The sequence below is a fragment of the Mchenga conophoros genome, linkage group LG10 (genome assembly GCF_057382185.1).
Source record: "Mchenga conophoros isolate Kocher_MC1m ecotype Shallow Benthic linkage group LG10, M_conophoros_male_GT1.1, whole genome shotgun sequence".
In the NCBI taxonomy this organism is placed as follows: Eukaryota; Metazoa; Chordata; class Actinopteri; order Cichliformes; family Cichlidae; genus Mchenga; species Mchenga conophoros.
The window spans coordinates 18267314-18555671 of NC_140535.1; the positions used below are offsets into that span (position 1 = coordinate 18267314).

The window sequence follows — 288358 nt, forward strand, 5'->3', positions numbered from 1 at the left end:
CACATGCAGGAAATGTCAGAGGTTTGGCAAGTTACTAAATTCAAGCGCTGACTTTATTTTTTCCAGCCTTCCCTGTGAGTAATTACTCACTTAGTTAAAAAAAGACATGAAAAGTAAAAATGTTTGTGCCGTATTAGTTTAGATATCTGGAGGAGATCGGGACTAATTTCTGAGTAAGAGCAGAAAATTCAGCTAATTACAGGACTGAAGACTTTCAAGACTCTAAATAATATTTGCAATTCTCTGTCTGTAAAAATAACGAAGACATTTTGAATCAGGAAGCTCGATAATTGCTCGATAAAGTTGGCCACATGTGACATCTGCTGCTAATATCCAATTAACCTCAAAACATCAGTGAAAATACCAAACCCCTGTCTGTGATTAACTGAACGTACAGCACGAGGATGAATCAGACACACATACAAAGAAAACACACCCATAAACACATGCACAAGCCTTAATGCAGTGAAAACCCAACCTGTACGAGGACTGACAGCTGAATTTAGTGGCGCACAAGGCCAGAGCAGGGGCTTGTCAGAGACAAATGAAGTGTATGGAAATGAGGTTGGCTTAACGTTGTGAATCAACTTGTTTCCACGTTATCCGGCACATAAATGCTAGTAATAGCAGTGCAGTGTCTTCCTTTACCTTCAAAACAACAGGAAAACTGAATGCCAGAAATAACTTTATATTTATCTGCCCTTGAGTCATTATGTACAAAAATGCCCCATTACGGCAGACCTTGGGAATGACTGGTTGACAGTGGAAGTGGAAGCTGTTTCTGTAATAAATAAAGTCGAATGGAAGCTGGAAAAAAAGAACAAACATTTCCTCTACCACCTGGAGTTGTTTACCCTAACAGAGCTTTGATTCTTATCCTCATGTTTCAGGCAGAGGTAGTGAGGTTTAAACCTTTTGAGGGACAGTGCTGCAATGCTACGCCTCTTCTTGTTTTAGTATTGATAATGGAAAGCTTTTTTGCTAAGAGTGCAGTGTGCTTAACTAATGCATGAGTCATTATCGTTTAATAAGTCGTGCATTAATGCAGGTTGTCTCATGACACCCTGTTGGTCACTTTTGAGAGGTTTATGCGATTAGTTAACCTTGAATGAATCATCAGTTAATGAATGTTGCTTTATACATATGCCACCAAATTAGCCCGGATCCAGTTACACTTTGAAAAGGCCCCTGTCAGATCTGTGCTCTCGCCTATAGTAGGAAGAGCCCTAAACTGTTTTGGCGCAGAGGCCAAACTGCATCAGTGTAACTTCTGCAGACTTCACATGATTCACAGTGGCCCAAAAAACAAAACAAGTGAGAGTCCTTCAAAGTGTACATCTTTTCAGCTACGTGCGGTCAGTTACCCAGAGTAGGGTGGTCCTCTTCACACCACTTCCTTGTGATTGCCTTCTTGATTGCTGCTAATAGAGTGCGGTATCAGTCCTCGTGTTGTGCATTTTTGTGCCGCAGGTCATCTAAATATAGCAGCGCACACATCTCGAGTTACATTTTTCTCACCACAAGTCCTCCACAATGACAGTTGTGTGGATGAAAATTGTTGCTAGTGGTAAAAAAAAACATGTTTATTTTCTGTAGTGTTTAAACTTACTCTGTTTTGACATGATCTTGAGATTTCTGTTGTATGCACAGTGGTTTGGCTTTCTGATTTCTTAGTGTATGTGCATATTTGTCACACTTACAAGTTTCAGATCATCAAACTAATTTTAGGCAGCAAGAACTGCAACCAAGCATTTGCAGTAACTGTGAATGAGTCTATCACATCGCTGTGGAGGAGTCTTTGCTCAGTGTTCTCGGCAGAATTGTTTTAATTCAGCCACACTGGGCCATTTTAGCCTTGTGCATTTCTTACTGTTGAATCATGAACTGTGACCTTAACTGAGGCAAGTCAGGTCTGCAGTCCCTTGGATGTTGTTCTGGGTTCTTTTGTGACCTCCTGGATGTGTCATGGATGCACCCTTGGAGTAATTCTGGTAGGCTGGACACTCTTGGGAATATTCACCATGAATCAGAATCAGAATACATTATTGATCCCGAAGGAAAAGGCTCTCATTACAGATTGCTGAATTCCTAATGGGTTAGAAATGGTTTTGTAACCCTTTCTATACTGATTGGAATGGGAAGTTCCCCAGTTTCTTTCGACCTTGATGTGCTGCTTTCTTGACATCTTTTAGTCTTCTTCACTTTGTCAGAAATGTTCTATTTAAGTGATTTCTTAATTCAGCAGGGCTGGCAGTAATCAGGCCTGGGTGTGGTTAGTAAAAGTGGAAAAAAAAAAAGAGAGGGAAAAGTGGTTCATCACAGTTAATTCTTGGTTTAACAAGTATGGAGATGGAATTACTTTTTCGCACAAATCTCTTTCTCTTAAGAAATAAAATCATCATTTAAAAACTGCATTTTGTATTTTCTCACAAACGGAGCACTATGTGTTGTCATGGGGTGTTGTGCTAGTGAGAAATTTGCACATTTATATCTTGCGAATGCCACGAGAAAAACATGCCCATGCAGGACACATCGAGTATAGAAATATCTGTTCTTCTTTTCATCTTTGTCAAACTGCTCGTCTTTGTGACGGCTGCACTTTGTAGCCATTTCTGAACTGTACTGAATTCCTGGGACTAAGCAATTTCCTTCCATTCTTTGTAAGATATTGGTCCATCTCACTGAATCATCATCCCAAAAACCAAGTCTGTCCATTCTACAGCGATTTGTCCACTGGCACTAGCTGTATGTGCTGGAGCAAGCTCCACTTCAACAACAGAAACATATCACGTTAAAACACCTCAGCATCCTGTGACGTGAACAAAGACTGCCGGATCTTACAGCAACGTGTAGGTGTCTTCGCTTCTCAGTGTCACAAAATAGCCTTGTGTTTTTATGAGAATGCATATGGGCTCCACTTTCAGAGGCCCATTGGACGCGTGGGTCTGAAATGCACTTTTTTTGTTGCATGTGACTGCATTCCAGCTAATTTAACGGTATCAACTAAATTAATGTATGAAGTTAATTGCCTGATCACATAAACACACAGCCACTTAATCATTCCTGAAATGGTGAACAGCAGGAATTCATGATACATCCCGCATTCATTCATGCACATAATCATGACATATTGCTTCAGCACGTGTTTGCCCTTATCGTGAAATGTTTCTGATTTATGTACAAATGGTCATTGGCTCGTGTCTCCGTGGCGCAAAACAATGCTGATGAGAGGCCACATTAAGAGCACACTGAGCCGCTGACAGATGGAGAGCGGCTAGAAATGACGGGGTGGGTAGAAAATTGTGCAATCCCTGAAAATTGAGAAGAAATCAAGCAGCAAAGTGCGGCTGCTCCCGCCGTAGCCCATGAGCTACAGATGATCCGGGGCCACCTAAGACCAAAACCAACAAGCAAACTGCGGCGAGACATCGGCCTCTTGTCATTGATTCTTGGGAGAATGTCACCAAATGACCCTAATTGATAGCCTGTGAAAGAGGTCACTCTATTTTTTCCCCTCCCACTCTTCTCCTGATTCTGAAACAAGCCAGAGCAAAGGAAGGAAGCAACAAGGGAGGAAGATGCAACACACCACCCTTTAATATGTGAGAAGGAAAATGGCTGTGTACCAGCTCTATCTCTACAATTTGCTCCTTTCATTGAGGAAAAGTACTATTTCATTCATGCCATTTCCGTTCATTCATCAGCTGGGGCCAGCCTAGACTCACAGTGCCATCTCCACACCAACATTCTTATCAATGGAAGTGACGTCAGCACTGCCTGCAGCTGGGGGGTGGCGGTGGGGAGGATCACGTGGTCCGCCGAGGGTATATACAATAAAGTTGCGCTGACCGTGGTGCTGAAAACATTCACTCAATTGTACATTAGCACCAGTGCTGCCGCCATACAAACACCTCACAAATAAATAAAGAGACGTTAGATTCTTTTTTGATTGTTATTTTTTTTTCCTTGATGCTGGTCACAGGCTGAAGAGAGAGAGAGAGAGAGAGAAAGAGAGAGGGAGGAAAGCCGAAATTCTCTCAGGTGCTTTCACTATTCATGAAATAATCTTGGCTTTATCCGTGCGTTGCGAGTTTCACCACTTCCCCACCCCCCAGTGGGACTTCAGGTAAGTGGAACGAAATCTGTCTCTGCATCATTCACAAACCATACTAACCAGGTAGATTAGGACAATTTCTGACTGTTATTCAGTTCGTTATAATTCTCTGTTCATAATTACGTTTTTTTTTTGTTAAAAAATAACGAGAAATAGTTCGTGTTTTTTTCTTTTAAATTTGCATCTTCATCGTTAGAATTAATCTTTGTGCGACTGTTGCTCGTCTGATTATGAAGTAGACATGAACTGTGGCCGTTTCTATATGGTGCTTAAATTTAGACTAAACTGTGTATGATTTCAATTCTAGGGAATCGAGTAATATATATATATATATATATATATATATATATATATATATATATATATATATATATATATACACACACACACATATATATATACATTCTAATTTTCTTTTTTTTTTTAAAAAAAACAATGTTATTATTGTGACATTTACGAACAAACCCAGTTCTTATGAACGTATAGGCATGATAATAATTATTAAATGCAGTGTAAAAAAATCCCCAGTAAAATATCAAATTTTGTATGTTGTTTATTTCACTCACTCAGTATAAATTAAGAATGAATCTCTGCAATGTGAAGACAATAATATTTAATAAACATTTCTAGCTGCCTCTCAGAAGATCTTGGGAAAATTTTCACGCAAGATTGTTTTTTAAAAACCTTTGAAGAATTCGCACATTTGAAAAAATGTGCACATTTTTACGATTTCAGTATTTTTTCTTTTAACAAGCACGATTTAAACAGACGGTTTTCAGCTATTAATTCGAAATAATTTAGAATCCCAACCATTTGTGAGTAGGTAGTTGGCCCTGATAAGTCGAATAATTTCGTTTCTCTTGATTTAATAAAATGAAAAAAAAAATCAAATTGGGTTGTGCTGCCAAAAAATTTGCGCTTAATCTGCATTCCACCGCTGCCAGTGAGGAGAAACATGCTCACGCCACACAAGGACAAAGCCCTGCATCCTCACTGGCTGCGCCCTCCTGTCTTTGCGCAAAAAGGCTTTATCCTCTCAAACTTAATGCCCGGTTAATTTACAATTTGGATGGACCACTCAGGAACCGTAGGGTTAAATAACTCAACCGTGGCCACCGGCTTTACGCATGACTTCCCCGAGCTTGCAGCTTTCTGTGCCAGTGTCTTGGTGACATCGCTTTGACGCATGGAATACCAAAATCACAGCAATTACGGACACGCGAGCTCGGACCAGTTTTTGTTCTCAGTATTTCCTTTCTTTCTTTCTTTTTTTTAAGAACTAGACGTTAGAAAATGGGAGGTGCGCGCGATTTGGATGGGTTGGCTTGGAGGAAGAGGTGAGGCATTTTTAACATATACCAGAAAAAAGACGCAAATCAGTTACCGGATGCGCATTTTCGTTGCTGTTGCAAACAGTTTGCTCAGTTAAATCAAAATGCGCCAGGGAATGTATTATTCCCAACCAGGTGATTCGTGCGGCTTAAAGATAATGAGTAGGTAATGAGTGGGTTAACGCGCGACTCGAGACAAAAAAAAGGCACGATGTTTAGAATCGAAACGCAGTTTCTTTGTGCGGATTATCCCCCATCCCTTCAAAGAAATGCGCAATTTTTTTTTCTTTTTCTCGGTTTTTATAGGTTAATTCAACGACTCACGACCTGGTTTCTCAGAGCTTCATCTTCATGTTTTCAGTTGTATCCAAGCTGCACAGCAGTGACACAACTGGAGCTGGAAATGTTAGAAACCACTTCTTTTTTCAGTCAAAAACGCTCTATATCGAAAATAAAAGAGAGGAGAATTTGTTGCATTTTGCTGCTACGTCTGCCTGCTTTTGTCCTCAATGGTTTCTACAATAACTGGAAAACGTTTTTTTGTTTTTTGTTTTTATATGGTGGCCTCTTTGTGGTAAAAATGTTTTGTTTGAAAAACTGGTCATTTTTCCAGGTACATTTTCTTTGAAACTTTATGGCAGGCTGTGGACTTAATGAAATATTTCTTACCAGTCAGTCCTCTCTACATTTTGGCTTTTTCACCAAAGCTGTATGTTATTTAAATGACACCAATGCTCACATTGCCACTGGGAGAAAACAATAAAGAAAATAAAGTAACAACAACACAAAAAAGCAAATTTGTGATTCCAGAGATAAGAAATGATATGTGAATAAATTCTCATCCTTCTTCTGTCCTTCTCTCTCTGCCTTCTCTCCTTCTTCAGGTGCTTAACCTCCCTCCTGCCAGTTCTGCATGGTCATGACCTGTCATCACGCCCCTTCCACAGCCCACCTCATCCTATTGGTCCTGCTCATTGTCATTCCACAGTTAGCTGACACCGCCCCTGTGTGGGGTGAGGCAGGGGAGGGTGGGGTGGAGGGGCGCACCCGGACAGATCGTAAAGAGGACAACCTTGCCCCCTTTCACTCGCCCCAGCCCCAGAGCCTCTCCAGCCCTGACAACGTGTCCCTAGACTGGGGTCGGGGCCTGGGTCAAGACAGCCAATTAGATAAAGTGACGGACCCTGCGCAGGTGCTTGCGGTTCTGCTTGAGGCCCTGGACCACCTGGGGGACAGTGAAAAACAGGCTAGCAAAAACAGAGACTGGGAAGGGGATCGGAGTCCGGAGCTGCCCTCTGCTGAAGGCTCTGAGGGTGGTGAGATAAGGAGAACAGAGCAGCCACAGGGAGAGAGGGGGGTGGAGGCGGAGAAGGAGGGGCGAGGGGCCGATAAGGCTATTGAACAGCTAAATGTAGGCCATTTGGCAGCTGCTCAGGGGGATGACTTGAAGGAGAGGGAGGGGGAGGAGGATGACAACACAAGGTCGGAGGATCAAGGGTGGTCTGTGAAGAATGTGGGAACAGATAGCGTAAGGGAGGACGAAAAGAAAGACGAAGGAGAGGGGCAGGAGGAGGGAAAATACTCAGAAAGTTTCTTAGATGAGGCCATGCCAGGCTCCACCTCAGAGGGAGATGACCCTTCCCTGCAGCGCAAAATAAGAGGCTACTTCCAGAACATTGACTTGGGTCTCCAAGATAATGAGATCCTGCCTCCTCTGAAGGGCTACAAAGCATACAACACTCAGTTAGCACGTGCAGGAAAGAAGCAGCACTGGCAGGAGAACCCATCCCGCAACAGACCTGTGAAGGGGGGCAACTTCATGGATGACTTTGAGGATGAAGGAGAGGAGCTGGAGGAGGAGGTTGAGGAAGAAGAGGAGAGCCTCTCCCACATGGAGGAAGAGGCGAGAGCGCGGGCGGAGAAACAGGAGGTGCTCCGGCAGCAGGAGGAGGCCGAGCGAGCCAGAGAGGAAGAGCAGAGGCTGGCAGACATCGCCTCTGACATGTTGCTGCAGTACATGGGGAGGAAGCAGCAGTCCTACATGAAGCCCCGGCAGAAAAGCAGCATGGGGGCCGCCGGCAACACGGCTGAGGACAAACGCTCAGAGGAGATCCTTCCTGATGAAGATGACCTGGACCAGCAGATGATTGACAGGCTTATTGAGATCAGCAGCAAGCTGCACCTGCCTGCCGATGATGTGATTGAGATTATTAGTGATGTGGAGGAGAAGAAGAAAAAAAGGAAAGAGTTACAACAGCTGCCAACCAACAGCAACCCTGTTGCCCCACGCTTTAGGCCTCTGGTACCTCCTCCTCTGGTTGCCCCACCTGTTTATCACTACACAGCCTCAAAAAACCCCAAGAAAGCCCCTTATAGGTACAACAAGTCCAACAAGAAATGGCACAAGGATAAAGTCAAGTCATACAAGCAGGACTATTGGTATAAGCCTCAGAAGCAGCTTGACTACTGGTATAAGCCCCAGAAACAGTTTTTAGCCTTCCCCTCTTATCCATATTACCAAAAGCCATATCGAGCATACTACCCAGTTTATTTCCCATATCCCAAACCACAATATTATGGGAAGCCCGTCCCCTCCAGAGACCAGACCTTCGGCCCCCAGGAACTTGACCTCCAGGCCCCGAGACGCAGACACAGGGGCGGGGTTAAGAACCGCGGACAAGGCTGGAAGCAGCAGCCACCACCACGCCTGCCTCTTACCCCTTATATCTCTAACTATATCCTTCCTCACCCACGGACCTACCAACCCCTGCCCCCTCCCAAACCGATAACCACACCCAGGAGAGGCAGGCGACCCCCCTACTACTATCCACAAGTCACACCGGGAGATGACTATGAGGAAGATGGGCTGGTGCCTCAGCTGGACAGTGAGGAGGAACTAGAAAACTTTATTGAGAGGATCTACATGAAGCGCAGAATGTATTGAGAGACTTTTTTGGACACTGTCCGCTCAGAGGGACTCACAGATGTGGGATAGTTATACAGTAGTGGGAGAAAAGCTAAAGCAGAGGTGGGGAAAAAAAAGATTCAGAGAAGGTGTGTTTTGAGCCTGATGAGAAATTTCAGAAGTAAAAAGTTAGATTTATGTTGGTTTAATCACTGTATTTTTGTTGATTTTCTCAGTCAGGGAGAGGATGAAGGTGTCCTAGTTTAAGCTCCCTGTAACCATGTTCAGCCTCTTGCTCAGTTTACATTTTGAAACAGAACATACCATGGTGTATGTCTGCCTCCATTCAGGTCAATCTCTGATGTTCTTGCATATTTCAGAGATCTATAGAGGACACACGCAAACACACACACTACACACACACACACACACACACACTTACATAGAATCACATTGTGACACATTCACAAGCAGATGCGGCCATTGTAAGAGAATCATGTTTACAACATCACTTTGTATCTTTTGTTTTATATTCTGTACGTCACATTACAAAACTAAAGTAGTTCAATTACTTCTTATCCACACACACACACACACACACACACACACACACACACACACACACACACATGCGTGCACACAGAGAAAAAGAGAAAGAACACGGATATTGTCAAATGTTGACAGTATACTTTTTGTTGTATTTGATGTGTGTAGTTGCCTTTCTCATTTCTGATTGGATCAACCTTAAACAGCTGCAACTTGCAAAGGTGCCAAATACACACATTTCAGTTCGTTTTTTGTTTTTTTTTTCAAACTCAAGATTCAGATTTTTGCCTTACAAAGCACCATGGTTCTATAAGGGAAATATCATATTGCATAATTCTCTCATCATCCCAATGTAGAAACCCTGTGGACTCCAAAAGCACAAAGTTAAACACTAAACACTTCCAACCTGGTGGACTAAGGGGTTTCAAGCATTCTGGGATCCAGAAGTTATTGTGTCAACATATTTACGGCAGATCCACCGTCGCCACATCCATGCAGCGCTCCGTGACTCTGCAGGAGTGCTTCATGTTTTGGATCATTTTCTCATTGTCCATCTCCAGTTCACATTTACTTTGTTTTACGCACACGCGTCATATGTATTGTATCTATTTTTTTCCTTTATTTTAAAAAGAAAAAAAAATACTTGAAATCACGCTATCTGTTCTGCAGCCTTTTTTTTTTAAAACAAAACAAAAAAACAACTGATTTCCACCAAGAGGCTACAAAACATTTTGTTCATTTTTCAGAAGAAATTCATTGAAAAGTTTCAGGCCGGGGAGTCAGGGATTGTGCTTAAACCGTTAAATGCACGTCTTTCTACTTGCATCTTAAAAAATGAACAAAAAAAAAGAACAAAAAAAGAGGAAAAAAATAAAACAGTATGGAGAATTCAAAATGGTTGTCTTCTCTGAATAAACTGTGAACATAAAAAAAAAAGAAATCTCAAAGGAAGAGGGCCACTGTGTCCACAGTGAAGCCATCTGTCTTGTAAAAGGAGAGTGTTGTTGTTGATGTCACTTTAGCATTGTAAGATGTACAGTGTGAAATAAATATGCCCGTGCAATGTGTAAATAACAGCATGATGATTACTAGTTTTGCTATATGATAAAAAATAAAAGCAATTATTTTATTAAAGTTCAGTTTTTTCATGGCTTTTTGGCGAGTGCTCTGTTGTATTTGTGCCGAAGCAAAAACAGCACGAACACTTGGTTCTTTAGCTTAAAACAAAAAATAAAACACTAAAGAGAAAGACAGTAAATCTCAGTGACAGCCACATCAATCAAGTAAAGAAAAACCCATAGAGGGACTTTATTCTATCTCAAAAAAATCAAAATGAAGAGTAAAAAACAGGGAGGGAAAAGGCAACAACAGCCAGACGGGAATGAAAGAGAACTAAAGAAAAGGAAAATTTCAGAAGAAGGCAGGGAAATGGTAACTGCAGTGATTGATGAGTCACATGATTGGTGGATGAGTCATCCATCTGTACACTTTACTGCGCAGGACCACACACACATACACACACACACACATACATATTCTCTTTGAGCTGTATAGTAATTTAGCTGCTGGCATTTAAGATAAAGATTGAGTCATGTTGGCTTCTGCCTCGAGGCTGCCAGTCGGCCGGTGGAAAGGTGTTTGGTAGATAGGTTTCCTGCCATATCTTGTTTCCACACCTCCCCCTCACTCTCACATCACACAGGCAATATACCCTTCTGGTATAATCCCTTGAAGTGCTTCTGGTCGCCCGCTTTTTTGGCATCAAAACAAACTTTATGCACGCTGTCAGCGGTACAAACAGTGACAGTGATTAGCAGGTTGTCAATATGTTTTAATCACGTGTTATCTTGTGAGCTTGCGCCTCGGTTTATTTGAACAGTGCCTTTCATGGTGTTTCTTGGACACCATTTCATGAATGCAGACATTGGGTTACAGCTTGTAGTTTCTATCTAGATATTCACAGAATGATTGCAGGAATTATGTTTTCATTTGTCACTTAGCCACTTGCCTTTAGGCAGCAGTGCTAGAGAGACAAAAACCCTTGGACCCTCGATCCTAGCAGTGAGGTGATTTGGTGATCCCGGTGGTGGCGAGAGCGATGTGGGCATGCTGGTTGGTTGGGATGATGTGGGAGGATCAGTGAGTCACTTAATTCTTTGGCAAATATGACAATGAGATTGTAAACCAGTATGTTAGCCAGGCCCTCCACCACCACCACCACTACCACCAAAACAGCAGATGAGAAAACATCTGACTCTTAAAGACTGAAAATCAGGAGTCCCGGAGAATCAATGGCGAGGGCCACTGAAACTGTTCAGCACCTCACTAATGGGCTTCATGGTGCTTTAAGAATATCAAAAGAATAGTTTCACATTTTAAAGAGTTTATTGCCTTTCTAATTTTGGCTAAACATAAAGAAGAAATCACAGTCACTTTTTTTATGACGCATTTTACACGCTATATTTTTATTTACGGGTCACGGGGAATAAAACAAAGCTGTGTGAGATCTGCTATGTCTCTCACCATTTCAGTCAGTTTCTGTTTAGACACATGTGAAAAACATTATTATAGCGATGCTGGTGAAGAATACAAGGAAAAATGACAGTTTGTTTGTTGAGTGCTCTTTTAAGCAACTTTAAGATGGATTAGTTTTATTTAAATGTAAAATGTGATTTGAATGAGTTTAACTCATAGTTTAAAGCAACATGGAAGGAAGTCTGAGATGGTTTTGACAGGGGGGGCGGGGTAGGTGACAAAGGATGATGAATATGGAGCTGCCAGGCACGAGGAAAAGAGCAAGTCCATCAAAGAAGATTCATGGATGTTGGGAAGGAGGATGGTTGGTATGACATAGTCAGGATAGGATAAGATGGAGACAGCCGAAAGAAGAAGAAGCAGGTAGTTTAAGCAGTAAACTACCTGCTTCTTGGAGGCAGCAGAAACAAACACTAAACACAACCTTGACATATTGTCTTTTAAACTGATATTTCCCTATTTATAAGCCCAGATAAACACAATGCAACTCTATTATTCAGTTGATGCTTCTGGCCACCCGGCATTTAAACTGGTTTCTAACCTGAGGGTGTCACAGTTAGCGGAGAAGCCGACTGTGTGGAGAGAGGAGGTGGACCCAATTGCAGACACACGAAAACTAAACTTGATCTTAAATAAGGGTTATTTTTTACTGGAAAGGACTTTATAATAAAGTAGGATTGAATTGGATTGGATTGAAACTGTGAGTCGTTTATTGTAGGCTGGTAAAACAGTACAAAAACAAAAGGCAGAGACAAAACGAAACAATAGACTAAACTGGGAGAACGAAGTCTAAACATAAAAAACTCTGGAACGTGAACATAGAAACCTGACGTTTGGCATCAATTCATAGACCTTGAAAGATGGAATCACACAGAGGATGAACAGACAAGGAATGAATGAAAACACACAGACTAAATATACACAGGAGGTGATATGGGGAAGTGGAAACACATGAGAAAACAGCTGATTAGAATGAACATAATGACACCACAGGGGAAGTGAAACTAAACACACTAAACATGGAACACCAGACCTCTTCAAAATAAAACAGGAAACATGATGAGACGCAGACATGACAACACAAACTTGACAACATAGGACACGCAGACATGAAACATATAACAGATTGTCTGTGAAGGGCCTTGTAGTCTAAGGAGGTTGGAAAGAAAAGCGTCTGGACTTCTTTAAGATTCCTTGAAGACGTTTCACCTCTCATCTGAGAAGCTTCTTCAGTTCTAAGAGCAACTGGTGGAGAATCCCAGATTTAAGCCCTATGGGAGTGTCCCCAAGAGGGTCATGGACCCCCTATTGATCCTCTACCTAATCACATGAGCCAAGGTGTGAAAATGGGTGTGGGTCACAATCAGCCAAGGTTTCAGGTGAACCGATTGTGAAACTTAGCCTCACCTTACCATGTGATTTCCTGAGGTCAAATGGCCCAGGATGTGAGTGGGCGTTAAGGCGTCTGGGAAGGGATCTCAAAACTGGATTATAGATGACAGACAGTTGGTGTCGTAAACCACCGCCTGTGTTCAAAGATGGCCGTTCACAGTGAACATAGATGGCTTCTTTCACTCCTCTTTCAAACCATCTGTCCTCTCTGTTCAATATGTGAACAATGGCATTGTCGAAAGAGTGACCTTTGCCCTTTAGATGCATGTCAAGGTGGCTCTTCTATATATGACAGATTAAGACATGCAGACTTAACATGGCGAACCAACGAGGAACATGCACACTATAAATACATACAGAGGGAAAAGGGGACTGGGGAGGAGCCACTGACACAACTAAGCACAAACAGAGCATGATGGCTAGGGGGAAACACACGTGACAGAAGTAATGGGTCACAAAGGGAAAACATGTAAACGAGTAGGAGACAGGATGAAGGGTGAGGGAGACCTAAACACTGGGGTCGAAGACACAAGGGGAATCTAATAAACACTGAACTAAAATGGCAACCTAGGCAAAATAGAATGAGCTGAAGATAACTACATGATCTTAAACATAAACCATAAACATCAAAATATAAGAAAACTCAAAACACTGGGTCAGACGGCCCTCGCAGGGCCCAGTGGACAAAAACAGTACACAGAAATATGGATGACAGCTGGGCCTGTCTCCCTTCTGCTATTAGATTGCTATTTTCAAATGCTATTTGTCATAATTTTCTTATAACTGCCAGAAGCAGACATCCCGGTTCTACTTTCAAGGGTGATTAGGCTCTCAAAGGAAGACTCCAAAGCTTGTAAGTAGTTTGAAGAAACCCCTAAAATTGTGGCACATGACATCTTAACTAACTCCTTTCAGTCATAAAGCATTTAGGCAATAGAAGTAGGCCCTAAGTGTTTCACTCATACTAATGGGCAGTATATGGGGACTGGCAGGACACATGACACCCCCTCGCTGTAATTTCTCTCCACAGTTACCTAGACCATGGGCTTGACTGGCCACTGCACTGACTTTGCACCAAGATGCTGGAGGGGCAAAGTCTGTTTAATATCCCATCTGACTGATTTGGACATTTTAAAAAAATTCCCGGCCATCGTTTGAATGTGAAAGATGATTGAAAGATGCTCAGAGGCTGTACTGAGGCTGTACTGAGGCCTCAGTGAGATCAGTAAAAAAGGTCAAATTTGCAGTGCAAGTTTGAGTTAATTTTTAAAAAATGTTATGTCAAATATTAAATTCAAATACATCATTTTTTCAGTATGATCACTGATGCATGCTGGTCACCTCATAACCAGCACAGTAAGTAAATTAATTCAGAAAGATGACATCATCATGACACTCGGGGTCGATCTGACCCCAGAGCCCTGCCCTTTAAATGATCGATTTGATGACATCTAGCAAAGAACCAAGAGGGATGTCCTGTCCTCTGTATAGTGTTTTTTTTAAGTACATGTTTTTATGGACGGCACTTTAAGATGTCATTAGGACATTTTTAAAAAAACATCAGCATGTAGCATTTTTAAATTGGGAACTGTGGCCCAAGTCCAGCAAGATCGTTCCACAAATCAAATTTAATCTAACCTGATAAAGGCAGCTAATCCTCTCAGTGATTTTCTTCTGTGTTCCCATTTGTTTTACACTGCTCTATCAGAATTCAAGGCTCTGTGAGTTAGCAACGCTACACGCATGGCCTATAATAACTGCCACACATGCTGGCCCGTATTGGAATAATTGCCTAATACAGACAAACAGCTGTATAAAGTCGGTGTGATAATGTATAATTTACAATGTCTGAGTGAATCCAGTTCAGTGTTTCTCAGAACTGACACATGACGACGTGACTAAGCATGACCGCTCTGATCACGCGTCAAGTCTGTGCAGAGGATGCAGCTTATGAAAAAAAGGAAGCTTCCATGAAGTCCTCTTCTCCCACCTTGTTGCCAAGCGGCGGACAAAAAGAGAATTGTTGGGATGTGGCTATTTACATTCCCTCATTCATGTTTCTGTGACATACTACACAATCGCGATTTACATTTTTTTTTCCAGCACAAAGGGATAATTGTGTGTCAAGCTTTAGATCACATTACGTCCTTATAGTAATCATTTATATGTTGCCTGGTGGGTGTGCTATAATTAAAATGCTATTTGAATCTTTCAAAAGGCTCCAACTCTCACAGGCACAAAATTTGGTATACATCCAGCTCCTGGCACGGAAGAGTCTGACAGCACAACAATTCATCAGCAATGGCCCCAAGAAGCCCATGCATTCACAGAAGCAGAAATGTGAGGAAAAATGTCAGCCACTGTGATATAAATATTGAGTAGCCTTCAAAATCTGATTAAATAACGCTCCTGGAATTTCTATAACAGTCGGACTTTGATCCCACCTTTAACTTAAGATGTCAGCATGGTATTAGCTAAACAGAATTCACGATATGTATGTATGTGAGGTGCAGGGCTTAAACTCTATAGTGTTTTAATGACCAAATCCCCTTTACAACCACTGATATTAAGCTGCTAACAGGACATGGTTTGTGTTTTCTTCTTGGGCCAATTAAATATTTCTATGCCTTATTTTGATGTATTTTTCTTCTCCCGTTGCTCATACTCATGCTGGGGCTGTACTTACAGTGAGGTCCATAATTTGTTAAACAAACACACAGTTGTTTTGTAGTTTTGCCTCTGTACACACCACCAGAAATCAAAAGATCAATGAGTGACTGAAGTGCCGACTTTCAGCTTTAATTCAAGGGGTTTTAATTAACTGTTTAAGAATTACAACAATGCCGGCTCTTTTAGGTATCTAATCTTGCCAAAGTGTTCTTGAGTGTAACCAGTGGTTTGCACCATGTTGTAAAACCATGTGTATTTCTATTCACCGAGATTTCCCTGGATTGTAGAGCTGAAAAAGGACATCAACAAAGGTAATAATTCTATCACTGTGCACTTTAGTTGTTTTCTGTGTTTTTTAGGGTATTTTGGTGTTGCTGAGCTAGCCACTGCATTCCTTCATTTTTAAAAATGTTGTCGATTGTTTAGTCAGCCGTGCCTTAAGTTTGCTTTTGTCTGTCTAATGTGTTTATTTCATTTTATTTAGTCTAATGATGGCCTCCCTCACTTGCACAGACATCTCTTCGGGTCTCATATTTAAAACTACACTTAAAAAAAAGGCTCTAAAACTCAATTTCAACACTGTGAATCAACTCCATATATTATGTCTGCTTCATTTGACATTAAATAAGGAGGGACCAGACCTAATTATCCAATTAATTCTGAGCCTCTGAAAATGGGGCACTATGTATGAAATTGGCTGCAAATCCAAAAACATCTCATGCAAAAACTTTGTTAAACGCCTTGAATTAAAGCTGAAATTCTGCACTTCCATCACATCTTGATTATCCGATTTAAGAGCCACTGTGGTTGTAGAGAGGCTGAATTATAAAGCTATAAACATTTCATTAGCCATCAAACTGTGGCCCTAATTATAAAAAACAAATTAAGGATTTTAGCTGATTATATTCCGCTTTAACTAAGTTAAAAGGCACAAAAGCTGCAGGTTGTACCAGCATTCCCATTGAACATCTATTTCACCTTTCTCAATATGACTTCACGGTCTTCTTTGGCTCTCGGAGGAGGCGGACGCATCTTTCCCACCCTCCCTCCCTTATCTTCCCTGCTCCTGCTTCTATGTGTTTGTCTAGTCTTGTCTAACTCTAACCCTCAAAGAGTTTCTCAGTCTTGTTCTCTAAAACCTAAAGATTTGATCAACTGGTCCCGTAACGGAATTGACACCCTGCTGGGCTTGGGAGAGCCCGATTGTCCTGCAGAGACGTTTGCTGCCAGATACTCGATGGTCGGTTGCGTCGTGTGTCTGGCGACACTCTCGATGCAGGACATTGAACGACATCTACCAATCTGGAACCACGATAACAGAGTTCGGGCTGATTGGAGCTGGCTTGGACCTTATCGAAGAACAAGAAGCGGCTACAGCTGTTCAAAATCCTATAAGGCTGGCTGACATGATAGACAATTGGCAGGGCTGTGAGTACTCAGACTGTGTTTTGAACGAAGTATGGAAAAGATCTTGGAGAAGAACAACGGGAATTGAGATAATTGGTGACCAGTGATGGACATTAGACCAACTGTAAAAATTGGATGCAGTTGTTCCACTAAACCCAAACATTCACCATCTTCACTCATGCGGCCCCCCTGGCGCCAGCTGAAGGCCTGCCAAGGTTGAAGCTGACTGGAACAACAAATTCTTCCCATGATAACAGGACTGTTATCAGAACTCTTTGTACCTCCTTCAAGGCCACCTTGGTCCGCTGGAGACTGTTGACCTTTGCTTAACCGGGCGTGGTGACACTTTCTCTCAGCTGAACACGGGATACACACACACACACACACGCACTAAACATGTACACAGATACTGATACGCCCTCACTCCCCCGAATCCAACGCTTCCTCCCATGCTTACCTTCCATCCGATGTGGACACTGGATCAGCTGGAGGCGCAATCGAAGACTGCAGCGGTCCCAGATCAGCTGTACACACTAGAATACTCTCCCATGCGGCTTGTCTGTGTTTTATTGTGTTATGGTGTGTTGATATCTGTGCATTCCTGTATTATCCTTTTGTGTTACACATTTCGATGTTTTTTTTTTCCCTTGCTACCTAGCCTGACCTGTGTCCCCAATGTGATGTTTGTGCATTGTATGTACAGTCGGCAAGGTCTGTCATCTCAGTTGTGGGCAACAGCAACTGACAAATAAAGGCTATCTCATCTCTCATCATCGTCACATTCGAACATGGGATGATGTGAAATTGCTGGAGGTCTGTGAGCTGCCTCATGTTGCTTTTTAAACTCCTATTAAGCTGCTGATTTCCACAACTCTTTTGAAACTGAGAAATGCCGCTAATTAGAGTTTATCCTGTTACATGACACCTTTGTCGCTGCGTTTGTAACTGTGAATGGCTGCAGAGTTTGAGAGAACAAAGGCCTAATGGGATGCCTCTTCTGACCTGGTGAGGTCTGCAGCCTTTTATATTTGACGGGTTGTTACTGAAAACCTGCGCAGCAGCACGAGGGAAATATGGGATGGTGACTCAATCAGGGCATTGCTGCAGAAATGGTACATTTAATGCGTTACCATTAAGCACCTTCTAACAGAACTATAATTATGGGGTGTGTGTGTGTTTTTTTTTTTTATGTATTGGTTACCACCACACTCACGGATCTGATCATCAACCTGTTGCATTAAATGGTCTCTAGCTGAACATTTACATCACGGAGCTCTAAACATCTTGAGCTTAAAATTCAATAAGCAGGCCTTTTAGGTCCTGAGGATCCAAACACTGCAATAAAAAGCAGAAGAAAAACAAAAAAATATATAAACTTACTGCTATCATAAATTAGCTTAAAATGCTGTGAATACAAATCAACATGCACAATAAATTTTCATGACTTTCATTTGTGTTTGACAGAATTATTTCCAAGTAGGCAAGCTGCCGATAAATAAGTAAAGGTAGGCAGATATTCAGGAAAGCTGCTCAAAGGGTTAACACACTCCTGACCTGAATGCTTTTTCCAAATTAAATCTGAATCTTGTCACTGTGACCCCCTTTTATTTTGTTGATTCATCTGTTACTACCTACGCTGAACACAATATGGCCCATCAACAATGCTTTCACCAGCCATTAGGACAACAAAGGCAGAGCTGCCAGTGCCTCTCCCGTGAAACGGCATCCTTTGTTTATGATCTTTGCAACCCTAGTCTTTTTTTTTTTTGCTCACTCCTTTCATCTTTTCTTCGCTTCTCTTTGTCCAGCTCTCTACACTCATTTGCCATCTTCTCCCAGTTTTTTTTCCTTCAATTATCCCCCCCCCCCTCCCCCAAATCCCCCCTAATGCTTCCTAACACCCAATCTTCCTCTCCTTTTCTTCTTTACCCTCTCTCCATTTCTTGTTTTGTATGCAAGCCCCAAGGGAGAGAAATGGGTGAAAAGCACTCTCTCTGCACCACTGTCACAAAAGACTGGTGAGTCATCTCCACTTATGTTCCTGTCTCCCTCCTCCCACAAACACACACACACACACACACACACACACACACACACACACACACACACACACACACACACAGGAAATACACTCACATTACCTGCCGTGCATTTACAGGAAGACGCGCACAGACACACACACATAAGTGAGAGTGCTGGCATACAAGAAGCAAAATTGAGAGATACAAGTATGCATACAGGCACACACACACACACACACACACACACACACACACACACACACACACACACACATTCCACAGCTTTACAAAAAGGCCTGAAATTAAAACCCAAGTCACATAGTGTAGTTAATAAGGGTGGTTGGAAATGGCTTTCACCCATGTGTGCTGCTTTTTATACCTTACCGGATTACTTTGAATTTCTAAAAGGAGAATTCATGTCAAATGAAGACGCCAGCCCACAGAATCTGAAAGCTAAAAAGACAGAGGCTCATGCAAGAGATACTCCAGGACCGGGGGACACAAAATTAAATATGGATAAAAATGGATAAAATTGAAGGCAAACATGTGTAGGAGAAATTCCAAGATTTAGTATAATGTGGTTTTGGTCTACCTGTGGTTTATGAACCACAGATGAAATTCTCTTCCTCCATCTGCTGGTGGACTGAGTGCTTTACAATGCAGTCATGGTGCTGCTGTGTGAAAATACTCTATTACCAGAATGAATCCTTCTTAATTTCTCATGAATGACCAGAGTGGCTGCTTTCAAATGGCATGGGAAAATGTTTCTGTCTGAAATGTGATATTATAGAAGTACAGTACTGTGCAAAATTCTTGAGCCACACTTCAGTTTTCTTTATATTTTGCTAGGAAAATAGGAAATAGGTACGACAGTTTGTAGAAAACACCGTTTGTACAATTCTAATGAGCTTTAACGCCAGTATTTGGCATGACCACCTTTATTCTTCAACGCAACCTGAACTCTCTTTTAATTTAAGGAATAGTACTCCAAGGCTTCTTGAGGATATTCACAGATCTTCTTTGGATGTTGCTTGTCTTTTTCTCTATTAAGATGATCCCACACTGCTTAAATAATGATAAGGTCTTGGCTCTGGGGAGGCCAATCCTTGAGTTCGGCTGTATGCTTTTACTGCATTGGCAGTGTGTTTGGGATCACCGACAAATGAATGGTGTTTCATGGTGGATCCGCATCTGACGAAACCAAAAATTCTGCCTTTGGATTCATCACTCAATAAGTCCTGTTACCACAGATTTTTGATCCAATTCTTGTGGAATTTGGTTTTATTCCTTAATAATGTCTTCTTGTGGCCATTTCTGATAAAGCTTCATTGAACAGTAGATGGATCAACTGAAGGGTCAGATGCATCTCTCAGATCCTCTGTCAGGTATGTCTCACAGAGGATCTGAATTTTTTAGCATTTCTTAAGCACATGTCTTCCAGATACTGTTCATCTGTAGACAGTATATTAGGCTGACCACCTATTTTGATTAGCCCTGCCACAGACTGGCGACCTGTCTAGAGTGTACCCCGCCTCCCGCCCTAAGACAACTGGGATAGGCTCCAGCCGCCCTCCGACAGTGACAAAGATAAGCAGAAGAGAATAGATGGATGGGGACTTTGTCCAGTTTCCTCAAAATTGTTTAGGATACACTGCACTCCATCCTGAGATGTGTCATGTTTTCAGCTAATAGCTCTTCTCTCACCTTGTGGGTGCAGATATACTATTTTATGTCTGTCAAACATATCTTTGACATTTTTCATAGATTCAAACAAATGTCTATATTTTTGAAACAGGCATCCAGTGACAAAGTGCCTATAGATATTATTTAAAATTGGTTATATGCTAAATTGTCTGGTTCGTCCCTTGAGTTAAATTCCATTTTTATGCTTGAATGATTCATAGGTCAGTGTTCAGAGACAGGCAATGTCCAAGGGAAAGCTCTGAAATACTTTCAGAAAGCCTGGAGAACTATTGGTCAAGACCACTTTAAAAAGTCTGGCTCCTTGGAAATAAAATATATAAAAAATGAGCAGTTGCTTGAGACTTTTGCACAGTACTGTATAACAGGCTATCATATGGAAGGAACCCAAGTGGATTACAAGTACCTTGCTCAGTAGAAAGTAAGGTAGGGAATGACCTGTTCATCTCCCAATGATGTTTCACACTCACCTGCACCATCTTTCTACACGTTCACCAGGTCTCAGTCTAATTAGCCACACGCCAATCTGAAACCTGAATATGTGAATATTTAACCTGATATTTCATCAGCCGTCAACTGCCAAATCTGAGAAGCATAGTGAATAATTTATCAAAGCAGAAATCATACAGACGGACAAAGATCAAATAGCAGCTAATTTATTCATTGATAGTGACCTTATGTTTGAAAATAAACTTATTTTGTGTTGTTTACTCGTGGGGAATAGTGGAATTACAATATGATGATGATGTTGGGGCAAAGCCGACTCCAACACTCAGAGAATCACCTGATCATGCTTTACAGAAACCTGCTTGTGAGCTATTCAGACACATCAAATATTGAAAGCCTGGAGTTTCCGTTTCACACACAGTGAGGGAGGGATGAGAGCAGTGAGAGAGCAGGCAGACAGAGCGGTGGAAGAGAGGGAAAAGCTAAAACAAATAAATAAATAAAATAGACCAAGTGGGATTAAGAAGAAAAACCCAGCAGTCACCCTGGGAGGGTCACACGTGAGGTGGGATGGAGGGAGAGAATGAGGAAAAGGGCCAGAGCATCGAAAGGTAAGGCGAGGGGAGAATGAATGTTTACGACTAATCAGGTCGCCCTGACTGTAACAATAGAGGCTGATCCCTTGTAAGGCAGCTGGTGACTGATTGGCTGATAACCTTGTAGTCAGGCGGTTAGGAGGGCATGTTTTTTAATTCTTCTGTCTCTCTTTCAAACTTCAGTGGGATAACTTTTACTCAGGCCGAAACAGTGACTCAGAGTTGTGGCAAGGACAGCGATGAGTCACAAAGCCTCCAGGAACCAGATGAGGAAGACCAGACTGATGGAGGACACTATGATGGAGATGGAGAGCCAAGCCAGGTCAGATGAGACAAAACCACATAAATGAAATATAATATAAACAAAACCTCTATCGATCACAGTCAGTGCAACTCATATGAAACAGCAAATGAGCATTTAGCGTGTCATTTTGTTTGTGTGCTTGATAAAGGGTGCAGACGATCAGTGCAGCGGTGCAGAAGTGTTACCATACAGCACCCTGGTAGCCACAGACACCCAGGACGATACTGGGTGCCTCCCATCGTCCTCCCTGCAGACAGAAGAAGAGTTGTCCCCCATTTCTGTGTTATCTCATCCCTCTAACACACAGAGTAGGTCACACTCACAGCTGACAGATGCATGGGGCCAGCAGGGTGCATTTATTGAAAGCACTTGCTTGTGTGAGACTATTTAAATGTAAATGGGTTAGAGCCAATGCTGCTTAAGTGCTTTTCTTTGCCATTTGTGTTTTTATAGATCACCCACCTGAACCCTGCTGGTACTGCTTGAGGTCTCTTGACTCGGAGTATCGCCCTGAAACTACAAAACAGGTTTTTAAATTCATGACAAAATATATTTTCCATTAGAGGGAGTGTTGAGAAAATGCTTCATGCATTCCCCATTCATTTAGTTTTCTCTAATGTAACACACACATATAAAATAATAGAGGATTTGTTATTGCTGTGCATTTTTTTGTGTAATTTTTAAAGACTCGAATTAAATTTAAGCCTGAAGTCACTGTGCACAGCTCTTTTCTCTACTGTAATGCAGACCTCTGCTTTTCTTGAACAGCAGGACGACTCTGATTCGTCACCGCTGCCCTCTAGTGGTCAAAAAGTGAGCTACCAAACAGACCCTCGGCCACACTTTGGTGTAGCTTGGTCGTCCCACTCGCCGTGTCACCCACTGTGGGGAAGCGAGGGGCCCTGCAGGGGACAGAGAAACCAGGAAGTGCACTATCAGACACACACCTGTCCACACTGCCATCTGGACTTGCCCCCTGACACACTACGCTGGCATGAGGTTTGGCTAAGCTAAGCCCACGTAGACATAAATAGATCATCACTAAAGATACCGCAGTTTATGTCACTCTGCTTTCTTTCTGTCTGCACAGGCAAAGTGTCTGCTGTTTGAAGATCTGAGGAAGTCAAACAAATAGATGAAGAAAACGTTTCTTTTTTGTCTGCTGTCTAAATTAGAATATTCTCAGGAAGCCTTTAGCGTGTTAGTGTTGTGCAGTATCTGCTTGTGCTATTAAATATCTATCTATTTATTACACTTAAGCTTTGTCATCACTATTCCTCACTTATTATTATATTATTATTTTTACTCAATGTTGAACTTCTGTGACTTTAACTGAGCAAGGTGAAGTCATCCTCTTCCTTTTCCTGGTCTACATCCCTATGTTAAAAATTACCATGTGCACGTTAGCATATGCTACTTCCGGTGCGGAAACTCCTGTGGGGAGCTTTGTTTCCGGTGTCCTATTCACGCCCTGTTTACGGTCCAAAACAAGTTAAGCAAATGAATGAATCAAGCGGCGATTTACATTTCTATAGATGTCTTGGGCATTTACCCAATATATCTGTAAATGATGTTCATCGACTTGTCGATATTTTTTCCCTGTGCCTCAGAACAAAAGAGAAAAGGGATTCAAATGTTATATTTCTCAGCTGTCCCTCGTTTATCGCGGGTGTTATGTTGTAAAAATAACCAGCGATAGGTGAAATCAAGTAGCCAATTGTATTTTTTGACGGTGCAAAACGTTTGGTGGACATCGTGGACATACAGTACTGCACTTCAGAGTCACACTGCTAGCAATCGTCATGGAGGAGATCGTCTGCAGTGGCAGGACACAATGTGACGTAAAAAAACGTGCAAACTTGCACTAAAAAAATCTGTGAAACAGCGAGGTGAAAGGTGAACCACGTTATTAGCGAGGGACCACTGTAATTTTGAAGGTAAGTCACAGCATACCCTTCGTAAATACTAATGTATAGAAACTCTTACCATTCATTTTTTGTGTGGCTTTTTTCACGGTTTGTTAACATGCTGTGTAGGTGTGTACTTGACTAGCTGATATCGACATAACGGGAAAGATCTGGTTTGACTATTCTTCACCTGTAGTTTGAATGCTGAACATTTGCCTGTTTAAGTCATAAGACCAGTCACTATACAGAGATGTGCTTCTGAATGTGGACGATGTGTCTTCTGCTGCAGTAATGCGGTTCTGCTTGTGTTGAGCGATTTAAACAACTGATTGATCTAAACTCTTTAAACTTCAAAATTGATCATTAGATTTTTTTATGACACAACAGTGGTGAGTGTTCCCACCTTCTGCTCTTTGTAACTTAACGCGATCTTTCCGTTTTCGAGTTTTGGACATGATTTTGGAGTATATCTTCGCAGTAGCGATTGACCGCAAAGTAAAGCTACCGGAAATGTACAACCCCACGTCCGGTCTCAAACCAGGAAGTTAGCATTTTCTCGTGCACAGGGTCAATTAAGATTTTTTAGATCTTTTAATTGTATTTTTTCAATAAATAATGTTAGAAATGGACTAAATGGCGCAAATATGCACTCACATTCTTATTTTATTTTAAGAAAGTTTTTTAACTTAAGATCTTTAGGCAGAACATTCTTATTGGATATTCATCAGGGGCATTATCATATACATGTCTTGTCTGTTGGATACACTGACAATAAATTCACCATTAGCACTGGACAGGTTTATACGTGACTTAATGAGTTAATAAGTGTTTATAAGTAGGGTATATCTCAGTATGTTCTGTCTTTCCACTTCTCTATTTTTTAAATTTCATCTTTACTACAAATCCCCTTTTGTTTATTTCCCCTAATTCCTTTTTTTCTTTGATTTATCACACTCATTTGAGGTTTTTGACCTCATGCAGTCCAATCTGATGTCAAGGGAGCCTAAAAAGTAAAACTGATCAATAACAACCCATAAAAAAGTTTCAAAAACAGCTCAAAATCCCCCCTATTGTGAAAAAATAACATAGTTTCCGTTTTTCCACATTCAGTTTATCTGCTGTCATGTAAATGTTAAATCATAAGAAAAAACTGCACTGGCTCAGCTCTTCAACTTCCATCTTAGCTTTACTCCCTTGTCTTTGTGAACTGCTGTCACAATGTGACCTATTGGCTTGTTTTTTGGTGCAAAGTCCATCTTTTATGCAATTTTATCTTAGTTTACTTTACAAACCAAGACACTAAAGAGAAGCTATCTGTGTCAGTCAGCCTGTGACATGGTCCGGTGTGAAATTCAGGCAGATAAGGGAGTACCCGAAGAAAACCCAAGCAAACAGACTCAAACAGACTCAAGGAGGGGCAGCCATCTGACTGGTTGGTGGGTGAGGAGAGAAAACACAGACTTAGAAAGAGAGGATATAAAGTTTAATGGCATGCTGCAGTGTATGGAACGCCAGGACTGCCATAATGAATTAATTAAATACACCATTAAATAATTAATTAAATGTGGCAATAATTAATTAAAATTGGAATTAATTAATTAAATAAATAGTTATAACACATGTAATTAATTAATTATTGCCACATTTAATTAATTATTTAATGGTGTATTTAATTCATTCATTATGGCAGTCCTGGCGTTCCATAGCAGTGGTATATACATGTGGGGAGTGAAAAGAGGCCATATACTAATGTTAAAATGAAAATGAGTCAATTACTATTCATTATAACGTGATTAGTTACAATTTATAAACCCTTCATAAAAGCAGCCTGTTTTAAAGGGAGTGAATGGAATGTCTTGAACAGAAAACTGAGCTGGTTCCTTGTGATGTCACAATATTCTGTGCCAAATTCCTCTAGAATCTCATTGGCTGTTGGACTCCTTGTGGCTGTAGGTAGTCTCCCTGTCATTCCTTACATATTGATGTAACATTTTTCAATGTTTTCTTTAAACTACAGTGGGATTAGCCTGTGTCCCACACATCTACTTTCACTGAAGTCCACTGTGAGAGTACAAGCTGCAGAAACCTTGTGATCCAAATATTAAAACATGGAAAACCTAGAGGAGAGCATTGGGGAAGAAGAGAATTATGGCATTGATCAGGAATACAGTGATCCAGAGACAGGAGAATATTTCACTGATGACAGCTGTGACTGCATCTTAGACAGGAAAATCACATGGCTGTCACTTCCTCGTCTGTGCTTGGAGCGTGTATTCAGTTTTCTGCCAGACTGGGATCGCAAAACAGCAGCTCTTGTTTGTCGTCAGTGGCACAACGTCATGCGCTCACCTTCTCTCTGGCGCCACCGCCGTTTTCACTTCAGTGGTCGGATTTCCAAATTCAGGAAGCCAGATTACTCCTCTACCATTGCCTATGTGAGCCACCTGGGCGCCTACTTGGAGAGGTTGGAGGTGACTGTGTGTCCTCCAAGGAAAACCCAGGCAGCCCTGAGACTGAAGGGAGCGATCACTCAACTGTTTTCTGAGCTCATCAGGTAAAAGAGGCCTGTCTGAACCAACTCGTGGTTTTACACAAATTAGGGCCCCACTCTGTTACCCTGTGCAATATAAGTAAAAACTCACACTGCAACCTTATTATCATTGCGACCTCCACAGGGTGAGGGCCCCACTGCGCTCGCTAGCCGTCATGAACCTGGAGTTGGACAGAAGCGCTTGGACTTCAAGCCTCAGAGCCTCAGTGGTGGGCTGCCTGATTTCATTCCTCCAGAGAGGCAGCTCAAAACTCAACTCCATTTGTCTGAGCGGGATGCGAAACTGCATCCATCAGGTGACTACAGCACACATCCTAAGATAATGTTTCAGCAGCTATATATCACCACCCAACTTCCAGCTCTTCACTACAGTGCTAGAGTTATTTAAAACACAGAACAGATCTCATCAGCTGAGAACTGGAGCCGAAGTATTGTGTGTGTCAATTAATCAGTCTTCATATGGAATAGTAACTTAAATTTTGGTGAAAAGTTACTAAAAGATGTTCAAATTCAGCGACATAAGACTACATTACTGAACTGAATTGAAGCTAAGTAGTTTAATATTCTAATTTAAATCAAATATCTTCTTTGTGATGCTTGATTCTTCCCTTAATGTTTTATAATAAATGCCACAATTTTAGTTACCAGTTTGCAGGTCTCCATATAAAGCTGCAGTAAGTTTGTGTTTAAAGCCTCTCCTGCCAGACAACCACAAGCTAGAAATGTTGACTTTTGGGTTCACATCAATCACAAACTCCTAAATATCAAGCCCAGTGGAGCTGTAACACTCCTTATTACTTCATAAATGGATTTCTGATAGTTTAAAGTCTAAGACCTCTCACTGGGCAATGTTTGCTTTCTAGGCTAGATTGATTATTATACTGATTGTGGTCTTCTTAATCTTTATATGGTTTCTGAACCTTTAACTTCAAGGGTTTGGAGCTGCTTTCTGCCTTATTACATTATGAGACGCGCTTCTACCCCCGGTGCTATATTTCCTCTTTGGATTTGGAAGCATTCTTTTCTGGTTCGGTGAACGTCTACCTCAACTCCAGCGTGCCCGACAACCTGAGCCAGTTGCGGTGTCTCACCGATCTGAGGCTGAGTTACTCCTGTTTGTCAGATGAGCTTCTAATGGCACTCCAGCAAAGACACGGAGGAGGGAGGCGAAAGTCCAGCAGAGATGGCAATACCCTGCAAACATTTTTACTGCACTGCTGTCTTAAAGAACCACATCAACAGGTAAGCATGAAACGAACCTTTCAAGTGGCCTTATTTTATTATTGTGTGGGGATGTGTGAATGATGTAGCTGTGATCCCCAACAAAAACTGGATTCACTGCTTCTGTGGTTGGACACAATGTAATGGCAGATGTATAGATCCTGGGTAGGAAGACAGGGTTTAAAATACCCCCACAGGTCTAATTTCCATCTCCGCTTCTTTTTGTCTGTCAAGCTGATTTGTGGAAGCTCATGGGCAACTTTGGCATCAAGCTGCCCAGACCTCAAAGTCAAGATTTCAGTGAACCAAGTTGTTAACAATGATCGCCTCGCCAGGATGCTGCTGCCCGAGATTCCCCTGAGTGAATACTGCATGTCTGCTTCCTACTCGCCCAACGAAGACTGGAGTCCCAAGCCTCTCCTCAGCGACATACTGCCTCAGTACAGACACACCATTCAGGTCAGGGTGCTGAGCAGGCAGCATTACAGAGTTCAGAGTGTAGATATGATATGTTAAAATGAATGCCTGCTCATTACAATCAGCACATTACTGTATGCTATATATATTACATCAGCTCATTTGAATTTGATCTGCAGAGGCTCTGAAGTTGAAATTAACAGACGTTCTCTCAACTTATGTCCACAAGCTTGGTTAGTCACAAGCAATGTCATTACATCTGCAACCAGGAATAACATTGCCTATTGGTCATTGTTTATGGCATTTATTGTGGATTATTGATGGGATTGTTACTAGATTTTTAAACAATCCCCAAGAAGGTTCAAATCCACTGGCTGGCTGGTGCCTTTCTTTGCGAAATCATTTAATGTGATACAACACATGAGTACTGTGTAAATGATGCTTCAAGAAGAGGGAACTGAAGGGCATGTGGCCTCGTCCCACAAACTTTACAAGAGATTGGCTGAGACAGTCTTTAGTAACACACTATGTTTAAAGAACTAAGCGTTGAATTAAAGAACAGCAGTTGCCTGATGGAGAACTGGCTTAACATGAACCTAGTTACTGAATCAAAATCATTATCCTGCAGCATCTAAACCTGGACTTCGGTGCAAACAACTTCGGTGAATCTTTGGATGAGGAGCTGTTGGAGCTGGTTAAAGTGTGTGAGCGTCTGGTGGAGCTGAGCATCTGCGCATTCTTGGAAATCCGAACTGTTGCGAGGCTGCTAGACATGAGTTTAACTCAAAGCTCCCTCAAAGAGATCCACGTAAGACGAAACAGCAATGTCAACCTGACTGCACACACAATAAAGATACACACACCCTCACAATAATGCTTTTAAACATTTTATCTTGCAGGTAAGAATCTGCAGCTTTAATGAAGCTGCTGGAGAGGAGGAAGAAGCACTGGAGGAAATGCTGTCTTCCTACCTTCATCTTCCTCCTGATCTGTGTTTTTCTGCCATAATTTACCCGTTTGAATAACACTTTCACGGGGATTTGTCGACCAGCAAAGGACAAACAAAAAAACAAATAAATGAGTGAAGCATAAAAAGCATCTTTTTTGCAAATAATCAAACCAAAAGAGTAATAACTGGCCATTTTTATGTGGATTGCCCGCCCACTAGCTGTCTCTCACTCGCTCTCTCTGTCTCTTGCCTGTTTTTCTCTGGGGTGGTGTGAGTGGCAGTGGGGGGTGTGCATGGAAACACTGACCTAGTTTCTCAGCGAAGGGTGATGAGGGAAGCAGGGTGTGCACGTGTGTGCATGCATGCATATGTGTGTGTGGGAGAGCTCTATTTAAGGGAACAGGAGGCAACAGCAACATACCAAACTCTTGCTTACACAGCTCACGCCTAACTGCACATGAAGTCAAGTGTATTGTGGGCTTTCAGTCATATTCGTTTAATTTTTTTCTGTTATTATCATTATCTGTGCCACTACACCTCACCTCATTATTATTACGTATAGAGCTCGTACATAAAAAAGGATGTGGGCTAATGTAACATTTATCTAAATGCTGGGGTATTTTAATTTGGTTACTTGAAACATCAAGCACCATATCTGTATTTATCTGTACAGTAATGTTAATTCACCCCTCTTTCAGATTCTTATATTATATTCAATAATTTATTCAGTAAAGGCTTATAGTCGGATGATATAAATTTATCTCCGCACATCAGGCAAACATCATCCTTCACCTGATTGGTCGCCAAAAGCCTCCGCCCCCTGTAGATCACGTGACCAAATAATGACTTTAGGCAGCGCGGCGGATCAGCCGATGGTATGTCCAATCACCTGACCGCTGTTTGAATATTGATGCTCTGCCTGCCGCCACATTGCTACGCCTTTCCCATGCTGCTGCTGTTGTTGTCTGATATTGTTTGAGTGGGACCGTCGTAAAATCGAGAAAGAAAAATGTCCTCGCTGCTTAAGCCATTTTCGGTGTGTGAGGGGCCTTGCGAGAGCTGCGGTGTGAGGAGAGGATGCCAGAGCTCGGCTCCGGATCGGCAGCCTCCATCCCAGCGTTCGGCGGCGGGCCTGGGCGCTGTGCCGGCACACCAGCGGTCGTACGCGGCGAGGAGGAGCCTTGCGGCTGCCGCGATCGGAGGGAGGAAAATAACACATCCCGGAAAGGCCATCCTCGCAGGTTGATTTTACGACCTATTCAGCCGGCAGATCCCCACCCCTGCTCTCATAGCCGCTTAGTGCTTGCCACACACAACCAGCGTAGACTAATCTCAATCTGTCGCCCATTAAGGCTGACCATGCAGAACTGGGTCAAAGCTGCAGTGATGCTACTGCATGATGTAGCTGCACGTTAGTGTTAGTCTTTAATGCACCTCTGAGGTAATCTAAAAATGATGTAAGGGATGCTGAAGGGATTGTGCTGCAGAACCATCTCATCTTTTTGTTTTTTTCTTTCATGCGGAAGTAGAAAATGCTGGCAAGGTCTCTTTCCCCCCCTTTGCTGCCCTAAGAACATTCAAGAAGAGTTGTGCACAGTGAGCGATTCTCCCTCTCCCCTTGTCTCCTCATTCAGGTGGCATCGCAGGAGGAATCGAGATCTGTATCACCTTCCCTACAGAGTATGTCAAGACCCAGCTGCAGCTAGATGCAAGAGTAAACCCGCCGCGATACAGAGGGATTGGTAGGTCACTGGGACATACATGTGAAGTTGGTCTTGTGCTGGTCTACTCACTCGTGGGCATGCTGTGTACTTACAGGTGACTGCGTGAAGCTGACTGTGCAAGACCATGGGCTCAGGGGGTTGTATAGAGGTCTCAGCTCCCTGCTGTATGGCTCAATACCCAAGTCTGCAGTCAGGTGAAGATGCATGTATCATATAGAGTAGTTTAATATAAAGATTATGTGAGAACCCCCCCCCCCACACACACACACACACACTCGAAACAATTCAAAAGGAATAAAAGAAGCGTGGCTGTGATAGGGAAGCACTTGGGCCTCTTGCATCCTTTTGTTTTGCAGAATCACAGATGAGCTGGGTTGCAAACTTGAAACTGATGAAGCAGCCGACTGATGTTGAATCAGTGACACAGCATTTCTTAGTACTTAGCTAACCAGCCTCTATGTTTTTCAAACTGGGCTTTTAAACATGAAAAGAGACCATAAAGAAAAAGCAGCAGTGTACACTCACTCTAGATAACGTTTTTGTCCTGTCTCCCCCCTCACCCCCAACCAGTAGCAGCAGATGACTGCCTCTCTCTAATCCTGGTTCTGCCGGATGTTTATTCCTGTTAAAAGAAAGTTTTTCCTTCCCACTGTCACCAAAGTGGTTGCTCACAGGGATCACCTGATAGTTGGGCTTTTCTCTGTAACTGTAGGGTCTTTACCTTACAATAATAAATGCCTTGAGGCAGCTGTTGTTGTGATTTGGCACTGTATAAATGGAATGGAATTGAACTGAATAGATAAATTGCATTTCAAACCAGCCGCTTTATTTGTTTTGATAACTTTTGCCAGTATTGCTCTGGTGGTGACCCGGTCAAGCAACCAATCTTTCTTACAGGTTTGGCATGTTTGAAATGCTCAGCAATCCAATGCGAGATGCGACAGGGCGGCTAGACAACACACGGAGCCTCTTGTGTGGTTTGGGCGCCGGAATAACAGAGGCAATAATAGTGGTCTGCCCCATGGAGACGCTCAAGGTTCGTTGGAGGAGCGTGTGTGTGACTACACGGGTCTGTCGTGTCATCAGTGAGTAAACTGGTCTTATGAAATCTTGCAGGTGAAGCTGATCCACGACCAGTGCTCCCTCCGGCCTCGCTACAGAGGCTTCTTTCACGGAGTCAGCGAAATTATCAGAGAGCAAGGTAAGAGAGGGAAATCTAAAGCAGCCGAGTGGTTGTAACTACAGATGTGCACGTGTGCTTGCGTTTCACAATGAGTCAAACTGTTTTAACCCGTTCAGGCGTGAGGGGGACGTATCAAGGCCTAACGGCAACCGTGCTTAAACAAGGAACGAATCAGGCCATCCGATTTTATGTCATGAACGCACTTCGCAATTGGTACAAAGGTGAGAAAGTGTGCTTTGCTCCAATATCATGCAAGCGTACTGCCTGTTAGAGCAGTCACAGTTGACTGATGGGCTTCCCTCCCCATGGGTTGGACATTAATGCATGTTTGGATTTGACCTCTAAGGGGATGATTCCAGGAAAGAAATGCACCCAATCGTCACAGCCATGTTTGGAGCAACAGCGGGAGCGGCTAGCGTTTTTGGAAATACACCTCTGGATGTCGTTAAGACCAGGATGCAGGTAGGGAAGCATAAGTTCTAATGAATTTCTTGCTGTCGTCTGGTTATCTTTTTGGAAACCATTGTTTTACTGGTTTGTAGGGTTTGGAGGCTCACCGCTACAAAAACACAATGGACTGTGCCTTCCAGATCTTGAAACAAGAAGGACCGCAAGCGTCAGTAACTGATATCCTCCTTTTCTAGCTTGTCTTCGTGTTTGTTTTTTTAAAATCTTACATCTAACCTCATCTCGCCTTGTTGTCGTCCTCCTGCAGGTTTTATAAAGGGACAGTTCCCAGGCTTGGCCGCGTGTGCTTGGATGTGGCCATAGTCTTCGTCATCTATGAGGAGGTGGTCAAACTGCTTAACAACGTGTGGAAGACCCAGTAGTCGGGAGAGATGGGGGGAGCACAGACCAGTGCCTCATGCTATGCACAACTGAACACCTCTAATCTCGTTCTTGATCAATTTGATGGCCACGAGCAGATGACATGTCGTCTCGGCCAGTCTCCACACTGTTACACATTCTAAATAAATTAAAAGACTCTAAACAAAGTGACTGAAAAGGAAAAGCAGAGACGTTAGTTGCACCAAATAGTTCAATGTCAGACTAACAGGAGATGATTTGATTTTGAAGGGCGAGACGAGGGGAGGACGTGTTCGGTGCACCTGACCTAACTTGTAAGCTCGGTTTTGTAAATCTCATCATCACAAACATGATATAACAAATGGAAACGTTTTGACTCAAAGGTCCAAATTTAGAAGGGGAACAAAAGGGAAGAAAACACATGACCACTGTTTTAGCTTTTGATGGCTGTTGTGACCTTACATGTTGTAGAGTGAACACTTTGTAACGAAACCATTAATGTGTCTTTTGACTCACTGAGTACTTAACTATACTGAGCAGAGAACGACAGAGAGGGCGATGCTTTAACACATCTGTGCAGTGTTTCAACACATCATAGCGTTGCCGTTGCTTACCCTGCTGTGCTTGTGGCATCATCGCACTGTAACATTCACAGGATATCTTTTCTGAGTCTCTATGATGAACTCTGAGATGAACATTTTACAGCCGCTGCTGTGTACAAAGTATTGCTGCATGTATGTTACTGTGGCATCAGTCTAACACACTGACAGTGGCTCGCAGGCTGCTCAAGGCTACACAAACTGGTCTGGAGCCTGTGCCTCTCCAGCGGATCATTTCAGGGTCTCAACCTGTCAGAAGTGATGATTAATCTAGTGATGTAGGAAGCAAATCTGCATGTAGCGCAGTCTTTACACGGGGATTTGGTGAGCTTTTGGTTGCTAATCTGGTAAGATTCTTAAAGCTTTGAATTCTCTACAGCAGCACATGAAGGCTTCATTTGGGAATATTTGATCCGTATTGCTTTATTCTGACCCTCAGTCTGAACCATTTAAGCAAATGCAGGCGTGAAGCATGGGGGGAAGAAAGGTTGTGCCAAGCTGAAAATAAGCCATATTACTTTAATAATCTTCAATCTTCAGCTGTTCTGATTATGGATTCACTCATCAAAAGGACTAATTGGACATTAAGCAATTTTAAGATTCTTTAACTGAAGGTCAAGCATCTCAAAAGCTAGAGATTGCTAAAATTGCTAATTAGCTCCTCTAATTTACTTCAGTACTACAAGTTTTCAAAATATTGGCACAATTTATAATTTTTAATCTGCAACATGTAGTAAACATTTTTTTTTTCCCCTCCATATCACATCTACAGCGCCTGAAACTTCCACAGTACCATGTCAGAAGCTCAATCAATGGGGGAGGCTCAGATTTGATTGACCTGGTGGCACCACAGAAGCCTTTGTCCTCTTTGCCAAACTGCTTCAGCAGGATCTCTAGCATAACGTCCTCAATAGCAGAAAATCTTTAAACCATGAGCAGCAAAATATTGTTTGTTTAGGTCTCTACCACCGTTTTCACTTATTAATGCACTTTTTTTTTTTTAAACTGTTTGGACTTTGTGTTTAAGGTTTACTGCTTTTCATACGTAGGGGAAACAGCATTTGAGATTTGGCAGTCACTGTTGATCCCTGCTGGGCACATTAAAGGTTTGGTGTTTTTGTTGAAAACCATCAATGCTCATGTATGATGCATATAACCAGATATTACTAATAAACTTGTGATTATTATGAGTGAGTGAGTTTGATTACTCTGGTCTACCAAAAAAAAAAAAAGGAAACGTTTGCTACTGGGAACTTCAGACCAGATCTTCGTCTACTTATTTTAAATAATTACAGAAAGCTTGTCCAATTTATGTTTCGACAGTTCAAAATAGCACAATATCTGGGTTTCAATTTCCCACTAAAGATGCTTTGATCCATTTGTTTTGAAAACAAACCACAAGATGATACCAGAGTCGTGTTTAAGCAGATTTCTGCTGATTTAGCTCAAAATAATATGAGGTCAGAGTGCTAAAACATGTTTGAGGCACTTGCTTTTCCGTTTGTACTGCACATCAATCTCACTTTGCAAGAACCAACAGCAGTTACCAATCATGCTCAGGATTAAAAATTTCCCTGATATCAGCTTCCATCACTGTTATATCTTGATGAAATCTTTCCCCGTGCTGATCACAGAGATTTGGTGGAAAAAGTGGAGAATGTAAAAAGTGCCCCTTCAGTAAACTGGCACTCATTAGCTGATAAGCTTTCAGGATGTTATCCACCAGCTCAGTATAAACCTCTGCTCAGTGATTGCCAAGAAAATTCTGGAAAACCTGCTGCTGATTCAGTTGGCTTTAGTTTCCTTTTGAACTCATCCTCAAACATTTATTCACAGATTTCAGGACCAACAAAAAACACCTTCCTTAAATTTGGCCTCACTTGAGAATAAACATTTCTTAAATGCCAAAAAGAATCACTGCTTCTGTCCGGTCATCATTGTCGTCCAATACTTCAATGTGCCACACAAAAATGGTTTTCAGATGTGGAGCTGGCATGTGTTAAAGTTCAGGTGAAAGAATCCAAGCAGCAAAATGCTTGTTAACCAGGTTAACATCCTTCACTGCTGAATCCCAACAATATCCAACTGTTTATATTTTTATCAACAGTCATAATGTAAACAGTGAGTCACTGCACAGTAGTTTGAATAAGTTCAAGTTCCAGCAAACAACCAACAGCCTAATTACATCAGAGGACAGTTTGAAGTGGCTTTAAAACCTGACAAGGTTCTGTTGAAGGCACAAAACTGCTGCTTTCACTGATTAGTTAAAAATATTTATTTATACAGTAAGAACTGCCATTACATATTTCTGGAAATCTTGCTTTTATAAACAAATCCGATGATTGGCGGTGGAGTTCATACCTAACAGAGCTCAATACACTTCCCATTTAGGTAAATAATGAATATATTTCACATGCTGGTTTCCACCAGTGCTTTTATAATAAACGATCACTTAAAGTGGATGAACACTTTAAGCTGATTCTTGAGTGTGATCAGGAAACTAATATAAACATGCTGATTTATACTTACATTCCTGTAACAAAAATGGTCAACCTGGCATTTCCAGTGCAGGCTGTGACTCAAACAGAGTTGGTGACACTTGGCTTCACCACAGAGGCAGAAAAATCAGCAGATTGCAGCTTTGCTGACAGGAGATTAAAGGCTGAAGGAGCACGGCGAGCACCATCTGCATTTACATCACAGAGGAAGGCTTCACTGCCCCCACCCGATACTCACAGTTTATCTAGTGAGGCCTAAGGTGACAAAGTAGCAAACATGGTCCTGAAAATATGCAGTTCCTTGCTCCAAAATAGGAAACCATAAACATGTGTCAGGATCGGTTTCAATAGATGCACAACCTTGTTTGGCTTTTAACCACATGTGCATGGCAACCGAGTACGTTTCTGAAGCCATGTCAGAGCACCTGATCTAAAATTGAATTGTATACCAAGATGAGACGATAATAGGAGAAGGTATACTACACCTTACAATCTACTTGCAATAAATTTAAGAGGCAGATGATTTTACATTCTGGTTCATCTGATTGCTTTTAAGCTCTTGCACTGTTAATATTCCCACATGGGCATTTGTATTGTGACTGCATTTGCATTCTCTGACACTCCCACTAGTGACAGATACTTATGAAGTCAAATGGGTAATTAGATAAAGTCTAGCTGCCCTTGTTCCAGCTGTCAGCTGTTTGGAAGGAAATGATGTGACAATCCTTTGTCAAAGTCCAGAAATAGAAGAGAACTGTGGTTATCTTCTCCATCTAAAGAAAGAAAGAAAAAAAAAACGCAAGGTAGATGTTTTAGGTGTGCGGAAATGCTGAAACTCTGATAAACAGATGGATGGATGGACAGGTTGACTGGAATCATACTCACATTCTGAGACACTTGTCTTTTCCGCCACTGGCCACTCTCTGCCCATCAGGACTCCAGTCCACAGCGTAAACCTGCACGGATAAGACTTAAGGTAATTCAGGAACAGTAATCAGCATTTAGAAGGAAGTATTTATATCAAATTTCCTTCCCCCACCTCATCAGCATGACCTGGCAGGTCCATGTTGAGCTTCCCACTCTTAATATCCCACACTTTAAGCGTGCTGTCGCTGCTGCCGCTGACCAGCAGCCTGCTGTCTGCTGACCATGCTATTTGATACACTGATGCCACATGGCCACGCAGGGACATTAAGTACCTGTGGGCAAAAGGACACAACCAGGTAGAGTCATAATCTCTAAGATGTACATCTTTGGCTGTACAGCACCATCGCCTGGACAAAAGTTGTATTACTTGCAAATTAATTTATTATTCCTTGTGATGGTGATTCTCTTACTTTCCAGTGCGTCCGTCCCAGATTTTAACAGACTTATCGAAGGAGGCAGAAGCAAGAAGCCTGGTGTCTGGGGAGAAGAGCACTTCATTGACCAGAGCGCTGTGGCCCGTCATCCTGGCCAAAGGCTTTTTGTCTTGTGCAGGATTCCACAAGAACAAAGTGAAATCATCTGAGCCGGAAACCAAGCGCTCTGGAGCTGAGCCCTGCAGCAGAAGATAAAGGTCAGGGCGCTAAAACAGGGAGGAAGGACATGTGACTTTTTACAAATCTCAACAAAGGGTACCTACCCTGACTTTATTATATCTCTCTAAGGCTTTCTCCTTCAGCTCTTCCACTGGAGAGAAGAAGAAAAACTTGTTATATGAAAACAACCCCCTTTAACTTTGTGAGACCAGAAAGGTGACCGAACACACAGCAGCCATGCTAGCTGTATCTGTGCTGCCAAAACACTCTAATATCACACATTTTTTGCTACTAAAAAAACCTGTCTAAATGGTAAAATGTCAGACCGTGTGGTGCATATGTGACACTTTGTTTTCTGGAGTCAAACCTATTAAAAAGTAAATGCTAAAAAACCCCCAAAACAAAACAAAAACAAACCATACATGGCATTGATCAGTTACTAAAAATCAGAATGTTAAAGAACATGCAAGTGTTTTGGGTCTTACATGATCCAGTGAGATCCTGAGGGTTGACAGTGGCATTTGCGGGTTCAAAAGCTCCTGTACGCAGGACATGGTCAGTGCTGAGAGCCAGGGTGTTGACCCAGTGGGCGTGGCCCTGCAGAGTCCTGCATTGGACACCCTGCATCAAAGAGATTAAACTAAACACACGTTTCATCCAAACACTTCACGGATTTCTCTTTGCTCTTATCCTCATCCTCTCTGTGGCCATTAAGATTTTAGTGTCTCAGCCACACATGAACATGCTGTTAATAAGTCTAATCATAAAACCTTTCAACTAACCTGCACAAGGGCTCTCTAAGAGCAACAATTTTTTTATGTTAACAGTATGTATATACTTGAAATTTAATAACCAGCCATTTTGTTAGGTACACATGCTCAACTGCATGTTACCACAAATATCTCATCAACTTCACAGCAGAAGCTCAATGGGTTTAGGCATTTAGATGTGAAGTCATGGCCAGAACGACCTGCTGAAGTTAAAAACAAACATCATAAAGGGGAAGAAAGGTGAGTTTGAAGGTGGTCGTTGGCGCCAAATGAGCTGATATAAGTATTTCAGAAACTGCAGATCTGCTGGGATTTTCCCCACACAGCTGGCAGCAGCAGCTCTCTGGGTGAAAATGCCTTTCTGATGCCATAACATTTGTCTATATTAGCATTATTAGCCTACATTCTTTATGCACAAGGAACAAAAAACAAACAAAAGAAAAACAATAACTAAATAAAAACAGTGAACTGGATTACTCATGTTTCATGCACAAGAATACACACCAATATTGTTTAACATATTAATGAAAAAAAAAAAAAAACCCATACCATATCACTCTTATAACCCTTTAAAACCATATATTTCACACACAGACTTACATCTTTTGCTCTCCACACTTTGACAGTCCTGTCCTGGGACGAAGTGTACAGAAGTCCATCTCCTCCCCATTTCACGCATGTCACTGATTGAGTGTGCCCAGTCAGGATCTTCTCACATCGTCCCAACACTGTGTCCCAGATACGTATTGAGCCGTCCTTAGAGCTGCTGGCCAAGTACCGACACTCTGGATTACTGAAAGGGATAAGAATAAAGACAACTATAAGACCACAAAGTTTAAGTTAGTCCAACATGATAATCAAATTATAATCAATACCTGCACAGTTGCAATGTAGTGACTTCACATTTAAGGGAAACTAACTTCTTGTGTCTGTAACTTTAAGGCATTTCTGAAACCTTGTGTTTATTTGTTTGCCAAAACTACTCTGACAATTACAGCACATTTCCAACACAGTATTGTTTTTCCAACAGCCTAAAAAACAGACACTCTCTCCATCCTGCTGTTGAATAAGTAGTTTAGATATATCTGAACATATATTGGCTGCCTGACTCAAAGGATGTGCCTCTTCCTGAATAACTTAAGAGTCCAAGTCTGATCTACAATATCATTTGTATAACTGTAAATTACAAAATGCTTTTAAATTAAGTTTGGCTTCTTATGAAACAGAATTCATGTGTTACAGTTTCATTTCACAGTGCAATATTTCAGTGGAGTGTTTCTGTAATTGCTATGCAACTAACTGCCATCTCTATAAACACATTCATACAGATTATCAGGCAAGGGAAGAGATTTTTGGTAGCTCAAGTCGTTTTGCTTTTATTTGTAGTCCAGCTGTAGTTCACAAATCACAGGATTTATCTGCATGCAGATCCATGTGAAGCGCAAAAGACTATTTTTTCCCTAAAAAACTCAATTTTTAGAAAGGAGTAAAAGTACTGTACATTTTTTAAAGTTTCGTATATAAAATGGGTCTGAATGAGAGGTCTGCAGTCAAATAACAGAGAAATTCAGGGAAGTGAAAAATAGATCGAGTGCTCACAGATGAAGAGGTTCCCAGCAGAGCCAAGTGATCCATTTGGTGTGTCCTGTCAAAGTCCTCCCTATCTGCGCACCAGTCACTGGATCCCACAGACATATCTAGAGAAAGAGAAAACTAGAAAGGTTTAATGAATGCATCTTTGAAACCTAATTATGGATCACATGTGTTTGTTTTTGAAGCACACCTGACTGTTCTTGCATCCTGAAGCCAGCTTCTTTCCATCAGGTGACCAGGCGATGCTCAATACCCAGTGTGTGTGTCCTAAAATGAACAATGGTGTATTAAAGCAATCAGTCACTTGAAGTTCAATGATTATCAGATCATGCTGCCTTGTAGATGTTATTTTATACCCCTGGATGTGTGGTGGGGCGTCTCAGTTGTCAAGTCCCAGAAGCGCACCGTGGTGTCACCTGAACCACTGGCCAGATATCTGAAATAAAAACAGACAAATGGATCAATGTTTAAATCTAATTAGAGGTGTGATGTCACAACATAATTCCATTTTCATATACTGTTACACAACTCCAACCCAAAAGGTACAAGAGATTATGACAAACTGGCAGAGAAAAGCTGACATCTGTTCACTTTGTGTCAAAGGTACCCACTTGCCAGTGGGGCTGAAAGCGACTGAGATGACGGCCTCAGTGTGTCCCTGCAGTGTGCTGGTGCAGCGTGTCACAGCCCGAACCCTGAACAGAGCTTGAGGCTGGTACACCACAGGCAGAACTTGTTCGGTTTCAACCCCAAGAGCCTTAACGCATGTCCCCAGGCTGGACACCACCTCCATCTCCCCTTGCACAAAGAATGCCAGCGGGACTGGCTCCTCCTAGAGTGGATGACAGCAGGAAAAAAAAGAAAAGAAAAAGCATGTTTACTAGATATTCAATTCAAAATTGATATCATGACCATCATATTTGATTATTTCAATCTGGGCTATACATTTACACAAAACACTGTATACTTATGCTGTATAATTACCTTCTGAAGCAATGCATTGCAGACGAGCTGTAGTTTGTCTTGGGTAATGTCTAAAGGCACATCGAAAGGTGAACCCAGAATCTCCCCATTCTCGTCCTGAAACTGTATCAAAAGCCGCTCCACGTCCTCACTCGACATGTCTGCTTCAGGTCCACCTGTTAAGAGACCATATTTTAAAAATGTTTAACATTTCTACAAAAATACAATAACATTTCAGAAGAAATACCAAATGCAGATAGACAACGCGCAAACAATGTTTCAAAATGTGGAAGTCTTAGTGGTGCTGCATTACTAACATACACTGATATCGCTGTGCATCGCCCTAAACGTAGTTTAATTACAAAGCACTCCTCAGTTTTTCAGCTAGCTAAAGTCAACGAGACAATGTCTAACATCAGTTCATTCAAGCTAATTTAAACAAACGAAGCAACAGGGAGCATGTTGCAGAGCCATTTAAAAAAGTTATTACGAAAACTTCAACTGAATTGTCCTACCTGAATATTTGCTTTGGTTTACTGTTTTGCTAGCTGACTACAGTCTGTCAAGCTAACCGAGCTAGCTTGCCGTTAGCCAACAGTTTAACAATCTATATCCTTTCATAGCCGAGCCCAGGCCAGTACGATAACTGTAACTTGTTTGGACAACTGCGTCCGGGTTTATACGACATTACACTGTAAAATAACTGTGCTAAAGCCTTACCTTTAGAGCGGTAGCGGCGAGATAAAGATTCCCACGTGTGTACCACCACAGAGCCTTTAAATGAAAGATATGTAAAGAAGTCGTCGAAGATCACGTCAGTTAACGGGTTCACGCAATGAATTATGGGAAGTAGCCGTGCTACTTCCTTCTCCATAGACGGAGTCCAGTCATCTTTACTTTCATAACGTCTCTGTAAGATCGAGCTTTCTTAAATGTCCTATTTTATGAACTGGACAGGAAACTAATTTTCACAGGGGGGCATTTACTCAAATGTTCTCAAACTTTTTATTCCATATTTTATTCCATATTTATTTAGATATATAAAAAATGGATAGAAAAATATCCATATTTATTCAGTTTAAATAAATAAATAAATAAATAAATACATGAAAAAATATGCTTGCACCCTCACACCTTATGCATAATTACAACTATACACGTAGTGTAGACTCGGAGAAATGTAGCCAGGATTTGAGACAGTAGAAAAGCATCTGCGTGTTAAACTGCAAATGCAAAGCAGGAGACAAACAGGAGAGACATTATCTCCAGGTGCAGAAGTGGATCAATGAACTCACCACACACTAAGGGAGCTGACTGTAAGTGCAGGATGTCCTCAACAGATTTCCATTTGTTGTACACTTTTCGAGTAGGCTCATGCTTTTAAAACTAGCTGCACAGTTTGATGAATGACCTCTTTTCAGTTTTGCAAGGCAAGATGGGTACCTCCCAAATTCTGACCTGAATAAGACTATCCAAAGACTGTCCACTCACTGGCCTCCCAAGAAATGCTGGTTTACCATGGCAGTCAAATTGCAGAATCACTAAAGCAAGGTGATCCTAGTAGTTAAACTGAGCTTGCACTGTAATAACTTAAGAGAGATATGGGTGTTTCAGTTTTTCAGTACCAAACTATGTGAATTAGTGTAACTTATAGTTGGAAAAGTGTATCAGTATAATTCAGCTGGTGAGGCACATTATTATTATTATTATTATTATTATTATTATTATTATTATTATTATTATTATTAATACTAATAATAATATATTTATGATGTGACTCTTCTGTATCCAAAGTTGTGCTGCTGGATTGAGATCTGGTGGCTGTGGAGGCCTTTTGAGTACACTGAACTCATCATCAAGTTCAAGAAACCAGTCTGACTTTCCAATTTTGGTCAGGCTGTGCAAACTGCAGCTTTAGTTTTCCAGTGTGGTCTTCTGCTGCTGTAGCCTGTCTGTTTCAAGATTTGACGTGTGTTCAGAGATGCTATTATGTATACATTGGTTTTAACTAGGGTTTTTTTTTTTTTTTTTTTAATTACTAGTTTCTGGTCATTCTCCTCTGACATCTGCCATCAACAAGACATTTTCACACAAACAATTGCTGCTCACTGGATATTTTCTCTTGTCTGGACCATTTTCTGTAAACCCTAGAGAAGGTTTTGTGGGAAAATTGCACTAGATAAATATTTTTGGACAGACTATCAGCAAGTCTTGCACCAACAATCATGCCACATTCGAAGTCACTTAAATCACCTTTCCTCTCCATTCTGATGATCAGTTTGAAATTCAAAAGGCTATCTTGATTAATTCCACATGCCTAAATGCACTGAGTTGCTGCCTTGTGATTGGCTTATTAGATACTAAGAGAAACTTAGCAGAGCTTATCCAATTTGACTACCTATGATGTATATATAAAATCTTTAATAACACTCAGATGGCATAAATGGGTATCCTACAGTTCTATATGTTATCTATCAATGCAGAGAGTAGACAGTTCCATGTTTTCTTTGGAGTACACTCGGGACAATATCACCATAATCAGTGTTGTGCTTATTACTATTGCTTTGTTGGTTAAAGCAAATTTGACTTTGCATATGAGTTAGTGCAAAATAATGCGATCACTCTCAGATTACAAGCCTCCAGGCCTTTAATCACTGATAATTAAAGTGACCCACTGCCCATCTTTTTTCACTGATTAGTCACACATCCATATCCTGAAAACATACTGGATCTTTTTAAATAAACAAATTCACAAAAAATATTTAGTTTGTCTTGCAGTATATTTTTAGTGTGCTGATACGATTCATGTATGCAGTGTGGGAGATATAACATATTTTCATCAAGAGGAAAACAGACAACCTGCATTTACATTTTAAAGATAATCCACTGCGATGACACATACATTTTCCCAGGATGATATTTTTCTGTGTCATGTTTAGGGATGGGTACCGGTTCTGACATAAACGGTAGTAACCAGACCGAAAAGCAGCGCACATTTCGGTGCTTTATATGCAAACTCAACAGCCTGCAACAAGTGCTTTAAGCTGATACTGTGATACTGTCAAAGAAGGTAACACCTCAAATCCGATGAAACACCTGGCGACGCATAGCGTTTTTTTTTAAAAGGTGAGAAATGCACTGTATTTGATAGCTTGCTGAGAGACCTCACACCGTGCACATCTACTGCGGGTGGGTTGCTAGTTATCGGACCCGGAGTTAGCAACATCCCCCAAAAACCCGAAGAATAGAGTCCTGGCCCCTAGCCCTGCCAGTGTAGCAGAAATGATGATGGATGATGATGCAGCAGCAGCAGCCGTTCTTCTCTGCGTGAGTAGCTTAATGTTGTTTGTGTGTAATTTACGTTGAGTAGGTTAACCACGTTATTACATTAATGCATGTAAGGTGAACTAGCAAACATCATCATAGCTACATGCGGCTGTCTCCTTGTTTGATGGCAGATACTCCCTTCACCCTGGACAAAAAGGCTAAAATGACCAAAGAAAAAGTGGAAAACAGTTAAACATGAGAGGTTTTTAGACAAAGTTTGTGTTTTTTCCATTGTTTAAGCACTGCTTCCAGCCAAGAGTGATACCATAAATCCCCTATAGCTGCAGAAAAGACTAACATTGTTATCTTTTTACAAAAAAACAGCTGAACATGGGAGGTTTTTGGACCAATTTTGTGTTCTCCATTCTTTAAGCACCGGTTTGAGCACCGTTTAAGCACCGGCACCGTTTCAAAAGTACCGGTTTGGCACCGGTATCGGATAAAACCTAAACGATACCCATCCCTAGTCATGTTCCTCTCTAAGATTCTCATATTCAACAGTTTCTGCAGACAACCCATTGCAAGAAATTTCAGTTGCAGGGTGCATGTTTCTTCACTGAGACAGCACATATAAAACAAAAGAGCACACTCTTCCACACAATGATGTTTTCCACCTTTTGTATTAATCTGCACTGGCTACTATGAGCTGCCAAAACAAAAAACTTTGAAACAAAACTCAAATGCAGTTTCTGTTTTCAAGCTGCTGTGCAGTTTGACATGTGTTCTCCGTATATCTGCTCTAACAGGGTCTGTGGATAGACTGAGGCTACTCATTAAAGTTTTTTTTTTTTATTAGAGATCTTGTTTCAGCAAGAGTGAGCCTGAACCTTAAAGGCAAAGTAGGAAATAACAAACTGGAGTTAACATGATGACAAATTGTGGGGGCCAACATGAATGACAGAGTCTGCTCATCCAGTAGATTAAGGAGTTAACCTTGGGGCAATTTTATAGCCTGATTTAGATCTGTGTGACTTTGCAGCGGAGAGGAATAAGACGTGGCACTGCAGAGAATCTGTTCTTATTTGTTGACTCCATTGATATCCTCGGGAACCAGGCCTTCCATGACAGCACGCTTAGACTCCAGGATCTGTAAGAACCAAAGAGAGAGCAAAATAAAGCACACTGCCATGCTTGCTTCCTTCTCCAAACACAGCATGCACTCAGTAATCTCTTATGTAGGTACACCTGTATTAACAAAATTCTACATTTAAATAGTCTTTCGTGGATGCATTAAATTGTATGTTTAAGAGTTTAAAAAAAATATCTAACTATAAAACTACAGATATGATAGTGAAGCAGTTACCTGGAAGCTATCACTGAGGCCAGTGATGCTTTGCATGTTTGTGCTGTAGTACCCCAAAACGTACTGTCCACCTAACAGAGGAATCTGACCTTTATCCACAGAAATCTGCAACAACACATATGTGCATGTTAATGAATAATGCATTCATAAAGAATCTGTTAATATGACATAAACGCTGCACTTCTACTTTACCTGTATGACTTCATTTATCTCTGGCAGTTCATTTTCTCGAACCCAAACAAAGGTTTCATAGTCAGACGCAGTCTTAAATCCCACCTGAAGCGTAAGACAGTCAGTCCAAATCCACACAATTATAATATATAAGGTTTAAATGATTTATTTATTGATTTTTGTTGTTTTTACATGAGTCCTAGTACCTTGTACAGGCCAATCCAGTCCCACGTAGAAGACATAAAGTCCTCCAGGACAGAGTAGGTCAAAAGTGCATCCTGGCCTGCGCTCCATATGCCCACAGGAGACACTCGCACCAGTGGTGTGTCAAAGACTTTTCTCAGCTGCGGGAAAGATAAGAGAAAAGAAAATATTTTTAAAGAACATTTGAAAAAGCAGAGGTCTATGCAGTGCATCTGCTCTCACCTCCAGGCTGAAGGTTGCAATGACAGGCTTGTGGTCACTGACTCCATAGCTCATGTCACTGGTGTATTTATCCTGGGTGACCAGGACTGGATACTCATCCTGTTCTTCATCTGTGGAAGTTGATGCCTTCTCATCATCTTCCTCTGATGGCAGGGGCTTGGGTTTGATGCGCCAGAGGATCCGGTCTGTCCATGCCGGCTTCCTCTTCTTTCCACTGAGAATAGAATAGAAGAACAGAATAAAATAGTTCTTTATTGTCATTGTATATCTACATCGAAATTATGGGTGCGCCACGCCGAGCATAATGAACATGGCTGTTGATTTTACAACTTCTATCTAAAAAAATTTTTTTTCTCTATTGCTTACCCTTTAACACATTTACATTTGTCTATCCATACAAATCTACATACTAATTCTTATGAAAAAACAAGTGCTGTTAAAGAATGCAAACCAAACACATACACATGCAGTACAAGGCTATACCTATAGTGTAGCATGCGTATGAGAAATGATGTAGGTTACATGCTAAGTAGCAGATAGTACCATTAACAGGGTATTACAGCTTATGCACACACTAATTTGCTGTGAAAAGCAAAATGTGGATTACACCGGAACAAAAAGAGGAAGGAGTGCAAACAGTGGGGTGCTGGGTGCAGAAGGGAGTTCTGGTCTAATGAATATGCAGAACATGTCTGCCATTTATCAGTCATATTATGCTTACAAAACCCATTTGAATCCTGTTGCTTATGCCAGTGTCTCCATACACTTTGTGAATGTGGGTTATATCTAAGTAACCCTCAAGGTGCCTATCCTATACACAGGACCGAGACACCCACCTAGGCAGATCTAGCATCCAGAACCAGGTCCCCAACCATTCAGAGAGGAGCACCCAGGTGAGAGACGTGAGGAGCAAGAAGAGGGTGGTGCCACAGAGCTGCAGGGGCCTTGTTTGTGTCAAGAATGGATATGAGTCGGAGAAAGAGCTGCTACCTTGTTCATCTATAAATCAGGTTTATAGATGCCATGGCTGCTTTGAGCTTCCATTTAGCGTTTTGCTACAACTAAAGATGTGGTGGCAAAAGCTGATAAAGGAATGTGGGGGATGCAAAACACAAAATAATTCTTACTTTAAACCCAACCATGTCTTTGGAGTGCTGTGCAAAATTAAAATGGAAACGAAGACACAAATAAGGCTTACAAAATTTGCCGATCATGTGTGTGTAATACAGATTTTTTAGCATGTTACCTGGTGTCATAGGTGTCGGAGTTACGGTCAAACTTGTAGGTGGGTTTAAAATTTAACGGTCCCTCCTCAAATTCCTGCAGGAAAGCTTCCTTCTTCTTCATCATGATGAGCTGCAGGAAAATGAAAATAATGAGCAAGCGTGTGTTATTATGTGTGTGTGTGTCCTCACACTAGTACAATACCTGGTCTTTGCCCCACAGCAAATTTAGCCGGCCGCTGTTGATGGATGAGCGGAGAAAGTGCAAACCGTGATCTGCGATGCGGAAGTTCAGATCACCAAACCAGAACACCACCCTGTGAAAAAGCCGCAGAGCCACATTTTACTTGCACAGCAGCCCATGTTGCGTATATGCATAGTATTTGTGTGCCTCTGTGAAGGAATCCTGACTTGTGGTCCCGGATTTGTGGGGTGTCATAGATGTCAAAGTCTTGCGTCTCCAGTATGTACTCAAACTCGTCAACGCGCTGCAAAGCGTTGTTCATGTGAGCAGCTAGGTGGCAGTTGAGGAAGCAAATCATGTGTCCATAGAAGGAAAAGCGCACAGACACTCCTCCTTTGTTACCCTAACACAGACACACACAGGAGAACAAATACAGTCTGTGAAGAAGACTAATTATAAAAAAAGTATCTCTTTTAACTTGGATTATGGATTAGACACAAGTTTTCTATCCCAGTGTTCTGACTGCTTTCAGTGTTCTTTGTTTGTGATTTCTTTCTGTCAAAGCTGCTGCACATTTCACTAAACAAACACAATGGACCTTTCATGGTGCGTTTAAACCCTACAGCATCTGATGCCAATGGGATTCCTGGTGTGCACACAGTGTGGTTGTCTACAAGGTTCAGGGATAACCAGAGCTCCCATTCTAATTTCCTACCCAGTAGCCAAACACGCCGGTCCGAGTGTAGGTGGTCTGGATGTTTCTGATGTAGGGAAGATGAATCTGTTTGGCAAACAGCAGCAACAGCAAACCCTGCATCCTCACTGACGTGACCTAGACACAGATGGAGACAGTAAGATTGTATTAAAGTCAAAGTCAAAGTCCAAATTATTTATATAGCACATTTAAAACAACAACTGTTGACCAAGGTGCTGTACAATTAGGATAATTAAAAGAAATAAAAACATAGGGAGATACGATAAGAGTTAAGAAAAAGAATCATAAAATTATTAAATGTTGTAGATTATGCAGCGTTTCTTTTCTTTTTCTTTTCCTCTTTGAATCTCAAACAGTTTAACTGCAACAGCATAAAAATGTATGTAATAATATATTTTATGTCTCTTTTATGGATGAAAGAAAAATACAGGAGACTAAAGAGACACATGAAGACAAATATTTCTCCTTTTCCTTCTTTTGTCTTCTCCGACCTTGACAAAGCCTCTGGGTGCCAGTGAGTTCGTGAAGACATGGCTCCAGGAGTCTTCTGATATCAGATCTGTGATGAACCTCACTGGGGTGGCGTTTACCTCCTGAAGGCTAACACACAGAAAAATAAAAAGAGACAAGTAATGACAGCCTAATGTCTTTGATTCCACTCCTGTGATTCATTATGAATATATATATATATGTATATATATATATATATATATATATATATATGTATATATATATATATATATATATATATATATATATATATATATATATATATATATATATATATATAAATAGATTATTAGCAACATTTGATACTAAACTGTCAAAAATGTTATTTCTTACCCAATCACATAGAGATCTGGAGGCGGCTGGGCATCTAGTTGGAGCAAAGAGGTGGCATCTTCAGAAGGCTCTGCTGTGGCCACATTCCAGGTCACAATGTGGATCCTTGTGAGAAAAAACTCCCAAATATTATTTACAACGCTACAAAGCTATACACTGTGCATGCTCAACAGTTTGTGTCCTCAAAAAGAGCAACACTTATACCATAAAAATACAAAAAAAAAAAAAACCTTGATAACATTTACTTTTCCAAAATACACACTTTTGTAATCTTACAAGTTAAGTGGAACCCACTAAGAACCACAGATATTATTTTCACAAATACCACTTTAAGAGCCTATTGATCATTTCTGCACTTTTTGATATGAACTATATTAGTTGCTATGGTATGCCTGTTTCTTCATGATAAATCAAAGTTTGAAGTGATTTTTCTTTTACAAGCTTTTTAAAAGCCCAAAGTGTTAAAGTCAACCTGAATGCATCTGTGGGAATGAAGCGTCCACAGAGCTGAAATGCTTCTTCCAGCGTGCGTGACACCTCTTCACTGGCTTCGTCGTCAGAGCTCATGTCCTCGATGCAGGTCAGCAGCTGGGACAAACGCTGGCGAAGAACCGTCTTCGACTTTGAGCCCTGAGATGCCGAGCTGCTCGTGCTGTCTGAGCGCACACGTGGACTGTCTGTTAAAAGTTCCATCTTTGAAGTTATGCCTTAAAAAAGGGTCTTCCCAGTGTATGTGACGTAGTAAAGTTCAGGAGGTTCTTCAGTGCACAGCAGTATTGAAAGTAACTACTTAAAATAAACATAAAGAAAGAGGGAAAATCCTACGGAAGACAGACCTTTGGCTTGACTTCTCCTCAGACTTCTGTGGTTGGGATAGTTGTAGCCATCTGATGCGAGAGGCCACCGGTCCCTTTGTCCACTCGACTGAGAGTAATATGAACTGATTCCTAGTTAGTCAAATCTCTCTCTGCATGTGCTTCAGGCAGTTCTTCTTTAAAGTCCTCCAAAATAGCCAAGTTGAACAACTGAAACGCCGAGGGTGAAGGTTGCTGGTGGAGTCCTTTCTCTGGCAGAGTCTTGTGTGATCTGGCTCCGATGGAGCAGCGACTGACAAAGCAGTAGGGTTGACTCGGGAAAGCAGGCAAGAGTGAGTCAGATTTGGAGTATAATCGCAGGCAGGAGACAGGCATGTGAACTTGTGCGTGTGTTTTGCTGTGAGTGTGTGCAGCCAAAGAAAGTGTAAGAGGAGGCTGATCCTCCATCAGTATTGCTGCAAGACCTGGGCAAACCTTCAGCTTTTCTAAGAGGTTTATCACCGCTATTCTTCATCAGCGGAGCACATAGAACAATGCATGTGACCCACAATTACACCCATGCACTGGTGACGAGAGAAAATATCAGCTTTGGCTTCTTCTTTTAATTTGCTATTAAATTCTAAAAAATAACATGCTGATTGTTGTGTGTTACTGAATAAGTGTATGTAGCTGAATGGTTTATTAATGGATGTAAAGCAAAAATAATAAAATATTTGGATGCCTGTGGAAAATACGAAGAAATGGGGACAGGAATAAAGAAAAGTATTTATAATCCTTGGTGTCCCAATCCTCCCTTTCAGTTCATGTAACAGTGTCACATGCAAAGACTTAGGGCAAATTCTTTAGCAAGCAGAGGTGTTAAGTAGATAATCAAGGGGCCCACTGGTCAGAAATGATGAATAGAATACTATTTAAGTTTTCTCGCAGATCTATTAATACTCAGATCCAGCAGCCACAAGTTACTTATAAAGATTATGAAACTGATTATGAAATGCAAGCTGGGAGGGTTACTTTCTTTTGTTTTACTATCTCTACATGTGATCTGTGCTTTCCCTCACATTTATTTCCATCTCTGACTTTGTTCCTACCTACTTTGTATCCTTTCATTTGCATTAGGAGACAAAGACAGAATTGTGCTGGTCTTACCTGCACTTGTCTGTTCCACCCCTGCCGGTGTTCATTTTCTCCCCTGTAGGCACACATACACACAGGCTTGGGAAAAATGTAAGCAAATAGAAATGCCATACGCTTTATCCTTACTACATTCAGTTTGCTGGGAGCATAGACCAGAGCCGGGCAAAAATAACTAAACAGACAAAGCCAAACCTGACAGGGATGCCCCGGAGTCATTTCTCAAATTGCTTTTTAATCACGTCTAATCATGGTTAGCCTCGGCCGTGTTAAAGTGACAGTGCCCTGAAGATCACATGTAAACACAGGAAGACTTGAGAGTCATTTTTGGACATATTTTAAATAAAACTTTATCAAAAATGCTGTAGAAATTATTTGACTTTTTAAAGCTAATTATAAATAGTGGGTGCAATGCATATTTGTTGCCGTTGGCTGCTCTGGCCTTTGAACTAGTTTTAAAGTAAGTAAAGAAAACAACAACAATGTCCTGGACTTGTGACTAGACTGTAACAGCAACACCTTGTCCTGTTTGTGTCAAAATTGTCTAATAACTGTGGCTTTGTTATGATAGCTTAGATTATTTGTTTTTCTGGGTTTCTTCCTCACCACCAACCCTTGCTGATGGCTGTGATTGGACACATTAAAATTAAATTCAACTGAATTTCATTTGGCCACCTGGGGGCAACAATGTGCACAACAAGCTGCACGCTAACATATTTGTTATGGCTAACACTCTTTTAGCAAAGTAGTTGATGGTAGTTCATATAGATATAGATATTAGTCTACTGTTAAACTGGCAATATGACTACCCACATAACATATGTAAGTCCAGTGTCTTTACATTTTATCTCTTTTATTGTTGTTGTGCTCTTAATTTAGATCCACAGCAAAATATGTAATTTCTTACCTAGCTAACTGTTTAGAACATTAGCCAAATTAGCTAGTGAGGTCAATTTCATCGTATATCAGTGTAGATATTAACCACAATAACAACTTGTCACAATATAATAATCGAGGCTATGACAATATGCAAATTTTTATCAAAGAAGAAAAAAATACAATTTAAAAGGCAGAAATTATTTTATTTAGTCTTCTATTCTAGTGTCAACTTTTGTTATCGATATTATTTAATTTTAATTATGCATCAATTAAGTTAGTTGTTTTTCACTGACAAGTTTTTTGTTCTTTATAACAATGTTACTAACTTCTGTTTTCTTTACCCTTATTATAAGCCCCTCCTTGAAAAAGTAACGAAGTCCTAACTTTGGTATTTTAAATTGACCAGTGATTGCAAGAGAAACAGATTGTTGTGCCGTATTCATACTTGCCAACTGCTAGTGTGCTGTAACAAAAACCCAAAAAACAAAAAACCCCACGCAAACAAGTTACTGAGATCGTTTTGCCTTATGAGAACAAAAGCATCCCTCTGTCTAACTAAACCATTACCTTTGTCTGTGTGTCTGTCTTGTGGTATCCGGAAAAGCAGTAGACGCTGTGTGCACAGATGACAGAGATGTCCAAAGGGAATCTGTTTTCCTGTGGTGAGGCTGGTTTGACTGTTTGATACTGTTTTTGGTTTCCTCACTTTGTTCTCAGCTGCTCCCCTCCTGGGTGCAAATTCCCACACACAGCCCACGCTGGACTTAAGCGTAACATCGGATCAAGCTATTATCCCAGGTTGGTTAACAACCCAGTGAGAAAGTGTTTATGAATAGACATGTCTGTTTATTGACATGGCATTTGCTTCACTAAAGCCTGCTTTGTATGAAACAATCCTTCATTTTCTTAACAGTATGGAATGTGAAAGGTGCTCTGCATTACACATTAAAATGCTACTTTATAAGGATTTTATTGACTGCGTAATGCTTTAATTACGGGGATTCATTCTGTTATTTTTGTGGTCTTGCAGGATGGTTGTGCATGATATAAATAAGCCATCTATAGGAAGAAAGAAGAAAGGTTATCAACAGAACAGACACAAAGATTAAAACAAACAAAATCACAACATAAAACTTGATTAATACTTTCTGATCTTTAGATTCAAGAACCAAAATAAATTTTTCATTCATATTTCAACTAGTAAGCTCAGTTTTCTTTTTACTGATAAGCTAAAATATCCTCAGTGGTTCATTAGTAAAGTCAAATATTCCCTCTCAAACATCCATACACTGTGTAGTTTCATCACCATCTAACAAAATATGTAGCAGCTCTCAGCCCCAGCCCATCCTCTGCCTCATAATCAGGATTTAAAGTAATCTTTGCCACAAAAAGCCTGATTAATTCTACCCTGCCTACAGTGTTTGTGTCTGTATGTGTGTGGTGTCTGCTGTCTGTGTGTTTTATATGTCCACCAGGGGCACCAAAGAATAATATTCAAAAGTCATACTTTGTAGCTTTAACCCTCTGATGCATGAATTATGAAAGCTTTGGTCAAGATTTTTTTCTTAAGTGCTTTTATTCTTCTCAGGACATGAAAAAAAATGTTTAACTCTTTTTTTTCCAAAAATATGTTTTTTTATAAAGTTATAAACTTGTCCACTCCAGTGGACTACATGCGCCTGAGCACTTAGCATGAAATACTGTGAATTTACTGTAAAAATTAATTACCTCGTGTTCTATTGTAAATATACAAACACTTGTTTGCTTGTATCCTTTGAAAAACATCTCAGCAATTTTTTTGGAACTTTCAACTCATAAGGCCCCAATGTTTAGACGTAAATAACAAAACCAATCAACAGTCCTAGCTGTGAATCCTACACCTGAATATGGCAAACTATCTCCAACAAGAGAAACATTTTTGAGTCTACACAGTTCTATAACGATGCAGGACAGTATTACCAAGCCCTTAGTAGCATGCTGGAAGAAAACACAAACTGACATCTTAGTCTCTGCATCTCCAAACAGTTCTATGTTCATCACACCTAGGCTGTGCGAAAGTTTGCAACGCATCCAGGGCACAATGGCACACAGCATTGCATGCAGATGTATTTGGTCTTCCGTGTGCACGCAACATCATGGCACCTGTTTGCATTTTTCACCTCGGTCAGTTGGGGCCAGTGATATCCTGTGGCAAACCTGACCTCACAGGCTACTTTGATGACTGCTCTCCACTTCACGGGTTGTGGGGTCCCACTGGGTCTTCCTCTTTTGCATTGCTGGAGGGTGAATCTCTTCTCTTGTTACTGACAGTTCTTTCCCATACAAGTTGGTGTTGTATGTTATATTATCAATTAGATCTGCTGGAAACAGATGTCTGAAGAAATCTATGGGATCCTTCCCCTCCACATTCAATTTCCACTCTCCTAGAAAAGGAGGCAAGTCTCCAACCAAGTCATTGTCTTGGACTTTCCAAATATTTTTGCGGGCTTGAGTATGGTCAGGTGCCATGTACCCATCTCCCACAGCTCCCTGATCATACTGACCTTCCTCTTCATCCTGCCCCTCATCGTTCTCACTTTCTGCATCCTGACTGTCTGTGTCTTCATCAGTTCCTATGTCTCTGTTCTGCTCTGGCAGCCACTCTCATCATCACTGGACTTATCACTGAACTCCTCATCACTGCACTCATCAATGAAATCATCATCACTGGAGCTGGATGGAATTTCCTGGACTATTCTGTACGCTGCCTTATTCTTTGCTGCATTTGAAGTCTACAAAATATGATAAAATAATTATTATAGTAACTCAAACTACAGCTGATCTGCACAGAAATATATATTTTAAATGAGTAGCTTATAAATGTAACAATTATATGCTTAATAATAACCAAAACAGTCCCAAAAAACAGTGAGACAATTTATGACTTATGTTAAAAAAATATAGTGGGTAATGCATGATGTCCACTACAGTGGACACATGGTTAATCGTAGTTTTCTACATATTAGACATAACAATTTCTTATTCCAAACAGATAATATCCTTCCCTAGATGTTACTGCATATCATCATATTTTTTTTACCTGTTGGGCTCTTTTAGCATAGAAGGATTGACAGGATATGCCAGCAGTGGTCGGCAGGGGTGACAGTTTGTCTGCCATCTTTGATTCAGAGGAAATTTACTTGCAGTTGCACTAACTGAACACTGAATTGACCTCAATGGAGCATGGCAGCAGAGAGCACTCTAGAGGCTAATATGCAGTTCCACCATAGAAACCAATGCATTAAAGAGATATGTACGTTTTAGTAGCTGTCCACTCCAGTGACCACTATGCATCAGAGGGTAAATTAACATTTGATGATTTCAACAACTGTTTTGATTTATTTTGCTAAGGCAAGTCAATGTTCATTTTTTAGCTTATATTTGAACCGTTTTTTGACTGTCTGTCACTTTTCCCTTGCATTTAGGAAACATACATTGTCTTCCATGTTTAAATAATCTCACACCGATGACATCCATTAAAATAATTTTAAAAAAAGCATTCACATCAAACTTATGTACAGTTGCTTTGTTTCTTTTTATTTAGTTCTTTATGTCTCCAATGTACAGTAGTGTTATTAGAAGATAAAATGACAAAAAGGCACAAATTCACAATAAAAGAAAGAAAAACAGGAGACGAGTTAACAGGAGTGAGAGAGAGAGAGAAAGTAAGAGAGAGAAAGAGAGATTTAACGATTTAAAAACAGTTTGGGATTATTATGGAATCATTTGGTTTCATACTCTGATTATAAATCGAGGAATCTAACAACAGATAACTATGAGATTGTCTCTGTTAAACCACGTTCTCTCACAAGTTTGTAGGTTCAGACTTTTAAAAACATCAGTATCTGTTCTCAAACAACCACATATTTTTGTCCTTTCTCATGTGTAGCTTTAAGCTCCAACACTCCAGCACCCAGTTGAAGCTGCTCCAAAATGTAGAATAATTTCCCCTCGATTCCCCCACTGCTAACCACAGGAGGGCAAAGTCTAACTCGTGCCCCGGCGTCACGAAGGGCCGACGCCATCAGCTAATTATGTGGATCAATGAAGTGACCCAAGCTGCCGTTCCTTTGCAGAGAGAAGTCAGTGTAGTTCAGAGACTGACAACAGAGGTACAACATTCAGAACAAAAATATATATTTATACACTGTCCTGCCAATGAGATGTGGTACCTGTGAGGGAATAATGAAAGACAGGAAATAGTAAACAGGCTCTTTTCTTATTTTTTCCTCCAAATGTGAAGTGCTGCTTCACTTGAGCAGCCTAAACATCTATAACAATATGTAAGAATGCCTTTTTATGACTACAGTTGACAATATTCCTCAAAATGTCTTACCACTACTAAATTCAGCAACTAGAACTCAACATTTTCTGATCCTGTGGCCAGCGTGGGGTGTGTAATGCTGAGTAGATAGCGATTAATTAAGAGGATCAAGTGTTAAGAGGTGTGCTGTAGGCTTTGGCAGGACAGTCTGATCTATATATATGTGTTCATCTACAATAATTTATTTACTATTTACAAAGTCAGTACATACAGTACATCCACAAACCTCCATGAATCAGTTGGTAGCCCCATCACAGACACTGAGTGAGACACTTGATGGACACAGAGGTGCAGGGATTGAATATCCAGGGCCAGTGTTTTGGAGTCAAAGAGGAGGCAACAGAAAAATGTTTGCCACGATGGCCTTATTCAAGTAATCTGGCATATGCAAACATAAAAAGATCAAACATTATCCTTTTAAAATTTATAGTTCACAAGGTTGATAATGATCCTCAGAACAGTCCCTTTTAATAATTCATCAGTAATGTGTGTGCACATTAGATTAGGCTCAAAGACAATGCTCAAATGTCTGTCAATCATTTACCTTTCTTGTTAATTAGGGTTAGGGCTGAGCCAATTCAGCTCCACGTTTCCCTGTAAACTGAAAACCTGAATCTAACCAGATTCAGCGTAATAGTCCTTTAGATTAATGTAGCTTAACATGAGAGTAACTTCTGGAAGTCTTCCAGAAAACTTTTGCATTTTTAAGAATTTCTGCAAATAACTTATCCTAATTAAAGAGTCAATGGAAGAAATAATTCTTGCAATGCTTGGGACAGACGTCATTTTGACTGATGACAGTACTTGATCGATACCATGTTTATTTAGTAATTGCAAATGAAAAACCCAATAGTGAAATTGATATTTATACTACAAAATTCAGTAAGTATGCATTATTGTACTTTAGTAATGATTGTGCATAAACTACAAAAAATAGGCTTTATTTATCTATTATTTTAAAGTTTCTAAATTATTTTACATGAACTAATATTAGCTTGTTAGTGCAAAATGTCCATAATCATTTTCTTGTCTCGTTACCTGTTGCTTTCTCTTTAAGCTTTCCATACTGTTAAAACATGTGCAGGATGTGAAGTAGATGACAGGACGGAAGGAAGGCAAAGGAGGCCAAACAAACACCAGCAAGAAGAAAAACAAAATAGTGCCCGCTGTAGCTTAATTTGTTCCTTGTTTGTAACTAGGATCAACTTTCTACAAAGACACTCACTACCCTGCATGACACATTCACACTCATGCATACACCCAGAAAAATCCCCTCCAAAACAAAACACAAATTTAAATAGCAACCTTTAGATCCCACAAGAGAAATCAACCCATGCAAAGACAATAAACATGGAATTTAATGATGAGTAAGCAACTTGAGCCCTCTTGAGTTGAGGCGCTCCAGTTTACTAAAACTGCAATGACCAAGGAGAGACCAGTGTGTCATGATAGTTATTGCTATTGCTGGATAACACCATTTATCCACTGAAGATGACACAACGGATGACAAGGCAAGACCTGATGCAGAATGACAGCACAGGTCACCAACAGAAGAATAAAAAAAGACACAGGCCTACACTTGTTTATGACTGTTCCAGTTGTCTGCTCTATATTTTTTATTTTGCAGGGTGACACATTTTACCAGCACCCCTCTCAGCTTTTGCTCTCTCTGTATTTCTATTTATATGCATTACTCTATACTTATTCAGACACAATCTTCAATTACGGCAATTTCGAGCACCCCGAACAGCCAAATGAAACTGGGGAGGATCTGCTGAAAGAGGCATGAAAAATACAGCTGAAAAACTTGGTGACCTAGCAATGTTACAAAGACACACACCACTAAGCCCTGCCACAACCACACACACACACACACACACACACACACACATATATATATATATATATGCAAACACACATTCACAAAGCAGCAGAAAAGCTAATGAACTTGTCAACATCTTTACGGGGGCAAAAATCATATCTGTTAGGTCAGATTTATAGCAGAGATAACACAAAACTCTTAGCACAATCCCAACCTTGCAGCTGGGATTTGTAGATTTGCAAATCGATTTCAATAAGAAAGGGAAACACTGCATGACACAAATGGAGAAAAGGAGATACAATGACAAAAAAAGAAGAAATTAAAGGATCAAACAAGCAACACAGCACTGAGCATACAGCTTGGCTTGATCTGGAAAAAAATAAACATCCACTCAGAAAATGTACTGAATCATTTTAAAAATCTTGTTTTTTTTTTAATATATATATATATATATATGTATATACACATATATATGTACTTCAGTACAATTATTCAACTCTCCGATATACTTTATATATACACTACTGGGATATCCTAAATAGAAATAAATCCTAAATTGCAGAGATAAATGACACTATTCTCTGTAGTTTAGAACAATTTAGACAGAAAGAGAGGACTGACTGACAAGATCTATAATTTTGCTACTGGAGGCCTCAGAGCAATTAACATGGGGACACTAGATCAAAAAAAGAAACCAAAAGTACAGATGAGTGTGAGAGGAGGGAAGGACGGAGAACATCAGCTGAAAACTGGAAGTTTACTGGGTCCAGGTCCCTGAAACCAAATTGGACTGCAAGAGGTGGGCTTTGGACCGGCCGGTCGGATGTTGCGTCAGTTGAGACAAAAGGAGGATGTGAATCCGCTGGTGTCTGGATATTCTGATCTAAAAGAGAAGACAGAAAGACAGTCATCACTTACATTGTCTGCTTTTTTTAATTGCCTAAAAAACAATTAATTTCCTTTATTGCAGAGGTGGGACCAAGTCATTGTTTTGCAAGTCTCAAGTAAGTCTCAAGTCTTTATCCTCAAGTCACAAGTCAAGTCTCAAGTAATGTCAGGCAAGTCAGAGTCAAGTCTCAAGTCACTGGTGTAAAAGTCCGAGTAAAGTCACAAGTCTGAAACTTTGAATTTCAAGTCCTTTTGAGTCTTTAAAAAAAAAAAGAAGTTGTTCCATCTCTGTCTGTGATTCTGTGATTCTCTTCTTGCATGTTTTGCATATTGCATTTCGGTTTTGTGTTGACTACTTCATAATTTATGTACCTGAAAAAAAATAACTCCTTGCAGCATTTTTGAGCGTTTTTTTTTCCTTCTTAAAAAAAATCTGGTTAATTTGATTGGCTGTGCTACAGCTCATGCACACATACGTATGGAGTGTGGTTTGAATAAATGAATGAATGAACTGAATTAATGGCGCACACTTTCTACATAATATGCGTGTTAAATTTTAGATTTAGGGTGAAATATCAAGCCTTTTCAAGTAAACCGGTTCAAGTCCAATTCAAGTCCCAGGTCACTGGTGTAAAAGTCCAAGTCAAGTCACAAGTCTTAGAACATTTTTTCAAGTCAAGTCTAAAGTCATAAAAGTAATGACTCGAGTCTGACTCGAGTCCAAGTCATGTGACTGGAGTCCACACCTCTGCTTTATTGTTTATTGCATGCTAAAATAAATTGCATGCAGTTAGTGGCATGCTAAAAGCATACTATTTAGTTAGCATGTAACTAAATATATATGTAAATTTAGTTGGATGCTTTTCTCAAATGTACTCAGAATTCAAGCGTGCCTGCTCTTGTGAACCTCATTTCCAGCAACAACATGCATGTGAACTAGCCGATAATCAGAGTGAAGAATTTAGCAACAAAAAAGCCTGTTAAATGTGTTAATTGGCGACTTATTAAGGTCACATTCTGCTGTTTTAGATTCAATAATCCAACATTTGTGATCCCTAATAACCATATAACTTCATTCACTGGCTGCAATTTCTTGTTACTTATACACTGTAACTGATATCTGAGATCATTTAAAGGGCTCTTGGACACTAAGGTTTAGCTTAAAACAAGACAAAGGTTTTGCTAATTGATTAATTTCTTAACTACGGAAGAAAAAAAACACTGAGGTTTCTGGTCAAACAACGCAAACAATTTGAACACATCACCTTGGATTTGGGAAATTACAATGAGCAGCTAGACTGGGGAAAAAAATTCAGTATTCCAATTAACATGTCATGGCACTAATTTACAATCACACAAAGGACAAAAATAACTTCACCTGATGAGCAGCAGCATTCACGGTCCAATACAGCCTCAGTCCTCTAGAGCGACCATCCCTTTCACAGGGTCCTTCACTCTCATCTGACAAAAGAGAAAAATCACACAATAAATTTTTAATTGTTTGCTTTAGTGTCTAGTAATCACAACATTTCAAGGCAACGAAATATGTGTGTGAAATACGCAGAAGTTGAGCTGCTGCATATGAAAGAACTGCATCTTCCAAGCAGACAGAAGTAGTATAATAAAGTATGTCTGTCTGCTCCACAGCTGTCTCTGTGTGTGTCTGCAAAGGACTACAATCATAGCCTTACTTATAACAAGGTGTTTACATGGTGTTGGCTTCATCAAACTGTGGCATGGCCTTGACCTGGTCTGTACTAAGTGTTAAATAGCAGGGAATAAGCACTTTTAAGACTGAGGTCATGGTTTTCAGCCTGAAAAGATTGGGTTTCCTGTTCTAGATTGGGATTAAGGTGTCATCTTAAGTGGAGGGGTTCAAGTACCTCTTGGGCTTGTTCATGAGTGAGACAGAATGACAGGCAAATCTGGTACAGCACCAGTACAACAGCTGAGTGCTGTACAGGTCTGTTGTTTTGATGACGGATGCAAAGCTACATATCTACTGGTTGATCCTGGTCAAAAGAATAATACACAAGCAGCATAAACTAGCTTGCTTTAAGGGGTGTCTGTGATCATCCTATGAGAGGGTCTAAGAGAGACTACATGTAGAGGAACTCTACATCGAAAAGAGACAGTCAAGGTCTTTTCCCAATTAGAAGAAAACTGTGCAGCAGACCCAGAACACGCCAGATCGACCATGTCTCATGGCTGCCCTAAGAACGCTTCTGTGTCCCCACAGAAGAATTGCAGGAGGTGATAGGGGAAAACGAACTGTTGGTATGTGGTATAAAACATTAAAAGATACACTGTATCAAGTTCAATTTAATCTTGCCTGGCTTACCTCATCCAGCTCCCTACGTGTCTGCTCCTCCATGCGACGTATGTCTTCCATGTTCAGTTCAATCCATTTGTCAATCCAGCAGAACAGCTGGCGGTGAAAATTAGTGAACAAACGCTTCTCTTGCTGTGAGACAACAGAAACAATAAAGAGAAAAGTTATGGATTAGTTAAAGGAGCTGGATTTCTTAACGTAAGAGATGTGTAATTTCATCCTGTTTCCAATCTTTTACCCCGTTTATCGCGGAGAGCCTGGCAGCTTACATGTGGAACATGATAGTTAGTCCCAAAAGGTTGATTCTGTTCATCTGGATGTAGAGTTTTCATTGGGAGAAACATTTCATCACTCATTCAAGTGACTTCTTCAGTCTGAGCTGACTGCAGGTTTCCCTGATCTTATAAACAGTACATTTGCATAACGACTGAAACCAGCACCACTGAAGGAACAATGGGCTGTGAGGTCAGTTTCTTGATCATTAATAAGCAAATTGTAATGACCATTGATCAACAACCACTGATCAACCTTCTGACTGAGAACCTTCACAGACAACCACTGATCAAATTCCACTGATCAATGACCATGGATCAATGGCCATAAGTACAATTCACGGAGTACCATTCCTCCCACTAAAAATGCTTCATCAAGGTGAACAGAATCAGTCTTTTGGTATTTATTTACCTGGATGAATGAGCATGCGTCAAGACATGATAGTGAGTGGTGCCTTTTTCCATTACTACCTCAAGCGGTCAGGATTTACTGTATGTGTGCAAAGGATAACACACCGTGGTGCAACAGCCATTAACAGATATTGTCAAGGAAGGAAAAAAAGGATATGTCCCGCAGGATAAACAATGTAAATGACTTTTTTACCAATAAACCCTCCTCAGTAGCAGGCCATCACCTGTAGCTTCCTGGTTGTGTCAAAATGATAATAAGGTAAAAAGCAAATAAAACAAAAAACCTCTCAACAAACCTTTTGAATGAAATTCTCCACTTTATTTTGCAGGCCCCACCACTTGAATTTGACAGTGACCAGCTTGTAGGCACACATGTGTGGGCAGTCTTTCTTGTTAGGCAGTTCCTTCTGCAAGTACATAAACACATTCTTTTTTTACGTTACCAAATGTTCCTCAGGCATAACACATCTGTATGTCTGGACCTTTGCCTCTATTCAACTAATATTTAATCAATAAAGATACACTGAGGGCTATAAATAATGTTTTAGAAATCCAGAGGTCATCACTTCTCCTGATTTTCTCCAACACCTTTTGACAATAATAATAAGGCTCTAAAACTAAAAGTATTGATTAAAAAATCCACTATAATATATACTAACTGTAAATAAGGGCTGGCTTCTAAAACCATTCAACTAAATAAAACCACTCAGGAAAAACTGATAAAAGACAGGACCCTAATGTCCTTAGAAGCAGCTGTGGCTACATTATATTGCTGCATATGACCAAATTTTGTTCTGCACAGATCAGGCATCACTGGCTAAACATCATAGTTGCTAAGCAACAAGTATCAGTGCAAATATATTTTGTATTTTGCACATCAGTGATTAACATTAAAGTGGTTGAAAAATGTGCCTCTGCCTACTGAGATGTTTACAACAAAAAAGCTGCACCTTCCAGTCTGGTCCTAGAGGTCCTCGTCCTGTCTTCACTGACTTGAACTTGCAAGGATCTTCTTCAGGCTTGTAATCCTGAAGAAAAATGGCAAAAGCCCCCCAACAATAAACAACATGTATAAGGTGACACGTAAGTATGAAAGCTAGATGCTGTGATGGTCTCATTGATTTTAAGGTGATGTTTTCACCTTTGGTTCCACTTGGCTTCTGTCTGCAATATCAATATAGACTACATCCACTTTCTTCCAGGTTTCGGCATCCAAACCGTGTACCTGAAACAGAGACAGAGAGAACAAAACTAGATACTGTGTCTGAAGGCAAGTTTCTCCAGGCAATAAAATAGCTTTTTAATAACATAACATTTACATTTATGCATGTATAGTAGCACTGTCCCAGTAAATATGAGCACCTACAAAAGGGGGATGCAATTTGGATTTCAAATAAGAATTATGAAGCAGATTTTGATTAGGAAACCACAACACAACCACAAGGAGAGGAAAATAGACTATAAACCTCACCATCGATAAATTAAACATTTTGTAAAAAAAAACCCAACCACATTTGTGCCATCTGCATTGTTTCCACTCAAAATATGGACATTCAACTTGCTGCATGTAGCACCAAAGGTCATTATTGCCATTAATAATTACATTTTCAAGGTGTCCCATGTCAGGTTTGTGCCATGTCTCAATCTTGATCAAGAAGTTATCTTTCATATACTCATTCTGCAGAGAAAACACAAGTAAAATTGAGTGAAACAGGAAGAGTAAGCAAAGGATCTTAAAATATCACCTAACTCCTGTTCTCATACACACACACACCAGCGCATACAGCTGTGTATCCAGGACTTAAGAGGACATTACATTAACTTACTGTAACCCTAATCACCTTAATCATAATTAAACATTTCTAAACTTAACCTTAACAAAAATGTCCTCATCAAAGTTTTTAATGATTTCTGTAATAGGGAGCCCCCCGCCCCAATAGAAGAACACATCTCCATATTGTGTGAACAGATTTAGGTCCCCATAGCTTGAGTAATACATGAAGCACACACAAAGTAATGGTGTCTGACTACGCCTGCTGCTTCACCACTGAAATAGATCACATGTCTTTCTCAACTTTCAGGTTAACTCGCTCTCTCTCTCTCAGCATCAAGGTTTGAGGTGTCTTTTGTGTCAACGCACACGATTTCCAAAGTAAACACGCATACTTACAGTGATGACTGCAGAGCCCGATGGCAGACAGCGCAGGAGCAGACAGAGAGAAACACAAGAATAGTTGAGTTGAGGAACATTTGAAAACACTACGAAACACTACCAATACGCATTAACAGTATTGGACAATGTACAGATGTCACGAGGAATTGTTAAACACCAGTTGTCAGTGTGTGTGTGTGTAGGTACAGGTTGTGCCTTTGCCTGTTCTGTGTGTTTGTGTGACAGATGGCTGTCTGGCAACTGGCAGGCTGTGTGTGATCTCAGCCTGAAAGGCTCGAGTGATTGCACGGCTCTTCTCTCTGGGCATACAGTAAATTATTCAGCTACTCTTTCAAGGTGACAAAGACCCAGAGACACACAGTTAGCAAGAGTGTGCGCCATTATTTAAATCAGTTATCTTAAACCCCTATTAAACAAAAAAAAAGGTATATTTCTTTCACAAATAAAATCCACTGAGCGAGGCATCCCTGAGCTACAAAAACACGTGATTCTGATAAATGTCACAAATCAAATCTGTATTTTATGTGATGAATATTACCAAAAGCACAGAGATTAAGCATTTTGTGTGCTGGTATAAAGTGTCTCTGCATGTACGTGTGTCGTACCTGTGCGACAGTATGGGTACGCGTTCCAGGCTTTCTCGTGGATGTTGAGAGCTGAAGCTGGAGCCAACATTCTGACGAATGATGGCACTTTACTGCAGGGCAGAGGAGTGAAGAGAAAACAAGCCTAGTTAATTTTAAAGCATTTTTATTTCAGTTATTTAACTTCATTATAAGTTCTCATATTGGAGGTCTTAAGCATCACAGCAAAACCTTCCTTTACCTGACCAAGTCCTTTATATTAAGCTTTAGATTTAGCTTTGCAATATAAACATGAATAGCTATAATACATATGAATGCCCACTATAAAGATCTAAAGCAACAAAAGCACTAAAACCTTGATAGGCAGAAACTACATGTGGTTGCTTCTGGTAGCTTACTTACATGCATCAGTGTGCTATCAGCATATTTAGATCTTTGTAGGTTAACAAACAGTCCAGAACCCCAACCTTACTATCAGGTTTTCCTAAAAGCTTCTTGGAAAGCCTTCAGCTGATCCAAAACACTGCAGTGACAGTGCTAACATGGACTGGAATGAGAGATCAAATTTCTCCTTCTAAACAAACTAAGTTCCGAATGATCATGCCAAATGTTAAAGACCTCATAGTAAAACATTATCCCAGTAAAGCATCCCACTGTCAGAGTGCAGGCTTACTATGGTAGAATAAGAAGCAGAGCCTTCAGCTATCAGGCTTCTCTCCTGTGAAACCAGCTCCCACTTGGGATTCACGAGAAATATTCTCTGGGGTGGGAAGTGCTAAGTGTTGCTATAATTGACTGATTATGTCTCCACTGCCCAAGTGTTTATTTGCCAGTTTGCATGCTATGCTGTGTTACTATTTTATGCACTCTCTTTCCTCTCCAATCGATCCCTAAGTCTGGTTCTGCCAGACAGCTCTTCCTTCTAAAAGGGAATTTTTCCTCTCCACTGTCACCAAGAGTTTGCTCATAGGGTATCATCAGATTATTAGGGCTCTTGATGGTGTCCTTGTTGTTAACTGCTGCTTTATATAATGAAGCTGAAGTAAATATAATTAAGACTTTGAAGTAACGGGATAATAGACGTACAAATATATGAAATAGAAAAATGAATGAATCGAATGCAAGATTCTTCTTCTGCATCGTCTGACACTGCAAACCTGTTGTACAAATACTTACCTCTGCAAATGGTATATTTTGTGTGTGTACTGTCCCTTCTCTCCATCTTTCTCATAGGGTTCATTTTTTAGCACCTCCACTCCTTCTCCTCCACCCGTCTCATTCTTACTGGCCTCAGCCACAGAGTACAGCTGGCCAACCTGGTACTGGAAAAAACAAAAATATATAAAAATAGTTGGATTGATGTAAAAACATGGCTTAAAGGGACAAATAAAAAGCTACTTCCTCTCAAGTCTACCTTAAAAGAACACATGCTGAAGTTACAATGTATTATTACCCAGATGAGAGCGCTTTCGCAGTGAAACACAGGTATATTTTTTCATGTGCATTTCATCTTTTTCTTTGGCTCTTTTCCTTGATTGCTCCATATTCCTCTCCTTCTTCCTGAATTCTCATAATCTCCCATATACTTATGCTTGCTCTCCACATTTTATTTTCATCCTGTCTACTTTTATGTCGCACCCGACTGTTTTTCTCTTTCACGACTTCTCAGTCTCACGCCTCTGTCTTCATCTCACCCCCCTCTCCCTGATCCCAAGTATGCATGTGATTGTTTAAGCACAGGACAATGGCTCTTTCATTTTTTAATCACCTCTAATCCACATATAACCTCTGCACAAAGCTGGACCAGAACGCAGACACGCTTACAACATTGCAACGATGGGACAAGTTGATTTATTATGTATTCTGACCTTTTAACAGGAGACATATAAAAGTTATTCTTTGTATTCAGACGTTGCCAGGTATGACTTCCTGCACTTCTGTGTCATTCACTAAATTCAAATGATGAAAACGCTGATTATGTGTTTACACACAATGCAAGTTTCTCTTGCGGTCAGCAAAACCTGGCAAGCAGGAAACAAAGAGGATTTGACAATCTGCGGTAATCTCAACAAAAACTCATGCTTAGGCTGAAGAAATATGCTGCGCCTGCCACGGCACGTTTGTATACATATACATACATTTATAGGGCACAGAAATAACTAAGCTTGACAGAACATCTCACGATGGAGTCAAGTGGTAATCTAATGCTCTCCTGTCACTCCATGAACCTTAAGTGAGCATGGTAGACAAGATCTCACTTCACTTTCAGGCAGTGAATGTTGGTGTACAGTAAATCAACAGCAAAATTCCTGCCTCTGCCTGGCTCTAAAGCTAGTAAATAGTAAATTTAGTAAATTGACTTTTTAACATTAAAACATTGCACTTTATATTACATTTTTATGTAGTCAACAACTTTCAGTTTTCTCCCTTATCAAATGATTTGTCTGTCTTTCGGTACATTTTGTAGCTCAAAGGGGCGATCGTGGCTCAAGAGTTGGGCGTTCGCCTTGTAATCGGAAGGTTGCCGGTTCGAGCCCCGGCTTGGACAGTCTCGGTCGTTGTGTCCTTGGGCAAGACACTTCACCCGTTGCCTACTGGTGGTGGTCAGAGGGCCCGGTGGCGCCAGTGTCTGGCAGCCTCGCCTCTGTCAGTGCGCCCCAGGGTGGCTGTGGCTACAATGTAGCCTGCCATCACCAGTGTGTGAATGTGTGCGTGAATGGGTGGATGACTGGATATGTAAAGCGCTTTGGGGTCCTTAGGGACTAGAAAAGCGCTATATAAATACAGGCCATTTACCATTTACCAAAGATGAGCCTTCTCTGAAATTTGGTGTTGGTAGTCCAGTGAGAGGCCTTAGGCAAGTCATGACTTAGGTAGTAATTTTAGATACCTCGTATAATTAGAGCAGGAGCTATGAAATGAATGGGGATGGTGAATGGAAGCCAAATGTTTAAAGATAAGTTTGGTTCATCTCGCAGCACTAGTTCTGCTGAGTGTAACAAGACCAGCATGTGGGGGTGGATTCATCTTTAGGTACCCACAGATCACTCTGTTCAGTGCAAAAACATAGTGATGAGTTGTGACTGCCAGATGTTTTAGATTTCAGAAAGTTGGTTTTGTTCATCTGGAAAAAAAGGATTACTCTGCAACAGCAGCCGCAATAAAAAAAAAAGATGAAATGAGCCACAGAGGTTTAATTGACCTTCTTGAAATATGCAAACTATTACATTTTCTAAATAAGCAGTGAGTGTGACCATGATTGCTTCTTAGAGTTTATTCAATGACTAGACACATCTGCTGAGAAAAAAACAAACAAACCAAAAAAACTGGAAAGCCAAATGGACACTGGAGACGGTTCCCTCTGAACAGGCATGGATACTGTAGCTACCCACGGAAAAAACGGGATGCAGAAACAGCAAAGCCTCCTGGGTAACAGCGTTGGACAATTATAACTCGACCTTGCCTTGTGGGATCAGTCTTTGTCCAGTTACGCCAGAACTTTCTACTTTTCATGCAAATAAAGTACTGATAAGCTTTATCTTAAACGGTGGCCCTTGGCAAGAAGTTAGCAGACAGGAAATTCAATTTCAGCAAAACTCTTCAGGGAGGTTTTACCACCACCAGGCTCTGACAGTCAGTAGTCTCACTGAAAAAAAAAAACACTGTTTCACTCAGTGAAATGGCAAATAACTGAAGACTGCTGTTTCAGAGAGTCTGAATTTAGAGAAGGAAACAGACATGCTCGAGGGATGGGATTCAGTTGGTTAACTGTCTTTAGGATTAGGTTTGTCACATTTAACTCAAATATTTCCTTTTCAGTACTTTTTCAGCATCTGCTTGTGACACAGTGTCCACTTCTTGTGCTTTAGAGGAAATCTGCCTGATTATTAAGAGATATAATTGGAGATAATAAGATAATGTCTACAAACAGACACAGTTAAGAGAAGAAACATTTAAATCTGAAAACGCCTTCGGAGGAAATCAGCATTACTTATTTCTCATTCCACTGCTTCGTGGTTTTGATTTTAAACGAAAATATGAAACAGTATGATTTGGTCAAGTCTCCGATTTGAATTCTTGAATTCCTGTGACTGATCTGGCGTTTATGTGGCACACTGCAGCGTCTGAGCACGCACTGGTGCTTCACACCGATGCTTTAAGCTACAGTAAGATTAAGTGATTTAAATGTATTTAAATATTTTGTAATAAATGCGCAGTATTAGTCATAGGTCTCTAGCAAAAGTAGATTAGACTGCTTTAATTTTCCAAAAATATAAAGGCAGAGGAAAAAGGAGGTGGGGGGTAAGCGTGATGTCATGGAAGCAGTTTCAGGTGACTCATTTACAATGCAGGCCTGAATAGACAGGCAGACTGCAATGGAAGTGATGACAAGACACGACAGATGGACACAGACACAGAGTGTAAGGACAGTGAAATACTGTGTGGATTCAATGGTCTATCTAAGATAAGAGATTCTCTTAAGCTGGATTTTCCTATGCAGGCTGGATGTGTGTGGATATATGAAAAATGTGTTAGAACATGTGGGCATCAAAAATGTAAACACACAAAACAATCCAAAGAAGAGGAGCTTTACTGACACAGCTTCTGAGGAAACAGAGCTAAAAAAAAAAAAAAAATCAGATAACATAGGCTGAGCCTTGAGCAAATCTCGCTAACACACAGAGACACTTACACACATTGAAATATACTGAGATAGCACTTACCTCTTCCACGGAAATAGGAAGAATCACTCGACTGGAAAAGAGGGAAGAATACGTGAAATTACTCAAAATGTTACACTAAAACTCCTGAACTCGTGCTTGTAATGTATACTGAACAATGGGCAGACATGCAGCACAGTTCCATTCACACCAAATATGATGAACAAAAAAAGACATGAAAATCCAGATGATTCTGTTTAAACTGTTTAAGATGCTTCTTTTAATGCGCTAAAAACTCAAAATGTTTTTGGTTGTGATGTAACAGTTGAAGCTTAAGTCTCCAACATGCCCCTGACAGACTCAGGGGCATGTTGGAGACTTGGGCTCATTCTTTTAAAAGTGAGTTCTTCCTCCCCACTGTCACCACAGGTTTCCTCATAGGGTTTTCTCATAGGAAATGGACAATTTTGCTATTGTGAAGTCAGATCTTTTGCTGTTTTCATGCTACATTGGAACAATTCAAGTTTCTCAGAATCTCTGTTGAGTTTTTTTTAACTGCCCTTGTAAAGCACACTGAACTTGTCTGAGTACAAATCCCCAGAAAGGTGTTTTCTTGTGCCTTTGGCGGGAAATGAACTTCCTCTGTGAAAATGTCAAGCTGACAACATGAGAAGCCATGTTTAACTATTCAACTTAATATTTATTGGAATACCAATTTTTCTCATATACACACCCTTTTTGCTGTGCCGTGTGAGCAAAGGATAATAGTCTTTATCTGGATGTGCAGTACTGAACTATACAAAGTATGTGACAGCAGCTAAACTTCAATTCATCGTATAACACAAGTTGTTCAGAAGTTATTCTTTAAGATGAAGTAAATGACAAATCTAACAAATCTATCCTTGTGTGGATGGATATGAGACATTTGGAAAAAAATAAAATATTAAAAGTCCCATTTAGTATAAATTTAATGTATTTAAATGTGACCCTCGTATCACTGAACCATTAAAAAAAAGAAGGCATGATCTTTTTGCTGTTGCTTAGTTACAAATAAATCCCCGAATGTTTATATGGGCTATGTGAACGAAAACAGTCAAATTCACTTGAATTCACATAAACAGACATCAGATTTCTCTCATACAAGCAGCATTTGTTGGTTCATCTGCTGTTTTTGTTTTGCCTTTTCCAATAACTGCTGTGTCTAATTTTTTTCTGTTGTATCACTGTGTTTTAAAACAAGCACTGGGGAAATGCAGAAGCCCAACACACGGCCACATACACACATCACCAACAAACTTGTCCTGCAAAATCTGCATTTCACTCATATTGATAAAATGACACATTAAAAAATAATGATAAGACATCCAACTAGGAGTGCTGAGATAGCATGTTGCATTATACAAGCTACAATAATATTTGTATACATACAAATATTATACTGAAAAATCTACTATTTTTATTATAGTAATCTATTAATGAGTTCATAGTTTTATGCTAATTTATTAATCAACATGTAACTTTGCACTGTTGTTTTGATTAAATAACCCCATTCTTGGATTTTATATTGATTTTTTTTAAAAAGATCGCGTACAATGAAGAATAATGAATAAAGTCACAATTAGAGAACTCTGGCACATCGATGTGTATGGAGAAATAAAACTTTACAGTCCATCAACGCTAACAGTTACACAGATGCCCACACACATTCAGAATTCAACATCTTAGCAAAAACTCATTCTGCACAAACATGCAAGCACACACACACACAACATCTGGGCTCTGTTACATTGCACACAATAAAGCAGCAGCTTAAACATGCTGCACCGCCTCCTGCATCCCAGACCACAGAATGCACATGTACAGTATGCAGCTTTGTTGATTGTTCTGCGAGTGTGTGAGGTATGCCCAAATTCACTTAATCCTACATCCCATTCGCCACTGAGTGTAATCTGGCTCTGAGTCCCAGCCAAACACTGACCGGTAGACCAGATGCTGCAAAGAAGGCAGGGACTGGCCCTAATGTCAAATGACAACATTTGAGATTTGAATTTACCAATATAAGTTCTGTTTTTGTTTACAAGGGTTGCAGTTACATTGTTTTGTTTTTTTCTGATGCATTAAAATTATTACTGCTCATCTCTTTTTAAATGGTGAAAGAAATATCTGCGTGCCTAAGGCAAATATTACAATTTAACTGTCGGTGTAAAAAACAGAAAATGTAGTAGTCATAATGCTTCTTCTACACTCACTGACCATTTTGTTAGATACACCTTTTCAGCTGTTTGTTAATGCAAATATCTCATCACCCAGGCACAGGGCGATTATCGATGCATTTAAGCATGTGGACGCATTTAAGGCGATCTGTTGAAGATCAAATTAAAAGGTAAAGAAGTAAGTTAGAATGTGACGCTGTTGTTAGTGTCAGAGGGGCTGGTCCGAGTACTTCAGAAAGTACTATATAATGGGAATTTGCCCTACTACCATCTCCTGGGGTTTACAGAGAGTAGTCCAAAAAAAGAGAAAATGCAGTGAGCAGCAGTTCTCTGTGTGTGTGGGGGGGGGGGGGGGGGGGGGGGGGGGTAGTAATGCCAGAGGTCAAAGGAATATGGCCAGACTGCTTTGAGCTGATGGGAAGGCAACACTGACTCAAATAACCATTTGTAACCATGTCTAATACTAAAGGGCTACAGCCGCTCAAATTAAGAAAAATTCACACAGGCTAATCAAAATTGGACAATATAAGCTTGTAAAAATGTTGCCTGGTCTAATGAATCTCAATTTCTGCTGCAACATTTGGATGGGATGGTCAGAATTTGGCGTAAACAAAATAATAGCATGGATCCATCCATCTAATGCTTCAAACGAGTGGTGTAATGTTGTGAGGGATGTTTCATTAGCACATTTGAATACAATCTGAACATTATTCAAACACCACAGCCAACCTGACCATCTGACGAATCTCCAGCAACTCTATGATGCTATTACTGGCTGGACTCACCAGACACCCCATAGTACAATATTGTCATAATACTTCACTTGCAACAAGATATAACTGTGATTTTTAACATTTTGTCATACGCTGAGTATCCCAATAACATATGCCATGATTTGTCACCTTTTTAAATGCAAATTATGTCCTCAAAGTTAAACCTTGTCAACATTTGTTTTATCCAGTAAGATAAGCTTATCTCTCTTCAGTTATGTTTTTCTGCAAAATGAGACTGTCAAGCACATCAACGGTGTCACTAAAACCGACCATAAGATGGAGTCAGTCTGCTACCAGTCAAAGATTGAATGGAGACAAGTTGGCAACTAAATTCAATTTGATTCTGACAATACAGCAATTAGGTGTGATCAATAATAGAAGGTCACATATCTGTTGATATCTATAATTGATACTCTAATGTATCAATTTTCCCTAGATGCTAGTGTTAGGTATTTTAGTACCATGGGAGCATTTACTGGATATTGTTTTATAGTGACATTATGCAGGAAAACTCTGTCATTCAATAAGGCCCCTTTGTTTTAGTTATTTTTCTCTTTGACCCAAGAATTGATGTGTGAGAATCACAGGCTGGTACAAGGTTGAAATACCACAGAGATCACTCCCTCAGCTACATTAGTTTCTTAATCTTTTAGACGCCTGTTGAAGGCCAAATGGTTTGTTTCAGATTTCACTAATGAAAGAACTCTTCGTTTTGTGCCTTGAAAATATGTCGCTGAGATAATCACAATTGTAGCTGAACTAATAAACTACACAAAGGATGCTTCTTCACCCAAGGGCAGGAAGACGCTCCCTTATCTTGGTCTGTACTGGTTTAAACTGATAAATCTGCTGTCTCATGAATTTTACCCTCTATATAAACTGTTGTACTTGTGAATAAAGTTGAGTCACTTTGGGAAGACAATCTAAAGCAGTCTCTGTTTTCTTGTTCTCCCAAGCTGCTCCCGAGCTGCTCGTACTAACACGCTGAATGGCATGCTTGAATATTACTTGAGAATATATTTGACTGTGTTACAGACTAAGGGACATTCTCTGCTGATAGGTGAAGGTACATTCTCTGCTGATAGACGTCCACGCCTCGGAGGAAGCCGATCCACGGAGTAGGCCCTGGAAACAGTTTCCTTCAGCTAGCTTGCCCATTTGGACCAAATATCTGAGAAAATTTTCTAGCACCTTGATCTAACAGCAAAAAGGGAGTCCAGCCTGGTACTAGCAATGTGTACCTAACAAAATGGCCGGTGATTGTATATTTCTCTTACTCTCTGCAAGTCTCCTTGGTCTAATGGTCTTGACAGGAAGATCAGGTGTCACTTTGTTGCTTTAGAAAACAAACACCCATCCTGCATTGCTCGTCTTTTCTTCTTTTCCTCTTTATCTATTTTCCCTCCGTCTTCCTCTTTTTCCTGCTTCTATTCATTTGATCAAATCAGGTTTTTATTAAAAAAAAAAAAAAAATCAGGTTTTTAAAATCTAAAGCAGGTGCTACATGCATGTACACCTGCCAAAGTGCTTAAGCTGAAGAAAAGTGGATCATGAGTGATGTCGGTCAGTGGTTCAGGTGAGGAGCACTACAGAAACTGGACATGGATCTGTTCTTTTTCTCCTGACCCTCATGATGGTATCTTGGCGTGCGTAACTCTGTGTGTGGATGTGCGTGTACAAGCATCTTTGAGTGTTGACAGTGCGTAAATACATTTAGAATTTAATCGTGACTGATTTAATTAATTTCCAGGCTGGCTGTTGAGGCCCAGAGTCTCCCTAATCACTTCAGATCTTTAGGATGCCATCACTCTGATCCTGTGCTTTTTGTGCTGGGCCATTTATTGATTAAATGTAGAGGATGTGATGGCAAATCAAGACAATAACCAGTGACAGAGAGACTCTGATCAGAATTTTTTTTTTTTAGATATTTCTGCCACACAGTTCAGGTTTGACCTTGCCACAAAATTGCAACAAACATGCTTATAATAAAAAATGTGAAAAAAGCCCAAATGTATTTGGATTTTTTTTATTTTATTTAAAAGGCGATGCATATCATTGAAACTACTAAAACACAGAACACCTAAAGGAAGCACACATCGTTCTTTTTTGTGTCTTTTTTTTAAAACAGGTGAACATCAGCTTCCTGGAACAAAAAACCTAATATACACACTGCACACTGACACCAGCAAAGAAATAAAGGAACAACATTCTGTCTGTGTGACAATGATGATTAAAACGTGCAGGATTTTCTCCATTTGAAGGACAATATCAGCCCAGTTCATCTGCCATTCATCGGCCTTGCCCTTATTTTAACCACCAGCTAAGAGTGAGCAGGCCTCAGTCAGTTACACAGAGGCCCGCAAAAACGCATTCAAACAATTTGTCAATTTAATTTTTTTCCCCATTTCAAGCCACAAAACCACACTGTGTGCCATTGCATCCTTTCGGCCCAGCAGCCAAATTCTCTAACATCTAACTGGTGCATTAAAACCTCGCCATTTGCCCTTTTCTCCCCCAAGCTTTGCGCCCACCTCCTCTACCTGCCCACTCCCACCGCTCCTGCTCCTTAATCAACCATCCACCCTGGGTCATTCTCCATCTCACTGTCTCCATTCCTCTAGATGCAAATGCTGGAATGCTTCATCGGTCGTTTCACCTTCACCGCGCATCAATAACATGGCCACAGCGGCTAACAGGGATGGACGCTGGCACGACGCGGCTTACGCCAGCCATTTGTCCCTCAGCTCCTCTCGAGCATCCGTCATTTTAGCACTACAGCGGAGGGAATTACTCTGTTCGCCACCACAGTGAAAGCCTCCCGATTTCAGCTGATGGCTTGTGATGCAGGATGTGAAGGGCACAGCCACGCCGGCTGCTGATGCAACTACAGCTGCCGCTAAATTTCCCTCTCAGTTTATTCCGCGAATACTTCAGGGTGGCGAGAGTGTTGCATGCATGAAAAATGATCACGGACACCGAGCAGGTGCGGGGTTTCGACATCACCCTGGCCGCGCTATTGCAATTTCCCGGTCGGGCGACTGGCCACAATGTCAGCGGTGCGAAAGGAGACGGGGGAGACAGGCAAACGCGCACACGTTACCTTTTCGAACACTCTCTCACTTGCACACACACCTACTTACTATTCCTTTATAAGCATTTTTTGTGTGCAGTATATCCCGGGATAACAGCCCAATACAGGTCCAGAAAGCAGGTCGATTCTTCCCTCTGTTAGTCGCTTCTTTTTCCGCTTGCTTCTCTTCCACCTCCCGCTCCCTATGTCATTCTACCTCCACAGTCGCTTATTTTCTTCAAATTCACTTCCTGATCGGGGCCGCGGAGCGGCGTTGCTGTTACGCGCAGAGCACCGAGGCCTGTGCAGAGAACACAACACACAGAAAGCGATGGTTCGTCGTGGGAGTGGTCTGCGGTGGTGCCACAGAGCCACAACTCCACAGAACACATCTCACAGACACCAACATATTATAGGGTAGTGTTTGAAACAAAAAAAAACACAAAAGTAAGTCAACCCTCAGGAAACCAGCTGCACGGTCATTTAAGCGGTCTAAAAGCCATAAAACGTCGCTCATTAAACGTTTAGAGACTTTTTCAACAAATATTATTAACAAACATCACTCGGGACCCGTGCCAAGTTTATTCACACAAACCAGTAAAGCATCGCTGACCTCTGAGTAGGGTTTTGACTGGTGTCCCCAGAAGACAACATGCCCCACCCCTCACACCTGTATTTATTCGGCTCTCCTCCCTGTCCTGTAAGTGCGCACTGCACAAACAGCGGAAATTCACCAGGTGCGAGTCGTTACGTATGTATGAGTAAAATAACACATATTCGACTTTATTGGGTGGAAATGTGTTTTGTGCTAGCAACCAAGGCAGCAGACCCCAAAGCAGTTAAAAAAAAAAACCCCTCATGTTGGCATTCGGGCAAAATGAGGTTCCCTGAACCGTTTTTCTAAAGGGTGTGCAACACTCTGCGTCATCGCTGTCACGATGACGTAGAAGCGTAGTTATTCACCATCATCAGAGTATGACACGGAGATCACCGCCGGCACAGACGCACGGTGCGTCAGCTCTAAACCCTTTCCAACAGAGTCCTTGCATCTGATGTGATTATCCTCTTCCACACCCACTCGATGACAACTCACATGAATTACAGGCTGATCTGTAATTCACTCAAGGACCCCGGAGGCGTTCGGACCACACGTTTCAAGCAAGGCATTACAGATCCCTAATCCATGCAGTCCCTCATCCCGAAGACCGGGATGTGATTGCGAATGTGTGAGTCTAAAATTATGTAACGATGGAGTCTGTATTTATGGCGCATCTGTAACAGTCTGCCCGCATCCACTCATTCCTGTGTCATCTTGGGATTGCCTTTACCTCCTGTAATATCTATCTATCTATCTATCTATCTATCTATCTATCTATCTATCTATCTATCTATCTATCTATCTATCTATCTATCTATCTATCTATCTATCCACCGCCTTTTTTACACCGAGTTCCCAGATATGAGTGACGTGCAGGTGAGAGGAGCTGAGGTGTCAAGTGACAACCATCTGCTAGAGTGTAGTATCAGGTGGCAGTGCTGCCAGGCCTGGTTAAGGGAAACATTTAGTGAGAGTATGCTAGGAACATCTGGTGAGAAAACTGCTCAGAACTCCTCTGTTTGGAAATGTTTGGCCACTTTTCTGCACAAAGGCTTATTTAAAACATTAAATTATGGTAAATGGCCTGTATTTATATATTTATCACTTTTACTAGTCCCTAAGGACCCCAAAGCACTTTACACATCCAGTCATCCACACACTGGTGATGGCAAGCTACATTGTAGCCACAGCCACCCTGGGGCACACTGACAGAGGTGAGGCTGCCGGACACTGGCACCACCGGGCCCTCTGACCACCACCAGTAGGCAACAGGTGAAGTGTCTTGCCCAAGGACACAACGACTGAGACGGTCCAAGCCGGGTTCGAACCGGCAACCTTCCGATTACAAGGCAAACTCCCAACTCTTGAGCCACGATCACCCACAAATTATGTCACCTGCTTTGTGGAACTGTATCTATGTTTTGATTTGGTTTAAATATTTAAGATAGTCTATTTACTTTTAAATCTTAGGCTGTATATCCAAATTTAATACAAAATAACTGTAATTAAGGGTTTACAAGAACTATGAGCCAAAATCTACCCAGCCTTCTTCCTCTGGTGCTGGCTCCAGTGCAGGAATATGCTCCTAATGCTGACCCCTGCTGTGGTTGCAGAACAATCAAAAGCCAATCTCCAACCAGTCTCAATAAATATTTTTTGGAATAGCAATTGATTGCAAGGCTGTACGTTTGATGAAAGGTGCTGATGAAAGTACTTCATCGGATGACTTTCATCTTGCATTTAAAGATTCCTCAAACCAATCAACCAAACAAATTGCCTCAGAAAAAAATCTCAAAATTGACCACAGTGGTCATTTAATTTCTCATCCAGTGGATGGAACAGATTTCAAGGTAGAAAGGAACACTTTTGCAACTTGATGAGAATTACATGCAGACACTGAGTGCAGTCTGATAAAAAGTGAAAAAAGCAAGAGTCTTTATTAACCTCGGCAGATTTTTTTCATATTAAACAAACTTGCACAACAAAACATCCCTACATCATGACAGGAGGAGCTCTATGCTAACAGCACAGTATACAATCAGACACAGAAGTAGTTGTCAGCAGAGAGCAACTTAAATATGCCAAGAAATTTGAGTGTAAAATAAAATAAATAGAAATAAGAAGGCAGAAAATTCTAAGGCTAAGCAGAACTATTGCTGAAGAGATGAAGGGGAACTGTCAAACTGAGCTTTTTTTGTGTGAAAGAAGGGTAAAAGTGCTGTATTTCTCTCAAGAGTAGGCGGACAGACTGGACCAAATACTGACTTTAAGGTAAGGCATCTGAACTGTAAGTAATTTACTCGTTTTTTTATTTTATTTGTATTGACATCGATGTGTAAATGGTAATGTCAAAAGCTGTTTTCACTGATATGTGTGATGAACCTTCAGTTAGATTCGACATCGAAATGCACCCTAAATTTAAATTATAAATAGAAAAACTAAAGTCAAAGAGTAAAATAAATAGTCTACAAACACACCACAGAGTGGCTCATTGAATGGATTGGAACCTTCAAAATACTGACATTCATCAATACTACACGATGCGCTAAGCTACAGTTGTACTGTAATCAGATGTTAGCTTTAAGAAAAAAAAAAATCCACCTCTGTAATTACTGTCCTGACTGTCTTTACTACTCGCTTGAGAAACATCAGCAAAAAGGCTCTTCTCCCCTTTCTGTTTCTCCTTAACAACACTGAATCAAAATCTACTGTACAGCAAAAACCCAGCAGGTGAACAGAAAGGTGGTACTTTGCTGATTTTAAGTCAAAGTATGACAAAAACAAAAGAAAAGAAAAACAGATTCTGGTTTTCTGAATGACGTGGGATTCACAGAGGAAGAATCATCCTTTTTATGGTCGTGGGAGAAATACTGAAAGCAGCCTTAGGAGTGAGCTGCACTAGCGTGCGGCTCATTGGGGAGGGGATACAAAAAGACGTCAGAGGAGGATTTGGGGGAATACAGAGGCTGTTGCCTCTTTCCTTTCACAGTCTTTTCTCTCTCTTGTTCTTCTTTTCGCCCTCTGTGTTTATACCCTTAGGTTTATTTATCTTTGTAGCATTTGGAAAATGGGCATATAGGTCCGTTGGTTTGTGTAATGTATAGAGAAGTACAAAAACATTATGTTTCATTGTGATATTTAACATTTCAGTTTTCCTTTTACAACCAGCTCCTTGTGTTCACGTGATTGCCCATGTTTCTCAAAATCTTCTTCATCCCTTCTTTTGTTTTCCTATGTTTGCTTTTCTCTAGACAAAGGCCTCTGGGATTTCAGAGCCGTTGATTTTGATGTAGATCTTAGCATTGTCATCCTTCAGCTGCTGCTCTTTGTAGAGAGTCCGTCGGTACCAGATTAGGTAGAGAGGCAGCAAGAAGCCCAGCATGCTTAGTACAAGGAGTCCAACATTGACCTAGAGGACAGTACAAGAATTAGCCACGCCCGAGGGCCTAATCTCTGATTGTGTTCATGTGTATGCATATCCATACCCAGAGTGGATCTCCACCCAGTGGTCCCATCATAGCCAAAAACAGTGGCTGCTGCAGCAGAGCAAACACAGCACTGACCAGAGACTGCATCCCTGTTAGACTTCCAAACAGTGACGAGGGATACCTGAGGACACACGAGACACGGCAGGTATCTTTAGCGTCTTAGTGTGAAGCTGCATCCACATATAGAAGAGTAAGATAATGTGTGTGTGTGTGTGTGTGTGTGTGTGTGTGTGTGTGTATGCATGTGTGAGACTTACACAGCAGCATAAAGGCCACCAACAGCAGAGTGGATGAATCCTCTCACAACCGTGTGTAAGATAAATGACACAATCTAGGGAAAGATAAAAGTATAAGAAATTATTATTCATTATCATTTCAGAAGATCAATCATCAAGTCTATTAGATTAAAAGATTAGCTACTCTTATCTATTTACTCTTACTTAGCTAACAGCTAAAACTGGTTAATCTTAGCTGTTAGCTAGTCTTAGTTATTAACACTTAGCTAACAACTAAGTATGGCTGATCTTGGCTAGCTGGTCTCAGCTATTAAAAATCAAATTAGCAGCTATGAAATAGCTGCTAATTTGATTTTATCATTCAGGATAACTTTTCCATCTATTTCTAGAATTTCTGCTAAGCTAAGCAAAACAGTAAAAGTGTTTTGTTTTCACTTTGTCTTGCAAGAAAGTAAACATAAACACCTAAAAGTCTAACTGTACTGTGCAGTGTAGTATAAACTGCAGTCAACGGAGATTGCAATTTACATCTAGTGTTAAGTGTGAAAAATGTTGGTAAACTCAAGCTGGACTACTCACCTGCAGGGGGAGATTAGGCACTAAGCACGTAATCCCAAATCCAACCAAAAGCAAGTTTGTGAGCAAGAATGCTCGCAGTGCATTGGTCACCTTCTGAATCTTTCTGTCTCTGCGCTTGGTCTTTGTTTCTCCTCTTCAGGTTTGAAACAGAAAGAAGGAGAGGTCATTTTTCAGTCACAATAACCTTTTATTTTTGGCTCTATTAATCACATTCTGTGTCTAGAAATGTTGAGAATTTAACAAAGTGGGTTTGTCCTGCATTGCAAAGGATTGCTAGTATTTGACATACTTGTTTAAGGGTTCCTTGTCTTCTTGTCCATCATCACAGTCCTTCAGCTTCCAGTCCATAATCTGACCAATCACAGGGGTGGTCATCAGGCAAAGTAGCTGCAGCACCCCGAAGATGGAAGAGTACAAACTCACTGAAAAAGAGATCAGAGTGAGCATACAATATAAAAGGATAAGGAGAAAGTTTAAAATACAGTGACAGTGTTTGAAAGAATATACCTATACTGACTTGGTTAATAGGACAGTATAGTTAATATTTAGCACCTAGTATTAGTGCTATATTGAGTGGAACAATGGTTGATGCAGGAGGGGGTAAGGTTGTGTGGGTTATTTCTATGGGCTAAGGGAGTAATGATACACGGAAACTGCATCACGTGAAACTGCTCATATGGTGTGCACCCTTTGCTGCTAACAGGCAAAGTTAGTTAATAAGTACAGTAAATAGTCATTCCGTGCAGATTAAAGCAGAATGAAAGATCAAAACAACAGCCAAGGTCAACTGATGAAATAAAATAACTAGCTATTAAAAAAGGTGCTATTCAATGCTGTGAATGGTACTATTCACAGCATTGAATAGTACTAATCACTGCTGTGATGCGTTTCTAAATTGTAAGTGTTTTCACCTTGAAATGTAACAGTCGAATGATTTAGTAATCTACTGATACAGAAGACTTCTTATCTTACCAACTTCCATTCTTTCCACTGAAAATCCAATTAAAACAAGTAAGCCAAACTGCTTTCAAGTTATGATTCATATTTGTTGAGAAAGAAACAGCAAAAGCATTCATGTTTAAGTATGCGTGCAAACTTCAAGCAAAGAGAAGTCGAGAAAGTGACCTTTATTGAGGTCTCCATCGGTGAGTGACTCCAGGACGCTGTTCATGGCTCCCATGTAGAACAAAAGACGAAGCTGAGTCATAGACATGGTCACTAGACTGAGCAGGAAAACTGGAGTGATGATAGTTTTAAAGAATGACTGGGCTGCAGAGGAGAAACGAAAAACGAAGAAGGGTAAATTCAGTGGATTTAAGTAAAAAGTGCATACATGGGTTCAGGTTTATAATACTGCAGTCTTACATTCTTCTTGTGGCTTGCACTCCATTTCCAGGTCCATGGTAGAGAGACAAAGATTGTTTCCATCTTTGGTAGTCAGCTCCTTTTGCTTTGTGTTGGTGCCCACGCTCAGACGACGGCCCACTGTGGTCACTTGCTTGTAGAACTGCTGACCTGTGATTTTATGGTCGAAGCCAAGCCAGCTGAACTTGATCTTCACACTGAGGAAGCAAAGGATGAGAGAGGGATTAGAAGACTGGATAACAAGAATGGGAGTAGAGGGGATTATGTTAAGGGTAACAGAGAAAAGTGGAAAGAGATGGGACCATGGGGGAATTGAACAATTAAAAAAAACTAACTGTTGGTGTGAATTGGCGCTATATAAATAAAATTGAATTTAATCAATTTGCATGTGTGTTACTAACGTGTAGTCCATATCTTCTGGGCCTGGGAATGGTTCCAGTGGCCAGTTGAAGAAGCAGTTCGTGAAGACCAGTCCTGCACAGGCGGCCCACACCACCAGAATCGTGATGAATGGTACGCCAAAGTCATAGATCACCTGTGTCCAAAACAAGGGCCCATAAATACAAAGTACAGTGCAAAAAAAGACATAGAGAAGACAGTTATAGTCACAGTTCTTGGACTAAACCGGTCTGGGAATTCTAAGTTCTCACATGATTCTTATGGTGCACTTTGTTAATTGGGTTAGACAAAATCAAAGTTATCCTGTACTAATTGGCAGGAAAACCCACTCCTTGCATTTAACCCATCCTGAGAATTAGAACCAGTTCTCCTAATACTTCTGATAATCCATCTGTGGACCAGTTCTAGATTTTGGCAAGTGCCTTGATTGCCAAGATTAAGGTGCCAGGAGAAAATACGTAGCCTTCAGTGTTTGTTACCTTGACACCGGGAAAAGTGACAGCAGAGGATGCGTAGGAGCCGATCATCAGGGCGATGAAGGTTGAACGAAGGTCCCCAAACATGTTTGGTAGCTAGAAGAGAAACGAATGAAGAAACAGGGAAAGAGGCCGTGAGCTTTACAGTGTTTTTGTTCTCTAGATTTTTGCATTAGATTGCACAGCAACTGAGATTAGATATATTCAGTTATCTAAAGGAAAAAATGGGGAGGTCAACTGTTGTGCAGCTGCACTTAGTTTAGTTTGGGAGGGGGTGGAGGTAGAGGGTGTGGGTGCAGATTGGGGCACTGTGAGGCTGGTACCTACTGACAATGGGGTCACAGTTTACAGTAAGACCCAATTAGTAAGCAGACTTGGCACCATGGCGCGAACATCAGAGAAAACAAAAATGCAACAGAGTGACATGAAACCAGCCCACCTCGGTGTATGTAAATATAAAACAGCATCACATAACACACACAGCTGTCCAACATACGACACTACTGATGAGTTCTTTCCAGCTGAAACAATCGGACGGGTCGGCTGAGGCGAGGTGACATTTGAGGACATAAAGATGTCTTTAATATACTTTTCTTTAAGAAAAAAAAATGGATTTGGAAGCCAAAACGGGAGACAGCGGGTGACAACAAAACATCCGAATACAAAGGCATTCACAAGCTGTTCTGTTTTCAGGAGACTGAACAACAACAAGCTCATTCAATTACATAAGAGTGGGGAAAGCTAAGGAAGAGGTATGTGAGTGCTAAATTGAGAAGGCGTGTGCACCCAGGTTACCAGGATTTCCCAACACTTTAATCAGGAATAACTTGAAAACTCATCTCATTGAGTTTAAATGACTAAAGGTGCTGTGCACAAGCAACTGCTGGATGAAACCTAGAACGCGGAAGGTGAGCTGACATTAGCACTGAGCCAGTAGTGGCCACTGAGGGCAGCTGACTGTTACCCAACATCCCTCAGCTGAGAATGAATGCTTTAAGGTTTGTGGAGAAGTCACGGACAAGCAGTCAAGCAACAGGGTTGTGTCTAATGATTAACCCGACACTGAGGCTTTCTTGTAAATTGAGCTGCTGAGGAGATGAAGTGAAACTTGGTGCGAGGGAAACATCTTTTTATGCACCACCTCTGGAGACTGACAGTAAAGGGAGCAAACAATTCTTTAAATCAAGGTTTTACTATAACACTGATATGAATGGCCATGGCAGCAAGTAATGAGAGACACGACAAATACAACAGGAGAAATAAAGGATGTAACAGCAAGAGTCAGTGCTGGTATAGAATCGGGATGTTTCACTGGGAGATTTAGTGGAGCAGAGGCCCTCTCCAGTGAACAGCATCACCATGGTAGAGAACTGGACTCCCATGTGAGTCACTGCAGGCTGAACTGATGTCAAGGCCAGAGAAGAAGCGGGGTGGATAATTGCAGGACAAGAATGCAAATAAATGATGATCTTTAGACTGTTTATCTCGGCTTTTGTATCCTTGCCTGTAGGGCTGATTACATTTAAACTGTTTCAGGTATAAAGGCTTTTTCTTTGCTCCAAAGAATCTGTGAAATTTGATGAACTGAATCGAAGGATATGACTTCAGGAATTAGGCTCTTAACTGAAATTTTAGACTTCCAAGAGTGATGCTGCTTGGTTTTTTTTTTAAAGTGGGAATTTCTGTGTTTAGGGACTGTGCAGCAAGTCCATTAAGTCTTTGCGAGAACAGAGAAAAACGAGGGATAAGTAGGAGAAATTCTTGATTCCTCCTTCATGTCCTTTGTGAAGCACAATAATATCCCTCTAATCAACTCCCTTACCTGCTATCTGACACTTGGCAGGGTAATCCCTAGGAACGTGTAGTTCAACATTAGAAAAAAGGCAAAGTTAAAAAAAAGAAGATTAAACAGGAGACAGGGTGGAACGTCAGACAAGAAGGGAGGGAGAAGGCGAGCAGGCAGGGAGCCAACAGGCTATTATAACAGAGCGAGTGAGACAAAGAGCTGTGTAGATAGAAACATACATCTGGACAAACATATTGCAGCAGGTGCAAGGACTCTATGGAACAAGGATTATAAAGCACACATCAGTGTGCACACTTACTGTGAGAGAGGTGAAGGTCATGCACATGCCCCCGAAGCCATTGAAAGTAAGAGCAATGAAGATAAGGACGGAGAGTTCTGCAAAAAAACCCAAACAACTATATATAAATATATATAAAAGTCAAAATCCATACAGTGCTCCAAATGTTACAGTGCAAAAAAGACATTTGTTCATATGAACTCACCATTTGGTTTGTAGGCTCCATAAGCAATGAGTAGACAGGACAATCCAAAGCAGGTGCTGAAAATATATGATTGTGTCACACTTCTGATAACAAGCTAACTAAAGCTCTATTTATGACTACACGTGTATTTTTCTCCATACATCACAGTAAGTCTGGATAATTTCTTCCCTTCTTTGCTTACCTTCCCAGCAGTCTCAGTTTGCGAGGCCCATATTTATCCATGACAATCCCCAATGGCAGCGTGATGGCTGAGAGGAGGAAGGAGCCCACTGTGAAAGCCAAGTTCAGCATCTCATCCTGTTCTTTACAGATCAGCCAGCCGTTCATCCTCAGGGGCCCATCCATAGGGACCAGGGGCCTCATCTCGACACCGTCTCCCAAACCCACCACACCAGCCTCACTTTCATAGTCATAAGTGTACTCATCAGACGCCTGTGCTGAATGAGACTGGGACAGATTGTAGTTGGAGCTGTTACCTAAGGACCGAGATAAAGGTTGGTAGAATATAAGAAGTTTTATAGGAATTATGCAAGTGGAAGATATTCAATAAGTTTGGATGTTTCAGGCTGACTTAATGTGCCCTTTTCACTTAGAAGTTTTTTTTTTATAATGCTGCGAAAAAACAAACACCACCCAACTAAGATGCAGTGTTGTGGATAATCAGGAATTTTTTAGGTTCTCTTCTGTGGCTGAAGAATATAGCTCTGAATAGTTTACTTATATCTCTAATACATCAATACATACCAATCAAATGTGCACAGCCAGTTAGATTAATTGTGAACCTCAGCATAAAATAAAAAAAGTGCCCCTAAAGATTATGATATGGAATGCAATTTGGCTTTTATTGCTACTTTGGAATGATATGAACAAAACGTGATAAGCTAGCACTTGCAATAAACTTCACATCATTATCAGGACCTGCAAGGAGATAATGTGAACAAGTGCAAAAGTCCAGAAGACGTCCAGGTGATGAAGTGAGGGGAGCTGCAGCTTTGGACCTTCTTAGCATTAGCTTTCCAGATCACGCTCTTCCAGTGCTATCAGCCACCGGTTATCTCTGGGAGGAAAAACGTGTGTGTGTGGCATCCCAACGTGAAACACTGTGACGCACTTCATGACCAAGTGCCAAAGTCTTCCCCAAGAAGACAGATCAGCATCTCATACCCTTTGAATCACTGGGACACAATGCTGACGGGAGCAGCTGAATGGCAAACTATATTGCTGAACGTGCAGTTAATACCCAACACTGTGTCCCTGTAGCATGTATAGCAAAATGTTTGACTGGGCATCCTGGTGCAAAATGACTTACAAAGGCTAGAAAAGGCATTAAGATGTTGGCACCGAGCTAATGCTGAACCCTGCACTAACACTGCACACAAAACGAGAAAAGGCAGCTTCTAAATGCATCGATATCTTTTGCTTTATTTCATTTGAAGTGATCTGGTATTTCATAATTAAAATTCATAAAATGTTTATTACGAAACACAAAGCACAAAGTGCAGTCTATATATTTTAAATGCCAAATATGTGCTTCTTGTGCCGGTCTATGCTGGACCATTATCTTTCCATTTCGCCATTCTATTTTTTACTGTTTCCTGGTTTGATTTCTACTGCTCATCACTTTAGCTATCTCACCCTCTCTGCCCTTTGTCACTGAACTTTAAACTCACTTATTACCAGCTATAAATGCTTCCTGCTGATTACTTTGTTCCTCAATCACGTCACATGTTTGAAAAAAAGCTGAGCTGGTGCTTGCTGCTGTTCTCCTTTTTTTTTTTCTTCTCTTATGTCATCAGAACAAGATAAGATGACTGTGGCAGTTCTCCAGGAAGTTATTGCTCAACTTTTACTTGACTGGTGAGTGTGCACAGCTTCACAGCTAAAACATTTGCACTAGCCTATAAAATGTTGTTCCTTTGCAGGTAAATGTGTATGGGACAGCTGTCAGCCTTTATAAGTTTTTATTGCTGAATGTTAATATTAGCCACTGGTGCAGAGGTGAGTAAAACATCCTGCTGCATGTTATAAATGCTCCAGGACTTAGTGTGGATACTAACATGTTTACCTCTTTCAGGCCATGGGACGCCACACAGTATCACCTCAGGTCCTCCTTTACGTTCCCCTTGTTTATTCTCTTTTAAAAGACCACACCGGGGTCACTTAGGCTGAGTGCATCAATCCAACCTTTGTTCTTAACGATACAAAGTACCTGGTGTAACTTTTGTCATAGTGTGGGACTCTTGACATAAAGAGAGCAAGCTTTAAACAATACAGACTCAGGTAAAAGGATCAGCCAATCAGTCCATCATTGGTCTATGAGTTGACTCTCAACAAGTCTACTGCACCATAAAACCTTTTATACTTTCACTTTAGACCAACTGACCTACCTGTTACACTGCTCTTTATTTCATTTGCCTGCTCAGATTTAATTTCCTGAGTCCTTAAAACAGGTTATGACACTTGTACAGAAAAAACCCTCATTCTCCCTAAAGAATGGAAGAGGCCAGAACACAGTAGTCTCGTATTACAACTGTTGAATAAAACCCGCTCCTAACTTAAAATCACCATTGCTGTCAATCACTTAATCCTTATTTTATTGGGATATTTCAGCGTACAAAAAGGAAAAAGTGCTTTCCAAAAGCTAAGTCAAAAAACCAATTGTCTTTTCTTTCTTTCTTTACAAGGCATCGCCATAACTATTTTGGTAATTATAAAACACAAGAGTTTCGACTTACCCTCCTCGCTGCAAAGGTACGAGTAGAAGCCCTCTGACTTGAGCATGATGAGGAGCGATCCCCATCCCAGCAGCACAGCAGAGAAGAGCAAATTCTCAATGATAGCAGTCACTGCCATCCACCAGCGCCTGGCAAATGCTGTGGCCAGGGTTGGAGCCATGGTTGATTGGGAAAAAAAGTTAAAGACAGAAGCAAAAAGCAAGAGGAGAGAGATTTAGGGGACAAAGAAAGAAAGGGAGAAAGAAGATGTAGCTGGAAGTGCAGAAAGAACCTCCCTGACTGATGCTCGGATGAAAGATCACAGCTCACTTATCTGTGAAGAGAAAAGAGCAAGAGGAGGGGGGGAGGTCTTACAGTTAGCCTATCACTGTGACAGACAGATAGAAAGGCTCACTTCTTTTTATAAGATTACAAGATCAATCACTTAACTTTGAACCCAGCAGAGGAAGGCTGGCTGCACTGCATGGAAATCTGTGCTGTTTGTTTGTGGCACTTTTCTGATTAATTTAAAGTGTCTGTGTTAGTTAGATACAGAGAAGACGCTAAGCTCTACATCAACTAACATTAAGTGGTGAATGATTGACTTTTGTCATTGTAGGAAGATTATGACATCATGAGACAAAGACCTTGCATTACATTACAGGCACTTATAATACATGCACCCATAGTGGACTTTCTGCTGATTTCTGGAAAAACCAAACTGGTCTAAACTGGACATGCACAGAAAATGGGATTCACTCACTGCCCATGGCCCCTCATGCTCATCCAACCGCAGCTTTTCTCTGCAATTAGTGTGGCACATCCACAGCCAGACAAACAATAAACAAATCAACGGGAACAGCCAACCTCTCTCTCTGTCTCTCTCTCTCACACACACACACACACGCACGCACGCACGCACGCACGCACACTGTCTGTTCAGCTAGTAGAATAAAAGTAGTTGCAGAGCTGCAGAGTTAGTTGTACGCCTCAACAAAATGACCAAATCAAACGAGAATACACTCCTGGAAATCATTTAATTGTAGGAGCTGTTGTTGAATGCTTCATTTAATTAAAAAAATGAAATCACTTTCCCACTCCTGTTTCAGTCATTCACTCTCTATAGCACACTTCAAAGCAAATTACAGATCTGCTTTGACATGTTCAGTGAGTCTTAATTTCTTACCACTGCGGCTCAGAGCTGCTCCTTCCAGCTTCAAAGTGATGCCTTCTGGTAGGCTTTGAGTAACCTGGTTTCTGTGAAAATCCACTTTTATATACCAGCGTCGCCCGCACATAGCGCCCCCTATGGACATTACCATGCAGTATGTCTGGACTCCAACCAGCCTTTATTTTGTTGACACTTTTATCACCAGATAGTTATATAATTTAATAATTGTGGGTCTAAAGCCATTATTTTTACTTTAATTAAATGTGGTGAACTATGAAGAAAAAAGAAAATAACCTGTGTCTAATTAAACAGATTTTACAGGTAATGACAGGAAATATGACGGTTGTGTGTATCAGTTGATAAAGAATAAGAGCAGACTTCCCCTATTTCAGTATTTACGCCACCTGTTTACTTATGTTAATCTGAGAAATTAGAGAAAATAAAACATCAAAAAAGAATACTCCATTGAAGTCTCTGTTAAAATTCAGCAACAGTAAAAGTTAAAGTCTTAAATCTTTAAAGTTGATTTAACTAAAGCTTCAGCATAACTGACCAAAACCCTCTTGAGCAACTCTTGTATTGAGTGTTTTTGTACACATAAGACTTTAAATGAGCTGCAGTTTTTATTTCCTGTACAGGATTCGCCCCTTCTTAATTTTTATTATTGGTTTTGTTTCTTAGTTTAATTCTAAGCACACTGTTAAATGAAAAAAAAAACAAAACAACGGATCTGGTTAAAGCAAGTTAACACACGTTTACACCGAAATGTCAGAGTTATATCAGCAAACTTGTTTTTCAGGTTGGACACTTGAGTTTGTCCCCCTGCAGTGGACTGTGATTCAGCTCTAATCAATTGGCCACTCAATGATTCAGTGACCACTGTGACCATATCTGCATAAACACTGATGTGCTGCTTTGTGTTGTTACAGTCTTCAGTATCTCACACTGAGAGCACTCTTTAAACCTTTCAACAGCAAAACAGTTAAACTAATGGGATCTCTCATCTCTAATTTTCAGCTCTAATCAGTCTGTTTGAATATCAGCAGGCCCATCACAAGGTGGAGGTACCCAGCCTTACTTCACAGTTATTGACAAACTCTTTGCAGTCACATCAAGTAAATTTAATCACTAGTGCACTGTTTTTCCAAGCCTTATCAAAACCATTTATTGACCTGCTTGCTTTTCACACCTTACATTTGCGTCAAATAGTCTAATCATTTAGATATTGTTTACTGTCTCAACAAGGGGCCAAATCTGTATGTTTAACTGTTAATCTTAAGGTAAAAACCAAAAAAATATCCGGTATCTTTTAAATTGTGGCACACACATTGAGAACTTGCTGTTTTTTCATAGAATTAATGCCACCTTGTGGCTTTTAGTGATCCTGGCACAGTCATCCAGGTTCATGGCCCATATGCAAAGCTCAAGCTCAGCTAAAAAACAGTAAAATGAGTCAAATTTGGGGAATTTGTTCAATTTTTTCGCCTTTCAGGTTCACAAAAATGCTGCTATTTTAAAACAGATAAATGTATTGTGACTGCTTTGCTTAACACTTTTACTCGTCTGTGGTATGTACCATGAGTACTGTTTAATCTCCAATAAATCTTTACTCTCTCTGGAATTTCTACTCATTAGTACTCATTTCTAAGCATAAATAAGTCTAGCTTGTCTTAAAAATATACTCTCCTCAAGTGTTCACATCTAGAAAAGAAATCTGTGGGTGTCTAGTGGGACAGATTGTTCCACATCCAAACCCAGCACTGTTGTGCTAGCACAAGAAAATGAATTACTCACACTGACGCATGCCACAGTGCAACTGAAAAAGTTTTTTTTTTATTGCACATTCATACTTGAAATCCAGTATTTGGTAGCAGAAGTAAAAAAAATAAAAAAAAAATAAAAATAAAAGCCAACATAGTGCAATATGACAGAAAGCAGCAACAGAAACAAATCCCAGCTGTAAAATGCTTTGTTTCCTTCATTCTAATGCATAAAGTCATCTTGAACATTATACATGATTGTAAAGTGGTATATATAATTTAACTGGCCTGGGCCATGCTTGATATTTATGTACATGATCTCAATCAAACACATAAGTGATAGCAACTCCGTGTTTTATAAGTGCATCAGTGACCACTGTTATAATCCACACATATAATCTGTTGTCAAGGTCCCTCATCATTAACATATAGCCAGTAGAACAAACAGCGAGAGCAGCATCTTTATGGAGCTTTTAGTTCCTGGTGGTGTAAAAGGAAAAGAAATATAAGTGAGAGATAAGGGAAGCCAGAAAAGCATTACAACATTACCCAAAAATCTATGAATCTTCCCCGTGATGGGCTGCAGGTAACAGTTTTCTAGAAATGCATATGTTTGATCTTTGAAAAAGGGAACACTAAATGTAACACCCGCCTTATCAACATTTACGCTTAGTCAAAAATTCCTTAGCAGCACTGCATCAACAGTGCCACAAGGACACCCGACGCAAATGACTGTTTTGCTATACCCAATACAAACAGAGCAAAGACAGATAAACTTTAAAAACATTCCCCATCAGTTACATAACAGTACTGAGGAAATGCTTTGTCCTGCAGTACTTGTGACCGATGGTGTGCCGCAGAGGAGAGATGAATGGTATGCTGTGGTAGTAACCACACCAAATAAAAAAGACAACTGCTCTTGAAGAAATATTCCAGTGTTTATGCATGTTTGGTTACTGAAAAGCATGCCTCCAAACATTTTGTATGTAATTCCAGGCACAGGATACGGAATCAGGAATATATTCAGACACATAATACATAAAAAAAAAACTACAATGTTTAAAAGTATAAATAGCAACCCAGTGTGTTAAAGTGTATTTTTGTGACAATGACATCATAGTTATTGTAATGTAATGCAGTCCTTTGAAACAGTAATAGTGACATAATACAAAAGTTGTTAAAGAAATTCAATACTCTGTGTGAAATTTATTTTTCAATCATGTATCCTACAAAATTAAGTTGCATTACTTTTAGGCTCTATTTGATATAAAGTTAAAGTGACAGAATACTGAAATCTTCCACCCAGTGACGCCCAGTAACAATTTTTACGTGAAAAAAAGAGATCTTACCATGCGAGGAGTTTTCTGGAACTGAAAAAAACAAACAAGCGAAATGTTAAACTCATTTCTAAATAATAGGTGACAGTGTATTAACATGAGAGACTGCCCCGCAGATCCTTTACACTGACCAACCTTTGATGGTGAAAGTGGTCTCCATGCCAGCATGGATATGGTCAGTCACATGACAGTGGAGCAACCATGTGCCTGGGTTTCCAGCCACCATCTCCACAGTCTGGAAGGTCCCGGGGAACAGATCAAAGACGTCTGCACGGTGCACAAGGTCCGTCTGACACACATAAGAGTGGTGCAAAAAAGGGGGAACAGCAAAGAGGAAATATAAATGGAGATATGATTCTTTCGGTGCGAAAGAAAGAATGGTCTTCCCGCTGCGAGTGACCACTAACAAAGCACAAACAAACCTTGTAAGTAAAGGTCTCTGCATGAAAGTGAACAGTGTGCATGTCTATTTCGTTGCCCATTCCGATGAGATACCAGTCAACTTTCTGGCCCTGAGTCATCTCCAATCCATGGAGGTTCCCATATAGCTTCCCATTGATCCCTGCAGCAGACACATTCACACACAGAATCAGAGACATGGTGCACAAGAGAAACAGGAAATGTGAAAGCAAACACACTTCAGCACACTCATCAAAAGCAAGCTGAGGAATAAAGGTCTGATTTTGTATCCAGTACAGGACTTTATTGAATTTAACCTCATTTCTACTGTCTGATAAAGAGAAGTGGAATGTCCCTGCTTCCTGCTGGATCAACTTTAGATGATGTACATTGATGTTTGTGGGCTGAATTTGGGGATTTGCTTGTTACTATGCGTTATATGTAATTTATTTTATCTTAAATAATTTGCATTTGAAACTTTTTGTGTTGTTTAACTCTCCTCAGAATTTTATTGGCACTTCTACACTGTGCCCTAACTTTACCCAGATTTGCCTATTTTATGATACAGCCAGGGGTTAAAGTGGGCCAGAAGAGGAATCCAGCAAAGATTCAAAACATCATTCAAGCACCGTCATTTAATGAGTAAGTAGACAGGTTAATGCATGTTACTACTGGATGAGTTTATTTTTCACGAGCTGCAGGCTGGCATGCCCTTCAGTAACAAGAAAACAATCCCTACGATGCCTTCATGGTACAGATATAAATTTGCAGTTGCTGAACTTAAGCATCTAGCTGCAGAAGAGGAGTGAGCATAAATGGAGTAACGTCAGGTCATTTCAGATGCAACTTTTCAAACAGCTCAACAGACACGAAATAAACTGTTTCTTTCACAAAATGTGTCTCTGACTAAACACCAGATTTAAATATTGATTAATTCCATCTTAAATCAACACAAGCCTGCTTGATCTCTGATCTGCTCGAGTTCCAATTTGCCTAAAAATTTTATGGGCGAAAGTTTGAACATGTATAATGAGTGCTGTGAAATTTTAGCTTCATATACCAAATGCCTTTCAAGATCATTTTTTAAAAAATGGTCAGTCGACCTGCTTTTTGCACGTTGAAGATTGTTACGGCCCTGGGCCGGCTGTGTACCTTTGTTGTGCTCTGTCTTTAAGACTCCACAGGTCCTTCCCGATTGGAGACCAATCAGCCGCTGCCAGCTCTCCAATCGGGAAGGACCTGTGGAGTCTTAAAGACAGAGCACAACAAAGGTACACAGCCGGCTCAGGGCCGTAACAAAGATATTCATGTTTGAACATGAATATCTCAAAAACTGTTTAATATAAAAGCATTCAAAAGTTCTTCCACAAAAGTAAAACTATTTTAGACAGTCCTGTCCAAACAGAACGGAGTTTCCAGATGGTGCTGTAGTGGTGCTGTAGTTATAAGTTATGTCTGTGAAGGTTCTCAGTCATAAGTTAGAAATTTATTTTGTTAAATTTGTGCATATTTTCTATTTTCGAGATCTGGGTCATTCCATTTCAAATCATCAAGTTTTTTTTGAATATTTTCTGCTCAACCATCTCTGATTTGCTGTCCTGATTCATTGTGGTGGCAACAAAAACGATTACATTTATACTAGGTTACATCAAGATCAACAGACATCAATTTATGTTTATCTTCTCTGGATATAATAGGTGAATATGTTTACTAAATCTAAAGTTTAATTCTTTGGCCAATAAGGTTGTTTTTCTTTCTGTGGCCCCGTTCACTCTTCTTACCGTGCATCTTGTTACTCTCCTCAAACTCTTCATCTGGAGTGAAGTTCTCAGGGTTGAGACCAAGGTACGTTCTGATGTTGTCTCCCAAATACCAGGACTTGTTTTCATCATGCACCATAAAGAGCAGTGCAAACTCCCTCTCCACGTCACTCCTCTCCCTATCGGGACCCTCCCCACGCTTCAGAGTCCCAGGCCTGCATATCACCAGAGGCCCCAGAAGGCCGCTGTACAGATCCTGAACATAAACAAACACCTTATCAGAATAAAATCTAATACTTCAACTCCTGCTTAAATATTCTAGTTGCGCTGTAAATGATGCGCTTCTATTTTTACCATAACAAAGTCAACAGTGGAGTAGTAGATATAAGAGATACAGTTAGGATCCGTGACCCCTGGACCAGAGCGTTCAGGAACATCCCAAGTTACTTCAATAAAGTTGCCTGAAGGTTCAGAGAACATAAAAAGTATGAATCCTACTGCTTCTTTAAAAAGCCAGCATTTTTTATGCCCGTTTAAAAATTCATTTCTCACCGGGTTTGACAGGAATGTGTCCACCGCTGGCCCTAACGCCATGTGTGGTTATTGAGTATGGTCGGGTGGCATTGTTCTTGAATATAATCACGATCTGCTCTCCTACTTCTGCTTTGATTATTGGCCCTACAGGAGAAAATAAAACTCATGTCATCTTCATTCTTCTCTTAGTAAAAACAACATAAAGAACTGTTAAGCTTACCTAGAATTTCCAAATGCTGCTGGTTGGGCTGCCTTTTCTTCTGAACACTGAAGGTGTCATCAGTATATTCTCTATACACCACCTTCTTATAGCGTGAGCCAATTCTGTTCTTTCCTTTTCCCACAAATATGCTGCCTGGACTGGGAGACAAGTAGCAATTTGCTTCTATTAACAAACAGTAATAAGTTATGGCATGAATTACAGGTTGTGGCTTCAACAATGAAACGTATCATCCTGCAATTATCTCACTCACACACCTGTCCTTTGGTGTGCTATGGTGTTTCTCCAGCTCCCAGTCTCTCTTAGGTGAATAGTCCCACTCTATTTCCTCAGCACTGATGAAATATCGCACAGTCTTGTTCAGCTTTGTGTATTTGTGATTTACTTTTTTTCCTGGGCACTCATTAACTTTATACCACTGCCTCATGCCACCTGAGTAGTGATCTATTACTGTGCAGCTCACCTCATACACACCTGTTTGGAGAAACAACAAACAAGAAAAGGTTAAGGATTTGGACACATTCATGTGCCTTAAAAACAGGGCCCCATGTGAAAAAGGCAAACTTAATAACTGATTGTGTCGCTCTTCGCAGAATGAACTGCAATCAAATGTTTGCAATAACTGACAATAAGTCTCTCACATCACTGTGCAGGAATATCAGCGCACTCTTCTTTGCAGGAGATTTTTAATTCAGCTACATCGGACAGTTTTCAAGCATGAACAGTATGTTTAAGGTCAAGTCAAAGCATCTCGACCTGATTTAAGTCACTTTGTCACGGTCCCCGTGTCTCTCTGGTTGGCCCACTCTGGCTACAGGTTTTGTTGTTGTTGTTGTTCGTCCTCCTCCTCTCTGCCTGGGTGGAGCTCGTTACGGGCTCTCGCTCTTGGCCCACGCACCTGTGTGATTGTGTCCACCTGCTGCTGATCTTGCTGATTTCCCCAGCTGCTATTTAAGGCAGTGGCACAGAGCAGCTCACCGCTGGAATGTTGAACCTCCAGAGTTCGTGCTTGCGGCATTTTCAAAAGAATCCCCTGTGTGTATTTTGCTGTGGAACTAATGTTAACTTCTGTGTGTAGATATCCCTCTTCTGGACCACATCACGGGACCTGCCCGGGTGTGGCAGCGTGTGTGGAGTTTTGGAGCGAGTGCGGCTGAAGAGGAGGTCGTGTGTGCGGAGGAGCTGTGGCGGTGACTGTGTGGAAGAGGAAGCGTGTGTGTGGATTTCCCCCCTCCTTCTCTCCCTGGAGCCCTGGACCCCCCTCCCAACTCACTGTACATATATATAGCACTGAGGTGATCCTGTTGTAAATAAATCTCCTTTTGGTCTCTGAGAAAGAACTGTCTGCGCGTGAGTCCGTTCAGTAGCCATGACACACTTAATTGGTCACTTCAACTTGCTGGTGTGTTTTGGATTGCCGCATAAGTCGAGTGAGCTTGAACTCAGGGGAACGGACTGATGGCCGGGCATTGCCCTTGTGGATTTTTGGTAGAGAGCAGAATTCATGTTTCCATGGTTCAATTATGACAAGACGCCCAGGTCTGGAAGCAGAAAAGCAGCTCCAGACCATCGCACTACCAAGAGCATATTTGACTGTTGGTGTGAAGTCATTTTGTCTCATCAGTCCACAGAATACTTTCCCCAAAGTCTTTGGGATGATCAGGATGTTTTCTGACAAATGTGAAATGTGTGACATCCTGGAAAAGCCATCGAGGAGTAACTCCTGGAGTAATTTTGGTCTCGCCAGACACAGGTTTCGGAAGGTTCCCCACTGTTCCAGGTTTTCTCTCACAGTGGTTCACGAGAATACTAAAGACTTTATATTTACATTGCTTTATAACCTGTTCCAGACCGACAGACCTCAATGATTTTCTCTCAGCTTTTTTCTTTACATTGGGGCTTTAAGTGTTACTTTTTGAGATCTTTTAGCCTACTTCACTTGTGCAGACAGGGTCTGTGTATGTGATTCCTTGATTCAACAGGTCTTGCAGTAATGAAGCCTGAGTGTAACATGTGAAAATGAACTAAGCTTTAACTCAGGGATAATTACTTTCTACACAGGGCTATAGGTTTGGATAACTTTTCTCAATCAATTAATGAAATCATCATTGAAAAACTGAAATATTATATTTACTCAAGTTATTATTTTATTTATTTTACTAATTATTAAAATATGTTTGATGAAATGCGAAAAAATAAGAAACCAGGAAGGGGGAAAAGTACTTTTTCATGGCATGGTAGATATAAACGCACAGAGTACAAAAACCTTTGATTTCATGTTTATTTCCTGTCAGTTTGACTGCATGTATTTTGAGTCAAGCTGAAGAAAAGCATGTGACAAAACAATGCAATAATAAACTGTCAGTGATTACCACTGCAGGAAAAAAGATGTTGTTTGCACCTTTTTTGCAAAGCTTAGCTTGCTTGGGGTTTTCCTTGTTTTGCAAATGTCTGCGCAATATGAGCAAACAGATGCTGTATATTTTGTGAATCTAGATCTTTGCTTTGTTTTTGTTTTTTTTGATGAGTGAAATTCTAATATTCTATTTTTATGATACATACCACTATTTAGATCCATAGTGCTAACTTTGCTACCTATCCATACTCCCCTTTTTCACTGCAGGAACAACCATATAGCATATGTGTGTGTGTATATATATATATATATATATAGATATAGATATATAGAGATATATAGATATATAGATAGAGATATATATATAGATATATATATATGTGTGTGTGTGTGTGTGTGTGTGTGTGTGTGTGTGTGTGTACAAAAAAAAATCCTAAAATTGACAAGAGCTGAGGTAAGTAACATATTTCCTAAAGGTGAATGTCTAGTGTGGAACAAAGTAAATGGCATAGCTAAACGTCATTCATTGTGGTATTTCCCTTTAGCAGAAGAGCCTTAAACATACATAAGGACAATGTGAACCAGATTCTCTGGTGGCCTGGATCTCCGACTACCTCACCGACAGACCACAGTACGTCAGGCTGAAGGACATCACGTCTGACACTGTGGTCAGCAGCACAGGAGCACCACAGGGAACTGTGCTGTCCCCTCTTCTCTTCACCCTGTACACCTCTGACTTCTGCTACAACTCTGAATTATGCCACATTCAGAAGTTTGCAGACGACACAGCCATCATGGGGTGTATCTGGGATGATCAGGAAGAGGAGTACAGAAGTCTGGTGAGGAACTTTGTCGCATGGAGTCATACAAACCACCTGCAACTCAACACCTCAAAGACTAAGGAACTGGTTGTGGACTTCGGGAGGTCTAGAGCAGGTCCACTGCTGGTTCAGATAGAGGGGGTGGAGGTGGTCAACAAGTACAAGTACCTCGGGCTGTGGGTGGACAATAAACTGGACTGGTCATGCAACACAGAGCACCTGTATAAAAAAGCCCAAAGCCGACTGTACTTCCTCAGGAGGCTGAGGTCTTTTAACATCTGCAGGAAGCTCCTGAGGATGTTTTACCAGTCGGTGGTTGCTGGAGTACTTTTCTATGCTGTGGTGTGCTGGGGGAGCAGCACAGCAAAGAAGGACTCATCCAGGCTGGAGAAACTGATCAGGAGGGCTAGCTCTGTGGTCGGCATGAAGCTGGACACTCTGGTGACAGTGGCAGAGAAAAGGACATTAAAGAAACTGATGGACATTATGGACAATGCCAGACATCCTCTGCACACGGCCATTAACAACCAGAAGAGTCTGTTCAGTGACAGGTTGCTTCTCCCCAAGACAAGAACTAACAGACTTAAAAACTCCTTTGTCCCACACGCCATCAAACTGTTTAACTCCTCTCTGGAGGGGAGAGGGAGGGGAAACAGGAGGACAAAGGAGGGGGGAACAACTAAGCTGTAGTGCCTCTTCACCTCACTGTGCAATACCTTTTGTGCAATACTTTTGTAAATAGTCAACAGTGCAATAGACCTCAATACTTGAAATGTGCAATTCACTTGTATTTTTATTTTTTATTCCTATTTATTCTATTTATCCCCTTGGTATATTTTATTTATATTGTCTCTGTATTATATATATGTGTGTGTGTGTGTGTGTGTATATATATATATATATAATATTCTGTAACTCTGTAACTTCTGTCGGTGCTGTGCTTTTTTGGAAATCGAATTTCCCAGAGGAACCCACCCGAGGGATTAATAAAGTTCTATCTTATCTTATCTTATCTTATCTTAATTTCCTGTTTGTACTGTATAAGCATTAGTGTATGCATCACAGGAGGCATCCACACAAACTTATGTAAACATGTTTATAGAGGATAACTTTAACTGCCAAACAAAATCTCAATGACAGATTATGTGTGTGGGAAAAGATGAAGTGTGTTGTTTTTGTCAGTGTGTGTGTGTGTGTGTGTGTGTGTGTGTGTGTGAGACTAACCAGGAGTGTCAGGCTTCATGTCGACAGCTACAGTGGTGTGAGGGAAAAGGTTGAGAGTGTCCCGGGTGGTGCTTTGTTTGTTGAAAGTGTTTCCCTCAAAATACACGCCATGGATGTCCACCTCTGTGCCTAACCCAAAGGTGTACCACCTGACTTTGTCCCCTGAACACATCTCCAGGCCAAGAAGGTTCCCATGCATGCGCCCATTTACAGCTGAAATGAAAAGGAAGATATAAAAATATGAAAAAAATACAAAGACACACCTGAACCGGGTCTCAAATATGACAAAATCTGAGTTGCAATCAACGCTGATTCAATAGCTTTTCAGATAAATAGGTAAGGTAATATCTATTCAGCTGATTCACCAAACAGACTGATTACCATGCATCATGTTGCTCTCCTGAAAGTCCTCGTGCTCTTGATTAGTCTCATTGCTGCCAAACTTCTCAATGTTCTCATCTAAATACCAGCTCATGTTTTCATCCATGACAGAAAAAAGAAGGAAGAACTCCTTATCTACATCCTTCTGTTAGACAATAGAGACAAAATTACAGAATCAGTAAGGCTCTTAAAGTGCTGCTAATTTGATTTTAAGGTAACATCACACAGAATTTAAAAAGCACTTAAAAATTACACATAAATTATTTTGTCCTTATCTTAGCTATCTTGTATTATTAAAGTTCTAATAAATTTGATAATCCCCAGCAACTTGTCAAACAAAAGGCAAGTGCTATTTTGATTTTAGCTATTTAAAAGTGTATACACTCAGAGGTTCCTTAAGGTTTTGGGGTTTTTTTTAACATGAGAACGTGTCTGAATACATAACCAAAGCAGCACCTGTCTGCCGTCATCCCCAAGCACTCCTCTCTTGCATACAAGAAGAGGTCCAACTAGTCCAGAATTAGTGTCTTTGGCAGGATCGGTGGCAGAGTAGTAGAGATAAGGGATGCAGGAAGAATCAGATGATGATGGGCCTTCCAGGACCTGCCAGGTGTAAGTAAAGTTCTCACCTGGACCAACATGGGAGCCTGGCTTTTCAACACCTGCAGTGTTGCAGACAAAGAAGTACAAACAATTTGGTTTACTATAACTTGCTGTCAGTACAGACAGCAGTCAAAAGGCACTGTGATTCTCTTTTCACTATGCTTAACACCTTAATATAATATCATATGTATTAGTCAAACAATGTGCACTTTGAGTATGAACAAGTTCATTTACAGCTTTTATTTCTTACTTTGTGTGATTAATTACCTTTTTAAATTTGTAGAGATATACTCATTTATTTCTTTGCAGTAACTCTTTTTAAAGTATCAGTAATGCAAATGTATGCTTTGGTCAGTCTGAACAGTTAATCATTAGTTTCAGCTTGTGTTTTTAGAGAATAAGTAGCGTCCCCTAAGAATTACAGGATATCCCAGCTCCTTGACTTACTGAGTTAACTGTGCCAGTATTATTTGTGTTTGTATCGTTGCTTCCTCACCATCCTCATAGCTGCTTCCCTGGAAGTGTTTATCATAATGAAGGCCATGAGGCTGGATGCTGTAGTCTCTATCAGCCTTATTGAGGAATGTCACTCTGAGAGTGTCACCCTCCTCTGCCCTCAGGACTGGACCTGTATGAATAGAAAAGGAACACTGTAATCAGATAAGAGATCTTGAGACTTAGTGAACTTGATGAATTTGGTGAATTGTTTCAGGAAACGTATAACAAAGAGAAAAGGTGACTTTTATTCAGAACATGGTGAAAAAAGGGAGGACTTACCCAATAGTCCTAAATGTCCAAGATCAGCTGATTTCTCAGTAGTGAAAGTATCATCTGTGTACTCTTTGTATATCACTTTTATGTATTGACCACCGAGCCTTCCATCATCTCTGCCAAAAAACACATCTGATGGACTACAAAAGAAAAAGATGGGATAGTTGGAGGAAGAAAATGAAGCAAAAACTGTAAATGTGGGTTGTAGTAAATATTAGGGGTGCAACGATATTCGTATCGATATTGAACCGTTCGATACAGTGCTTTCGGTTCGGTACGCATATGTATCGAACAATACAACATTTGTAATTTATTTTATCAATTTTCCTTCTGACGATGCTGTCTGTGTTGAGCGCTCAGTGAATCTGTGTTCGACTACTCCGCCTAGGCTGCACTGTCCAGCGCAGATCCACTGAGCGCTCAACACAGACAGCATAGTCAGAAGGAAGAGCGCAGGGCAAGCTAGCGAGACAGAAGTTAAGCTCTGCTTGCAACAAGCAAATTGAACCTCATTCAGATCTGGCGTTTGGAATTATTTTGGTTTTCATGTGACGTATGACCCTGAAGGTAAGCGAGTCATGGACTAAAGTAAAACAGTATGTTGGATGTGCCATGCAATGCTCAATTACATTGGTGTGAACTAGTGTGTTAGCGCAGGGGCTCGTTAACGTGTTGGCCGTCTAGCCCCATGCACGGAGCGATCGGCGGTAGCTCGTTAACGGAGATTTGCCGTGTTGTGGCGTTAAGGTTATTTCAACGAGATTAACCTGAAAGCACTAGTGGGAACACAACGAATATGACTGCACATTTACGCCGACATCATCCTAGTGCAAAGACAAAAACAACAAGCATGCTACTAACTTTAGCCGAGTCATTTAGACAGCTGTTAGCACATGATTCTCCTTATGCTGCTGAGAATATAGCCCAGAAGAAGCGGATAGTATAGCTTTTATTTTGGAAAGAGACATTTCTCTGTAATAAACTCTCTTTTCCAAAGATGAGTGATTCCTCAATCAGATACAGGGCTTGCAATATCGCTAGCCCGACGTCCCGGAGCTAGCGATTTTTTCAGTCGGGCTACCAAAATCTATCTCTGCCCTGCCCGTCGGGCTATTGTACGAAAAATATATGTCAATGCTTTTGCATTCTTTCAGAAATGTAGCTGGGTAATTATGTCATTGGCATCGGTGAGCCACTGTCAATATGTGACATATTGAAATCGCGTTTGAATTTGCGCTTGTTTTTTTTGCTTTTACTTTGCAATCGTGCGAACTGTGTATAGAGAGCGACAGCACTGATCTGTGAGTGATGATAATTTGTGCACCAATTCCTCTGACATCGTCTTATCAATCGTTAGCTTACTATGCAAACATGACAAGTGAAATCTCCCGCAGCTTAAACATGTGAGAGGTTGGTCGCGCAGAGAATCGCTGAGCTTATGTGAGTGAGTGTGTAAAAGCATTTCAGTTCTGCTGAGCCAAATAAGACAGGTCAGGGTGAAGAAGTGACAGCCAAAGAAAAGCTTACCACAAAACGGAGAAGTTATGACAAATCAGACTATAAGGCAAAAAGAAAGTGCAGCTTTATGGTTTCATGGACAAAAGAATTTCTGTGGCTGCAATATGACGAGCTAAATAACCAGGGCTGCACATAAGTGGTCCGCAGGTGCGCATTCGCTGTCAAAATAAAAAACACGCACAAGGGTTAGGGTTAAATTTAAAAACTGTACTTTTGAGTTAAAATATATATTTATAATTTTAATAAATGACAAATTAAAAATGCATGAACATTTTTTTGTATCGAAAAAATATCGAACCGTGACACCAAAGTATCGAACCGAACCGAACCGAACCGTGAATTTTGTGTATCGTTGCACCCCTAGTAAATATGTGACCTAGATGTAAAAGCGATGAGAAATGTCTTACTTGGACCTTAGTTACTTACTTAGAACGAAAACTGGTGTCAGATCAGCAATAAATACCAGATAATAACAGATGGGTTGCTGCATGATCATCTAGACTGTTGAATCTTCACAAGCTACTCCAAAATTGAGAATTCTATTATCTGATGTGAAATCTTTGAAAGCCTGCCACCTGCCTGCACCTTTACACACAACTCTGACTCTCTATTAAAAGATTTCCTTTTGTCACCAAGGAGCTGTCACTACATTTCAACTCTCCATGCAAGTTATGAAAGATGACGTGCTTTTCAGTGCATAAATAAGTGTAAAAATTGATTACATATAAATTGTTTTGATACTTTCAAACTTTATTACAAGGTTTTAAACTATTTTTTTACTTGTTGCACACAGAATCACATTGTTCACCTGCATTACCGTCATGCTCCACCTGGGGGCTGTGACCCATGCTCTGGAATTGGTCACTCAAACCAGACCACACAGCCTGAATGAGCATCACATGTACTGTATAATCAGCCCCTTCCAGGGGGCATGCACACAGAAAGTCAAGCCCCATTTTAGAGTTAGGAGTACTGACAGAGATAGAGAGACAAGATCAACCCATAAAGGTATCTTGAGTGTGTTTTGGGGGAAACCTGGCATGAAACTATGTTGGTTTGACTGATGGTGTGTTTGGTTTAAGTCTCTTCTTGAGTTTTTTGGGCTAAATAATAAATCAACTTTTATTTTGAGATACATGTAAACCATTATTTAGACTATCTTGATGCATGCTCAATCATCCAGGTAAGTAAATCCCCATAAGTTGATTCTGTTCATCTGGATGTAGCGTTGTCCAGAGAACAGAATAAACTTTTGGGGCATTATTTAGACTGCATTTTGCAATATGTTGCTCACCTATCTGCTTCAGTAAGGGATACATTGCTGATCAAATCCCTTCCTGAGGGGGCATAGTTCCACAGGACTTTCTCTGCCGCCAGGTAGTAATTCCTTACAACTCCACCTGTCAGCATGGATCCGGCCTCATTGTTACACGACCTCACTTCATAAAAGACCTGCATCCCAGCTGGAACAGCACACACACAGACACACACACACACACACGTACAAACCATAATTTAGATAAGTAAAAACTCACTGAGATGTAGACCTTTGAGCAGGTCTCCAGGCTACAGTAACTGTCTATAAAATGATAAAAACATTCCAGAGTTCATTTTAAATGTTTAAATCAGGAACAAGAGAGAGCCATTATAAAAAGCACAGCCTTATAAAAAGTAATAGTTCTTCACAAGAATTAGCGGTAGTCATTGTATGACTCTCTCAATGTTATGTTCAATAGATTTTGGGCAGCCTGAAAATAATAACAAATAATAAAATGTCTGCTCATACCCTTCAGCTTTTAAATTCAGCTGAGTTCTAGAAAGTGTTTTACAAGTCCAGGCAGGCTCAGAGTAGAAATACTAATCTCTGCTGTGGGAATGCTCAGGCTTTGACAAAACAGCAGCACCCCCATGAAAAGGGTATTTCCTTTGTCAGCAAAGTGCTGTAGCAGAAGGTCAAAGGTGACACATAGGTTAAAGGTCAAGCATCCTACCCTGCAAGTGGTCATTAACCTGGCAGGCCAGCAACCACTTTCCATTTGCTTTTGGGACCATCTCGGCTGTTGCGAACGTGGCTGGGAACAGGCTAAGGACGTCAGTGCGGTGACCACGGTCCAGCAGGGTATTCCCATGGAAAAATGCAGAATGAATATCTACCTCATTACCCATCCCAAACAAATGCCAGGCTACTGCGCGGTGCTGACATAACTCGATTCCAGGCAGGTTACCAAACATGTACCCATTAATAGCTGTCACACAGAGAAAAACACACACAATCAGAGGACAATGAGACATTTAGCCATCAAAAACCTCTCCTACAGCCTTTGTTGTCAGAATTAGAAATGTGAAGTGAATTCCCTGTGAACACATTTTAAACTATATGATGCAGATTGCTGAGTTGCATCAGCTGGTTTGGCCCGACTGAATGTGTGCAGTTAGTCCAGTATTAAATGATCCTAAAAAGACTTTAAATATCTATCTCTCACCGTGCATAAGGTTGGACTCTTTAAAGTCTGGGTCTTCTGGGTCAACTGTTTCTGGATCAAAACATCTCTGAATGTTGTTTTTCAAGTACCAACTCATGTTTTCGTCCACCACACTGAACATTAAGAAAACATCCTGGTCGACATCACTGCGGGCGGACTTTGCGGCAGAGTCTCCCTCGGCTGCATTTAGTTCATTAGTCTCCTTCAAGGCTCCTGCACTCAAAGAAAAGGAGCATGCGTAATCTTTGTTTCCTTCTGGTGTCCCACTGTGTGCGATTTTCACGGCAATCCTTCGTTGGCAGTTTTTCAAGTAAAGCAATTTTTTTTATGTTATTTTTACAAAGGCTGTTTCTGAATGAGACTACTGGCTTAGGATGTAGAAATACATTTGATTTAACATACAATTTGTGCATACAGAAAGCTGCATACAGCAGGCAAAACACTGTATGAAACACACCAAACATACAATCAAATATATTTGCCAAATATATTTGTACCTTTCTTGCATGTGAGTAACGCCCCAATAAGTCCTGAGGAGATGTCCCTGGGGGCGTCAATATGAGAGTGGTAGACCCAGGTCAAGCAGTTGGCATCATCATCTGTGGGGCCAAACTCAGGTTTGACCTCCCAGCGGTAGGTATAGCTGCCTCCTGGAGGGACACAGTCATCTTTCTTCAACTTGCTTGATGTCCCGTCTGGATAGAGTGCACCTGGTACACGAAGGGAAAATGTTTGCAAAGAGATCACTCTGGTCAGAAAGCAGCCGAGCAGAGATATTATAGTTTATAGTCTCAATAAGAATTTTGTAGAAAATATTAGAAAACATTTACAAGGATGTTATTTAAAGCAGGTTTCAAAAGTCAAGGTAGTATTCATTTTCTTTGTTGTTTTTTTTCTACTTTCTGGTAAGCCTTTAGTTTCTATGGCAGTGTGTTTGAAAACAAAGCATAAATGAGAAGTCACGAGAATACTGATCTTTGATACAGTGTGAATGTCGGGACAAGGTTTAACAAATTAACTGCTTTCTCAGTTCTCAGTATCTTAATGTGCTGACACCACTGACATGTGATCTCATTATCTTTCAGCTCAAGTTCCAGTTTAAGCAAAAAGATGCCACTTAGCGTTCCTCATGTTTAATAAAATTGCTGATTTTAAACCATGACACAAAGTATAACAATAATCATTCTCTATTTTAAGTAGGAAAGGACTGCAGCTGTAGTCTCAATTTCCACAAGGCTCTCAAGTGTACTCCGGCAGGATTTCCCCTTCACATGATTGGGGTGGGGGTGGGTGGTGTACGAGCTTCTTGCATAGCAGAGAGCTGTAAAGTTCAGAAAACCTAAGAGACATATCTTTATAAAACATCTGCCATAGCAGTCACTCATTTTCTGGAATTGTGATGTGCCACTTTTTCTTCTGTTTCTTGGAGAACAGTACCACGCCTTCTTGGAACTTCATAAACAATGTTAGCTGTTTCATGTAACTTCAAGCCCTTTTGGACTTTTAAAAAGTTATATTATTCAGTTCTTATTACAAATTTTGAACACAGCAACAATCGGTATCATTCAGTATGAATAAATGACACTTTGTAACCCTCACTGACAGCACTTTGTTCTTGTAGGTGTGACTCTGTGTGCAAAAGCACCATGAATTTTTCTGTCTATATCCAGTAGTATGGAACATTTTACCTTCTGTATCCTTCTCATAGAAAACCCCATGGGGATGCATAGAGTAGTTCCTGGTTGCAAAGTTCTTTAAGTGGACAACAATAGTTTCATCAACCTCAGCACGCAGTATGGGTCCCAGGAAGCCCAGCCAATCAGGTCGAGGAGACAGGCGACTGTATGAAGCATCTGTATACTCTTTGAACACAGCTTTCTTGTAAATACTTCCAATTCGATGGGGCCCTCCCTGTAGGAATATTGATGCATGCCTGAGAAAGTTTGAAAAGGAAACAACAAGAATGTGAGACACACAGTGGAGCGATTATACAGAATTCCGAGAGTGTGTAGGAGACAGACAAGAAAAATACTTTTTTTTTCTTCTTGCATTTGTATTTGTTAGGGTCAACGTCAAGTTCCACGCTGCAACACCAACTTTCAATCAAACTTGTACAAATATAGCAAAAGTAAGTGCATTGCCTTTCTAGGTTTTCACAAAAGGCTTTGATAGATCTTTTAGTTTATACAATTTTGATTATTGTCTAACGGCTAGAATTTCATTGTAGACCAAACAAGAACTAGATCTTACCTGGTGTAAGAATAGATGTAAAGCCACTGAACAAATTGCATGTGGTTGCAGGTCTTTAACAATTAGACATATCATTATTTTAATAACATGTTTTGGGGAGCTAATAACAGGTTGTTGAAACTGTAGCTGATGCACTTTTGGAAGTAAGATTATCTTAAATAGATTCTCAAATGATTTTGACTGAAAACCTTGATGCCTGTCTGATTACCGCTGTTTCAGTCAGAACCCGAACAAAGCAAAATAGTGCTAACATTGCTCCAACACTGCTTATTCGTTTCCCCTTCTCTGTCTTATAATACGACATATGGCTTTATTAATCTAATGCCATGCAAACGCATTGCAAGTTGATTTGACGCAATTCCACATTTTAAATGATGGGATACAAATGGCAGGAAGAAACATCTTAAAGCTTCTTGTGAATTCAGTTTGCCATGAAATGGGAGTGAAAAGACAATATGATATCTAACAAAGATAAACATGCCCTGCAGTGATTAAACAGCTTGAGACAGTTTAAGTACAGCCTGTACACTTTGAGAACGTTATTAGCACGTCCAGAGGTTCAGTTAAATTTAGGAATGCCATGTATTGTGTAAGAATGAAGCAATTCCCTTATGCTTCACAATTATTTATTTCTCTGACAGGAAGGACAAAATTGTCTCAATCATTGCGCAACACCCATGAGCATTCCTTCATTTCATGAAAAATGTGCAAATGTGTCCAGTCTAATGTCCTCTTTTTTAATATAAGAAAGGGATTTTTGATTATTAGGTATTGGTTCCTGAACTATAACAGCAGAAACACAGACAAATGTTGTGAGTTGTCAATGCTTACATGTGATGTAAGTACAAGCCGCATTAACAGTATTATTTTATATGGGTTTTTTTTCTAGAAATTGAAAACTGTGAAATGCAAGGGTCACACAGTCTCATTGTCACATCTCTCATTAAATTCCTAACCATGGTGTGATGCAAATGCTTCTGTCAGACAGGATCTCTGTGCCTCCTTTTTGGTGATTGGCTGCACATAAAGACACATGGCAGATAGATACACAGTAAAGGAAGCCTCTAATCTAATGAAAGGAGACAGTAATTCGCTGTTAGTCATTGTCATCTTTCCTGCACATCCGTTTGACTGCCAGCAAAGCACACAAAGTCTAGACACTGTCACACCCCGAGCACGCGACATAACCCACAAGTTTTGCACTAAAACTTTTTTGTATCTCTAAACTGTCTTTTCTTTCGCGGTCTATTTTTTATTCCCACATGAGTTATAATGACTTTCTACTTGTGAGTGATCTTAGACATTATATATAAAGGCGCTAAAAATAAAAATGAATATTTACAAGCAATTAGTGCCGCCACTATCTGAGCATACTTTTCCGAATGTCAACTCACTCATCGTCTTCGATGTCTTTCCCGTTAAGCAGGTTTTTTCCACTTGGTGCGTAATCCCAGAAGTCCTCAATGATCCCCACATAATAAACTCTCTCCCTGCCGCGCTCCCCGCTCGCGCCCAATGAAAGAAGAAAAATCAGCAAACAAGTTGCAAACAACCCCAAAGTCCGTGCCATATTCAGCTGATCGCAGTCTAAAATGCTGGCCAAAGTGATCAGCGGGTTTTGCTGGTACAGGAACAAGGGGTAACCTTCTTTCACTCTTCCATGTGACTGCGAATGTCCGTCTGGACCGCAGCGCTTACGAAACTCAAAGCAAAACAGTCAGGCTATTCAGCCAGAGGCTACGCCTCCAGTAGTATCTGATGTGCAGGGATAAGAACCAGTAAGTATTCCCAAGTCAATTATTTCTTTCTGGATTTAATTGAAGCGGTCTGCTGGGAAATTAGGTTAGTTAGATCCACTACGCAAAAGAGGCAGTGCCAAGCACTGTGGATCTCTAATTTGACTTTTCAGCTTCACAAAAAGCACTTTTGATGTGTGTTTACAGTTTTATTTGTTTATATTTGATCCTACAGTAGACTGATGAAATAGCAGCCCACAAAGAACTCAATTTTTTTTTTTACCTTATCTTCCTTTATCGGTAGGTGTTGCCACCAGTGGCGGTTCCAGAATTTTTAAACATAGGGCGGCACAGTGAGGGGCCAAGAACAAGGGAGGAGAGCCCAGAGGAAATAAGAATTTTTCATGAATGTCAGTGTAGAAAATATTGGGCATGATTTTAGGCTCATGCGCAGCTCTGTTTTCTAATACAGATTTATGAAAAGCCAGCTGCAAGAATCCAAAAATCCTTTTATAACCATAGCTTCTTTACTTTAAGATTACTAAGTTTTAGCGAAATATTATTTAAGTTACTTAATAACAAGTTATATGTCAAGCTACAAATAATATGATGCTGGACTTTAAGCATAGTATAAAGTATTTAAAATAAGCATCACCTTAAACATATGCAGCAGTAATATTAATCCATTTAATGATGATGGGGAACTTTTTTTCTGCAGAGTAATTATTTTTAATTTTGATATTTTATGCAGAAATTTCCAGTATCATAGTTTTATCGTGAACAGTAGACCAAATGCATCTCTCATGTCCTGTGTCAGGTCTTTGCAGGATTTTTTTTTAAAATATTTCCTAAGAACATTAGTTTCAGATACTGTTCATGTGCTGTAGATGATAAAATACCATTTTATGCCTGTTAAGCTGTGTTATCACTAAAATGTTTGACAGATTTAGTTAAAATAGGAACAAACTATGTTTTTTTGCAAAAAAAAACACTGTTTCATCCGTTTTTTGCTCGATGATTCATAAGTCAGTGTTAAGTGCATTAAAAACAAAACAAACAAAATAATAATAAAAAAAAAGTCCTCTTAAAATATCTTGAATGGTTTTTAACAAGTGGAAATTCTTAAAACCATACTGAGCTCATTCCCTTCAACACAACCTTACATTCTCTAACTTGAAATTTTGTGTCGTAATTTCGGAGGCAAGGGTGACACCTGCTGACCTAGTCGGGACATTACAAGAATATACATAAAGCTTGGTGAACTATATGACGCATCTATGACTTTAAAACTAACAAGTTTTAGATGACGTGTGGTATTAGTGTTCTATTTAATTTTGTTTTTAAACAAAGAATATCTGCTCTGTAAAATTTGCATCACTCTCCATACTGTACACAGTGCAGTGAGATGCTGTCGATTTGCTGACTGTCATGGGACAGGGAACCACGTGATATAAGAGCATGAGTTTAATGGAGGAGATAGAAAAGAGAAAAAAATTTGTTATACTGGATATTTTCAGATATCTCATATTTCTGAAAAGATAAAGATTCAGTTTCCAGTTCATTGGGGGGTTTTGTTGTTGTTGTTGATTTTTTTTTTGGAAAGACTAGCAACATGGAATTTCCACAACAATGGAAGTTTGAACATTTCCACTGTGATTATATTGGGATTAATGTTCAGAATGTAAAACAGTCATAAATATACGACAGTTTCTTGCATAAATCTGTAAAACATATGAGTACTTTTCTATCAAGATATAGGTTTTGATTGATTTTCATAAAAATTTACAGACCGTCTTGATCCAAAGTCCATAGGTGCACAAAGTTGTACCTCTGTTGGAAAAAAGCTGGCACTTAAAGGAGCAAAAACATATCTGCAGTAATTCCATTCTGTGCTTCTAATTTGAAATAGGGTCAAATCTTAATAAAGCTGAATTGAAAATTGAACCATAACTTGTGTGTTTACACTGACGGAAACAAAGAAATTATTCGGCATATCTGGGTTAGTCGCTGGATGCAAGACTTGCTTGTAACAGGCTACCTATAAAAATGTCACAGCTGTTATTGCAGCCGTGTAAAGAGGGCTCTTCTCCTAACCTTATTGATCAGCACCGGGCGCGTGCATAGCTCATCCTCGTGACTGCGCCCCTTTTAGGGAACGCGCACGGCAGCCTACCACCTTCCTGCTGTCACTGTGCACAGACATGGCTGCTCTCAGCAAAATACCGCATAACTGCTACGAAATCGGCCACACTTGGAGCCCGTCGTGTGTGCAGTCTGCTGCCGATGTGACTAGGAGTGCTCTGGAGGTGTCCTTTAAAATATACGCGCCTCTTTACCTGGTAAGACGTTTGACCTGAAATATAACTGTAGACTGTGAGGCTAGCTAAATAGCTAAAGTTAGCGAGCTAACTAAAGTAAAATGGCTTAGTAGTTCGCAGAAAACCTCTAAAGATAGGCTGGCACGTCGCTAGTGTTGCACTTAGGTACGAAGTCCAAGTTGTACATGTGGCCGATCAGATAAAGGAGCAAAAACATGTCATGCAACTTCAGCCAGGTTCCCCCTTTGTAAATTTCATTGCCCTCTGGGCACTCGTCACGACTGTAAGTGTAAACTTTAGCAGAGTTGGAACTGTATTTGCCTTGCATCTCCAGTGTGCAGTAACGCACTGTGCTTTGCAGATAGCAGCAGTTCTAAGGAGAAGGAAGAAGGATTACTACTTAAAAAGGCTTATCCCAGAGATCTTTTGGTCTACCTCTTTCCTGACTACCAATGGGGGTCTCTTCATCGTTTTCTTCTGCATTCTCAGGTCAGTGAACCCATGTCTAGAGTATGTAAACACAAACTTGGCACTAAGCTGCACTGTCATTATGTTTATTAATGAAAACGAAAGTGAAATGTATACAGTATGATATATGGATAAACTGAGCATGAACGGTCATGTTCTGTGAACCACACCTGCTGAAGCTGAAGCCACTTTAGCTTCTTCCACGTGTGCCTCCTTTCCTTTAACCTGTCAGCATCTGAGTGTGTCAGCTTCATGTCCTGGCCACTGTGGTCATGTTTGCATTAGGGTCACCCTCTGTGGACATCTGTGATAAAATAAACCCACTATTAACTTTATGGTCTTGTTTGCTAGTTTAAGAAAACTTTTTTTTTTTAATAATAATTTTGTAAATTTGTGTCCCGTTTAGAGTAAAGTAAAAGGTGGTTCTATAGTGTCATGGTTTGACTAATAAGGAAAAGGTCCCTGGACCTTCCAGGAGTATATACAAATCCCTTGGGTGTTACGTCAGGAAGGCCAATCAAACATGCAGAGATATCTGCTTATTCATAAGGAGCTGGCACTGCTGTGGCAACCCCTTGTGGATAAGGGAATTGCAGAAAGTAGTGTATGACTACAGTATCAGCTTGGATTGTCTTTGTCTATCGTTTCAATAAGTGCGCATTTTAAATACTTGGATAATACTTTCCTTATCATGGAAAAATGGAAGACGGAAGAGCTGACAAAATCTTGTGCTGACAGTGTGGGATTGTCTTCACTGAAACGTCCCAGCTGGGAAAAAAAAGGAAGTGAAATAATGCAGTGTATTTTAACTGCAGGAGACTTTTGGGAGGCTTCTACTCCTGGTCTGTTGGGTTTGGCTCAGCACTGCCAGCCTCTTATATTGCCATCCTGCTGGAGCGCAAGAGCAGGTGAGATGCCCGTCTGTTACGTTTCAGTATGTTTTTTCTCGCCTCTCCTAGATTCAAACATGTTTCATTCACATAGAGTTTACTTTTTGCCTTTTCGCCTCTTTCTTTTTCATCCTCACAGGAGAGGGCTGCTGACAATATACATGGCAAATCTTGTAAGGGCCGCTTCTTTCGAATATTAGTAGTTGTATGTGAACCTTGCTATGTGTCTGCATTTTTAATAGCGTAATGTTGTTCTCAGGCCACTGAGACTTTGTTTCGCATGGCAGTGACACGAGGTGTCGTCAAACCCATTAAACATGGCGAGGTAAGGTCAAAGGGTGGGGCTATGAGCTTGTTATCAGGGTTAGGTTTAGATCATGTAAATTACTGCCAACCTAATTTTTTTTAAGACTCTCTCTTGTTTTTGTTGTTGGATTATGAGTCTAATAATGCAACTACAGGGAACTCCAGTTGTGAAAACTGAACAGACTTCAGTAAAAAGTATCAACGGATCCAAAAAGAAGCATTTATGACTTTATAGTTCTGACGAGACTGCACAGTGGTGAAATGAGTCATGTGTTTGATTCTTTCTCTCTCTCTGCTTCCCATTAGGTGCTGTTGTTCTGCATTACTTCATCACTCTTTATGTTCTTCTTCAGGTTAGAGCAGCACAGTGAACACATTGTTGCAAGTGTTAATGTTTAAGGTTAAGCTGAATTTTGTTTTATACTATAGAAGTAAAGATGGTCTCAAAGGCTTTGCATTCTCCGCATTGAAGTAAGTTGTTCCCGTTTCTATTGATGCCTTCATTTTCACTGCTGATGAAAAAGGTTTATAGATAAAAGTTTATAGAAGTGGTGTGTGTTTTCTGTCTTAGATTCATCATTGGGAAAGAAGAGATCCCAACACACTCTGTGCTGGCTGATGATTCACAGCCATCAGCAGAAAGGCCTGACTCTAGAAGAAAGACTCTTCTATCCTCCACCAGGAAACTGCTCGAATCAATGTGAGAGAAAACACACCCGACATCATGGCAGTGTGTTGGATTGTGGCTTACATGAACTATTTTTCGTCTTCTTTTTTTTTTTTCTTTTCCAAATCCAGATGCAAACGGGGACCAAGACACAGATGTTGCAAACATTATAATGACAACTGCATATCCTACTGTGTCAAAGTAAGTCTCCCAAGAAGTTAGTTTTTGTGTGATCCCAATCCTTTGTGATGTTCTCATAATGCTTATTCATTTACATCTTAAATAATGATACTTGATTAAGATTTGTTATCATTTGTCACCGTAGGGTTTTGTCAGGATGTTCAGTGTTGGCTACGTGATTCAGTGTTTACTTAAAGTGCCATCAGCATTCAGACAGATGTTTTCGAAACCCTCCCGCCTTCCCTCCCTCTTCTACAACAAAGAGAACTTCCAACTCGGGGTTTTTCTAGGCTCCTTTGTCAGTATCTATAAGGTAGATGTGCTGTTTTGTTTTCTATTAGTATCTTTATTATGTTCCTTTCCTGCTTACACATTTGATTTCCTGTCTTTTACTTGTCTAACCTTGCCACGTTGTTGTATATTGTGCTTTTCTTTCACTCAGGGAACAAGCTGCTTGCTGCGCTGGATGCGTAACATTGATGATGAACTCCATGCGCTTATAGCTGGTGAGACAGGATGGTGTAACCTGTCACATAAAGTCCCTGCAGAATGATCCTCCTCGGGATTCTGTTGTGCCTTTGCTGATTAACTTCTTTTCTCATATGTTTCTCCATCTCTCTTTTTCCTGAAGGCTTCCTGGCTGGAGTTTCAATGTTCTTCTACAAAAGCACAACAATATCCATGTATCTCTTTTCTAAGCTGGTGGAGGTAAAAACAAACACAAAAATCATAGAAATAAAAAAGGTCCTCATACTGATATATTGTCTTTGAACTAAAGTGTAAATGTAATAATAAACTTGTATCAATATAAAAAAAAAACAGAATTAATGCTTTATTGATAAATACCACATTTTTATCATTATTCAGGTATCTCTGCTTGGTTTTATGTAGTAATCACTGACATGTGCAGCCACGTAAACATGTTTCAGAAACTGCAACAAATACACTTAACATATACAACATTCCCTATGTATCCCTCTCTTTAGACTATCTACTTCAAGGGCATTGAGGCTGGCCGGTTGCCTTACATTCCACATGCAGACACAATCATATATGCCGTCTCCACTGCGATCTGCTTCCATGCTGTAAGTAAACATGCTTTCTTACTCACATACATATGCTTCACACAAATTTTTTTTTTTCTTTTTTAAAGCTGAGCAAGGATATAATGCTTGATGTATGGCTTCTACACAGGCTGTGATGGAAGTGCAGAACCTCAGGCCAACTTACTGGAAGTTCCTGCTGCGTTTAACCCAGGGCAGGTATGGATGTATGGACATTGTAAATGTCATCTTACTTTGAACCTCTGACCGCTTCTTCAAGGTCAAATAAGGTCATACTTGTGTCTTTAAAAATATGCTTAAAATTTACTGAATTCGTTTGTATTGGCAACATTTCAGAAATGATACTGGTGTGTGGGGATTCTAAATATCACATTACAGTTTGCATCCAAATATCATGTCACATTTGACCTCTGACCTCACTTTTATATTTCTCATCTGCCTTTCTTCCAAGTTGACCCCAGTATGAGACACATGAGATGCCTGCAAAGAATTGTGGAGAGAAAGAGAATGAGCTGGCTAGTTAGTTAGAAATGTAATGTAGTGTAATAATAAACTCAAGTTATTCATGTCCAGTTATTTACCAATCAATTCCTGTTATCCATTACCTACTCCTACAAAATGTTTGTATATTTAAAGTAAACCTTTGTCATGATGTTATCTGATTTTTGCTGCACTACAAACTTCTCAAAGTACGTTTAAAAATACCAATGAAAACAAAATGAATATATGAAAATGACAGTACTACTACCCTTAAGAGTAAATAGTGCCCAGAGATTGAGCTGCCTTGCAGAGGCCTGTGTACTTGGAGTGCTTGTTGTTAATCAGGCTTTGATCCAAACCATACAAGAAGATATCAAAGTTACTTTGCAGGAATCTCATATAAACGAACAATATTTTAGATAAGTTGTCACTTTTATTCAACATCAGCTTTGTTCGTGTTGACTTCAATAAAACTGTACAGGGCCTTTTCTCTCTCTGATTTTCTAGGTTTGCTCTGATGAACCGACAGGTGCTAGACATGTTTGGGACTCAGGCTTCCAGAGACTTTAAAGGCTTTGTGCCCAAACTGGACCCCCGTTACACCACGGTGCCCAGCAAGACAGTGCTTCTACCGGGAGGTGACATCCAACTTGGATGATTTGGGACCAACAGATTGACTTTGGGGTTACCTCAACATGAAACTAACAGCCTGGTTGTTCTCTCTGAGGAACTTAAGGGTTTTTTTTTAAATTTTTTTTTTTAAAGGTGTGATGCTGCAGAAGTAGTGATGTGTTATGAAAAAGATATGCTTCGGATTGCACCCAAGTTCAAAACAGGGTTTCTTGAGGGTTAATTGTTGAGCTGTAGAAGCTCACTTACTGACAAAGACTGAACTTTACAGGTCACTTGTTTGAAAAAAGTGAAATGTACAATTTCATTTTAGCTCTGTCATTTTTGTCAAAATTGACATGGACATTAATAAAAAGATTTTTTAGTCCTAATGAAAATGAAAAACAACGTAAATGATCTGAATGAACAACAGATTTTGCTAGATTGTCAGTTTGTATTTGACACGACGTAGTGATCTAGCAGCTGGAACAGTTCCTTCAATAACAAAATGCTTTTGAAAATAAAAATGATTGGGTGCGTTTCAACCACATTCTTTTTATCCTTTAAACACAATCTGGATTTTGGCAAGTTACCTTTCAGTTTGCTCTGATTTTTGTGCTGTTCGAGTGGTTGTTTTCACAGAGATTAAACCTCACAACTCCTGTAGGAGTAGCCACAACGATGTGTTTTGACACTGATTTAAAAGCAGGAAGAACGCGGGAAGAATTTTACACCCTGATCTTTTCTGAATGTGTGTTTAAAGGCAGGGAGACATATAATAATGTAGCCTTATTCAATCAGTTATCCATAGTAGCAGTGGGAGTTTTATGTAGATCCTCCAATACAAAACACAGAGGTACCATTTTAGCCAGATGGTTAAACTACAGTAGATAGTATTTATTTCAATTAATTTATCCACCTTAAGAGATACTTGGCAATTTTAGGAGTTATTTGTGGTCAAATTGATGTAGTAATAAATCTCACTGCAATTGACATTTACTAAAAGTCACAGGTGGAAAATAAATCCATTCACACTGACAGTGTTAATTGACGCTGAGTAAGTTCACTCGCACTGAGACTCTTTGCTTGCACGTAAGAAACCAAATTATTAGTTCAGTTGTTGTAGGGAGGGAAATGAACACATGCAATGTGATCACTTTAAACTTGTTTGGAATGTGCAAATTGTCTATGAACACACCTCTGCCTCATATTTTAAAAGGTGGGGTTATTTAAATGTATTGAATGTTACATGTAATTATGCTACAGTCTAAAGAGATTATTTGTTCAGTGCACTGACTATTGCAGTTAGCTTTGCAGTGATTGTAAGTTTGACTCTGTTTAATAAGTTTGGGTACTTGGATTTACATCCTCAGGCTCTGCATTGAGAATTTTAATCTAAATTTACTGGAAATTCCAAGTTGAACCCTGTCACTAAAATTCCACTTTGATCAACTGTGTAAACTGACGAATTTGGAGCATTTCCTTAAGGCTGCTGTGTTCTGTGAATAAAAAGAAACACTCAGCTCAATTTGGTTTTGATTTATGTATTTATTATTGTTTTTGGAAAGATATGTGTCTGCAGGAAAAGATTGTCGTTTACTAAAGAGTGGCATTTGCATGTTTTACTGATAAATGAACACATGTTTTACAGTTAATGAAATTCTGAGTCTAAGGATACTACGTAAAGTTGTGAGTGTACAACACAAATTACATCATATCAGTATCAGAGTAAATACTTTACAGTATATTTTAACAGTAATCAGAAAAAATGTCATACCAGTGCAGTGTATCACATCCCAATTTACATTTATCAAATCTAGGAAGCAGACAATATAAACATTTCCAAATATCATGCAGGGGACATTTAAATGAGCTTTTCTCTTGCAGCATCCTCGTCTAAAATTGGAAAAACACTGTTTACTTGCACAGTCTGCACTCTGTCTGTGGAGGGCAGCAAAGATGCCCGCAGTGTTTCAGCTTAAGAAGAAGAAAGAATTAACGGAAGTAAGCACAAGCGATTTCAAGTTTTTTGAGAATGTGACTGCTACTGCTGTTATGTGTGTAGCAGTGTGTTTAAAATATAAATTAAAATTTGTTTAACATTAATTCCCAAACGATGTCGCATGATAAGTGCAAACTTAAAATATTTTAGAATCCAAGCAAACCTACTGTATGACTTTATACTAATATATATATATATATATATATATATATATATATATATATATATATATATATATATATAACATAACATTAAGATTATATACAAGCTAGTACATGCATATTATTTCTTAATTAAAAAAACATTTTTAGAACAACAACACACCACAATCATCACCATGGTTTTGTTAATACACTCACAAAACCAAAGAAGAGTAAAAATCTATGATAGCAACAAGAAGTCTACACATGACCCATGATTACGTAGTGGCTATAGTAAAATGCTCCAAGATCTAACCCCATACTTACATTTTCTGTTTTCAGAAAGAAAGAATTCTTATCTAGGGTTTAAATTCACAACAACAAAGATACATACAGGGGGAGGAGATAAGAAGTATGACCACTTAATTCCGTAGATGAGCATTGTTCCAAATCAAGTCAAACTTTCAAAAGTTCTGTAAAACTCAATTTTACACTGATGGACATATCTGAGGGAAATGTCAGTCTTATCTTTGCAAATTCCTGCAATTAGTTTGTCACAAGGCATATTTCAAGTACTTATTATCTATTGACTACAAAAATGCAAAGATCCTGTGACAACGAGCACTGATAATAGTCTTCGTTAGAAAAGCCAGTACCAATAGTTATCACCAAAACCCCAAAAGACAGAATTATAAAACTTTGACACGGGCGCTTTACTTTGAAAGATGTAAACAGGAAGTCCAGACTTCCGGAACACGAGCGTGACAACTGGCGTTAGGTCTGTGTAATGAAATGCTGTCAGCTTTAGTAACTACAGAGTTATCATAGGAAATATACACTTTAAAGATTAATACATAGCCATGGGGGGTAAGAATAAACAGCGAACTAAAGGAAATGTTCGGGTGAGTTGCTCCCACTGTCTGTAAGGCAGAGTGTTAAAGACAACAGCTAAAATTGCTAACAACAAAGCCGAAAACGAGCTAATGTAAACTTCTGATTATCACAACGCGTGACATAGCTGTGGTGTTTGATAGATGTAGCTAACCACACTTCGTTTTTTTCTTTCCCGCCACTAGCCGTCCAGCAGCGGCCGAGCTGCTGAGGTCCTGACCCGGGAAGGTGGCGTAATCCCGGCGTTTGTTGGCTTCGGTTCGACCGTCGCCTCGGAGCTGAGTTACGTTCCAGCTGTCCACGGCGCGGAAGACATAGACAACCTGGTAGATGCAGATTTCCGCCTGGTGCTCAGAAAATTGTCGAAGAGGGATGTTGTCACCAGACTCAAGGTGAGTTTAAACCCCAGCTGTAAGTTTAACTGTTATTCTGCTTGATGCCAGATACACAAACCCCGTCATGATTTCACTGTAAATAAGTCATATTACGCAAAACATATGCTGGGAGTTTAGGATATGTTTATATATGCATATGAAACACTGAGAGTTTCAGTGAACAGCCACCAAATAAAAGTTTAACACTTAGAGTGAACTCCAAATCTCCATACTGATGAAACTTTCCTCACCCAGCCAGGAAACTACTTGTCAGTCAATTGTCCAATTACATTTGAGTCGTCTCTGAAAATAGTTGATCTGTATGTAAACATGGTTACCTTTTTAAAACGGTGAATTCTGTACTTTTGATTAAACTGTTGAATTAAAGCAGCAAGTTTGTTTCAATCATGTCTTGGTTGCTTGAGTTAAACGCCACTTTGTTGTGTACAGAGGTCACTTACAAAAACTTAACATTTTGTTGAGATCTAACTGAAACGCAAATTGTAGCAGCTTACTCTCAACAGGAAAGAAATGACGTGATGACATCACACCTGTATTAGCCTCCTTAAACTGGCTTGCACTCCATAGCAGGATTCACTTTTCAGGATCTAAGTTTTAAATAGTCTCAGTGGTTTTGATGCCATCTTACTTAGCTTTTCAGTCATGGCTTGTGACCTTTGAAAGAACTTATCTTTTCACATAAGAGCTGCCCAGTCTGAACAGACTGATAAAAAACCTATATATTCTCACTTGCTTTCAGTTCTAGTTGAGCAGGGTACACTGTCTTTTTTTTTTATAATGCAAGCACAGTCTTACTTACTTTGTTTGATTGTTTTTAGTGTATATTTGTTGTTGATTTAGTGACTGTTGTGTATGGTGTATATTTCGTATAACAGCTGACATTGTTTGAAATGTGCTATAGAAATAAACTTTTGACTTTAGTTGACTAGACATAATTGCTATGTAAAAAGTTAAAAAAGCACACATACCCACACACATGTTACAAACAGTACCATAAAATACTGTGTGGACATGACTGTTAGATACGTTGTTTTTTTGTCCAAACTTGTCTGGTGATTATGTGTAATCTTCTCAGGCTGTGCAGGATTTTGGGTCCATGTGTCAGGAACGGGATGCTGATGTTGTCAAAGGGATCCTACCATACTGGCCAAGGATTTACTGCAAAATATCAGTGGTGAGCTGTCCATTTATTGGGAAATCATGATTAGTTTTCATATTATTTCGATTGTTATTATTGTTACTATTAATTTCAACTATTCTGGAAAAATTAATGACATCTAGTGCATAACAAACCACTCCAACCAGCTCAACAATTGTAGATTTTACACTACTTCAGATTTCATATCAATCAATTCAATTATCCCTTTTTTACCAATGTGTAATTATAAAAATGTGTAAAAGTATTTCTCACTAAGTGGCTGCCTAAAACTACACTAGAAGAACATTTTATGTGAGATTTAAATATGTGTTTGTTTGTTCTTAGGGTGTGTCTATATTAAAAAAGGTTTTCTCTTCATAATGTCTGTCAGGATCACGATCGACGCATTAGGGAGGCTACCCAGCAGGCTTTTGAGCAGCTGGTGCTAAAAGTACGTCGCAGCTTGGCCCCATTTCTGAAAAGCTTGATGGGTCACTGGATTCTGTCCCAGTGTGACACCCACACACCTGCAGCCTCAGCTGCTTTCCAGGCCTTCCAGGCTGCTTTCTCACCCGCAAAACAGCCTGAAGCTATCAGCTTCTGCAAGGATGAAATCCTTAATGTGAGTAGAAGCGGTGGCATCATTGTGGACGTGGTGAATTTTCTGCTTTAGCTGAATTTAACATGCAATTGTTGTTTTTACATTGCAGGTACTTCAAGATGTTTTGTTGAAGGAAACGGCCGACACACTGAGTGATTCCCAGTATGCTAAGATTTCATCTCATTGTAGCACCTCTGTTCGTCCTTCTCACTGTGCGCCACGATGATAATGTATTCTGTCTTTGCTGAGGCACTGATTTTTACTTGTTCTCTAGAAGTTTGACGGAGGAGGAGAGGGAAGCCAAATATGTGCGCATGCTGACCAGTTCTCTGTTGGGGGTGAAGAGACTTCTCTCCCTGCTGCTCCAGGATGACAGGGCGGCCCTGGAGACAGGACTAGCACATCTTGTTAATTCTGGAAAGTTTTGGAAATATGGCAAACACAAGATTCCACAGGTACTAGCTGATTAGGCCTGATTTGAATGGTATTTGTAGTGTGCAAAAAACAAACCCTCAAAACAAACAAACAAGGTGTTTTTGCTGGGCTGTCACCTGCCAACAGAAAGCTTTAAATGCACCATGACATTAATTTCTGTCACTGTTTGTTTGCACGTTTTGGCTAAATCTGAACTGAATAAGCAACTGTTGTTTACTGTTGTAAAAATTACAACTGCAGGTGAGGGGGGCGTTTTTTGAGATGGTGTGTGCTCTGTGTGAGTTCACACCAGGACTGGTCCACGCTGAAGCAGCGCGTCTCTGTCCCGCTGTCCTCCTCAGTATCGACGACACGGATCCTGTAGTGCTGCCCCCCGTGTGGGAGGCTGTTCTCCACGTTGTGTCTACAATCCATGTAAGCTCATGTTTAAAACATGTCCATGCAATAATGATAATACAGCTGGATTTCTGATATTAAAATGAAGTGAAAAAGTAGTGCAAGAAGACATTATGTTAAGCAACAACAAGTAGATGTGTTTTATTTTGTTGTTGTTTTGTCTGTGTGTGGTTTAGGATTGCTGGACACACGTGAATGCCAAGAAAGGCTTCTTGCCCAAACTTTGGGCTCTGTTAAAAGAGGGCGGCAAAGGCATGGCTAAAGCTTTACACCCGAATCTGATGCCGCTTCTTAGTAAACTGCCCCCAGAGGTCACTGATCCAAAGATGGACTTCTTCACCATGTTCTTCACTACATTCGCACAAGGGTAATTAGTTTATGTGTATATTTCTATCTGTTTTTTAAAATGTATGCATGTATTATGTTGAATGAGAAAATTGTACAGGTCAAATTAATACACTCAGAAAGTAAATGTATTACTTGAATTCTTTAGCAAGTCATTTGATGAATAATATTCTTATTACTCTTCACGTAACTTAATAATCTTTTGCACTATATAACCTCAATTGTGTGATTGTGTCAGTCTTTCTAGTGAGCGTGCAGTAACGAGCCCATCAGAAAGTGCGGCGATAGTGACATCTTTTGTTGAGTGCTTGAGATACTGCGTATTACAAAATGCAGAGGATGTGGACGACCAGGGGAAAATAAGGAGCATGCTGAATTCACAGCAGGTGGAGTCACTCAGTCATGCATGCTTTTCCCATAATGGTAAATCTAGCGAGGTTGGCATCTTTCTTACATTTGCTTTTGTCTTTTTGTAGCTTCTACCCCTACTTGAAAATGCTCTAAGAAATCCTTCCCTTCAGAATGGTCCTCTCTTCCTTTCGGTCACTGAAATGCTCATTTCCTGGGAGAAGAGGGTAGGTTTACAAAGGGAAGGTGAAGCCAGTGACAGCAAAGATGTCTTTCAAAGACTTCTGACAGACTTCTGGGAGGAACTTGGTCTTCTCTGTGTGAGTTATGTTGACAACGAGGAGGCAGATCCACAGGCTTTGGAAGGGATAGCCACCTTGCTACATGTAAGCTTACTTTTGAAAAGTCTCTTGCTCAAATGTATTCTCCACAGAAATGGCAATTTTGTCACTGAGGATGCAGGAGATCAATATGACTGTCAGAGCAATTTATGTCAAAAAAAGAAAAGGAAAAAAAGGTCATTAGGTAACAGATAAAGTGGCGCCAAAACAAATCTATTCTCTCCCGTGTTTCTCCAGGTGATGCGTTATCCTGAGAGGGTAAACAAAAAGCAAACACAGAAGAAGAAATCTGTCAGGTTGTGTTTTTCTAAACCAGAAGAAAATGAGAAAACTGGAGTTGAGGGGGATGGCGCTGAGAAGCTTGCGCAGGCGGTGTCAGAGCTTGTGAATGAGAAAGCATTTGGGTCCCTACAGACGCAGCATTTTGAAGATGTAGTGTGCCAGCTGGCACAGCTGTGCCTGGTGCATGTGAATGAGAAAAACTCAGAGAGACATCTTGTTTTCCTCTCCCATCTTATGCGGTCTTTCCACACCCCCAGAGTTTTCAGTGTAAGTCATTTGTTTTTAAATTTTAAATTTTAATTGCAGAGAATTGTATTTTAATGTCAATCATTTATTCCTTCCTTTGATTTTTAGTGGTTGTGTTCTGCTAATCTTCTTTTTTTTTTTTTTTACACCCGATGAATTTGTCTTCTTAATTGCAAAATCTGTGAAAACATTGTTTTTACAAATAGGTGTCATGATTTGCAAAACTGCCGACGGTAACGTTAATTATCTGTAATTTTAATGAAGTCTTAAATGTGAAAGAACCCTTGTATGACCCTTTGGATTCAATAGTGAAAATTATTTCATCCTTACCAGCTCTTATAGCTCATTGAAGGTTTCATTTTTTTCACCCTAACTGTGCTTCTCTTAGACATTGGTTGAACTGGATGACAAAATGACAAAAGACGAGAAGCAGAGGGATGAGGGGATTATGAAAAATCCAGCAGTGCAGTTCCTGTTGGAGCGGGTGGTGGTGTGGCTGGCTGAAAAGGGGCGCACAGACACCGAGCACCTGGTGGAGATGGTCTTCAGCTCGCTTCACTGCTGCAGTGGGCAGGAGACCAACCGCATCCTCAACCATATCACCACGGTGAGATGCAGATGTGAAACTTGATGTCGAGTCTTCACTATCATCAGGATTCCCACATTTGCTGGAGATTCATCTCAAACCTTTTTCCTGTGCTAATATTTTCACTCTTCACTCTGGTTTCTAGATGGGTCTGTCATGGGGAATTATCCTGCAGATTATTCAGAGGGTATGTGCTACTCACTCACTCATTTCTTTTTTCTTTTCTTCAGCTTGTTCCCTACATATATATCAAATTTATGATGCTGGAACTGTCTGTGCTGCTCTGCTATCTTTCCTGTCAGGCATGTACGGATCCGGAGACTCTGAAGAGCTGCAGTGATTGGCTAAAAGGTTCGGTTCTGGGTGAACAACTCCTGGGATTGACTGAGGAGCTCTGCAAGGTGGGGAGCAGCTCTTGCGACTCCATCTCTTCTACAAGCGGCCACAGTTGGACGCTTATCAGCCTGGTCCTCTCTCAGCATCACAACAATGGTGAACACAAAATCAAACATTTTTACAAAAAAAAATACTTTTTTGTTTGCTTGTTTTACTCAAAAATCACGTGTTCTGTCTGTTTACATATGCAGAGTCTCTGATCGGAGAGGTGTACATGGAGAAAATCTTGGAGAAACTCCACGCCACTCTGTCTGAGACCAAAAGCCTATCAGATAAAGGCAACATGGAGCCACTCATCTCCTTCATTTGTGATGTGGCTTCCACGTTCTTCTCTTCTGTACAAGACTGCCTTCTTCTCGTCTCCGCTGAGGAGCTCTTGCTCACCGTCTTCCAGCTCACTGCTCAAGATCAGGCGCACACTCACTTATCTGGTGGGTATTTGCACAGTGCACAAGCCTCATGCATACTTGACAGGTATGATTTAAAAACAAACAAAGCAAAACTCATTTGTCGTGATATTGTTTTGATAGACTCACTTTTACATAAAATGAGGAAAGTGTGCGTGGCTGGGGTCCAGTCATTGGTCCAACACTGTGAATATGAGGTCAAAGAAGGCGGCTTCCTGCACAGTGCAGCTGTTTGGGTGAGGAAGCAGCTGCTTGCCACACCGCTGGATATGAAAGGGTAAGGAAATGCTTCTTTTAAAAAATAAAGTGGTCTGTAATTGAACTAATTCTGACCTGTTTATTGCATGTGATGCATACTTGAAGAATCTTTTCCTGTCTTGTTGCAATTAAGATTTCCGGCTGTTATTTTGTTACAGCATACAGGTTCTAGTTTTGGCCGTACAAAGCGTGGTGGAGTCGATCATCTCTGTCTGTGATCAGGCGTCCTCCATCATCATCCAGTTCTTTACCCTCCTGATGCCCAGCCAGACAGAGTGGACAAGAATCAGGCGGGCCTTACCTCCTCAGGTCGGTAACCTTAATGCGCATCAATTTTACTAAAGGGATCATTTGGGCACTGGCAAACAATGGGCAAATATTTTAAACGGAAGAATTTTTTTAAAATTAAAGCTTGCAATTAAATATTTGATACTAATCCATAGTTTTACTCCTATTCTCTGTGTCTTCAGTGGATCAAAAGCCCTTTACTGTCTAGCCGTTTGCGAGATGTTTGTGAAAAACCCTCCATGGACATGTGGAAGTTCAGGGAGTTGAACAAGCTGCCAGCCCACCTGTGTGCCTGTGCTCTTTTAGGGAAGGTGGCACACAGTGCTGCATTCACACATGGTGGCCAGAGTGAGGCAGAAAGTCCTTCACTTCAACAAAACCTTACATACACAGGTAGACAAATTGAACAGAACATGAGCTACAGTTTTCCCTCAACTTATTTTTGTTTTTGTTTTTATTCCGAGACTACATGATGTATTTTTTATTTGACAGACTATAATGTTTAATCCATTTTTTGGTGCCCTTTTGTTCATTAGTTTCAGAACTACTTTACGCTCTGCAGTGGTGTAAGGAGTTAAACTACAGCCCTACGATGGTGTCGACATATCACAACATGCTGACTGACTGGGGCCTCTCAGAAGGGCTTAATGGACAGGTTCCAATGAAACCCCTGCAGGAGACTCTCTACACGAGGTGATATTTACTCACTAATTCCTGACAAAGAACAGATTTATTTAGCACTTGGCAAGACCAACCTGTGTCGTAAAATTCTGTATAAACAGAAGCTGATTTATTGAGTTTTCAGCTCTACTGGAAATATCTCATTTATGTTTTTTGCTCTGTCTTTGATTCACATCTCACTTTCTAGGCAGTAATTTAAAACACCATTCAGTGATTTATTTATTTATTTTTTTTAAATTGTCTTGTTGCCATTTAGGTCAGTGACAGAGGGAGGTCTGTGGTCTCTGACTCTAGAAAACTACATCCACAGCAACAGCTTGGAAGGCGCAGCAGTGAGGAAGCTTTATGGTAGTGCAAACAGGTCAGCAGTTGATCAGTTAAAATTGTTTAAATTCACGGATTTCACACTCAGAGCTGTCATGTGGCTGCTGTGTTGCATATTCATAATTTTCTGTGTTTGACTAGTTTGTTCCCAGTGTCTCAAAGCAAACTGAACACACTCCAGGTACTCTGCCCCAGTATGAGCAATGAAGACAGGGAGAGTCTTGTAGCTTTGGCTACTGCTGGATTAGTCAACTGGCAGGAGGATGAAAGTAAGAACACACATATGAATATACACACAAATGCACACATGCTTATTTTGCACTTGAAGAAGTGAATAATAATTGTGCCTGTGTGTCTCAGATGTGTATGGGTGTCTGGCAGTGCTGCTGTGCTGTCTGAATGCCAGCACACAAGTAGAGGACAAGGTTGTGCAGGCTATCCTGGCCACTGTGATGGAATGGAGGAACAGCAGGGAGGACTGGTTCCTCTTTAGCTGGTAATGTAACTGCATAAGCTGTTTATTAATCTCTCGAAACACAAAGTTTGTGTACACTGATATCAAAACCCTCGACAGCTGAAGTTTATAACATCTCGATAACATTGGTTATCGTATTCCAGGGGTCACGGGATAAAGTAAGAAGCAAATGAGCAGTTCCAAAATGCTAAAGTCTTATAGGGGGTTCTTGGTAAAATGTGGTTTGTACCTACTAAACGAGATGATTCACATGAATGTTAATTTGACACATACCCCTTGCACCACTGGCATCTGTAAAATATGCTGGAAAACAAGTCCTACTATAAGATAAGGTAAGATTAAATTGGCTATACTTTATACCAGATTTGGTCAATTCTTTTAAAGAATGGTATATTCTTCAATAAAGTTAATAAAAACAGTTACAATTGGTTAAATTGTGTGACTCACTGGTGTATTTTCTACTGGTTTTGACTGCTTTTTCTATTTCACATGTTTTAGTGACCTGTCCAAAGCAACTTCAGAGCAGTTGAACCTTAGTGTGGAGATCATGCGGTTCCTGTCCTGGCTGGTGACTCGCTGTCCAGCAATTCTAGGGGGAAGCCAGTGGGACTTCCTGCTGTGCTCTATGTTGGCATGGTTGGAGGTGAGATGTATCTCATAGATGAGCCTTTTTCACATATACACCGCAGTCAAAAATCGTTCTAAACTTTAGCCCGCTGAGCGTCATGCGAAAACAGAAACGTCCAAATTGGTATGATCAGGCATTAAACGGATTATCCTCCAGCTGTCTTCGCACTGCAGAGTCCCAAACATTGTTTGGAGTTTATCTGTGAAAACGGCTGTTTTTTTTTTTGTTTTGTTTTCACTGTATTTAAATTGTTAGTCTTTGTTGTGATACTCTGCTACTCCCAGAATGTTTATTTCTCACAGTCTTCGACTTTATTTGCTTGCTTTCAATCTCAGACTGCCAGTGAGAATGTTGGAAGTCTATGGAACCCATGGGTGCAGCTCTTTGTGTGCGAGAACGCTGGATTGATAGTGAAGCTGAATGAGTTCTTCACAACATTATCTTCGTCCAATATAGCAGACAAGCTGCCACCAGAACTGGCTGGCGAATGGACAGATTTCTTTGTAGAGGGAATCTACAACCTGCTGTTACCGCTGCCTGTCAGTATCACAGGTATGTGTGGATATGATGTTTTTCTTTCCAATTTTGCTAAACATTAGATAGCACATATCCTCTGTGTAACTGAATAGTACATTTTTGATCCAGAGATTCAGTCGGAAATTGTGGAAGAAAGTTGATACCTCAGTCACGACCCTGAAGTTGAAAGTGGACAAACATTATCAGCAAGAGCAGAGAGTGGTGTGAAAGTGTTTGACCCTCTTCCCGAGTTCCTCTTCTTTTATATGTATGTCACATTTACATGTTTCAGATTATTAAACACATTTAAATATTAGACAAAGATAACACAAGTAAACACAAAGTGCAGTTTTTAAATTAAGGTATTTATTGTTAAGGGGAAACAAATCCAAACCTACATGGCCCTTTGTGAATAAATGATCTGATTAAACCTAATAACTGGTTGGGCCTTAGCAGCAACAACTGCAATCAAGCTTTTGTGATAACTGGCAACGAGTGTTTTACAGCGCTGTGGAGGAATTTTGACCCACTCGTCTTTGCAGAATTGTTGTAATTCAGAAACGTTGGAGGGTTTTCGAACATGAACTGCCTTTTTAAGGTCGTTGATTTTGTCTAAGCTGCTCCAAAGTCTTTATTTTGTTTTTCTTAAGCCATTCTGAGGTGGACTTGCTGGTGTGTTTTGGATCATAGTCCTGTTATAAGAACCAAGTGCGCTTTAGCTTGAGGTCACAAACAGATGGCCGGATGTTCTCCTTCAGGATGTTTTGGTAGACAGCAGAATTGATGGTTCCATTTACCGCAGACAGTCTTTCAGGTCCTCAGGCAGCAAAACAGCCCCAGACCATCACACTACCACCACCATTTTTACTGTTGGTGTGATGTCCTTTTCTGCAGTGCTGTGTTATTTTACACTAGATGTAATGGGACACACACCTTCCAGAAAGTTCAACTTTTGTCTTGTCAGTATTTTCCCAAAAGTCTTGGGAATCATCAAGATGTTTTCTGGTAAATCTTTTGCTCAGCAGTAGGTTTTGTCTTGGAACTCTGCCATGCCGGCCATTCTTTCCCATTGTCTGTCTTATGGTGGAGTCATGAACACTCACCTTAACTGAGGCGAGTGAGGCCTGCAGTTCTTTGGATGTTGTTCTGGGGTCTTTTGTGACCTTTTGGACGAGTCGTCGCTGTGCTCTTCGGGTAATTGTGGTCGGCCAGCCACCCCTGAGAAGGTTCACCGCTGTCCATGTTTTTGCCATTATAATGGCTCTCACTGTGGTCTCACATGATGTCGATCTTTTGGTGTGCTCCACTTTGTGAGGTAGGTCTCATTTAAGTGATTTCTTGATTGAGAACAGGCGTTGCAGTAATCAACCCCACCCCACCAATAATAAACACCTTTACTTAGAAACTGCATTTTGTGTTTACTCGTGTTGTCTTTGTCTAATATTAAATTTGTTTGATGAACTGAAGCGTTTAACTGGGACAAACATACAAAAAATAGGATATCAGGAAGTGGGCAAACACTTTTTCAAACCATTATACTTCACTTTCAGAATTAAATTTAGAACAAGTCTCTGTTTCTTTCTGTCCCACAAGCACTTTTATTTGAAAATTAATTTTTTCAAAGTAAAGGTGAAATGCAGATATGTCATAACTAGTCTCACTGCAAACAACCACACTTTTTAAATCAATAGGAATGCAAAGAGTGGAACCCTACTTGTCATGTGTGAAGTTTAAAGTAAAAACATGTGGCAGACAGTGTGCAATATGAATCTCCAGAGGTTTTTTTAAATCTCCTCAGTGGCTTCATGGTGTAGTAGTTAACAGTTTGCCTAATGTGTGAAAGATCCCTGGTTTGAGACCTGGAGCAGACACAAGTCCCTCAGAGGGTTTCATCTGAAGAGGCAAAATCTGTGCCAAATCAAATAAAGTGGATCGGTTGAAGAAGAAGACAGATGTTTTAGCTCCTGACAGTAAAGGACTTCAAATTTAGTGGAATTAACTCACTGTCATTAGATAAATTTATATGTAGATGTTTTAATTTCTGTATACCATTTAATATATGCAGTATTATAGCATGTATGATATTTAATGTCGGTTATTTACATATGCACAAGTGCATAATAAGTGTAAGTAATTGTCTTTTTTAAAAAACAAACAAACGTATCTCTCTATTATATGGTTTAGGAAGATGATGTACATGTTAAAGCATTACGTAGTCCTGTATGTAGTACTCTAATCATTCTCTTTGTTATGTTATTCAGAGGCCTTTGCTGAACCAGATGACCCCGTGTTCCCTTTGGCAGTACTGCAGTCAGTCGGTGTTGCACTGACGCATGTACCTGTGCAGCAGCTAACCCAAAACTCGTTGCCACCGCGCTTCATAGCGGACCAGAAGACGAACCTGCCAGAGCCTCTTCAAACACTCCTCAACACTTTCTGTCCTCTGCTCCTGTTTAAGGCCAGACCTCTTCAGATCGCCGTCTACCACATATTGGAAAAGTGAGGATTTCGAATATACAGTGTTATATTTATCCTGAAAACTTGAGCGCCTGCAGGCATTTGCACATAGTCCCCTCACGTATACGGTAAGGTATAAAAAATGAATGTACTTTCTTCTTGTCAATGCAGGGTCATGCCTCAGCTGCCCGAGTGTGATGGAGAAGGCGACAACAATAAATCTGACGACGACAGAGATGAGCCATGCCTGTAAGTCATTTGGGATCGTCTTGTTGCACAGATGCAATGGTTTCTTGTCCACTTTCTTTGTTTTGTCATATACAAAATATTGTCAGGTTTTGTTATAGGTAAAATTTTTAAGCGATTCTTACAGTTAGATCTTGTGTTCAGGTCTCCTCCAGCGTCTCTGATGGCCATCCTGTCAACCTGTGAAGAGCTGTGTGATAACATCCTGTCAGGCATTCAGGTGGGAGAGTTTGCAGTGGTCCAGCCTCTCAGCGTGGAGTACTCCTGCATACTAGGATACTTGCTGTCCTGGAAGCTGCTTCTCACTTTTTTTAAATCCTCATCGTCGCATGTGAGTCACAAGATGGAATTTTAAATTTAATTGTATGACAGAATATGAGCAAGCCATATTAGTTCTGTGGTGAGAATGAGATTTGATGAGGGTATTTTTCAAAATATTAACTTGTCTTAATAATTTCTGCAGCTGCGTGCCAATTATGCCCAGTACCTTAAGAGAAGCTGCTCCCTTAACAAACTCCTTCTCCACGTCTTCAAACTGATGCCCGAGAACCCGGCCTATCCAGGCCAGGAGGCAGAGGCGAGGGAGACTAAAACCTTCTTCACAGAGAGCCTGAATCTGGCTGTTGACAGTAAGCAACATATACACACCTACAGTTACGAGACAAAGTTTAACCCATTAGATTACCAAGATTTCAGCGCTGGTTCACAAGTGAATATGTTCACCAGTGACTGTCAGTAAACCGTTGTTTTCACAGTATCTCCCATCAGTTAATTCAGTGGCCATTGAAAAACAAGGGTTAGGGTTGTTCATAACGGGTAAATCAGCACCTTTGCCTTTGCGCCTTGCTCTCTGTTTACCATGATACACTGGTATTGTATCACCAAAGCCAGTTTGTGTATTGATTTCTCACATCCCTCATCCCTATCGTAACCTCGGCCTATAAATGTGGTGTTTCCAAGGAGTTCTCAACCTTTCTCTTGAGAGCATATGTAGCCTTTTTTGTACTTAAACATCAGATTTAAATATCGCCTCCTGTTCTTCTTCCCTGTAGAGTGTGACAGTGTTGAGTGGGAGCTCCCTCACCTGGCTTGCAGTGTGTACTACAGCACAGTGCAAGACCTGCCTGCCATGGTTCGACTGTGGTGGAATAGCCAGGAGAAGAGAGTGAGCGCAGCCGTGGAGAAGTTCACGATTAAATACATCAGTCCTGTTCTCTCAGCCCAGGAGATCTCATCTGTCCACACCAGCACTCAAATGTTTGACAGCATGACTGTAAGTTTACTTAGTTATTACTTAGTTAAAGAGCTTAAAATTTCCAAGTTAGTTTGAGCACCAAATCTGTTGTCTTGTTGGTACAGATTTCTTTTTTTTATTCAAGTTACAATCTGAAACCTTTTGCAATTAATTGGTATTAAAAAACTATTGCAGAATTCTCATATAATTCTAATATGCTGTTTCAGCTTTTTATAAATTATGTCATTTAAAATGCAATAATAGCATACGATGAGTGTTTCCTCCACTACTCCGTCTACTTTGTTCATTTTTAAGCTTTCGTTATTCACATCCTCACTGCCAAAAACACACCGAGACCTCTTCTCTTCATTTTGAATGGCTTTTATGAAGCCGCTGTTGACACACTGTTTCTCATGTTTTCAATTTTTTAACATCACAAAGTTAACATGAAGTGGAATCATAGAAATCAGAATCAATGAAACTCAGCCACACAGCCTGGAACCGAGTATATGAGCTGAACACTCTAGTGTAGCTGAAATAGCCGACTCGTCTTACATTTTAAATAGGAAAATGTATTCACACATAATAACTTTCTTTTAGATTGTTCTCTGGCATTTTCAGAAAATTACAAAAAAATAATGAAACAATAACCAGCAGCTCCCTTGGGTCGCAACCCTACTTTGGGAAGAGGCGTAGTAAACAATGGCATTTCTGCAGTTTACAGTCCAGATGTTTAACTTTTCTGAGCTGGCCTCTGGGCTTTTTTTTTTTTCTTTTCTTTTACTATGTGAAATTCCTCATCTTCTCTGCACTGAACCGTTTGCAGTTACTTACGCGATCTTGTCGAAATCTGCAGATGCCTTCTTCTTAGCCTGTGGTAAAAGGTTTTTGTAGTAATAAACACTGAAGAGGAATAAATCCTGCAGTGCTACACCTGCCTCACATTTGCAGTATAATGATGCACAAACAATAGTTTCTGTTAAATCGAATTTAATGAACCCTCACTTGACAATAATGCATTCAGTTCATTAAGTAGGATCCTGGCATTTAATTATATAGCAGGTGGCTGATTGTTTAACTGAAAGACCCCCAGTGAAAATGTGCTTTTTTTTTTCTCTCTTTTCTTTGTGCCCCAGGTCAAGGCCCGCTCAGCAGCACGGGAGGTGATTGCCACCTATTCTGTGGATGATATCTTCATTGAGTTGGTGATTCAGCTTCCACAGAATTACCCTTTGGGTTCTATTGCTGTGGAGAGTGGGAGGCGTGTGGGTGTTGCCGTGCAGCAGTGGAGGAACTGGATGCTACAGCTGAGCACCTACCTAACACATCAGGTACACAAAAAGAAACAAACAAAAAGTATATATGCAAGAAGCTGCTGTAATAAGTTGGGGTGTTGTTTTTCAACCCTTGTTGTTTGTATTATATCCTGGTAAAGTAAAGTTTGTTGAGTAGAAAGGCCAGTGCTGGCACTACAGGGCTGTGCAGATACTTTCTTTTCAGATAACGGCTAAGAAAAAGAATACAAAACCACTGAGAAAATGTAATTATATGTGCTCTTTTAGAATGGCAGTATAATGGAGGGTCTGGCTCTGTGGAAGAACAATGTGGATAAGCGTTTTGAGGGAATAGAGGACTGCATGATCTGCTTCTCCGTCATCCACGGATCCAACTACTCTCTGCCGAAGAAGGCTTGCCGCACATGCAAAAAGAAGTTCCACTCTGCGTGTTTGGTGAGATATTGATATATTTTATAAATATTCATTTATCTTTTATCAGTCTTTATAGAGATCACTGACCATGAACTGCAGCCTGTCTATTTGTAACAATATATTTTTTCCCTCTTCTTGCTACAGTACAAATGGTTCACTTCCAGCAACAAGTCCACCTGTCCACTCTGCAGAGAGACCTTCTTTTAAACGCAGTCTGATGACCTTGGCTGAAAAGACGACTGTTCTTTTAATGAACCGCAGCTGGATTGACATTGATTACGTGAAGGTTATTACAAAACTCAAACTTAAGGTCGAACGTGTTAGATCAGTGAAATGAACGGCCTCGTTTGGATCGAAAAATAATGCGGAAATCGAAAGTAAAATCCACCAGAATCTAGTTCTAATTGTAATTTCAGAACGTTTCTGTCTGTATTCACAGTCCAGTTGGTTCATTTGCTTTGTTTATCCCAGTGCATTACTGTACTGTATATATCCAGCATCAGCTGCTCCCTGCTGGTGTTGCGCTGATTTTTTTCTGTAGTCTGATTTGTTCCATCTTTAAAAATGCACAGGTGTGCAACAAAAAAAAGTTGCAAAGTTGAAAAATGAGAGCTGGTCGTGCTTCAATCATTAAGAAGCAGCTGTTTTAATTAGTAGGTCTGTAAACTTAAAAAATAAAGAGAGATTTAGTTGAAGGATTACAATGGCTAGGAGGATTTTCACCAATATTTCCTAATATTTAGGAGTGTACAAAGATGATGTGTGATTTAGTTTCATGCATTTCATCTCTGAAACGCATGAACGAGAGCTTCATTGAGGTGGTTTTTAATATGAACACAATTATTCTAAAATATAGCGCAACTTAATGTTATGTGTCCACCCTGTGCCTGCAGAAAGCTGTAAATGGTGATTGAAAGTAAATAAAATACAATATGATTAATGCGTGTCTTCGATTCAATGCAGCAGAGCTGAACAAAGAATAGATGCAGGAAAATAAACTCTTAAGCTGTGTTCCACAGAAAATTATGTTATTTTTACTGTCAAAAGTTTATGCTTGTTACCATCAATAGTCGTCACGGTGATGTATACCGTATAGCAAGTTGCTTTTGGATAGGAACACAAAAGGCTGGCCTTGAAGTCTCCCAGGATGTTACAGACAAAGACCAGGTGGAGAATGATAAATAAATATATCAGTTTTTCTGGTGACTGAGTCATGCAATAGAGGAGAGTGCATATGCGGGGATTCATAAAGGTAAAAAAAAAGACTGCCCTTGTATTTCTTCACCTTTTGCATGCACAGACTTTTACTCTCGAATCTACAAAGTTTTATACCTCTGGTGTATTGTTGCAGTCATCATCTATAAAATCACTTTTCTTGTTAGCTAGGAAAGTGCAGAGCCCAGGGCCTGATTCTGTAACTAAAGACAATATGTTCACAGGAGGAACAAACTGTAAAAACGTATGGCTTAAAGGATAAACCCATGACTTAACATATGGTAAGAGATGTGATACTGACTTGGGCCACTACCTGCTAAAGAGAAGTGTCTGTATAAAAGTATATAGGTTAACAAGGGTGATATTTATGGCATGCATCACCTGAAAACCTTATTTAAAGTCAGCTTAAATGACACGTGTGCTTCCATGAACTGTTTGGTGAACCTTAGCTTCTAGTTACACTTGTATAGTATTTTATATCCATGCATTTATAACTGTAAGTAACCTGTGCTAGTTTCCCAGAAAAGATTGTAATTAGCCTCAGCCTGCGACTGCTGCACAAGTCTCCCAAGCTCATTTATCTTGGGCCCACCTCCTCCTCATGTTGAATAATTTATCTGTTTAATGGAGGCTTGCTCTCATCACAGTTGTTCCTATGGAATTAATTATGACAGATTAAGCATGATCAATGAATTAATCCCTATCATTTGGTCTGCTGTCTATGCGTGTGCGCAGGCATGTGTGGATTTGTAATTCATTATAGCAGCCAGAATTTATCGATAACCTACAGCCAGCATCCATCATCATCTGCCCTTGACCTTTTTAATAGCTATTGATCTGTTTGCCATGGATAAATATTTATACCACACCCCCCTCTCCCTCCTGAGTTTTGACAGAAACACTCACAGCAACAGCCTCAAATCTTATTGCTCATTATCTGGTTGATTAAGCAGTGGTGCAAATGTTATGAGCTACAATACAGTTCTGTTTGAAGCTTGTTCAAACCAGAACCACGTCAATCCTCACCGGAAGATGGCAGTATTATCACAAAGACCGGCTGACGTCCTGTGACTTAAGAGGTGCTATTTGAGGAAATGTGGCCATATTAACCTAGAAGAAAAGGGATTATTGTTCTGGGTCTGTCTAGGGAGATTAAATTACCTATGAAGGATCAAATTTCTGTTGTAAAATGTTCTGTCTCAAGTTACTTTTCAAACAAATAGTTTTTCATTTCATCCAAATAATTAATGTGAAATTTAAAAGGGAAATTAAAAAGAGATCACAGAAGGACTATTACCCTACTATCTCAAATTACTCTAATGAATTTGATTCATATTTTAAGTCACAATGCTAGCAGCTTTTGAATAGGACAGTTGCAGAGGTTAATTATTTCTAATCTGCTTCTACAGATTATTGGGAGACTGTAGATCGAGACAATAGATCAGATGTCACATGCATCTCTCGTTTAAACACTAAAAGAGCTTTTGATGCCATCCATCCATTCGTTTGCTGTCCTCGTACACTGACCCACTTGCATGAAACTGCTGTACTAGTGCAAGCTAATTAGAAGAAACCCTGTCTACAACAAGTCAGTCCAGTGGCCTCTCTGGCCTTCGAGCTTGATCAATGTAGACTTGGTTACTTCATAATTAGCCAGGCCTAGTTAGCTCTCATTTAGCTCTCTCTGACCCATTTTTGAGACTCTTAGCATTCCAAACCATTTGTAGGAGGCTTGACCCATCACAGTCACACCACTCCGCAACACTGCAGGCAACTGCTCAGCTCTGGAAATGGCTTTGAATTACTGTGTGTGTGTGTGTGTGTGTGTGTGTGTGTGTGTGTGTGTGTGTGTGTGTGTGTGTGTGTGTGTGTGTGTGTGTGTGTGTCTTAAATGTACACATATCACAGTCAGTATGACTCTGCTCATATTAGTTTTATTGAAATTAATCCCAAATAGTCATTTCATTGGCATCTGCATGTCCTCTCTGTGTAGCTCTCTCCCATGTTCCCCATCGTACAGCAAATTATATATGTTTGGACGTAATCCTGGGAATTTCTGGAGTTCGTTTAGGCTGAACCAAAGTGGTTTGCCTTAACATTTTGTGTTCATATAATGAAGTTTAAAAAAGCAATGATTATTGACCTCAGTCTATTGGCTCATAGACATGCATTTGTATTAGTCATTATGCCTGGGAGAGGCTTGCCTGTTCTGCCACAGTTTAAATCTACTGTTATTACTCTGTCATCGCGCACAGGCCTTTTATAGTTTTCTATTACTGCTGCCATGTTATAGCAGCAGTGGAGGACACCAAAGACCGGGTGACTGAAATTGCTGTTTTCAAAAGACTGGCTGTGATCCAGAAGCACCGTGAGTAGATTTAAAACGAATCTATGTCTGGAGACTAAACTGATAAGAGAAAAGGTAAAGAATTACAGAGACATGCAATATATCATGACATGATATTGTTTTATGAGGAAAAAATATATATAACTGGTTTCGATCGTTGTGCCTGGATAATCTATTTGTATGACTACTGAAAACATATATTTGCTTTTCTTTTTTCCCATGATTACTCTGATAAGCACTGACATTCACAGTCAAGAAGCACATGTGCGCCAACAAATACGACCGCCTGTGTGCTGTTTGCCCCATCAGTAAACCTTATACATGCAGCTTCAGTCAACCAACCACAAAGTAGGGCCCCGAGTTTACAAGTAACAGCCCAAGAGAACCCTAAAAGGAATGTGAGCATGGCCAAATCCTCTTAGATGCAACTAGGACAAACGCATGAGTGGTACTTCTTGAATATTTTAGGTTGCATGTGTTAACTCCTGCACACGAGCTAAATGGGCACTTGCTCAGCCCCTTCTGCAGCGCTATTGTTTTCTTAAGCAGTAGGTTAGGGATGGATCTACTCTGCTCTTTGTGACTCGGTGCAAAGGAAGCAATTAAGCAGCAAAAATTCACCTACCGATCTCTATATTGAGAGAAACCCACAGGCATGTCCATATATTGTACAAATGTTCTATATATAGTGATGGGGGGTAAGAAAATAGGCTTCCATTCCTTCTGGCAAAATTTGATTTAGTGTTCTATTTAAATGGCCACACTTTTTTAAAGAGAGGCTGGTGTTTCCATAGCTGAGCCCAAGGCATTTAGATAGATCATGCTGCAGAGTAACAAGACATTTACCATACCCCACAGACAGTGCACCAGAAAACACAGAAAACTCCAAAATATAGTTCTGCATTTAAATCCCACAATTAGCGCCTGTTTTAATCATCCAGACTGGGGAGGGCAGTGTTGGCAGGGGATCTGCAGCTTAGTTCCAGACTCAAATTTCAATGGGATCCATTTGCATGAAATTTTCAACAGACATCCATAGCCAACAGATGTGAATCTTAAGGACTTGTAGAGGTCCCAGGAATTTTTTTTCCTCTAGTGTCACCATAAGCTGCTATTTTTACTGAAAACCTGCAGGTCTCCAGCTCCTGGATTATATGAAATTTGATGCTGTCACCTTAAAGTATTTTAACAGCTTAAAAAAAAAATACAGATATTTCCACTAGCCCTAACTCCTCCTTGTGTTAAGATAAGATGGTGAACATGATAAATATTTACTTGATGAGCCCTCAGCTAATCACCTGCTGCTATATTGCCATCGTAGCCTTCTGACATTAGGAATTCGCTCAAAGCAGCCCTGAACTAAAGTAGCCTCCAGCCTCAGAGTGCTGCCATTTCATTTTCAGCTCAGAAGACAGATCTCCGTTGTTACTCGTCGAAACTCAAACAAAAGTTTGAGCTCACCTTGGCATTGGTTGTCCTGATACAATTCAGAGATAGAGTCATGAGTTTACCTTTTTTTAGTTACAGCACTGCCTGTCCCCGTCCGCCTCAGCTGTGGCATTTACTGCCGTGAGTATATCACAATTTGATCCCGGCTAGTTGTTCTCGTCTCTATAAATCATCAGAATGGCCTGGCCAATAAACAAGTACACAGTGTGATATAACCTGATGCACTGCCGCAAACTGAGTGAGAAAGCATCAAATTCTTGACTTTTTTTTTTTAACAATTAAGTAAATCCTAATTGGCAATTACTTTGATTTGTAATCCTAGGTGTATTTAATGAGTTCATTTAGTGGTGCCATGGAGCATGATGGGGTATGGTAATTGGTTTTTATAAGACGCATATAAGGTGTGCTTGTGAGTTAGATGCTGCTACTAATTCAGCGAGCCATTATGGGACATTAAAGCAAAGTTTTGTACAAAAGAAGTTAAGAAAAAACATCTCGAATCCCCCACCCCTCACCTCCAGCTGCGCTCCTTTGGATATAAATAGATGGAGTTTTGAAGTGAGATGTTTTGGTGCTGGCAGCCCCTTTCTTAATGATCCCTCCGATGATGATGTGTTTATGTGCAGCTATCTTCCAGTGTAAAACTGGAAGGTATAGAAGGAAAAAAGTAATAGTGCAGCTTTTTACAGCTGTAAAAGTGGACATCTTACTCTTCAGTTCTTTCAAGGTCAGAGCTGTCAGAAAAGAGTGAAGCCAGGAAGCTAATATAATCAGGCCAGGAGGAAGAGTCATCCCTCATACACACAGCAGACGAGAGACCAGAGGAGAGAGAGGGAGGAGAGAGGAACAGTGCGAGATGGAGAAAGGCATGGAGATGAGTGAGCAGAAGGGTGGAGTGGGAGATTAGGACAAGACAGACAGGGAAGACAGAGAGAAGAAGCTACAAGATAATGGAGAACTGGAGCAGGGAGTCTGGGATAAGGAGTGGAGAGGAAGAGAGAGAAGCTGGTTGCCTTGCCCTAAAGCAGTGCTGATATGACAGTTGTCTGAGGCCAATCCATTCCACTGATAAATGCCTCTGGCTTTAACAACCTTTAATCTGAAGGATGCACACACATAGGGCTGGGTATCGTCACTGATTTCTAGAATCGATTCAATTCCGATTCACAAGGTCCCGAATCGATTCGATCCACGATTCGATTTAATTCGATTCGATTCGATTTAAATCTGGGAAATTTTGACAGTCAGAGATATAATTCAGATCAGGACATTTATATATTTTTGTTTCTATAAAAAGGAAGCTGACACTCTCAAGACTTTATCCAAGGTGTGAGCATCACAGCAGATGCCTTTGTGTCAAAGTAGCTGAAGATAAAACACAGAAAAACATGTAGGTGATTTTCCTGGCCTGGGATTTTATAAAAATATTCTGCAGTACATCAAAAACGAAAGAAAACCATTAATTAATCAACATTACCTCTGACGTTACAGCGGTTTTATTAGAGACATGGCTAAGCATTTTGCATTTTGAATAATTTTAAAAAGTTTCAATTTGTTCAGTATTGAACAGCAGAAATGAGGTTTTCTTTTCGGAAGAATGTAAAAGGGGAAAAAACAGCGGCCGACAGCGCTGTAAGCAACAGTAGACTTGTGTAACAAGCAAGCGAAAAATGAAGAAAGCGAAACTGTTCGAGAGAGGGGGGGAGAGAGGGGGAGGGAGAGAGCTGCGCATCGCAATGGAAGCAAAACAGTAAAAGGGTGAATTCATGACGATGTTTATGTGAAGCGTTTGGATCTTCTTTTGCTGCTGATTCGGTCAATATTGTTTGGAGAGAGATCAAACTAACAGCTTTAGAATCAGCGCATAAAGGGCGTGAACACAAAGCGCGGACCCGGATCAGCGAGCTGTCGGCTTTCAGCCCCGACTGTGAGAAAGGCGACATCTAACTGATTTTGATCCGCGGGTTGCGCTGTGTGTTTAAGTCTATGTGCAGAATCCCTGTACCTGCTCTCATTTACTGTTTGGTGGTTCTTGAAATTTTGTGAGATGTCACCAGAGATTCTGGCATTTCGGACAAAATAAATTTATATTAAAAAATCGATTCAGGATTTTAATGAATCGATTTTACGTTATCCAAGCCAGAATCGATTTTAATCGATGAATCGATTATAAAAACCCACCCCTACGACACACACCACTGTAGCTCTTGTTTTCTCTGTCTGAGAGAAACGGTTCATTTGTAACACTTGAGTCTTAGATGTGTATTCCTGAACTATCATTATTAAGATAATTGTTGATCTGAAACATAATTTATCCCTCTTGTATTTTATTGCACAACCTTTGTCTTCGTGACATTAGCATAGCTGAGTCCTGTTGGCATCAGTCAGCAGCAGTCATGCACACTCATACACCCGGCTTATCAATTTTCTGCTGCACTGGCTGTATTGAGCTAATGGCTAATAAATAAAACGAATTATGCTTATGATAATGCAATGATAATTTGACATCAAGTACTCATTCACTGCACAACTTGCACACTTTGGTATTTCACTGACAGACTGGAGAGAAGAGAGAAAGAGATACCTGAAAGCAGCGCTGCCTATGGGCTAATACTCACATTATGTCTACATTATCTCGCTGTGCAATGGAGCCTTATCAAGGCTAGCAAATATAACAAGGTAATCAATTAAGCGAACCATGCAATTAACTTAATTAATTGGTTGTATGCCCAGGAGTGTACCCGGGGCTTGTGCTGTGGACCACATTACTACACTGGCCAATGATTAGATTACAGAGTTAGTAATGCCATTTGAGTCTCAAGTGTGAGAGCTGCAAAGTGGAGTCCTGCTGGTTGCTGTACGGGTCTATCTCCAAATGAACAGTCTTATACCTCTGCCTGCATCAACAGCATAAATACGGAAGCGATATCTAGAGTGGAGCAACCTGCTGTAAAAATACAAGAGACCTTTGTAGCGAACAGTAAAGTACAAGCAAACTCTTTGAAAATATTACCAGCAAGCTACTAGCTGTTTTCTTATGTTACAAATTTTATTTACGTTTGATCAACTTGTGTTTGTGTCTGTGATGAGGTTTCCAGTGTTTGTGTGATCAAGAACAGGGTTAGAAAATGTGAGTCATGTTGCGATGAGCAGCGATTAAACACATTCATCGATTAGCATAACTGCTCACATGCTGAATGCAGCAGCAATATAATTATGTGGTGCAAAGAGTATGGAGCATTGCAATAAAACTAGAGCTAGAACATAACAACAACAGCCTAAAAACCATAAGACAAAACTGCTTACTAAAACCGCTAAACTAACAGTTATATACTGTTAACCTTATATTCACTACAGCACAGCACTGTTGCTGTTGCAGTTGATGAGCCATATGGAAAAATAACATTTTCATTTTGGAAAGTTGAGTACTTAAGGTAACAATCCAATAGATTAAAAATTTTATGTAGTCCATTATAACAGAGGTTTAAATCTTTCTTTTTAAAGACATGGCAAGGAGTAAATAATCCAAAGGTCTTTTGGCACGGCACAGACAAGGTCATTAAATGCTTCCTTACAGTGCACAGTTTAGCAGCTGATGGGACCGACGCAGTGAGGGTTCACCTCCTACAGAGCCAAGACGTATCAATACCAAGGTATAGTTCGTTTTATTTACAATTCTCTGTGAGCTGTGGGCTTTTTGTATTTGCTGCACTGCAATAGCATGAAGAACTCAATCATGTATATCACCACATTACCATAATACTGAGCTACCATGGATAAAACAATGCAATGGACATTGTTAACACCAGGCTTTAGCACCATGACAAAAACAAAATTGAATATTTTGATCAAAAAACATTTGACTTTGTATGGATTTTGCATAAATTGTCAGTAACATAAAAATACTAATTAAAACTCTCCTTTTCTCCTTTAGTTTAGCTGACTAAACACAAAGAGGCCATGCTGTTTTGAAGGCTAACTGTCAACCATTACTTAGTGAAACGAAAAAAGCATAGCATGACACTTACCAGTGTTTTATATGGATTTTGTGCAGCCTTCATGTAAAACAGTCAACCAACACTATTATGATTACGTTTAGCTTCACATGGTCTGGAAAAGAGTCAAAATTTTGTTTGGACTGTGCAAAAACACACATCCGCACAAGGCAACGTGGGGAATTAATTTGTACTTATTCAGATTTTTCCCTCCTCTGTTTGACTGCCAGTAATCATGTGCTGTTTCTCTGTGCAATATTGAAGATAAGAAACGCTGTCATTACTGTAATGTGCTGTATTTAAGCAACCATGCTACTACACCAGGTTGGATTTTACCAGAACAGAGTGTGTCCCTGTCCCTCCGTCCCATTTTCTCTGGTATTATAATGAACATGCTGACAGTCGAATTAACATGGTGCTACTGTGGCAGTATGCTCCAGTGACATGGCTTCACAGCTGTCCCACTGTGATAGCACACCACACACTGTTAAGGGATCATAGTATAACCAATAAAGCATGTGGGATGGGATGGGATGGGATGGTGAAACAGGCTTACTGCACCTTTTCTGGATTCAACTGTGGTACCTTTGGAGTCTTTCTTATTCAGTTTTAGAAATTTCTAAGGGCATCATTCAAAACAAGAATATGGCAATGCATCACGTCTGGTTAGAAATACTTGATTTGCAAACTTAAATTAAGATGATTAGAGATTAACATAAACCTGCCCTTACATTAAACTTTAAATCTTAATGGTGAAATGTAGTTATTATAATGTGACCATATACCACTAAGCCAGTGTGAGTAATACAAGTACACTGAAATACATACCCCTTCACACAAATGCCATGCTTGAAGGCAGCACCTGAGTCCTCGTACTGTGGGTTAGGGAAGTGGGGAAAAAAATTGCTCATTTTAATTGAGTCCCCCTGAGTAAGCCGGGGAAGTTCACCCATCACTCTAACACATGGCTCCTATTTTTAAACACACACAGCCACGCTGGAGAGGTCTACTCTTAATAGGCTCCCCTGGGTTATAATGTTATTGTTGATTTCCATGCAGAAGACACAAAGACGTACATCATCAGATTCACATGTACGCACGCACAGACAAACTCTGCATGAAGGAATGTATGAACACCGGCTGAAGCGGATACTCCTCGCTCTTACTTTATCTCCTTTCACTCTCATTATATGAAAACACACACACAGTACGTAGAATAACAACACCCTTCTTACATTATAGCCATATTATGAGCCAAAGTCTGAGTAATTTTTAGCACTCTAGGTGGAGTCTATCCAACAGAGCGAGCACACTGAGAGTATTTAAAGTGCAACTTCATAATTCTTCTTTTTCCAATCCTGTCAGAATTATATCAGTTAATTTTGACAGGATTAGATTTTGTGCAAAGCGTCCGATCTTGATTAGATCTTGTCTAGCCAGCATGCACTTAGTAAGGCAATAAAAAAAAAAGGTTTGGAAGAGATGAATGTTTGTAAAAGGTGATGACAGACACCTATTGAATTTGTCCATATTGGACTTTTGGACATGAACATGAGGGCCATCCATCAATGATTTTTCAAATTTCCATTGATCTGTAGTTCTCTGGGTGAAAATGCCTTTGTTGACGTCAGAGGTCCTGGGAGAATAGCCGTACTGTTTTGAGCTGATACAAAGGCCGTAGGAACTAAAATAACCACCTGTTACAAACAAGATATGCAGAAGATGGTGTCGGATTTTGTAAACAACATGAAAGCATGGATCCATCGTGCCTTGCATTAGTTGCCCAGGCTACAGATCTCAAGTTCTGGTCTCAAGGTAGTTCTGAAAGCCAAAAGTGGTCCAACCAGATACTAGCAAGGTGTACCTGGTAAAATGAGTATATTCAGGATTTGCAACTCTGGGAGGAGAAATCAGGTTTGCACATGTGTCCACGTTCACAGTGACTGAGATTTATAAAACCGTATAAGGTGCAAATACGGCTTTATAATTCTGATGAAAAGCATATGCATGCTCCTGCTTGTAATCACTTGCTATATTACCTGTTTTAGTTTTAGTTTCCTCTTTCCGTCTCGATTTTAGAAGATATACTCCTATAAATGTGTTGTTTTTGAAATGTCAGCATCGCACGATTCAGTCCCCTGAACTACTGTTTAATGGAGCTGAAACAGTCAAAATCAAATTCAAATTCAAATTCAAATTTTATTTGTCACGTACACAGTCATACACAGTACGATATGCAATGAAATGCTTAGACAACTGCTCGTGACCTAAAGAAAAAAAAAGAAAAAAAAAAAGATACCCGATACAGACCTTATCTAGTGACTTAAACAAGAAATGACCTGAGGTGACTGTGGTTCTGCTCTAAGCTTGAAACTTGACTCAAAGAATAGGTATGAGATGTTTCTATAGACGTGACGAGGGCACAATTTCCTTCACTTCACTCTTGTACAGTGTTTTGACCCCCTCCTGTGACCTTCCTTTGACCACTCTAATTTGCATGTCCCTCAGACAGATGGAGAATGAGGTAATCATTTTTTCTCTTCGACTACTTTTACAGGCATCGGGAGGGCTATAAAACACATCTAAGGCTCGCCTGCAGTCTCATCATTAGTATTCATCATGCTGAAAGATTGAAAGAAGTTTGATCTGGACATTAAAATTACCTCCCAGCCTTACTCCCCCCCCCCCCCCCCCCCCCCCCAATTTTTTTTAAAAGTGTCTGGACTAAAGATACCCTGGAGCACGATCCAGTCGGCAGCCATGCAAAGGTGAGTGTTCCAGGTGAGTAGGGGGTCAACTGATTTTACTTTGTAGCAAACACTTAAAAACACCGGTAAAAGTAATGCATCCTTGTATAGTATCTCTTATTGCTAGCACAGTCAAATGAGCAAACGCATGTTTGATGCTTCAGTTCAGTTCAGTTATAGAAACATTCCCCATTCCCCTCTAAGTGCGCAAATTACATTTATAGCACAAATCAAACAAATAGCAAACAAATTTGTTCTCATTTCTAAATATGATATAATGGTATCTGCTTACAACACTGAGAGAATGAAAACAGCCAGTGTGTTGATTAGTTAATTGCTTGACTGCACAGAAAATCAAGCTCACTTTGAAGAATTTTCACCCATTCGTTGATACGTTGCCAGATTTCCAGAAAAAGAAGAACAGGGCGGCAAACTCCCCGCTAATTTAACCATATGGCAGTTCAAACCTCATGCATTACAGTCTCGCAGCTAAAAATGCTCAAGTTGTGCAGAAGACAGGACATCTTGCAGGTCCTTTCGATTATATTTGGTACTTATTTTATATGCAGTTTTCCACGTAGCCCGGAGATATGTCTGATGCCATGCCCTTTTGATCTCTATTGATTTTAAGTAATGTTCTATGCTTTTTGGTTTACATTTAGGTTTTACTCGGGTTGCATATTCATTTGCATTTGGATACCTCCCCTGCACTGTGCATAATGTGTATTGATGTGCAGATTATACAGAAATCATCTGCCTTGTACTTTTAAACCTTCCCCTCCCAAAACAGTGGAATCTATGATATCAGAGTTGCTGCAGAAGCTGAAAATTTCAGTTTAAAAAAATAAATAAAAAATAAATAAATCTATTTTTTCCTCGCAGTGGACACAGAACTACATTTTTTAGAATAATTTTAACATCCACAGTAGTCTGTGTAACCTAATCAGGGTTGAGCTGAAAATTGTAGCTTATAAACGCACTGTTGGCACACAATACATGCAACGCGCACAGGCACAAGGGTGCAAAGGCAAACTGAAACGCTTTGGCAGCTGGTCTAAAGTGGGCCAGGCTGGGCCTTGGAGGGAGAATGAAGCAGGACAGAAAGTGCAGCAGCCAAATGGAGATGTGATGTGTTGTGAGTGGGGAGAGGCAAGAAACAGGCAAAAAAGTGAAGAGAGGGGAAAGAAGGAAAGAGGACAAAGATGGTACAGCCCATAAAAATACATTGGTGTAAAGTATCTCTGTCATATCAGTCATTCAGATATTTAGGCATTTACAGTATTCCCCTGAAGCTTTGTTTGAAGTAACAATTTACAGAAATACAGTTTTAAATTTAAGGTAACTGGTCTTTAGTCTCATCAGGAGAAATTATGAATCATTAATCAGTGTCTGAACACAGTAGTAGTAAAATGCATTGTTAAATTATTTAAAAAGATTTCAAGTTGTATTTTTTTATCTAGAATTTATATTGAGTCTCCCATTTTAAATAAAGTCTAAAAGTATTTATATTCAAACCATTCTGGAATTACAGTACATCCTCTATTTGTCTATGAACTTTCTTGTACTACTTCTAAATCCAACATTGCTTTGTCTGCTCACATTGTTTCAGGATTTTGAAAAATGTTACACTGAAGGGAGCCGTGTCCAGGCTTATTGCTGCAAGGGTTTCCAAATGATTTCCATGATGCTGGAGCATGGTTGCTCCCTTATAGCGTTTGCAGTTTGGCTTCTAGGCTAGAAATATGTTACAAAAGTTAAACAAAAGGTGTTTGCTTACAGTCTTGCACAGGTCCTTTTTGGCACATCTTAATGGTACATCTTTAATAAATATTTATAGGGGGCACTGGGGGGGATATTAAAAAACATGACATGCTAAGATGGCCTTTTTTCCCCGAAGTAGATACAGATCTATGTAGAGTTGAAGATGAAGGCAAAGCAGTCATTTGTTTGGTGATGGCAGGCCAAGATGTGACTTTTGCAAGGACATGTTTGATGGGTATCTGTTTCACAGTCTTTGTAAGCAATACATGCGAGACTTCTAAGAATAATACAAGACGTGCCACTTCACATGGAAGAACATTAAAGGAAGAACAGATTTTGCAAAGTTAAATGTGGCTTTACAAGACTTGCATATAAATAATCCCCTCAGGTTTGCAGTGGTATTGTTTTTAACAAGTTGTAGAACCAGTTCACAACCTAAGGCAAAGGATGCATGCATGTTCATTATGTAAGCACAAGGCTTGTTCCCCTCATACATTTGTATTGGGAACTGAGATATATGAGTCTGTAGTCACATATATATTTAAAATATGTGACAATGCATATTGCATACATTAAGAAGTATTACTGCAGATGAGTAGCAACTCTTGATTCTTTTAAATCAAGACTGAAGACTTTTCTTATTTCCACTCCCTTTTATTAAACTACTGTAGATAATTAAATTTTAAAATTTAAATTAAATCGAAATAACTATTTTTAATTTATGTCCAAATGGTTTTGAAATTCTGTTGCTTCACTGCTTTTATATTTTTCACTGATTTTGTCACGGCAGGGATCAGCAGTGTGTTTACGAAACGGACCCAAAAGCAGACACGGGAGAAAAGAACTGATGTTTAAACAAAAAACAAGCTTTTTTTTATGGCTGATACAAAAAACGGAAAAACGAGGCAAGGCGAAAACACAAGCGTAACTAAACTAAAACGTCGACTGGGAAAACTAATACTAACTATGAAAACGATGACAAAAGACAAGAACATGAAACTGAACGGGAACATACAAAAATGTAACTGTGAAAAAAATCCGAGCGTGGGCCCGAACAGTTGGAAGAAATTCTCCTAACATGACTTGTTAGTCATGTTAACATGACTTTGACATGAAGACAAACGGACGACCCGACACTGAACAGAGGAAGACAGAGGACTATACACAGAAGGGTAATGAGGAAAGTGGAAACAACCGGGGAGACAGCTGACACAAATAAACATGATGCCTCAGGGGGTAGTAAAACAAAACACACTGAACGTGGAAACACTAGACTCTTCAAAATAAAACAGGAAACACGGAGAGACGTAGACATGACAACACAAGCGTGACAATTGGAACATGGAGCACGGGGAGAGACTAACGCACTGGCATAACTGAAAGTAAAACACAGTGGACAAGACTACATAGAGAACAGGAAACGACTCATAAATCAGAAGATACAAATGAAACAAAAAACAAGAACTCAATATTATTGCAGTCATCATAAATACGAAATAAGCTTTTACGTTTTATGTTAATCATTTTGAATGGCCTATCTGTTTTTCTTACTAAAATAATCTTGTCCTACTGCTTAAACCCTCAACTCAAATCTGAGACTCATAAAATCCAGCATGTGCTACACATGACTAGAATGTACCTATTCATGCAATCATGTCGTACATGAAAACCTGGCAATAGCATTAGTGCACACAATAATGATATTGTTAGATTTCAGCTATACACAAAACATGCTGATATACCTTGCTGTCATTTTTACAGTCAACTAGCAGTAAATTTTCAATAAACTAACAAATGAGCCATTTATTTGCAGCTAGTTGCTATAATGTACATTAAACTCGGTATTGAACTCACAGTAAGAAATTGCTCTAATTTACTGTTTTATTAGCAGTGGTACAACAGTAGTTTGATAGGGTTGCAGGATTAGTGGAGGACTACCACAAGAAATCTTTCTCCAGCATTTGAAGATAAGTGAGTTTATGCTTACGGCTTAGCAACACTTGCTTTTAACTAAATTGTGTTTTCACTGGCCCTATTTGAAAAATACAGACAACTATGCCAAGGCCTCACAAGTTACCACTAATAAAGGAGGTGCATGGTTTTCTGAATTAACGTTTCCACTGAATATGCTGCTTGACTTTTACCAATACATATGCCTATATATATATATAAAGAGAGAGGTATATATGTACCTGTCTAGAGGTGACCTATTAGAACACAGAGGAAAGCATCAGAGGCCATTCAACTCTACTGAAAGATACAGCATGTTAAAGAAACGAAAAAAATAAAAAATTAGTTGACAAAGAGAAAGCCATTTGAATGCATGGATTGAAGCCCAAGGTCAATAACTATACCTTTGACTTCTACAGCTCTTCTTTTATCTTTTTCTTATGTAACCTGAAATCTTTCAAAAACTCTAGTCTAATAAACCAGATCAATAGATTTCCTTTTAAAGGCAACTTCAGAATGGCAAATAGCAGCAAAACACATTTTTTTCCTATCATTTGCAGAAACTATGTAAAGTGAACTGTAGCTTCAAGTTTATATTAAAAAAAAGGAACTGTCACACTCTCACTTAATAATAATTTGATTTATTAAAAAACAAAAAAGACATTCTCAAACTATGCCTTATATAGAAAAATTTGTTTAATATACTTTTGCAATATATAAACTGTGTTCTTTGGTGTCTTTTATGCTTTGAACAAAAAGAAAAATCAATCAGCTGAAGCATAATTGTTGCATTCCCTGGCAGAGAACAACACAGTCATTTTGAAAATTGTCTAATGACTCCTGGTTTGGGCTTCAGTTTCAGACATAAACAACCCCAAACGTCCCCCACAACAAACAACAACAACAACAACAACAAAAACTAAAAAAAAACAACTGTAAAAAACCCCGAAAACGTTGATGCAGCAGAAAACTGCACTGCAAATTACTGCACTCTTAGTTTTGTACTCTTTGCACAAGTGTCTCTTGTCCTGTTAGAAACACACTGCAACTGAGCTTCGTTTATGTCTTTTAATAACAACATAATTTCTCATAATTTTGTATAATAACTCCATTATCACATGATATTATTTAATAACTGTGACTTTTTGCATCATAGTAAAAGGCTCCTATTCATATACATGAGTTAGTGTTTCATGATCATTACTTTCTATCTTTCCGATAATGAATTTCTGTTTCATAAAGATTTTTTCTCAAAATTATCATTAAATAAATAATTAATTTGAGCTCATGATGCCTTATTATGAGAACTTAGTTTATAATCATGTGATATAAAATCATAAATATGATATAGTAAAAGCAGTGTAGTAGTACAAGGGACTCTTATGTAATGACTAACTATGTGGCTTCTTCTCCACTGACAGACACATTTTTCCAACAAATTAGGATGCAACTCTAACTTACCGAAACATCTGGTTCTTACTGAAAGATTTACTCCCAGGTCGCAATCCCCGAGGAATTTTCTATCCCTTGATGATAAGAAGATGTTTGACCCTAAGAGATAGTTTAATTAGGGTCTTTGCACTGCAACATCAAAGCTGAAATTACATCTAATTTTCATAATTAAGGATTTTAATATCTTGTCTACACTTTTAGTGCTGACAGGTGATGCAGGCTTGTTTGGGTTCAGAGTCTCCAGGCTCTGCTTCCTATGGTTTCCTTTTTATTTCCTTTGTTATTTCTCTAAGGCCTATCAGAAAAGCAGTGCGCCACCAGGCAATCGCCATTTACGATACTGACTATACTAAAAACATGTTTTGTAATTTCTACTAAGAGATGCATTCTCTGTGGTGTCATTGTTCAGAAGATAACATAAATCTTCTCACTATGCTTTGACTCAGTATGTTTGAGGGGCTGATTGACAGAACCAGCCATTAAGTGTTTCATTGGAGATCTTCTCGAGGGAATTTCCCTCCTCAATAGATTCACTCTTGTAGTGGACGTCTTCGCCCGGCCATTAATCAAATCATATCAGTGAAATGTCTCAAAAGTTTGCTGAAGCTAAATGCAACTCATCCATCACATTGTTGAAAGGCTTCATATGTAAGACATAGACATTTTTCTTCGCTATCCCTTGTCATGGGAGTATACGTTCTGTATGCAAAGTGGGAGTTCTCTCCACGCTTGATTAGTTTGTGAGGTCCTCTGGAATGGCAGGAGATGAAAGACAGAGGAGGGAAACAGTTAAGGGTACAAGCTGGATTAGTAGGAACAGAGAAAGAAAAGAGAGGGTAGGTGGGGAGAGACATGGAGAGAAAGACAGATCGAGGGATGATGGGGAGATTGGGTTACTTGCAGATAACATCGCTGTGTGATAGATTCTTGTGGAGACTAAATTGGGCTCATGGGCTGAGAGGGAATCAGTCTAAGTCCTGAGTGACAGGCAAGGAGAATGCTTATCATTGACTAGTGAGGGGAAATTGGACATCTCCTGAATGGGCTCATGATAAAGCTGCTCATTTGTGTGTGTTTCTTGAATGGTATATGGCACGCTAATCAATAATTCTTTTGCATTAATTCAAAATGCACCGTTTTACTCTTTGTAGGCTGACACATATATTTGTCTGACCATAATAGCTGCACTTTAAAAAAATGAACAGCAGCCCCCTGTGGGCACACGCTGCCTCGGGGTGTAATGTTTTCCTCCAAAGGCTGAGCACAAAATATTTAGATGCAATTTTTTTGTATTGTAGCTTACCAAAACTCACTGTACTTGTTTAATCCAGACTGGTTTTGAATTTTAAAGCTGTGGAATGATTGACAACGAGACCAAAAAGACACTTTCACTCATTCCTTTGAGTTTTTTCACTTGCTTCACCCCTGTGTTACCTTGCTCCCCCTCTCCCTCACTTCTCTCTATCCGTGCTGGTCTCACTAAACTGGCTTTAAACACTCCAACCAGATGGTTCAAGAAAATGAATAGCTGTGCTTGTATATGTGTATGGAAATGTGTCAGTGCGCATGTGCGGGCACACTGACACATTCAGGGTTAAGAGGGACATCAGTGGAAAGGGATTTTGACACCCCATCAGAGGAAGATATTTTTTAGCCCTTCACCTCATTCATTCATCTCTATCTGTATATCTCTCCTCCACTTATTCAGTTTTGCCTTTGCTCTCTATAGTTTGCATGAGCATCTATTTGGTTCTCAAACAGGGTTATGCTGAAGTGCTATCTGGCATGTCTTAGTGCTGTGAAGTAAAATCAGCGCTGGAAAGAACATGAAGGACATGAACCCTGCTTTACCGACTAAAATGAGGGAAAAAATGTGCTATATTCTTTTTGAGTGACTAAGAGTGGTGTGGATTTGTATCTACTCCAAAAATTCAAGTATTTTATTTAAATTTCACTTAATTTTAAGATAATTCTGTATGTTCTTTATTCCTGCCATAATGTTGAAAGATGCCTATTAACCTCTTAAACCCCAGGGGGTCATTTCCTGCTTGAAAATTCATAGTTTACACAACATAAAGTTTCTGCACCTTAGAAACTTTGTGTAAACAATATTGATATCAATATAAAGCTAACACTTGTGTGACTTTATCACATGTAAATATTACAGCAAATACTATTCTGTCAAAGTAACCTGCAACATACAGTGGTAGTTGGGTCAGATCAAGCTCGGATCACGTTTACACCATAAACAAACTGCCCTGGAGTTTATTTGAACTGGATTGAGACCGCCTCCTCTAAAAGGGCCTTGTTTTGGTCTGCAGCCGAGAGCGATTACTGTTCACATCAAATTCAACAAGCGCTCCGATGAAACAGAGCTTGATTTAAACAGACTAAACACAGCAGGCATGAAAACACCACAAAATCCACAAGATGCTGGAAACATTTCTCAGAGAAATTCTGTGGGCTTTTTCTGGAAGCAGCCATCCCAAGATGGGTACACAGTTGTCATAAAGGGATGGAAATGGTCAGCAACAACACTCAGTTAGGCTCCAGTGTTTAAATGATGATCAGTTGGAAAGAAAAATAAACTTAGCACAAAAAGTAAGGAAATTTGTGTTTTGTCGATATTTCTTTGTTGCAACATTGCTTCTTGGAAATAACAACAGCTTGAAGTTGCCCTATGGCCATTGAGACTCATCAGACCAGGCAACATTTTTCCAGTCTTCTTTTGTCTAGTTTTGGCAAGCTGTGGGAAGTGTGCTTAGCTGACAGGAGTGACACCAGGTGTGGTCTTCTGCTGCTGTGGCCTATCTGCGTCAAGGTTCAATGCTGACCCTGTCTAAATGCAGTTTCTGCCATGTGTGTGGATTTCATTTTTTTTTTTTTTTTTCTTTTTTCTAAATGACATCAGAAACAGCAGTATGCGACATTACGTGATGGCAGAGCTTCAGTTCATCCTTTGTCATTTTTTTTTTTTTTTTTAATAAATAGGACAGGGGGAATGAATGTGAGAAAGAGGGGGAGAGAAAGAAAGAAAACCAAAGGGGAGAAGAGACGGTGAGAAGGGGGGGGAAGAGAGAGAAAAAAAAAAAGAACTCCTGGGTCACCTGTATGGAGAAAAAAAAAAAAACAAACAAACAAAAAAAACAAACAGAGGAGACAGCAAACAACAAAGAGCAACATAATAATAGAGAAAACAAAGCACCATCACAATAAACTAGCTAGTCATAGATATCAACATTTACTAAATAATAAACGATATTGTGCAGCACGCAAGATAGACAGCGCACAGTGTGCTTTGAGGCAGCAGCCAAGAAAGCTGTAGTCCGCGTCTGTGAATACCCATGTGTGCATACCTGTGTGGATCAGCATGCTTGCATTCCAAAGGTTTCTCCATGTAATGATCTGCTAGGGAGTGTGGGGGGGCCACAGCCCCGTCCTCCAGGGTGTGAAGCGGGTATGGAGGTGATCAAAACTCCAGACATCCAGAGGCCCCCAGAACACAAGAGACCATGGAAGACCAACAGAGGGGCAGCCGCGCCACTGTTCCAGTAAGAGCTGAGGAGAGTCCCAGATGAGGGCTCGCCCAGCAGCCGCGGAGCAGAAGTCAGGGGGAGTTGCAGTGACGCGCCCGTGAGCTCCGCCGGCCCCCAGCTGTGCCTGAGTGACCGAGCCCCAGGCCGAGAGGCCGGGGGCACCCCACCTCCAAAGGGGCCCGAGCGAGCCCCAGGCCCCAGGCCCCGACAAGCGGCCGCCAAGGAGTGAGCCGGTGTGTACCCGGACGCCCACCCCCAGACACAAAGAACCACCAACACACCGACACCTGAGGGAGTCCGCCACCGGCAGGGGAAGTGGTGGTGGGTGGAGATAGGCCTCCAAACCTTGGAGGGCCTGAGGTGTCCCCAGAGAGGTGGCGTCTGATACCCAACCTGACATATAGACACAGACATACAGGCACACACAGACACAAACATCCATTCCCACCCTCATGCTCTCATATGCACTCACTCCACACTCAACCAACGTGGAGACAGACATAAAGAGACGCTGTACACACAATCACACTCCCCAAGCGTACTCTACAAACCGGGTCTAGGTACCCTTGCCCCTGGAGGGGGAACTGCACCCAGACCCAGGTGGTGTTACCCTTTTCCCTGCGGTGGGGAGAGGCAGACCACCCCGACTCCGCAGCAGCAGGGAGGCCCCACACCCCAGACCGCAGTCGGACGGCCAACTCCTCCTACAAGCCCTCCCGCTCCAGCAGGCCGCAGAGAATGGGGGTGGGAGAAGACTCCAAACCTCCCTCCACCCGCTCATTGTAGTGTTGATGCATATGTGTTCTAAGGTGCAATTAAAACCCAGGAGGGCATGGAGCTACCTGCCAAGGAGCAGCAGGTAAGCGCATAGTCCCTCCTGCTAGCCCTCAATGACTAAGTGTATTTAAAATTGAGAGGTGGGCAACGACGTCAGGGGTGAGGTATACACCCTGATGGTAATTTGGACTCCGTGATTGTGCCCACCCCCAAGATCCTATATGTATGTGTAATGAGAGTGTGAATAATGTGAATGTCTAAGTTGTGGGATAAAATTGAGGCAGAGGCAGCCAGAAGGGGACAGGGGGGGGGTAGCCTCCTCTGCACCCTGGTGACATACCCCCACTCCAAGGCCCTGCATGTGTGGGTGGTTGTGGAGGAGCGGGAAGAGGGAGGCAGCTGGAGATGGGGAGGGAAGGAAGGGAGGGGCAGGTAACCCCTCCCTGGGGCCAGCTCCCCCATGTGTGTGGATTTCAAACAAACATCAATTTGCCCAGGACTGTTTTCTGCAAAACAGAGTAGTTGGATCTGCTTGCAACTCTGCAGCTGCTCGAGTCAAAGTAAATATATCTACAATCATAAAGGGGATAGCACAAATTTGACCTGCATGGGAGGCTTGCCAGAAACAAAAAAGCCTTTGCTGCCCAAAAAGAACATCAGAACTACAGTTTGTAGATGAAGATAAAGGCAAAGATCAGGTCTTTTTGGTAGAATGTGTTCTGGACAGACAACACAAATATAGAGTTATGTGGTCACAAAAAACAGTAGACTTGCAGAGAAAATGCAGTTTTTCCAGAACAGACCTCATTGTATCATAGCTCTAAAGGACAGTGGTGGAAATGTTACTCGTATTTCATACAAGAATATAACAACTATTAATGTCATTTTGAAATGATGATTTAAATATATCCAAATATATTACAAGGAAAAACAACAATGTTTATTGAATATAGTTACTCCTTAATATGACTACATACCCTGTATGGAATAATGTGGCAGGGCATCCATTGTACAAAGTACAGCTTTGTGTGACTAGGAGTATAATGGAAATTGATTTATCATGCTATACAAATACACAGAATAGATAAATGATAAAGAGGATTCATAGTGCATATTTTTCCCGAGGGAATTCACTTCTCTTCTGTTACAGACATATTAATCACCTCAGGAGGGAGAGTGACAGCATGATAGTTTCATGAATTAATAAAGCCCTTGCTATACAACAAAGCCTTCCTGTTAATCCAAATAAGGTCATAACTCAGTTGCATTTATTTGCATGAAGTTGCACATGTACTACATGCTACCCACACAAACACATAAAGTTATCGCTGCTCTAGTGCAGCATTTTTCACCGAGGAGATAGCACAATGTTAATACTTATTATTCAAAAACAGTGGGGTGGTGTTGAGCTCAGCAGTCGGCCCATTTTTTAATAAACAGCACACTGCTGGGCTAAATCATATCATCGCAACTGCGTGTTCCTTCGGCAGATGCGTTTGTATAAAGTGAAGCACGACAACAAACAGATTTGGAACAAAAGAATTCATGTTTTTAATATGTAAAGGGAAATCATTAAATTGTAATAATTGGATTAAAAATTTTAACTTGCATTTGACTTGAAGTTGTACACACTGAACTGTGAATAATATGTGCTACTGAGAAGGAACAGCAAGAACAAAACGATGATGAAACACTTAATTTGCAATTGTTTCCACACACAGAAGCACTGAGCTGCACTCTGCAGTGTGTTGCATAGATGGCTGGGATAGGAAAGAGCTGGAATTCAACACCCATTCAATTTGAAATAAAAGTGTACTTTCAAAGAACATTAACTTGTAGATTATGAGCTGGTTTTTAAATGCTAATTGCTTGTCTCTTTTTTAAACTTACATTTTAGTTATCTAATATGGCTTATACACATTCTCATGAAAACATGCATGCAACCTGTTGACATTAGATGTAAGGCCACTGCAGTGTTGTAGTGGGGTGTGTTCGTATCATCAATAAATGATGTATTTTTCCCACAACAGAGTATTTCTGTGAATCTCTGTGTGTGCATTGCTAAATGCAGTCTTGGTTGCTGCTATAAGCGATTCTGGTGTGAGTTTAAATGTCTTTCTTGACCATGACTGATCCTCCTTCATATTTTAAAGATGGCTCTAGACACTCACTGCACATCTCTCGCGAACTCCTCTTTACCTCTGATTTTCAGTCTAGGTCTTGTCTTTGTCTTTGCACCTTGGGGACCCTCACATTAACTTTTATTGAGGGAAAAAGCTAGTGTTTATCCTCCGTCTCTGTTCTGCTAATGCTAATGCTAACCATGGCTCTGCGGCTAGTCACCAGATACGTAGCACCCTATTTTAAGTCAGCTAGCTCAACTTCACAAACCTGCTGCTGTTTACTTCTCTGTCTCCATTTACCTCTAAAGTGATAGAGCTGCCGGTTTTACTTTTTAGTTATTTAGAAATCCCTCAGTTACCACATGTTCTATCATCTTTTGATGGAAACTAGTAAGCTAACATTCTTCTAACTGCGTTCAACTTTGTAAATCCTCTTTTTCATGACTGCCTGGATGTTAAACTTTATCCCAGTCATAGCTGGGATATAGGAATATAAATAATTTAGGGTTGGCTCTTTGCACATTATTGAATTTCGTTCAAGATTCATTCAGGACAAACCAAAGTTAATCTGATTGTTGGACTTCAAGATTCAAACACATGGAAAAATGACTCAAAATAAATGAATAAAGTATCTGCTGAATGAGTAATGTAGCATCACAGAGTATGACATTACACTATATGGCAAAAAGTGGAAAACAATCTTAAATAATAATTTTATAATAATAATAAGCTTAATTGTGTAGCTGCCATCGCTGCGGTTCTTGCTCAAAGATGTTTTGGAATTGAACTCCAATCACCTACATTCAAGATTTTCAGCTCTGAAAACAAATTTGTTTACTAGCCTCTGGATATAAAGGGAAAAAGTTATTGTTCAGTCTTAAACAAGTTCAGCATGTCATTCAAAAGGCTTTGCTGTTTTGTTGTGTGTTTTCTCAGCATATATTTAATTAAATATAATTGCCAAAGTGTACAGCAGCAACATTATTAATAGTTATTCTACCTCTTAAAAAATACATCTTTAAACTACATTTAACTGCTAACAGAGCAGTTAACAGTGAACAAGTCTTGCAATAGATTATTCATTTTTATCTGTGTGAGTCATGTGTTTTTCTGCTCCCTGGTTAAGATCTGTGCGTGTTAACCCACTGTGTCCAAGCAAAGCAGTGAGTCAGAACTGCAAGGGACAGCAGGACCTCACTTACCTCGGACCACGGTGACATCTGTTGAACATTTTTTTTTCATTCGCACACATAAAAATAACCACTGATAAACAAGTAATCACTCCTGGACTTCTTGTATTTCTCTGTTCACACGCAAACAGAAACAGCCTATACTGAACAGCTGACCTCCACTGCTCTTTTAAAAAAAATCCTCTTTACTGAACAACCCAGACATTCTCTTACACAAAACAAGTTTCCTGAGTTATGACATTAAAAGGGGACTAAAGCTCATCACAGAGAAGTATAAAGTGACAGTGACTGAATGACGTGACAGAGAGCCGTGTTTTGATGGTGCATTCTCACGATATACAACGTTAACGATCTTTTCTTAGCAACACCATGACAACAGCATAAAAGCCTCGCTCTTACTATTGCACTCGCAAACAGGAGGTCTCTTCACAGAGAAGGTAGCATTTAGTCAGCTCATAGAGGATATGACATGCTAATCCCTCCCGGTCTGCAACATCTGCTTAATACTGACCCATGTCCCGATGCTCTGACTGCTGCCTCTGCCATAACATCTGTTTAAAGGTGACCCTGACCCCAGTGTGGCACCTTGGTGTAAAGTTGTACCTTTCTCTCGACATAGATCATTACCTCTGGCCAAACCAGAGGGGGTAGTGTCTGTGAACAGAGAAGCATGTGGAGTCAGAGCTCAGTGAAAAACACCTGCTTCATCGTGACCTTTCTGCAACCTCTGATAAAGTTACAGCTTTTTCAACAGTTTTTAATTTGTACACCTAGGTGGTGACTGCCTGCAATGCAATGCAAGGTGAAGTTACTGTCATCATATAGGTCTTAAGAACTGCACAATAAAATTATAATTATCCTCTGGTGGCTTAACATCTTCATACTTACAGGAATTCTTTAGACGCAATATATGGTGGCCACATATCCTGACTTCCATAACAGAGAAGTAGGTCTTATACAGTGAGATTTCATATCTGACTCGAGTATTTGTAATTTATTGAAATCATGGTGCCAGTTAATGCACTAAATGTTGAGAATGCAGCTGCGGAAGGCATAACACAAAATCTAACTGATTTGGGAAATAATTAAAGTAATTTATTTCTATTCAGGGGCATGGATTGTTTTTTCTTTCTGAAAATGCAGAATAAGATGGATGTTCTTATAATAAATCCGCATCTATGTGCCTAGAACCAGGCAGATAACCAAGACTTTGTTGTCCTTGGGCACTGAACTGTAGCACCAAATAGCAACCCACATACATAGTCTATAATCTTTATTAAAACTTTATTATATTTAAAGCTGCATTTTAACTGTGGGTTAATAATGTAACTTTGATGGAAGATTATTAAAAAAATACCATGATTTATATCAAATCAAAGATATTGCTTAGCCTTTTAAAGAGCATGCTGATAGTTACATTTAGACATGTCTGATTAAAATAAATAGTAACAACTTTAAGAAAATGGTTCTATAGTTAGATTTTTTAAGCTGCTTTGCAGATTGAAGGAAACATTAATGCCTTAGGACATGGATTTTACAGAGAAAGCAAATCCCTCAATATAGAATCATTGAACCCTGCTTAATAAGTATTAGTAAGGAGCAAACTATTATACTGACTATGAAACAATGTAAAATGTAAAAATATGCTAATAATATCCACATTTATGTTTATCTAAAATAAATGAAATGTACCCAAAGACTATTCAAAAGATTGTCCCAGCCACCTTGACATCAACAGTTTCTTAATGTCAAGGGCTGAAAATGTTGGTCTGATGTTTGTAGCTGAGAACAGGAGTTTCAAAATAAAGTTGATGTTGTATTCATTAAGACTTGAATTTAGACTCCCTCAGACGTCGGTGCGTTGGTGGTTCTTTGTGTCCGGGGATGGGCGTCCAGGTACACACCGGCTCACTCCTTGGCGGCCGCTTATCGGGGCCTGGAGCCTGGGGCTCGCTCGGGCCACTTCGGAGGTGGGGTGCCCCCGGCCTCTCGGCCTGGGGCTCGGTCACTCAGGCACGGCTGGCTGCCGGCGGAGCTCACGGGCGCGTCACTGCAACTCCCCCTGACTTCTGCTCCGCGGCTGCTGGGCGAGCCCTCATCTGGGACTCTCCTCAGCTCTTACTGGAACAGTGGCGCGGCTGCCCCTCTGTTGGTCTTCCATGGTCTCTTGTGTTCTGGGGGCCTCTGGATGTCTGGAGTTTTGATCTCCTCCATACCCGCTTCACACCCTGGAGGACGGGGCTGTGGCCCCCCCACACTCCCTAGCAGATCATTACATGGAGAAACCTTTGGAATGCAAGCATGCTGATCCACACAGGTATGCACACATGGGTATTCACAGACGCGGACTAAAGCTTTCTTGGCTGCTGCCTCAAAGCACACTGTGCGCTGTCTATCTTGCGTGCTGCACAATATCGTTTATTATTTAGTAAATATTGATATCTATGACTAGCTAGTTTATTGTGATGGTGCTTTGTTTTCTCTATTATTATGTTACTCTTTGTTGTTTGCTGTCTCCTCTGTTTGGTTTTTTTTGTTTGTTTGTTTTTTTTTTCTCCATACAGGTGACCCAGGAGTTCTTTTTTTTTCTTTCTCTCTCTTCCCCCCCCTTCTCACCGTCTCTTCTCCCCTTTGGTTTTCTTTCTTTCTCTCCCCCTCTTTCTCTCATTCATTCCCCCTGTCCTATTTATTAAAAAAAAAAAAAAAAAAAAAAAAAAAAAAAAAGACAAAGGATGAACTGAAGCTCTGCCATCACGTAATGTCGCATACTGCTGTTTCTGATGTCATTTAAGAAAAAAAAAAAAAAAAAAAAAAAAAGACTTGAATTTAGACTTGAAAGGGGCTATTATTGTCAAAGAACTTGACGAGTCACTCCCGCTGACTATTAAAAAAATAATACCTGTTTAAAGTACTTATATGCCACGATTACGGTAGATTTTTTTTTAGAAAAGCCACATCCAACTTGTAAAAAGAACCTGTAAAGGCAACAAACAATTCTTACTTTCAGATAAATGTACCAGAACATATTATAATAATACATACATCTGATTCCAACTAAAAATGTACCTAGATCAGTAGTATGTACCCCTCACCACAGGCCTGCCACCATTTATACCAGCATTACAGGCATTCCAGGCTTGCTGCAGTTTTCCCTGAACAATAGGTGTCATCACTATATAACCTCCACATTGTGACATCAATTTTGACTGTTCTCCTGGGACCAAAGGGACCAAATCTCATCAGCTAGATAATTCTTTTAATATGCTGTAATTTCTTTATTTTGTAAAAAACAAAACAAAACAGCAGCACGAAGGTCGTAGGTTATAATCCAGCCTGGGGCCTTTCTCTGTAGTTTGCATGCTCTCCTCGTGTCTGTGTGGGTTCTCTCCAGGCACTCACGCTTCCTACCACAGTCCAAAGACCTGCACGGGGTTAGGTTAAATCATGATTCAAAATAGGTCATAGCTGTGAATGTGAGCATGAATGGCTGTCTGTCTCTGTATTTTAGCTCTGTGATGGATTGGCAGCCTGTCCAGGATGTACCTCACCTCTTCCCTATGGCAGCTATAGGCACTAGCTCCCCTGAATTGCATGAGCAGAAGAAGTCGGATGGATGGATGAAAATGCAAACAAACAGATTTCAACTGAAGACCCAAGCAATTAACCCTAGAGGAGCTACCAAATACCTACTAAGAATACAGAGTCAGCTTGCTGAAGCAGCCATGCACAGACAACCTGCACTGAGCAAAAACATGCTATATTACAATTAGTGTTAAAGAACAAGGAGCACAACAACAGAGTTGTTGGGGGAAAACTCTGTAAAAGACCCAGGAGAAATAAAGACACAATGAGACAAAGTTACTTTCTTTATCAAACGTGTACACGGGTGAGCTGCTAAGAACAACTCACACCATGCACAGTGGCTTGGTAATTTTTATAGGAAAGACAGTGAGAACAGGATAAGAAAATACAAAACAAATAAAATAAACAACTCCATATGTGGCGCTAGTCTCGTCAGCAGAGAGCTGGGAGAAGGCTGTGAGAGATAAAACAATCTAAAACAATATGTCCCAAAACAGTATGTCTTTGCTGAGAAAGTCTAAAAAGATAATTCTAAACTAATCTAACCATAGACAAAAGGGCATGCTTGCACATTTAAAAGAAGGTAAAGAAACATAGAAACATTTTTCCTGTAACATTCCCTCCTGTTTTAACTTATTTTAAATGTATACAACAATTGTCTGTGAAGGTTATTTATTAAGTATCTTAAGCAATTTTTAAATTTTCAAAATGTCAGCATAGCAGAAATGGAAGTCATTTGGTCTAAAGAATAAAACAAAAGAAAATAATACAAAGAAAAACATAGTAAATGAAATAACAAGTGGAATAAACAAGAAAAAATAATAAAACTAAAACTACAAAAAATAAAGGATAAAAACCTTATATTTTAAAACGAAAACTTACAAAAAATAAAAGGGTGAAAAGTAAAATGAAAACTTTATATTTAAAAATGATGAAAACCTAATATGTAAAATGAAAACTTCAAAAAATACAAGCATGAAACCTTATACTTAAAATGATGCAAACCTTAAATTGAAAACTTTATATTTAAAATGAAAACTTCAAAAAATAAAAGCATGAAAACGTTATATTTAAAATGAAAAACTTATGTTTAAAACTCAAGACTTCAAAAAAAATAAAAGCATGAAAACTTGCATAACCTACTAATGTTTTAATCAGTGCATGATCACTTGAAAAAGGCAGAAATCATTTTTAATCACCACGTCATTCATTAGCAGTTATTACAAGTTCTCCTCTAACAGAATTGCAACGGGATGCTGTTCTTCTTGAGGCACGGCAACATAAGCAGTCATTGTAGTTGTTATCATCTTTGAAATCATTACTCTTAGACATGGCGGTGTAGCTGCTCCAGGTGTGTGGTCAGTGACATATTTTTGCAGAATGGACAAATTCTGCAAAGCTTCATAAATGTCTCCTCCAGCTTTGTATCCATCAGGGATAAAAGTGCAATATGTCTCCCCGATCAGCTTGCAAACTCCTCCTTGTGATGCTGTTAGCAGGTCTAGTGTCAGTCTGTTCTGCAGCACCATCGTTCTGATGGCCTGCTGTTCTCCTGCTAAGGCGGTTCCCAGGGTCTTAGTCAAGTTGATGTGTCGTAGCAGAGCATATCGGTTGATTTCCACATGGTCCCGCACCTCGGCAACTCCAATGCCGGGGATCAAGCTCTGTAAGAATTTCACTCCTCCTCCCCAGATGCGAAACTCTCCCGGCACTCCAGTGTCCACAGTAATGCCGAAAGAATTGGGTGAGGTGAAGTCCACTTCACGTCTCTGTCGGCTGCTTGGGTGATGTGCAACACGTTGCATGAAGAAAACGTGATCTGATAATTCCACCAGGGCGCACAGACCCCCCCAACCTTCAGGGAGTGACAGATAGGCCTTATTGCCACATAGGAAGTACCAGTCAGCCAAAACTCTGGTTCCTTTACTGCTGGGTGCCGTCCGTGCACATCCTGTCTGGTACTGAGTCTTTGTTTGTAGTGGCATTCGGTAGCTGTAGTTGGAGCGACAGTTGAGGCTCATCAGTGTCGCGTTACTGGCACAGGTTTCGTTGAGTGAACAGTCCATACACTTCCTCTCGTTCCTCGGTGGGCAGAAAGTGTATATGTATTTGCATAGCAGTCAGTTTTATTATTCCAGTAAGCTGTAGTGTTCATAAACTGCCACCAGAAATTAGTGGCATAGCCATGGGGAAACTTGGTGTACTTTCCTTTGTCATACAGTGTCTGCCTTTTCTTCATATAGCGTGACTTATTGTCCCTCACGGAAGCAAAGATGAGGAGCCCGGCCATGGTCAGGGCCGCTGCAGTTGTTAAGAGCCACCACCTCATGACGACGGGACACACCCTCCTGTCGCGAGTAGACCCCCCGGCCAGGAAAGCTGACCCCTCCACCGGGCGAGATCACAACAAGTGGGCAAGCCTGCCGTCAGCTGTGTTTAGATGGCTTCACTGATGGTCGTTCAGCTATTTTGCAAGCTCCAGTTTTTCCTTTGGAGCACTTTGATCAGAACCCAGTCACCGGGCTGTGATCTGCAAGACACTTGATAGACATCATTACATTCTTCGTCATTTACAATCATCTCTTTATTTTCCTACAACTTAGACATACATTTTGCTACTGAAATTGTATCTGCCTTTTTCACTGGGTAGATTTCTGGCCACTTTGAGAATACATCTATAACCACTAGGGTGTATTTTTACCCTTGGCATTCATTTAGCTCAATAAAGTCCATATGAATTGTGTGGTCTCAGGTTTCCCTGAGCATTACATTTTTGACACGTCATGCACGTTCTGACAAATTGTTTTGCTGAGGTTTCAAAATTTACAGTGTAGAATTTACAGTGTAGAAATGAGAGTTGACAATACTGGTCAGTCCCCCCGTTGACAAATGCGTACAGCCATGAGTCACTAATGCCGCCATTTTGTGGAGGAATTTTGGCAACACTGGCTTGCCATAACACATCATTAAGTCGTTTGTCAGAACTGCACCGTGTTTTAGCCATTTTGCCTGCTCTGCTGTGCTTGCTGCTTTTGTTCATTTTTCAACACATCCAGTGGAATCTGATGTGTGTTTACTGCCATCAATGTGATGTTTGTCTTTTGTGCCGCCTATTTTGCTGCTCTGTCAGCAAAATTGTTGCCTGTAGTAATGAAAGAGTCAGTAGGCGTTGTAAGAGGTTGGCATGGTGAACTGGTTTTCCGGTTGGTGTAATCATTCCTCTGGTTTTCCAAATATTAATAAATCGATTAATAAGGTTAAAAGGTAGTACACGCGAATGAATAATAAAAATTAATGATAATACATTTCAAAGCATCATGGTTCAGTACGAATGGCTCATGTTCTTGCTATCGCACAGAGAAAAACGGAGACGATGGAGAGCAGAAGTGAATGGCTGCCCCTGCCAAAGAAAAAGAAGCAATACTTTTTGGTTTATACTTGCAGCAATTACGTAACGCACGCTTTCAGAGCTGCTGCTAAGTGGTGTGTGTGTTTGTGTTTGTACTTAGCTGCAGTGTCTGTGCATGAAATACAGACAAAAATGCAAAGAGAGTGTAATCTGTTATAATAAACTATGATAACACTGCAGCAATTTAATGAGGCATCACCATTCACAGCACCCAATCACACACACTCACATACACACACACACTAACCACTGTGCTTTCTCATCATTTGGAGCTGTGCCCCAAAACGCGCAGTCTAGAATGGACAGACCCCAGGCCTTTTATATCCTCCATTAGTTGTGCAGCAGATATAAATTAGCGGTACCACTGCAACCATGGCAGCATCCAGCCAAAGGCGGACTAATGCTTTGCAGTCCACCATAAAGCTCACATTCCACCATGATATACTCCTACTACACTGGTGTCTCACATAAAATGAGCTTCTTTGGACAGCCATACAGTGATGTTTGGCTCTGTGCTGTTATTACTTTTGATGTGAAACCGCACAGCTGCTATTAGTTTCATGTCCAGGCTGTCAGCTTTAATGGATACGTTCTCTCACATGAAATAAGCAGTTGGAAAACTTCTGCCATGTTTTGACAACTTTATCCAGGGCCAGTAAAGTAGTTTTCCCCCCTGTGCCACAAATGTATTATTGTTTGTTAGAATCGCAAAGTTTTCTGCTCTTTTTAGCAATGTAGTGGATGCCAATTTGTTTTAAAAATATGGAAAGCAAACGCTAGAACACACCTTTTTTCCCCCACAAGGGCCGTAGAGTGAACAATAAATGTGCGATTGCACAGAGACACAAAATCACGAGCATCAGAAGCTCTCTCTAGGAGCTCTCTCTGTGTGTGTGTGTATGTATGTATATATATATATATATATATATATATATATAACACCCAGCACGCCCCTGCGGGCGGGCGGTTTATCCTTCAAGCTCGGGTCCTCTACCAGAGGCCTGGGAGCTTGAGGGTCCTGCGCAGTATCTTAGCTGTTCCCAGGACTGCGCTCTTCTGGACAGAGATCTCCGATGTTGTTCCCGGGATCTGCTGGAGCCACTCGCCTAGCTTGGGAGTCACCGCACCTAGTGCTCCGATTACCACGGGGACCACCGTTACCTTCACCCTCCACATCCTCTCGAGCTCTTCTCTGAGCCCTTGGTATTTCTCCAGCTTCTCGTGTTCCTCTTCCTGATATTGCTGTCATTCGGAACCGCTACATCGATCACTATGGCCGTCTTCTTCTGTTTGTCTACCACCAAAATGTCCAGTTGGTTAGCCACCACCATTTTGTCCGTCTTTATCTGGAAGTCCCACAGGATCTTAGCTCGGTCATTCTCCACCACCCTTGGGGGCATCTCCCATTTTGACCTCGGGACTTCCAGGTTATACTCGGCACAGATGTTCCTGTACACTATGCCGGCCACTTGGTTATGGCGTTCCATGTATGCCTTGCCTGCTAGCATCTTGCACCCTGCTGTTATGTGCTGGATTGTCTCTGGGGCATCTTTACACAGCCTACACCTGGGGTCTTGCCTGGTGTGATGGACCCCAACCTCTATGAATATTGTGCTCAGCGCTTGTTCCTGTGCTGCCATGATTAGCGCCTCTGTGCTTTCTTTCAGTCCAGCTTTGTCCAGCCACTGGTAGGATTTCTGGATGTCAGCCACCTCCTCTATCTGCCAGTGCTACATGCCGTGCAGGGGCCTGTCATTGATGTATTTGTGGATGTTCATTTGTCTCATCCTGGACTGTGGTGATGACACTCACTAGTCCGGCCTCCTTCCTTCCACTTACCATTTAGCCTCAGGGTGTCTGAGTTGGGGTGAAACCCTCCATGCATGGTCAAAAGCTTCTTGTTTTGATGTCAGTGGCTTCTATGTCCTCATTTGGCCAGCTTATGTACATGGGGTACATGATCACAGGTATGTGTTGATATCCCGGATCTTGTTCTCACCGTTCAGCTGACTCCTCAGGACTTGCCTGACCTTCTGCAGGTACTTGGTGGTTACAGCTTTCCTAGCAGCTTCTTCATGGTTCCCATTTGCCTGTGGGATCCCCAGGTACTTCCCATCACATAGACAGTGCCATCTATGCCAGGCCTGGCCCATATCTGGATGACATACGTCTTATCAAGCCAGAAGTCAGCCAGCAGTGCCGGCTTGATACCAGATCTGGGCCAGACTTCCTTGCTATGTGGGTTGTAGTTGTCCTCTATGTCTGCAATGTTGCCTTCTGGTAGTTCGATCCCCTCAGTTCTGACTACCTTCCCTCTCTTCCCTGTTTGTTATCATCTGACTACATCTCTCTAGTCCTAACGACATTCTGATCTCATTGCTGTATATCCTGGTGGTGTGGATCAGTGAATAGATGTCTTGTTCACTCTTGGCATAAAGCTTAATGTCATCCATATATCTGAAGTTATGCATACTCCAAGATTATTAAGTTAGACATCACCGATTTTGCTTGATCTAACTTTACCTATAACTTCATATTTGGTTTGGTTTGGTGATTATATATTAATATTAGTTATCTTATTATTTTCTCAATGTACATGCATTACCTAAAAGAATTAAGTACATCTGATAATTTTCTTTGTCTTTTTGTGTTCTCTTGTTCTGCATCAAATATAATTGCATTCAGGGTCTGATGAGTAAAATATGCACTCAAAATTTAGTATTTTCTCACAAATCTAATCATTTCATATATAACTTACCAGTGTCTAAACTTCTGCTTCTCTTTGTTTTTATTCTTTTGTATTGCTGTTACAATATAAAAATATATGTTCTCACTATGTCTCTGTGACATGGGAGGGTGTCGGGTACAAGGTGTTGACTGGCAGTCCCCTGCTTCATCACCTCTGTTCACTGGCCTGAACTTCACGAAAGTCAAAGAGGACCTCAGTGGTTCATGTGGGGAAAATTCCCTCAAAGTAAAACATATAGACATCAAAGCCTTTTTCCTCTCTGATGGCATCTCAAAGCACAGCAAACATTTTGTGTGTGTGTGTGCATGTGAGAATGTGTGCACATGTATCTAGGCAATGTGTTGGCGAAGCTTTGGCCTCACATGGTCAGCACAATAACTGAACTTCAAAGGCTACTAACATATCTTCTGTCATCCTCTGAAGAGAATCATCTTGCAAGGTCAACGGAGTTCTTATTGGACAGGATCCTGCAGACGAGTGGGGAATTAAGGAAGATGAAGAGGGAAATGAAGATGAATTAAGAGTCCTGCGTTTAGAGCAGGGGAAAAGCGGTTGAGAAAAAGATAAACATCGATAGAAAGATAGAATAAAGTGGCTCTGCCTAAAATGACTGAAAGAAGGAGATATGTGGGCTAGTGCATCCACATCATAAAGAAGAGGAATGTATTTGCATATGGAGCGGCTGATACCTTCGAGACAGCTCCAGCTCTCACAGCTGGCAGACTGACAGCGCTGGGCAGGTGTGAGGCTCGACACCGTGGCACATTCAGAAAGTGACACTTAACGAGAGTTGTGTGTCCGTGTGTGAGCGCGGGGCACCATTCATCTTAAACAGGCTTTTGTGCAGCAGCCTTCAAAAATAGAGATAAACTCTATGAGATCACTCTTTTCCTGAGCAAAACCATCTGCATCCATGTTTCTAATTGCTGCTTTTTTCTCTCTCCCCCAAACAGTTTTCTCCCGTGCGTCTCCCAACATTAAACTAAGGGGCAGGAAAATTCTGTACTGAGTAAACACATGAGTGAACATTCATGTGTTATATTCATATTCCAGACATTTGTGTCTATGCTCAAGACTGATTTCAAGACTTTTTATTTTTTATTAACTTAAACTTTCCTACATGAACGTGTTTAACGTGCCCTAACGTGGTTGCTTTTGCAATATGTGGGCTATTCTTTATTCTGAAACAGTCTTGCACTGACAAGCTTAAATAAATGCATCAATCAATAATACCCCTATTTCCCTTCCTGCTTTATTCCCTTGTCATTTCTCTGGTGGCAACAAAGCAGCAATTTTAAATAGGCTGCACAAATTGGAATGTATACGGTGTATTGCAATCCTTTTTTACTTTAATATAACATTTCTGTATCCTGGCTTGTTGTGCTTTTGTGTTTTAACTTATTATTAAGTCACTTTTATAACAGGTTTAAAATCGTAGTAATTCATCATTTATTAATCATGTTTGGGGGAATATTTGAGCCAAATTCCCACTTGTTTTCTTTTGTGAAAAGAATAACAAATAACAGCTTAGAAACAATCAATAAAGCCTCTATGTCAACTTTTACCGAGAAAAATATTGACAAATCTAATATTTCTTATTGCCAGTAAAATAACTGAGAGCATAAATCTTCCATTTGGAGAAAATTGAAAGTCTACCTCGAAGGCTTAAGGTTTGAAGAAGTATCTAATTATTTCTGATATAAAGAGAATATACATCCATCTAAAAATGGATACAGTGATGGGTGTTGGATTTGGATTATGAGACAGTTCGGTGGTGTGTTTTATTGTGAAATACTAAAAAATCATCCAACTCATGGCCACTTAAGGTTAGCTCAAAAGTCCATCCATCCATCCGTCCATCCATCCATCTGTCCATCCATCCACCAGGGGCTAGTAAAAGCTGTCACAACATGTGTGGAGAGGCAGGGGTCCCCCCACATCATGTTAACATGAAAAGGTTAACATGAAAAGAGTATTCTTAGGACGCGATTACAGAAACAAGGTGTACGATGTCATCAACACTAGTAACAAACAGACCCCTCTTAAAAGTGAGTCCTTTAGAAGCTAGGGAAGAGGAAACAAGGCTTGGATGTTCAACAGTATGAATTAACATATGCCACATAAACTAAAATATATAAATACATAAAAGAATAAAAGATATAAAATCATTAAACTGATCCCAAGATTCTGCTTGCTCAATGAAAGGTGTCCCAGTGAAGTATTCTTTCCAGTAGTGCTGTGCAGTGCTGCAAATTTTGATATAAATCCAATACCAAGCAAATTGCCGATATCAGTGCAGGTACCGCTACTCTGTATGGGAATTTCTTTTATTTATGTATTAATCCCATTATTTTATCGTATAATGCCTTGGTGCCACTGGTTTTTAACATGTCTCACACCCATACAGTAAGACAAATGGTGGGGGTCTAGTAAGGAAGTTGGTGGAAGCAGACCACTCCACAGGAAGAATCTTTTGTCTCTTTGAGGACTCTGGGAGGTAGCAAGGGAGTGTGAACCTTAAGGTGTGCAACAGCTGTGTACTGCCTTTTGTTCCTGGAGAAGGTATTTAACTGAGAGCCATGTTAGGGTCAGGAGACGCTGCTGCCCCGTGATCATGCAGGCTCTCCACCAAGCTTGGTTATCTGTTCTTTGTGAAAATTCTAAACTCGAAATCACTGTGATTTTTACTTTCCACAATACTTAGTTAAGACAATAAATTACACCTTTCAGCTTTCATGCATATTAAAACAGGGTTGGTTTTTTTTTAGATCTGGTATGTAAATGTGTCTATAGGCTATAAATAAAATAAATTCAGGTTCAGACATTTTTGATAGCTCATTTTCCCCGTGTTAGTATCAATCTGATCCCAATACCAGCACTGATGTTGATACTATCGAATCAATCCACCAACCTCTATTTTCCACTCCAGGCATCACTCCATCCTCATGCTTCACCACCACAGCTACACTCTGCCTGGTCTGCCAGTATCTGTCAGCTGCCTCCTGAGTCCCACAGAAACAGAACAACACTTGGGGTGGCCATTCCTCCCAGTCATACCCCTCCAGTTTTCATTTTCAGTGCCCAAGTTAACACTGAACTTCCTCACTACTGTAAACTGCGGCTTGGTGAGTAACCTGAAGGTGCAGGGAACTAACCATCAGGAGGGATATAAGTATACCGACCCCTGCTTGATGTGCATTGGGACACCGAACAGTGGAACAAGTCCAGCCTGTTTGCAGGAAATTGGTTCCAGAGTGGAATTGGAATAAATTTAACCAGTATCTCTCCTTCCCCACCAGAGAAGTGACGTTCCATGCTTAAAGCCACGAAGCGCTGAACCCCTTCAGTACAGACTTCCTGTGGATGCTGGAAGCACAGGAAGATGGAGCCATGTGGTTTGTTGGGCTGAAAAAAATTATCCTTTGATTAAAATATGATAACTGGCTGCAAAAAAATAAAGATGGCTACAGATAAAATGGTAAAATCAAGGCTTTTTGATTGAAGCTCACAAAAAAAATGGATGGCTAGATCTAGCTTAATATCCTTCATATAGACATTTGCATGCGATCCAGCAGTTTGGTACTTCTGCACATAACACCTATCAAAGCAATAATATTACAGATTTAAATCTTTCAGCAAATTTGACAAAGCTAAGGTATATAGGTATATATAGTTAGACCTGGTATATAGTTAGACCTGCTGTGATGTGTGGTTTGGTGACAGTGGTACAGACAAAAAAGCAGGAGGTTGAGCTGGAAGTGGCAGAATTGAAGTTGCTAACATTTTCGTTGGGAGTGACCAGGAGGGACAGGATTAGAAATGAGTATGTCAGAGAGAGAGCTCAAGTTGAATGGTTTGGGGGCAAAGTTAGAGAGGCAAGGGTGAGATGATCTGGACATGTGCAGAGGAGGGGTAGCGGATATATTGGACAAAGGATATGAATATGGAGCTGTAGACAGGAGGACAAGAGAAAGACCACAGAGATGATCAACTCAGGTGTAAACGAGTAGGATGCTAGAGATGGGGTAGCAGATGATCTGCTGTGGAGACTCCTAAAGGGATCAGCTGAAAGAAGAAGAAGAAGACATATTTCTCGCATGGGATACAACCCCTTTGGCTACAAAGCCTGCTTGACAGTAAGGAAGTATCGGTCGGGGCTCAAGAGTTGGGATCGGAAGGTTGCCTTGTCTTGGTCGTTGTGTCCTTGGGCAAGACACTTCACCCGTTGCCAACTGGTGGTGGTCAGAGGGTCCGGTGGCACCAGTGTCCGGCAGCGGCAGTGTCCGGTAGCCTCGCCTATGTCAGTGCGCCCCAGGGTGGCTGTGGCTACAATGTAGCTTGCCATCACCAGTGTGTGAATGTGTGCGTGAATAGGTGGGTGACTGGATGAGTAAAGCGCTTTGGGGTCCTTAGGGACTAGTAAAGCGATATACAAATGCAGGCCAAGTATGAAAAACATGTCCGCTCAGTAACGTTTTGCAAGAAAATGCAGTTTTGCTGGTCCTGTTAGGTCTTCCTCATTCTCAGTGTGCTGGTTCACAAGACTCCTCTGACAAATTGAGTGGTAATTGAGTCATTCACTGACCCCTCACTTTCCATCAGGAGAAGAATCATACCTCGGTGGCACAAATGCAACCCACTCCAAGCTGTATTTATTCCTGACAGATGGGCTGATTGCAGCTGCTTTCTTCAGTCTAACGTGACATCTTATTGCCATTACTTAATTCCCCCCTCAGTCATCATCTCCTGACTCACTGAAAGGGGTGGATACCTCTCCCTCCTGTCTTTCAGGCTCCATTGCATCCACACCTCCTCCCAGTCTTTCCCTTTTCATAGTCTTACTCTTACTCTTTATGTGCTCCATCTTTCCCTTCATTTATGCCCATTTCTCACTCTCCTGATGCAGTTAGAAAGCAAACCTTAAGCTTTTCACAAGTATTGAAAGAGGATAATGTACGTGCCGATCTCATTACTACAATAAAATACTCTGCCTGCTCAAATGTCTGGATTTGGGTTTGACTAATTCAAAGGATCTGAAGAAAATTATGGCTTACTTATTAAAGCACTCTGCTCTTTGTGAATGTTTTTCTCTCTTTTGGGCACCGTTTCTAAAACTTTCATTAGAGTAACTAAGACGCTAGTAGAGATGCGCCTCAGTGAAGGGTGTAACGATACATGGAGTCTCTATTTTTCTTATTTCTCTTAATACTTTGTCAGCTTTTACAATTTTACCAGTAGAATCACCACAAAAGAGCTTTTCTTAGCCTTATCTATGGTGAAATACACTGAGTCGTTAAGTAAACACCCCTCTTTTTCATATGGACTTTTCCTGGCGCAAGTTTATCTTACATATTTTCCACCTTATTATTATTTTATATAGCAGCCCACATGGACTGGAAACCAGGGTGTAGCCTGCCTTTCCGGACTGGGGCATGGTCCAGGCCGACTTAGTTGGCTCATCAGTCAAGAAAAATAGATGGATGGTATGATTAGAAACTTTAAGAATTATCTCCTCTGTATTTCATCTCCCTCAGTGTCTTTCAAGCTAGAGTGATTTCTCCCCAGCAACATAGACTTGAAATAAATCACCAGGTTTCCCTCATTCTTTTCAACGACTTTTCCATGCACTGCTCTCTTCTGATTTACTGACACTAATTTCAAAGTTCCTCATGCATATCTCAGATAGCGACACTTTTGAAGGAGTATTACAACCTCAAATCCAACAAAAGTGGAATTGTAAAAAGAAACAGGATGAACACAAAAACGTACCAAATGTTTAAAATGAGAAAAATTTGCAATTTTAAGAAAAAAGTAATGTAATTTTGAATTTAATGCAGCAACATTGACATTTTAAACATCTGGGAACATAAGAGTGGAGCTTCTGAACTTTTGGATCTGTTTGAGGACTACAGCTGCTCAGCAGCCCTGGGTCTTCTATGAGCTATTTTTGCTTTTATGATGTGCCAAATGGTTTTTTTTTTTGTTTGTTTTTTGGTAAAGCAGTGATTTCCATGCCCGTTTTGAACAAAGTGCCACTCTATGGAGTGAAGATCACAGCAATCCAATATTGATTTTTGCCATTATTCCTTATTCACAGAAATTTCTTCATTCTCTGAATCTTTTGTTGTCACAATTTGTAGAAGATTCAAAATCAATGCAATTTTACAATTATAATTTACAATTTTATGCCCAATCATATTACTGACCGGATGCCAATAAACCTAATCAGATGAAAAATGTTTCTCCACCACTTTAGCCCCCCCCCCCCCCCCTTTACTTTTCCACCACAACCTTTTTTTTAGATGTTTTCCTGCCGTTAAATTCATAGTGTGTTACTATTAGTAAAATGTCACAGTTTAATTTTTTATGTTTTTTCTGTGTTCTATGTTGTGAGTAAATTATGGATTTATGAGATCTGCAAATCATCGCATTCTGTATTTATTTACAGTTTACCTAATGTACCGACCTTTTTCAAACTGGGGATTTATTAATATTGAAAACATTATAATGTGGATGGTATCATAGTACCATCACAACCACAGAGCTCAGATAGGGCGCAAAAACACAACACGAATTATTCTTGTTAATAAAAATTCATGAACACGTATCTGTGCATGCGTTTTCTTGTCTTTTTGCAAGTATGTGTATATGCATGTGTTTGTGTGGGTGCGCTTGTGCACTGATCCTCATGAGGACAAATTCAGATGTTTCCAGCGTATTTATTGTATATCATTATCGCTCAGTTGAGAAATACTGAGGTAAGCAAAATGATGACTGAAAAAATGGAATCAGGCTTGTACAGATGTTTTGGCAACTATTTATTCAACAATTTCATTTCATACATACGAACCTCTAAATTAAATATAATAAATCCCACAGACAATGGGAGAGAAACACCTCCGTTACGGTGCTATATATCAAATCAAGCTTTCGGAGTACAGCTTGATATCAAACCCCCTATTTCACCAAGGTACATCAGAGGCTGAACTAACATTTGTCTAGCTCTAATCCTGATCTTTACTGAGCCTCACTGTGGATATTTTGTATTTAGTGAGAGACAGTGCCTTGCAGCACCTGCCACCTAAAGACTGATATACATAAAGATGTGTGTTGCTACAAAGGGAAACATGATAAAGGACAAAAAGCACTGAACCGCTTACATAAGCTAAAATTAGATTCTGTTAAAGACACCTTCCATCATTTTTGAAACGCAGTAATTTGCAGCATATTTCTAAATCTCAGTATTTCAAGTCAGTGATCAAAAAATTAAAAAAGAAAAGAAAAAAAGTTTCCTTAGTCTAATATTCCAATGACAGCAAGGTGACAGAATTATTGAAGAGTCACTGAATCATTTTTTATTATCATTGTGATAATCTTAAAACTCAAAAAATACATGGTGTCAGCACACAGGGACTAGCAGAGTGAAAAGTGCTCACAAGTCCCCATTTTAAGACAGGAAACAAACAAACAAACGAACAAAATCTAAATGAAATATATTCCTGAGATGCAAAACAAAAGAAACAGATATAATAATAATAAAAAAAGAAACATCACTACATGCGATTGTGTCACATGTTGTCATCGGTGTGACAGTAAAGAAATTGGGCTGATTGATTCTTGTGTCACTATTGCGGAGTGATAGAGAAGTGCACTGAAGCCATACTGTACAGCAAAGACATCTGAAGAGCCAGAGGAAGGGAGATGGGACAGGAACAAGCCATGTCATGTTACAAGCACTACTGTAGAGAACACATTTGCCATTAAACTCATGTATTAAAAAAATATAAACCATAAGATTAAAAAAAGGAGAATTTCTGACAGACTATAACCCAAAGTGTCCATTACGCTCACTTCTGCTTATAAGCAGATTTTAATATTTTGAATACTAACGTGGGCCTCTAATTTCCTGGAAGTTAAAAAAATATGTGTGTGTCATTACTGCCTGCGATGTTTGGTGACCCGATTTGCTTCGAGGTCAGCGTGGTACGATGAAACGAGTGTCTTTTTTTTAGCAGGTTTGTAAAGCTTTATTAATCACACATCGCATCAACTTGTCTGATTCCTCTTTAAATGAGCCCAGGAGGGTGGTTCAGTGGCAAACTTCAGGTGCAGAGTCACAAGGCACTAATATAAAGATTTTCAAATATGTGTTTTAATGTGACTTTATAAGATACTCTGTAATCTGGTAATTTTTTAGGCAACAATATACTGTATCAGCCCACATTGTAAACAGTAACAGTAATTTGAGATCATACAGTTACCGTCTTTTGCATTCAGAACAGAACACACGAGATGATTACAGATAGAAGTTTTATCAACTCAAAGCGAATGGTCTCACAAACCCACGAGGAACTGTGAAACTATAAACAATCTTCCAATTTAACCCACTGCAAGCAGCTTACATCCCATAAAAGGTGTGGGTTTTGTGCATTTCAACCTGACAAATCCTAGGCAAAACAGTAGCCTATACATGAAACTTTTTTTAATGTGATTTTGCACAGGCTTGTTTGTGTCTCCGCCAACCTGGAAATTGTTCACAAAACTGGGTGCAATTTCATGTCGAAATTACTGCCAGTATTGCACTGTTAAATCTGCATAAATGCACAACCGCAGCTCCCTGACTCGCACCTTCAGTTGAAGAAAGCGGGTTTGTTTGGAGCCAGGAAATTAGAGACTTGCAATCCCACAAAATGGACTTGTGCCCAATGAAAATGGCACTGCGGCTCTGTTAGTGCCTTTACCGTCTTGCTGCCAGGATGAAATTAAAGGCTTGTGATCTAGCGAATATTAACCCAACTGATAAACGTTGAAAATCAAGGAGGCAACGCGTTTAAAGCTTATTTTCAGCCGACAACAATACAGAAATAAAACAAAGATAGCCAAGATATAACAGAGCTACAGTTGATCCTGTCGTAGTGCATGGTCGTATGTGCCAGGCTGCTAAAATAACAAATTAAACAAGATTCAGGTTTGGTCTAATGATTATAAAAATCCATTTGCAACAAATTAGCTCATTACTATTATGTCAAAACAAACATTTACATGTGAGTTTCAGAAAGAAAAAACAAACCTCAAAACAAAGCACAGATTTTACTAATTACTAAGAAATATCCACCACATTGGTCAGAGTGCATACTTGAGTAAATGGCAACTGTTTAATTACTAATGCCAGCATCAACTCATCACTGCAGACCCGGTTAATTCTCAGTGTGTTTGATATGAAACCGCCTAACTTGTTTCTCTGACTTCAGAATCAACAAAGTCATTCAACTACTTTCCTGTTTCAAAGTTGGAGTTGTAAAGCAACACCAAGTGTGATCGACACCATCAGTGATTTAAGACACAATGAATAGAACGAGATACAAAACCAAAAAAAAAGAAAGAAAGATAAAGATGTTAAATCATTGTAAGAAATGTATCTACACATGTAAAACCCAAGGTTTGCTAGAACATGTTAGACTAGAACACTTTGTGTAGAGCATTTGTGGTGACGCTGAAGTTGAACCTGTATATAGTGATATGCTCAGTGCACTAAAACTGTGAGATATGGAAACTGTGGCAAAGCTTCTTTATTTTCAAAACAAACAAATAATTGCTTTTAAAAATGTATTAAAATGTCAAAACCCCCTAAATCCTACATCGATGATGAAAGGTAAAACTGAGTAGATTGACTTAATTATTCCCAACTTGTGGTTCACTCGAGAAGTGCTCGAGTAACAAAATACAGACAAAAGATTTTTGCTGACCCTATTTGCATAATGTTGTAAATTAGACCACCAAAATGGAGACAATTGGCCCAAAATATTATTGCCCTTGATTATAATTTGCTCCCTGGTAGCAGACTAGTGCCTTGCTTTTGAGCATTTAGGATCATTCCTTCGAAGCCAAACTTCTCCAAACTCATGAAAGATGAAAGGTTGCTGACTATGACGCGTCATGGCTGTCTTAATATGTGGAAACTTGGAGGTATTGTTTCTTTTGATTTCAGCTCCAAATTCTATTACCTCAATTTCCATGGAAAAGCAGCTTATTCCGGAGTTTTGCATGTTTGATTTGCCAAATGTCCTAGAACATCAACTTCTTCAGATTTGGAGCAACTAGGGTCAGGCCACAAACACACAAAGCCACCGTTTTCCCAAAATCAAGGTACAAATATACCATCTTCATTGTGGTTCTCTCTTAAATAAATTTCAATTTCAAATAAATTAAACATGAAAAAGAACCAAACAAAAACATGCTAATGTGTATTACCAAAATTTAGTTCTCACACATTATTTACATGCCTTGTGCCAAAACAAAAATACATTTGTTTTAAAATTTCTCTAATGAGGATAATGTAATGGAAAAAAAAGTAATTAGATAAGGTGGCTAATATACATATTTGAGCAAATACAGGAATCCAGAATTTAACAGCAATTTTCACAACCAACCACATTGTAGCAGACACAATATACAGCAGGGAGCTTAACCATTAAAACCAAAAAAATATTAGAAACATTTTCTTTTTAAATATAAAAACATGATTTAGCTTACATTTTCAAAAAGATGCACTGCACTTTTTTTTTCTTCAGAATTGAATCAAAGACAGCCTTGTCATCTTCTCGTTACCCATTTGAATGAAAGAACCGTTCACAAGGCGATCTAGTTGTTGGCAAATGAACACAGTAACTCATTCAGACAATTTTGTGCTTTTCTATTTGTTTTCAGTTTTTTTTAAGTTTTGGAAAAGAGGCCCCTGCAGATCCCTGACCCAGCACTCACACCATTTGTTTCTTTTTCTATTTGCTTTTTTTTTTCTTGAAGACCCCGTGAAATGGAAATGAAAGTTGAGTTAATGGAGACAGACTGGGAAAATAGGCATAAAAAGCATGACAAGCTGATGAGGGCAGCTTCACTAAACTATTAAAAACTATTTAAAAATAAATTTGAAGGTGACAGAATCAAAAACAATGACAGTAATCAAACAGATGTTATTGGTCTGGTCTTGTTTTAACACCTTATGGTTGAGTTTACATTTCACGGGTTCTTCAAGCCTTAAAATAATTCCACTGTGACAAACGATAACCAAATTATTCAAAGTGAAAAGCTAAAGTTATTTGAATACAATTTATACAGCCTATACAGAGAGAGGAGAGTGACTCTTTCTGCACACCTGAACCCTTTATGGAAAACACAAACTACCGTAAGCTGTCCAGATGACACTGAAGGTGATGGTGTTTTGCTAAACCGCTGCCTGGACGGTGCAGGACTATACAGGTAAAAGTACCTGGGCAGCACATTTAGCAAGTGGTTTTATATACTTGATTATGCTTGCTGAAAAGGAATGCTTGACCTGGCATCTTTCATATATTTTTGGTGTGTTTTTCTCTGCTCTAAACAATACCACACTACCCTTTATTACTCCTACCCTAATAATGCAAATCATATTGTACACTTACTGTATCTGATAAACCTTGCTACAGTGTTACACAAATCCTTCTTCGTATCTTACAAGGGTCAATGGTTTAATTACAACTCTATTTAGAGGGAGATGGAATAGGGAAAAGTGGATCACCTAAAAGTACCATATTTAGTGTGACAGACATGTATAAGGCGTAAATAGCACAAATTGTCATTCAAAAAGAAAAAGAAAACAGAAAAAAAAAGATTCGATGCGTAATAAAAAGCTGTGAGCTAAGCAATGGAATGATGGCTAAGGTAACCATCTACAAAGCATTTACATTGCTACTGACAGACGATACATGAAGGCATTGACAGAAGTTCAATGGCGTCTGTATTTTTAGGCACCGTGTTGATGTGAGAGATGATATGTGTTCGTGGATGTGTGTGAACAGGAATATGTGTTTGGGTGTCTGCTTGGTGGGGAAGAGGAGCAAAGACTAACGAGAGGGCTAAGGAGCAGTCATGGTAGATTTACAGATTTCTAGGTATTCATGTTGAAGATGAGGAAGTGACAAAGGGGCAACTTCAGCAGCAACAGCAAGCTGCCAGTGAAAAACATCTGCCAAAAGCAAAAAACAACAAACAAAAAACCCCCAAACCAATGAAAAAATAAAGGACAAGATGTAAATGACAGAGATCGTTTCAACAGAAGGAAATAACAGGAAAACACACTGGGAACTTGTCTGTTTGTGGACTGCCTGTGGGTTCCTTGTTGACATGATGGGGGCCAGTGGCCGGAGGAGAACAAGAAAAGTGGGAGACGGAAAGAGAGAATAAGAAGTACAGAGATCAAAAGAAGGAAATGAGAAGGCAAGAGCTGCACAGCTCCCCCTGCAGTCTAAATGAAGTATTCTTTCTTTTCTTCCGCGTGCGCGTGGTTTCCCTCAGCGTTGATGATGGCTGTGTCGGCATCGGGGGCATCATCCGCTCCTTTGGCCTCGTTTGTCAAGTATGTTCCTGTGGCAACGAAAAAACAAACTTCTATTGAGGAAAACAAATACCAAGCAGCCCTGCATGGTGTTGGCTGCCTGAGGCGAAAAAACCCCCACATCTGAAGACAACATCAGTAGTGTTACATTATTCATATCTAAAACAATGAGGAGCTGGGATAGTGTAGTGGAGTATTTAAATAAAGCAGAGTTAAATTTGCGAGACCCTGCATCGATACAGCAGAATAGCATCAACACCTCCTACGTTGCGTGTGACGACCATCAGAACTCACAGCTGCAAGTCCAAATTGAGCTCTTAGCTTAAACTTAGAAGTTAATGTTGTGGGATTAGTGACGAAAACCGAGCAGCAACTTGGAATTCACTTTATTTCCACTCTTCTTTGCGAACTTGGAGCTAAACTGTAACAAGTTTGAGAATCAATCGATCACTTTCTGTTTGAGAAGTGATTTACATTTACACATACAGGAAGCACATTTAATTGCGTAAACGAATTTCTTCCCTCACATTATTACTGTTTGTCTAATACTGTCTGGGAATAAAATGCTTTTTTTCCCTGTGGTGCCAAAGTGGATTTATGAATGTTTATTTTCTCCCATCATCATCACAACTAAATTGAAATAATATTACGGACCTCTGCGCAATTAAAAAACTCCATTCCCATTATTGATAAATACATGGATAGAGAGTGAATTACAATAACAATATGTGCTATTACTTTGTGCTGCATATCAAAGGCACATATTCATTAACATTTCTGATGTGTGGATGGTGTAAGCTTTCCCACTTTTGTTTTACTCTTGAAGGTGTAACTTGGGAATTGGGAAAGGACTGTATTCTAATGGGACAAGAAGGACATGCTCCACTAGCTCCATGAGCCTTGAAAGCCGTAGGTCTGGTCCACTGTGGATTTTACCTTTATGCCTGGCCAGGTATCTTCCCAGAACGATGATTAGACACAAGGTGACAAAGACCACTACAGCCACCACTCCTCCGATCAAGGCATGGTCAGTGCCGTGCTGCCCAAGAGCATTGGGATCTGAGGAGAGACGCCGAGAGAGAGACAAAGAGAGCTGATGAAAGTGCCAATTGGTGAGGTTAGGGAGTAAGAGAAGAGAACAGCAGACAGTACACAACAGAGCAAAGAGGAAGGAGATGATTATTTCCAGCTCGTTCCTGCTTTAACGATTGTTCTAAGCTGCTATCATTTGGTTCACATCATGCAGTCAGAGCAGAGCTTTGTAGCTGTCTGAGAATAATAAAATAAAGAGAGAGGGGAAGAGAGACGGACACCAGATTTACACAAAGAGACAAGCAGGCACACATTCGCCCTGCAAAATGAAGGAAAAAGAGAATGAAAGAGGGACTTGGAGAAAAGAAGTGAATAATTCAGGAGCACCCTCACAGTGCCGTAAGAGTCCCCAACATGCAAACCAGGGCAGTAGTGGAAGAGCAGTACACAGTAAATAAATCATCACTTGGAAAATAAAAAGGGGTGGGGGGGGGGGGGGGATCAATCTCTTTCTGATTCTTAGCCAGAAATTGTTGTTGGGAAAATGAATAAGGAGTCAATACAGGTCTCCAGCTGCTGGATAAGCAGTAGAGATGATAGTCATGAAAGAGAAAGGAATCTGCCTGTCCACACCTCATGCTAAAACTCATCAAAGGTTTCCCTTTCTTCTAACAAAAGCTTATTTCCTTTATTCGCACTGACTTCCTCTTTTCACAAAGTCTGGTTTTCAGGTTATTCAAGGTAAGACACGACACCGATGCGCTGACAGCATACGGACATGTTGTAGGTGGATCTAAAAAAAAGAAGGTGACAGTGACAGCAGTGGGGAAGATAGGTAACGGAATGGCCTGTATTATTCATATCAGTCTATGACACCTGAGAAATTAGTACTTATCTCATTATCCTCTCCGAGGAATGCCACATGCAACCCTGCCCCAGTCTGTGTGCAGTGTGTGGGCTCGTGATAGCTAAAATACAGCAATGTCAGAGCAGGGCAGGCAGTGATAGGAGGATGGTTTAGCCATACAACACACGTCGTATATTGACACTGTTTCTCTTCAGTATTCTCCTTTTCTTTCTCTGTCTGCCCATGTGGCCAAATTGAACAGCTGGCTTGCTCTCGCTCCATAAGTCTCCATGGTCCGAGTGACCAGGCTGTCAGACTTCACTGCCTCCCAGTGGACACACGCACTCAAATTGACACACACACACACGCATATGCACAGACGTTTGTGGTTTCACTGCGCCGCAGTTCTGCTTGGTCAGTGGAGCAAAGAGTAGAGGAATGTTCCCCTGGCAGGACCCAGCAGGGCGAGGACTAGGGCATTAAGTTACACACATGGTTGTGTCTCCTCACCTCCACCTGTCAGGACTGTGAGTATTTTTTCTTCTTCTTTTTTTTAAACACACATCATACACTATCACCGTCTGACCGCTTCCGCTCTGGTTTGGCTATTATACAGCCACAAACAAGCCAACTGGATGTCTGATTGTTGTATAGATTACAATGCAAATTTCAAATCCTAAAAAAAAAGCGCTTTCAGTGGCTTCAGAAATAGAAGAATAACCCATTTGGTTCTTACTGACTACGTTCAAACATTTGAAACATTAATGCAATCTTCATAACACGAGTCATACATCGTGCTGCTGCCCCCTCATAGCTCCAAGGCCATGCCAACACTTCCATTTTTATTGATTTATTGGCGATAGCTTAGGGAGTATTATTGCATATGTGAAAAAAAACTTGCAGAATGCCTTTTTAGCTACATATAGAGCTGCTCAGAGTTCAAGTGATATTATTCGAGTCGTCGTCTGCGGCTGAACAAAAGAGGTTTAAATAAAACAAATCAAAATCAGTGTGTGTGTTGATGTGGCATTAGAAAGAAGCATACTAGCCAGATCCTAGACATTATAAACAACAAAAAAACAGCTTAGTCTCTCACCAAACTGTAGCTGGTTATGTTGCATTGGTGGATAGGCTTTGACAAAAATAAGAAGGTCCTGCTTTTGCTGGATCAATCTGACCACCATGAGCCCAACATTATCTTCCTCTCCTCTTGCCTCTAATCCACTCTGCTAAGCAAGAGTTTTTCACTGCACCACGCATACAGAGGATTTCTCAAAGATTTTACAATGTGCCGCGAGTGGTCACCCTATTCAGCCGTTCTTACACATGAATTCCATACACTGTCGAGATAATCAAGCTGAGGCCTTGTCTGAAGTTGTCCTTCTTTAAAAAAGAGAAAAAGAAAAAAGAAAAAAAAAAAGAATACTGCAGGAAATTCTCGACAGAAGATCCTCACTGGAGGAAATCCTCATTTTGATGGGTAGAGCCTGCAGGCTGCAGGACACGTAATTCTCACTTGCTCTGAATTACCTGGGTAATTACCGGCTCTTTTCTCACACGAGCTCAATCAGACTTTCGCGGACTTTGTGCTAGGGAGGTGGGTGGTTAACGTCAGATCCAGCTGATTCTGGATTCTCACATGAGGTCCTGATGTGTAATGTTTAGAGAAGTACAGAACATGTGTGAAAATGTTCTACTCTCCCTACAGACACAGTAAGGGGCCAATAGTTTGAAAGTTGGGACCTCAAATGGGCTGAGGGTACAATGCAGAGGGAGTCTGACTTCATTCTGGGCTAAGGGTGCCATTGATTTTATCTGCATACTGTAGTTGTTTGGTTGTTTTATTAATGTTCAAAATTTCACAACTTTTCAAGCCCCTTTTAAGATAAAGGGAAGACTGTGTGACATTCAAGACCAAATTTTCCAGCACTCCATTAATTTGATATTCATGCAGCGTCAAAAGCTTGCAACATTTACAATGTGTAGATGCCTTTTGTGTGAGTGAGTTAAAAAAGAAAAAAAATCATCTATTCTCCTCTTATGTATTCTGGTCTAGTCCGCTGTTACTCAACGACGGAGAAAATTAAATACAACAAGGCTGTACAAAGAGACAAAGTAAAAATGGACAAAATAGAGATTGATGCACACAAAAAGGCTGAAATTTCACTTGGACCAAGACAAAAGAGGAAAGAAGGGGGAAGAGGAGAGGGATCTAGAGTTGTGGGTTATACATTTTTATGGCTCCAGAACACATTATCTTTTAATAAGGGCAGATACATTCTTCTCTGTGTGATTTAATATGAGAGTGTGGCAGAGCAAACTCTTCTTTTAATATTTATAACACCCTCCTTGTCGCCTGGCCTTGCGAGTTGGGCTTGTTTAATAAATTAAAGAGGGTTCAGGTCTTCTGAAAGAGCCAAAAGTGTAACTGCTCATCTGATCTCTTCCATTGTTGCTGGCTCCATATGGGGTTACTGTGGAAGGGTATGTAATAAAGATACTGTGCACATTTCAAGAGACTGTGTAAAGGCTGGAAATAAAAACGTGTATGCATTAAGCATACATACCTAATGACATGATGTCTAAAAAGTGATATAAGGATTGATGTACTTAAGAACTAAGTGCTGTAAATCCAAAGCAGATATTTTAACACTTTATCTACAACTGTGACTTAAAGAGACTCCTTTGACACTCACAGCTGACAAGTATGTATCTAACACTAAGCTAGTTCGCGTTTGGTTCAGCGGGGCTGCTATCTCCACAGACAGCACGTAAGCAAAAGAAACGTGTGCAGCTTAAGTGTCAAAGAAAGCTTCTTAGAACAGCACACTGCATGTCAACTGCATGTCCTTATCTCACTTTTCAAACGCCGTGTGCTGTCAGTGTCTGAAGAACATCACGAGAAATGTTTGCCACGTGTAAATTATTGTTATAGCTGTACACCATCCACCGGGCCGCCTTTCATCTGCACTGACAGAATCCTTTAATTCGTCATACAGTGCAAGCTATTCAAATGTCCTTTCCATTCTGCTGCTTTAACATACACGCATCTTTCTCCCTCTCTTCCCCTCTCGGTCGTAATTTTGTGAATATTAAAATTCATCCCCCACAGGCACCTTTTCTTCTTTTGTGTTATGCTTTTTTTCGTTCTCAGTTTTAGATTTAGCTCTGTGAAGCAGTGGTTTCAGCTCAGATCAATAGAGCAGAAGCTAGCTTAAGCACGGGCTGCTTATAGAGCTGCAGTGTCCTTGTATCTGTGGTGCGGGTCGGGGAATCTTTCGCTGTGGCAGAACAGAGAATTTTGCAACTGAAACTCAACATATGTCTCCATTCATGAGAAACATAAAAATAAACAAATACATAAATAAATTGGATGCTATTTTAGCAGGAAATATGAAACTTGTTGTACATTAATGGAATGATTACCGAATGGGATGCCAGTAAGTTTAAAAGAGTATGTGTATGGAGCTTATACGTTTTATTGGCTTGGGGACTACTTTTTTGGTTAATGATGCCTGTTGCTTCGAGGTGCTGCAAGAAAAATATGCGACCACCTCTGTCCCTTCATCATAAAACCAAACAGTCTGTGCAAAAACACCAGTGCTTATAATGTACCACACACATCTGTTCCCCTTTTATTACCCATTTAGTAAGTGTAATTAAAATGTGTTTTGATATTTGCCTGCACACTGTTTGGCACGCCTGTCTGGAAACCTTTTAAACTTTTACTTTCATTTGATATAAAATGAGAAAAAAGCAACTCAAAACAACAACTTAGAATATACTGTGAGTTTGAACTCCCACATTAGAGATGGTGAACAAAACAGATTTTTATGATCACAAAGAGGCTGTTTTGTGCAAGTGAAAAGAAATTCATAGTAAAGCTGTCAGTGCCCATTAGTGTAAGCATTCAGAAAAAGGCCAGAATCCTATTGCACAGGCTGCAGTGGATCCATAAATAGACTAAATAATTTCAATACATTGTATCCCTCAGTTTTTATATATTTATTATATTTTTGTATTATACTGGGTAGCTGAAGCCAGCCTATATTTGTGACATTTGAATCACCCTTCCTGATTTTGACAGGCTGTATAGTACACGATATAGTGTTCACTTTTCTTTTTTTAAATTTTTTATTTCTACATTTTTTGCCAAATGCTGATTGTTTCACAGCCACCATGATTTTTTCTGCAGGACTCAGATACAGCTCTTTCAGTCTAAACGGTTCTATTTACAGGTAGCAGCCCAGACATTAGGAATGACAGCAAATACAGCAGCTTGTTGTCACATCGTCTGTTTACACACTCACCAGCCATTCTTTTAGATGCACCTGTTCACTGTTCGCGAAATATGACCATACCTTTGAACCTGGAAAACAATGGGCTGCAACAGAAGAAGATCACACCCAGTGCCACTCCTGTACGCTAAGAAGAGGGAAACTGAGACCACAATTCCCACAAGCTCACTAAAATTGGACAATAGAATTTGGAAAAATGTTGCCTGGTCTGAGGACTTTCTCCTGCAACACTCATATGTTAAAGTCAGAAATTCATTCTGCCTTGTATGAATGGTTCAGACTTCTGATGGTGGTGTAAGGTGTGGGGAATGTTATCTTGGCACACTTTGGGCCTCTAAGTATCAACTGGGCATCATTTAAATGCCACAGCCCACCTGACTATTATTATTCCCCACGTCCAACCCTTAATGACCACAGTGTGCCCATCTTTTGATGGCTGCTCCCAGCAGGATATCATGTGCCATGTCACAAATCTCTAATTATCGCAAACATGCATCATGGCTGTGCAGCCAACTGTGTGATGCTATCATGCCAATAAAGACCAAAGTCTCTGAGGGATGTTTCCATAGATTCATGCCCGTGTGTTATATGTGTAACACAAGTCACACCATAACATCATTGGGTAAGCATAGCAAAAGTGTGCTGTTTCCATGGCAAGGTGCTACATGTTGAGGTACAGCTTCATGACAAAACTTCCTGTGTGCTGCCACAAACAAATCGACCCGTAGTTTACATCCATGTCTATCCAAACTTGATCATTTCATCATCATTTTCATTCTTGCAAAAGTGACCTTTGGAGATCGAACTATAATCACATCCTCAGTCAATGAAACATTCTCATTTTCACAAGAATGGAATACACCTGCATGTATGGACAAATGATGTCAGTCCAGAGTATTCAGAATTCCATCAGATTCACACAGGCGAACAGGCTAATTCCAAAGCTCTTTGTGTCTTTTAGGGTAATAATGTATCTAGTAATAGTCTTTTCTACAACAGTATTTGAAAATACTTCACATTTAACGTGAAACAAAAATGAATTACTTTGTGTTAATTCCTCTGCACTGATGGTATGTTAAAGCCACCGATACAAAAGCTAGAGTGTCGACCATCAGAAAGTAAAGGGGAGAAAGTGGTGAAAAGTGCCTGCAGACTTTGCTTGTTCAGTGAGTCAATTATGCCCAACTTTTTGGCTGAGACTGGAAATTCACCAATCTGCATCTAATGCTGGCTCTACTGCCAAGATGAAAGAGTCCCTGGAGGCTGTAGCAGAGGGCCGAAAGACACTTGTGTGTCCACCTTTGAATGCATGCACCCAAGCCCATGAGAGAATTAAAAAAAAGAGTAATGTTACCAAGATGTGTGTGCTGCCGTGTTTGTGTGTGTCCTTGCACATTACTGTTTGCTGGGTCGTGCGGATTAATTAGATTCTGAAAACAAATTACTTCAGCTAATCATTCAATAAAGCCCACATGTGGACACTATCTTGAATATTCAACCCAGTGGTTTTCTTTTCTTTCTTTCTTTTTTTACTCGCGGAATAAAAAGAAATTGTGGTCAGCAGGGTAACAGCATGGAGTTATAAGCAAAGCAAGATAATTAATCATAAGAATTAATTAAGTCTCATGCAAGAATCATCTATCAAAGCAGCTCTACATTCTGCAAAATCCATAACCTCTTCAAAACAGCAATAAAATCCACCAAAGGAAGAAGCAGAAAGATAGCATCAATGTTACACTTGTGGTAACTTAATCTTGCCTGTGTTGCTGCTGCTTTTCAAATATTTTCCACCACAAACGACACTGCTACATTCTGCTGAAAGAACCGCGCTGTGTGAGCCAACTGCAGCACAGGAACAGCACAAATAATGGCTTAAAGAAATGAGCGATTCTGGATGAAGTAAGCTGCCACCACAAGCCCAACTTGGGGGGTTGGGTGGGAGACAAGGAAGGAAAAATTTATAAAAGGACCAAATAGCACTTCGTGTCAATAAATGAAAATTGGACTGCCTTCTCTGTGTGTATGTGTTTCTTCAAGATTGCCAAAAGTGTCCTCTGCCATTGGGAGTTAATGAAAAGAAGGGCTATTACATGTAATTCATAACAGTAGCCCCAGGATCTAACGATTTCTCTTTTTCTGTTCTACACTTTATTCCAAATTGTTGCTATAATTCTTCCCCAAAGCGAGTTAATGTGACAGGATATCAATAAGCTTTCCTGGCAATAAGTGGAAAGACCTTTGCATTATGTTTTAATTTCTCCAGTGCTCCTAAGCTTTATCGTCCAAAGAGCGGTGTGAAGGTGATCTCCGTTGTCCGATATTTAACCATTTCACCCCAGGGATGCAGCGGCCTGTACCTCTCTGGTTTAAGCACAGCGACTAAAAAGCTGTCCGGGCTACTTGCCCTCCAGAAAATATGTTTTCTGGTCATCACATTGCCTTACCTGTGTCCTTCATTTAAAAGCAAGATCGATATCAATAGAATAAAACAGTTACAAATCCCTCCAAGGATTTTCCCTTATTGAGTTTTCACAAAAGGTTTGTCCTTAGCCTGAATAAGCTTGAATAAGCTTGAATAGAATGTGTGGTTATAGCCAGAAAATGGTCACCTGTGGAGTACAATCAGCTCTTTTGAATTCAAAACACTTTGTGACAGCGATGAAAAGAAATGATTTGAAATTTGAACAATCTCCCTAAATACACAAAGCTTATTATTAAAGACCTTGAATTAACCACCCAATTATTTAGTTTTTAGTTTTGAGATCATTAGTAAGGTTAATTACTGTATTCTCTGATGCATGTTTTCTCACCTATTTTCACTTTTTGGGTTACAAAATCATGTATAATTTAGATTTATTTAAGGCAGATTTAAAACAAATAGCTTGAATGTTATACGTTATAGTCTATATATTATACTATATTACATTCTGACATGTACAGATAGGCTTAATGATGTTTAATAACCTATTTTGGAATGTGAATACAGCCTATATTTAAACTGTCTATGGGTATTTTGTGAATTATGCAGGCAACCACAATCTGGAGTGACTGCAATGCCAGAGCACAGAAGGAACATGAAATGACAGTCAACAATCAGGTGACAGGTTGTCAGTAAACATAAGCAAGTTTACATATGTTACATGTAGTGTGATAATGGCCTGTGTGAGTGTGTGTGTGTGTTTTTCAGGTAAATGATGATTGCCTCAAAGCTGCCATCAGAGTCTGAGCTGCGGGGAGCAGATAGAGCTGTCTCTCCCTCTCCTTTCTCAGGAAGCAAAAACAGACGTTAGTAATGGCAGCAATTACAGGTGAGGTAAAGCCGCTCGTTGTTTCACTGTGTGGTTACATATAGTTTTCAGCATGTTTAGCATCATAACATTTAGAAACTACAGTTTCAGAGCCATGTGGAGTGACATCCCAAACTTTCATTAATGGCCGGCTTGACCCCCTTTTAATTTTCAGAACTGCTTTAATTCTTAATGGCACATATTCAACAACAAACAAACATTTGGAAACATTTCTGAGCACTTTTGGTTCATATTGACAGGAAAGCATCAAACAGTTGCTGCAGATTTGTAGGATGCACACACAAAGGTGCTCTATTGGATTGAGATTTGGTGACTGTGGAGCCCATTTGAGTACAGCGAACTCAATGTCATGTTAAAGAAACTAGTTTGTTATGATTTGAGCTTTGTGACACGGCATGTGATATCCTGCTGGAAGCAGCCATCAGAAGATGGGTACACAATGGCCATAAAGGGATGGATATGGTCAGCAATAATACTCAGACTGTGGTGTTTAAATAATGCTTGAGTGGTACCAAGTGGCCCAAAGTCTGCCAAGAAAATATTCCCGACACCATCACACCACCAGTAGCTTGAATCATTGATACAGGGCAGGATGGAGCCATGTTTTCGTCTGTTCTCTGCCAAATTCTGACTTCCATCTGAATGTTGCAATAAAAATCAAAACTCTCAGTTATAACTTTGAGTCGCTGCCGTGTGATTGACTGATTGGATATTTGCATTAATAAGCAGTTGAAAAGATGTACATAAGCAAATGGCTGGTGAGTGTTTAGATTAATATGTTTCTGGCCACATTTCATCAAAAGAACTTTTTAAAGGAAAGTAATGTTCCCAGTAATAACATTTTTCACATTAAATGCGAAAAAGTAAAGACCTAATTGCTCTCCTTTAATTCTTCTTCAAGGACAGTAAGTTGGGAAAAAAGAGTAACTGCAAACAGAAGTTGGTAAAAATAGGCCTGCAGACTTTGACTTATTCTGAATCTGTTATGCCCAATTCAGCAATCTGCATCTCAAGCCAACAACCTTGCCTTACTATTTGCATGCAGCATTTTGGCCAGTGCACACTTAAGAAGGGAGAAAGCTCAGAGGCTATTCCTGATCTTTGAACTTGTCTCTGCTCTTGAATTCTCCTTAAGTTTGCAGGTACTGGTTTCAGTTTAAAGAGGAGAAGAATAATGATTTGGCTTTGGAGCACCGGCCACAAAAAAGGGAAAAAGGTACAGAGTATCATGATAACCTCCACTGTCAGTAAAAATGCTAACCATCCCTCGTATCAATTAAGACAACTACACTTTGATTAATAGTCCCAAGGTTCTTGTTGCATTCCTTGACTTTTATTTTCTTATCCTCGTGGGAAACAAGACCTTTACTCTACAATCAGGTATAGGGGTATTTTAGTTTTTCCTCTCTTCTCCACAGGAGAAGACACTAGGCATGAATAATTGCTGTCTTCCCAGCAGTGGGGCCTTTTTCTGCAGCAACACCAGGCTACAGGGGCTGGGGTTGGCCACACGAATGCTTATTATGAGAAGTGAATAGTAAATATTTTAAACACCAAAGAAACCCTTGTGCATGATTCACCTTTTAGCATCACAAGGTCAGTGCTAATTTGCAAGCCACAAAAAGCATTTGGCATATTTTAGAGAACTCAAGAGAGAGAACGTGTAGATGTGCGCGCATGTGTGCGTGTGTTGTGCATCAGTGCGTGTGTGTATTCATAATGTGAAGGTCTGATGACATTACATAGACCTCTGATACTTACTGAAAGAGTTATTATAGCCATTAAGACTGACTGGGCTACTGAAGCAGTGTGAGTGTTGGGCATACCTGCCAGCACATCATTAATAAAGAGAATTAGAGACTGCAGTAATGCATCAGTTCTGGCATTATACAATACAAATGAAAACCAGAGGAATCTCTTGGATTTTTGTGCACTACTAGCGCTCTAAAGGTCAACAAGACAAGTAAAGGCATGGGTTTTATCAAATCTAAATTTCCTATTAGCTTCGGTAAGTGTACGATAAAATATTTATTGTCTAATATTCGTACAAGGATAAATAAATGTCTCGGTATATGATTATATTGGCCACTAAAACTCGGAGAGACTGTGTCAGCAAAGTAACACATAAAAAAGCCATTACTGTGAAATCCTACTAGACAATAACATTTTTCATTATGGGAACACATTTTTGTGAATACGGTATATGAAATCCTTTAACAACTGAAAGGAAAGATATTCATATCTGCAGCCAGTTTAAAGTTGCTGTGCAACACGAGTTAAGACAGCATTTTTCATTTACTGTATACAAAAGATGGACATAGCCACTGTGACATCACCCATTGGTTTTAGTGTCAACATTTGGATAAGAGATTGGAGAGCCAGTTTTTCACTTAACACTAGAAAGCTCAGTTGACAAGCGGACTCCTTTTACTGTATAGTTGCACACCAATAGGTAGATAAAATATTAATATTTCACTCGTGAAATCTGAAGCACAAACGTCTTGAACAGCTGTACCACACAGCAAGCCATATCCATGGAAATGCTCCAAAAGGTACCAACAGCATAACTGTCCACCCAATTTATTGACTGCAATTTGCAGAAGTGAGGGCTTACATAGAGTAATCATCTACAGCCAATCAAAGAAACCACAACCCTAATGCTGGTATCCAGATAAATGCATAAAGGGATAGCCGTGCGCTTTCAAAAAAAACCCCAAAACCCCATACGCTGATAAAAGAGCAGAAGGAAAGATCACCGAAACGACAAAGGGAAACCTGAGAACGCATACAGCCTATAGTGCTGAACCTACAGCATGCCTGTGGAGGAAGACAACTTCATTATGCAAAAATACAAAACGTCATGGGGCTGGTAAAGCTCCACAGTTGTTTGCTTTCATCCAGGGCCATAAAAAACCTGGTAATAAATCAAGTAGACAGATGAAAACAGATAGTGAAGTATCCTGTGACTAGGAACGCAGTGAAGGAGTCTGATATTTAGATTCCCTGTAGATATACTGAGAGGCTCAGCTCCTCTTGTGTCTCTGAACTACACAAACAGACATCAGAGAAGAACTGTGGCACACTGATGAAGAACATCCAACAATGTGTGGAAGACTGTTATCTAACAGGGCCTTCAGAGAGATGTAAGGGGGCAGAAGAGATGAAGCGGAAAGGAGAGGAATAACTGAACAAAAGCTTAGAGAGGGACTAAAGCGGAGGAAAGGTAGAAGGGGAGTCAAGCCTCCCAAAGGACTTTAAAGACGGTCATTTACAAAAAGCAGCAGTGATGAGAGGAAATTATTTTGAGATGGAGACCATGATGTTGAGAGGAATGAAGAGAGGGAGCAAAAGAGCACAGACAAGACAGAAGATATCTTGCTTAGATGATGATGAAAAAAAACATACACACATAAATGGAAATGAATAAAGCTGCTTGGGTGAACTGCATGTAAAGGATCAGTGACTCTCTTCTCTTATATTTCACCGTTTATTTGAAGTAATGGGCAATAATTTTTTGCACACCTAAGGAGCAGAGGGTGCAGGGTTTGGCGGTCTAGGAATCTTGTGTGTTGGCTTCATCCAGCTTGTCATTAGGGTGATTTCAGCCAATGAGATGCTTTCATCCCAACCACCTAACACGGATGGGATGAGATTTAACATTTCAAGTCTGAAATACTGGTTCTCAGTTGGAAAAGGGTAAGGTAAGGACAGAGTTGCTTCCCCGATTAAGGAGTTCAAGAATTCTGGGGTTCGTGAGTTCAGCAGCTGCAGTAATGTGGATGATGCTCCAGTCTGTCACAGTGAAGAGAGAGCTGAGTGTGAAAGCAAAGCTGCTGCTTTACTGGTCGACCTACATTCCCAACTTCAGCTATGGCTACGAGCTGTGGCATACAAGTGGTGGAAATGAGCTTCCTCTAGAGGCTGGCTGGGCTCAGTCTTAGAGATAGCAAGGGTCTCAGAGTAGAGCCGCTACTCCTCCACATCATAATGAGCCAGCTAAGGTAGTTAAATTATCTGACTCAAATTCCTTCTGGACACCTCCTAAGCGAGGTGTTTTGGATACTTCCAACTAGCGGGAGACCCAGTAACCCTCGAATCAATATATCTCTTGACTAGCTTGGGAAGGCCTCCCTTTTCCACCAGAAGAGTGGCTGTTGTCTGGCGAGGGGGAGACTCCTGCTTAGGCTGCTGCCCCAGTGACTCAGACCTCGATAAGTGTCAGAAAATGTATGAATGCATAGATCATGTAAGTATATTTAATTGCTGCTGAACTGAAAGCTCATATTTTGTGCAACGTTTTGTGAGAAAATACACAGTGTTAAATATGTTGCTTTGTGAGAAAATATACAGCGTTATAAATATGTTAACAAAATTTCTTTTATGTGCTATTACCGATATCACACTATGATGGATTGTTTACACAATCACTTCAGGAAAACATGTCACACACTGATAACAGCTTTGGAAACCATGATGAAGATGATATATGAGTGAGCAAGTTCTTCTGCATACGGGCCATCACAGCACATTAGCTTTAAATTGACGTGTCACTCAAAAACGTGGACATATCAATCTACTGTAGCAGATGTGGTGCCATGTCAGCATCTGTGCCCTGGCAAATAGGTTAAAGCAACTACACCCGCCCAGAGGCTCGCCATATCCTTTTCATCTACTGCATCTGTTTACTGCCAGTTATGTGTCGCAGGGGTGCCGAAACATCCTTTTCCATAGCCGTGTCCTCCTGAAGGATCCTGATGCTTTCCCTAGACAGGTGGGATATGCGATTCCTTTCAGCATTTTCTGTGTCCGCCTGAGGGTCACCTCCCTGTTGTATAGGGCTGAGCGCCTCAACGGAGAAGACTGATTTAATGTGATACATGATATTTTTGTAATGGAAAAACTGACATTTCATTTGAGACTCAGGGTGGACATGTTTGATGATTACTGGAAAGTACGGACAGAGTTTATTAAACAATTTAGATCAGATTTCATGGACGAGAGGAAGAACTGTCGTATAAAATACACTACAATTAGCTGCTACACACCGATCCTTGGTTTTATTTTTTCCTCTTCTTTCTGTTTTCTTTCCTTTTCTCTTGCCTTTCTTTTCTTTTGTATTGCTTAGATCTGTATGGCCTCAGGAAAAGCATAGTGTAATTAGCCAATGCAAATAGACTTTGTTCCTAAAATAAAAGGAAAAACATAAAAAATACAGTAGGGCTCTTGGTCAGAAAACAACCAAAGAACTAAAAAAAATAAATAACAAGAAAAAAAACTCAACTGGCTTCTTTGAACAAGTTCAGCTGGACGTGCTAGAGGACCTCAAGTGGGACTGACTCCTTTTGAAGCAAGAGTATGCATCGTATACTGAGGAGTGGCAACAGCAGCCTATGATGCCGCGAGTGGTAATTAAGTCTGTCAAAATCAACTAACTTTGTTAATTATCACATCATGTTACTCGTGAGATCGACGAGCTGCAAATGTCAAGCTGGAATTGAACCTGGGACTCACCACTCAGTGCATTATAATTCATGTGGCTTGCAACCTTGGCTGGTTGCTGCTGCCCTTGTTTTTGAAAGGCAGAGAGCAAAGTGAAAACTTCTGTGGAAAACTCAGCCAAAAGCTAGCAGGAGGAGATTGTTATGCCAGCCCTTTGCTGCAGGGCCTTGTGTCATCAGTAGCTGTAATCTGCTTCTGAGACGCTGCTGAAACGGGCTGCAGCATGTCTGGTGGAATCGCAAGCATTGTCTTGAGTGGGAGCGATCGGCTCTGGCAGCCGCATTAGAGCTGGAACAGGATGCTGCCGTCCCCCGTTGTACACAGGGATAAGGGAAGCATGGCCTTATGCTGCATTTGATCTACCTCGTATGTGAGAATACGGACGCCAAAATGAAAACATTTTCAACCTCTGCCAAGTTAGTGCACAAACTGGCAAAAACAAAACATGGCTACCCCAACCTTTTCTTTGTTTCCTTTTCCTCTACAGAAAACAAAAAAGGTCATGAATGTAGTGTAGTTTACTCATCTAAAGTAACACAAAAGCCAAAAAGAAGCAAAAGTCACAGTTTTACTCCATTAAAAGCAATATGAGAAAGATTTTATGTGTGGAAAATGCAGAGTCAGTGTTCAGAAACAGTATCCGATTTACTAAGTGTAAAAGTATTGTTTGTTTTCAATAGAGTCAGGAAATTCTTAGTTCCCAGTTGCTATCAAATGCAGCATTAAGCCCGCCTATGTTCATGCATGATTGGACGCACAAAGTTTAATGAAGCTTGCTATATGCTTACTGGAGCTGGCCTGCTTACAAGCATGATGAAATTAGCTCTGTCTTATCTATGTTTAAGGGCATAAGATGAACAATAAAAAAGCCTTAGTTCTGTACAGGGACCACTTTAAAAACACCAAATATGCAGCCTTAGTGGCAAAGGGACTATGTCAAGTTAGGATTCTCTAAGAGTTAACACAGCATTAGAAGGCATGATGAGATATCTCCAGTGGCCAGACATTTTCAGTTGGACATGACATTTGCTTCTTTGAGGTTTCAGGGCACAGAAGTGCTGGAGTCTTTGCAATTCCAAGGGGACAGCACACAGAGTATTTGAACACCTGGAGTTTCTCTGAAACTCAGAAAAGTCTGTCCCAGTGTAAAAAAATATATCATTGCTCATAAAAAAGAAAATGTTTACAGTCCTTCAGCTGAGAAAATAGTTTAAGTAGCAAAAATTAAAGGCAATAATTGGGTAGGATGACCGATAAGTGTCTTCACATGTTTTATGTCCACAAGAAATAAGAATATGAATGCCTGAGGTAGAGAAGTAGCAAAGAAGTAACAGAGGAGATATGGAAGTGAGAGGGAAGTTAGACTATGCTGTAGCATGCTGTGGAGATGCGTGGGGTGGTACTGTACCTCTGTTGCCAGTGACTGTGGGGTCTGAGGCGTGGGAGCCTAATAGTGCGGTAGGATCTGGAGTGATGGGATGTAGGGGGGGAGTGGTGGGTGGAGGCAGGGTGGTGGGGGCGTCTGGTGGAGGGCACAGATAAACACATATACACAAAATACAACAACAGCAAAATGAATTCACATGGGGAAAGTTAGATACGTTAAAAGAACACAAAGAAAAAAAAACTATATACAGTGATGGGAAACACAAAGGGAAAATTATGACACAATTCCAAGCATATAACATAAGATCACAGCACAAGAAAGCATGCCTTTTCCAGTATAAGGAAATGTGATGCCCTTAACAACATACATGAGTTGAGTGCATTACTGTTCCTGTTTTAGTGGGCCAGTAAGGCTTTCTCACTGATTCTGAAATGATCAGCGATGTTAAGAGTCCCAATCTTCTACATTTTGTCCGTCAACTCTGATTTCAAGTATTCTGTCTTTGAATTGTGAAGGCAATTTGTTTAGCAAAAGAGCAGAATTAACCTTAAATCTGCTAATGCTGGCGACTGTCTCTGGAGATGGACCCTGCACTAGCAACCTTTCAACATGTGAGAGGGAAGACAGCTGATGATTTGAAAACGTAATCTGACAAATGGATTAAAAAAAAAATCGGTTAAGCTCTCATTTCCGTGTTGAATTTTGGCTTCTCGCTACAGGATAATAGTAAAACTGATCGTTTCTCACTGTCACATGTTAAAGCTACAGAAAAAAGTGAGAGCGAAACATTGGGTGACAAAGTTAATGAGGTTACATTACCACCTTGGCTTTTATGTTTATGTCACTCTGCATTTTATGGTGATCCAGAAGCTTTTAATTGGCTCTCGTAGTCTTTCTCTGGGCCAACTGTCCTCTGTGTCTTGGTGACATTTCAGCCTTAGCGTGACTCACTAAGCAGCTAACTGCATGTCTTCGGGAAAGAGGGAAGAGAGAAAATGTCCCCTTGTTCGAGAACCATTAAAAAGGTATTTTCCAAGAATTATGGAGGCAATTGTGAAAGGCTAAAAGGTGTGATAATCACTAATGAAGGATAGGAACAGACTGGGTGCCATTTCAAGAGAACAAGTAATGAATCTGAATAGGACTTTTTGACCCTCCCGCACCCAATTGTCTTTTTTCTGGCAGAGAATTTGTCAGTTTAATAACATCACTGTCATTACATGCATTGGTTATTCTTGCTGCAGCTTCAGAAGAAATTGTTAGGTGCGGTGGCGCGCCATGACAAGTGTGAGCAATCCACTAATTAAATAAGAGCCACAGCTAATTGCTTAATTAATCATAGAATTTTCAAGAATTCAGCACTTTTGGAGTTTAAACAAAGACAAAAATGTAAAGACATCTCCTGGTGCTTTTAGCAAACAGTGAAAGGGATTTCCTGATAATTTTACAGCTCAAACAATTAATCAACTAGTAAAAGAAATGTTCGATGGAATGAAAGAGGTTAAAAAAAATCTAAAGGTCTCTAACAGCACTGTTTCAGAATCGCCTCCTTTAATAAAACCTATGGACAGGATTTGAATTTGAAGCTGAAAGGTATCATACATTTTTGATGGTATACATAATCAGTCTTCACTCATCCTATTTTGTGGCTTTGAACTCAAAGAAGGGATCTTTAACTAAATACCTGAGCGATATACTCTACACCAACGGTATTTTAAAAGCATCAGCAATTATCTGCAAAAATCTGACAGACAGAATATATATAGCAAATGAAACTCATTTGCATCTTTGCAGTAACCTTGTCTCAGCAGATACTGCGTGTGCGTACTAAGTTTAAATTTCAGTGATATGAGTAATTAGAAAGATGTAAGGTTTCTATACCTAATCCTTACCTTGATTTTGTCACATGGCATTCTGCATAAAATAAGCATATTTTGTATTGCCTTTTACATCCCCGAACATCTGCTTGCGTGGACTTGCGTTATATTTCAAAATTTACAGCATTTACTTAGAGAAAGGCTGAATGGCTTATACGTTCATCGCACTCTCATTAAATAAATCTAATTGCATGAACGAGTATTTCATTTTGTTCTGTCATTCATCACTCTTGAGGTTTCCACAGCCCTTTATGACCTATTCATAGTAACCTGTGTTACTCGGGTAGCTCGGTTTTATACTCAAAAGTTTGTAATTAGATTTTTCATTACTTTCTGTTTTTAAATAAAAGAGCTCATGTAATATTATTAATGCTATGTTTTTCTTCATCTCCACTTCTTAACGTCAGAACGACCTGTTTTTTAATGATCACGCACTGTTTCTATAACACAGTGAAAAGAGATGTTTTACTGCTTTGCTATTTTTTAAAGCATTATTACTTAATGCCAAGAGACAAATGGCAGTGAAGAAGCGGAAGAGAGGAAGAACTATCTGTTTTCCCTGACACTGAGTCCCTTTATCCTCCACCTCCTCTGGCGTTACTAGGAATTACTTATCCTTCCTGGTGATATTCCTGACAACGCAGCACTAAATTTTGCCTCTCTCACACATTTCCCTCCTAGTGTGTTGTGTGTGTGTGTGCGTGTGTATCTGGGACACAGGTTTATTTAAGGAAAGGCGTTGGTGGCATTTGTGTCACCTGGGGCCCTTATTCTCCCTGTGAGGGATGGTACCACTAATCACTATTAGCATTGATACAGTATGCAGATCAGGAGGTATTATAATCCTGTATTTTTTCAATGGTGTTTTGTACTCATGCCTATGAGGTTCATACTTTTCACAATTTTTACATAGCTTTGTTGGAAACCAAGTTTTCCTCTTGAAGCTTTTTTCCCCCAGTGGTGTCATATTAGTAACTGACTGACTTACTTTTTTATATTGTGTCATGAAATGCAATTATCCATATTTCAGTGCTTCCCCTGAACTCACCATAGACGTAGAGTACATATTGAGCACTGCTGGTCCCTAGGTGGTTGCTAGCTTCACAGCGGTAGGTCCCATTGTCTGTCTTGTTAAGAGACGTAAAGGTAAGCTCTCTTCCTTCTACAATCATCCTGTCCAGGTCAGGAAGTTCACTTCCATCCTTTGTCCACATCACAGGATCTGGCCTAAAAGGTAAGAGAATATGTAAGAGAAAGAAAGCATGCTGCATCTAGGTCTAATCTATAAAACACTATATGAAAGCATGATGTCAATCAATTAATGAAAATTTTTAGAGACTTACGAAGGGTTTCCTTTGGAGACACACTCCAACTTCAAGTACTGACCCTCCTGAGGGACTTCAAGGGAATGGGTGATCTCCACACGAGGAGCATCTAAGACAAACAGAGAGACGGCTGAAATTGAGGGAAGAAAATATAAAACATTGTTTTCACATTTTCTTGACATAAATGGGATACATATATATATTCCCCTGAGATGAGCTTCTCTAAGCATGCCTCAGGCAGGTGGATGGTGATGAGGAACAGGAAGAGGAATTATCCTAGACAACCAAGCCCCCACATGTGTAACTGGCTGACATCAGGAAACCCTACTGGTTGATAGAAAAGGACAGCGTAAAGGACGGTGTAGCGGCAGCACAAGAGCAGGCCTTAAGCACTAGATCCATATAACAGGAGTCTACCACAGGACCCAAGTTGCTGACTTTGCAAAGGGCCCCTGGAGACTATCCAACACATAGCACAGGGTGTAAGATCCAAGCTGGCAACAGCTTGTTGGAAGATCCAACAACAACCAAGGAACAACCACAAAGAACATCTGTGCTGCATATGGACTAAAAGTCCCCAAGTCCCAATGTCAGAGTAGAACAAAGGGGGTAAATTCCTGTGGTTCTTCTACTTCCAGACAGACAAGCTGCTGGCCAACAAACCAGGTGATAGTTGTGGCTGACAAGCAGAAGAAGACTGAAGTTCTGATAGATGTGGCAGACAACAAGATCAAGAAGAAGTAGCATGTAAAAACAGAGAAGTATCAGGAGCTGAAGGATCTGAAAGGTAAAGTCCAAAGTAGTCCCAGTGATAATAGGAGCAATGGGAGCTATAAACCCGAAACTAGAAAAGTAGCTCCAGCAGATTCCAGGAACAACATCCAAGGTAGTGGATAATGAACAGAACCCTCAAAACACAGCATTTGGATCACACACACATACAATCCCAGGGGGTGATATAAATATTATAAATATATTTGGACAATTGGACAGTACATTTTTGCCCAGACCAAGGGATACTGACTGAATAAAATACTAGTGCCTAAATGTAAAATTATAAATGCAAGATCACAGAAAATCAGCTCTGAAATAGTGCATTTACATACAATGATGGAGGCCTCATTAGTTGAAATGTTCTCTAACTGGGTTCAACAGCCATAAAAGCTCCCATTACCATGGCTATTTACAGTAGTTACTGCCTTTTATTGGTTTGAATTTTCTGTTATCCATTATGCTCATGTGTACACTTCATATATGTGTTTGAGTGCTGTACTTTGCGTCTACACTCACAGTGGACCTCCAGTACTTCAGTGGCCTGCTGTGGTGCTTGTGTGAGTGCCACGTGGTCCACTCTGCAGGTGTAGGCCACTCCATCATCATTTCTGTCCACTTGCAGCTGTAGAGAGCTCCGTACTGTAAATGTCTTCCCACTTGCATTCACCTCTTTGGCACCTTGGGAGAGAATTGCATTCTGTCACGGTTGCAGCACATTTATCTTATAAGGTGAGATAGCTACGAACCAATGTGTTACAACCACTGGCAGATTCCACCCTAGTCTTCGATTCATACAGAACACATGCCTATCATGCAAAACAATTAGTGCCTAAAATTTTAATGTACCTTCATAGTGATTTTCATTACAGGTATACCTGAAACGGGTCACATTTCACTAGTTTAAGAGCAAGGATCATTTTTCCATATGAATAGGGTGATTAACTTGTTTTTTAAACTCAACCAATGTACAGGATCAACATTGCACTGACCCGTCACATTGTTGTGATTGTCTTAGTTTTGCAATATAGGTTAAAAAAAATCCTTTGTTTTAAGAAAAAAAAAAACTCTCTTCTACAACAATTTCAAGTGTTCTCTTTATTAATTTATAGAATAGAATACATATTTTACATATCAAATTATCCAAATTTGCATTACTGCATTTGCTGGTGACTGAATATTGAGTTAGCATTAGCCAAGAATATGGCTAATGCTAACAGCCAATCAATCCAATATACAAAATATGCAAACAGAGCTCTTACTAAGCACTAAGAAATGTATTATAAGAGCTGCTTGTATTTAAAGCTACAACATGCTCTAGTAATGTTACAATCATCTTACTATTCTCCAGTTACATGCTGCAAAAGATTACAATAGATTTGAAGCTACCCTATTGTAGCTCTTTTACTGTTATTGTACTGTAAGTTCACTTTGTTGCATATCTAGGCTACCTCAGTACGAATTCAACCTGGATTTTGCTGCAGGCAGTGTTAAAATGAAACGCAGCTGCCTCAACTTTAAGTTGTGGCTCTTTGAATGCATATATTTACACTGTTAACATTTCTGATTACGTGTGGCCTCACCTGTCATCTCTGCATGTGCTCCCACTCAGCTTGTACAAATCAACACTTTCATGCACTTCATATCTATCCGACCTTTTGGTCTGATTCATCTGCCTGACAACTACTTCAAAAAACATTACCAGTGGAAACCAGACAGTAATTGGCAGTAATTAAATTAGCCTGTTAGCAAAGTGTCATTATGCACAGTTCTCTTTATCAGTACAATTTGTTCTCAGAGATATCCCAGCAACACCTGCTATCCTAAGCAATCAGTTGTTGCATCTCCCTGTGACCACCAATATCCCAGACACCGCAAAGATAGTGGAAAAATCCTACAACCAGCTTAAATTTGGAATATTCCACATTCCATCATTTCTTCTCTGACACTGTAGTCTTTTGATAAACTAAATGTGTTTGATTCACAGGTTATAACCTGCCCTCAAGTTTATGACTGCCATATCAGAGCCCTTGAAATGCTATCAGTTAGTGATAAACCTTCCTCTCTAAAAGCAAAGTACCTCAAAGGCAGAGATGTCCTTCAAAGTGGAAAATGAGACTTCTGAACCACAGACTTTCCCTTTCTCTGTCAAGCTGTCCTTGAGTACCCTGACCTAGTAGATCAGTGGTTCTCTGTGAACTCTACATGACCACAGTTACATCACAGAAGTAGTAACTTCTAATGCTTCTAATTCTTCTTCCTCCTAATGTTTTTGTTACCTTTTCTAGAAACCTAAAGTTTAAGAAAATTACTACTGCGCTGAAACTTTAGCACCCTCTTAAAGGGATCTCACCTAAAACCAGAATATATCAGGAAATAGCTAGTGTTTAGAGAAATTAGACACCAGAACTGAGAGCAGATGATGACATTAGTCACAAACATTTTCTCAGAATGTTTGTGCTGCCACTGGAAAATAAGGTATACGTGTTCCTAAAAACTTGGGAGCTGTTATATATGCATTATGCAATACAAATTAGCATCCTCTTTCAGACCACATATCTCCCACTTAACTCAACAGCCTTTCACAATTCAACGCCACTAGGTTGTTGTTTTTTTTGTTTTTTTTTACTTACTGGCTGTCTTACTTGATGATAATTATCTAAACATATCCACCTCCAAGGAGTTATTTTAAAACCTTCTTTTTCTCAGTAAAATCTCTACAGCCAGTCGTCAACAAAAGGTGTTTGGTCTGTTTACATTATGCCAGCGGCCAGTTTTTAAAAATCATATCAAGTCGCTACATCCTACTCAGAGTTTCTTTTCAAACAAGAAAAGAATTCCCTCCTATAATGTATTCAACACTCCAGGCTTATCTCTGCATTGAGATGTTGCCCTGCTTTGTCAAAAAATATGTCCTTCTTTTTCAGTTTTTATATATATCATAAGTGTATTGTATGTACCGTACCTCTCATGCTGACCGCCTTTGTTTGTACCTCCTAAAGAGACTGTTTACGCTCCACATCTTTCTTTCCTCTGTGCTCATCTGCTCCACTTTCCAAGCCTCTCCACCCTACTGTCTCCTCTCTCTCTCAATTCTGCCAATCAACTATTCTGCTCAGCCACTTCCCCCAACTGAGGCAATGAGCCCGCCTCCCCTAGAGATGAATGACTGACAGGTCTGCAGTGTTAGCAACATCTATGCGAACAACGGGGGAGAGAGAAAATGGCTGCATTTCACAAAGAAGATACAGGAGATGACAGAGGAAAAAAAATGACGGCTAAAATAAATTACATCTAACTTGTAGTATCAATAGTTTATTTTAGGAGTGCAAACATTTTCTTTCCATTTCTATTACTTATGGCAGGTCCTAATGAACTGATACTCCCTGCCTCTTTGTCAACACACGAGTCCAACCTGTCTTTCTCCTCCTTTCTGCAACACTAGAAGGTTCCTTCTAAAGAAATGCCCTTTTAAAAATTCAAACATGCTATATCTGTTTTTGCTCTTTTTGATTTTTTGGTAATTTGTAGTAAGTTCAATAATCACATCATAATTAAAAAAGGTCCTTCAGATATCTGCAAGATGGGTGGATAGGAAGAAAAAAAAAAGTCAAACGTCTTTTTCTTCTTGTTCACTTGTGCTACAGTCAGCTGATTTCAGTCTGTGCGCAGAGAGGAGGAACATGGAGTGGTCTGTACCTTTTGAGGAATGGATGTACAAACATTTCTTTTATTTTTATGCCACGGGAAGACAAGAGTATGTTGGTAAAGTGCAAACTGAATCCAGGGCAAAGAATCTGCACTTTGCAAACATCTGTGTGGACAGCATGCTAACAGAAAACTGGCAAAGAACCCAGTGTGATCTTAAAGCCTGAACTTCATCAGTAAGGCAGCGATGAACAATCAGACTTGTAATAGTGGAGCCTCTATTTCTACTTATACATGTTTCAGTTACAGTAGAATTGAAGCAGAATTTGCTTTGAAGTTTCTCTGGGCTGATTTCAAGTTTGCTTTGTGTTGTTGGCTTTGTGTTCATAATTAAAGAGTAAAAGAACGATCTTGTGTATTTGTGTCAGTGTGTTGGACTGAAGTGCTTCAAAACTGCCTTAATTCTTTGTGGTATAGATTCAACGGGATGCTGGAGTCATTCCTTAGAGATTATGGTCCATATGTGCAGGAAAATCCCAGTAGATCAGGAGGTTCTGAAAAAGTCAGACCAGCCCATCTGGCACAAATAACCAAAGCACATTCAAAGTCACTTAAACCTTTTGTCCTCATTCTGATGCTTGGTTTGAACTTGTTGACCATGTCTACACGCCTAAATGCACTGAGATGCTGCTATATGATTTGCTGATTCAATATTTGTTTTAAAGAGCAGTTAAATGGGCGTAGCTAACGAAGTGGCTGGTGAGTATAATATATATTTCTATCGCTCAGCATCGCTGATTCAACAAGGTCATGGAAACATTCCTCTGAGATTTTGGTCCATATGGACATGATGGTATTTTACAGCACATTTCCAAAGAGGATAAGAAGTTACAGTGTTTTTATTTTATAAAAACAATTTTTATGTAAATCAAAAGATTGTGATGACTGAATAAACTGAAGGTATCATCTTGAATTATGCAGTCTGATTATACACACAGAAAGGCTGCTAAAGACACAAATTTAAGTACTTCAATCATTGTAATGCGCACTTGGCGATGCTCCTAATGTTCTATTTTTCACAGTAGACTTTCAGCAAGTTAGTTAGTTATCTTATAATATTACTATATCTGAGTTTTATATTGTAATTCTATTTTTGAAGTTCTTTGATTGTAAATATGCTTGCATTGAAATAAAACTGCTGGAAAGACTCAAAAAACGACTTTCTCTAGTGTATAATTTGGCCGTTTAATTTAAGAGTGTGGATTCCTTTTTTTTTGTCATGGAATTTTAAATGGTCTCTGATTGCTTGCGTGTGATTCAGGATGAGAGCACAGAAACTGACATGCTCGCTCAAAGTTTAATTTCATTAACATTATAATTCCCGAGTCTTCTGAGATCCACTTCGAGAACATAATCACAGTTGTCCAACACCAAGTAAGACTTCATCAATAAAGAGCAGCAATCAGCATGCACAAAAGTGTGTGTGTGGAAGTGTTTGGATAAGAGTTGATGTAATTGGTCCATAAATACAGTATCTTATCACATTTTAAACACAGCTGAAAAGAGCAGCTGCCATTGACGTGCCATTAAAGCTCTCGCGTGTCAATCGAAGAAGAAAGAAAAACTGTTACATGACAGACATATTATATTCAGTGGCTTGAGTAAGAAAAGTTGCAAAAGATTCAGCAATTTTTTTTTTTTACATGTATATGTAATGTTAAAAAGGAAATAAAACCAGAAAGCATTTTTTAACTGACAGAAAAAATAATTCTGTAGAGGAAAAAACTGCAGTGAACACAACATCCACTGACCTGAAGGTGAAGGCGAAGCATCACTGTTAAACGTTCTTACCTAACTTCACATATGGCTATGAACTGTGGGTAGTGACTGGAAGAATAACATCTCAGATACAAGCAGCAGAAATGAGCTTCTTTTGAAAGGTGTCTGGGCTCATCCTTAGATATAAGGTGAGGAGCTCAGTCATTCAGAAGGGGGCTTAGCGTAGAGCTGCTGCTCCTCAGCATTAAAATGAGCCAGTTGAGGTGGTTTTGGCATGTCAGAAAGACACCCTGGAACTGACCCTGCGAGATTATTTCTTTTGCCTTGCATGGGAAAGCCTTGGTGTCCCCTCAGAAGAGCTGGAGGTGGCTGGTGGTTGGGAAAAGGGTAGCAATGGCATCTCGGATTAGATTGCTGACACCGTGACCCAAATAAGCAGTAGCAAATGGAGGGATAACTGGAAATAATGTGAAAAAATACTGTAGCAAATTTTAGCTTTTATTTAAAAATCATATTCATTTGTTATTTATTCTCATTACAAACACACTCTGTAGACCCGATATAATAAAAAAGGAGAAAAAAATGGCACTATGCTGCCATATGCACCTGTGGTACCTCTTTTCCGCAAATAGCCTGGTAGTATTTGGCTACAAATGCGGTTGTTTTGTGGGTGGGTGCTCATGGCTCTGTATCAATGGTGTGAGCCAAGACAGAGCCTCAGAGGATTAGAAATGGAAATGACAGGCGTACAATGAGAGAATCTGACCCCTTTAAGCGATTTCACAGGAGAGAGTTGAAGCCGAAGAAGAGAACATAGAGGGACCGACAAGAGAGACCGAGGAGGTCTGCTGGGGTTGTGGAGGAATCATGAGCAACAGTGCCAGACCTGACTAATCCTGGCGGCAGGGGCCCGAGGGCTGACGCAACATACCCTGAGCTGCATCCCATCTGAGAATTAAAGCAACTTGCACAAGCAAGAACAATATCAAATCTTTTACGGGTGAGAGTGAGAATAATCAAAATATATGCGAGACTAAACACTATTTTAAATTTAAATTCGCTGAAATACACAATATTACCAGAAAATATTGGCAGATTAGCACCTATGTATGCTGTTCCCTTTGCCTGCCAGATGAGCTGCATAACAATAAGGATGAGTAAACTTTAACAAGAGCAAGAATATGCAGCAAGCTCCCGCTCTAGCGAGGTGTGGAGATGATATATCGTGCTGTCCACCATCTTCTCGCTTATTCCTGCTACTGTGCAGCGTTCAGGGAGCTTGTCTGTTGGCTGTCTGTAAGCATCTTCCCCTGACTGATCTGCCTTACCAGCTAGACTCTGTGCTTAACTGACGTGTGACTACAACCGGGGGGAGCACTGTTAAATGTTAGGAGACTTCCTATCACTGCCTGGCAGACCAGTATCATAATGTCCTTTCTGACATGAAACTCCCTGAGCATTCACAGCGAAGAAGCGTGTACTGCGGATTTGTGAAGACGGTTTTTCACTCTAGAAGGAGCGGTCTGGTCAGTCTCAGTGTCTTGACATTTAAAAAAAATGGACAGGTGCTCCACCTTTAGGACGTGGCTTTTAATGGGCACAGACAGTGGGCGTAGCAATATGATCTCTTCTTCTGTGCGCAAGTCTAAATCTGTTAACCTCAAACTCACAGGATGAGTCGGATATACCTTTTGCACTTACGCCCTTTATTCTTAACATATTGTTTTTCAAAGCTTTGAAAAAAAAAACTCATTTTTTTTTCAAACTCATTGTAAAAGTAACAAAAAAGGTGGAACATCTTGTTTGTCCATTTGAGTCCTGTATCTTAATGCTGATTAATATAGAAACAGATTTCCACAGATCATATGTCAGATGTGCATGTTTGCAAGTACTTTGTTGTGCACATGTAACAGGATAGAGAGGGTAAAGAGGTATTTTTGTGTGTGCATCTAACGCATCTTTTATTCATGTCACCGTGACTTGCAGGAGCCATCTTGAAATTACATCTTTAATGGTCATTGATCCGCAGCACCCCGGGGAGCTGGATAGTATAAATGTAGTCCCAACGCAGACTTTTTTATGTATTGTGCAAAGCTCTCTAACACTGCCCAAGCAGCTGAAAAGTGTATTTTTTTCTTTTAACTGCAAAACTTCTTTAAATTTTTGAACTTGATTCATAGTGGGATGTTCACAGTGTTCACATTTTTTCCTCTTTCCCTTCACCTCTTCAACCCCATTCGAATGTTTGAATAGTGAGTAGCACCAAATTCTGGCCAATTAACCATAAATGAATACAGTCAGTAGTATTTGAGTGATAGTGTAGCAAAATGTGAGGTCACAATGACCTTAAATAGTGTTCAGACCTTGTCCTTCACTAACAAGTTTGACAACTGAATAGGGATGCGACTGCAAACGAATTTGAATCAAATCTCTGTGTTTTTTTCCCCTTAAGCCCCCTTGGAATAGAGCTATTGCGTTACATGATGGAGCAATAACCTCTACAGTTTAGGTCAGAGAGTATGATAATGCTAGTCTGATAGAGAACATCCCCACCCTTATTTGAAATAAATATTCATTTCATCTCTGCCTTGCTTGGTCTCCACACAGCTCCCCCTGGTTCAGCGGTGTGTAAACAACTTCTACATGTGGTGATATTGGAAGAGGTCTCTCTGGGTTATGGTGTGTAACTGAGATAGAAATATATCATTACTGGGTGGGGACTGAGGGGATCTGAGGGACAAAGAGACTGAGAAATAAGAATATTGGATTCTGTTCCACACACACAAGCTTATGTCCTTACATGCACGCTGTCTGCTCCATCTGTCTGTTTTGCTCATGCAGGCGCGCACGTATACAAAGATGTACACACCCACATTTAGCATAGGGTGTCTGTTAACTGCATGCGAATGGGTGATGGACTGCTCCAGTGGCTCTGCCAGTAATATAATCTTCTCTATTCCCCCAGATCCCACACCAATATGTCACAATTGTCATTTATTCCCAGCATGGTCGCTCACAATCAGATGGCTTTTCACATTGAACACACCCTGATCCTGTCAGGATGATGAACACTTGAAGTGCACTCCAATCCACCTACACGTGCATAGATACATCGTGTATTAACACATGCTGTTTTCTATTTGCTTGCTTTTAGGTGCTTTTTTTCTTTTTAGTCTGTTATTTTGGAGGACATCCCAGACCACCAGCCATCAGACGCATACTATTGGTTTCATTTCATTTTAACCATTTAAATGCAACCCCGTTTCTTTATATACAGTGGGGCAAAAAAGTATTTAGTCAGCCACCGATTGTGCAAGTTCCCCCACCTAAAATGATGACAGAGGTCAGTAATTTGCACCAGAGGTACACTTCAACTGTGAGAGACAGAATGTGAAAAAAAAATCCATGAATTCACATGGTAGGATTTGTAAAGAATTTATTCGTAAATCAGGGTGGAAAATAAGTATTTGGTCACCTCAAACAAGGAAAATCTCTGGCTCTCACAGACCTGTAACGTCTTCTGTAAGAAGCTTTTCTGTCCCCCACTCGTTACCTGTATGAATGGCACCTGTTTGAACTCATCATCTGTATAAAAGACACCTGTCCACAGCCTCAAACAGTCAGACTCCAAACTCCGCCATGGCCAAGACCAAAGAGCTTTCGAAGGACACCAGGAAAAGTATTGTAGACCTGCACCAGACTGGGAAGAGTGAATCTACAATAGGCAAGCAGCTTGGTGTGAAAAAATCAACTGTGGGAGCAATCATCAGAAAATGGAAGACATACAAGACCACTGATAATCTCCCTCGATCTGGGGCTCCATGCAAGATCTCATCCCGTGGGGTCAAAATGATCATGAGAACGGTGAGCAAAGATCCCAGAACCACACGGGGGGACCTGGTGAATGACCTGCAGAGAGCTGGGACCAAAGTAACAAAGGTCACCATCAGTAACACACTACAACGGCAGGGAATCAAATCCCGCAGTGCCAGACGTGTTCCGCTGCTGAAGCCAGTGCATGTCCAGGCCCGTCTGAAGTTTGCCAGAGAGCACATGGATGATACAGCAGAGGATTGGGAGAATGTCATGTGGTCAGATGAAACCAAAGTAGAACTTTTTGGTATAAACTCAACTCGTCGTGTTTGGAGGACGAAGAATACTGAGTTGCATCCCAAGAACACCATACCTACTGTGAAGCATGGGGGTGGAAACATCATGCTATGGGCCTGTTTTTCTGCCAAGGGGACAGGACGACTGATCCGTGTTAAGGACAGAATGAATGGGGCCATGTATCGTGAGATTTTGAGCCAAAACCTCCTTCCATCAGTGAGAACTTTGAAGATGAAACGAGGCTGGGTCTTCCAACATGACAATGATCCAAAACACACCGCCCGGGCAACAAAGGAGTGGCTCCGTAAGAAGCATTTGAAAGTCCTGGAGTGGCCTAGCCAGTCTCCAGACCTCAACCCCATAGAAAATCTGTGGCGGGAGTTGAAAGTCCGTGTTGCTCGGCGACAGCCCCAAAACATCACTGCTCTCGAGAAGATCTGCATGGAGGAATGGGCCAAAATACCAGCTACTGTGTGTGCAAACCTGGTAAAGACCTATAGTAAACGTTTGACCTCTGTTATTGCCAACAAAGGTTATGTTACAAAGTATTGAGTTGTATTTTTGTTATTGACCAAATACTTATTTTCCACCCTGATTTACGAATAAATTCTTTACAAATCCTACCATGTGGATTCATGGATTTTTTTTTCACATTCTGTCTCTCACAGTTGAAGTGTACCTCTGGTGCAAATTACTGACCTCTGTCATCATTTTAGGTGGGGGAACTTGCACAATCGGTGGCTGACTAAATACTTTTTTGCCCCACTGTATATATATATAAAAGGAAATAAATATATTGTAATGTTTTGTGAATGGCAGCAGCCTTTCAGTGTCTTATATAACAAGGTGTCATATATAACAAGTTAGACCGACTGGGTCCATTCACACCTTCTTATTTGTACAAGAAATGGTCCAGTTAGTGGCAGACATGCTTTAGTGATTGACAAAGCAGAACTAAATATGTAAATGTGCCTGTGTCAATCATATTGTTGAGCGCTGGCTTTTCCCTGAACCAAACATGTCCTGAATATGTCTGATAAATAAATTGCAGAAAGCAACTACACTGCAGGCATCTAATTAAAAAACCGAAAACAAAAAAAGACAACCATGCTGTTTAAACTAAAAAGTTTAACTTGGAACACTTTTTATGTTATCTTTACAAAACATAACATTTTCAAAACATTGAAATCTGTCAGCTTTTTATGAAACAGTTCTTTATGGACCGACACGTACTTGTCAAGGAAGACAGATTATTATAAGGGATCCATGTTTTTTCCCCTTTGAGACCAGCACTCTTCAAAGTTTTCTATTTACTATTCATGAATTTGTTTGGTTAGAGGTGACTTTTTCAGGTGTTGGTAAATCGCTTCGCTCAGATCCAGTGTGCGAGATTAACAAAGCTCGTTTTAGGAGAGACCTCGTTCTGAGCATTTCCGAACAAAAGTGATGACACAGATTCAATCTCATCATCAAAGTAATTAAAATGAAAGATAAACATGATATCTGCTTAAAACTGTGTAGAAAACCAGCATTGATTTAGTCTTATCTGAGAGCATGTCTGCACCATAGAAAATCCTAAAGCCAGATAGCAGTCTGAGCTGTCTGGACTTAAACACGGGTGGAAAGGGTGTAGCGGCAGAAACTCAGGGAGCTTTTCAGTAAATTCAGCGTAGGCCAAACATCCTTTGGGATTGAAATTCTTGACGAGTCCAACTGCGGGTCTGACAACAAATTTCTAATCTGACATTTATATTTTGTCTCAAGGTTCTGCTTTATAAACGGCGGCTCCGAGGCACATTTTAGAAACAACTACATCAAACAATATATTGTTATACAGTTATTAAAGCATTGAAATAAAGACAGCGGTTGCCCATGTTCAGCAGCAAATTATAGCATCTGACCTTAATGAGAGAGCATATCCTCTTGAGATTTTCTCTACTTTAAGCCACAGAGGATATCACTGACTACCTGTTTCTGTGGTAAATTAAAAGAACATAATGTCCTGGCTACCAGTGCCTTACAGGGAGCTCTTCTCTCAGTAGTTGGCCACTGGGAGTAGCAATAATCACCCGTAGAGACACAATAAGCCTGCAAGGAAAAAATACTCAGCCTGCTAATTAGTTTGTAATCTGTTATATGCTATATGCTTGTTCTTTGGAAGGGGAACAAAAGAAATACTAAGTGTAGTGGGTAAAATTACAAAAGAGTAAAAAGAAAAAACCCAACAACAACATTAATTGAAAGAATGTGATTTTACTTTAAATGTTTATGTTAAATATTATAATAATTAAAGAAGTTAGCATGCTCTGCACTTTACCAGGTGATTTATAAGGTGTCTCAGCAGAAGCAGAAGCATCTATTGATAAAGTAATTTTAAAAAACACACATAAAGAAAAAACATCCCATTTAGTTACAAGAAGAAATATGTGCCAGAGACATGACAGACATAACTAATTTAGTCTGCGACAGCCGAAATAAAAGTATTAAAATGCCAAGTTAATAAGACAAAAAATTATCTTTGCATTGGCAAAAAAACATTTTATGTGCTTTATTAATCCTTTGTATTAGGAGGGAAATTAATGTTGGGGAGTTTCTGTCTCGCGCATCCCAAATCCTTCTCATAAAGCCTATTCTGCTACATTTAATTGGGTATTCAGAATGTGTAACACCTGCCTGCTTGTTATTCTTATTAGGTTTCAGTGATCTGTTGGGTTATACAAAGATTTTGACAGCGTCTTCCTAGAAATTTGCATTGTTTTCTGGCAGTTAAAAAGTCAATGTGTGATTTTCAATCCAATTCAGCAGTCATTTAAATTAGAAAAAAGGCAATTTGCATTTTGATATCTGACTTTAATCTGCCTTCTGAATCAACAGAGAAACCTTTGTAAGAGTTCTTCAGCTGTGATGATCTGTGACAGTCTGTCCAACTGGGTTATATACTTTATTTGATACACAACTGCATCTGTTCCTCCTCTCCCTGAAAAACTTTATTTCATCATTTCATGTCCAAATCTCTTTTATCAGTTTTCTCTCTCCTCTCCCCTCCTTCCTTCTCTCTCCCACTCTCGCTGTCTCGTTCAATTACAAAGCGGACGGTTCATCAAGTAGAACAGAGCGGGAGCAGGGTGGAAATGAGGTATGTAGTCCAGTCAGTGAGATTTAGAACAGCCCTCTAATAACAAGGGAGGTTAATGTATTGGTCTCAGGCCAGAGGACACATGCTGAATCTGCTCTATTAGAAACAACTTGTTCGGAACAAGAATACACTGTAGAGACATCCAAAGCGGCAGTTTTATGGCAATAGTTTTATGAAAAAGAAAATACCAATTTTAAATCCATTGTGAAATACAAATGAGTACTTTCTGCCACATTTCTGCTCTGTTTGTTTATCACAAAGCACAATCACGAGCCATTGTGAAATGTGATAGCCAATATTTTTTGTATCTGACAACACAGCGAGACGGCTTTCCAAAGAGATCACTGTGGGGCTAACTGGGGAGTATTAAAATATCAGTAAATCAGCAGATACCAATTACAGAAAGTGATGCTATTAGAGCACAGCTAATAGGTACGGACTACAAAGAAAGTAACAAAATAGTTTCATTTATAAAAAAGTAACATTTTGTTTTACTTTAATTTACAGAGAACAGCCTAAATTTTAGATTTTATAAAATAAGTTGATCATGTTTTAAAATAACAGAATCTTTGAACAAAAGCGAATGAATCATCAGCCTGTTTTTGGTGACTACAAAAGCAAACGTGCTTTTTTTTATTCACCAACTCTGATTGGCATTTTTAGAATTGCTTGCATGATGGCATGTTTTCTAGCCACAGTACCCATAGATGTGATGCACGTGTAAACGCAGGTATGACATTACACACCTTTGACCTCCTTTTCATTCCTGAACCAGCGCAGGTCAGCGGCGGGCTTGCTGCCCTGGGTGATGCAGGTCAGAGTGATGTGGTCTCCCTCCATGGCGGGCTTTGTCAGGCCATCGATCTCTGGCTTCTCTGGCACACCTGAAGGATGGAAAACGGAGATCACAGCGATGGCAGAACTAATTCATGCGCAGCAGGGTGTCATTATACAACAATAATATTAGTATGCCTTATTGGAAATCACCCGCCCCCTAGCTTTCCCACCTGCAGGGAGATTAGAGAGCAGACTACAGAGATTCACCAAGCAGCGACATGCTCGACGGTACATCACAGAAGATTCGTGCTGGCACATGGGTGGGTGGATTTTTTTTTTCTAACCACTGGGTCATTCCCTGCTTCACTGCTAGGTCAAACCAAATTATAAGAGACATAATTTTTCACCATTAGTTTTGTTTCTTTGGTTTTTCCAGGTCATAAAACACTGACTCTGCTGCAAAACAAATACAATGAGGCAGAGAGGAATTTTGTTTTTGATGCTCACAGAATTAGAAAATACATAAAAACACATCAATGTGCAATCAAAGAACAATTCCACAGTTTTTCCTGTGGTTTTTATTCACTACTACACTTCCCTTGAAAACATAAAACCCCAAATATCATCACATCAATCAAAGGAAAAACTGTAGGCTGACAAATAGTATGCTTTGTATGTCTGTGTGTGACAAGGCTGTGACCGCAGACAAGGCCATTACTATTTACAGAAAATGTTAATCACTGGCCTTTCCCATAATGAGTGTTTTAAATGTGTGGTGTCTGCCCTTCCACTGTCAATGAGCAATAAGTCTGCCTCTGGCTGAGTGACTGAAAGTTCTGTCAGTCAATGCCATTGACTGACTCTTGCCTTGTCCGTCTCACCGCCTCCTGTAAGGTTTATTGCCACAGTTTAAAGGTCCTCCTGTTTTATGTTTCCCATTTGTTTGAAGGCGCAAACTGCATACGTAATCCCAACAACAGCCGCTGCTCGGCAGAGGCACAATTTAGCGATAAGGATGTGTTAATATTATACATGTGATTTTTAATGCGCCTGTTTTTTTTTTTTTTAATGCAAATTGCTTAGTTTTGAAGTATCTAAAGTAAGAGTGCCACAACAGCTAAGAACGGTGGTGTGCGAATAAGTGTGTGTGGGTTGACTCAGAAAAGTATTTGATGGATTTTCCTCCAGACTGAATAAAAGCAGATCAAGTGCATTGTTCATCGTGTACAATCACGTTCCCCTTGGGTGGCTATAGGCTGTACAGCTTTACACCCTCTCTCTATAAAGCTGAGTTTTGAACACGCAGAAAAGAGCTCAATTTCTGATACATGGAAAATAGGGAAATTGGATTTCACTGTTTCCACAAATTTCTGTGGTGGTGTGTGATTACAGTGCTTACTATGCTGATCAACACATAAATATATATGCATTTCCTTTAAGCGTTTGAGAATTAAGGTCGATCATAAGGTATTTAGAGCTAAAGGTAATATCCTTTACTGATAACATTTGCATACACTTTCAATTACTGATCGAATACTAAGCACATCAAGTCATGCATCAGCATTAGCCGTATTAGCGGCAATGCTAGCAGCTAACGATGCATCCCATAGTTAAGCTCCAGAAATAGTCTGTTGGTAAACCTGCTACTTTGATGACTCAGACTTAAGAAAGATTACCAGGCATTAATGTGCCAGTATTGATGGCCCTTGGTGGATGAATTCCTGATTATTCTGAGCTCTTACTTTTACTTTACCTTCAGGAGTTTCACATTTTTTAGAGAAATGTCTCAACTACTATAGGATGGATTGCTATGAAATTTATTACAGACATTTATTTTACCTGTAGGCTGAACTCTATCTCAAAATATCAGGTAAAAGGTTGAACACTACTATCCTTGATGACATTCTCATCAGCTTTACGCACTGGCAACAGATGAGCACATATTTTTGTTCCAGCACCAAATCATTTGAATGCGAAGCTTGCATATTTGTAGTATTACAGTTTTTTTTTCCAAAATCGTTTTCAGTGTTTTCTTTTATTCGTCCCCAGTGCTTATGGTCCCAAAGCAGTGGCAGATAAACCAGGCCATCCCCAGACTATTTGGTGTGTTTATTAAATCACCCTCTCTGTTTTCTAGCTTGCACCATTAACTATTGTTCAAAACTGCAAAATGATTTTCTCCATATTCTTATTGAGCAGTAGCCTTTAATGTCTAATTCTCAGAATGCTTGTTAACACAGAGAGCCAGCTAATGATCCTGGAGTGCACAAGCACATCTATTAAGATTAGCAAAAACTAATTGGCAAGATAATAAGCCCAGTGGCAAGAAATGAGACAATGTTTGTGTGAGGCCATGATCACAACACAAACACTGCTAAGGGGAGGGAGGTACTAACAGTGTACACTATTTTTTATCTGCATTTGCAGGCATAAGCAACAGGCTATTTCTAACAACATAGCATCACAGCAAACCAATAAGCTGATAGCCTCAAAAAAGAAAAGCAAGGCTCCAGTAAGGCTGCAAAATCTAGCTATGCTGTATTACTAGTAATTCCGAATCTTCTAAAATCAACAAATTCACAAAATAATGACATAGATATTGCTATACTCGACAATTTCACTATTTTCTTTTTGTGAATTATAATAATTATATATGTTTATATAAAGATTTCAAATGGGGAGTCAGATTTGCAAATTATTTCCAAACGATTATTACTGGATTTGAAAAGCTCCTGAGACTCCGTGAAAAAGAAAGTCAAGTTGGAGCATTTTGTATCTTCAGCAACCTCACGAGCGGAAATGGATATACAGCCACTCAAGACATCTGAGTAAGGTATGCAATTTCTTTTTTGCTTTCTTTCGTCTTTTTCTCACTAATCGACAATTTCTGCTTGAGGTAAAAGGAAACCTAAAGGGTATGTGTTGCATTTGGAAGCTGTTTTTTTTTTTTTTTTTAAAACACCGTTCAGAGTTTAAAAAAAGTATATATATTATTTTTTAGCCATGGCAAATGAGAGAGAGAGGAAAAACATGTACTTAGATCACTTTACTACAGATTTTACACACATTATAGCTGCTATAACGTCCATCTATGAAATTTTCCTTTGAGGTGGAGTTTTTGCTTTTGCTTTGGATCTTGTACTCACCCAGAACAGTCAGGTAAGCTTTGGCCGTTCTGACAGGCATGGTGAAGAGAGAACAGGTGTACATGCCTTCATCAGACAGCGTGACATCACTGATGCTGATGGTCAACTCTGATGATGTTGCACGCACAAGCTCGATTCTGTTGTCCCTTAGAGCTGGAAACACAGATAACCAGAGGCAGATAGTTAGAAAAATGTTCAAATAACTGTAAACTAGCAGCTGTGGGAGAAACTTGTGGACTTCTACAGTGCGGTGACAGGTACAGGGTTTAAGGCTGTAATATTTGAACGGTGGTTCTTATAATGCATCAGTGTTGATGTCCATATAGGGAATAAACTGCATCCACAGATAGAGAGAAAGAGAGTTTAAAAAGCACGCAGAGAGAGAGATTAACCAATCTAGAATCATCTCATGTGGAAAAAAAACAAACAAGAAAAAATATTTGCCTGTTATTTGGTTCTAAACATTTTCTTTGTTCTGAAAAAAACGACAGCAGAAGCCCTAAAGTTTCGACATCTGCTCTCGGTATTAATTAATGCATATCCTAGATGAACTTCTCTGTAAAATCATCTATCAGTACCAATGAAATTGATTTTCTTCCATTAGTTTTAAAAATGAATGCATCAGCAAACCACCACATTAAACTATACCACACAGCCTTCACTGCTGTAAACCACTGCAGACATTTACTTATATGAAAATGTAATCTTCCAAAAGACATAACTGAATGCAGTGGGGATCAATATTGCAATAAAAGGCAGAGAGTGAGGCTTAATGAGAATTTGGCAAGATGTGCAAGTAGAAATAGATTTGCTGTGATTGAATGGCGAGTTTAAAGATACAAGAGGGCTCTTCAAACTAGACTTCACGTCTATGATAGGACGCTAAAATAAAAAAAATTAAATAAAATTCGTCGACACCTTGGAAATAGCAGTCGAAAAACTACACACTAATTTGCAATTAGAAAAAAAGGCTGTGTGAACTATAAAGTGTGCAGAAATTTCTTTCCTGCTGTTTCTGTGGCCTTGACTGTCGGGAAGATTTAGTCAAGCCTTCCTTTTGCTAGTATAATGCCTTTCTACAAACCTTATTTAATATGAGCAGCCAAGGCTACTTTGCTTTTAATCTCCATGAAAGTGACTCAGAACTCCCCTTGTTCAAGTACAGTGTGTGCGCATGTGTGACTTAGTATGGTTGGATTAACAGAAAGATAGCATGACTATTTCTGTACAGATGTTTACATTTTCTTTCATGTCAGCTTTTGAAAGCGTATTTGTATCTTATGATCATTTTAAAAAACACTCTGGGTTTTGTTGCCTCTCTAGACAGGGTTGAAAAGTAAAAGCTATTACACAGTCTGTTTGAGGAGTACTTTAGTCTGGCTGGCAGAATTATGAGAAATGATACCCAAGGTATCTAATACATCAATTATAACATCATAAAGCGTTAAGCTTTTCAGCCTTTCTTCAAACTCCAATCCAAACTTTAATTAATTTTTATATACTACGCAATACTAGGTGAAACATCTTTTAAATGTAAGGCAAAAACATACATTGTATCTTGTTATATTCCTGCAGCTAGACCATCAGATGTACCGTAATTTTACTAGAGATGGATGCAATTTCCCTGCGATAGACTGGTGACCTATGATAGCTGGGATAGGCTCAAGCCCTCCCCTGCTATCCTGAAACATATAAGTGGTTAAGAAAATGGATGGATGTAATTTCCCAGTCACTTGAATTTATTAATGGAGTAATACATAATTAGATATTTTTAATAGGCACCTTAATAAGGCTAAGATATAGATCAGGCCTCATTTCAAATTCTTTGAAAGAAGCCGGCGCTCTCTTTGTATTTAACTGGTTCAGCTGGCGTCTTATTGCACAGCTGGATAGTTGCACTCTTTACAGTTCATCAATATGTTACTCTTTTTGCTGATGGGCATCCAAGCATGAAAACATGAGATGTAAGAAATAATTGTACTGCCTCACACTACTGGCCCAGTAGACAACGGTACTGGGGTTATTGTAAATCTGAATTGAAAAGATTTCATGTAGAACCAAAATGAACCTGGACCAAACAATTCTTCTGGGAATTTTCAGAATACGTGTAACAAAGAACAGAGGAACTGGGCCAGATAATTGCTCATAACTTTGGAAAGTCTAATGGTAATAATCTATGTGTTGCAAAACATTTTTTTCAAACCGTACACTATTATAATTTTGGGGATTTACGTGTAGTTTTTCCCGTGACAGTACTCGTGAAAAATTTGCTCATCTTCTATTCTCATTAAAACTTTGTGAAGCAGAAGGCATTCAGTGTTGCACAGGTAATAATCTATACGTAGTGGAAACTGTACCTTCGTAAATGTCAGACAGTGGCACATTTCTAGCCTTTCTAGGTGCATTATTTTGGAAGCTTCTATGTGTGCATGCTGTGATCACAGAGCTGAAAAATAAAGAGAAATGTCAGTGAGCAATGCTGTGTCATTTGGTCTGCAAAGACATGAAGGCTTTGCTTTGTGGGTTCCAGGCTAAACATCTACCGTCGATGGCGAAAGTGTTGTAATCGGTTTGGCTAAACGACAGCTGCTCTGTCTCATTTATTATTGCATTTGTTCTGTCCTTTCCCGTTCTTCACAACACCGGTTATCGCTACACGTTGTGTACAGAGCCTGAGCAGACATGACAAGTTGATATGAGCACATGACATATCTGTAGGCTCCAGTGTAGTGACAGTACACTGCTGTTTCTGTGAGTGTCTGTATGAGTTCACATGCCCGTTAATGCAAGACCACAGAATTAGTTTCAGTCTAATACGCTGCCAGTTCAGCTGATGGTTAAAGCTCTCCTGAACAGATAGGATTCCTGTCGCGTGTCATCAAACTACACAAACAAATGCATAGACTTTGTCCCAACAAATAAAATAAGGTAAATATGGATTAAATCCCGACAAAAACTGCTCTTTGTCTCTGTTTATCTATCTTTCTGTCAGTCTCTCAGTTTCTCTCTTTCCACCCACCCTAAGACCTCATTCTGTCTACTCAGGCAGCTCCACTAACCTGTGAATGTGTAAAAGTTAAACAACGCTTCAGTTCAACTGTTGCCTTATTTGCTTTGGGCAAGGAAGTACGAGCAGGCAAATGTCAGGAAATACATTTACTGTAGCTGGCTCGCTTGCTGTCGCGATACAACTCTACCTTCATCCTGTCCTCTCTTCGAAATCCCACTCTAAGATTTGATTTGAGAGAGAATGAGGGGCATGAGGAGTTCATTGGAAAGCATCTAGACTTTTCTGATTTGCTGGTTTACTTAAGCAAAGTAATGAGAATGATTTGACTTGCTGTGATGACATTACATTTATAATAAATGTGATTAATTGTAAAGTGACTCAGCTGTAACAAAACGTGATTGAATCAGTGGGAAAATCCTGTCAATCACCTCCTGATAAAGGAATGGAGAAAAACGATTAAATACTCCTCGAATACTGAATTTATACGATTCTTATTATTCAATACATAATCTGGATTTTGTAATCCAGTCATGTGTTCCTCCAGTAGTTTCCTCCAGTAGTTACAGGCAAAGATCAGGATAGATTCGATGCCAAAAAGCAGGATCATCCTGAGCCCCCTGGAAGGAGGGGATTCAGGCTGGGTTTTGAAACATGAAAGCTGTTATATATAGCCATGAAATCACAACATAGCTGTTAAGGATACTGCTAACAGTAAAAATACCCTTAGATTTCAGTCCCACTTCCATAATCAGACCAATTGATCAGCAAGTTACAAATAAAGTCTGTCTTATCTAGAAATGTAGTAAGGTGTATATGTTTTTGGACAATGATTCCATTAATTTTTGTAATTTTAGCATTTTACACCAATACAATGGACTGTAAATCAAATAATCAACGTGTGACATAAAGATTTTCATATTTAATCAAGGGGAGTTTAACAAAAGTTTAAAGAATAAAATAATTAAAGTTTAAATTAATTTAAAGTAATTAAAGTTTACAAAAAGGTTGTAAACAAAACTAAATTCACTGTTTAAGAATTAAAGCCACTTTTATACCAGTGCCCAAAAACAATTAATCAAAAGAGACATCTAACTGGCAAGTCATTGTCATGGTCAGGTTATTTTTTTTTTACTTGTACTCTCAATATGAGGTCCAAACACATGTTTATGTAAATGAGAGAGGCTGTCATTAGGCTGAAAATCCAAAACAAAGAGATCAATAATCAGGTACATTTTAAGAAGAAGAAGAAGAAGAAGAAGAAGGATTGTGCAGGCTGATCAGCAACACTAAACATCCTGAAAGACAGCAGAAGACAGCTACAATGAATCATTGCACAGTTTCCAAAACCCACTCATATGATCTAACTAAGTTAAGAACGATCTCAGGCTGAGGTAGCCACATCATTGTCTACAATCCAGTGATGCTTTCACGCGGAGGATTTACAGCAAAAGAAAAATCACTGGTAACGCACATGAACAGAATGGCCAGATTTGAATTTTCCTAAACAAAACAGTTCTAAAAAGATTAGGACAGAAGAAACGAAAATTAACTTGTAGCGGGATGATGGCATATCATCTCATCTGTCAAACACGGTGAAGGCAATGTTATGGCATGAACATGTATGGCTGTAAGTGGAAGTGTTACAGTGTCACTAGTGTTTTGACTGCTGACAGATGAAACAGGATGCATTTGGAGGTTTACAGAGGGCTATACTCTCTGCTCAGATTCAGCCAAATACTCCAAAACTTCACTATCCATTATACACTTTACCATGCACAGCCATAATAACCTAAACCTTTGAGAAACCAAAAAGTTTGAGAAACCAAAAAGTTTCTCAAAGAATAGAAATGGAATATTCCTCAAAGACCAAGTCATCTGATCTCAGCCCAACAGAGCATGCTTTTCAGTTATTGAAGAAAAAAAAATACACGCAGGCAGCATTAAAGGCCTGTAAGTGAATTTGAGGAAACAACATTTGTTGACGTCCATGGGTTCTGGACTTCAAGTTTTCACTGGTTGCAAAGTGTTAAACACAAACCATTTAAAATAATTTAAAATGATGTTAGTTTGTCCAATGACCTCCTGAAAAGGCTGTTTATAACAACGACTTTAATTCATAAAGAGTTAATACTTTTAGTACTATCTGAATTAAGACTAAAATGTTGTGCTATTGTCCAAATGCTTACCTAAATACCTAACTGGGAAGGATTAGAGTTACAGGGGTCGCAGAAGGCAAATGACAATCAAAGGACAAAGGCAGTGAAACTGGCTTCTGGAGAAATGTTTTCACTGTTTCTATCAGTGTAGTTTGAGGCACCCTTCCCTTCAGCTAACCTGCACATTTGGGAATTGAGACATGCTCTGTGGATACAAAAGCATCTTGGCCCACACCTTTGTCAGGTTGCAATATGTCATTTACCCAGGAGAGACGGTCCTCCTGGATCTGGCACATATCTCTGAGCAGGAGATGTGTATGAAACTGCAAACCCATTGGGACATCAGCACCATCCACCCAGCTGATCAGGGCAGGGGAGAAGCTACTTAGCTCTAGGAAGACCAAGAGCAAGATCTCTCAGAGGGCAGAGCTGGGAGAAGAGCGCTGACTGGGTTAGGGTAAGCAGGAGAGGCCAGAAGCTCATGTGACCACATCATTACAACATCAACTTCTGGCTCGCCAGATGGAGACGGATACAATTAAGGGATGAAACACCCAATGAATGTAGCTTATATTTTTTAACATTTGGATTTTCTTTAGGGTTCAAATTTTATATACTAATTATACATGATTTATACAACATAAAAGCAGTGCACAGGACATACATTTTTCCACAGCATGTAGAACAAACAGTCGACCACTAGTCTTTCACATGAAAGCTTGTATATTGACAGAGAGAGTGGAGAAGAGGAATGCATCCTTTGCTATTTGTCTGCGAAGGTGCTGCAGCTGCATGCCATCCATTATAGACCATTATTGCCGACAGCCCTGAATGTGTTCGTGGAGGACGGTGTTGTTGTCAACATCAAAGAGTGGCAGATTTGTATTCCACAATAACTACTGACGGAATACAACCACATTTTTTTTTTGATCACTGAGCCCAAGTTTGTGATTCTCTCTACATCCAATTACAACCGCTGATGGCCTCAGGCTGAGAACAGCATCCATGCTGAGGTTCCCATGAATGCAGCCGTGACATCAGATAACAGTAAACGGCCGTAACACCAAAGCTCCAAGACTCTGAGAAGAAAAGCGCAGAGTGCAGAAATGGAAAGCTAAGACAAAGCAAAGCTTGCACAGACAGAAGGTGCAAGATGCTTTATTCATTTTTATTATGGGTGGGAAACTGTGTATGGAGGCACACATGCTCTGTTTGTTCTGTGCAATTTTAATTTTTGATCCTTAATAAAAGATTCAATTAAAATAGTGCATCTTCAGTAGTTCACACAGACATCTACCACCTTTGGTCAACATTTTAATATAAACAGGTGGAGCAGCGGTGTTTACGCCTCTTCCTCTTAGGCTCTAATCTGTTAACATGTGTTGGGAAGCCTTTATTGCACTTATTGACATTATCTTTACATTTCACCATTAAAGCTCAAAACATAAGGTATGATCTGCCTGTCATGGACATTTTTCACCTCCTGGTTTTGCTATGAAAATGACTTTAATAATTAGTTAAGAACACAGATAATAGCAATGGCACTATACATGTTAAGTATCCAAATCTGACTATGGCACAGTCCGACCAGTGTCTTACCCAAACCTGCATTATAGTCAGCATTCACCTTTAAAAATGTGATACCACAGTGAAACTAAAAGGTATCTATTTAATCACTTTTCCTTTGTTCCCACAGAGAACAGAAGGCTTGAGTATTCAAAGCTCTGTCCAGCTCCACCAGGGTAACCCTACAGTAAGTTTGTTACCACACACAGCTGATGGCTTTGTGCTCCATCAATATGTTAGGTGAGCCTCACTAAAATTGCAAATATCACAGTAGATGACCACAGCATGCCAGCAAATTGTTTATATATGGTGACATGCACAGTGTGTGTGCAACTGGAGTCCAGCACATATCAAATTAGACTGCATACATACTGTAGCAGTTTTCCTGTGTTGCTTTGCGGAACCATTAAAAATGGCAGGAAAGGAAACGTGTATGTGAATGGATGGTAATTACATTTTTTTTTGTTTTACACTAGACACGTGTTTATTGTATGGACATACAGAGTCCATATAATAGCCAGGACTTTCAAACTACTCACTTTTAACCTGTCATGTTTGCACATTTTACTGCTTCCTTATATTTTTTCTTCGCCTCTCTTCTGCCCTTTTCTTTCCCTCTTTCCACTGACCCCCTCCTTCCTTCTACCTCCCTGTCCCTTCATCTATCCAGGGACAGTATGTATTAGTATGGAACCTTGGCAGGTGTTTGTTCATTCAAGTGACACAGTTTTATAATGAGAAAAGTGCAAATTTCAGAATATACATTCAGCCGCCTGTGTCTGGATGTGACTGTTCTCTTTTCCTTGTCAACAACCCATCTGGGGACTTGAATTTGTCTGTGCGAATGTGTGTGTGTGAGGACTGATAGGGAAAAGCAAACAGAATGCAATGCCTATTGAATTGCTTAATGTATATTCTCTATCTCAGGCATTCCTCAGCCTCCATTACCCGTTATAGCTTTCGGTGGAATACTGGCTTTTTAAAATGTAAAATGTGCCATACTCTATAGAGTAATTGGCTTGTGGAGATTTTTCCTGTGACAGAAATGATTTTCTTTCATCAGTCTCTACCTGCCATGTCGAGTTCAGTGGGACACCCTCGCCAGCCCTACTTCATTAAGTCCTTGTGAGAAGCGGGTCAGCGAGGAGACAGCTCTTGCCCATAAACTCTACTGTATTTTGCAGAGGAATACATTTTCCCCAGCAGCTCGAGAGCGGGGTGTCTATAAGGTGCTACATATTTTTACAGCTATCCTTCAAAATGACTTTGCAAAGCATTTAAAAGAAAGTGGAAAAGGTCTGCAGTGTTGTATCCTTGTTTTTATAGTGTTAAAGGTTCCCTGCAAACAACTCTTAATTTTAGGCTGCAGTTTAAAAAATGGATTTCTTTTTCTAAAAAAGAAACGAGAGAGAGAGAAATTATTTCCTATTCCCAATTCTGCACTCCAGAACTTTCTCCTTAAAGACAGAAAGAATAAGCCTGACACTATAAGTGTGAGGTAATTATTCCCATTTGCCTCCAGTATCCTTCTCTACACCCTGTGAATGATAAGTGGCTCTACTAATAAAGACAGTAATAACTGGATCTGTTGCCTCATTTGACAGTGCACTGTCTTTCTCACCTCAGCCTGTTTTACATCAGAACGAGCAGAAATGACATTTGTCTGACACCAGTTTCTCCAATCCACAGTGACAACTATACAGAACTTTTAATTACAATACCTGCATGCACGTCTAAGTGCACTGCAAACAAAAGCAGGGTTTTTCCCCCCTTTTTTTCAAATCAAACGCTGAATGTTACATTCAAACACAGACATGCGCAAAGTGAAATGACAAAGAGAGAAGACGCAGAATGCTCAAGGTCAGAGAAAAAGTTTGCCTGTTTCTTTCACAGGTGATAACTGCATCTGAAAGCTCTCATAAAATGCCTCCTTAATTCGTCTCCTTTATCCCACCAAGGCCTACATTCCATCTCCTTTTCCTTCTTTTTCTTCCTCTTATGTTTTATGGTCCTTGTCTTGGAGAAAGGGGACTTGTTAGGGATCTTTGGAGATTTACAGTCAAGTTTTTTTTCTATCAGAGAGAACACCGTACCAATCTTCAGCCCGATATGAAAGGATGTTTCATAGAGGTACTCTACCAGGGGGAAAAAAGACAGCTGTCTCAAAAGTTAAACTTTCTAGCTAAGATTAACTTTTGAGAGAAAGTTCTGCTATCTGTTTAATAAAAAGTCTGTCAGGCATTTCTTATTTTGTTATTTACTTTGGAAAACTTTTAAAAGCCTATCCCCCTAAATTGCTCAGGCACAGATACTCTGAATGCATCAAAGCTTTCATGGTTGCATACCGGGGAGGTGGAAGGCTTGACATTCCACATGCACACACGTATATATGGGCTTACAAGCACAGATACACACGCTCACACAACCACAAACAGCCAGCAAATTGATTCAGACAGCTGAATATTTGATATCTTAGGACCTGAATAGTTTCATATTCAGCAGTTTGGGGGCCTAAAAATGAGCAGTTGGCCCTTAGCTGTTCACCCATAACACTAATCTTAATGTTTAAACAGATTCAATCAATCTGCAAATAGCGCAGCATAGACAGAGTTGTCCACCACAGGTGCACTCAGCACTGGGTCATTTTTCAAGAACCATTAACAAACTATTGCTCATAGTTACATAAAAAAATGCTAAAAAATAACCTCTGTGGCAAACAGATCTGAAAATTTTGCCCATTTTTAGAATGCAGTTTTTAATTTGACTGTTCTTCTAATATGCCAGCGCACATGCGCGGGACTCAGGTAGCTCCCCGAGTTCACACTGCGTTAGAAGTTACAAAGACAGCGTGACCTCTTAATGGTCAGTTTGCCTTTTAAGCAGAATGAGGCAAGACCAGAGTAATTGAAGAGCATGAAAAATGCTTTAAAATTTGCATTAATCTCTCAAAATCTAAGCATTAATAAAGCATTTAGCTGGAAAGATGTCAAACTAATTTCAGTGCCTATATATTCATAACAAATACATATACAGAACAGCACTCATGAGGATTTGCTGAATCTGTAGCATTTACATGAAAAGAACGGCATTCAATGGTATTTTTATCTAAAAGATGTTTCTTTTAGATCTTTTTTCTGAGAACTATTATTGTAAAATCCATTTTTATCTTTTTCTACTGTAAACAGACCAACTCAATGGCTGAGTGTTCAGAGTGAATGCCACATGGGTGCAAATATCTTTAAGGATCTTTAAGAGTCCCTGGTTTGATTCACGCTGAACTCAGACCTTTACTGCATGTCAATCTGCTCGCTTTCCTCACATTTCCTGCCTCTGCCACATCTACTCAGTGAAGGTGAAAATGGCAAAAAAAATTAAAATAAAAATCTTCTCATAGTGCAACACAATAGTTTCCCTGTACTTGTGCACGCTTATCTAGCTGGGAAACTATTTCAGGAACTAAACGAGCAAATATAAATGATGTCAGTTCCAGAATAAAGCGTACTATTTCTGACCCTGAAGAAATACTACACCACCACACAGCAAGGCATGTCACTATTTTTTCCTGGAGGTTGTCCAAAGACAACATGACCTAAACCCAAATATCAGACCACTAATTACATTACTGGAGAAATATGTGCAGAATCTTTTCTAGCCACAGAGCTCCCAGTACAAAGGCCTGCCGCTTTAGTATAATTTTGAACAGAACTATAATGTATTCAGCTCTGCCAAGTTTGTGCTGCAGGGAAACGCTTTATGATGCATGTAAAGACAGGTAAACCATGATCCTGCCATAGTCGGGAAGGTAGGGGTGGACAGATAATTAAAGAGAAGGGAAAAGAATCAAGGAAGTAGGTTGAAAATGAAAACCCACATGTGGGTGTTCAAAAAAGAAAGAAAGAAATGGTATGTAAAAGGGTTAGCGAATTACAGCAACCATGTTGAGTAAGTGATTTAAATGTCATACCATAGCGAGCGCTCACACATGATGAGTCCACTAAATAGGCTTGCAAATTTAGCCTGGAAAGTAATTATACATAGGCTCTTCCTAGTATGGGAATAACGAATATTTTGTAATTATGGGCCATTGCAGAATTTCTCCATCCAGGAAATAAAGCTATTATCAAGTCAACCAAAAGAGCAATTTGTAAGGAGATATTAGCCTCTTTTGAATCTTATAAAAGAGAGAATCCCTCTTGCCCAGCGCTCATCTCTCTCACTGTCAAAGCACAGCTTAAGTCCCTTAGTGGTAAGTGATGGAAAGGACAAAATTGGCTACATTCGGGACAATGACTTATTTGAAATTCAAACAACTCTTCACAGCCAGCACCTTTGAGAGGATGGGAGACAAGAGGAGTCTCTTTCATCTGACTAAATGTCTTAGAGGTGAATCTCAGCGCTGACATTAAACAACAACAGCCGAGAAACCGGCACCACTCAAAAGACTACGATGGAGTCAGTTGCTGCATTTGTCTTTCCAAAAGCAATATGTTTATGCTAATGCTCTGTGGCTGGGTTTAACCCCGGATGCAAGTGACGTTTTTTTGTGATTCGACACGTGGTCATGCAGGTGCGGTGCAAAGTCACCAGCCTGCTGCGCAGACGCGCATCAATACGGAAATCTGAAATGATTCCTTCGGTGGAGAGTGGAGAGAAAACCACAATTCATCACAATGATATTTACGGTAGCTGACTTTGAAATAGACCTTTAACATTTAAAGAAGAATTGCGTTTACACGGAGTAAACCTGCAGGTTCAAACAAGGTAGATGCTGCATGGAAAATATCTTGTACATTAAGAGACGGAGGGAAAAATAGTTTTTTCAACCACTGTGACATAGCAAAGTATGCAAAAAGTTGCAGAGTTGGGGTTGTATTTTTGAGCAACTGTGTGCTTGCCCTAATCCCCATCTTCTTCTTCCCAACAGGCAGCAAGGAAAATTAATCTGAAACCTACTGTGCTCAAAGGCGTTTGCAGCTGAGACATCTTTCCTTTCACACACTGCCAGTGGCACTTTGGAAACACTCACCATCTCTGTGCTCCCATCAGCATGTGCATCTGAATTTGCCACGTTCAGCAAGACAACTCCCAAAGCACACATACACACACATACACAAATACAGACCCAAACCAAAACAGCAACACAGCTCTGGAGCCTTAGTAGTATCCCCCTGCTTTTCTGATAATAAGAAAGTCCTTGGCTGGTTTTTCATTTCCAATCTTAGAACCTTGCATTGGAAATGCCATGAAATAGACCCCCAAGCCCGACCCCTGGTGTGATATGGAATAACCTGCGAAGAACATCACCTGTTGAATTTGATGTTCAATGCAGCTTTTTACCGCTGCGCTTTCTGAAAAAAGGCAGGTAAGTGAAAACGTGAATGACGGAAAATTGAAATGCTTTGCCCCATGCATGCATTCAGTTACCCTATGCAAAAATACATACAAACAACAACACAGAAAACACACACGCGTACAGTGCATGAACACCCAAACGGACAAGGAAGCCCAGTGGGCAGCGGGATAATGGAAAAAGACTGTGTAAATCCCATATGTGCTTAATCCAGACACTTACAAGAGAGTGTGATTCATACTCTATGACACTCAAATAATACAGATGAGAGATGCGCAGGGCACAATCACTCCAGCAGGCATGAACCAACTAAATAAGGCCCATGAATCCTCTTTATGGGGACACTACTGAAGATGGTGTAAAAGGTCAGGAATAAACCCTCTGTACTTATTAGCCATTAAAACAATGGCAGTTTCCTGCCACACCTAGAGTTTGTGTATTCACGCAGGATATTGTGTTTGCGTGCGTCGGTGAATGTGTGAACAATAACAAGGGCTTGCATTTGTTTAATGGAGAAATGTCTGTGTGGGAATATGCAGCTCTCTGGTATATAAACTGTTATTTATACAGAGCTTCGATTCTTCTCTGCAGACACATCACTCCCAGGCTGTTTTCTCCCTGAAAGTGGGATGTGTTGATGAGATTGTTAAAGTCCTATATAACAAAACGCTAAACATTCTCTCCTCTGTTTGTACGCTGCAGCATATCCTCACAGTTGCAAAATTTTTACAAACCCATACATTTGAAGCATGAGTTTGATTAAGAGGGTATAAACACCTCTTATTATAAAAAAAAGTGTGAAATCTCTCCTATTCAACATTTTTAAATCATTAAACTGGATTTAAACACGCCCCTCGCCCACGCACTTTAAGTGAAGTCTGTACTTTTTGCTTGTCACTCTTTAGGCACTTCTCACAAAGATGTGGCTTTCATTGCTGACGCTTTTATGTGCTATGAAATTTCACTGTAGCTTCAAAGTGTTTTTGTTCGCTTCTGCGTTATACGACAGTCATTTGGGTCCGAGCACCCATTGTAATACCTGGGGAAAAATGTACCACTAAATAGCTAACTGGATACTCCAGCAAGGTATGCTCTGCTGATGAAGGCTATACCACAAAATGTGAAAATGAGTCTTTGAATATCAGCAACAACTTTATTGCTCTCACTTATACACAAGCCAACAATATTGCATCACTCCTAATATACTGTGTGCTGCAGACGCTAATGCTGGTACGAGCTAAGCACCAACAGAACGTGTGGGATGATCTTCCAACTTGACCAGAACATCAATTTAAACCTTTTAAGCACCGTTTTAAATTTAGATCGAGGGGTTATAGAAAATAAAAATGGATTTGATCCACCACATCATTTTTTTATTGGCGGTGGTTAATCTGATCGAAGGTTTGCACTGATCATGCTTGTGCTTGAAATGCCAGATAAGATGGATGAAAAATGCACTAGCCTGTTTTTACACCCCCACTTACCTTATTCAGTTATACTTTCCAATCATTCACCACAGACAACCGTTACAGTGAAGCAAAACCAACTGCAAACAAACTGACAGAGAAGCTAAAGCCCTTAAACTGCAAATGGCAGGTGGTAATCAGCACTGGTTATACTGTTCAAAATAGAGCTGGTCACATCTACTCTCACCACTGATGGCTTCTTTGTTTCTCCTTACTATGAAAAAACGTGCTGCACAGACATGAAAACACAAACTCGAGAAATGTGGGACAGATGCTGAGACACAGCAGAGACAGACACACAGAAAAAGTACGATTTTTTGGTTTTTTTAGGTCAATCTCCAACCAACAAAAAAAAAAAAGGATTCAATCCCGTTTTATGCATTCCTCTGCAAACCCAACATATACTTTTAAAGACCAGATCTGTCATGTGGTGGCTGTTGTCTGCTTCATCTCCAACTCACCCTTCTTGTCCCCAAAAAAGAGGGTCTGCTGTGCTGGGTTTGACCACTGGAGGGAGGTGTTGTCATTAAACTCCACACGGCAGGTCAGGTTCGCTATCCCACCCTCTGTCACAGTCACGTTCTGAACCAGAGGATACTGTCCGCTTATCCCTGCAAAACGACACAAACGAGAAACGTGTAAGAGGAGATGTGGATGCATCAGGTGGGGGACAGAGAAAGCTGCTGGGGCAGACAGAGTCAGACAGATGGCACATTTGCGATTGCTCAACTTGTACGGGTGCTTTGGTAATTAAATTCTCTTGATGAATTTCAATTCAGCACAAGGACAGCGATATAAAATAAGAAGCTCTGCAGGTAAACTGGAGAATTCGATTTTTATCCAGCTGTTTGATAAGGATGCTTGTAAAAATAAGTAAAATACTTTAATATCACTGGAGGAGTAAATCAGCTCTTCACTAGGGAAGAAAAGGGAAGAACAAAAATGTCTCGTGTGTTTGAAAAAAAGAAGAAGAAGCTTAACAGCCTAATTACAAAGCAAATGTTCAGGCAGACTGGCCAGTCACTACTGTGTGCTAAATTGGACCCTAACATTGAACACACAGGAGGCATTTAGCCCGCGGTACCAACCCTGAAACCTTAGCTACACAGGGAAGACCAATTAAAAACTGTTCTCTGTGGACTCGTGTGCATGCATGGATGTTAATTTGTGTTAAGCCTGCATCCAAAGAGAGAATCGCAGAGCTCAACTGAGTGATATCATTCTGGGTGACCTCTAAGCTGAATAGAGGGAGTTTTCAGGACCACGGACAGGTCACTTCTGGAGCCAGTTCATCAATAGCCGCCTGCCAGTTTTCAGAACTCTGGACAGCTCACACTGTTGCTCGTGTGGGTCTACATGCGTGTTTGGGTACGCTTTAGTGTGAAGGCTGAGGGAGCAAGTAAGCAAGTAAATAATAATAACCATAAATCTATCCCTGTCCCCATCCCCGGAGGACAGATTTTAAAGACTGTGTGAATGAAGGCTTAGGTAAGAAAGATTATTCATCCCCAGCTAACTCTCACGTCTTAAACCGCCATTCCTCCCCAGGCAAGGATTAGGAAACACAGAAGAAAAGAAAAACATATATAAGGCGAAAAAAATATTTCAAATTTGTGAGATTTTAAACGCCACGATATCCACTGAACGCTGCTAATTGAGTTTTCTTACACAAGTTAATTATTGCACAGGTAGCATAAACAAACCCGCAGACGGTGTTTTGTCTTCTGGGCGAGCAGACGAGGCAGGGGAAACCCACGCCGAAGGATGTGCGGAGACAGGAGAAGGTGAGGTGAAGGAGAGAAAGAGAGGAAGCGACAGGTAAGTCATGGAGCACGGGTCATTTCCAGTGTTGATTAAGGCCTCCCGAGGTTAATCATGCGTGTGAGAGATAGAGCGGGAAGAGGAGGGAAACGAAGGAAAAATGGATGTGAGCTATGGGAGGCTAGGAATATGTTTTATTCATGAAAGTTTTGCATGAGGCATGATCTGCCAGCGATTTACCGTTCTGCTGCGCCTGCCCTCACTCTCTTTATTACTCCTTCTCTTTAAATCACTTACTTTTTCTCATTTTTTTCGCTCACGCAGTGGAGCGACATGCGGCCCAGTGTGATACATTTTGTTTCCTTTGTGGTGGCCACAAAGAGAAGTTAATGGTTAACCGCCATACCCGATGGTACCAATGATGTTTTGTGAGTGAGATTTTGCAAAATATAATTTTAGTTCATTACCGCAGCAGATGTGTCTGGGGAGCCGCTTGCTTGTTGTGTTGCCAACTCTTCACTTATATCTTAAAATATAATAGACGAGTTTGTTTTCCAAATTATCTGCTTATGACAAACAAGGAAGAATTGAGTGATTTAATGAGTATGGCAAAATGCCACGTATGTCTTGGGGGAAAATGAGCGTTTCCAAAATGTGGCTCGCTCATTCAGATTTTCACTAAAGACTTACGGAGTAACCAAATGCAAAAGTATCACAGCATCAGATTGTAATATCAGAAAATGATCAACTATATATATATGTATATATAAATATATATGTGTGTGTGTGTGTGTGTGTGTAAAAAGATACATAGTCACTGTGCTATGATTCTAATACATTTTGACTACGATTCAAAAAGATCAAACTTTCTTCACTGGTTTTGGGCTCCAAATTTTTAAGTCTTACCAGCGGAATCTGATCGATATGTGAAAATCACTTGTTTTCTTTAAATTCAAACATTTATCCGTTTGTAAAATCACACATTTAAAAACGTTTACACCAGTGCACATGGCTAACTTACGCCCGCTCAATCACATCTCAAAATATAACACCCCATGATCCAGTGTGACTCTTCATCTAATACATTTGAATGCCCACATCGCTCTCTTATCACACCTTTAAAATGCTAGTTTGCAGCTTTGCCTCGTACTGACTGAGCTGATCCTGTTGGAATTTGATAAAACTATTTTTTAACAACAGCTACTTCAACAAGGAAACAGATGGATACCCTGGCTAATTACTCGGCATTGCGTTAGCACTATGTTGTAGATATGTTGTGTAACACACCTCATTTTATTTTGTTTTGAATGTAGCTTTATTCAAATCTGTATGCAGTTTAAACTGATATGGGTGTTTGCATAGCGTATTGATACGAAACAAAATAAGAGCTGTAGTTTTCTGCTACGAAGTGCAGCATTGTGTGAGAGGGAAACGTCAGCCTGCTGCAGGTCAACATGGAATGACGTAAAGCCTGCCACATACCATAACATTTTCACCATAAGTTGGTTTGCAGTTCCTTTTCAGAATTAGATATGTGTAAAGCTATTTGGTCAGTGACTGACTGGTAGCAGAGGCACACTGGTCTATCAGGCCGATGTAAAGATATTTATGCCATAGGTTTACTTTGGCTAGACACACTAAACTATTAGCTTTTACATTTCATCTCTCCTCTTCTTTCCTTTCCTCTCCTACACAGATCTACAATAGTCTGGGGATCCCTCTGTCTATGCTTTGCGTCAGTGTCTGGTGCTACACTTCCATTGGGACTGAAAGGGCCAAAGGGGCCACAATGATGGTTATATTAGAACAGCGTAGTGTTCTTTGCGCCTAATTGGCCAGTGGAGTAGGTTCTTCCATTCTCCCCTCTGGCCAGCCAGACCTGATTTAAATGTATCTCCTGAGGGAAGGAGGCAGCTGTTCTCTCCTGATTTCCATGTCTAAATTTAGGCCCTTTCCTCACTTCAACTCCACTCTTTCTCCTACTTTCAGTTTCTTGCTCTGTCTTTTCCAGTTCACATCCATTCCACTCATTTCCCTCCACCCTCTCTGTCACGTTTTTTCCTCTAGTTGATCCCTGAAGGGTGGCATTTCCACTTGCTTTGTCTCTCATTTTCATATTCTCTCTGTCTCCTGCTGCTCCCTAGTCTTTAAAGTTTATCTTGATCCTACCTCTTTTCTGTTGCTCAACTGTGCTCTATCTGTCACGGCGAATGGGGTCATTTTAATTGCCCTCCACCTTGACTGACATGCTAAGGCTAAGACAGGTCAAGAATCCTCTCATCTACATGACATTATAAAGTAATGACATTATGAAATTAGCTCTGCTTTATTTAGCTCGAATTAGATCATTTACTATACTGTGCTAAAGTTTCAGACACTTTAGCTGTAGATTCTTATCCATCACAAATTACCATAAAGGTGGGCTCTGATTGGCTCTTAATTCATTCTGCAGCATCAAAAGAACCCTGCATGCACACACGAAGCTGCTGTAACTTCAGTGACAGGAGGAACTAATGCTATAGCCCCCACACAGCTCCCACTTTACTTTTAGTGCCTAAACATGAAAGGCATTATAGAAAAATGCACGGGCCAATTCAGCCGCTTCTTGCCCAAGCAAATGACTGGACAAATAACACTGATACGAATATAAGAGTATCCTGGGTGCTTCCTGTCTGCTCCCCCACATGACCTTTCAAGCAAGAGCAGCCGAGTCTACTAACCTTTCTTATTTAGGCATTCAAGAAGCAGAGAAAAAGAGAGAGATGCAGCAGACAGATGGACAGCCTGGAGCTACTGACCTTTATACCAGGACTGGAGCTCAACTGAGCTGTAGAGCTGTGATGTATGGCCGAGAATACAGGATTACAGGACGGGAAGAGGCAGGCCACAGTTTTGATTAGCTGAGTCACCCTTTAAGCCAGTCAAGCACAAGTGATAATTGCAGGCTTGGGATCATGCTTAAAATTTAAAGGACAATTCCAGATTAGTAGAGCATGCCCATAATTTGTGTGGGTTATGAAAAGTAAGATGTGAGAACTGGCAAGGAGCTAAGAGTTAGCTTGTTAAGTCTGGCTATTATCTACCACATTAAATACAATAATAAATATGTGTATACATTTTTCTGCTTGCCTTTGTTTCCTTGTCCACACAAGTTAGGTTAATCTCTGGGTTTGTTTAAAACTTTAATTTTATTTCCAGCGCTGGGAAAAGAGAAGTTCTAATACTGAGTGGGAGCTCTTGTGGGACTCCCTTGGAATTAGGAGGCACAATGTTATTACCGCAAGTAAGAACAATAGTCAAAAGCACAAAAATAAAACCCACAATGTAACACAGTAGAACTGCATTTAAACTGTTAAGCTCAGAGCAATTAATCATTTGAACCTGAACTAGATCTGCAGGGCCTTAGAGAAGAATTTCCCATTATCGCTATACGTTATAATAGAAGAATAAATGTATTATGAGCACTTGCTGATGTTTTTCCAATAATCCTGTGTTAAAAAATGTGCATTTGAAACCGCATCGAAGGTTTAGCCACCCTGCAAAGCATATTCTCAGATGCTCTGACACTATAAAGCGTGGCCTTTAAGTGGCTCACTGTTAAAAAAGGCATCCCACTAAGAAGATAACGAATGAGAGGCAAAAGATTACATAGGACATGACAGCTTTGCCATGACCAGTTAGTGTCTATAAGGTTACACAGGTGGCTACGCAGCTGGGTACACAAGGTTTTCAGAGTGATTCTCAAAGTGTCAGGCAGCAGAGTGGCCTGGTGATTGGAGAGAAGGTACAAGGTCAACAGTTTTATCATCTCAAGAGCTGGTGTGAATTCATCAGCCAGGGATGTATCCTGTCACAGCGTCCTTGAGAATAAAAACTCTCCAACCTCTTCACTTGTTTAAAGCATCAGAAAAAATATTAAACACGCAACTGGAAAAAAATAAACATAAAAATACGAATACGCTGTCATCTCCAGGAAGGAAAGGCTAGGGCTGATCACATGAAGCACAAAATGTGGTTAGTAACTTCCTGGAACAGAAGTTAACATGTCAGAGAAGAGCATCATCACTCACTGCCCTCACTCTGGGACTCTCCCTCCAACTGCGACAATTTTCACACACGCTTTTCTCAAGAACACGCTGCGTACACGGGGTTGTCTCTTTTCTCTTTTGCGGTGAACTTTTTCACGCCTTCTATCAACATCCATCCTAAATCAATGTTGCATCTCCAATGTGATTTATCAACATTTCATAACACTATTACGCCCGGCATAAAAAGCCAGCCTTTAGCGTTCACTATAAAATGAAATGGCATGTTCCTGTGGGAAAAAAAGGGTAATTACCACTGCGACAAAAAGTATATAGCAGCTTTTAAGAACAAGAGTATGAGTGGAGTCTAAAGCACCATATGTAATTTATCTTTTGAATATCTTGAAAAGAGAAGACAAAGTGAAATCTCCGGCAATAAAAACACAATTGAATGCATTTAGACTGGTATTGCTTGAAAAGGGAGGCACAGTTAGATTTAAAGCACTTTCACTGCTGCCAAAACGCTCATAAGTGGAAATATTTAAAATCTGCCTTCCATTTTTCTCCCTGTGTGCATTTATCTATTAAAACCTTGTATAGTTGGTGAAGACTTCACACAGTTCTAATTGTTGTTATCATCTTTACACCTCTTCCTCTTTCAGTTGTGTTTTGGGGCTAACCTTTCTTTTTCTAATGTATAATCCAAACTTCAGTTAACTAATACCTGACAATAAATATTTATACAGTTGACATATCATACATTCTATTATTCTATATCTAAGTTTAGTAATCTTTATTAAAATAAGTAAGACCACTAGTAAGGTGTTGTTTTATCAGGTTCTCCAAAGATATTCCCTTAAGAAGCACCCACACTCATTGCCCATCACTTTGTAGCTGATTGTCAGTTACTAGCAGATATTGTAGGGTCTGGTTGCCTAAGTTACATAGTTACTAATCAGTGGTTTTCTTCATTTTTATTTTTAATTGCTGGTTGAGAAGCTCAGGACCTGCCCGCCTTGTGTCACCACAAGTTATATCTCCTGCCGTCACCTGAAGTCGCTGTATGTCACTGACTTTTTGTGGCTCCTGGGCAGCCTGTTGCTGCTTGTCGCTTCCTGTGTGGATTTGGCTTTTATTTAGGTGATGATGGCAGTGGAGAGTGCTGTCGGACATCTCAGTTCGATGTTTCTTATAGGTGATCCCTTGTGACCTACAGATCATATCATTTTCATCCTTAAGAGATCATTCCCATCTGGATTGAAATGTTTCACTACAGCGCCAAGGTAATCACTTCGAACTGCCATAGTTCCCTCTAAGAGGGCAAGTGATCCCACACAGTGCCATCATTATGCCCCTCACAGCATAACAGAGCCACCTGATCCCCTCTCTGTAGGGGTCTACAGTTCAGGTGTTTACTTTAATCAGTCACCTGTCCATATATGAACGATATTGTTATGCAAATGGTCATAAATTGGGTTATAGTGGTTCTCTCTGTTTTCATTCTTATAACTGAATAAACATTCACTTTTCAGCTTTGTTCTTTTTCTCTTGGCAAATGAGGCGTATGTAAATTGCGCTTGCAAACGAGCATGCCCGCGTGTGAGTATTTCTAATCTGAGCTTGCTCTTTTGACAATGATAAGTTTCTTGCTGTGAGCAAATTGAATGCAACCCCTGCAGAGGGTGGAGCTACCTTTGTATTCAGCACGAGCATACAATTACCTCAGGACAGTCATTTTTGATCTGGAGATATGAAATTAATTATTCGGCACCAGAGAGGCTGGCTACGGCAGTGCTGTTGTCATTTACATACAGTAATTAGACTGGGCAGCTGTTGGTGCTGCCGTTGCAAACTTGACATCCAACTTGGCCCTTGGAGTCAGAGCAACAAAATATCACCTACTTCTCCATGGTGCTGTTAGGTGTTGTTTAAGAGCAGCGTTACAGAGAGAGTCCAGGTTTGTTTGTGTATGTTTTTTCCGTTTCCACTGAGTGGATAATGTTAACACATGCTGTTCATGTAAGGACAATAATAACATTTAATATGATATAAGGGCAAACACAGAAGAAGAAGTGGTGTTCCTCGAGTTTACAAAGCACTACGAGAAACAAACATGCCAGCTCACGTATCTCCTCTTGACTTTTTTGTTGCTGTTTTTGATGACAAAGACCTGCCACAGCCGAACTTTTCTGCGATGCCACTTTTCAGGAGCCAAACCTACACATCAAAATTTATAAAAGCCCACAACCCAAATTCAAATTGGTGACCAGACATGTTTCCAGACACTTCTACCATTTGCCCAGTATTTTCTGCCCTTGATTCAGCCACATCAATTTAAAGGGCAGAGATATAAACCTCTGCCCATTCTCAGCATGTTAGCTGCCTGAGTTCAAGCTTGCTCAGTCCAGAATGGCCAGGGATCTCACTATCCTTTCTGAGCCAAGGTCAGACATCTCACAGTTTTATGACGGAGGTAAACCAGGCCTTCATAAATACTTCATACAGTGCTTTCTTCCAGCTAGCAAAAGCAAACAAGCAAGAAGAAGAAGAAGATGAAGCTGAGAGCAAAAGACAATTAGGAAAGGATATAAGCACATATTTTGACATGCAAAAAAGAAAGGAGAAAAAAGGAAACAACTGAGGCGAGAGCAGAAACAAAGGAACAATATCTTAAATGTTTCCTTCTAGCCATGAAAGAGCCAGTTCTTGCACAGCTAAATTCTCTGAATTGTCAAGTAGAAACTTTGGAAACATTCAAAAATTATGCAGTCCTGATTTATACATAAAATATAAGCAGGTACTATTAAATACATATCTTTGTGTACCCTCTTTGTGCTATACATACTGCTGTGTGCTTTAGATGTAATAGTAATAGGTGCAATATCCACCGAATTTTATCTTCACTTTAGTGTTTTTCAAAATAGCAAGATCACAGCTTCATCTATTGAATTATTCACTTTATAAGGCCATGAAGGCAAAGCTTTGGCTAGATTTCTTCTTGAATATAAGGCCAAGCAATATTAGCAGGCATCCACACGTTTACTGGCTTAGTAGGTCATTCAAATTAAATATCATAAAAGCATAAGGGCAGGGAAATCTAATTTATTGTGTTTTCTTGCAAAATGATGTGGAGGAAGAGTGTACTTGACTTCATCTTCTTTTTTATCACAGGAAGGATTTCATCTCTTATGCTTTCATACAGGGTGAGAGCAGGATAATCACAGGCTAGGGTGGCATTCATGAGGGAAATCAAACTAATCACTGCTGCCACCAAAAATCCCCAAATTCCCCAAATCAACATGACACAGTGTGATTTTCTAATGTGTAGTGATGTGTTGACAGATTCTGTTCATTTAAGAAGGATCTGGGGAAATGCTTGTCACCCCAGGGGGACCTGCAAGATTCAGTGGGCAGAAAGTACTAATTTAAAAAAAAAGAAAGAAAAAAAGAAACAGCTCTCATCATTTGGTTGGTGTCAGACTTACTTTGCCACAAAGCACTTTTGCCACAGCTATGAGTCAGTCACAATGACAGGGCTGATACTAGCTGCAGTAAAAGTTACATGTTTTTCATTTTCACTGAAATCACTCCAATTGACGATTACCGGTCTTACAAATCAACAGTTCAGATTATGTCGTGGTGGTTGAGGAGAGGAAGGATAGATGGGAAGTTAACATTTTTGACACGTGGAGAAGAGTGCATCCCCATGGACGTAAGGTTTCCATACAGTCTTACCTTGCATAAAACCTCCAAATTTGATCAAACTTTCCCGTCTGTTTCACACTATTTGAAAACCTTAAATCTCATAACTTAATCCAGTTATTATTATTGTGAAATGCACTAACTGAATTTTTTATTTGAGTTTTTAAATCCACTGTCAAAACACTTGTAGTACAGCCTCTTTTGAAGAAGAGTTAGAACTCAGATACTAGAATACTGAGTAGAGACAGGCCACTATCACATCTTCATTTAGTAGAGCACATAATACCACAGAGACTGCCCTCATTTCCTGTGGTGTTGCACAGGGCAGGTGTCTTGGTCCATTACTTTCCTCATTATACATGCTACCACTTGCCAACCTTGTCAGGCAGCACACCATGCACTGCTGTAGTTACACATTCACACTTTTTCTGTAGAACCAAAACAGTTTGAGGCCTGAGAGGGAAACTCTTAGAAATATATAGGCAATAATTCCAGCTGCAAAAATACCTCGATCCACACCTGTCAGTTGCAAAACTGACACTGTGCCTCTTCAGTAAATCCCAGTCGTTGCTCTTTTAATGCCAAAAGAGGGTTTTGCGCTGGCGCAGACTGTTAGTAAATCTAGCCCTTGTACTCTTGGATCCTCTACTGCCAAACTGGAAGACAGCCAATATTTTTCACAGACATCCAATGTTTTTTCGTCTGGGGATGCAGTTTTCGTCGTTAATGCTCCTAAACTTTGAGAGCCGTCTGTCTCAAAAGATTAGGAAAGCAAGCTAGATAGATACTTTAAATAAATGTAAATACAAAATTTAACAAGTGCACTTCCTCCTTTATCAATCCTGCTACAGATCAGATTCAAAAGTTTTCTTTGTTCTTTGAGGTTTTATGTATGTTATATATGTTTTTTTTTTATTGTCTTTTGCTTGTTTTTTTGGGTTTTTTTTTGTCTGTTTTAGCAACTTTGTTATATTAAATTTCCTGGTATACTATATCCCTTTAAAACTTGCCTTGTGTTATGTTGAACAAGAATGAGTTTGCTGATAACAATTAGCATTTATTTTTATTGAATTTTAAAATCCCCCAAAATAACTTAAATTAAGTCAACTCTGTTTTATTGTTGTAGGGCAATATCAGAGTTCAGGGTGTCACTGTAATAATTTTCGACTTGTTTTAATGCAGTAAAATGGACGTATCACTATAGGAGGGGTGGACAACAAGCAGGGGGTTGCACACAAACAGAAACGGGACATACAAAGAGAAGAAATATGCTGAAATCCATGAATTTAGGCAGGTGACATAAATGAAACAGTTTCACATGTGTAGCTATATTACATTTTAATAATATCAGAGTATATGGAAGTGCCTAAAAAGTTTCAGTCCATCAGAAGGTTATAGTTGTGGCTGCAAAAAGACTTCCGGTCCTGTAGAAGTCTATAGGAAAACAGCTTTCTGATATATATTTTAAAAATGTGCGTGTGCCTCCAGTGGCATAAGCATGCACCGTGCTGAGGTTCCAGCTTTTACAGGTTTTCCTTTTTGGACTTTCAGGGGTTGATTGAGACGATCTGCAAGCCTGGATCCACACTAAATTTCCCATGTGTGCTATAATTTATGCTTGCAAAAATCCTTATCACAACTTTCCTGATGCTATGCATATTTTTCAAGTTACAATTTTCTTCATCTAAGTGAACAACTCATTGTACATCATGAGTAGGCTGCAAACAAGAGCTGCTTGTGACTTTGTATTCTTTGAGTTGCAGTAGTCGTGTACAGAAATGTATGGAAAAGCAGAAAACGGGTGTCAACCTGTGGCTTGCAGCAAACTTACTAAACTTCACAGTTTTGTGCTTCCAAAAGCTCGGGGCAAGATTATCTTTAAATAGATATAAGATAAAAAAATCAGTCAAAAAACAGCTTCGACACAGCTTCTGAGAGAGACCTTGCTATGTAGTACCAGATGTTAACAGCGCATCTTTTATGTCTTAGAGTGAGCCTTTTCTACAATGAGAAGAGGCCTTTTGCAGAGTTTCTAACACTGAGTTTCGCATTGACTCTTTTTCCATTGACTGAATAAATGCTTTTGGGCCAGTGTGCATCACTTGATGAATACAGATGTTATAGTAATGCGGTTTGGCCACTAGGCCAAAATTGCTGCTTTGGGATGCTGGGAAGGAAAATTAGGAAAATTGAGTGAAACTTATTAAAAGATGTTATGATTGTGTATTTACAATATGCAGCTAATAGCTTTAACATTTGAGCAGAAAATAAAGGTTCATTTGATCACACTGAATTATTCTCAGATGTTTTCTCACATGTGACTCTGTAGAAACACCACCACTGCAGCGCTACTAGGAATTAGTGAGGAGACCCACATGCCATCTACATAATATATAGACAGTATTTTATCAGTGACTACTTGAGTATTTTATCAGCAGCCCTTTGTAAATATTTTGGCCAATCGATTTATGTGTTGTGTTGTGTATGGTTACGGTGCAAGTGAAGCATGTACAAGACTCACTCTAAATAATGATTTTGTAAAGTTTAAAAAAACACTAATTAAATTTAGTTAGAAATTGTGTCACTTGTGCACATACAAGTGCCATATATTTATTTTTGTGCTGTTTTTTAGCTCATTTGCAATGCTGACTGTGAAATATAACTGCGATGTAAACTTCCACAACTTAAAAAAAAGAAAAAAGTAGAAGAACAGAAAAAAAAAACATCTTTGAATTAATCTTTCATGCTGTATGCAGTAATTGGCGATGCTATATATACACATTTACAAAAGAATAAAGGCACCCTTAACCATCCACTCAGTCCTTCAGTTGCACACATACCGATGAACCGAGGTGAGCTAAGCCTTTATCCACCCACTGATCAGCATGAATCTTATCTGGCTTGTTATGTTTTCCTACCAGTAGCCTCATTATAAGGGTAAGAGAGGCAGGCCGGAGACATGTGCTCGACTCTGATCTACACATCTTCTGTTCCCCCTATTAAAGAGTGCAATGGATTTCCTATACTGCTGCGGTAAGATGGAAAAGGATGATAGTCAGGTTAGGGTAGCCTTTAAAGAGAGGATTGAATCAAGAGTGAGTGAGACAGAGATGATACAGTTAAACACACGCAGCTGGATGCTGATCAGGAAAGAGGTGGTCTAAATTCATTATGGATTCAGACGCAGCGGGAAAATGAGAAAAAACTGTAGCGAAGTGTTGAGGGGGAATGTGATGTTGATCCTGTGACTACTATCACTGCAGCTGAGGATAGCAGGGAAGGAGGACGTAAGGCGCTGACAGGGTTTTAACATGAGGATTATACCAAATCTACCATTCGGCAGCAGGCAAACTCTGAGAACAACAAGTGTTGCTTCCTTCACTTGAAATTACATTCTGACTGGGTTAGTAATATACAGCTTTTTAGCATTGCATGTTAAGATGCGCCATAAGGAAACAAACACTGGAAGGACCTGTGCAGAAGGTCCGTACGAGCTCTGAGCACAGAAATAATTCTATAAAATGTTACTTTTCTACAGGAGGCTTCTCGATTAAGATAAAAGCTGTTCAACTGAGCTGTTTTGCTATTTTATTTAAAATAATGAGCAACTTGCCATATTTCCTCTGTCTTGATTGCCTCTGTTTATTCATTTTATTCCATACTGACTCCATGAATTTGCGATCAGGGCTCATGCCATCTGCTGCGGGAGCCATGTTCTTCTTGTTGTCGAGGATTGTTCTTTCTGGTTCTGACTGCCCTATTGTTGTCACAGTCATGCTGCACGATGAATTTGGGACTGAGCTCCAAAGCGATCTCATCATAATAACCTGAGTTATATAAAAGCCAAACACTTTCGAGTTCTGCCACTTTAATTTAAAAGTTTGGCTCAGATTATGATTCTTGAAGAAATGTATTTATTGCATAATCACTGCGAAACATCTATAAAAATTTTTTTAAAAAAAGGAGCTTCATTTCTGCCAAATATGCTTTGATACAGTTTGAGTGTTTTTATTAGGTATGCCAACCTTAGCTGATACCAATCCTTTCATCTGAATTATGATCACATCTCTGCTTAGGAAGTGACTGTTGTGTGTGTGTGTGTAATCATTAGCCAAAGATGGTAACTAAACAGAAAGGGATTATAACCACGGTTGAATAAATTCTTAGTCTTTGAGAAGCATATTTGCTGAGGCACGCAGAATGAAATCAGGTTATCTGCTCTCAAATAAACACTTTGCTTCTCCTCTCTGACTCACTTTTTGATCTATAATCCGTTCTCGCTGCCATAGCGGAGACACAGAAGATGATGGAGAAGATTTGGATCTCTTTAATGTACTGCCACCTTTCCAATAAAAGCAATGGCAAAGGACATTATCACACAGTTAAATAGCTGATTAATAATTGCATGACCTTGGGTTGTCTTTGCACTATATACATACCTAAATGATTTCCTTTTCCCTAGTACTAATTTACAAATCTAAAAATCTATGTTGAAACAAACTGTCTAATTTTATTCTCAAACAAATTAGTTTTTCCTCATTATTTTTCAGTGTTGGGATAGTGATAAATCCCACTATGGCAAAACCCTGTAATAGAAATCCGAAATGAAAAAAACAAAAAACACATTTCATCCAAATACACAAATATGACTATTCTCAAAATAGTCAGGGAACAACAGCACAGACACACACGCACACAAAAGAATAGAAGCAAATAGATTAAAATATCCGTCCATTAATTTTTTAAAATAAAAGGTTAAGTCTCTTTTCTGATATTGGTTTGTCAGGTTGAGTTTGAGGCACAGCGGGAAAAGCAGCAGCAGCAGCCACCACTCACCTCGAACTTTGCCTTTTGAAGCCATCACTGAAGTCCCCAAGTAGGCAAGTGGGGTTGGACGGACAGCAAGAGAGGCAGATGTCAGAATACAGAGGAAAAAGAACAAAGAAAGAAGACAGAACAACTGATTAGATAACTGTAGGAAGAACAGCGTGTCTGCATCTGTCGCATATGTGCAGAAACAGCATTGTCTTTATCTCGGATGTCAGTCACAAGTGCTGAACCCCCACCCGCACAGATCAGTCAACCCTGAAAGAGAATGTCCTGATTTAGCTCATCAGCAAATTGAGACCTTAGAGTGTGACACCTTTTAATTAGTCGAGACACATCATGTGGATCGTGCAAGAGTGCTTTTGGTTTTTTAACTGCCAGACCTACAGTATATGGGTTTGCGCAATACTGTACGTGTCATGTTGTGGATTTGTGCTGCCGTGCGTCATTTGACTTTGGGTAGAAAATAAAGATTTTGTTTCATAGTAATGATTTATATGTTTGGATGCAGTGACACATTCCGACACCGGTGAACCATCACATCATCCTGTGTAGGGATGGGTATCGAAAACCGGTTCTTGTTGAGAACCGGTTTCCACTGTTTCAATTCCTTGGAATTGTTTGCCATTTTTGCAAACGATTCCCTTATCGATTCCAGTCCGAATGACGTCACCACGTTGCAGAGCGTCATTTACCTGGCAGGATACACGGCGCCTAAGCAGCTCAAACGCTCAAAAGTTTGGTTATACTTTACGAGAACGGATGACAACAGGGCAACTTGCAATACTTGCAAAGTAGATATTTCATTTAAGGGAGGAAACACTACGAATATGCAAACGCATTTGCTCACAAAACACGCGATGACCTTAAATGAATGTCGTGTTTTTAATTCCACTCCGGACTCGTGAATCTCAACCCAGCAGCAGTGATAACGTTTGCACGTCCTCTCCCCTTAATACGGCAGGTAAATAATCAACTAACAGTGCATATTATGTTAGCGCGATCTGCCTTATTACAAAACCTGCCATTACTGTGCATTTAGGTGACCATGATGAGAGAGACAGACAGTCTGGCTCAGATGCTGGCAGTTGTCGCTGCAGTCTACCGGTAGCGTCTCCTTTCAGGCCAGGATAGACGGATGTCACCGAGCAGTGACTAAGTTTGTGGTCAAAGGCTTGCACCCATTTGCCACAGCAGATGCCCCGACATTCGGTATGTGAATGTGTTTAATTGTAGGCAGGGACATTACTGGATATTCTTGTGTAATTGCTACAGAAAAATTTATGTTATACTTTGTTATTGCTACAGAAGAATATTTCTTTTATTTATTTTTTTCCTGGGGACCCTGTGACACCCCATTGAAGAGCCGTAGGCTGTGGATCTCTTAAGATGTCACTGTTGGGTTTGTAAGGCCATGTTACTCCTAAATTTCTATCTTGTTCAAAGAGAAGATATAAAACAAAGTTCTAAGCTAATCGACCTTAGTGTTCTCCTTTTTTAAAAAGAATCGATAAAGAATCGAATCGTTAAACAGAATCGAAAATGGAATCGTAATCGTGAAAATCTTATCAATACCCATCCCTAATCCTGTGACTGACAGCGCTGTAATCAGCGAAGTAAAGGACATACAGGGATGGTGTCCAAACCAGTGTATGGCACACTATGGGAGTATTCAATTAGCAGCTTATTCAGTACAGGCCAGCAAAGCCATGTATGAAAAACAAAGGGAATAACAACATAGAGGACCTAACCAACACATGAGCATCACCTCTGAGACATCCTGCGGGTAAAAACACAGAGGAGAGGCAAATAAACAACATAGATTGTCTATTAGTGTGCGTGTGTGTGTCTGTGTATTTGCGTGTGTATCCTGAGGGAATGACTCTTATGCTTCACACACACTGCTTTGCCAAATTGATGGATCTATTGGAATGCCTCCAGTGAGCCTGAAAACGTGTACAGCTCTAAGAGACAGGGCCTGAAAAAGAATGAGGGAGAGGGAGAACAAAGAGAATCTCACTGCAGGTGCCGAGTCTGCAGGTTATGAAAATTATTGTGGTTTCTTTTCGATTACAGATTAATAAACCGCGCTCTCTGTCAATGACAAATATGGAAATTTCATACAGAATTTTAAATTCACTATCAGAAAGGGAGCAAAAAGTAATCCTTGAATTCGGGCCCGGAGATACAAACCAGCTGCTAAACAGTCCGTACACTCGCTTGACTCTCACATGGATTTTGTTTTGTTTATATTTGAGGGCCATTAAATCCTGATAGCCAATTTTCAGTGGCTGACAGAGATGATTACGCTTTGTTAGTACTATTTCACAACTTGCCAAGATGCAAGGTAGCGTGGGGAAGTGAGAATATGAAAGACAAAAGAAAATGCAAGAAAAAGTGCTACAAAAGAAACATATATGTCATATTCATCAGGCAAATGTACACAGACACACACAGACACTTGAAATTTTTACACCTTGTTGTTGTGTCACCGGTCAAGAGGGAGAGGGCCCAACAGACAAAAGGGCAGTGGATGTTACATGTCTACCAGGGCTGCTTTCTACATGAGACTGAAGGCTTTGTGAAATATTCCTTTAGCCGTGTCTGACCTCTCTATATCCCTGCTTTTCATGCCTGCTGTCAAAGTATGAGTTCCCTGTCACAACTTTGCCTCTGTGATCTTTCTAAGTCAAAATCTGTGGGGAAAAAAAGCAGACAAAAGATGAAAAAAAACGTGGGTTTTTACAACTTTTCACTCATAACAAAGGAGGAATATACAGCGTATATGGCTGATAGGGAGACATAAAGGACAAGCTGCTAAGAAAAGAGAAAAAAAAGAAATGGAGGGAGACTTGTTCACTAGCATCTCCACACTTGCGTCTCAGGTTTACAGTTACCAGGCAACCGACACAACAGTTCTGTAAGTCAAGCTGAAATTGCATAAAACGCTTTTCATCCCGTTCTCTCATTCCCCCATTTTACCATGGAGTGAGCATAGTATCCCCAGTTGATTACACAATGGCCACCTATTACACGCTCTCAATACTTCATACTGATTGGAGAGAATCCACTAGAGAGAGATAAGGATGTAACACCTGAATTGGATTAAGTTTGGCTGTTTGTGTATACTGTCCACACAAAAGCGCTTCTTTTTCCATTGTTTCATGTTCAGAAGAGAGTTCACTTCAGCACATCAACACACCACTTTATTTATGAATATTTCTTTACCAGCACTTTTAGTCGATGGACCAAACCGAGGCTGCAGCAGAAATGGATATTCGAGAGGGCACAAACAGTGATGCTAATGGAATGTCAATAAAAATTTGGTGACAAAATAATTGTTAGTGGTGAGAAACAGGGAGTTACCATGTTTAATTAACCTCAACTTTGAAGCCACTATAAATGGGAGTAAAGCACAGTGTGTACTGACCTGGAAATGAAATGGAGAGGGAAAATGAATGGGAAAGACAACAATTTTACCACATCAGTAACTAGTATTTATGTGTGTATGTCTAAAGTCCCTTTTATGGATGCGGATGGGGCTTAACTATAAATATTACAATATTATATTCATGATTACCTAATCAAGATTGGATCATGACTGAAAAACAAACTGCATTATTCGGCAGTCTTTAAGCTCAAGTTATGCCTGAAAACTTGCATTATAGATTTCACCAGACCCAACACTAACTGGACTGGGGATTAACAGTTCTACATGACTACGAGCATAATGAACACAATCTAATTAGAAAACCATTAAATAATGCAATTACTATTACTTATATATATACACACACGTTGTTTGCCCCAACACAAAACAAGCCTTTAATAAAGAATTGCTAAACAGACACCCGTTAAAGTATTTTTCACCACAAAGCTTAGCTAGCATACCAGTGGTATCCGTGCAGTTAGCTGAAGCAATTAAGCAGCCCTTCCCTTATTTTGTTACACTGCCCTTCTGATGTGTTTCTATCACGTAAATCCTCTCGGTTTGTCTGAATTAGGGTTTGGCCACGGTTTCAGACTTGTTAGAACTCCAGTATGCTTCTGTGTCTCTGCTGAATGTGTAACTAGGCATGATAGCCATAAGATAATAACACTGTCTGTATCGAGTCTCAACTGCTTTAATTTGGAACTTGTCTGCCACCCATGTCACTTCAGCTTTAACTTCATTTCATGGCATCTTGCGTGCACAAATAACAGTGCGTAGTAAAAATGGGGTCTGTCCTGCAGGGTGAAAGTAATCTGCATTAAATGAACTTCATGCTTCTTGGATACATGTTATATACTATTACAAAAGACAGTCATTAACACATCACGTCTTAAGACATTTGGTGGGTTTTTTTTTTTTCCAAACTGTGTAAATATAACTGTAATATGAACAGATGGATGCACATGCATGCCATCACTCTTTCCAAGTATTATCTAAAGCAGGATCTTTGTCTAAGCAATGTGCAAACAATGACATTTTATCTAAGAAAATTAAAAGTGAGTGACTGCATGTTGGTGACACAGGAAAGTACTGAGGTGCAAGCAGGTTGTTCGGTGTCTCTGTATCCATCAGCAGGGAGCTGTCATGAATAAACTGTGTGATAGTTCATACTGAAACCACCTACTGTGACACACACACGCAGGCATGTACATGCACACATACATAGCAGTGATCACAGTATTCCCTCGGGGTATAAGTCTCCTGGGAGGACGTGAGGAAGGATGTTGCAATACAACATCCTTCCTGTTTTCCTTCTCTTTTCTGTCTACATTCGTCTTCCTTCAACATATGCACATTCAGGAGTTTGTATCACCTCTCTTTTCAAATTATTCTGCCTCCTGATTAACCCTTTCCTTGCCTGCGTCTTACTCTGCCCTTCTGCATTGCCTATCCCCTCAGGCTACCTTTTTTCACAGTGGCAGATATATTCAGAGTTTGACAAGCAGTAAAAAGCCTATGGAGATCGATGTGTGCAGCGAGGCTCTCTGAGGTGTCACATGGCATGATGGAGAGTTTAGCTTATCTTTCGTACAGCAGCAGCTGTTTTGCCATATGTCTGATGTACTCCCGGCCCTTTGGAATCCAACCAATATTCCACCGGTGAGCAGATTGCTGTAAAACCTTAACACACTCTTTGTCACCTTATGACTTGGCTGTACATAGAACGATCAATCGTCACATACTCATGAGAGCGTAAAAAACATGTACACTGTGACATATTCATAGAGGGCCCTACACACATTCGCGGCTGTTTTTATTCAAAGCTAAATAATCAGCTTCAAAATAGCGATCAAGTGAATGCATTTGAATCTCATTTGAGTTAGCAGCAAATGCATTTAAATCCTATTTGATTTAGCACTGCTTTAGCTAAGGGCTGCGATTCATCTCTTTGTAATAAAGGATATGGTAAACAGTGTTAATAGATGGAATCAAGGTTACTTAACTCAGCTTATTGCCACCATACTGCCTGCTTTATTAGATCTGTCTACCACACCCATGTTTTCTTCCATTACAGAGAGACACACATCTGTTTGTTCTGTCATTTAATCTAGCATATTTGATTTCCACTCCTTAACACAATTACACATACATACTCTGTCTGCGGTTGAATCATGCGCTCATAAACCGAATGCCAATAAAACAGAGACAAAGATGGGCACACGAGGCACACATGTTAATGACACGTACATGCTCTTCATAACACTTGCTCCATCTTTAGATGATGATCTGTAGCGGTGTTTATGGTCCCAGATTGAATGCCTTCCAGATTTGTTTTTTTCTGAAATTGCAAAAAAAAATTATGAATCACCATCACCAGACCATGTGTGAATGGCACCAGACAATCTGGCCCCGAGAGCTTCTGTTTAGTTGCGTACATTCTGTTTGCCAGCACAGTGACCAACCCTTGTACGTACAGTACAGTTCAGTACATTACTTTAAAAAAATGTGTTTTTTAAACACTTTTATCTGCAAGGCAGCAATCTGAAGGAATGAACTTTGTATTTTGGCAGGAACATGTGAAATAGGCGGAGCAATTTATTGAAACACATACAAACATATATGAAAATACAGTATATAAGCTTTTACAAATCTAACAAGCTTTACTATCAATATTGGCTTTATTACTTTTATTAATCAGTATATGTTGATTTCTTTCATGACTCTTCAGGAATAGTTGAAGCATTATTGCTTCAATAATGTTGAGGTCCAAACAGTTTGGAGGCCAGTCCATAACTGATAATGTTCCACTGTGTGTATTTCTATCCAGGTATTCTGCACTGACAGTGTGTTCACTTTCATGCTGAAAAATGAATCTGCGGCAAATCAGATTCTTTCCAGATGGTACATGCATGGTAGATTAAAATCTGACAGCCCTTTTCTGTGCTCAGAATTCCATCTCTTTTGACAAGATCCCTAACACCACTGGCTGAAATAGAGCAAACCATGACAGAGCCTCCTCTGTGTTTTACAGATGGATATAGGCACCTCTCTCCTGACCTCTTTTGCACATACTAACAATGGTTTGAACTAAAAACTCCAGATAAGATCTGTTTCCACTGATTTTCAGTCCAGGGTTAGGGATAGCCATCTGCTGTATTCTCACCTATTTCACAAGGACTCAAAATTAATGAAAAAGGAAAATGTAAAGAAAACCCTTTCAAAGACCTTCAGAAAGCCTGGACAACCATTGCCCAAGACTATTGCTCAAGTCTCACTCACTGGAAGCAAAATATAAAGAAATGAGTAGTAGCTCAAGAATTTTTTGCACAGTGCTGTATGCAGTGGGGATTTAATAGAGGTTGAGAATTTAATTTGTGAAAGCCTGGGTATCTTTGAAAATATATTAAGAAATCTAAGAAGGTGTAGTTTTTCTTTCTCTACCTCTTTGAAGAACATATGCTGTGTTATTGTGACTCTGCATGCCCTAGAGGCAAAGTGGAACGAAAATAACTCAAGGGATCCACTACTTATTGATGATAGACCGCCACCTCTTTGGGCATCATTTCTGTGTTGGCACAGGTCGAGCACAGAGGTGACCCAGTAAAATGACATCCCTTTTTGTCTAAGCTTTTGGTAATTCTGTGCTTCTTATTTGGATCCCGTTCACATCACGATGTTTGTCTTCCCGAAGTTTGTTGCCAGCTGCAACATATTTAATTGTACACAGAAGAAGAGTTGTGAGGCATGATGCAACATACAGTACATGCCATACTGATTGCATTGCAAATATTTAAGCTAGTTTTATTTGCTCCATTCAGATCATTTTTAAATTGTTTTTAAAATAGAAATCCACCTGATGTTTCTCTTTTAGATACCTGCATAACTGAGAGAGGAAGTAGTACTGACTGTATGATACTGATCGTTTCTGAAGTAGAAGCAATGGAACATGTACAGTCAATATATATGAAAAAAATGAAAAAGAATAATGAGACACGCGCCGGCGTTCAATAGATCATTAATATGTTCGTTCAACTGCAAATTTTTCCCACATAAAGTGAGGCTCATTGATTTTTTTATTGTGGTGCTGAGCACTTTGTTCGTGACAACTATGTTAAAACTGTGATAAAGATTTTGTACAAACATCTGCCACGCAATTAGAAATAACTTGGCTGACAGATGTTGTGATTCATCACTGAACAAATACTAATTTAGATCAAGTTTTAGCACAGAAATTCAACACAGTGAGAAAAGTCATCTTTAGTAATCTTTTGTCAGTGGTGGATGTGGTGCAGAAGGTGAGACCGAAAAAGCCCCACACTTTATTGTGTTATAAAAAAATGCACACACTCTGGTCACAATCTAGAGTTAGTATATTAGAAAAAGGATTCAGTGGCCATGGCATCGTGTTTTTAATGTCAGGACATTTTGGTATACAGCTCCTCTGTCACTTGACTTCACAGCGGTTCTATAGGAAAGGTCACAGCATACACAGCAACACAAAACAACACATTCACTGCTCACTACAACTGCACACTCTTGCACATTTGGAAGCACACATATAACCTATGTAAATCTAAAAAAATACTTTGGTTTATGGTAAAGGTTTAATTCAGATGAAGCATTCTCGCTACCATAAATATAATGCTCTGCCTCCAGAACTAATCAGAAACATCAAGCAGTTTGTGTTGTGCAGAAATCTCTAGTGATCTTATTCCTTGGTTTGAGTAGTTTGATATAACATTATTTCATTTACTGAAAAAACTGTTAGACAAATAATAGGCCTGGAACTATCAGGTTTAATCAGAATGGAGCACACTTCTGAGATATTAAACATCAAAGACCTGACATGCCAGACTGCAAACAATAGGTTTTTCTTAAATATTTTAACTCAAACAGTTTGCCTTTGAATCAGAAGGCTTTGAAACATGGCTAAAACCAAACATTATTTATTGTGCACAGCGTCAGTAATACTTTTGGTGACAATCATTGCTAAATAATCAATTTATTTACAACTTTGAAACATATTTAAAAAAAGGCTGTATTTTCCCCTTTTACAAGAAGATAAACCAGCAGCACTTTCTATTACAGTTCAAATAGTGGGGAAATAAGGTGGAAATAAGACACTAATAACATGGAAATAGCCAACTCTTGTCACTCAATTACCAAATCAATATCCAAATAATGACCTTTTAACAGTGGTTATAGCTAAATAATGTCTGTAACTGTGTAATAACAAGCCAGAAACTGGCAGTAATAATGTGGAAGCAAATACATGCATATGAGGCAAAACCAAATAAATCAAACCAAATAAATTCATAACTCAAAGTACAACATCTCTCTGTGATGTGAGTCTTTTATAAGATGCAAATGCACAGTGTGCAGCATATACTGTAACAAAGGACATCTGCCTCACTTGCATGTAGACTTACAGTGTAACTGCAATTAAGAGCCAGCAGCTAGCAATCATTGCCTCACCATTAAGGCCCAGATAGATGTGACTGTAATTACAATTGCATATTCCAATAAATTAATGTGTTGCCAGTAGGAAAAAAATGATGGGAAGAGTAAAGTTCCTTCCACTGAGAATTTGCATCTCTTGTTAATGTTTGTCAGGATTCAGACAGTCTCTAAAACTATTACTCTCACTATTGACATATCCCATGCTGCGTGGCAACTTCTGAGAATGGCAGGACTATTTTTAATGAGAACTGATTGATTTTGTGCGTTGTGATTTATACATGTTGATCTGTTATCAAGTCTGCGCGCAGTAGCAATCATATTTCTGGGAGCTTGTCTAGTGCTGTACGGACAGTCCCAACAGCAGAGAGAGATAAAAGAAAAGTGCAGACTTGACCAGGATCATATTCGAGTGCAGAAAGCAAATATAGCTACGCGTTTGCAAATACGCACCCACACACACATAGAGCCCATTAGTTTTGCCATTTAAAACCTTAAAGAAATTCCCCTGAACTCGAGAAGCACATTTCAATTTCCGCAAAATGCCGAAGGCGGCAACAAAATTATGAATCTCAGCAACAAGAAAAGTCAAACACATATTGCTACAGGATGATAGACACAGCTAAATGCATACATGTGCTCGCATATGCAGAAAAATGCAGTCTGTCAAACAGGTACTGTCATTAGATGATGGAGAGTCCAGCTCTAGCCTATAACTCAGCAGGTGCTTTCTGTTTCCTCTGCTTCTTCAAATGAATTGTTTAGAAGTTGAGGTTATATTGTGATCGATGCCTTGGGGGTAACAAATGACTTCCACCAGACAAAGCTTTGAAGTGGATTTGTACGCCTGGTCACCAACCTGTAATCTGCAACCATTTATCAAAGGGTGAAGGGACAGGAAATTTCCATGGAAAACTTCCAGATAATTCAAGCTCCAATTTTTTACCGCACGCAGAGGTGAAATCCCTAGAGGATTAAGAGTTACGTGGGAGTAATGCTTTATCCAGCGTCAGGTGCTCTCATTATTTTAAACAAATGGACAGTCCTACATTTCTGAGGGATCTTCTGTTTTGTCATTTTATCCTTACTGTTAGTGATTGTGTTGTGGAGTGAAGCTTTTATCCTCAGTGGAGAGGAACACATAGCGTCTGGAAAATGCCTCCTCCCCTTGATAGTGAGACTTTGATCAAAAATGTGTCATAGCATTTTGCTCGAGCTGAATTATTCAAAGGTCAGTGAACAAAGGCATGTTTGTGCTGTGTTGCCTTACAAAGGGTAGAATGATGGTAAATTGGCAAAGTGCTCACTGCGTCTCTGTAGGGAGCTGACCGGTGAGCCTCACCCTCAAGGGACCATTTGGCATCAAACAGCACAAGCTCCCTGTGATTGTTAATGCGTCAGTCATAGCCAGGCTGTTACCTCATATTTTCAAACCATCACCTTTATATACCATTCTATTTAGGGCATTGTGTTACAGTTGCTTTCCAGCAGGTTCAGAAGAGAATAGATTCTTAACAAGAGAGACTGAACGCTTCGGTCCTGCAGGGCTATTACACCTAATGAATGTTGCAGCTTGTGTGAGCACATGTGTGTGACGGTTAATATTTTGTGAGCTGAAGAAACATTTTTTGTTCTTTGCACACCATTGCATGTTTAAAAGCAAAAGTCAGTGTATGCGTGTGCATGGGTGGAATACAGCAGTGCAAATGGCCCTTTCTAATGATGGCAATCAGCGGGAAGAAGCCTAACGGAGAGTGAAGACGGGATCACGAAAAGAAAAAAAGGACTAAGATATATTTCAAGTCTGTGACTTTAGCGTTCTCGCCTTTGTATTCCAGTTGCCTGCTCTTATTTCTACACCCAGATCGAGACCTTAATGGTTTTAAGTGTCTTTTCCTTCTCCAAAAGTAGTCAAAAATGCATCATGTATTCTTCTATCCCTGGGCAGGCCACTAGAAAAGAAGACAGCAGGGAGAAGAGTGGAGTAGGAGAGAACAGAGGGAGGTAAACAGAAGTAAAAATGGCTAACCTTGACTGTGTGTATGTATAGTCCACAGATTTCATTACACTTCCATTATCCATCTGGTGTTTCTAAAGAAAAACTCAAGTGAGTGAGTGTGGGTGATGTGGATTCACATTAATCAAAGACAGAGCGAGCACACATGAGATGTATCAACACACGTAAGACAGAGAGACAGAGAAATGGAACAGTTTTTAATGAAGCTACTGTAGTAAACGAAGCAGCGCTGCAACGCACAGGTTCCCCACAGGAGCTAAACCCCAGGCAGTGCAATTTACATAAAACCTGACAAGCTTTATTTTTGAAATAGGCTCATCTTCAGAATAGATATATTTTTAGGATGTTAAAATTGCATGCATTTCCATATGAACGTAGTATCATATTCAAGCTGCTTCTGACATGACTAAAGTCATGACTAAAGTGTCTACTTTAGTCATGACAATGCTTTTCCATTTCTATATACTTGTTAAACACACAACCCATGACAAACAGTTAAATTTATCATTTTAAATGTATTTATATGTATTTGGAAAAAGGCATTTTACTCTCTCCCTAATATCTTCCGACTTAGTCAGGCATTAGATACATGACTACCAGTATTTATTCATTCACTGGAAGCTGTATGGTACAAAAAAAGATGATTAAAAAGCCCCAAACTCAATAAGGAAAATAAATATCCAGGTGCTGACACACCTTGCTTCACCCATTACCTTCCAACCAAAGCTGGGAGCTATGAATAATTCCATTTCATGGCTCAGCTTATATTTACAGAAGAACAAAAGAAAAACTGTGTTCAATTACCAAAGACAAATTTGAACTCATCTGGGTCATTTTGAACAAATTGAACTGGAACTAATTCCTTCCGAGTGTGGCAATTGAACTAAATAAATAAATAAAATGGTGACTTGTTTGCTTTTTTCCCCATCAAATTAAAGTTGACCTCAACACGCTCTTATTATAGCGCTCCGCAGGCACAGGTCCATGGGAGCTGTGTAACTAAGGGGGTGGTGGGGGAAGAAGAAGGCGGACACAGGCACGCTAAAGTGTACGCAGCTTCGGAAAAGAAGGAACAGAATTCACGTGATAATTAAAAAAGTTACAAATAATAAAAAAGAAAGAAAAATATACACTCCATGTATCTTTTTAAACCCTGCTTTCATTTGTACCATTTCTCTCACTGTCCTCTCTCTCTGTCTTCTTCGCCCATTTCAAAGGTGTAAATTGGACACAGACAATTGAACATTACTATCCTGGGAGGTAGCTGGCACCATCTGTTAAATGTCCGCCCCCAACATCAGAGTGTACCACACAATGCGCCCAAACATCCCAGTGCACCATGATGCACATTTGTGTGGGCATGCACGTGCTGCTCCAAGTAAAGTGGGTGCAGGTACTGCATATTGTTTCAAAGATAATATGATCTGTATTTGAACGATACTAAAGGAAATTATTTTAATATCCAAAATTTATGAAATCTCCCCAAAACAAACAGTTTGTTACTGTAAAACTTTCTGACTTTCGCTCTCACATGTTACATAGATTCTGATATGAACTTAGGTTACAAAAAAGTATTATTCTGACCTGAAAGATTAATCAAGATAATATGATAAGAGTAAGGAACAAAGAAAAAAAATACATACAAACAAGCTTCCTTGTAGTTATACCTTTGGCTGGAACTTGTTGTCAGTAGTTACCCACTAATTGTGGTCCACTTCTTGCCAAATGGGCGCAATTGTTCACGGCTGATGGAAAGTTTATATAAATATGAAGCATTCACTGCATTCCACGAGATTCCCAACAAAAACCCAATTATTTGCTGGGGCTGGATTGTGATAGGTTTTCCACACAAATAATGAGGAAGAATGCCTATGTGAATTTATAAAAAGCCTTAATGTTCCTCTCTCTCTCTTGTGCTCTCCCTTCCTCTAACACACATGGCTGATTAGCAGTTGGCATTTTGTCTTGGCCATGTGCTAAATGACAGCGGCAACATTACCATCTCAAAGATGCTCTCCTTGCCCAGTTAATGGTCAGGACACAATGGGTGCTCAAACACTTGATGGATCATTGAAGGATTATGCGATTTGGCTTTGAGCCCGTATCGTCACGTCACGCAAGTGTGCGTGTGAATGCACGTGGCTATGTGTCTGAGTGTGTATGTGAAACAGAGAAAGAAAGAGGGATTCTGTATCCTGTATCCTGTGGACTCCTACAGACCTCTCAATGGGAGCAATAATGTCAAGGAGCTGCAATGTCATATCCATCAGAGCTGACTTTCTGTCAAGTCCAGACAAAGGTGTTGACACCTCAACACCACACAGTGAGTGAGTAGACCATTCAAATGTCAGTTACCTGACACATAGCCATGCTCTCATAGATGGGTGGCAACCTGTGATTGTCAGTTGGTAACTCTAGAAAAAGGCCACTGCATATATAAAGTCTAAAATAAATCCACAGAGGTTTACTGAATGAATACGTTTTCATCCTCTGAGGTAAGTGCTCACTTGGTACAATCCCACCTGTCAACCGTAGCAAATCAGCCATCACGAAAATGACAAGGTTATTGCTAAAGCACAATGGAGTCGCGTTTGGATTGTTCAGTTAGGTGTGAGTTTGCCAAAATTCATTACTGTTTTCAGGATCTAATAAAAGTTATGCTTCAGTTTATTGTTTAGAGAACTGAATTACAAGGTTTCACACCTTATGTGCAAAATTTCACACTACTCCCACTAAATCTTTTACCATATCAAAAAAGAACTGTATCTATTCCAATATATGCATGAAGGCATTGTCTAAATTCTACAGTTATTGTCTTGTATTTCTTTTAAGTGGATAAAATAGACCAAAATTCAAATTTATCCTGACTTGTGGTGCAGCCAGGCTTTAATGACACACGTAGACAGATGTATGCGAATATCTGCATAAAATACACATGTACAATCTATTACAGTGATTATGGTGTTAAAAAGAGGCACTGATAAATAATATCCTCTTTAGACAGATACTTTTTTTAAACTTTTAAAGCGGTCTAGTGGTTGATTGACTGATGAACTATAAAGAGAGCAAGAGAGAGAGTTGAGAGGTAGAAGTTTTCCAAAAGCAGGAGTTGGGTTTGTGGGATAATCTCTGTAATCTTTCAATTACCTAAAGACAAATAAACTGTGATGGTGTGGCCAAGCAGCCAAGGACACCACAGACCACAGACAAGATGACCTTAGAAAGACACTTCTCTATAAAAACACATACAGTAGCTTTTTACGCACATCTCTATCTGCTGAAAATATAAATAAAACGTTTTCCGATAGGTTAATTTTAGGATAAGTAGTGTTTAAAAAGCATAGCTGGTTAACTTAACCGTACCAAAACTGCCATAATTGTTCAATTCTTATAAAGAAGCAGCTCGGTTTCGCTGTCATTTGTGATTTTTGCACTGCTGATGATGACTTGTTTGTTTTGTAAAGTTTACAACCAGATGTTGCTATATTTGATATAGAGGAGTCTACGCTCGGTGTTGCAGATTAAATCTGTCTGTAAAAAAAGCACCATGTTTTCCCAAATTCTTTTCCTGGTGATATACTCAGAGCAAAACTAAATTTCAGCTGAGAAAATATGGCATATAGGCAAGCCTGTTGAGTAAAATTATTCACACTTGTTTCTAATGGTGTTATATAACCATTACACTTCACAGTGCACAGGCTCCATGGCATGTAATATTGATACCAAGAACTGAGACTGCCATTCTTCAGAAAATGAAACCAAAGCTAATGCGAGCTGTTGACGTGACCGGCAGTTATGCCTTTTTTCTTCTGACCTCGTGGTTGTATTTCTAGAGTGTGGAACAGCTGAATACCTGGACATTCAACACTGTATTGCTTACAGCAACTTAACCGCAATATTTATAACTATAAACAACACATTCCTCAGTTATTGACATTATTATTCATTATTGTAAACTAAATGTAATATAAATATAATAACAAAAATGTTCTTTATTGTAATATAAAAAATAAAAAGGTTAATAATTGTTATTTTGATGTTAAACTTTAGCTTTTTTAGACATCGAGTCTCCTTGTGATTTTAGTTTATTCGTTTACATTCACCATGCAATAGCTCAAAAAAAATGACAGCATATAAAGAAAAGATGGTTTGTTATGTTTTGACATGATTTAAAATGTTGATATTGATAACCTCACTACTGTTTCAGTACTTATTACAGCTTCACTCCAGGTTTTCATTTTCATTATTCTTTATTTTTTCTCTGTGATGACAGTGATGACTCCTGAGAAGATTTTCGTCAAACTTTGAGAACTTTATGTTTTGTCAATTGTTAATTTTTATTAGTCGTATTAACTTAAACCCACATAACGTTACACTGGATTAGTCAACCGCAACATTACGTAGAGGCACCAACTGCATTAATATTTATTTATATACAAAGTATATCTTTAATTTTTAACAAAAATATATTAATTCAAGACACACCCAATACTTTTAGTGTAGAAAAGCTGATCAAGGTTGAATCTGACAGCCTCATGTAAGCAAAGCACATCTGTAAATACGCATGTTGATGCCATTGTTATCACCCTGCACATCTTACGTAATTGATCTGACACCTTATATCTATGGTAATAATATGATGGGTAATTGTATGAAAAGAGGAGGAGCACCTTACATGTATAGATAAGTTGGAAGCCTCTTCAGGTATCAGTATGACAGAAATTGAAGCGCACAGGCACATAAAGAAACAAATAATGTTAACTACTAAGCTTACATTACTTTGTTCTTGGTTTCTATCTCACATATGGGAGATCATAACTGCTGTAAATGTCTGTCTCAAGCACATAACTTCAAGCTTTAAGTAGCAGTCAAGTAGCAGTCAAATAAATCTTTTTTTAACGGCCCTTTAATATCTACTGTGTTTATTGCTGTCTGCTGCAGCTGAACTCAGGTGCGCTGCAAGAACTGAGAAAGGTGAACTAATGATCTGAAGTCAATAGGAATGGTGGAAAATGGGCAGGAAATTGTGTATTTAATGTGGATAAATGTCTGATTTTTGTTGACATTTTCCTGCACGTCTCTAAAATGTCTTGTAAACAGTCAAATGACTTAAAAATACCAAGGAAACAAACGGCAGAGCAACACGCATGTCTGGTCAATCCTCGACTAAATGAGCTGTAAGACGACAGGAAAGAGTTCATGATGGTTATTTTTCCATTATTTGCAAAAGGATGAAGCCGAATTTGAGTATGTGAGTGTAGACATTGTGTGATGGGCTAACGATGGGCCTTTATCTATATGGAATTTTAATGTGACAGTAATTTTAAAACTGGGTGTCAGTTTAATCAGATCGATATAGGAGGAATATTCAACACTTGTTTACTTAATCTTTTTGCCGCCTTTAACCATGTGGGACAGGTTGATTTCTAGATATTAAAAATAATAGAAAATACATGCACTTAGTCATATTTTTTCTGATTCCTTAACCCAACTGTAAAATTTAACAACAAGTAAACTTGAAGTCAAAGGAGCTTGCAAAGAAAAGCGTCTGGACTTCTTTAAGTTACTTGAAGACGTTTCACCTCTCATCCGAGAAGCTTCTTCAGTTCTAAGGTCAAATGGTGGAGAGTCCCAGATATAAACCTAGTGGGAGTATCCCCCCACAGAGGGACAAAAGGACCCCTTGACGATCCTCTAATCGCTTGAGCCAAGGTGTGAAACTGGGCGTGGGTCCCAATCAGCCAGAGTTTCGGGTGTGTTCATTGTGAAACCTGGCCCCACCTTATCATGCGAATTCCTGAGATCAGATGGCCCAGGATGTGAGTGGGCGTTAAGGCGTCTGGGAAGGGATCTCAAAACTGGATTATAGATGGCAGAGAGTTGGTGTCGTAAACCCCCGCCTCTGTTCAAAGATGGTCGCTCACTGTGAGCGACCATCTTTGAACAGAGATCAGTAATTTCTTCTTTTCTTTTGTTGCTTTGTGTTTGTTTCATGTGTAGAGAAAAGGATGTATATTGCACGAGGTCCTTGCTGTTCAAGATATAAAAGAAATAAAATCTAATGAACCTTAGATTGGGCTACAGCAAAAAAAACATTTTAACTCAAATTAACCAAAACCAAAAAAAGAATGCAAACAAGAGCCCATTAGGCTCCAAATAATCTAAAGACATTAAAGGGATTTAATATCTTAAAGACCTCTGCTACTTTTACTGCTTAAAGGGCAACAAGCGACCTGTGGAAGAAAGAACAGGGACATTTATGATGCTGTTGCCCTCAAAGAAGGACAACTGAAGGCCATGATTAAATATCTTTCCTGTTTTAATGGATGTAGTAACCTCCTACATCAGCACGCTTCCACTTAGACACATCAGCACACTTCCACTTAGACCTGCCTGTTAGTCTCAGTTGGCTGCTCCTTCCTCCCCTAGGAAAAACTCCATAAAACACAAGACATTTATTTAGGGGAATACACACATGCATCCGTGTGCATCCATGCATGCTGAAAGTGCGCGCGCACACACACACACACACACACACACACACACACACACACACACACACACACACACACACACACTAATGAAGACAGACATTCCACCACAGAGAAATAGAGATTTTTGAATTTATTTCTGTCTTAGCAAGAGCAGTGCCATTGAAAACTGGTTTGTAGCGGCACATTTCAAAAGAGTAATGTAGAAGTATATGTGTATGCTGAAGTAAGTAAAACGTCAAAGAAGCACAAGGCTTTTCCACAGTTAGAATTTGTAAGAATGGACACGTTTTGTCATTAATATATACATAAATATTGACATTAGATGATTCTCAGACTCCAGGAAACTATTCAAGGCATTTCAGTCCTGCGAACCTTGAGGGAGCAAAAGCTTTTACTATTTAATGTGTGTTTTCTGTCTGCATAAATTTTAGCGCATAGTTCTGTAGGATACCCCCAAAAAACAAATCAAATAATAATGATAACACAGTGTTGTTGTTTCTGTTGCACAAAATGTTCAACGGTAGCTTGTCTTGAGCATGCATTGTAAATGCTGAGGAAAATCCTGCCTTTGAGTTGTATTGATTCCAGGGCTCCAGTCCACTGTGTGTCTGCGAAAGCACCAGTATGTGTTTGTGTGGAAATGTGATTGTTTATATTGTTGTGTATGTGTGTGCCCACTGCATCGATCCCCCACTTTGTTCCAATTATCAGTATGGTTTTGGGGCCTTATAGTACTATTCACACAAGCATTAGAGCAACAGAGGCAACCGCATCTGAGAACGGAGGCTTAAGGGAGTAGGCGGTAGAGAGAGGCGGAAGAAGCAGAAGACGCAAAGCTGAGAGAGAAGGACGAGAAAGCATGATGCAATAAATAAATAAATATTTCAAGTTATTTCTGTGCACCTGTTTTTCCATGGTTAGAAGAGGAATCCCTCGGCGGGTTTCTATGCTACAAAAAAGCACAATGCGTTCCTATCTGATGGTGAGTTATTCAATTGGACAATATACATTTTTTATATACACTTCTGTCTTCTACTATATGAAATCTGACACAGAGGTTTCAAAATAGGCACACAAATCCTTTGTTATACAGGAGAACTTGCTATGCTTTTAGTCTTTTGAAAATGTTTTTAAGGGCTTACTGATGACTCCAGTTTATTTTCCACAGATCATCAGCTACAGTCACATGATATGACATTAACAAAGGGCTGCAGTTATGACTGCATTAGGGACTTTTTCAGTAAGCACTAGAGATGGAGACATTCAAAGTACTCATTTTAAAATGATGTGTTTTGAGGTTACAGAGCTCAAAGTAGTCTTCAGCACAGCCAGTAAGCCTGAAATTGTCTCAAAACTGTGATTTCCATAAAATCACTTCTGCCTTTTTCCCTTGCGATATTAGTTATTAATGCTTATGCGCATGTGCCTCGGTGACTGGTCTTCTCTCCAGGTTGCTGATGGACACCCACAGTGTGGATTAGCGTTGTTACAGATTGATTTTTTTCCCCTTCGTCTATATTTGTGAGTGTATTGAACATGTGTGAGTGTGCAGTTCCTCTACAATCATGAATTACTCATAAACGCTAGGCTCTAGGTCAACAGAGTTGATAGATAGAGCAGCTATTGATCACTTTCCCAGTTATGATAACTGGTCAACAATAGAGTTTACAGCAAGATGGGAGATTACAAAAAGTCAAAGAAGCTAACTCTGAACCTTTAAGCTAGCGTTAGAGTTGTGATTATATTGGTGATTGAAAATTAAGCACTGTCCTACACTATATGAACAAAAGTACTGGGGCACCTACACATTATCCCCATTTCATTCAATTCACTGAATTTTATTTATTTTGCACAAAAACACAACAAGAGTTGCATCAAGGTGCTACATGCCATGAAGGTCCTGCTGCAGCTTTTGTGCTAGAGGAGGTTTGGGGCTCTGCAGCCATTGAGTCAGCAGAGCGTTGCCGACTTTTACTCACTATGCGCTTCAGCACTCAGCTCTCCCGCTCTGTAACTTTATGTGATCTGGGTGGCTGTAGTTCCTAAACACTTCCACTTTGCATTAATACCATTTACAGCTGATGTGGAATATCTAGGAGGAAAGAAATTTCATGAAGTGATTTGTTACAACACTGGCATCCTATTATAGCACCACACTCAAATTCATTGAGCTATTTAGAACGGCCCATTCTTTCACAAATGTTTGCAAAGGCAGATATGGCTAAGTACTTGATCTATACACCTTTGCCAGAGGGACTGAAAACAACTGCATTGAAAGATTAAGAGGTATGGTGTAACATTTTTGTTCAAATAGAGTATGTATAAATGAAGCATTATAAGACTATACAGAGGAAAAGAAGAAACGTAGAGCTACAAAACAAGGAAATGAGATGCATTTGTGTCAGTTTGTGTGTGTGCATGTGTGTGTGTGTGTGTTTGCAAGTGTGGATGAAAATCTCTTGTGGTTTGAGCCGCATTGTTTGATTCCACTGATTCCACAGTAAGAGTCGCCAGGGGCTTGTTGCCAAGGTTCAGCCAATTGAATTAGGGATTTGCCGTTCCCTCCTCAGTCCAACCCTCCTGACCATTTCCTGTTTCTAGGGGTCCCTGAGGACCCTTCCTTTCCATTCAGCTGTAGACTGTAATTGTATTTAGGATGCCAGTGCAGAGCCCAGTGGAGTACACAACGAGGAGAGCGAGAGAGACAAAAAGAGATAGAAGGAGAGTCAAAGGGAGGCCTAAACATGGCCAGGGAAATAAAAGGAAGAAGAAGAATGAAGAAAAGGGGAAATTCTTAAAGATGGATGTCCATAGGGGGAGGGATGGTTGTGGTTGTGGGGAACAGAGATAGACTGACTTACCACCCATCCAAATGGAAAACACAAGGTCATTGTTCTCATTAGATTTGCAAGCATGACCTAGGTCTACTCAAGACAGTTTGGTGTAAGTACTGCAGTACCAATGCTTAAAAGCAAGGCTCTAATAGGCTACTATACACAGACACATAGGGGCAGGAGCAAAATGATTTTTCTTACCCGCCACACAACCTCATATTAACTATTACATTTCAAGTCGATATAGTTAAAAATAGCCATGAGTATGCCATTATGCCATGTGCATTTTTATATTATGTAATGGATTACAATCAAAACAGCCAATGTGATATCAATAGAATATTTTAGCACTGATAAACTTTCTCCTGACTGTCAGGAAATCGTGTTTGCATAATATCCCAGTGTTAATAAATTCAGGTGTGAATGAATTCACTCCATGGGGGCAATTACAACTGTGATTTTAAATGACAATGTATTTCTAACATTAACATAACCACAGGTGTAGCAAACTGGGGCCCTATGACTAAAAGGGCTTGGTTAGGGGATACATAATCTCAAGTGCCAAAAGAAGTCTTTGTCCTTGCATGCATACGGTCTACTTCTCTGCATGTGGAAACTGGACACAGTATTATGTATACCTGTCGTTTTCAGTCAATGCATTTTAGTGGAACTTGCACAATCCCGATCAATGGTATGTTATTGTATTGTGTGGTACTCGTCATAGTTTGTATTGGACTTCAATGCCGTATCTCGTCTGACTTCTCGCAGAAGTTGACAGGAGTTTGAATGAAGTCAGGCAGTAGACAGATGAGCAGACAGTGAATGTTGAATACAAAGAATGGAGTAAATGTAACACATTCCTACCAAGTTCAGACCCCAGATTGCCCGGGTACGGTTGTGGGAGTCAATGAATGTGAACACTCTGAGCTCAAACGCCAATAACGACATCCACTTTTTTGCTGTACATCAGATAATTCTCAATCTAAAGCAAGTCAGTGCTGCTGCCTACTCGTTTTTGAGTGACATATCTGCCAGAAAATGAGGCTGAGTGCATTTTGATTGCACATTCTTCAGCTGTGACTCACACTGTTACCTTGCAACTAGCTTGTGAGGAGATCTAGCTTGACAGGCTAAGACACAGAAGTTCACACTTGCAGATATGATTTATTCAAAACTTGGTGCATCTCTTTCAACACAATCATGCATTGTATCACCCTCGCACATTTTACCATACACCACAGAATTTGTGACGCCTCAAATTCAATAATTGCAGTTTCGTTTCTGTCCGTGGTGCCATTCTGTGTGTGTCTGGCCAACTCTCTCTGTGGTTTCAACCCCTGGCTCAGATCCAATGGGACCATAAAGCTATCTTTGGTGGTGCCCAACAGTTTTGTCTGACATGTGTTGGTCAGGGTCTGTCCTTCTGTTGCACTGCTTGGATCAAAGGGGGAAACTACTCCACCCATCTGTGTCACATTTAATTTATCACAGGCACGACAGGCCTCGCTTGCCTTGATTGTGAGGGCGTGACACAGATCCACATGTCTGGACGTCAACAGAGAGAAAGAAGCAGATATAATATGGCATGAGATGACAGAAAGCTGATTCAGGTAAATTGATGAATTAGACACAGACAAATAAGGCATTAATAAAGAACCAAAAGTGAAAGCATATGGCATTAGTGCCCTTCTACGCCTTCTCCACTGGTCTAATTCTTTCTCCCTCAACTAAAGATAAGAGCCCTCCTTGGTCTTGCTTTGATGACCAGGTGCTGGGCAGGTGGTATCGAGTGACAGGAGGTGGCTCTGCATGTGTGTTTGTGTGATTGTATGTGTGTTGGTGCGATAGAGGAAAATCTATCCCCACAGTAATGAGAGAGGTGCCAACTGCTCTTCCATCTGGCATTGAAAAAAACTTTCTCTTTCTCTCTTCTCTCCTTCCTTTCTCACCCCTACATTTCTTATCATCTGTTCATTTGCTTCTACTTCAGTATCATCCATTTTGACATTTTCGGATGATGTAAACACTCAACTGCCCACACGCACTTCATCCTAGCCCAACACATTAGACCTGAGAAATTCAAGCTACACCTCCCACTGAATTTGAAATAGGTACACCAGCTACTCATAAATGGAGCCAATTGGCAAAAACATCTGGTTACAAAATATCTGTGACTTGAATGTACTGTACTGTTGTTCTTAGGAATTTGCTTTTTTGTCCCTCTGCAGTCAATATTTCAGATACATTTCAAGGGAAAAAAAGTGAAACACTGCGCAGTCTTTTTGCCAGCAAACTTTTCTCTGATAAGACACGCTCACCACTCAGCACGCTACTCACTTGATTACACCTGATGTGGCTATAGAAGGTCCAAAAGCAAGCGCAGGAATGTCTAGATACTACAGATTAATGCTGATGCAAATGAAAGGGGATGATTTAATTATACATGAGAAGAAATATTCAGATTAACATAAAAATCCAATTTTCATTCTGAGGATTAAAGGATTGTTCTCACTATTATTATGCTCTGCTAAACCAAAAAACTGCTTATCGGGAGAATGAAGGCTTTGCCTTCTAGAACACTGAAACCTACAGCCAACTGAAGGTTGGCTCGTATGCAGCACAGCATTCCTGTGAATGCAGATGCAATGGGATTACAGTACATTTGTTGAAATCTTGCATAAACACTTCTACCAAATAAATGCAAAAACTTGGTGCGAAATCAGGTTTCTTTTATTGAATTTAGGATTCCACAAAATGTGTTTGGTTATATTCATACAGACAAACTACCTTTGAGAAATGTAAAATGTTCATGAAAACTGGAAGGTAAGGGACAATTAATGTGACTGTTTGAAAGGACAGCAGCTACGCACTGATTCAAAAGATGACCCAAATGCAGGCACAAGACACATGGGCACGGGCAGGTGGGAAGAACAAAGGGGAAAGTAACAAGTGAACAGGAAAACACAGCAAAAACATGCTAGGCTCAGGGGAAAGCAAATAACCAAAAATAATAATCCAAAGACAAGTGCAAAGCATTGTGTGCCACATGTAAAATAAAAGTAATATCAAGCGTATGTTGTTCTCCCTCTCCTCTGCACATTACCTAGCATTTGGCATGGGTCTAAATTATTGGTCACATTTTTCAAAAATATGGCTCAAAGGACATGAATCATTCACCTTCAGTACTGACTGCACACTATTCACCCAGGCACTATTAACTCTATACATAACCACCTTCTTGCTGTATTTCTCTCTCTCTCGCTCCCACAGACGCACATGCAGGCGAGCAGACAGGCAGACAGTTATGCTTGCATGCAACACACATTAATTGACTTTCCAGCTTTTCCCAAGCCTTTTGAGTGACAGGGGCCGCCAGGGGAGATGGGTAATGATGAGGCAGCTGGCAAATGGGCTGATGGGTAATGAGGGACCAGGCGCTGGCAGCCGATGGTTAGATGCTGAATTAAACAGCATCTACCGTGTGCTATGTATATTCAATATGCTATTCACGCTGTGACAATGTCAACACACTGAAACCTGAAACATGAAATAAACTTCATATGTCACTTGTCACATTGTTCGATTATATAAATGGTTAATCAGAGGCTTTCTATTCAAACAGAAATGCTTCATAGTGTTAGTTTCATTATGTTTGACTAGGGCTACGCTAGTTATTTCATCCAGAAATGATTTAGAAAGCTAACAGCTGTGGCAGGGCTGGATCTAGGATGATGCGAATCACACTTAAAGCAAAAGTAGCTGATTCCTGTTTTTCCACATCACTTTTTTGTAAGTGTTTTTCCTCCCACAAATTAATCTTCCGAGGTCTATGAAAAAAATCGTTGTCAGTGTTGGGTGTGAAGTACTGACTATGTCAACTGTAACTCTGAAAGTAGCACTGTGTTCATTATGTTGAATATAAAGAGAAGCATATAGTTTCTCATTAGTCTCCAAATTTACAAGCTATAACAAGACACCCATTGTCATATCAACACAAAGGTATCGCTATGACAAAATAATCTGGTTTTGTAGGTAATTTGATATATTTGCATACTTGCGTGTTATTGTGATTACTGTCTATTCAGGTGACCAATAATAGCTCACTTAGTTTATTTAAGAGACAAAAGTGCACGACAGGAAAGCACTGGTTTCTTTCATTTATAAAACATTTTTAAACGCACAGTTCACTTTCACTGATGGCATAGGTTTTTGCAGGGCTAGCAGAAAAGACCTACACAAAGACTTTTAAGCTTAAACATCTCTCTGGGGGTGCGGAAGCTTCTCTTTTAGCTCACTGCCACTGTTAAACATTCAGTATCCTCCACGGAACACAGAATTTCCAAGTACAGAAAAACATTAACATTTGGCAGGCTGTGCACCACAATTTCAGTCTACAACAAGCACATGTATGGTGTACTGGTTGGGTGCAGTGCACAGATACGTCCATGTACAAATTGCAGTCAAATGCAATACAATTCAATACAGTATTACATCACATTATGCAATGTAATACCGCATCTGACATGCTGAATGAAGTATAACCCTTTGCCGACATCTGGATTTAAATCCATACTTTTTTTTCGGTGGGATAGGTACAGGTGGGTAAGAGCTCCAGAACAGAGGGAAGATTTACTGCTCAGCTTCTCACACACTGGTCCCGTCAAACACTGAAGCAAGCTAGTTAAACTGGCAGCACAGGACTAATATTAGATCTTTTCAATGGACAGGATTTTATAGTGGTGGATGGTTAGATCTTATGAGGTACCACAACATGTATTTCTCCACAGCTTGGGTAGTTAAAGAGATAAAGAGGTGGTGGCTGCTCTTGCCTTTGGTGCTTAGAGACAATGGCAGACATTGTCCATTTGGGATGCCATTAGAATGATGTATAGTACCAAGCTTTCTGCTGACAATAGCAGGGACCTTATATGTTCTCTGTTTATTATTGGCCATTACAGATATTTACTACAGCCACCATCACTGGGTTGACCCCTAAAAGCTTGCCAGTAACCTCTAACTCCTAACTCTGACTCCACAGAGTGCCTCTTTTTTGAGATACCATTGTTAAAGATGCTCGGTTTGCTGCTTTTTTCTGGAGATGTACAGGACTGAAATGAACATCAGCTTAAAGATCTGTACTTTTAATTGCTTGAACCTGGCACTCTGTGCATACTCACGGGATTAACTTTCAAAAACATTCAACAGTGATTTGTATCCTTAATGATTTTTATGCCTGTAGGCACAACCTATGGACATTTAAACACACCATACTGTAAACAGCTTGACTAGGCAAGCTATAATGAGCATTGTTTATTTATATTCTAACTCATACCTTCTCAAAGTGTGGGGCCGGCCCCCTAGGGGGGGCGCAGAGCCATTGCAGGGGGAGCGTGGCATGAAAAGGGAAAAAACAAAACAACGCTTGGACACTGCTAGCACGGGGCGCCCACACAAACGCAAAGCAGGAGATGAAGCATCGCTGAATATGTTTCCAAACCAACTTCATTCTAAGCCAAAGACTAGAAAATATGGTGAAGCATATCTTCCATTTGGCTTCACCTGCACAAGTGCCGAGGTAGGTCCCCCTTGCAGAATTGGTTTTCCCTGCATCGAGAGCACGCCCTGTGCTCTTCAAATCACAGACAAACAGTATCCCATATTCTTGATTTTTAGTTCACAAACACTTCTTGACTGACTACTCCTGACATTTTGGAGATATTAGCTCTTTATACAGTAAAGTTACAGAGGGATACGAATAATATCAGGCTGATCCTGCCACGATTTGTTCCCCCTGTCTAAATCACGGACAAACAGTATCCCACAGCTGTTTATGTTTTTAAACCCACTTTGCACAGAGAGGCATTTTTTGAAAAATGTATTGATAGCAATGTTGAATATTATTACACAGGAAAAAAAAGGGGGGCGCGAATATTTTTCTTGTAAAACAAAGGGGGGCCCAGCAAAAAAAGTTTGGGAACCACTGTTCTAACTACTTGTTGTAATGAAATGGACAGTCAGATTTTTTTTTATTATAGAGTTTATGTTTTTAAATCAAAATACACAGTGCTAAAGTAAAGGAAAGTAAATCCTGCTAAGCTGCGTAGCTTGATCTGTCCAAGGTTCGGCCTCAACAGGCAGTGCCAAACAATAATACTAAAGTATGTTGCTTAAATTAGGTTTTCAATTTTATATTGCAACTTTCAGTAAAAAATGTTCAGGCTTTAGAAAATAAGTACATAATATTATGACTCCAATGGAGGAGAAATGAAGATTTAATAACAAAAGATATGAAAGTGGCAGCAGAGGATTTGATATTGATGTTGTGAATACACTGGTGGTGTTTTCAAATTACTGAAAATACAGTATTCTGAATGATTGACCCTAATATCTTATACAATCACAATACAACTCTATAAGAAATGACATATTATATCTGAATACAGAAGGTGATAGAGCTGGTATTACATATAAATGTCCCTATGGTTAACAGCAAGTTTCGATTTAAAGAGAATAACAACTTCTGCATCGCAAATCCAATAGCTTTATATTATATCCAACAAGAAAATATAATTTTGGCCTTTGGTTTTATTCCAGAGGGCTGAAAATAGAAAAAAAAAATAGTATCACCAGAAAACTGTCAGGCAAAAATGGTTTTAACAAGTAGAGGACAAAGGATACAAGGGGATGTGGAACCAAGTCACACAACAGACTTGTGCCAGAGTACAGGAAATTGTTTGCTTACCTGATGATGAAACAACATCGGTTAGTAACAGTCAGTCCAGCAGGAGGAGGAAATGAAAGACAAAATGACAAAAAACAAAAAGAGTTCAGTATAGATGACTGTTTTCCGAAACCATGTCAAGCACAACACAATTCAGCACTTTGCAAAAACTAAAAGACCATTGCAACAAGAAAATAATGCATCCACTAAGTCATTCATTTCCGCTAATGCTATTCTTAAGGTGGGCAATACTATAAGTTTCTCTGCTGCTACTTACAAAGCTGGAAATTTTTTTTTTAATAAATTTATATATATATATATATAAACACCCAGCACGCCCCTGCGGGCGATTTATCCTACAAGCTCGGGTCCTCTACCAGAGGCCTGGGAGCTTGAGGGTCCTGCGCAGTATCTTAGCTGTTCCCAGGACTGCGCTCTTCTGGACAGAGATCTCCGATATATATATATATATATATATATATATATATATATATATACACATACATATATATATATATACATATATATATATATATATATACACATACATATATATATATATATATATATATATATATATATATATATATATATATATATATATATATACACATACACACACATATATACACATACACACATACATGTGTGTCAGGTTTCTTTGTATATTCGTGTGTGTGCATCTATGATTCTTTGGCATTTCAACAAATTTATAACAGGGATGATAACTGGTATATATGTATATACTTGAGCTCTGTTAGGAAGCTGGCTTGCAAGAGGTAATGGTGTGTATGTGTATAAGAGCCTGTAAAAAATAAGTACATCCACTATAGAATTTCTGCCTCTCTCATTAACTGAAGTTCACGGCTGAAGGCGAAGAGAGACACACATCGCAATTCCCAAGGCATCAAAAGGGGGAAGCTTCAATGCTGGAAAACCAAACTGCATTGACAGCCCAGCCTTGATTGGTTGCTTTAACCGACTGGAGTGTGTCATATGCTGGCAACAGCTGTTGTGTTTAAGTCCATTAGTTTTTGGGGAATAATACATCTTAAATGAATTATGTTGTGTAAATGACTCGCTGATCTCCCCCGGATTCAAGAGGAGAGGGATGATAATCCACTCCGCCTCCCCCTTTCTTTGCGCTCTCTCCCTTTGTTTACACTAAGCTGTGCCCCCAGAGGAAGGATAAGAGGGTTTAGTGAGGGTTGCTGAGTGTGATGTCACATACGCACGCACAGGCACAGACACCGTGCACGCGTGAACACATGCATATAGACACTCACTGAGGAGAAAGAATGATTATAAATAGTATAATTAAACAGTAAATGAAACAAAATAATGTTTATGGAAATCTGGTTCTGTAGGCCGTTTCGCTACAGGTGAAGTCAATTAACAAACAAATCTTTATGTTTACACATCCTAAAAATTGCTACAACAAAATGATTGTCTATAAATTGTGTTGATTATCTAGGGCTGCTATTGACTACAGTCTTGGCAGTGCACCTCAACTCTATTTCCTCTGGAGAGAAATAGTTCCATTTAACAGATAATGCCATTTCCTTGTGTCACACGGGACTATTGAAAAGCTGCAGTCACAACCAGTTTCGTGATTGGATCACAATGTTCCTCATTACAGCAAGATCGCATTGCGTGACTTTTAAACCAGCATTATCCAGTGCAAGTATGGTCAGGCGGTATGTTTGTGTGTTGTGAAAATAGTTTCTGTTTTGAGAGCAGTGTATGCACCTGGCAGGTTCAGCTGGTTAATATAACAGTTGTCATAACAGGAGAGAGGACCAACTATCTATCTCCAAGCCTGAACTAATGAAATGGAGCTGAACAGTACTTCTAAGACATCAAAAGTTAGCCAAGACCAATGGGTGCAGAGATTTTGAGTGGAAAGTTTCCTAATAGTGTCTCTATTGCCATATGCCTCCCTTTGTCTTTTCCTCAGTTGGGAAGAAGAACTGGCACTGGGGACCCTCTTCAGGGTGAACCGCAGGGGCAGAGACGTGACTAAAGCACTCTGCTGAAGCATGACTTTGAACCTGAGGCATGTTTAATAGCTGTCAAAACTTGTAAATCAACACTCAACATCAAAAGCAGTCTCTTGCACCATGTGTTTCTTGACCCCAGACTACTGTCACGTGGCAAAAGCAAGAAAAAAAATAAGATTTGATTTCTTTGATCTATCTGATCTATCCATCCGCCTGTCCCTCCGTCTATCCATCTGTATTCTATTATGAAAATGCAGTTTACATTGGTAAACCTTCTTCTGTGTGCTCAGGCTGACTTACAAATAAAATAATGAACAAGCACGTACAAAAGCATGTTAGATTACTATCAATATACTTGTCATTATCAATTATATCACATCTCCACTGGGACCTTTGGCTGATTTTTTGTTTTGAGTGGCTACATTCAGCATTTCTATTATGATAAGATTGTTATAAAACAAAATTGGAAATAGAACTACCAAATTCTAACTAGTGAGCACAAATATAACCACCAGTGACATCTAACTTGTCTCCCCTGTGCTGCAGAACTGATCTACACTCAACAAAAATATAAACGCAACACCTTTGTTACTGCTCCCATTTCCTATGGGATGGACGTAGAGACCTAAAATTCATTCCAGATACACAATATAACTATCCCTCCCAAACAGTGGTCACAAATCAGTCCAAATGTGTGGTAGTGGGCACATCTGCTATATTGAGATAATCCATCCCACCTCACAGGTGTGCCACATCAGGATGCTGATCTGACATCATGAGTAGTGCACAGGTGTACCTCAGACTGCCCACAACAAAAGGCCACCTTGGAATGTGCAGTTTTTTGCGCTATTGGGGGTCTGGGGACCCAGAACCGGTCAGTATCTGGTGTGACCACCATTTGCCTTATGCAGTGCAACACATCGTCGCATGGAGTCTATCAGATTGTCAATTGTGGCCTGTGGAATGTTGGTCCACTCCACTTCAATGGCTGTGCGAGGTTGTTGGATATTCGTGGGAACTGGTACACGCTGTCGTATACGCCGGTCAAGCACATCCCGAACATGCTCAATGGGTGACATGTCCGGTGAGTATGCTGGCCATGCAAGAACTGGGACATTCTCAGCTGCCATCTGCCCTGAACAATGTGAACCATGATTCATCCGTGAAGCGCACACCTCTCCAACGTGCCAGACGCCATCGAATGTGAGCGTTTGCCCACACAAGTCTGTTACGGCGACGAGCTGGAGTCAGGTCAAGACCCCGATGAGGACGACGGGCATGCAGTTGAGCGTCCCTGAGACGGTTTCTGACAGTTTGTGCAGAAATTGTTTGGTTGTGCAAACCAATTGTTCCAGCAGCTGTCTGGGTGGCTGGTCTCAGACGATCTTGGAGGTGAACCTGCTGGATGTGGAGGTCCTGGGCTGGTGTGGTTACACGAGGTCTGCGGTTGTGAGGCCGGTTGGATGTGCTGCCATATTCTCTGAAACGCCTGTGGAGATGGCTTATGGTTGAGAAATGAACATTCAATGCACGGGCGACAGATCTGGTTGACATTCCTGCTGTCAGCATGCCAATTGCACGCTCCCTCATTGCTTGTGGCATCTGTGGCATTTTGCTGTGAGACAAAACTGCACATTCCAGGGTGGCCTTTTGTTGTGGGCAGTCTGAGGTACACCTGTGCACTACTCATGATGTCAGATCAGCATCCTGATGTGGCACACCTGTGAGGTGGGATGGATTATCTCAATATAGCAGATGTGCCCACTACCACACATTTGGACTGATTTGTGACCACTGTTTGGGAGGGATGGTTATATTGTGTATCTGGAATGAATTTTAGGTCTCTACGTCCATCCCATGGGGAATGGGAGCAGTAACAAAGGTGTTGCGTTTATATTTTTGTTGAGTGTAATTAGCGCTGCTAAATACAGGTCGACATTTGCCAGACAAAGGTACAGAATAAATTAGAATGGAGGTAAGATATTTGCTAAACTACTGTACCAAACTACCACTTTTTCTGGTATAATTATGGGGCTGAAAGATGAAACACAAAAGCTCCATATAGCAGATTTGACAATTAAAAACAGACAACCACTTGTCTACTTTTTTTTTTTGCTTCCTGTGCAGTTGCCAGAGAAAAGTTAAAACTGTTATATTGGTCTGAAACTGTGGTGCTGCCTGCAGCTCATTAATTTAGGAATGTGTTGGTACTTACGTTTTGAAATGGGATACTAAAACTAAGTGAAAATATGGCATTCATTAAATAATGATTCCCATATTGATGTTCTGAAACATCTGTTGTGTTTGCTTATCAGGCCTAGTGGAAGTTTGGTATTGAGTGTAATCAATAGCTTTCTAATTAGAAATCAACCAGGGGACAGCTGTTAGTCACTTAAAAGCGAAATACAATATAACCACCAGATGCTTTAGTGTTCGTGTTTGTGTGATCATCTGTGGGAACATTGTAGACAATGCAATTTTTCTATTTTGTTTGTTGTGTTGTTTTGCATTTCCAGAAGTAATTTTGCAAATGTCTGAGCTAGAGGTAAAACTTATCAGCTGTCATAAACAAGCTGCACGTTCTAGAGGCAACACCGTTTTTGAAGTTTTACTGTTTAGAAAGAGAGAAAATAAAATTGCATTAACTTCCCAGCAAGCTGTTTATCTTTTTATTTGTACGGACTGTCACTATGGTTAGAAAAGTCAATACCCACTGGGAATAGGTCTGACTTAGCGCCCACAGTGCAAACCAAACTCGTATTATGGTTCTACAGGGACCAAATCCGTAACAAAAGGCCAAAGATCCACCACTCCCTAAGCTCCTAGACCAACAACCAAAACCCCAATTCTCCCCCCAGAGGAAGGAGAATTATCGGTTTGTCCTTCTGTCTGTCTGTCACAGTTTCCAAAACAGTGGCTAAAGAGCTACATGTGACTCACGAGCCACAGGTTAGGATAAACGTTAACCGTAACCCTGTTATTACATATATCAAATGTATCAATTTATGCTCTCCCAATTACATCTATCATCCACCTGTCTGTCCTGTTGTTTGGTAGGAGGAGCTAAAATGGCTCTTCTAAAGCTAAAGGTTGCCAACGCCTGCCTTAAACCATAACACTACCACTAGGGATGGGTATCGTTTAGGTTTTATCCGATACCAATACCAAACCGGTACTTTTGAAACGGTGCCGGTGCTTAAACGGTGCTCGAACCGGTGCTTAAAGAATGGAGAACATAAATTGGTCCAAAAACCTCTCATGTTCAGCTGTTTTTTTGTAAAAAGATAACAATGTTAGCCTTTTCTGCAGCTATAGGGGCTGGAAGCAGTGCTTAATCAATGGAAAAAAACACAAACTTTGTCCAAAAACCTCTCATGTTTAGCTGTTTTCCGCTTTTTCTTTGGTCATTTTTGGCCAGGGTGAAGGGAGCATCTGCCATCAAACAAGCAGACAGCCTCATGTAACTACGACGGTGTTTGCTAGTTCACCTTACATGCATTAATTTAATAACGTGGTTAGCCTACTCAACGTAAATTACACACGGACAACATTAAGCTACTCACACAGAGAAGAACGGCTGTTGCTGCCATCATCATCCGTCATCATTTCTGCTACACTGGCAGGGCTAGGGGCCAGGACTCTCCTCTTTGGGTTTTTGGGGGATGTTGCTAACTCTGGGTCCGATAACAGGCAACAAACCCACAGTAGATGTGCCCGGTGTGAGGTCTCGCAGCAAGCTATCAAATACGGTGCATTTCTTGGCTTTAACAAAATGCTATGCGTCGCCAGGTGTTTCATCAGATTCGAGGAGTTACCTCCTTTGCACAGTATCACCTTAAAGCATTTGTTGCAGGCTGCTGAGTTTGCATCTTTTGCTGTGAAGTACAGCCAGACTTTGACTGCTTTGCTTTGGGCATTTTTAATCTGTAGCTCTGCTCTAAAAGAACGTACGTACCCGGACCCGCCTACTATGCTTGCAAAGGTAAAATGATTGGCTAGAATCCAAAGTGTATGACATCTCAGGGAAAAAAAGCACCGAAATAAAGCACCAAAATGTGCGCTGCTTTTCGATCTGGTTACTACCGTTTATGTCAGAACCGGTGCCGGTACCCATCCCTAACTACCACCACCATGTTTGACTATTGCTATGATGATCTTTTTATGAAATGCTGCCTCAGTATAATACCAGATTTGGCAGGACACAAACCTCCCAAAATATTTGATTCTTGGCTCTTCTGTCCACAGAATATTTTCCCAAAAGACAAGTCAAGATTTTTTTTGGCACATGCAAGACAAACATTTGTGTTCTTTTTAGTCTGCAGTGGTTTTCACCTTGGAACTCTCACATAGATGCCATTTTTGCCCAGCATCTTTCTTATTGTTGAATCATGAATGCTGAGGTGAGGCCTGTAGTTCCTTGGATGTTGTACTGAGTAATTCTGGCCAACCATTCCTCTGAAGGTTCACTACTGTTTCAAGTTTTTTTTCCATTTGAGGATAATGGCTCTCACTGTGGTTCACTGGAGCCCCATAGCCTTAGAAATAACTTTGTAATCCTTTCCAAGCCGACTGACGTCGATGGCTTTTTTCTCAGTTGTTGTTTAAGATCGTAGCATGATCTATTGATTTTTGGCCTACTTCACTTTTACAGACAGGTTCTATTTAAGTGATTTCTTGATTCAACAAGTCTGGCAGCAATCAGACCCACATACAGCTAGTGAAACTGATACCAGCTTTCCAACGAAATTGTGGTTAATCACAGTTAATTCATGATTTAATGGTTGTGGGTCAAATAAGGTTCCTCAATTGAAAATTGTGAAGAATTTAAATATGAATTCACATGCATGTGCCAAATGAACAAAAAAACAAACACTGAAGTCCAATAATATTCAGGCCATCAGGTGACACTGCGTTAAAAACAGACAAGATTCTGTCATGGAAATCACTGCATGAGCTCAGGAGCACGCTGTCTGTGAACACAGTTCACACACCGTGCGTGGCATCTACAAGTCCAAGTTAAAGGTCTGTCATGCAAACAAGTAGCCATATGTGAACACGATCTAGAAACACCACCATCTTTTCTCGGCCAAAGCTCATTTAAAACAGACTGAAGCAAAGTGGAAAACTTTGCTGTGAAGTAGATCACTTTTTTTCTTCTGCTACATTTTCAAGGTTTAAAAATTTGATATGTTTTCTATGCTCTACTGAATGAATAAATATGAGTTTATGAGATTTGCAAATGACTGCATTCTGTTTTATTTACATTTTGCGTAGCGTCCTGAGTTTTTGGGGTTTGGGATTATAAATAAATAATCAGATTATTGTCTGCACAATGCACAATGTGTTTTCAGAAAATCTAAAAAATTGGTTTTATCTTCACAACAAGCTCACATGCATTCAGCAGTATTGACAGCATATACACAATTAAAAATACAGTTAACAAGTAGTCACACAATGCAAATCTTTAAAAAAAAACCCACATATGCCAGTACTTTCTATGCTATTATAAAGGCTACTTATGTATTCCCGAAAACCCCCAAAACATTTTAGCAATAAATTTTAGTATCAAGTCATTTTTCAGTAATATTAACAGGTTTAAAGGAGTTATGAAAGTTAAATCAATGTACTATATCTAAACAAGCAAACAAAAGCAGGCATTATTGTTTGCTTATTATTTCTCATTACTGGACTTGAGTGTAGTGTACAGATGGTCTCCCTGTTTTAAATTCATACTTGCAGTGGCTTTCAGGAGAGCAAACTGCCAATATCTAAGCTGAGCTAAAGAGAATGATTTTAATTGAGGATTTGTTGTTCTACATTAAGAAGGTTATCAGTCAAATGGTGTGTTAGATATTCCAGTTTTCTCAAATATAATCCTCTCTGGGATAGCAATTCTGCTGCACTCAAATTTTGAATATAGCAATTTTAAGAACTTAAAGACGACAACATGTGTTTTTGACGGCACTTTTCTTTTGTATTCCTGCAGCTGTATCTGTTGATTGTTAGTGCTGGAACATCTTCATCTTCATCAGTGTTGATGTTCGCATAAAGGATACTGCAATTCTCCAAGTGTTGGGTATTTACAAAACCCTATTATAACTATCTAAAAATATTTACTTTTTATCACACACACACACATATATATATATATATATATATACATATATATACATACATACACATATATATACATACATACACATATATATACATACACACACATATATATACATACACACACATATATATACATACACACACATATATACATACACACACATATATACATACACATATATATATATATATATATATATATATATATATATACATATACATATATATATATATATACATATACATATATACATATACATATACATATATATATATATATATATATATATATATATATATATATATATACATATACATATATATATATATATATATATATTTATTTATTTCAGAACCTCGGTTTTGCAATACCATAACGTTCTGTACATTGCATCTTAGACACTAAGACTCTGTCATGAAATATTGCATCTACTCTGCAATATAGATGATCTGCCCTGATCTCTGACCTGTTACAAGTTTGTTATTCATTTTTCTGAGAAATACTAAAAATAAATAAACTGATAATTTAACCATACTGTATTGCCCATTAAACCTCACACATTGCTCACTTTACCTTGTTGAACAAACTCGTTCTAATCTGCTAGTTCTTGCATTGTTAGATTGTTTTGACTATTTAAAGTCAAAGTTTCTTTATTTGTCTCCCTTGGGTGAAATTTGCCCTGGACAGAGGGGTTATTGTGGCTTTGCAACTGTATGCCTCTGGCAACCGGTCAACTGCAGTTTCCATTTTAGTGCCTGTCTAAACTTCACCTTTGACCTTTTGATGTAAAACACTGCAAATTTATCATTTTTTAACCAATCTGATAATAAGTAGCATATGAATTCTTCTTCTGGTATGGCCACTGAATATTTAAGTCATGATAAATCAGTGAGATCTGGGGTCAGAGTTCATATTTGAGTCACACCATGGATGTGCATAGAAAACAAATCCTATGACAAAGATAGATCAGGCTAGGTTAGGCTCATGCAAACATCTGGTATGAAATAAACATGAAGGGGTTGAGTCTTGAAGTGTTGTGATAATTAACGTTTCTCTCTTTCTTTCTTGTACCTATTTTATCTGCATTTTGAGTTTTGACTGACAACTTAAAATATCTAAAACACGGAGTGAAGCGACTTTTTCATACAAATGCCAATCGAAATAATTGAGGCATTTGATTTAAGGTTTGTTATAGGTGGTAGTTTCCTTTGTGACTCCAAGCTGAAAAGTAGTAATTAGTGTCTGCGGTGCAGTCGTGATGCACAGAAAGGGGTTGACAAAATTACATATTTAGACACAGCAGGAAACCCCAACAGTTACTTTTTTCCATTTTCTTTAAGTAACAAATATATTTTGACTTTGTTTGCATGAAGTGGGTATATTTTTTTATATATACTTGCATCTGTATACCAGAAGTGTGTTACCTTGTAAATTTTTAGAATTTCTACTGGTTTTGAAAGGAATAAGAACTCTGAAGCATAGCTTGAGAATTATTTGTTTGTCCTTGGCCTTGGTGCAGTTCCACAGTTCATCCCTTCTCTTAAATAAGTAACTTCAGCCTCTCTTCCTTCCACTTCTGCTTAGCTGCCTCCACATACATACAGGTATTTGGATACAAAGGGGGTAGAGCAACTTTGTTCACAGCCTTAATTTTACGGGGATTCCTTCTCAGTGGCATCATAGAGAGTCGTGGGTAGAGCAGGATACCAGTTATACTGGCTTGCTTTAATTTCATGCATGAGAGGAATGTTTCCAATATTCCTATACCAGTGAACAGACAAAACAAACACCTTGATTCTTTTGAGGGTTTAAATGTGTTATCATATTGGCTACCAGAAGCTTTATGTGAAGTATTGACAGTGTGAAAGAGGACCTGTATTAATGCTTTAAAACTGCTTTTACTCGTGGTTCTTATCATAAGATGCAAAAACTAATATAAGGCATTTATAGATTCCATACTAACAGCCTTCAGGATGAATATCATGGAAAACATTAATTTGTCCAATTGGATGGGGTCCAATACTACATCTAAGAAAAGTAAAGACAAATGAAGGATAATGAAAAGAAGCCAAGGATGGACCAGTATAACTTGCGACCAGGAGAAGAGCTATGTCTGCTGTTTGATGTTTATAAAATAGGTTTATATTTTGGTTTCATGCTGCTTCTTTCCCAGACTTTTACTGTGGACAGGGATCAGACAGATCAGACGCAGAGACAGGGAACCATGTGAGGTAAGGTGTTATTCAACCCCGATCGGTGTTTTTCCTGATGACAGAATGCTAGCAACAAAAGGTGGCCTTACATCTATCAGAAAATTATAACAGGGATTCTGATAAGGCCTGACTTCACATGGCTAATATTTAGTTTCTATTAATGGAGCTAAATTTTTTAGCTAGAGAAGATTATTTAATGTTTAGGTTTGAAGGATGTTTTATCTCATTTATTAATGATGACTTTACTATATTTTATAAACTCCAGACTGAAGAATGAGCTACTCTAAAACAAAGACCAACTGCAGAAATAACAGAATCTCTTAATATACAATGAAACTGTTATGTTTAAAACATATTGATGCTCTTGGCACTTGGCAAGAGTAGAAAAAAAACTATTTGAAGGAGATTGAAGGAGCCATCTGAAATCTAAGCATTTACTCAGAGTGATTACTCACACATGCTGTATGCTTTAGCCATGTCTAATTTGAGCATCCACCACTGCAACAGAAAATAAGGAAAAAGCCTAACTTTGACCAATTTGACACTGGCCAGAATGAATCATGTAAAAAAAATGTGGAATTTATGTAAGATTTGTAAGAAGAGGAGTTGTTATCCTATTAATTATTAAATACTTTTGCATCCAACATCAACAAACATATTCAATAAACCAAAAAATCCACAAATACACCAGCAAGCACCCCATGTCATGAATAACAACCCTCCCTTTTACACGTGTGCAAACACTCATAAAGCAGAGAGTTATGTTATTTTCTCCTGCAAGTGCAGCTTTGCAGGCATGTGTTAGTGGTGATGTGACAACGGAGATAGTGTAGTGTGATATTTGGTGTGAGGCTGTGTGCAGCTTATGGAGAGTGACTGAGCAGGAGCTTAATGAAGGAACAAGGAGGAGACCATACATGTCTAAGGCAAAAGAAAAGTCACCATGACCTGCAGTTACTTTGTTTTATGCACAATTTATGTATGAATTCTTCAATCTGAGCAACCAAGAGAAACAGAAAGGAAGAGCAACCCTGCCCACAGTCCATTATCAGCTTCTACTACCATCCCATCATATTTGTCTTTCAGAACCATTTCTTCCAACTGAATTCTCTGTGGTGATGCGCTTTCACCCATATCTTCACTGCTTCACCCTGGCCATGGTGCTTTTTCCTCTCCATTTTCTGCATCCACAACCCCCCTGGCCCTCTACCCCCCTACCTCAGACAAGACAAGCATCTCAGTGCCTCTTCTGTTCAATATTTCACCACTATGGGGAGGATGTTTTATTTACTGTGAGTGGAAAACCTGCAGCGACTCCTTCACAACAGTGACGCACTGCACAATACAGTAGCTGGAGCGTACGGGTCAAAGAGTTACAGCTGGAATATCTAAAGTAAGAAAAGACACCCATTTCATGATGTCAGGAACACTGTGTTCAGTGTTTGTGCCACAGCAGTCAAACAGAGGTCAGAGCAAAAAAACATCCGAATTAGCTCAACAGGAACGAGTGTTTACATGGAAACGTGAAGCATGTGACAGATAGAGGAATGTGTGAGCTTAGAAACACAACAACAGAAATATCCGACATCGCCATAGATATGGTGTGTGGAGGAATATCAGCTTCGCACACATATGGAGTGCCAGTGCTGCTAAGAATTATCTGTGGTTAGGGTGAGACACCTGCAAACATCTGCAAATTATGGCAGCACTAAGACTAAAAGACCACCTTTTGACAGAAAAATAACGTAGGTTTATTGCATGTATTAATTACTATAGTTATACAGTAGCTGCACAATTAATGACCAATTAAAAAGCCATCAACGTGTCATATTTTAAGCCCATAGAGAGTGACATTTAGAAAAGTTAGATTTAGAAGGTTGTAAAACACTGGAGCGTAAACCTTTTGCAGCCAACTTTTTTTGAAAAGGTAAAGAAAGCAGATTGGGGAAAGAACAGATAGAGAATCCATTTTTATGATCTTCTATATAAGTGACCTTTCATTCAGACAGCTAATAATGATTTTGCTGCTTTCAGACTATGCGAGTGTTAAATCCCTAAGTTAAGTGTCTGTAATCCAAATGTCCAAATCCTTTCACTCGGATTTCCTGATGGGTTTTTATTAATAGGACTGACAGACACACACTCACGTATGCACACACATGCACACCTGGTTTTCTAATGAGTTTTGTGATGGTAAAAGTTTGATGATGTGAAATCTGATCAAAACTTTAATACGCTGAGACAAACAAACACCATATGTATTATATAGAAAGAAAAGCCCGTGGTTTTTAATTTTACATGGGCTACAAAGTTCATTCTATTTAATCACTCAAAAGCCTGGAATCAGTTTTCTTTGTATTTGAAAGAGAAAGTAAATTAAAGAGAATCTACGCAAAGTTTATACTGTTGCTGCAGAAGAAAAACTTTACTGAATTTGTGTAATTACGTAATGTCCTCGCTGTGATCAATACATCTGCACATGAAGTATTGAACACAGGATCACAACAGTTACACAGCATCAGCAAAATATTAATATGTGGATGAACAACCTCTAGCAAGAAAACGCATGGTACTAAACATTACCCCTACAGTATATTCTTGCTGAAAATAATATTTTCATACCTGTTCACAAAACCCTTTCACCTCTCCTTCAACTACGAGTTGCACTGGGAAATTACTAAAAATCAAAACTTCATCAGGAGTCAATCAGGGCAAGGCAGGCTCAGATCAGAGCACGGAAGGTCGCCAGGCCCACATGGGGGGAAATACATCAATCATTTAGTCTTTAAAACTTAACAAGAAAATGCTTTTCATGGTCACGTCTGGGTATCAAGGCCTCTGTGCTCTTCCTCTTCCCAGACACACTCCGCCAGCTAATTACAGAGCCTATTGAGCTAAACGAGAGGGAAGAACAAAACCTGTCTCGTCTGGCGAAATACATTTATAAGCCACCGACGCTCAAAACACCAACGATGCTATGTGGGCTGGAACCACACAGCAAGGTTAGCTGTTCAGATCAGTGCTGATTAGAAAAGTTTGCAAAGTGCAAAGCACTTCAGAGGGACCTAAGAAGTTTCCTGGATTTGCTTGAGTGTGAATAAGTGATCTATTAATCAAGAAATAGACACTTGGTAGTTTAACGAAGTATGTTTTCAACATTATTATGATCTTGAGGTTGGGCGTAGGTGGGGTGTAAACCGAGTGAATACATAGCAGAGGTGTTTTGTTACTATAATACCAAACTGACAGTTAATTTTGATACAGTAGGTCTAGGTGGATTTTCATTACACTAGCCAAATATACTTGACTAGCTGATGTTCCCACGGTTATGTCGTTAAATATTATGATATTTAGTAGTAGCCTTCAGTTAAAGGCCCTTCCTTTTTTTCCTTGTTTGTAGATAAATAGCGGTCATGACCACATGTGGGACTGAAGATAATTATTATATACAAATCAGAATGTGATCAGTTGTTAAAGAGTCTTTCTTCGCAAACGACTTCTTTTATGGAGCTGATAAACAGTGAGGCCAGCACCAATATGCAACTAGGCTGCTAATGAGATCAAAATGGAGAGCTGTTTCAACAGGCTATGTGTGATATCATTTCAAAGCACTAGCCACATGTCACAAATTAGCTAGTGACATGCCTCAAATTAGCCTTTGTTCTGCGTTGAACCACGCTGACTCTGAGTAATTGGGAGACTATGATGCAGGACGAGGGAAGCGTTGAGTGTGAGGCTAATACTGTGTGTCTGAGACAGAGACAGAGGGAACAAATTCATTCTTGGTCTAAATCACCATCGGGAAAAAAATCATTCTAAGTTACACAGAGAAAAAAAATGTGTAAAAGTGCATGTTAAAAACAAATTTGGAAGGGGGGGGCGAAGACACTGCGTTACTCACATATGAAGAATGCTAATAGTTCTTCCAGCACATTAATAAGCAATACGAGACAGAAATGGACAGATGGCAAAGCATGGAGATATGGGCAATTATTTAGCATGGATAAGAGCCAATGTAAATACAGTGAAGGGTGCATCAGCATGTGATATTCTACGTGCAGCTACTACAATAGAATTTATAATGGAATTTTAAAATGCAAAAGAAAGAAATGCAGAGACGACACAGTCTTCAGAACTTACACTTGTCAGTACCTGAGTTTACCAGAAATTCACAGGATCTTTTTTCTTCATTGTTATCTTTTGTTACCTTTCTCATTATCTTCTCTCACTGTTATTCACTGTTGTATTTCTACCTCAATCAACACACTGGGAAACAAAGAGCTAACCTTGCTCTGTCACGAAAAAGCCAGTTCTGTTTATGTAAAACATCTGAGGTCTGAAACAATAATGAGACATGAATTGTTGGGTTTAGAGTTTATTATTGTCATTTGTATTAGGAAACATTTAACCATATATGCTTAGAGGTGTATAATCAATTGTGTAGTGATAAGTTGTGTGACCTTTAACAGGCTACAGAGGCTTGGTGTGTATTCCACATTAGAATGCACACCTACATCCTGGGAGCACGGGAAGAGGTCGCATCTTGTCTTAATTGTTTTATGGTAGGATTAACGTAGCTACGTCTGTTCTAGTCTAAGTGCTTTTCTGTTTAGATGAACTGCTGGACTTCCTTACTGGGGGGGTCTAGTCTACCCTCTTCCTGACCAAGGATGTTTGCCTTTGTGCTTTTATGTTATATGGCCCTTTTGACCACACACACACACACACACACACACACACACACACACACACACACACACACACAGTATTCTTTGTTTACATGTATACCTATGTAAGATGCTATATGTTAATGACCCTATGCATATTCATGTAACCACAATAAAAGGAGTGCTGTGGGGAAACCTGGCTGAGAGTCTGATGGTGGTCAAGTGGTGGAACGACACTTGGCTCCAGCCAGGTCTCCCTCATGCATGAGTAAACCAGAGAACTTTGGTGCCTTGAGTCTTGCTTTTTGCTGTGTAGCAGATTGTCCTTAACGTTCCAGCGAATAGGTTTATGCTACAAACCTATCATGAATGCTTTTGTATCAGCTGTAAGAGAGAGATGTGAAATGACTGTCCTTCCTGAAACTCTGCAATCGCCCTTATCAAACAAGACAAGTGTGAAAACCTGCACGTATAAACTAGTATAACCTGTTTCGCTCGGACCATCCACTGGAAGAAAAGCTGGGAGCAATCTGGACCTTACACCACCAGGTGGACAACAACAAAAAGGGATTTAATGACAGGAAACACAGCCACCTCAAACAAGCTCTGGGATCCTGCTGCTAGCCTGACTGCATTTTTAGAAGAACAACAACACCCAAACGAACAGCGGACCAACTGGAAAATGGATCACAACATGAGACATGACTATTTTGTCATCCTGTATAGCCAGGAAGAAACATTAGAGCACTTCCATCCATGATTCAGGACTGAAATAAATAAATAAATGAATAAAAGTAGGCTGCTTTATCCAGTATTTCACATCAGGTGCTATATATAGCCGGTTTTAAAAGGCTCAAATCCCGACATAAACTCCAAGAGCTTTTAGTAAAGAAAAGGAAAAGACACAAACATAAGTGTGCCTCCTGAATACAACAAATTCATAAAATTTTTAAGTAAATAATGGTGCTTTAAAGAATAATGTGCTGGGAAACCACTGACATTGCTTGAACTAATGTGCAGGCACTTTGTTCTGAGTCAGTGTGTATACAGGGATAATTCTGCTGTGAAGGTAATCAGGGAACTATCACCCAAATAAGTTCTCCTTCTACTGGAGATGTGTTCTCTCTAGCAAACACTGAAACCGTCATTTGATGGATATTGTAAAATGCAAAATGCAACAGGTAAAATCTGAAGGCAAGAGAATTTTAGATTTAAAAAAATGAATGTAAACTGGGCATATTTACAGTAAATGCAGTGAAACAACCTCAAAACATGCAGGATCAAAAATCTAATCGAGGTGAAAACTTAAACATAAACAGTCTGTTTGACCTAAAAGTTAACTACTCTATAAATGTTTTTGTAACTACTTTCACTTCCAGTAACGCTGGTTTGTTCTAGTGTTAGATTTGCTAACTTGAACCATGCTACTGCAGGAGAAAAAGACTTTGCAACTAAATGCAAACTCATTTATTCAGGACTAAATT

General features: G+C 40.0%; 12 protein-coding genes, 1 long non-coding RNA gene and 1 pseudogene across 25 annotated transcripts in view; 7 read left to right on the forward strand and 7 right to left on the reverse strand.

Moving 5' to 3' along the window:
• Nucleotides 1-3858: 3858 nt before the first annotated feature.
• On the forward strand, nt 3859-10049 carry LOC146565728 (uncharacterized). Of its 2 annotated transcripts, none has more exons than XM_085289068.1 (2): nt 3859-4126; nt 6330-10049. In XM_085289068.1, exon 2 carries the CDS (start codon nt 6359-6361, stop codon nt 8387-8389), a length of 2031 nt encoding a protein of 676 aa, XP_085145194.1. In that variant the 5' UTR covers nt 3859-4126; nt 6330-6358; the 3' UTR covers nt 8390-10049. The 2 variants fall into 2 exon arrangements, with proteins under 2 accessions (XP_085145194.1, XP_085145195.1); XM_085289069.1 differs by lacking the exon at nt 3859-4126 and adding an exon at nt 5063-5451.
• Nucleotides 10050-21540: 11491 nt separating this feature from the next.
• On the forward strand, nt 21541-23159 carry LOC146565729 (uncharacterized). The gene is made up of 6 exons (XM_085287949.1): nt 21541-21680; nt 21849-21987; nt 22118-22277; nt 22423-22496; nt 22738-22968; nt 23060-23159. Exons 1-6 carry the CDS (start codon nt 21640-21642, stop codon nt 23102-23104), a joined length of 690 nt encoding a protein of 229 aa, XP_085144075.1. The 5' UTR covers nt 21541-21639; the 3' UTR covers nt 23105-23159.
• A 532-nt stretch (nt 23160-23691) lies between these two features.
• On the forward strand, nt 23692-29177 carry LOC146565730 (F-box only protein 39-like). Of its 2 annotated transcripts, XM_085287952.1 has the most exons (7): nt 23692-23906; nt 25894-26430; nt 26552-26723; nt 27361-27669; nt 27883-28107; nt 28694-28873; nt 28965-29177. In XM_085287952.1, exons 2-7 carry the CDS (start codon nt 25985-25987, stop codon nt 29088-29090), a joined length of 1458 nt encoding a protein of 485 aa, XP_085144078.1. In that variant the 5' UTR covers nt 23692-23906; nt 25894-25984; the 3' UTR covers nt 29091-29177. The 2 variants fall into 2 exon arrangements, with proteins under 2 accessions (XP_085144078.1, XP_085144077.1); XM_085287951.1 differs by lacking the exon at nt 23692-23906 and having other exon boundaries at nt 25675-26430.
• A 665-nt stretch (nt 29178-29842) lies between these two features.
• On the forward strand, nt 29843-34517 carry slc25a1a (solute carrier family 25 member 1a). The gene is made up of 9 exons (XM_085289070.1): nt 29843-30255; nt 30649-30756; nt 30833-30932; nt 31636-31774; nt 31855-31939; nt 32038-32142; nt 32268-32383; nt 32464-32537; nt 32637-34517. The coding sequence occupies exons 1-9, from the start codon at nt 30024-30026 to the stop codon at nt 32749-32751; spliced, it is 1074 nt and encodes a 357-aa protein (XP_085145196.1). The 5' UTR covers nt 29843-30023; the 3' UTR covers nt 32752-34517.
• A 1070-nt stretch (nt 34518-35587) lies between these two features.
• Nucleotides 35588-41545, reverse strand: nle1 (notchless homolog 1 (Drosophila)). 2 transcript variants are annotated; one of them, XM_085289071.1, is made up of 13 exons: nt 41392-41545; nt 40693-40847; nt 40320-40540; nt 40065-40144; nt 39899-39975; nt 39715-39812; nt 38716-38908; nt 37831-37966; nt 37450-37496; nt 37163-37365; nt 36865-37024; nt 36711-36781; nt 35588-36598 (listed from the first exon to the last, which is right to left on the reverse strand). In XM_085289071.1, exons 1-13 carry the CDS (start codon nt 41543-41545, stop codon nt 36586-36588), a joined length of 1608 nt encoding a protein of 535 aa, XP_085145197.1. In that variant the 3' UTR covers nt 35588-36585. The 2 variants fall into 2 exon arrangements, with proteins under 2 accessions (XP_085145197.1, XP_085145198.1); XM_085289072.1 differs by lacking the exon at nt 41392-41545 and adding an exon at nt 41187-41333.
• Nucleotides 41546-43312: 1767 nt separating this feature from the next.
• Nucleotides 43313-50136, reverse strand: inpp5kb (inositol polyphosphate-5-phosphatase Kb). Of its 3 annotated transcripts, XM_085289075.1 has the most exons (14): nt 49336-50136; nt 48864-48968; nt 48512-48620; nt 48021-48137; nt 47533-47708; nt 47327-47438; nt 47145-47254; nt 47026-47052; nt 46735-46842; nt 45899-46112; nt 45679-45816; nt 45494-45577; nt 45302-45406; nt 43313-45085 (listed from the first exon to the last, which is right to left on the reverse strand). In XM_085289075.1, the coding sequence occupies exons 1-14, from the start codon at nt 49554-49556 to the stop codon at nt 45017-45019; spliced, it is 1695 nt and encodes a 564-aa protein (XP_085145201.1). In that variant the 5' UTR covers nt 49557-50136; the 3' UTR covers nt 43313-45016. The 3 variants fall into 3 exon arrangements, with proteins under 3 accessions (XP_085145201.1, XP_085145199.1, XP_085145200.1); XM_085289073.1 differs by lacking the exon at nt 46735-46842 and having other exon boundaries at nt 49336-50131; XM_085289074.1 differs by lacking the exons at nt 46735-46842; nt 47026-47052 and having other exon boundaries at nt 49336-50129.
• Nucleotides 50137-52754: 2618 nt separating this feature from the next.
• On the reverse strand, nt 52755-55020 carry LOC146565734 (uncharacterized; annotated as a pseudogene). Its single transcript, XR_014894153.1, has 2 exons — nt 54768-55020; nt 52755-54459 (listed from the first exon to the last, which is right to left on the reverse strand). The product of XR_014894153.1 is annotated as an uncharacterized LOC146565734 (transcript).
• Nucleotides 55021-55238: 218 nt separating this feature from the next.
• Nucleotides 55239-75285, reverse strand: pitpnab (phosphatidylinositol transfer protein, alpha b). Its single transcript, XM_085289077.1, has 12 exons — nt 74729-75285; nt 69258-69288; nt 65710-65855; nt 64555-64646; nt 63947-63954; nt 63380-63454; nt 62918-63001; nt 62727-62804; nt 62073-62183; nt 61103-61225; nt 60140-60222; nt 55239-58756 (listed from the first exon to the last, which is right to left on the reverse strand). The coding sequence occupies exons 1-11, from the start codon at nt 74791-74793 to the stop codon at nt 60175-60177; spliced, it is 861 nt and encodes a 286-aa protein (XP_085145203.1). The 5' UTR covers nt 74794-75285; the 3' UTR covers nt 55239-58756; nt 60140-60174.
• Nucleotides 75286-77759: 2474 nt separating this feature from the next.
• slc43a2b (solute carrier family 43 member 2b) lies at nt 77760-88705 on the reverse strand. 3 transcript variants are annotated; one of them, XM_085289079.1, is made up of 15 exons: nt 88581-88705; nt 87416-87728; nt 84862-85156; nt 84681-84736; nt 84497-84573; nt 82395-82487; nt 81918-82051; nt 81517-81713; nt 81277-81420; nt 81124-81141; nt 80441-80573; nt 80152-80284; nt 79594-79667; nt 79334-79457; nt 77760-79257 (listed from the first exon to the last, which is right to left on the reverse strand). In XM_085289079.1, the coding sequence occupies exons 2-15, from the start codon at nt 87573-87575 to the stop codon at nt 79096-79098; spliced, it is 1800 nt and encodes a 599-aa protein (XP_085145205.1). In that variant the 5' UTR covers nt 87576-87728; nt 88581-88705; the 3' UTR covers nt 77760-79095. The 3 variants fall into 3 exon arrangements, with proteins under 3 accessions (XP_085145205.1, XP_085145206.1, XP_085145207.1); XM_085289080.1 differs by lacking the exon at nt 88581-88705 and adding an exon at nt 88158-88177; XM_085289081.1 differs by lacking the exon at nt 81124-81141.
• LOC146565737 (uncharacterized) lies at nt 85041-97267 on the forward strand. The gene is made up of 3 exons (XR_014894154.1): nt 85041-85174; nt 86477-86537; nt 95654-97267. It is a non-coding gene; the product is annotated as an uncharacterized LOC146565737 (long non-coding RNA).
• hephl1b (hephaestin-like 1b) lies at nt 90372-108679 on the reverse strand. Its single transcript, XM_085289078.1, has 20 exons — nt 108377-108679; nt 106421-106665; nt 105230-105442; nt 104733-104945; nt 104241-104495; nt 103544-103712; nt 100738-100871; nt 100457-100588; nt 99814-100019; nt 99358-99502; nt 98977-99189; nt 94833-95049; nt 94576-94715; nt 94374-94499; nt 94176-94282; nt 93843-94077; nt 92085-92224; nt 91798-91951; nt 91675-91695; nt 90372-90805 (listed from the first exon to the last, which is right to left on the reverse strand). The coding sequence occupies exons 1-20, from the start codon at nt 108550-108552 to the stop codon at nt 90747-90749; spliced, it is 3300 nt and encodes a 1099-aa protein (XP_085145204.1). The 5' UTR covers nt 108553-108679; the 3' UTR covers nt 90372-90746.
• A 2187-nt stretch (nt 108680-110866) lies between these two features.
• Nucleotides 110867-117229, forward strand: tmem135 (transmembrane protein 135). The gene is made up of 15 exons (XM_085289082.1): nt 110867-111057; nt 111398-111525; nt 112320-112412; nt 112534-112567; nt 112654-112719; nt 113007-113053; nt 113130-113171; nt 113272-113400; nt 113499-113568; nt 113693-113860; nt 113990-114053; nt 114179-114255; nt 114534-114632; nt 114742-114809; nt 115599-117229. Exons 1-15 carry the CDS (start codon nt 110920-110922, stop codon nt 115747-115749), a joined length of 1374 nt encoding a protein of 457 aa, XP_085145208.1. The 5' UTR covers nt 110867-110919; the 3' UTR covers nt 115750-117229.
• A 1351-nt stretch (nt 117230-118580) lies between these two features.
• On the forward strand, nt 118581-134405 carry ltn1 (listerin E3 ubiquitin protein ligase 1). Its single transcript, XM_085289084.1, has 32 exons — nt 118581-118744; nt 118919-119125; nt 120204-120302; nt 120658-120888; nt 120977-121029; nt 121142-121322; nt 121543-121716; nt 121875-122065; nt 122282-122429; nt 122520-122777; nt 122970-123281; nt 123649-123867; nt 123992-124033; nt 124149-124338; nt 124434-124673; nt 124773-124926; nt 125066-125216; nt 125378-125588; nt 125732-125888; nt 126133-126237; nt 126342-126469; nt 126561-126696; nt 127174-127318; nt 127639-127855; nt 130081-130318; nt 130448-130525; nt 130667-130853; nt 130986-131151; nt 131575-131795; nt 132893-133087; nt 133319-133486; nt 133610-134405. Exons 1-32 carry the CDS (start codon nt 118703-118705, stop codon nt 133670-133672), a joined length of 5307 nt encoding a protein of 1768 aa, XP_085145210.1. The 5' UTR covers nt 118581-118702; the 3' UTR covers nt 133673-134405.
• A 40145-nt stretch (nt 134406-174550) lies between these two features.
• Nucleotides 174551-288358, reverse strand: part of cadm2a (cell adhesion molecule 2a) — a 211446-nt gene continuing 97638 nt past the window's right edge. The window contains exons 1-11 of one of the 5 annotated variants that reach the window (XM_085289107.1): nt 250601-250652; nt 244930-244956; nt 231067-231216; nt 217058-217210; nt 213881-214018; nt 200981-201142; nt 199709-199799; nt 199414-199592; nt 196510-196623; nt 181054-181176; nt 174551-180146 (exon numbers count right to left, since the gene is read on the reverse strand). In XM_085289107.1, coding sequence (XP_085145233.1) covers nt 180028-180146; nt 181054-181176; nt 196510-196623; nt 199414-199592; nt 199709-199799; nt 200981-201142; nt 213881-214018; nt 217058-217210; nt 231067-231216; nt 244930-244954 — 1254 coding nt within the window. In that variant the 5' untranslated portion in view covers nt 244955-244956; nt 250601-250652 and the 3' untranslated portion in view covers nt 174551-180027. Of the gene's footprint in view, nt 180147-181053; nt 181177-196509; nt 196624-199413; nt 199593-199708; nt 199800-200980; nt 201143-213880; nt 214019-217057; nt 217211-231066; nt 231217-244929; nt 244957-250600; nt 250653-288358 lie in introns of those variants that run through there. The other 4 variants (XM_085289105.1, XM_085289106.1, XM_085289108.1 and 1 more) reach the window with 4 other exon arrangements.

Bases quoted from the DNA above. Each gene is read 5' to 3' on its own strand.
- LOC146565730 (XM_085287952.1), top strand. From the start codon at position 25,985: ATGGAAAACCTAGAGGAGAGCATTGGGGAAGAAGAGAATTATGGCATT. The intron at 26,431-26,551 runs GTAAAAGAGGCC...CGACCTCCACAG, and splicing joins CTGTTTTCTGAGCTCATCAG to GGTGAGGGCCCCACTGCGCT. The intron at 27,670-27,882 runs GTAAGCATGAAA...TTGTCTGTCAAG, and splicing joins TTAAAGAACCACATCAACAG to CTGATTTGTGGAAGCTCATG.
- LOC146565728 (XM_085289068.1), top strand. From the start codon at position 6,359: ATGGTCATGACCTGTCATCACGCCCCTTCCACAGCCCACCTCATCCTA.
- pitpnab (XM_085289077.1), bottom strand. From the start codon at position 74,793: ATGGAGACAGTGAGATGGAGAATGACCCAGGGTGGATGGTTGATTAAG. The intron at 65,856-69,257 runs GTAAGTGCTATC...TGTTTTTTCCAG, and splicing joins TTCCTATTTCCGTGGAAGAG to TACCAGGTTGGCCAGCTGTA. The intron at 61,226-62,072 runs GTTTGTTGAGAG...GTTGTCTCACAG, and splicing joins TGGAGAATTTCATTCAAAAG to CAAGAGAAGCGTTTGTTCAC.
- LOC146565729 (XM_085287949.1), top strand. From the start codon at position 21,640: ATGGAGGGAGAGAATGAGGAAAAGGGCCAGAGCATCGAAAG. The intron at 21,988-22,117 runs GTCAGATGAGAC...TGCTTGATAAAG, and splicing joins GAGATGGAGAGCCAAGCCAG to GGTGCAGACGATCAGTGCAG. The intron at 22,969-23,059 runs GTTTGGCTAAGC...CTGTCTGCACAG, and splicing joins ACACACTACGCTGGCATGAG to GCAAAGTGTCTGCTGTTTGA.
- ltn1 (XM_085289084.1), top strand. From the start codon at position 118,703: ATGGGGGGTAAGAATAAACAGCGAACTAAAGGAAATGTTCGG. The intron at 130,319-130,447 runs GTGAGGATTTCG...TTGTCAATGCAG, and splicing joins GTCTACCACATATTGGAAAA to GGTCATGCCTCAGCTGCCCG. The intron at 131,796-132,892 runs GTAAGTTTACTT...TTTGTGCCCCAG, and splicing joins AAATGTTTGACAGCATGACT to GTCAAGGCCCGCTCAGCAGC.
- hephl1b (XM_085289078.1), bottom strand. From the start codon at position 108,552: ATGGCACGGACTTTGGGGTTGTTTGCAACTTGTTTGCTGATTTTTCTT. The intron at 94,716-94,832 runs GTGTGTGAGTGA...CTTGTCTCCCAG, and splicing joins CATAGCACACCAAAGGACAG to TCCAGGCAGCATATTTGTGG. The intron at 94,500-94,575 runs GTAAGCTTAACA...TTTCTCCTGTAG, and splicing joins GCAGCATTTGGAAATTCTAG to GGCCAATAATCAAAGCAGAA.
- slc25a1a (XM_085289070.1), top strand. From the start codon at position 30,024: ATGTCCTCGCTGCTTAAGCCATTTTCGGTGTGTGAGGGGCCTTGCGAG. The intron at 30,757-30,832 runs GTAGGTCACTGG...GTGTACTTACAG, and splicing joins GCCGCGATACAGAGGGATTG to GTGACTGCGTGAAGCTGACT. The intron at 30,933-31,635 runs GTGAAGATGCAT...TCTTTCTTACAG, and splicing joins ATACCCAAGTCTGCAGTCAG to GTTTGGCATGTTTGAAATGC.
- tmem135 (XM_085289082.1), top strand. From the start codon at position 110,920: ATGGCTGCTCTCAGCAAAATACCGCATAACTGCTACGAAATCGGCCAC. The intron at 113,569-113,692 runs GTAAGTCTCCCA...TTGTCACCGTAG, and splicing joins GCATATCCTACTGTGTCAAA to GGTTTTGTCAGGATGTTCAG. The intron at 114,810-115,598 runs GTATGGATGTAT...CTGATTTTCTAG, and splicing joins CTGCGTTTAACCCAGGGCAG to GTTTGCTCTGATGAACCGAC.
- nle1 (XM_085289071.1), bottom strand. From the start codon at position 41,545: ATGGAGAAGGAAGTAGCACGGCTACTTCCCATAATTCATTGCGTGAAC. The intron at 39,976-40,064 runs GTATAAAATAAC...TGTTCATTTTAG, and splicing joins GCCCCACCACACATCCAGGG to GACACACACACTGGGTATTG. The intron at 39,813-39,898 runs GTGTGCTTCAAA...CTCTTTCTCTAG, and splicing joins CAGGATGCAAGAACAGTCAG to ATATGTCTGTGGGATCCAGT.
- slc43a2b (XM_085289079.1), bottom strand. From the start codon at position 87,575: ATGGCTCCAACCCTGGCCACAGCATTTGCCAGGCGCTGGTGGATGGCA. The intron at 84,574-84,680 runs GTGAGTTCATAT...GTTTTTTTGCAG, and splicing joins TGGAGCCTACAAACCAAATG to AACTCTCCGTCCTTATCTTC. The intron at 80,285-80,440 runs GTATGTCAAATA...TCAAACCTGAAG, and splicing joins GACAAGGAACCCTTAAACAA to AGGAGAAACAAAGACCAAGC.
- inpp5kb (XM_085289075.1), bottom strand. From the start codon at position 49,556: ATGGAACTTTTAACAGACAGTCCACGTGTGCGCTCAGACAGCACGAGC. The intron at 48,621-48,863 runs GTAAGAAATAAC...TCTGTGTGTTAG, and splicing joins CCAGATCTCTATGTGATTGG to CCTTCAGGAGGTAAACGCCA. The intron at 48,138-48,511 runs GTCGGAGAAGAC...ATCTGTGTCTAG, and splicing joins CACCCAGAGGCTTTGTCAAG to GTCACGTCAGTGAGGATGCA.